The 251,188-nt window shown below is 40.8% G+C and overlaps 4 protein-coding genes across 6 annotated transcripts; 3 read left to right on the top strand and 1 right to left on the bottom strand.

The window, feature by feature from the left end:
* The first annotated feature begins 73,714 nt into the window (after positions 1-73,714).
* On the top strand, positions 73,715-205,971 carry GALNT7 (polypeptide N-acetylgalactosaminyltransferase 7). Of its 2 annotated transcripts, XM_081090923.1 has the most exons (13): positions 73,715-73,902; positions 138,956-139,416; positions 173,171-173,337; positions 180,865-180,995; positions 181,231-181,310; positions 185,004-185,186; positions 185,330-185,512; positions 188,283-188,400; positions 191,717-191,839; positions 194,753-194,971; positions 198,767-198,865; positions 199,809-199,937; positions 204,070-205,971. In XM_081090923.1, exons 1-13 carry the CDS (start codon positions 73,777-73,779, stop codon positions 204,205-204,207), a joined length of 2,157 nt encoding a protein of 718 aa, XP_080947049.1. In that variant the 5' UTR covers positions 73,715-73,776; the 3' UTR covers positions 204,208-205,971. The 2 variants fall into 2 exon arrangements, with proteins under 2 accessions (XP_080947049.1, XP_080947050.1); XM_081090924.1 differs by lacking the exon at positions 185,330-185,512.
* On the top strand, positions 190,200-190,679 carry LOC308519232 (large ribosomal subunit protein eL21-like; the record flags this gene model as incomplete). The annotated part of the gene is made up of 1 exon (XM_081091231.1): positions 190,200-190,679. The coding sequence occupies one exon, from the start codon at positions 190,200-190,202 to the stop codon at positions 190,677-190,679; it is 480 nt and encodes a 159-aa protein (XP_080947357.1).
* Positions 205,972-216,147: 10,176 nt separating the features above from the next.
* On the bottom strand, positions 216,148-218,900 carry HMGB2 (high mobility group box 2). Its single transcript, XM_081093230.1, has 5 exons — positions 218,730-218,900; positions 217,980-218,148; positions 217,563-217,708; positions 217,305-217,479; positions 216,148-216,759 (listed from the first exon to the last, which is right to left on the bottom strand). The coding sequence occupies exons 2-5, from the start codon at positions 218,127-218,129 to the stop codon at positions 216,604-216,606; spliced, it is 627 nt and encodes a 208-aa protein (XP_080949356.1). The 5' UTR covers positions 218,130-218,148; positions 218,730-218,900; the 3' UTR covers positions 216,148-216,603.
* A 17,231-nt stretch (positions 218,901-236,131) lies between these two features.
* On the top strand, positions 236,132-242,037 carry SAP30 (Sin3A associated protein 30). 2 transcript variants are annotated; one of them, XM_081090650.1, is made up of 4 exons: positions 236,132-236,778; positions 238,386-238,511; positions 238,903-239,001; positions 241,698-242,037. In XM_081090650.1, the coding sequence occupies exons 1-4, from the start codon at positions 236,455-236,457 to the stop codon at positions 241,818-241,820; spliced, it is 672 nt and encodes a 223-aa protein (XP_080946776.1). In that variant the 5' UTR covers positions 236,132-236,454; the 3' UTR covers positions 241,821-242,037. The 2 variants fall into 2 exon arrangements, with proteins under 2 accessions (XP_080946776.1, XP_080946777.1); XM_081090651.1 differs by lacking the exon at positions 238,386-238,511 and having other exon boundaries at positions 236,177-236,778; positions 241,698-242,030.
* Positions 242,038-251,188: the final 9,151 nt, after the last annotated feature.

The following is a 251,188-nucleotide window of genomic DNA, read 5'->3' as shown; positions in this document are numbered from 1 at the left end:
TCTTTGGGGAGGTTTCCCCAAAATTTGAATTTAAATATTTAGGTATAAATCAGCTGTTATCAAGAAATTATGCCTGGTCTGTGTGGCTCGGTGGTTGATCATCGACTCATTACCAAGAGGTGGCAGGTTTGATTCCTGGTCAGGGCACATGCCCTGGTTGGGGGCTGGATCCCCAAAAAGGTATTTGTAGGAGGCAGCCAGTCCATGTTTCTCTTTCATTGATTTTTCTATCTCTTCCTCTCGCTCTAAAATCAATAAAACCATATTTTTAAAAAATTGTCAACACTAGTAAAAAAAGAAATTATAACAGGATTTTCAAATTATGAAACAGGAACATTAAAAAAAGAATATCTTTGAGCAAGGCATTCTGCAGGTATTACATTTTCTCTTCTGGGGAAGAGAATCACAGATTTTGGTATAACTTGCTAAGAGCAACAGAAAGTGGACATTTTGGATTCCATCTGTTTTTCATAAGAAGAAAACATTTTTTATAGCAGAGAATGAAGGTCTTCGGGCCTCTAAAAGGGTTATTCTGAGACATTTCCCACAAAAATGAGTTATTGGTGAAGGAGGCTAGAATGAGGAATGGGGAAGGACAAGAAATATGCATGCAAAGGTCCTGGGATAGAGAATTATGGTGCATATGAGGAGCCGAAGAAGTCACTGCAGCAGGAGCAGAGGGACTCAGAGGGTAATTGGTAAAGATGAGGCTGAAGAAATGCCAGATGCCATAGGGCCTGTTAATGATTTTGATCTTTTTCTTAAAACAATAGAGAGCCATTGAAGGATATTTAGCAGGAAAGTGATAACAGATGTGTGTTTTTAAAATATCACATTTTCCACAACTTGGAGAAGGGATTAGAGAGGAGCAGAAATAGATGTAGAGAAATAGTTATGGGGCTACGGTAATAGTTCTATGGGTTTTTGTTGTTGTTGTTTTCTTAATCCTCACCCAACGATATTTTCCCATTGATTTTTAGAGAGTGGAAGGGAGGGGGAGAGACAGACAGAGAGAAACATAGATGTGAGAGAGACACATTGATTGTTTGCCTCCTCCATGCATCTGAGCCAGGGACAGGTATCCAGCTTGCAACCAAGATATGTGCCCTTGACCAGAATTGAACCTGGGACCCTTCAGTCACAGGCTAACGCTCTATCCACTGAGACAAACCAGCCAGGGCTATAGTAGTAGTTTAGGAGGGAAATAATGATAGCTTAGATTTAGGATGTTGGCACTAGAGGTGGAAGAAAATAGACATGAAATTAATAAGATTTAATCATAAATTGGATTAAAGAAGATGGAGATCTCAAAGATGAGTTCTTCATTTTAAGCTTCTTTTTATAAATGAATAGTGAATATATTCATTGAGAGAGGAAAAACTATAAGTATGAACAGGCTTGGTAGGGTAGTGTTGTTGTTGGTGGTGGTGGTTGTGGTTGTATTTAACTTAGAAATATTGAATCTGAGGTACTTTGGATATACTGGGTATATACAGGGTGTCCCCCACAAAATGTATACAAAACTTTAAAAGCTAATAGTTCAATGGCTGTTTCCTTCTTTTCATAAAGAAAAGAATAATAATTCCATTATTATTATGAGTAAATAATTCCATTATTAACCCATTGGAATTAATAATGTATAATAGGTATGTATACATTTCTTGGAGACACCCTATCTATTGGTTGGAAAGTTGCATATTTAGCCCAAAAGTGAGATTTATGAGATAGTGATATTAAATCAGAATATTGATGGGGAAGACGTAAGAATGGATGAGATTACCTAAGGCAGTGGTCGGCAAACCGCGGCTCACAAGCCACATGCAGCTCTTTGGCCCCTTGAGTGTGGCTCTTCCACAAAATACCACGTGTGGGTGCGCACGTACAGTGTGACTGAAACTTCGTGGCCCATGCACAGAAGTCGGTTTTCGGCCTGGGCGAGTCTATTTTGAAGAAGTGGCGTTAGAAGAAGTGGGGGTGTCGGTCGGTCAGGCTAAGGGAGATGCGGCACAGGCAGGCCACGGGATACACAGCGCAGGGGAGGCGCGCACGATTCATGCACGAGTTGAGTGAGCCAGTCAGTCAGCAGTCTCATTGTGCAGTGGGTAGTGCTAGTCGCGTCCACAAATCATGCGCGGGTGACAAAAGTACCTACACGAAGTATAAAGTTACCTGTATTTTTCCAACCAGCTGCAAATCCTACATTTTCAAGCATGAAACTTATCAAGAGTAAATTGAGAAGTCGTCTTATTGATGAGAACCTGGAATCGTGCCTAAAATTAAAAACAACAACATACAAACCTGACTTACCAAAACTTTCCAAGGAGATGCAAGGCCATTGTTCACATTAGTGTTTGTCAGTCATTGTCATGATTTAATTTTATGGATATTGTAAGGTAAATTGTAAGGAATTTAATTTTATCAATAAAAAATATCATTATTAAGTATGATCTCAAGTTTTATTCAACGTACCTATAGTTTAACTAAGACTTAAAACTTTAAGTAAAGTTTATTAAGTTAATTTTAGGGAACGTTGTGGAGTGAAAGAAGATGTAGTGTCGAGGACTGAGAAAGATATGTTGAGATGGTTTGGACATATAGAGAGGATGAACGAAAGGAGACAGACGAAACAAGTATACAAGACGAGTGTGGATGGGAGAGTTGGAAGGGGTCGACCTCAGCGAACGTACCTCAATCAGATTGAGGACGTTTTTAGCAAAGGCCAGTTTAGGAGTACCCTAATTAAGTTAATAACAATGTACCTACCTATATAATTTAAGTTTAAAAAATTTGGCTCTCAAAAGAAATTTCAATCGTTGTACTGTTAATATTTGGCTCTGTTGACTAATGAGTTTGCCAACGACTGATCTAAGAAGAGATGTGGAGTAAGTAAACAAAAAAGAAAGATAAGAGGAAAATCAGAAAAACAGCTTCCCAAAGGCCACGGTTTTACAGAGGACTAAAATAAGCCTGCTGGATTAGTGGCATGAAGGATATTTTTTATGGCAAAAAGAGTCATCTCAACAAAAGAGCAGAAACAACTTCAAAGTGTGTTGATTAAGGAATAAGAAGGTGAATAGAGTAAGTGTGGACAACAAATCTTTCAGGGAGTTTTCTGTTCAGGGAAGATTAGTACAGGAGAGAAAAGTGAAACTGGGCTATGTCCATAAGAACCATAAATGGATGAGACTTGAACACAGATACCTCAATGCCAAACAGAGGGATCCATCAAGGAAGGAAAGGTTGAAACTGCAAAGGGGAGGATGGGTTACAGAAAACATAATTTTTCTGAATCAGCAAAAGATGTGATCTTGACCACATGCATAATGACTGACCTTAGAGAAGAAGAAATATAGAAGAAGGTTGAGAACATTCCCTCTTATTGATTCTATTTTCTTTGTGTAAGTAAAGGGCAGGACTAGCCCAGAGTGTGAGAAAGAGGTGAGATTGATGAGTTGGAAGTTTGAGAAGAATAGTGGTCTGATATAGACCTTGCAAGGAATGGGTAAACAAGTTAATCAGAGTAGCATTGATGGATTTCCCGGTAATGTTGAAATACCAGTTGAAGTTGTTTAATCATAAATATGTGATGGTTGATATCTACCCCATTCTAAGTTTTTCTCTAAAACTTCTTCAACTCCCTGGGAATAGAAACAGAGGAAATGGACAACTAGCATTGAAGTTTTCTCTGATAAGTATAACAAAAAAAAGAAGTATGAGGTACTTTGGAATCTTAGGAAGAGATACATTGAAATGATGGCTCATAGAATCTAAGTTAGATATGAAAGAAAGTAAAGATAAAATAGATTAATGATTAGAGAGAAGCCCAGGCTGTCAATAGAGTCAATGCCCACATGAGTTTGAAGTATGGACATAGTACAAGTAATTGAACAAGAAATCTGGAAAGACAAGAGGCTTTAATCCTAGTGGATATCAGATTTGTGATTCAGAAGTAGAGAAGTATTAGGTGTTTTCAACTCCAGGGTGTGAGTGGGTAGAGGTGAAGTAGAGGAGAAAACCACCAGAGAAAGGAAGTCAAGAAAGTGAGGGCCAAGGTGTGGAGTGGGTCATATATTTATATGTAATAGTAGAAACTGTAGTGAGAAGATCACTTTAAACCAACAAAGAACTCATTAATAAATGAGTGGAGAGTGATGGGACGTCATAACAATGATAACATCTTAAGAGAGGCTAGCAGAGTCAAAAGACATATGTCTCAATGAAGCATGATTTCAACAACTCTATGGAAATTATACAGAAACTAGAGGCCCAGTGCACAAAATTCATGCACTGGAGGGGGGGGGGTCTCTCTCAGCCCAGCCTGCACCCTCTACAATCTGGGATCCCTCTCACAATCTGGGACTGCTGGCTCCCAACCACTCGCCTGCCTGATTGCCCCTAACCGCTTTTGCCTGCCAGCCTGATCACCCCCTAACCACTCCACTGCCAGCCTGATCAACGCCTAACTGCTCCCCTGCTGGCCTGATTGCCCCCAATTGCCCTCCCCTGCTGACCCAGTCATCCCCAATTGCCTTCCCCTGCCGGCCTTGTCACCCCCAACTGCCCTCCCCTGCTGGCCTGATCGCCCATAACTGCCCTCCCCTGCTGGCCATCTCGTGGTGGCCATCTTGTGACCACATGGGGGCAGCCATCTTTCCATCTTTGACCACATGGGGGTGCCATCTTGTGAGAGGGTGTGGTGGTCAATTTGCATATTAGCCTTTTATTATATAGGATAGGAATGAAAAGCAAGGAAGACACCAACACTGTCTCTAGCCTCAAAGCTAAATGGGTATGAAAAAAATGAGCAACCTCCTCCTGCCCCCGAGAGCCCCATCTCCAAGGCAACTCCAAAGTCTTAGCTTCTTCCTCTCCAGACCATCCTCCCTTATTCTTCTAAATCTATCATTCCTCTCATCAAAAGCCTCTGAAATGACATAATCATGTCTTTAAAAATATAAAGTTGATTTATCACTTGAAAGATTACATTTTTTGTTTAACCAGCTCAACCCTAACATAGTTAAAGCAGCTACAACAGACCTGGCAAGATAATCTCAGAAGCAAAATTGGGTAACATTCCATTTTTTTGAAAAGTCTAAATCTAAGTTTAATTTTGAAGTAAGACCTTTAAGGGAAATTCATCAGAGACTCATATTCACAATCTATTCAGCTAGTATATTTGGATTTGATTCTCAATTTGTCTGTAACAGCATATTTTCACACTTACACAGCTCCACAGTTACAAGGTCTTAACCATAATGAGTCATAATGAACTCTTCTTTGGTAAGTGAAATTAACATTCCCTCATGAACTTGAGACACTAAAATATAATAGCATCCTAAGGCTTTTGGTTTTTACTGTGATGCCTATAATATTTTCATAAAAGTTTAAGATTGTTAAGATAAAATGTGTTCTCAAAATTTTTTTTAAAGTTTTGAAAGCTATTCTTTCTACTGTGGGTTCAATATTCTTCAAGATAAGGAAAAAACTAACAATAAAAGCCATCATGAGGTAAAAGATTTCTCTTGAGGTAAATATTGAGGCAATGAACTTAGTCATACTTTAAAAAATGTTATTGCACCATACTAAAAAGGAATCAACTCTAAATATTTTGTTTTTACTAGTGGCATTTATGGCTAATCAGTATGACTTTCTTAATAGTCTGCATTGGCATTAAACTAATACTACTCAATGAAAAGTGAAAAATTCAAACAACTGTGAGATTGTCCCCCAAAGACATAGTTTTACTAGTTTTTGCTTCTTTGTTTTCATTAGATTCATTGGGGGAAATAGTGTAAGAAAATATTCATGAGAAACTTTGCTCACAAAGAAGACATCCCCATGCAAATGATGAAGAACTTGTCATAAAAAAGGTGGGGGGGAGGGGGAAGGAAGATACAGGGACTCAGGCATAACTATGATACATTCAAGAATGACAATAAAAATAAAAAGGATCCAAGGAAAGAAGGTCATAATAAGGGGTTTTCAGAAGAGATGTAGATTATTTACAATTTTTAAATGGACTTCAGGATGTGAAAGGATGAAAAGAAATAAAATAGGTAAATTTGAACAAAGGCTATATTTACCAAAGAAAAGTAATCAAAACATGTCTGCTTCAAAGAAATAGCTTTGCAACTTCTAGAAAATGAATCACATGAGGTGAGAACATTCGAAGAATTATCGAGAGAAAATGAAAAGGAAAGAAGAATCCTAGGTCTGCAGTGGATGAAACTCATCAAGAGGAGAAAGAAATGCCAAAGCGTATAAATTATAGAATAGAAATAAGAATACCACATAAAATGAAAAGGTAAAAATTGAGGCATCAATGTGAGAAAGGGTAGAGAGAGTTCATAGGAAATCTAGTAGTTTAAGAATATCACACAATCATGGGGAATGCAAAACTTCTAGTAAGAAGATTTAAAACAAATAGCACATACATGTAGATATATGGTGATAGAAGACTAAAAGGATCAGATACACTTTTTTAAATGAATTTTTTTTTAATTATAACACCAACTATAAAAAGTTAAAGTGTGAGGTGAATGGCATCAGGACTCATCTTAGTGGCTGCATCAGTTTTCGAGGGCTCTCCTGATAAAGGACCACAAACCAATTGACTTAAACAATAGAAATTTCTGGTTTTATGGCTGTGGAGGCTAGAAGTCTGAGAGGCAGGTGTCAGCAGGGTTGGGTTCTTCTAAGGGCTGTGAGGAAAGGATCTGTTCCAGGCCTCTCTTCTTCACTTGTAGATGGATGTCTTCTCTCTGTGTCTTGTCATGTGTAATTCTCCCTGTGTGCCTGTCTATGTCCACATTTTCTCTTTTAATAAGGACACACATCATATTGAGGTAAGGGACCACCCTATTCCAGGATGACCTCATCCTAACTCAACTGATTTCATCTGCAATGTCCCCATCTCCAAATAAGATCATATTCTGAGAGACTGGGGATTAGAATTTCAACATATGAATTTTAGAGGACACAATTCAACCCGCAGTGTGCTCATCAGGGTCACCAGCAGAATGCCAAGCAGCAGTGGGCTTTCTGAGTTACCCAGAGGTCATCTAGGGTCTCCTGCTCCTTGAAATTTAAATATAATTATATTGGGCCCTCAGAGGATATTCAACCCATCTCCAACACATCAGTGGTTTCCCTGGGGGCTTATATTGTCAAAGCCAACTCCGGTTTCTGGCTCCTGCTCTTCTGTGTTCTCCATCCTGCACTACAGTGATCTGGAAGTACAATACACTCCTCATTTCCTTGATATCCACCAATGTAATATGAAATAAGTAAGAGCCCCACTCACTAAGTGTTTGGGAGGGTAAGGAAGTTTCTAAAGATCTGAAGGTCATTGGAGGGGAGAGAGGTGGGGCATGTAGGAAGCACACAGTGAACAACTTAAAATCACTCTTAACCCCTCTCCCCTCTGGCAACCATAAGTTTGTTCTTAGTATCTGAGTCTGTTTCTGTTTTCTTTGTTCCTTTAGATTGTTCTTTAGGCTCCACATATAAGTGAAATCAAATGATATTTGTACCCAATAGACCAGTGGCTAAAAAAGCTATGATACATATATACAATGGAATATTACTTGACCATAAAAAAGAGTGAAATGTTATTATTTGCGATAGCATGGGTAGACCTAGAGGCACTAATTCTAAGGGGGCAGTGGTGGATCTCATGATGCACAGCCCAGATCCCCTGGGACCAGTGAAGCAACCTCAGCTGCTGGGAGTGCTGGGGACCTTCTGTTGACAGCTCCTTCAGGGACTGCCTCAGCTGGAAAGCTTTACCGAAGGCCACGCCCCTTCCCAGTACAGCCCACAGCCCCTACCCAGTGATGGTTCACTGCAAGGGTAGAAAGCCACCTTCATACAACTGAGGATAATCTTGAAGGGCGATTCTAGCTCCAAAGTGCCATGGACTTGGATAAGGCTGTCATTGGATCAGCACCACAGCTCAACTTCTCCATCTGCCCTATTCTGCTTCTTCCTCTCCCCTTTTTAGGAGTTGATACTAAAAGTATTCCTTAATGAATATCCTGCCCACTAAAATCCACTTCAGAGTCTGCTTTCCTGGGAATCCAACTTGTGAAGGAAGGTGATTCATGTGTATAAATAGGCATATATGAACTTGCATGCCTATTTGTATACATTCATTTGCTTATTCAGCTGAATTTATATGAGACCTTAAAAACGAGCAGTGTATTAGTTCATTTGGGCTGCTATAACAAAATACCATAAACTGAGTCACTTATAGACAACAGAAATTTATTTTTCATAGTTACAGATGCTGGAAAGTTCATAACCAAGGTGTGTGAATTCAGTGTCTGGTAAGGACCAGCTTCCTCATAAATGGTGTCTTCTCATTGTAACCTCACATGGTGGAAGAGGCAAGGGAGCTCTCTCGGGCCTCTTTTATAAGGGTACTGATCCATTCACATGGGCTCTGCCGTCATGACAGAATTACCTACCGAAGGCCCCATCTCAGAGTAACATCACATTGGAGACAGATTCAGTAATGCATAATTACAATCTTAAATTCAAATAGGTTAGACATTGGTAGCATCACAACCTTTCAATGTGACACATCCTTTACTGAGTTTCTGTCAATAAGTAGCAGTCAGATTTGATGTTTACATGCAGAAATAGCAATTGCATATGTATGTGTCTAGATTATATTTATAGTCATCGTGTTTTTCTTCAGCCTGCCTGTCTGCTTTCACCAGATGTAGTTGACTTTATTTTGTCCCCACCCTTCCTACCCAATGCTTGCTTATTCTCTCTTCCTGGTGTTGTGATTGTTGCCTCAATATTTTTGGCACCTTCCCTAATTCTGAGATTTGAGATGCTCCATAAGCTTTATTTTACCATGAGGTGTATTTGCTTTGCCCTGAAGTTTATCAGTTTTGTCCTGTTTCTCAGAAAGGCAAATAACAGCCAATGGCCATCATGAATTGATGGAAAAAGGGGCTGTCTGCCCTGCCAATCATCCAGTGACCACTTTTCACTCTTCTATAGTGATTTTACTCCAAAAACTATCTGGACCTCTAGAGTTTCTCCCAAGTACCCCCAAGAGATAGGGGCATATGCTGAGAACTTGAATTACATATCGAGGATAGGCCTCCCAGCAGTGCTCTTAAAATGTTCCAGATACTCTGGCAGTGAAAGCAAATGGTTGGAATTCTCTTCACCTTCTTCATGTTTGGTCAAGCTGCTCTCTCTAAATTGCTAGTTCCTTTCAGTTGCAGTTTTATTGTTCATTATCAGAACAAACATTTTTGATTGCTTTATTCAAAAGGTCTGCATCCAAATATGCTATAAAGATGTTTCCTGGAAAATTGACTATTGTTGCTTCAATGCGCATTTATCAGAGAGCTCTAAAGAACTCCTAGTATGTTTCTACATTTACATGAGATTAATTTTCATCACAACTATTCCACTTTCAATGGCTTTGTTTTTTTCCTTTTTAGTACTAGTTTCTTACTCTTTTCTTTTCACTGAATTCTTTAAAATCTCAGCACTCTCCCATTTGTCAGCAAAGATACTTGGGTGACGTCTTTGGTAGATAATATTGCATTGTTTTTAAGACTAGGGTGGGTGCCCTTCTCTAGCTTTTTTCCAACAAATACTGTAAATATATTTTCTCTTTCTTATAATTTTCTTAATAATATTTTAGATTCTCTAGTTATTTATTGTAAAAATACAGTATCTAATGCACATAATATACAAAATATGTGCTGAAAGACTGTTTATGTGATCGGTAAATCTTTCAATCAACAGTTGGCTATTAGTTAAATATTCGGGGAGTCAAAAGTTATATGTGGATTTTCAACTGCATGAGGGATTCACACCCTAATCCCCCCATTGTTCAAGAGTCAACTGTACAAGTGTTTGGAAGAGATATTATCTACATCAATTTAATCCTGTGAACTTTCTTATTTTTTTCCCTATTACTTATAGGAGTAGAGTGTTAGCCTCAGGGAGCCAAGCATAGCCCCAAAACGTCAAGCTAATCCCAAAGAGCTGAGCGTAGCCCTGAAGGACCGGGCCTATCCCTAAGAGCTGAAGCTAGTCCCTAAGGGATGAGCCTAGTTCCTAAGAGCCAAGCCTAGCCCTCAAGAGCTGAGCCTCACCCCAAAGAGCCGAGCATAGATCCAAAAAGATGAGATAACCCCAAAGAGCAGAGCCCGGCCCCAAAGGTCTGAGCCTAGCCCTGAAGGACAGAACCTCATCCTAAGAGCCAAGACTAGCCGAGTCTAGCCCGAAGGAGCTGAGCCTAGTCCCAAATGGCCAAGACTAGCCCCAAAGAGCTGAGCCTAGCCCCTAAGAACCAAACCTACAGCCCCTAGACCAGTCCCAAAGGGCAGAGCCAAGCCCTTCAAAGGCAAGCCAAGTCCCTAAGGGCCTAGCACAGTCCTGAAAGGCAGAGCCTAGGTCTGCAGATCCCTGTGTTCTGTTAAGGAAAGTTTTACTTCATTTGATTACTTATAGGAATAGAGAGGTAGTCTCAAAGAGCCTAGCGTAGCCTCAAAAAGCCAAGCTAGTGCCAAAGAGCTGTGCCCAACACCAAAGGCCCAAGACTAACCCTGAAGGCAGAACCTAGCCCTAAGAGCCGAACCTACAAACTAGGCCAGTCCCAGAGGCTAATCCAGTGAACTTTCTTTGAAATATCTATTTCAATAAGGCTGAGACAGGTTTTTCTGTGGCACTCCATTTAATTCCTCCTTACCTGATGAACCAGAGAGGAAAGAAGTGGAGGAAAGCCTGCATCTTGGGGCTGATATTCCTGAGTTGGGATTAGCAAAGTGCTAGAAACCTGAATTGAGGTGTCAGTGCAGCAGATCTCAGAGTTAAATAGCAATTTCAAGTTCACTTGGACTTGGCTTCCTAGGTACCAGCAGAAAATAGGCAATAGTGAATGGTGATGATAAAATTCAAAGTGCTTTTGTGAGGCCTGGGTTGGGATAAGATCAGGTTGAGTCCTGAGGTGGGAAAGATATGGCAAATAATATAGGTGCAGGGATGTAGGAATAGCAAGACTGTGTATAGAGAAGAGAGGCTGGTAGCCAGGAATCTTTATCCTGCTTTGTTGCCAATACTATTCCTCTAACTTGTTTCTTTCTTTCTAGTTTCTCATCTTATGTTTATTTCTTCAGTAAACAATCACAGAGCATGTAGGATACACAAGACAGTGTACTGGCAACATGAAAATTAGATAAGAGTGTTCCTACCTAAGTAATTGCCCTATTATAGAAGACTAGAGGCCAGGTGCATGAAATTCGTGCACAGGTAGGGTCCCTAGACCTGGCCGACAATCAGGGCCTATCTGTGGGGCAACCAGCAGAGCGATCAGGGGCCCCACTGGCAGCTGCCTTGGCTGGCCTGGCACCGGCCCCTCACCAGCCCCGCCCCCCACCGCCACCACTGGTCACCTCCCTTTGCAGAGTGACCAGCGGGGTGATGGGGGGGGAAAGGGGGGTTCCCGCTGCACTCACTTTGGCTGGCCTAGGGCCTGCAGGTGTTGAGCGTCTGCCCTCTGGTGGTCAGTGCGCATCATTGCAACCAGTCGTTCTGCCATTCGGTTGATTTGCATATTAGGCTTTTATTATATAAGATTATATTCAATTTCTATTTCCTCAACTATGTGTAAAGAATACTGTTCCTATAAGCTACATTTTCTGACATTTTATTTCTGTGGTCAAAGGATTTGGAGAAATGCCTGTAATATACTACTGTTAGATAATCACTCTTTATTAGCACAGGAAAGATACTGACATATCCTGCAATATAGAAAAGTTCAACTCATTATTTCATGAATTTTTTGGTGTATTTTATTTCTCATAATAATATGTGATATCCTAAATGAGGGATAGTCTTTGAACATACCAGATGGGGCAAAAGTATGTTTATAGTTGTTTGTATGAAAAATAATACAAGAGTTAATAAATAGTAAAACAAGAACAAACTCTGTGTTTTATGTACTCACAACTATAAATCTACTTCTGCCCCACCCTGAATTTATAATGAGTATTTCTCTAGTAAGACCAACATTTGGACTTCCTAGAAGCAATTTCTATTAAATGCTTTTTTAAAAAAAAAATGTATAAATTTATTAATGTGACATCTATAATAATAAAAACATAATATGCTAATTAGACTGGTCGTCCTTCCGGATGAAGCCAGGGCTGCGAGGGAAGCCCGTGTCCTGGGTGCCTACCAGCGGCCGGAGTGAAACCTGGGTGCCGGGTGCCTGCAGTCGGAGGGAAGCCAGGGTCCCAGATGCCAGAGGGAAGCCAGTGCCGGCAGCCGGGGGATGGAAGGCGTACTCTTGCATGACTTTCCTGCATTGGGCCTCTAGTTGGTTAATAAGATTATATGTTTTACATGTACAACTCTATAACATATCATCTGTATATTGCATTATGTGTTCACCACCTAAAGTCAAGTCTCCTTCTATCCCCATATATTTGACCCATTTACCCTTTTCTACCTCCCCCCACCTCTTTACCCCTCTGTTAAACGCCATACTGTTGTCTGTGTCTATGAGGTTTGTATTTGTTTGTTTTGTTTGTTCATGTGTTGCTTTCTGGGGTTTTTTGCCCTGATATGAGTGAAACCATATAGTTCTTGTCTTTTTCCCTATGACTTCTTTTGCTTAGTATGATATTCTCAAGATCCATCCATGTGGTTACAAATGGCAGTATTTCATCTTATAGCTGAGTAGTATTCCATTGTATATATGTATCATATCTTCTTTATACGTCTATTGACTGTTTTTTTATCCTGTGAGCTAAACTTTCCTCATGGGTAGGAATCATCACACACAGACAGCGCTGACTCAAAAAAAAAAAAAAAAATTAAAGCCCTGAGAATGGAGCTCTTTGATGATCTGCTGGACAAGCTTGGATCAAGTAGTGATAATTCTCTGGGGATGAAGCTTTTGGGGAGCTCCAAAACTGCCCCCCCCCTCCAGTGTTTGCCACGTCGCTGGTTTTCACAGCTACCATAGTTATGAAGCTGTTGGTTTTCAAGGCTACAGCAGATCTTGGAGAGGGAGATGGGATCAGGGCAAGTTAAAATGTCACAAGCTTTGCTGTTTTTTTGAGATTCCGCTGTTTTCCTTGAATAAACACCCCTTGGGTTGTTACAAGCTTTTAGTTAATTTCAAGAGCTCTGAGGAAGTTGATTTAACAGTTTTATCAATGTTCTTATTACCTTTATGGATGAGCAGCTTTTCAAACATCCTTACTCTGCTATTCCCTCCATGCATTTTTGGATGTCACCGGGCCTTTATTTTTGTTTTCCCCTCATGCTAGAAATGTTCTTGTCCTCTGGTTATGCTGTATTCAGATGTTAAATGTCTCATCCTCTGTATTGACTTCACTGACCTTCTTATCTTCTTCCCCTCCCAGGCAGAATTATTTATGCCCCACATGACTTGTTCATACATTTTATAGCAGTAATCACATAGCCTTATGCTTAGCTGTTTCAGAGCTTCACATTCGGTTATGAATGGGGTGTATTACCCACCCCAGGGAGCACTGTGCATAGTAAACTTGAATGGGCCCACTGGAGTTACATAATGAGCAGTTTGCCTGGCCATCCCTGGGTGCCTTGTGTCTATCTCCACCAGGTATTATGAAATACTTAAGATAGAAGTGGGGTCCAATTCAAATTTATTTGCCCAAGATTAAGTCCAGAACTTCTTCAAAGTACATACTCAATAGCTTAAAAAATGAATGAATGGAATATATTCTCCCTATCCTTGTTATAGATCACAGACAGGCTCTTCCTCAGAAAAACTTATCATGTAAAATATGAACAAGAAATCAAAATCACTGAACTAAATAGAGGTCTATAACTGCCATGGGTTAAGAATGAAATTCCTATTATTTTCACAGCAAAGGGGTATGATTAGCAAATTCATGAATTGACTTTCTGTTTATTATGGGATTTCTACTTAATTCATGCTTTGGGCCTTAATTATACATGCTCCCATATGTCTCATTAAGAAATCCCTAGGTTGCAAAAAACAGAAGCTGCCTAGAGATAGCTGAAGTAAAAAGGAGTTTTTATAAGGAATCAGAGGTCTTTCATGAAAACCAAGTACAAAACTTGGGCAGAATGTCTCAAGAGACTGAAAGGCAAAACTATAAAAAGTTCATAACCAAGGTCCCTCCTAAATCTCTGAGACCATTTTCTTTAATTCTTATTTCTTCTCTCAGAACATCAGCTTTATTTTTTTTTTCTTTCTCCCAAAAGACCTACTTTGTCTGGGTCAACATAAACAATGTCACAATAGCCCGGGCCTCCAATACTTTCTCTATTAAGTCATGTCATCAAAACTAGAACTAGAGTTTCCAAGTCCTTGTTTCAAATTCCCACAAGAATGAATCTGCTGGACAAGCTTGGATCAAGTGTGAACAGCAGGGATATGACTGTGCTCAGGGGTCAGGGTTGCATGGCTCACTTGCTACCAACTTAGAGAAAGTAGGCAATGAGGACAGTCCTGTAGGAGATGGAGAGTTTAGCTGGATAGGCATCTGTATTAGTCTGTTAGGGCTGCCATAACAGACTACCACAGACTGGATGGCATAAATAACAGAAATTTATTTCTCACAGTATTAGAGGCTAGAAGTCAAGATCAACATCCCAGCAGGGTGGTTTCAGGTGAGACCTCTCTTCCTGGCTTGCAGACAGCAGCTTAGAGAGAAATCTCTGTTGCCTCTTCCTCTTCTAATAAGGACACCAGTTATATTGGCCCTACCCTTATGACCTCAGTTAACTTTAATAATGTCCTTAAAGGCGCTCTGAATTTGGAGGAGAGGGCTTCATTATATGAATTTAGAAGGACACAATTCAATCCATAACATCATCCCCAAAGGTATCTACTGTGCCATATAAAATGATTTGAGTTTATTTTTTTTAACATAATGCACACTGTTTTATTTACTAATAGCCAATAATGGTCTAGAATTGAGACAGACTTATTAAAGAACTAGAGGCCCAATGCACGAAATTTGTGCAAGGGCCTTGGCCCCGGCTCCTGGCCACCACCGCAGCCGCAGCCAGGGGCCTCCGCCACCTCTGCTGCAGCCCCTGCCCACTGTGGCTTTGTCCAACAGGAAGGACATTCGGAAGGACGTACGGTCTAATTAGCATGTTATGCTTTTATTATTATAGATAATTAATGAATTTGTTTTTCTTCTTCATGACCAATATCCTCACATGTGTACATGCATGTATACACTATATTCCCAATTATCAAAATTAATGAAAATGTAGAATAGATAGATTAACTGAAAATAAAAAATATTATTGCCTCTGTGTAGTCTAATAACCAAGTGTCCTACAAGAGGAAATAGTACAATTCAGAGTACCCACACCCTTTTGATTGAGTAGAAGAGATGTTCTATTGGAGTCATATAGATATCTCCATTCTATGTTATTCAGTAAGGAAGAGGCTACACAGCAAAAAGCATGAAAGTGACCTAAAAATAACAGAAGTGAGTAGACTGGGCAGAAAACTAAGGGGACTCTTCATAGTATGCAAAGGTCAATTTTTATACATCAAATTTATCAAGTGGTAACTCAGAGGATTGTAACTAAGCTCTAACAGGGACCGAAACAATCCCTCCCTAAGCAAATGCCACTTAACACAGTCACTGAAATCCATTCACCCAAAGCCAATGACTTAGGCAAATATTATTTGGGTGCCACTCTAAAGCAGAAATTCTAACATCATCTCAGGATCCTAAGGATATTGTTCTGCTCCCAGCAAATATTTCTGAGCATTTTTGTTTCCAGGAAGCTAGTAATACAGAAACACTAGAGGGCCGGTGCACGAATTCATGCACAGGTAGGGTCCCTTGGGCTTGCCTATGGGAATCAGGCCCCAGCTTGCACCCCCAGCCTCGTAGCCCCACCTCACAACCCCAGCCTCTCACCTCCAGCCTCACAGCCCCACAGCCCCGCCTGGAACCCGTCTTGGCCTAGCACCACCCCCTCACCTACTCCACCATCCCACCTGTGGGACTATCGATGGGGGCCAGGCCCCCTGCCCAGCTCCCTCATCGCCTGGGAGCCGGCCAGTGGCCCCACCCCCCCACCACTGGTTGCCGTCTGCCGAGCGATCGGCTGGGTGATTGGGCTCCCACTCCCACCCACCTTGGCCTGATGCTGCCCACCCACCTGCTCCACCATTACCCATGGTCCCCCTCTTGTCGGGGCCCATTGAGGCCAGCAGCGCCTCCACTGCTGCCTGCTGCCAGTGCCACATTGCTGATGTCACCATGTTCTGTGCTGCCCCCTGGTGGTCAGCGCACATCATAGCAAGTGGTCGAACTCCCAGTTGAACAATTTGCATATTAGGTTTTTATTATTTAGGATAGTTAAACCTTGAATCATTCAACAGCTGTCCTATGCAATGTTACCCTAATTCTGCTTTGCCCATCTCATCTGCCAAAACAAGGGAAAGAACATAACACAGACTGAGCAATGCAAACATTATCTCATCTACTCAGAATATTTTAATTTCATGTAATATTACTAATAATCTGACAATTCCTTAAAATATATATATAATAAGAAATAGACTAAAATCAACCAATTTGTCAATAAAGTACTAATTATAACTTTTATGTTATAAGGCAAAGTAGAATAGGGGTTAAGAATAAGGACACTGGGATTAGAATATCAAGCTTCCAACCTCATCTTGACCACACACTAGCTGTGCAACCATAGGCAAATCACTAAACTTCTCTGTGCTTCAATGTCCTCATTATGAAAACAAGGATATTAACTTCTACTTTATAAGACTCTTGCGAGGATTAATGAATAATAAGTGTAAATGCTTAGAGAAGTGCATGGTACAGAGTCGGTAGTCAGTTCATTTTTTGCTATAATTACAATTTCTATTATTTCCATGTTAGCTACTATGGCAGACAGACTCTAACATGGTCTTCAATGATCCCCGATTCCTGGTATTCACACCCTTGTGCAATCTCTTCCCCTTGAGTGTGGGTGGGACCTATTAATTGCTTCTAACCAATGAAGTGCAGCAAATGTGATGGATGCCATTCCTACGATTAGGTTACAGAAAACTGGGACTTCTATAACTAGCACAATTTCTCTACAGCTTCATTGGCTTGTTTGTATTAATTTTTAAAAAGCAAGCTGCCACATTAGAAAAGCCCATGTAACAAGGAATTGAGGGCAGTCCCAGCCAACAACCACTGGGAACTGAGAGCACCAGTCCAGCAACCCACAAGGAACTGAATTCTGCCAACAGCTATGTTAGCTTAGAAGTAAATCCTTCCCCAGTAGAGCCTTCAGATGAGATCCCAGCGCTGGCCTATAATTTGATTGTAACCTATAAAAGACCCTGGAGCAGAGGATCCACCTGAGCTGTGCCCAGTTACCTACCCCACAGAAACTGTGAGAATAAGTTTAAGTCACTAAATTTGGTATCTACAGTAGTAGATAGCTACTATACCTAGATAGTGCTTAACACAAAGAGATCACTCAAATAAATATTTATTCTCTCTCCCTCCTCAGTTATATATTTTAATATGATTTTTGCAAGAAATGATTCTTTAGAGCACTGTCTAATGTATTAGGCACATGGGATCAGTCCAAACTTGACTTAAATCTCCTTTTGTAATCATTATTCTCTTGCTTTGATTCAGTTTCTTCCAAAATACTAACCATTCTTTATGAAGTACCTACATGTGGCATGTGCAGGTGTCTACTAAGCATCTTACCCATGTTATCTTATTCAATCTCCACAAAAACCTTGAAAGATGAGTATTATTACCTCTACTTCACAGGTCCGGGACCCTGATGTTCCATGAGATTGAGCCCCTTTTCCAAGGCCATTGCTAGGTGCTCTAAATTCTCTAAACAAAGCAGAACAAAAAGCCACCACTATTAATGCTCACAGCAGTTCTCAAGATAAATACTATTTTTATGCAAGTAGTGCACAAAGACCTCCAAGATGTTTTTATACCTTTTCTTCCTTCTAGTCTCCTAGAAAATCCTCATGCATCAGTGACCATTTAATCTGTCTGTCTTGGTGTATTTACACTGCAATCAAACAGTGCTTATGCTGAAGGGTAGCTACATCTAGTTGGTATCCTGTGTTAGGGGACATCTTCATACACAGCTATATCTGAAAAACAAAATTAGATGGTGACTTTAATAGCTCAGAGTCAGGCCAAATGCTCTCATCACAGTATGCAAAGAAGCCTCCAAAACATCTTTTCTGTTTAATTTTATGGCTTAGCCAGAAACCAAGCTGAGATTTATGCCCACCAACATCTAGTTTTAAAATTATGGTTCTTATGACAGTCATAACTTACCCTCAAGCACACAGGTAGTATTTTTAGTTGGTAGGTTATGGTAGGAGTGTTGCAGCTTTAAATATATGTGTGATATGTTCAGACCACAGCCAATACAAGATTGGTTGTTTATATTTATACATAAGCTGATTCACTTGAGCGAGATTTTTGCACTTAAAATAAGTGCATTTCAAATTCAAGGGGTTAATAATTGCTTGCAAATTTAAATTAAAGTAGTTAGAGCTTAAAATAGACAGTGTGTGAGCTCAGCACTCAATGACAGGTAGTGGGAATAAGATAACCTCAGAATACATTGAAATATTTAAGCTAAGGAGACTCAGAAGAAGGAAGGCTGTCTTGTTTTTAAGGTAGAAGTCTCAAGGTTAAAATAAGCCAGACAGGTTAATGTGTGTGTTATATTTAAGTCCTGATGATCCACATACATGCATACAAGTAATTCTTCTAAATGCACTCATGCATTTAGAGTCACTCTCTAAAAACAGTATGAAGTGGATATGCACATTTAATTTTGAAAACTGGCATGTACACTTGTGCCTGGGCCTGAAAATAAATTCTGAAGAAGAAAGGAGAAACAGGATATCAGACAAAAGAAAGCAATATATATTTAGCCTCCCCCTTCTGTTTGGATTTCTCAGGTACCAGTGGCTACTTTGGGAAAACTGTGAGTAGTTTGATTTCAGGAGATGATTAAATTTTCTAAGTCAAGGTAGAATGCGGCCTGATACACAGCATTTGGGGACCTTTTACTCTTATGGAAATGTAGATTTCTGAAACAATGTGTAGATATCCAAATTCTTCTCTGTCAGTAAATACTACATATTCATATATGCAACGATATCAAGGTTCTCCCCACATACACACACCAGCGTTTTCTTTCTTCACTCAGAATTTGCACTATTTGAAAACACTGACTTTTGGAAGGCAAACACAGGGATATAAGATCACTCAGGAGTAATATAAAAATTAGGAATAATTTTAAATGGACAGGAAACATGGAGGTGTGCTGATGCATCACCTTAAAACTAGTATTTTAGTTGGATACTAAAATACTCAGCTTTTACTACTCAATTATCAAAATTCTAGGTTTTAGAAAATAGCATTGGCTTAAAACTCTGAGATTGGAACAATACAGTAAACTGTGTGCACACCTTTTTTCCAAAGGTTCATTGAATGAAAGATCTATTTGAAAGAAGGTTCTCAAAGTGTGGTTCTCTGGGCCAACAGTACCGGCACCAGTGTATTAGAAAAGGAGGCCTCCCCAGCCCCTCCCCATACCCACTGAAACACACTCCGAAATCTGCTTTAACAAGACCTCCAGGGGATTCTGATGCAGGCTCAAGTTTAAGAACACCCGCCTTAAAAAAGAATAAAGCCAGAGCAGCCCCCAAACATAAGAAAGAGCACTATCAGCAGGAAAAAAGAAAAAGAAAAGAAAAGAAAAATCGAGGCATTTCTGAGAAGTAGAAAGCAGACTGGATCAGATACTCAAAGCAACAACACAGGAGAAAACCAGGGCGGAAGCAGCTCAGGAAAGGGCTTATCTTATCAAAGAAACGTGCTGTGGGGGGAGTTCAAGGTTAAGAGGGTGGGGAGCCCTCAGTGGTTAAACAAATAGCTGCCTGGGAACATCTGGGCAGGTCTGACCGCCCTCCTGCGGCCCAGTGTTCCTCCCCCACCCAGCGGGTGCCAAGTGGCAGGCAGTGTGGCCTCTAGCTGTCACAGCGGAGGTTTGGGGCTGTGCCAGCAAAGCAGGACTGGGCCCCAGGCCGGCGCTGGTGGGAAAGATAAGTGACCCCACACCAAGGACACGTGGCTGCCTCTCCCGGGCCACAGATCACCTCTCCCCAGCAATCATTATTGACAAAACAGGGTAATCCTATAAGCAAACAGGGACTCAAACAAGAATTATAAACTTGAAGGAAACCAAGGGGGGAGCCAGGGTGGCATTGGCGGCGGCGGTGGCTGCCCAGGGTGTCGGGTTAGCGTCTGCTCTGGGCAGAGGCGGTGACTGCCCACGGTGGCCAGGTCCCCGGCAGTGACACAACGAGTGTGAGCCTGGCCGGGTCCGAGGTGCGCTCTCCCTCCACAGAAATGAGCCTCCAGACACACGGAAGTGACCTCCAAGTACACAGCTCCCCAGAGGGTGCCCGCCCTGAGGGCACCGCTGCGTCCAGCATGACCTGGCCAGGCTTTGAGGGTCCCGTCTGCGTTGACTGAGAGTTGCCAGCCTTTCTTCAGTGTCACCGAGATCTTGTCTGTAGCAATCAGACCCAAAGCTCACGTCGTCTAGACTGCCGAGGCCCCTTGGGATCCAATCGCAACTTGGCAGTGGGGAAATTGGCCGATTCGGGACTTTTCCCGTGTAAATGTGCCTCTTCTAGGTGGGAAATAGCTCTGCCTCACTCCGGGAGACCTCTGAGTTTGGGCTTGCCACCTGCCCGGTGCCTCCTGGAAGTGGCCAGGTTCTTTGGATGCTGTCCTGCCTCCTCTGAGCATCAGCACCCGTCCATCACCCGCTGCGGGGAGACCATATACGTTCCCTGGCTACAGACGCCCGTCTTCCCGGGGCCGCGGGCCGGGTGCTGGTGCAGGCCTGCTTGGCTTTCACGCCATGTCAGTCTTGGAGAAACGCGAGAAGCATGGCAGGCCCGGCAGCTCCTTGCGGTTGTAACAGCTGAGGCACACCCGAGCGAGCTGAACGTTTTGCTTATCGACTTGAGCTAAATGGCCATAGGCGGTGATGGACTTGGGAAGCCACTCCTCCATCTATTCATGAGGGCGTTGAAGCAGCCATTAGGAAGACTGACTGTCTAGTCTTTGACGCCGGCATGGCACGGCTTTTTGCAGAAAATGGCCATGTAGGCATCAATGTAACTCTTTCCCTGTGATGAAAGGGCAATCAAACAGGTTCCGGCCTGTGTTTTAAAAACATTGCCTTCAATTTCACAGAGACTAGGCGCCCTTCTGCCTGGCAACCTGAGGCTTTGGGTAGGTGGAGCCAGTCACCTGAAGGTAAATGAGAGGAAAGGCTGCTAAATGCAGGAAACAGTTGCCTATAGTAACACTAATATATTTAAAATAAGTCAACAGTAAACCCCAGAAGAAGATATATATGCACAATATCTATTATATAAATATATATACACACCTAGGATAGCATCATTTATATTAAGAAAAGCATAGCCGTAACTGGTTTGGCTCAGTGGATAGAGCGTCGGCCTGTGGACTGAAGGGTCCCAGGTTCGATTCCGGCCAAGGGCATGTACCTGGGTTGCGGGCACATCTCCAGTAGGGAGTGTGCAGGAGGCAGCTGATCGATGTTTCTCTCTCATCGATGTTTCTAACTCTCTATCCCTCTCCCTTCCTCTCTGTAAAAAATCAATAAAATATATTTTAAAAAAGAAAAAAAAAGAAGCATTGTAAAGTTATTCTGAATTTGTGCTTGTTATAGATGACTTATACTGTTGAAAGATTGTGTGTGTGTGTGCGTGTGTGTGTGTGTGTGTTTTGTTTTGTTTTTCATTTAACTGAAAAGCCAAGTTGAGTGGTCTTAGACCACTGCTTTCCCCCTTTTTGAGTCAATACATAGTACTGCTATTTGTGTTTATTTGTGTGTGTGTGTGTATTTGCTAATTTCGTTTTTCCATTAAATAAATCTGAGTTTTCAGGCTTTTCCCACTTTTTTTGGTACCTTTTAAAAGTTAGTCTCCTTTTGAATGCATAATTAGTTATGGTAAAGTTTATACATATGTGTCCCATATATATTTTTTCTTTCCATTAACCAGTTCCTTAGAAATATTTTAAATTCATCTATTTTTTGAAGGTAAGAGTTCCAAAAAGGAAAGGTAACATAGGAAGAATTATCAGAAGCTATTTAAAGCGGTATAAGATGGTGGTTTATCTCTCTTTTCTTTTCTCCAATTGAGTCATACATTCAAACTTATTCTTTGAAAGGTTAGGGTATATTGATTTTTTTTAAATACTGAAAAAAATCAGGCTCTTTTTAAATATCTTGGACAAACCACATGTTTAAAATTTGTATTTATTGATTTTGCAAAGAAAGACATCATCTTAGACAGTATTTGTAATTAAAAGCAAATCATCTGTGCTCTTGCCAGGTAGCTCTGTTGGTTAGAGCATCATCCTGATGCATCAAGATTGTAGGTTTGATTCCTGGTCAGGTTACAATAGGAATCAACCAATGAGTGCATGAATATGTGGAACAACAAACATACTTCTCTCTCTCTCTCTCTCTCTCTCTCTCTCTCTCTCTCTCTCTCCAATCAATAAAAAAATTTAGAGAGATATTTTTTAAAAGCAAATCAGTGTTTTTAGAAAGGTGGTTTGCAAAGAAATATTTTTGGTCTTTTATAATTCTTATTAAAAGAATATCTAACAAATTAAAAACTATTTTGTGTTTCCTTTAGCTCTAAGTATAATTAAAATCCAAAGTTATTTTCCTATTCAATTCTGTACTTTATAACAGAAAGCAGTGTGCTGTTTTGACATGTGGTGAGTTTTATTCTGAAGTACAGCACAGGAATGGGTACAGGCCTGTTTGCACTACACAGTCTTTCCCCCTCCCTCTTGCTTACAGTTTAGCTCTCACAACTCTTAGGAGACTGATTAGTTAAAATGCTGATCACTTTTTTTCTCCTTAAAAAACAAAACAAAAAATGAGTTAATATTTCATAGCCTTGTGATTATGAGTCTGGGCTCAGCAGCCAGACTTCCAAGGACCACATGCCAATCCTACCTCTAATCCCCTTAATTAGCTATGTGACCTCAGGCCCCAGTTTCCTAGTGTGTACAATGGGGTTAGTTATGGTAGCTACCCCAGGGGGTTGAATTGGGTACAGGTAAGTTACCTAGAACAGTGCTTTGCGCATCATAAGCACCCAACAGATGTCAGCTGCCATTATTATGCTTTCAACTAGCACCACAGAGCTAACTGCTGCTCCTTACCCTGAGGCACCTGGGAGGATTCTGAAATTGCCTTCTGAATGACCAGAGATTTTTTGCAGCCATTATGGGTTCCCTAACTGTATAAAGTCAGTTAAAATTACTTTGGACTTCCCCCTTATTGCACCACTACCAACAATTCTGCAATCAGAGTTTACTTCTATGCCCATTTTCAGTTTAGAAGACTATGTAGTCTCTTCCCTACATAAGCATTGTTTTTTTCTTTGGTCATATGACATGCTTGTGTAACCACTTCTGTGGCAAAAGGAAACACAGGTCAACCACAAATGTATATCCAGGTCTATCTGTTCCTGTTAGTGTGCGTGTTTAGAATAGCAGCTTCTTCCCCTCATTTAACACACAGTTGAGTCTGGCCGGTGTGGCTCAGTGGTTGAGCATTGACCTATGAACCATAAGTTCACAGTTGGATTCAGTCAGGGCACATGCCTGAGTTGCGGGCTTGATCCCCAGTGTAGGGAGTGCAAGAGGCAGTCCATCAATGATTCTCTCTCACCATTGATGTTTCTATCTCTCTCTCCTGCTCGTTTCCTCTCTGAAATCAATAAACACACACACACACACACACACACACACACACACACGTATATACAGTTGATCCTTGAACACAGGTTTGAACAGCACAGGTCCACTTATCTGTGGATCTTTCTCAATAAATATGTACAGTACTGTAAATGTATTTTCTCATAATTGTAACATTTTCTTTTCTCTAGATTACTTTATTGTTATTTACATATAACATAAAAGTATGTTCATCTGCTGTTTGTTATCTGTAAGGGTTCTGGCCAACAGTAAGCTACTAGTACTTATTCTGTGGGAGTCGGCCCCTAACCCCTGGGTTGTTCAAAGGTCAACTGTACTGAATATTTTTGCAGAGGTGTATTTGTCTTTAAAATACTATTTTTTAAAATGTTCTCAATATATAGACTTTGGAAGTTAGAACATGGCACACACAGTAGAGACCTGTGCTAACTTGCCCATCCAGAGATGACTATTCCTGTATGTGTATTTACATGTGCTTACACACATTTAGTTTGAAATCATGTGATTTTGGATCATGTAATTATGTAACCCACTCACATCCCCACACACATGATCATCTAAGCATATCCCTACTTTAACAATCTTGGAAAAACTACATTCTGGGTAAATTTTGTGAGGGTTGACTAATTTTAGCCAGTGTCTGAAGTTGGATATTTTCTTTGTCCATTTTGACCAGGTAAATTTTTTTGACTATTTATAAATAACCTGTGAACATTTCTGTTTCCTGATATTCTTGAGATTCTATTTTTTTAAGGTCTTGATACTTTTATCATTGCTTTCTAGAGGTTTCAGTGGACATACTAACACAGTAATTTTTCATTTGGTTGTAACTTCCTATTTTTCTAATTTATGCAAATTAAGATAGTAAATTTTGTGTTTGACAGCTAATGAGGTCAACATTTTAATATTTGCTAGCTATTTACATTTCTTCTAAGTTGCCTGCATATTCTTGGCCTACAGGGATGATGAGATTTAGAGCCATATTTTGTGGTCCATTGGAGATTTGATTTATGAGGTCTATTTTGTTCTGAAATCATCTTTGTTGTAATCAATATTCTACTGTCTCCTAAAAAAAAAGAAAAAGAAAAGAAAAGAAAACCAACACCATGAGAAGGGCACCAAAACAACAAGCACAATAAGCAGAGAACCGAATACAGGAAGAATTATTATTCTTTAGGAAGACAAATAAAATAAGCAAACTTTTGACAAGAAAAATAACAGACACAAAATAAATAGCATTAGAAATTAGAATGCAGCATGTCTCTGATATAGACAAGATTTATTTTTTAATTATAATAGAAGATAAAGTAAAATTTTGCTTCAATAAATCTAAAAATCTAGATCACATGAAAAATTTCCAAGGGAAAAGACTGACTCAATATCAAGTAAAAAAATCTTAATATATGAAAAACCATCAAAAATTTTTAAGGATAAAACAAAAAACAGCCCTAAAAGTATACGAGGATAGAATGTTTTTAAAACAAATCTACCAAATAAAGAACAAATCATTTCTGGGCCACATAAACCAGTCTAGAATATAAAAAAAAAAATGTTAAAAACTTAGCAGCTAATTTTGACACAAAAGCTGGAAAACATAATATAAATAAAACGTAGGCCAATGTCACTTGTAAATATCATAAATACAAATCACAAATAAGATGTTAGCGTATAAAATCCATCACTCTATGCATAAGAGGAGTTTATGCAAAGAATGCAAATTTACTACACTGAAGGGGAATTTGAAAAAAAAATTAAACGTGGAGCAAGACGACTTGCATTATAGTGTCAGAACATGCAGATTACCTAGCATGTCTGAGCTGTGGTAATGTTAATTTTAAAAATCCCTTCCAACTTTAAAAAGTGTTGGAAACTCAGACTTTAGAGAAGGAGACAGACCTCTTCATAATGCTCTCATCAAGGATCGTAAAGTTACATGTTCTAAATTTACACATATGAAGAGGGAAGTGTCTCCCGAGTCACAAATGCAGGGCCACTCCTAAACAATGTAATGAAACAGCAAGGTTTCTGAAGTAGGAGGAGAATAAGAATTAACATTCATTACAACATGCCGATACTCATAAAGTAGTTATAGAAGGTAAGTAACTAGGGTGGACCTGTAAATTAATATGAGCTACTCAAGCACATAATTCTCAAACTGAACCTGCAAAAAGCCAGATGAATCTGAGAACTATTTAGGTCAAACATTGTATTTTTCTAGGCACGGAAAGAAATACCTTTTTGCTGACACCTTGAAATTCTCTAATGCTTCCAAATTAGTCATCCATAGTTGACCTCTATGAGATATTGGTAATGAAGTCTTCTCATGCTACTGTATAAAACATCGTGACATCTGCAAGATAAAATATTATACATCTGATAAAAATAAACTTTATAAAGGATAAAAATATATATCTTTAGAGAGAATGCCTCTAAAATAATGTTCCCTTTTTAGGAAGCAGATATAAAACTGTAAATACAGCATGATACACCTTTGATAAACACATATTTTTATACAAATAAGATACATAATATATATAAGCTTTAGGTCTTCATCCACTTTCTTCTGCCACCACCTTCTCTTTGTTCCTGAAAGTATCACTAACATAGGCTGTTAAGTGTGAATATTTTCACTAAAAGTTGAGACATACACCGGGGAATTACTACAGCACATACAGGAAGCTACCTAAACCTAGCTGGAATAAGAGATTTTCCTATTGGGTATTATCTATTGTAAACCTACAAAAATTAAAGCATTGCAGTACTGCATCCAAATAGATGGATGGAATAAATATTATATCTAAAAATTAAATCCAATTTAATTTTAAATCCAATGTAAGAATTTAGTATGATTAGGAAAGCCCTCCAAAACAACAGGGGAAGAACAGATTCTTTCATAGTCAGCAAGACAACTGGAAAACTACTTTCTAAGTTAAGTTAGATTTCCCACCCATGTTGCATTCCCAAATAAATTTAGGATGGTTTAAAGATTTACATAGAGAAAATGAAAGCATCCAACAATAAACGTTAATAAAACCTTGGAGTAGGGAAAGGAATTTCTGAACCATAAAAGAATATCTGGAAACCTGAGAAAGGAACTAGCAAGTACACTTGCAAAAAATAGTTCAAAGGAAATAATAAGACCAGAAAACAAAGGTGTACTTAAAATGGTGCTTATCATAGTGTTTATAAATCTAAATATTTGAACTAATTTAAACATCCATCAGGGTGACACTGATCAATAAAATTACATAGGTTCCACGTGTACAATTCTATAATAATCACCTGTCTATTGTATTGTGTGTTCACCACTAAGTCTAATCTCCTTCCATCACCATTTGTCCCCCCTTATCCTCATCTACCTCCCCCCAGCCCCTTTCCCTCTGATAATCACCATACTGTGGTCTGTATCTATGAGTTTTTGGGGTTTTTTCTTAATCCCTTCACCTTTTTCACCCCTCCCTTCTCATAGCTGTCAGTCTATGCTCTATATCTCTAAGCTTGTTTCTATTTTGTTTGTTAGTTTATTTTGTTCATTAAATTCCACATACAAATGAAATCACATGATATTTGTTTTTCTTTGACTGGCTTATTTCACTTGTATGATACTCTCCAGGTCCATCCATACTATGGCAAAGGGTAAGATTTCCTTCTTTTATACAGCTGAGCAGTATTCCCAGCTTTTAATCTACTCATCTACTGGGCACTTTGGCTGCTTCCAAATCTTGGCTGTTGTAAGTAATGCTGCAATGAACATAGGGTGCATATATTCTTTCAAATTAGTGCTTCAGGTTTCTTCGGATATATTCCCAGAAGTGGAATCACTGGGTCATAAGGCAGTTCATTTTTTATTTTTTGAGGTAACTCCATACTGTTTTTCACAGTGGCTGCACCAGTCTGCATGCCCACCAATGGTTCACGAGGGTTCTCTTTTCTCCACATCCTCGCCAGTGCTTATTGTTTGTTGATTGTTTCCGGCATTTTTATGGTCTTTACTATTTAAAGAAGAAGTAACAGAAATAAAAAATGGTAAACATAATTCCTCCCCCCAAGACAACTTCTATTAAGAATTCCATATATTTACCCTTTCACAATTTATGTCCCTAATTTATTTTTACAAAAATGGCATCATTACAGAAAAATTTTCCTCAGATTAGCAAGATTCTTCTTCCTAAATTCCTCATCAGAAAAATTTAGATCATTGTTTCTTTTCAAAATCCTTCCTGCTTCTTTCCCAGATTATACCAAGCATTTGTTTTTGTTTTTGTTTTTCATTTGACCCCATTCATAAATCCTCGATTTGTCAGATGCTTTCACTAAGAGGAGGCAATAATTCATGGTGACTCAGCTGGTCTGCCTGGGCCCGCCTGTCAGTCTGACTCAGGCCTCTCACCCTTTGGACTTTCTCATTACTGGGCTTAAGTGGTTCTAATTACATATGAATGAGGTACACACAGAAATTCAGATATTATCTTTTAAGCAGTATCTTGAGATCTGCAGAAAGAGAACTTGGCTGGCGACCAAGTTCAGGGTCTTCTCGAGTTCCGTTTCCCACAATCTTTGTCACAGGGACCTCTGGATCTCAGTTTCTTGATTAATGACTCATTGGGTGGGCATCAGGAATTTTTTAAATTGTGCTCTGAAAAGTGCTAAAACCCTGAGAATGTGCCCAAAAATTTTCAATAGAAGGGTAGAAAAAGAATTACTGAATAAATAATTAATTAATAGAAACTCACAGTTCATCAAATAACTCATCTTGGAAATTACTGAAAATGATGAGAAAATAAAATTAGCTCCTAGCTTATAGGAAACACGAAATCTCTGATTTGGTAAGGAATAAAACATAGGTACTGTCGAGCCTAGTCTCTAAATTGTTATGTTTAAAGTTTAAAATGCATCCTTTTGTTTCACTTTATCTCTATTACCTGCTTCCCCCACTTTCCAACCCACTCCAGTCTCTTTCAAAGTAAACTCTTACTTGTCAGTTTCTAAGCTTAATACAAATAATGAAATAGAAAAAGCATTGGATTCAACCAGTCAGAGAATTTGAATCTGAGTCTCAGTCTGCCACTAATTTTTGACCTTGAGCTAGTCACTTTCTTCTCTGGAACTGTTCTTTCATTCAATAATTTATTAATCCATTTTGAGCACTTATAGTAAGCACACCGGCTACTAAACCGAACACTACAATTAATATGTCCCAGCCCACTTTCCAGGAACTTATATTGTGATAAGGGGAAGGCAGAAAGATAAATAACCATAGATATGTACAAGTCAGTGGGAATGAAAGAAAAAAGACAGCCTTGAGGGAATATGACCAGAGGATTGCCAAATCCCTTTCAAACCCCCAAAGTCTGCAGCTCTGTAGAAAGTAGCTTGTTTTTGTCAGGATTCTAAATACTGTAAAAGTCTTCTCCTCAAATCACTGGAAATAAAGGGATAAACTTACAAATATGTAATGAGGGTTGACCAGCACCTTCTCCACTATCCCTCCCAAGCTGGTCTGAAACTAATCACAGCCGAGGAAGGATCTTATCACCAGTGTGTGTCCGGCAAATGGGAGGGATTTAAATATATTTGTTGGGTTAACTCATTAATGCCTAGCAGGCAGGCTAGGCCAAAGCAGAAGGAACCTTCTAGCTTTTTTCTACTGGTATGGATTTGGCAAAAGCTGTCTTAGAAAATGTGACTCTCAGAACAAGAGTGGAACATGAAAGGCACTCCTTGGGACCTGAACCTGTGCAGTTGCTCATCCTGTTATGTTTCCAAAGCTGATTTTCCAGCAAGTGATGACGACCATGATGATGATGATGATGACAATGACACTTGGAGCTTGTCATCATCATCAACATCAAGCTTGGAGATCTCATCAGTCTTCATAGACTTATAGATGAATCTTTTGGGCCATGACAAAGAAAGAATTTCCCAAACATGAACATGTCTTTACATTAAGACTCTAACTCAACAGAGATGTACTTCTTTCAGCAAATCCTTTACAGATGTCTGTGAGCTTCAGTGTGTCCAGGGAGGAGCGATGACGGACTTGTCTGTGGCATGCATCCACCTAGTTTGGCGGGTTCAGGGACATTCTGGGCTTCCAGGTATGGCATCGAGGCAGGAAAGTGTTCTGCAAAGGCTGCAGACACTGCAGCTGCCTGCTGAGCAGATCCAAAGCACAGCTGTTTGGCTCCAAGAGCGGCAGATAGGAAGAACGCTGCAGCCTGCCACAGAAGTCAGCTGGGATATCTGCTACTCTTGCAAATTGGTCTATATTAGATACGTAATTCAAGGGCTAAAATTAAAACCAAAATGAATGCACGATTTCTGGAACAGTCTTCAAACATCCCAGTGCTTTCTTTTAATGCAGCCAGCTGTCGTCTTCTCGGGCGCAAAAGGAATTTCCTCTAAGCAGAAAAGTCTGAAGCGGGTTCTTCAAAGATCCTTGAGGGAAACTTATTCTGCTAGCAGAAAAGGAAGGCTCAAGATGCCTCGGAGCTGACACGGATGAAAAAACACTTTAGGCTGTCAGGGGAGAGGAGGTCATCTTAAATGGTACATGAAAATACAGTAATCGAGTTAGAAGTCTAGATGGAAACTAAAAGAGCAGGAGTACTATCAAAGACATAACCTTGTAAAGCAAGGGCCCAAGAACACGAATACCTATGTAGAATACATTATATGTGTGTGCATATATACCACTGCGGGAATGAGCTAAACAACCAGAACAGATGGTAGCTATGCACAACCATGTGACCTTACCGACGCCATGTCCGGTCTCTCATCCTTGTTATCTGAGGATGTTTGACCTGCATAAACCCTGGGATTTGTGTAGTCCTGCGTTCGGTTCCCCAAATTCCTCATGTTTTCTCCTGCCTCTGTGCTTTTGCACAGACTATTCCCTCCACCAAGGAAATCCTTGGCCAACACCTGTAACTTCCTGCAAGAAGATCTCTTGACCCTTCAAAACTGAATTAGGTACATTTCTGAAGGTCTTCCCTAGGACTCCATATTTACTCTTATATTCAGAATTTGGGGGGGGGGGAGTGGGCGGGGGGAGGTGAAGCAGAAAAACGTTACCAAAGAAGCAAACGTGTTCATCTCAATTTACTTACGAACGAGGAAGAACTGGTGAGCAATTTTCTAAATCCCCACCTCCAAATTCTGAATCAAAATAATTTTATCACAGTTGGTAACATTCTCTGGGGAGCCACTAAAAGCTATTAGAGGCTTCTGTTCAGGTTTCTAAGGCCCCAAACAGAGCAGGGGGGGAAAAAATATTAATCTGATGATTTTAGGTACAATAATGAAGACACACTGTTCTGCAAGCCTGGGCCACAGCCTAGTAATAAGAGAAATATTTTTGTTCAAATTAGGTTTGGCCATGTTGTCACTGAGAACATAATTACTGTATGTCCTTGGGAGCTGCAATTAGTTAATAAGGTGCCAGCAGACACAGAGCCCTCCCTGGTGGCAAACCTGAACCAGAACTGGAGGAACCTTGTGGACCCTCCCCTGCTCCTCAGGCCCACCGCCTTCCCAAAGCCTATTGTTAACACTGCAGGATTCAGGAAAGAACCAGAATTGAACATCCTCTTCTGTGGAAAGAAGCAGAGTTTACCCAGGGGCCATGTGACAAAGCAGTGTGAACTGAAGGTGGAACCAGGTCAGGGATTGGGGCACGCCCATAAGGACTGGGTCAGTTAAGGCCCCAGTAGGAAACAAATGGCATACTCATAACAGGGAAATTCAAGGAGAGTTGAATAAAGAATCTATTTGCAAAGGTGTGGGCAGGATGTAGAGAAACCACAGAGATTAGTGCTGGCGATAGTACAGCAGGTGTTACCACCCTTAAGCCAAAGAGGAGAATGGTTACCAGCACCAGAGCCAGAGAGCGCTGAGTGAAGAGAGCCACTTGACAGGAGGTTGGCACCTGTGGTAGGGGGGCTAGGCCAGAGATCAGGGACAAGGCAAGAGGGAGCTGACCTCTCTCCCCTTCCTCCCTCCAATCCCCTGCTGAGGTCAAAGGGTAAGAGAGCCATGGGTGGATCTCTGGGTGCACAAAGCAGAGTGGAGGGACGTGGAGAAAGCCTGAGGACAGGCAGAAGAGTCCAGCACATGGATGCTCATGTTGTGAAAGCTGCATCATACGGTCATTTCCCTCACATATACAAAGAAAATTCCAAACCACGTAAACATGAACCTTGGCAGTGGTTAAAAGCATGGATGCGTGAGACTGCCTAAGTTAACGTCTTAGCTCTACCTGCGGCAAGTGGCTTCATCTCACTCAAACTTGGTTACACAGTCATAGTACCCATTCAGAATTGTTGAGATTCAGTAAGGCAGCCAGGATAGTTAATGATGAATTGCAAGTGCTCAATAAATGTTAATATTAATTTTCCAGTTATTGCTATTACTGTATTTTGCTAAATATGACATATGCCATGTCATCTGATGTTTTCTGATTGAAGAAGCTAAAGGGCCTAGGGGGCAAGAGGAGAGTAGAGGCATGTTCTCCATCCCATTCTCTCTGGCCCCAAGAAAGAGGAGTCAGGTCCCTGAGTGTGCTAACCCAGAGGGTATCATGTCAGACAAGAAGCCTAGAATGCCAGAGACCCCAGAGAGGAGGTTTTGCAAAGGAGTTCGTGAGACCAAACGTCCTAATTAACTCACATAGGTTAAAACATCCACTCATAGAAAAGGGTTGGGAGGCTCACACATTCCTGTTAAGCTTAAAGGAGAAAATATATTGGAAAATGGAATTGCACCTGCGTAGAACAATCTCTGTATTACACAGAGAAATGAAATCTCTTCAGCAGTTCAGTGGTGGTCTCAGCATGCGTCTGAGAGCACAAAGAAGACAGGATAACTCTGACAACAAAAGCTCAGGGTCTGCAAAAGTTTCTTTTATATAACTGTTTGGCCACAACTTAAATGCATTGGCAGAAGTGGATGCCATTCGAGTATTCCCTGTAGTTTGGAAGCATGGGAGTTTCTCCTCTGCATCCTACCATAAGGATAATCCTTTGTAGTAAGACTACCTGTTTTGACAACCTGACGTAGCTAAGTCAAACACGGAGAATTAGTATTGGCAAGTTAATAGGATCCTATGGATCTATAAGTCACCAAGTTCAGCATCAGAAGAAGACAGATGCAGAGAAAGCAGAACGCAATTTCTGCCAGGGGAAAAGGAATGAGTTGGATCAAACAAAAGACTAACACCAAAGACATGCATAACACAATCCCTGGGCTTAACAGCTGGTCTTTGATGAACTTACCTGTTTTGATTTAAGAAATTTAAATATTGGTAGGTTGTGGACTTCTCTCTCTCTCTCTCTCTCTCTCTCTCTCTCTCTCTCTCTCTTTAGGGGGGATGGTTGGTTTTAGAGTTTTGTTCTGTTAAGTAACAGCTTCCTTGAAATATAATTCATATACTATACACTTTACCCATTTAAAGTGTACAGTTCAGTGTTTTTTTAGTATATTTATACTTATTTGCAACCATCAGCACAGTCAATTTTAGAACATTTTCATCACCTCACAAAGAAACCCCATACCATTTAGATCTCATTCCTTTGTCCCCTATCTTCTGCCTTCCCCAGCCTAAACAGCCACTAACCTAGTTTCTGTCTATATGAATTTACTTATCCAGGCCATTTTATATAAATGGAATAATATAATATGAGATTTATTGTGACTATCTTCTTTCACTTAGCATAATGTTTTAAAGGTTTAGCTACATTATCACATATATCAGAGCTTCATCCTTTTTTCTGTGCAGAATAATAATTTGTCGAAAAGATATACCACATTTTGTTTATCCATTCATCAGCTGATGGACATTTGGGGTTGTTTCCACCATTTGGCTAATGGTGAATAAGATGAATAATACTGCTGTAAACGTTCTGGTATGAATTTTTGGATGGACATATGTTTTCATTTTTGGAGGGGTGGTAAATACCTAGGAGTGGAATTCCTGGGTCATTTGGTAAACCTATGCTTAACAGATTGCTTGTGAAAGTGACTGCACCATTTACCTTCCCATGACTCCTTCATTTTTTTCTACCACCGTTATAACTATATGATAATCAAATTAATATCTAAGTGAAAGTATAAAATCCTGGGTTGGTCTCTATGCCAGTCACATCCACAAATCATTATTCTCACTTCCCCACCCATTCCCAAATATATGTTGACCATCTGTGTAGCAAGTCACAGTGAATCTTATGAGGATTCACATAGGAACTCTGTAGTCCTTTTCTCTCTGAGATTAATTCATCTTATTTTTCTCATTCTCAAAAAAACAAGTGAGATAGGCATGATGGGTGTGACTATCTCCACTGAACTTATCAGGGAACAGCACACAGGAAAATGAATAACTTGCCCTCTAAGACATGGCTAAGCGTGATGCCAGAGATAGTAACACACATTTCAATCTCTCTCCTTCTGTAGGAATGATAAGATATTAGCATAAACAATAACAATGCTATGAGTCAAATGAGTGACCAAAGCCGAAATGTAATGAGTGTTGTAAACAGTGAGAGCAGATGTACTGGGATAAAGCTGTAGTGGGGACAAAGGAGGAAGACCTGAGGAAGAGTTCCTGGAGAAGAAGAGAAGGTAGCATCAGAGGTGGGTTTTATAGGACACAGAAGAATTTGAGAGTTTGGTAAGTTGAGTTGAGAGAAGACACTGCTGCCTACAAAGCAGTAGGACCACAAACTTAGAAAACACAAGCAAAACCAGGGAACAATGGGTGTTCCCATAGAGTGGAAAAATATTCCCTTATGGTTAGCTGAGTAGTAATAGGTTATGGGTTTCAATACAGAAGTCAGAATCTGGTCTTTATTCAGTCAGTGTTAGAGAAAAATTGACAGAAATTTTATTAAAAGATTTTTATATCAATGTGGTACTCTAATAATTCAGTTGTGACAATACTGTATGAAAACAAAAGTAGAAGGAGAGATAATGGGGCTAGACACACTAGTTAAAAGACTGTCACAATAGCCCAAATGTAATATAACAAATGTCTAAATCAAACATTCTCAACCAGAGATTTTGCTCCCTAGGCAACATTTGCAATATCTGGAGACATTTTTGTTTGTCACACAATGTGAATGCTCCTCTATTGGATAGAGACCAGGCATGCAGTTAATATCCTAGAATGCACGGAGAACACCATACAACAAAGAATTATCCAACTCATATCATCTGTGCCATGATTGAGGAAATCTGGTCTAGATTCAGGTCCTGGCAATGAAAATAAAAGCAAAGGACAGATAATAGAATTATTGTCAAGGAATAAATGATAGGATTTAAGGATTGATTGGATCTGGAGGCAAGAGATAGAGAGCAGGTGATTTTTAACTTGAATGGTTGACAAAATTGGTATTAGGAGAAGGAATGAGTATAATGAATATATGTTTTAATCTTTTCAGCATTCCTTACTTTGGAAAGAACCTCCTTCTCAAACTGTAATGGAGTCTGGATAGGGAAGATCACACCCTCAGCCTCATTCCAAGTGGTAATTTCCTGACCTACTTCTGGACAATCAGAATCCACTCTAGACTTAGCTCTGGTGACTGGTTCTCTGGGTGGGCATGTGATCCCAGCAGAGCACTCAGAGTTCTTCCTGGATTCTACAGGTCACACATGAAACCTATCTGAAAATTAAATTAAAAAGAGGGAAGAGGGGAGTTATGGGGGGAAAAAAGAGGAACAAATGTAATAATCTGAACAATAAAGATTTAATTTAAAAAAAAAAAAAGAGGGAAGCAAGACATGGTGAGAGAGAGAGAGATTTTTAAGTGATCTCATTTAAGCTCCTGGATCCAGCTATACCTGAAATACAAGATTTAGAGACTTCTCAATTATATTAAGCCAATTCATTTTCTTCTTTGTTTAAGCTATTTTGAGTTGGATGTCTATTACTTTCAAATGAAAAATCTCTGCTAGTAAAAATGAGACTAATTTTGGATATGTTAACAAGTGGAAAATTCATTAAATAAATATAAGTGAGGGAGCAGCTAGAACAGCCGTGGGCAAACTACGGCCCGCGGGCCGGATCCGGCCCGTTTGAAATGAATAAAACTAAAACAAAAAAAGACCGTACCCTTTTATGTAATGATGTTTACTTTGAATTTATATTAGTTCACACAAACACTCCATCCATGCTTTTGTTCCGGCCCTCCGGTCCAGTTTAAGAACCCATCGTGGCCCTCGAGTCAAAAAGTTTGCCCACCCCTGAGCTAGAATTTAGAGGACTAGGTTGTTAGGAGACATATTTCATAATTTATATATATTTTAACTAGAGGCCCAGTGCATGAAATTCATGCACTGGGGAGGTGGGGTTCCCTCAGCCTAGCCTGCCCTTCTCACAGTCCAGGAGCCCTCAGTGGATGTCCTACTGATGGCCACAGTCTGGCAGCAGAGGTTTGGAGCATGCGACCTGTGTGTGTGTGTGTGTGTGTGTGTGTGTGTGTGTATGTGTGTCTGCTGGGGGCCTGCCCCCAGCCACATTGGAGGCTCAGAGCAGGCGCTGTGTGTGTGTGTGTGTGTGTGTGTGTGTGTGTGTGTGTGTGTCTGCTGGGGGCCTGGCACCAGCCACACCATGGAGGCTTGGAGCAGGCGCTCCTCTATGTTGATCTCTCAGGCTCCTGGCCTCCACTGCATGTTTTTCTCTCCCTTGAGCTGTGGCCAGGGTGCGGTGCTGCCTGCAGGCTGCACTTTCCTGCTCATTGATCACCGGATCACTTCAGAGACCGGGGGCAGGCCCTACTGGATGCTGGGAACTTTTCTGTTCTGGGATCGCCATGGCATCCCAGGAGCAGACCCACCTGGGGGCCGCCTGCCCTCCGCACTTGCCTGCTCTGGGATCACAATGGGGTCCCAGCTGGCAGCGGGGCTTAGGTGGCACACGGGGGTCCTGGCTGGGGGCAGGGCTTAGGTGCATGGGGCTTAGGCGGCACAGGCATCCCAGCTGGGGCGGGGCTTAGGTGACTCGATCGCGCCACCTAAGCCAGGCCACCCAGGACCGCACCTGGCCCAGATGGCAACTGGCACTGGCCAGCCCTGCCTGCAGTACGCAAATTAGCCACCATCTTGGAGGGTGGTTAATTTGCATATGGTGCTGATTAGCCAATGGGAAGCATAGCGGAGGTACGGTTAATTACCCTTTTTGTCTTTTATTAGATAGGATGGTTATGGTTAGATACCAGAATAGTTACAATCTTTTTGAAGCAGGCCAAAGGTAGAAAAGAGACTTGGTGTTTCTTCTATAATTTATAATAAAATAAAAGAAATTATAAATTATTATTTAAGAAGTCTAAATTATTACATTGTAATCAGTCAGAAATAATAGTTTTAGTAAAGATATTGGAAACATGCCAAAACTGGTTTGGCTCAGTGGATAGAGCGTCGGCCTGCGGACTGAGGGGTCCCAGGTTCGATTCCGGTCAAGGGCATGTGCCTGGGTTGTGGGCACATCCCCAGTGGGAGATGTGCAGGAGGCAGCTGATCGATGTTTCTCTCTCATCGATGTTTCTGGCTCTCTATCTCTCTCCCTTCCTCTCTGTAAAAAATCAATAAAATATATTTTAAAAAAAAAAAGATATTGGAAACAAGTTACTTGTGAATTATTTTGAACTATTTGTAGTTTCACCACATATAGAACAGCTTTGAATTTGTTCAATTCTGGCCCATCAGTGTGTTATTCTTTGCTCTCAGATCTCTTTCATCTGCTTCCCCTGCTCTGTTTTGTACAACAGAGGGTTGATTCTGCAAAACACACTGGCCTGGCTTCTCTGCCAATTGGCTTCTAGTTAATTTGGCCAATAAGAGTCATTGGCAGGAGTTTGGAGTGTAGGAGGTAGGAAGAAGCCAGAGCATGCCTCTCCTTCTCTCCTGGCTTTGGCCAGCGTTTCTGGTGGCCAAGTCCTCTGTGGTCCCGGTTTCCCCAGGGCAGCCCTACCCTTGCCGGCCTCATTTCCTGCCGAGCAAACCCAGCTCCTAAACTCTAGTGCAGTGGTTCTCAACCTTCTGGACCTTTAAATAGAGTTCCTCATGTTGTGACCCAACCATAAAATTATTTTCATTGCTACTTCATAACTGTAATGTTGCTACTCTTATGAATTGTAATGTAAATATCTGATATGCAGGATGGTCTTAGGCGACCCCTGTGAAAAGGTCGTTCAACCGCCAATGGGGTCGCGACCCACAGGTTGAGAACCGCTGCTCTAGTGAAACCACCTCCTCTTTTTGTCCCTTCAGCCCTGGAGGTGTTGACAATTTCTTCCTATTGCTAATATCTAACATCACTATTTACTGTTTGCCTTTTTTGCTCTCCCAACACCTTTATTCCCTATTTTAAATAATTTCTACTACACCATCAACTTTGGGTTCTCTGACTATAGTCTGACTGACTTGTTTGCTTTGAATCTTAGTCAGTTCAGGCTGTATAAGAAAAATACTATAAACCAGGTGGCTTACACAACGAATAGTTATTTCTCATACTACTGGAGGCTAGAAGTCTGAGATCAGAGTGCCAGTGAGGTCAGGCCCCTGGTGAGAGCCCTCTTTGTGGTTGATGGACAGTCGCCTTCTTGTTGTATCCTCACATGGTGGAGAGAGAGACATCATCTCTCTTGCATTTTTTTATAAGGGCACTAATCTCATTTATGAGGGCTCCACCATCATGACCTAGTTACCTCCCACCACTGAATACTATCACACTGAGGATTAGGGCTTCCACATGTGCATTGGGGGTGACGGGGCACAAGCATTCAGTCCATAGCATTTAGTCTCCAATTCAAATCACCAGAACTAGGGTGATGGACAGAGGAATAAAACAAGCCCATTTACAATTCCTGACCCTTCAATTAAATAATAAGATGTATAAACGATTGTGTTGCTGGTGGTGGATATAAAATATAGTTCATAATAAGCATGTAATGTAAAGTCATATAAAAATAAAATTTAAAATATAAAATGGTATAGATCTAAGTTTTGAAGTTCAGAGGAGGGAGAGACTGATGTGAGCTGAACTCTAAAGGAAGCAGAATTCCAGACGGCATTATGTGGAGAAAAGGGCAGCGCCTAAGCAAAGAAAGAGGCATAAGCCCAGGAAGCCCTGACTGAAGTGGAGACATGTATGAGTAAATCAGTTCAAATAAGTGAGAAAAGGTCACATTGCAGGGCCTTCAATAGCAGGCAGAGAACCGTGAAGTCTGTGCGATCAATCCCAGAGGAACTGAATGGGAAGACTGTGTCCTTTTGGAGATAAAGCCTATACCCCCTTTTTCATCTGGTTAAGGAAACACGGAACAAAGGGTCCGAAGCTGCCTTTCATTCCCACTTCCTGACCCATTTTATAATCTTAAAATCTTCTCAGAGTTTAGGTCTTGGTTGCCTAATTATAGAGGAGTTCATAATAAATAAGTTTCATCTAAAAATAAAGATTCTTGTTGTTTTTCAGATGGCTAAGGACTTTTTAGATATTTATGAGACACCAAATCTTTTGCTAAACTAACATTATGAGGTCCGTTTTATTTTTCCAATGACCCGTGCAATCCTTCATAATAAACATGACTGGCTGCTGCATGAGAAAAACCAGAAAGAAGGGTGTTTTCCCAGCACCTCGTTCTGAAACATGCTAAACTGAGTGGTAACTCTGGCCTTCCTAAACCAGACTGGAAGAAACAAAGCAATACTTTAACATAGTCTAGTAATTGCTTTTTAGAAGTGAAAGTACCTAGTATACAGCAACCCAAGAAAGAGTGTGTCGTTCAACATTTGATGTGGTTTTTGAGAATGAAGATGGAAAGAAACACTAATGCGAAGATTAAAAACTTATTTTAGAATTTGTGAGTGGGTTAGCTTGACAGGTGGCTGATGAAATAAAATCCTACATCCCATTTTAGATGAAGGTGAGTTTGTTTTGTCATGTGTCTGGTGATTCACATTAGAAGAGCTAGCTGTTTCCTTCATCTTCATTATGGGAGAAGCTACAGAAGTGCTCTCTGAGCTCTCATCCCTGGTCAGGAATGAATTGCAGACAGAACAAACAAAAGACTTAATTGTAGCCTTTAACTGAGAGCAGGCATAGTACACATGGAACGGAAATCACATCCAAGACAAATTGTTTAAAAGGCGGGGAGGGGAGAATAAAAGAAGTGAACTGAAATTTCAGCGTTGGGAAGGAGAGATTAAATTTAACTTCTCCCCTTCTATAAATTGCTGTGGGTAAAAATTCGTTTGGCATTTCGAAAGGGACTTCGAAAGGATTTTCAACTGATTTTGAGTCTGTTTTGTTAACTTCCTCCCAGATAGTATTCCAGTGCTGATAATACACAGGATTACAGGAGCTATGGTCACTATAACTTTATGAACTAAGGACCTATATGATTTGCGCATAGTTTACAAAAATGTGTGACTTCTTTGATGGCTTGAGTTGGGCGCAGAGTGCGTTTAATAGAAAACACACAAAAATAAACCTGTTAACAGAAGGCAAGTGGAAACTTGGCAGAGTCGCATAATCATGTCATTTGGTAAAATGAGCAGGCGGGACGAGGAAACATGAATTGAAAGGGCGTTTTCAGTTCTGGACAAGACGTGGCCAGGCACGTCCGCTGAGTTGTGGCACTTCTACAAGAATGACACGGAGCAGTCTCCGGAGTTCAACAAGCTTCTCAGCTAACCCTTAATTGTTAAATCACTATAACAGCTACCCATGTGTCATCCCTGCTCCAGTTGCTTTAGGCTTCTTTCAGCACCTGTTTTGCATTTACTATTAGTATAAAGAGACTTCACACAAATGTAAAATGAGACTATTACTGCTGCTAACTGCATGTATACCTTGGTTACAAAACATTTAAAGCACACACACAACACGCACACGCACACGCACACGCACACGCACACACACACGCACACGCACACACACACGCCAGAATGGGAATCATCAGACCAGCTCTTTGAGCTCTGAAGGTCAATAATTGTAAAAACAAAACAAAAACAATACAACAAAGAAACGCATGCAGTCCATCCTCCAGTGATTTCATGAAAACCTCGAAAAGAGAAGAAAGCAACCTTTTTCACATGGGCAATTGGCTGCTAGGGTACAGGATGTACCTCAGTAGCCACTGCACCCGCCAGGCCTAACTTGCTTCTCGCTCAGCCTCCTGACCCATGAAAAGACTGGAACTTAGAGGCTGAGAAGCCCTGGAAAAAGGGGGTGCAGAAGCAAGCCCACTTTCCTGCTCCTGTCTCCCCATCTCATCCCACCCCTTTGTACCTGGGGACAACTTGTAAAAAGAAAGCCCTGATAATCACATTTTCACATTCCTGTGCTGTCTCTATGAATGACAGTGGTCCTTAACTAGACAGGTTTAAACTGAACTTTTTCAGAGGATTTTTTAAAAATGTATTTTTATTGATTTTAGAGAGAAAGGGAAAGAGAGAGAGAGAGAGAGAGAGAGAGAGAGAGAGAGAGAGAGAGAGAAACATCAATGCTAAAAGAGAATCACTGATTGGCTGTCTCCTGCAAGCTCTCCACCAGGAATCTAGCCCAAAACCCAGGCATGTGCCAGATGGGGAATCGAAATGTGACCTCCTGGTTCATAGGTCGATGCTCAAACACTGAGCCATGCCGGACAGGCTTCTTCAGAGAATTTACAGAAATATTTTGATCTCTGCTGATGGAAGGAAAGGTCTATGGGATCTAACCATAGAGCCTCTGTTGTCAAAAGCCAAAATACTATTTGCCTGGAGTAACTCATTCCCCTCATAGTATTAAACATAGATGTATCGGGATGTAGCTATGAGATCAACACACACTTAACTTATAGTTTTCCTCCCTTGTCTGTCTCTGAAGGGGGAAAAAATGCCTTCCCTCGGCCCACTGGGTCAGTGTGAGCCACAGCCTGTGGGGCTTGTGACAGTGCCTCTGTGAGAGTGACTGCTATGCTTTAGCCAGACTGCCCTGTGGGACCTGCAGAGTTCCATCAATCCCCCGCTGGTTATCACCCCAGGTTGCTGTCCCAGAGTGGGTGGATGACTGATCATCCACAGAAGGAAGGTTTATCAAAACTGCCCAGCAGCTGGCTGGCCTCCTCAGCCCTGGAGCTGAAGCGATCTTGTTTTAGAGCAGATGTTTGAATTCTTTCTTTAACATGAAAGCACAGTGGATCAATGGGAGGTTTGACAATCTGTATGCAGAAAGAGTTATCAACTCTAGTTCATTTTCTCATCCCCGGAGGAGAGTTTAGAAAGTATACTTTCCGACATGAACCATCTAGAAAAGAAGTTAAAATAAATTGCTTATCATAAAAGGTTTACATTAAAGAAAAACATAAAGACCCATAGTGGCTATCCAGGATCTGATTTTTTTATATGGGTGGCAAAAATAAAGTAATATGGAATGATGTCCGTAACTGAAATTGTAGATACACAAGAACAACATATCTGATAACTGAAAGTAAGTAAATGTGGTCCTTAAAAAAAAGCCTTTAATATTTTCATACAAAACACACACACACACACACACACACTATGCTAAGAGGTCTCAAAGATTTATTCCTATTCTTACTGTAGTGGAAAAAAAGTGATGTATTACAGAAAGATAAATCAACTCTTATTCAAGAGAATAAGAGGATTGTTAAAGATTGCACAGCAAGACCATTCTTGACTTTCAGACTCCAAATACCCCACTCTAACCACATTACTGCACAGTTGTTTTAGGGGTCATTTTCACGTGCGAATGCTTTCTTTCATTGCCGAAGGGAAAAAGAAAAAATATCCCACTAAATATATAGGAGTAGGTTTAGGTCTTAGAGAAAATAATCACTCATTATTTGTTACAGTTGACTTAATGCCCGGTGATTCAAGCCGCTAAAATGTATAACTTTGCACCATCTTAGAACCAGTTAAAAGTCAGCAGATGGTTCCTTTCACAACAGCCTTGATCGGCATTTTTTCTGATCTCTCACTCTGTGAGGGATGAGGTATAATTTTTAACACAAAAGTCCTATGGCTGCCTGTGAGGATAGAAGAAAGAAACAGGTGTTGGATGACATAAAGACATAGAAGATCAAGTTAGACTTGAAATACCATTTCCATTTTTCCTTTACTTGGATCTAAGGAAGGGGCTGACTCCCTACAGAGAGGAGATTTTGAAGATGAAAATGCAAAGTTGGGGATTTCAAACTAAAACTGTCTCTCTATCAAAAAAAAAAAAAAAGCATGTTTTATGGCTTTTGGAGAAGATTAAGGGGAGATGGGTCTTTGAGAAAGGTCTGTTAAGGATATGAATTGTTACGATAGAATAGTGCAAGTATGGCAATTTCTTTTATCTTCTGGAACAGCATGGGAAGAGATATATAATTGTGTCTGTGGATTTAAAAGGCACTCTAAAGATTTATGACTTAAAATATGAGCCTAGCAATGTCTACTTTTCTGCAGCTACTGCGGGGTTTGATTTGCAAATGCATTTGATTTGGAGAAATGGCACTTTGCAATTTATCCACTGGCATAATAGATGATCCAACATTCATTTAGTCCTGTTCCCCATACTGCTAGCAAAATGGATTATGATTTAGTGAAATTACCTGGTATTGGGAGCAGGGAGCCAAGGAGAGTAGAGGTGAGCAAAGGTTCTATTACAGAACGATGTCTTCTGGGGAGTCATCTTGCCTGAGGGTGACATGAAATAAGCACCTTGGGAAGAAAGTCACAGAATATCTCATATTTGTTTTCTTTTTTTCAGCTGAGTCCGGTAATACCTGATGGTTGGCATTATCAGACACACACATAACTATATTGCATTTCCCTTGGTTTTGTCCTTTATTTAATATTCCTTCATAACTTTTCACTTAAAACACAGCATGGAGATGTAGAAAGGAAATCATGTGGATGCATAAATAATTCATATGTACCTGAAGGCATAAAAATCATGCCAGACAAAAACAAATAGCAAGAAAGGTGAACAAGAAGTTAAATTTAAATGTTATTTTAAAAAATACGCCCCAGTGGAAATCTAACTGAAGGAGTCTGAAAACTAATAAAAAATGACATCGCTCTCTCAGTGAGGATGTATGTAACCTTGTTGGCCCACATCATGGGAATCGACTAATTCAACAGGGATTGTCTTGAACTTGAATAACTTTAGTGTGGGGAGGATTGTTCATGTTAAGGTAGTGAGCTGTCAGTTCTGTACAAAGAGATCTCCCACTCTATTTACATAGTGTTCCTTTATACATTCTAGGATAATGTTCTGATCTCTGCCCATGCTTCTTAGAAGCACCTGTCAATCCATTTACAAGCTTCAATGGCATTATGTCTCCAGACTTCATAATAACAGAGAGCCTAGTACTGAATAAAAGATAGTGACTGCATTTTCTGAAGAGTGTATGTTTAAAACACAAAACTTAACTTCGAGGAAGGGAAAAATGTAATAGCCTTAGATTTATCATATTTTACAAAGCATTTCATGTATATCTCTATAGAGTGGTAATATTAGTACTTTATTTTCCTATAAGTATTGAAGCATGTACAACTACCTAAAAATCTCAAAAAAAAAAAAAAATAAGTGCAGAGATAGGAAAGGTAGCCAAATTACCCTTTTATTTATTAGTGTTACACTTCCCCATATCTCTATTTCCTTTTATTTTATAGAAAGTAGATTAATGATAATAATAATGGTTAACATTTATTTAATACTTACAGTGTGTCAAGCACTATGCTGAATACTTTGCAAGATTTATCCCTTTGAAATCTCCTAATGGTCCTATGAGTCATCCCCATTTGATAGGTGAGGGAACCTACTATAGATGAGGGAACCCAGATAAGAAACTTGTTCAGTGTGATCAAGCTGGTAAGTGATGGAGTTGGTGTCCAGCAGTTTGAATCTTGAAATATATACTTTAAACATTATTTTCTGGACTCATCAAAGAAAAAATTATCACTAGCCCTATTATTATCAAGTAAAATCATATATGTGTTGAGTCTGTCGTGGATCCTTACCAATGAACCTACTGAACTGCAAGGACTTCAGTTTTAAGATAGTTTCATTGATCAAGCAGTTGTCTCAAAATATGGATATCAAAGATTGTGACATTACAATGATCTGTACCACCATTATCTCCCAGTCCTACTATATCATTTTTTATTCAACAAGCATTTATTGACCACCTACTATGTACCTGGGTGTGTGTTTTTTTTAATTTGTAGCAAAGATAGAACAGAAGATAAATTATACAGATGTTTTATCTAGGTAGACATCTTTCTGCAAATTGTACTGATATTTGTATGCTCACCTTCATTTAACAAGTAGTTAATGCTATTAAGGACACAATTATCTGAAATAAAGATCCACTAGACTCTCTCTGTGCTTTCAATCATTCTCCCTTTCTTACAATGAACGATGCCTCTATCCAAGGAAAAGGGGGATCTTAGGGTGTGATTAAAAGTTTGCATCTCACCCTAACCGGTTTGGCTCAGTGGAGAGAGCATTGGCCTGTGGACTGAAGGGTCCCAGGTTCGATTCTGGTCAAGGGCATGTACCTTGGTTGTGGGCACAGCCCCAGTAGGGGGTGTGCAGGAAGCAGCTGATTGATGTTTCTCTCTCATCGTTGTTTCTAATTCTCTATCCCCCTCCCTTCCTTTCTGTAAAAAATCAATAAAATATATATATTTTCGAAGTTCGCATCTCCAGAATTTCTTTCCCTGTGATGGTTTAGGTTTGGCCCTTAATCACCTTCAGTTTGCAGAAGGAAGAATCAAATAGCTAACAGCTGCAGTTCCAGAATCATCTCAGACTCCTCACAAAGCTGGAAGTTCAATGGGGCATCAGCGGCCCTTGCCTCAGGAAGAGGAGAAAGAGAGAAAAGGGGAAAGGCAGAGAGAACAGTAAAGGTGTATCGCAGCAGGAATGCTGCCTCGCTCTACAATTTCTCTGGTCAGTGGGAAATGCTTTATCTTAATCCACGTGAGCTCTCTCAAGGATGAAAATATTCTTCCTGGGCAACCTTTGATTCATTTGAATAGTTGCTATTCTCGAGCAGAAAATGGAAGTGTACTTATGAAAGAGGTGGTAGGAAAATGAAAGGGTATTATTTCCCCCTTAAAAAGCAGTAAGACACAGGAGGAAATCTGAACATAAATACAGTCCTTTCTCTGACACACACCCATACACCAATCAGATTACATTAAAAATTACTGAAACTGTTCTCCACAGTAAGACAATCGATGGATTCTGAGATTTCTTAATTGATGTCCATTCACTTCTTTGGGAAGGATTAAGGAAAGTAGATCCTCTTTGTTCTATTCCAATCCTGCTGATAGTGAAGGTTTGAGACTGTATTTGGATTTTTCAGAATGAATGTATTACTGACCAGGTCCTGGAAGCTCCAGAATAATAGGGCAGTCTTCTAAGAAAGGCACTTGTAAACTCTTTGGAGGACGATTGGACCCCCTCTCTTGGAAATAGGCTCATTATCCACATGCAGTTAGTCTAAAATACAAATCCATCCTCAAAAAAAAAAAAATGTGTGCAAGAGAAACAGTATTTCTAACTCAATCTTCTGATGCTGTTTACATACTATCACATCATGAAAATTGACATTGGGATTAAAGCAGAGATCAGCCAAGCAGAAATCTCCTCTAAAATTCCCCTAAGATGTAATCACTTGCTAATTACCATCTGGGGTAGGAAATTCTACCTTCATAAGATAATCATTTCTTCCATATTTGGAAGTAAAGCCTGTCTTCCTTCATGATTCCACTCATAGGTACTAGATTGACCTCTTGGAGCATCAGAAATTTCCACTCTCTCTACCACAGAGGATCCCTTAATGTTTGAAGATAGTTAACCTATATAATAAAGAGCTAATACACTAATTAGACCGAACCACAGAATGACTGTCTGGACAACTTTCTGGATGAAGGTGGAGCTGCGAGGGCCGGCCAATACTGTAAGGGCTGAGCCCCCTGCACGAATTTCATGCATCGGGCCTCTAGTATACACATAAACCCTTTATGTCTTCCTGTTTTCAGAGAAAACATCAAGGGTTTTGGGCTCAGTTCTACTTTCAAAACCGGGCTCTGCCCTAGCTGGTTTGGCTCAGTGGATAGAACGTCACCCTGTGGACAAAGGGTCCAAGGTTCGATTCCTGTCAAGGGCATGTACCTTGATGGCAGGCTCCTCCCTGGCCCTGGCCCTGGTCAGGGCTCATGCAGGAGGCAACCAATCCATGTGTTTCTCTCACATCGATATTTCTCTCTCTCTTCCATTCTCTCTAAAAATCAATGGAAAAATATCCTCAGGTGAGGATTAAAGAAATAAGAAATAAACAACCTGGCTTCACTATTTACATGGACCTGATTATAACATTAAATGTTTCTAAGCCTCAGTTTCCTTAAGTGAAAAAATAGAATAACACCCATCCCATATGGTTGTGAAGTAGATTAAATTAGTTCAAGGTATGCAAAGTGCCTGACCTTGGAGGTCCTGAGTTAACTGTGACTCATATAATTCTGAGTACTCTGGCTTTCAGCCCCCTCTTTCCACCTCATGTGGTTTGCTCCTGAAGCGACAAAGCAGAGCTTTGCAAACAGTGTGCTTCAGGATGTGCCAAATTGTTATCATTTTCTGTAGGTGTCATAGCCTCGGCGTGTGTGTGTAAAAGCAGCACATTGCTTTTTAGTTTCTCTCCCATGGACCACAGCAATTTTTTAGTTTTAAAAGAAGTCTCTCTCCCTTGTCATATAAACATTCTTTCATTATCAGCATTTAAACAGCAATTTTTGTTAGAAATAAAGGATTCTCTAAGAGAAACATGACAGTTCTTGACAGCGTTTTAGTCCCTCAGCCCTAAGAGTGGCCCAGCAAGCCTTTTTTTTTTTTTTTTTTTTTCTGACTTGCATCCTACAAATATTATTTTCACCATGGTATTAAAAAGTTAAGGAAACACTGCAATTATTAATGACTACTTGGTATGTGGTAATAGAATTAACTAAATATTATCCTCCAGAAGGCTAAGAAGAATAGAATGAATTATATTATTCATTTGTCCTAGATCTGACACTTCTGTTTTGCAGTTTAAAATGGTATTTGGGTTTGGGAAGAGCCACATCAGACTAACTAACATTGATCTGACAGTAGATGAAAATTTCTAGAAAAAATATAGATTCATTCATTCATTAAAAAATATTTTGGACCTACTCTGGGCAGTATTCTAGATAATGCAGACATAGCTTTAAATAAGAGCACTAAGAGTCCTTCCTTCATAAAGTTAAAATAATAATAAACGTTCAATAAAGTCAGTGGTATCTATAATAGAATTTGAATTTTAAAAATAAATAAATAAATAGACTCCCAGGTTGCTGCCCTGGCCCATTTCTGGTCAGGAGGATAAATATTAGAGTCCAAATGGAATGGAAATAAATTACTTGAAAAAATAACCTCCTAATATTTTTCCTATTCATTTAATATTAATAAATGCAAATGAATGCTCAGTAGGCTGCCTGGTATGGCTGCTACTCTTCCAGCTATTGTGTATTACATTATGCACCATCTAGCTCCCTGCTTCACCAGTTACATCTTTGTTAAATTCAAATAAATTGACACAACTTGGGATATCTTTCTCCTAGCAACTACTGGTAATATTTTTCTTTGTAAAACAGAATCAAGGCCAGAAACCGTCTGTATTTTATTCTTGATGATGATGTCCAAGGATCTATTCTTGTATACTCTTATATATATGGTATTGTGACAGAATAGGCTGGGTTGTGTGACACAGTGGCAAACTCCAAAACTGCAGTGGCTTAAAGCACACATTTACTTATTTCTTGCTTACACTATATTTCTTTCTTTCTTTCTTATTCCTCTTCCTTTTTTTTTTTTTCCTTCTTCTATTTGAAATGGTTGATCTTGAACCTGCAGGGAGCAAGCTGGCTCTAGATTTCTCCAAGTCCACATTTCTTTCTTTGCCTTCAATTCTTAGTGTCCAAAGACAGGGAGCCACAGACATGCCTTTGTAGGAGGGGCTTACGCTATATTTCTATTGCAGGTAGCAAGTAGGTGTCTGTCTTTGATAAACCCTCAGGGGTGCCAGATGCCTCAGTGCTGCCATTTGAAATATTCTCAATCACAAAGCCAAAGGGAAATTGGATGTGGTGAAGGGGACACTGCCTCTTAGAACTTTCACTTTCTGTACTCAGAGAAATTACTTGCCACACCCAATGCCAAGCACACAGGGAAAGACAACCCCACCGTGTGTTGAGAGAGACAGCCTGAAATTTGTGAGCCACCATAATGATTATCACAGGAGCACTATTTACTGATTATATTCTTCCCTCCCAAAGTAATATTACTTTCAGGTGTTCAGAATCTTACTTTGACATTTATGCTAATATGATCAATTGAACAACTTATGATAATGCATTGAATTTAAGAAGCTCTTACATTATCTGTCAGGCATCCTCATAAATCTTAAATATATTCCCTAATTAGACATCTCACTTCTTTAAGCTTAGAGAAGTAAATCATTTCATGCTTTTGTAGGAGAGTGATATTGATATAAAATACATCGGCCTCTGAGGGTAAGGAGTCAGTCTATAATGATGTGGGCATGGATTAAAATGGCATTAACGGTAGTAAGTGATTATTAAGCAATCTTTGGAATATTTTTCATATACCTTCATTCATAATCCATCTCATCCATTTTTTACGGGGAAAAATATGAGGCACTCATGGTTTTTTAATAAATTAGGTTCTAGGAATTTACCGATTGTGGATGGTGTGGGTAGGCCTGAATGTGACAGTGGCAGCGCATTCGGGGGAATGCTTCTGCTCAGTGTTTACATGGTACTATTGGAGCCCTTATAAATTAAACCACTGTCTGGCACTCAGCTTGTGAAGAAGGATCTGGCTAATAGCCTGTTCAGGCTTGTCTTTCTTTTAGAAAAATTCTGTTGCAAATAACATTGCATTTTCTTTATACCATTCACCTCTAAAGAACCTGATTTTGAGCTTCCTTCCATGGTTTCCTTCAGGCTCTCTGTTTGTGGCTGTTTTGTTTGTGTTGGTGCTTTATTGCTTGCACCTTTAATAGAAGTGAATGTTTTTCTCTTATTTCTTTGTTCAGTACAGAAGGCTGCACCGTGCGTGCTCCTCTGTTCCTTGAATGAATTTCAAACAGTCTTTCAGAACCCCCCGCATTGGGGTGACAATGAAAGTAGTCAGTAATTGTTGGTGAAAGCTTTGTAACTCCTGCATCGTATCACAAAATTGAATTGTGAAGAACAAAAGCTGGGCCTTTATCCTCCTTTGTATTCTGAGAGGGCTTCCAGAAAGCTTAGGTAAAGTCTGAGTATGTCATTCTGCCAATTTAGCACATGCAATATAAAACACAATCTGATAGAAATTAATAAGATAATTTGAGAAATTGAATCCGTAGGTAACTAGGAAATATTATCTCTTCTGGTACATTTGGCTTTCTGTGTCTGAGATTGTAAAATGTTCAGATATTACAGAACTGAGTAATTGGAGATTTACCAGTACCTATTATTTGCATTCATGACTGCCATAAAATCTCCATAAATTATTGTTTATTATACATTTTTTTAATATATATTTTATTGATTTTTTACAGAGAGGAAGGGAGAGAGAGATAGAGAGCTAGAAACATCGATGAGAGAGAAACATCGATCAGCTGCCTCCTGCACATCTCCCACTGGGGATGTGCCCGCAACCCAGGTACATGCCCTTGACCGGAATCGAACCTGGGACCCTTCAGTCCGCAGGCCGACGCTCCATCCACTGAGCCAAACCGGTTTCGGCTATTATACATTTTTTATGATTTTTTTTGAAGGCTGGAGTTATAAATACTTATTTGTTGGGAGCATAAACTGAATCTAATGGTTTGTTCAACTTTTATTTATTTCCTACTCCATTAACTTTGGTACAACTTACAAAGATACTACAGTACAAATGGAAAACAATACTCGAGAAAATTCAGGATGTAAAAAAAATTATAAATGAGAAAAATAAGGGTATGACAACCACTAAAGCCAAGAATTACAAAAAATAAAAACCACCACATTTATTTGGAGCCAGATATTTGATTCTGTATTTCTAAAGCTCACACCAAAATTTCAAAAAATGGAGCTTATCAGTCATATTGCTTTCTCTAAAAATTCTTGTTAGTAAGAGCAAGAGAGAGTTCACAACAAAGTCAAATTCTCTAATCTTTTCTTTTGTGATTTGATGAAGAAATTCTCCCAAGGTCATAAAGATAATCTCTATGTTTGCATCTAAAATTCTTAGCATTTTGCCTTTCATATATAAGCCCTTGATTCATCTGGGATTTTATATTTTTAATGCTGCAGAGTAGCAATCTTTATTCCTTCTTTTTCTACATTGAAAAAAAATAAATTGTCCCTAGTCATTCTAGTTGAGGGTGAATGAGTGAGAAAGTGGAACCACCACTGTAGCCAAGATTGAGACAATTTAATACCAAAAGCTGGAGTTCAACCTCCGTGACGCATGGGGAGCACTGCTGGTGTAACCTGGCAGAGACACACTGCTTGGAGCTATTCCCTTGACTCATAATTTGAGATTTTAGCCTTTCCAGCTCCCTTACACATTATAGAGCTTCATTATTTGGGGCTTCACTAATTCAGAAGTTGTTAGAATTCACACAGGTATGCTATTGAAGTTTATTTTTACACCAAGAATAATGGCAGAGATTGCAAGCAATCTTAGCCATATAAAGGAGGGTGTTCACAAGAAAAAACTATCTTAAACTACCTTCAAATACTGTAAAAGAACTTGTTTGTGTATGCATAATATTATGCTTAAATATATTTTAAAGTCACTCCAATTGTCAAGAACTTCTACTAGGCAATTACTATATTATTACACATTGCTAGAAAGAAGTAAGAGTTTTCGAACTAATTTTAAGTAGCTTTTTTCCCAAAGAGTCCAATAACATGCTTTTTAATAGAAACAAATACACTGTATTACTGTTTAATGAGTTTAATAAAACAGAAAATAATGCTGTGGTTACACTTTAGTTTCCAAAGCTAAATGTTAACATTTCTAATGTCCTGCTGGTAACCACTTTTAACACATTTCACTGAAGGAATTAATTTGAAAGAAAACAATTAAGATGAAACAGATGTCAAAATTTGCCAAATCATCTAATTTACTAATCATTGACCCATATTGCTTTTATTTATATGCTATGTGTCTTAATTATCTATCATGTAACACATTACCCCAAAACTTAACAGAGCGGCTTAAAACAACAAACATTTATTATTTCACATGGTTTCTGAGATTTAAGATTCTCGGAGTGGCATAGCTGGATGGTTCAGGCTCAGCTGTGGTCATCTGAAGGCTCAACTGGGGAATGGTCCTCTTCCAAGCTCCTTCACATGGTTGATGGCAGGCCTCAGTTCCTTGCTGAATCCTCAGGTCCTTGTCACATGGGCCTCTCCAGAGATAGCTCAAGTGTCCTCCCACAAGAAGATTGCTTCCCCACAGCCAGTGATTCAAGAGAAAAAGAGTGTAAGTGTCTACATAGATGTAAGCCTCAGTCTTTATAATCTAACTAGAGGCTCGGTGCACAAAATTTGTGCATGGGTAGGGTACCTAGGCCTGGCCAGTGATCAGGGCCGATTGGGGCCTTCTGGCTGCTGGCCAGGGCCTCCTTTCATTCCACGCCACCCCCAGTTGGTCAGCGCACATCATAGCGAGTGATAGAACTCCTGGTCTCCCAGTCAAACTCCTGCAGGGACACTTTGTATATTAGCCTTTTATATATATAGATGACATACCATTACTTCTGCTGTGTTCTACTACCCACAAACCTGGTACAAAGTTGAAGGAGACCACACAGAGTGTCAAGTAGGAAGTGGGGAACATTGGAAGCCACTTTGGAGACTTTGCTATCACAGTATGGCATTTAAAAATATATAGAGAAAAGGGAATAAAACACAATATAGGGATCAATTCACTCAAATAGAAGGCTCAGAAACCTATCTATATATATAAAAGCATAGTATACAAAAAATGATAATTATGCCGAAACCGGTTTGGCTCAGTGGATAGAGCGTTGGCCTGCGGACTGAAAGGTCCCAGGTTCAATTCTGGTCAAGGGCATGTACCTGGGTTGTGGGCACATCCCCAGTGGGAGATGTGCAGGAGGCAGCTTATCGATGTTTCTCTCTCATCGATGTTTTTAGCTCTCTATCTCTCTCCCTTCCTCTCTGTAAAAAATCAATAAAATATATTTTTTAAAAAATGATAATTATATATGCTTGAATATACTTCTGGGTCTTCTATTTCAATCCATTGGTCTGTCTACTGTGGCATCATCTCTATTCTGATTTTGAGCACCATAGCACTATAACATTGCAATATCTGGTAGAAAAAAAAAGAAGGAAATGTTAATTTTTAACAATAACAAAATTACAATTTTTCAAAGCTGGCTTCTATTTCTATGCTGAAATAATTACTTCTATCTTCCTCCCCTTGCAAATTCATTAATTTCAAAGAAGTGATTCACAACATCTTGTGAAAAACAGAAAATAATTTTAACAACTTGGGAAGGGAATGCAGGGTAGTAAAACTAATTAATCAAGGAGGATATGGAGGAAATGAACAATTGATTCCCAAGGGCAAGATAGCAGCTATATATTTGGGGAAACCTTAATATATTGGTTTCCTAACTTTTTGTTTATGTCTGGCACTTAGATTATGTGGTTTTGCTGTTGCCATATTCATTTCACGCAGAGTAATATGGCATTAGTGGCAAACTATAAAGCAAGGATATTTGCTTTCTTATTCTCATACCTACCATCTCCCTTTACTGACTGCATTATTCATTGTGTATTAACGGCTGTGATAAATGATCCCAAACCTTAGAGGTATAATGCAATATAGGTTAATTTCTTGTTCAAGTCACACAGTCCAAAGTAAATGCAATGTGGTGGTGGTGGGGGGGGGGGGGGCAAGGCAACTATTCCACACACTTCCTCAGGCTGCCTCTTCCATACCCTTAACCTCAGTCTTTCACAGTTAAAGGAAAAGACAGAACTTGAAGGTTTGTGCAAAATGGTATTTAGGATCTAGGCCTGCAAGTCATGTACATAATTTCCACTGACCAGAACTCAGTCACATGACCGCAATAGGAGACTCGGGGACTGCAGTAAAGCTGTGTGTCCAGGAAGAAAACGGAATGGAGTTTGGTGAACACACAAACTGTCTGCATAGCACACCCCTTAGTCTCCCTGGGCAATGGAACACATGTTCCGATGCAACCACTCCTACAAAACTCTAGTCTTCAGTCCTTCAACTTACAATTTTCTTGTGTTTTATGATTTGAAACAACGATTCTTTTTTAAAATCATTTTTTAGTTACAGTTAACATACAATATTAGTTATGTAAGTTTCTGGTGTACAACATAGTGATTAGACATTTATATAACTTACAAAATGATCTCCCCTATACATCTTTAAATTTATTCAAATAAGAAGGGACTTTCCTGAATCGTAGTTAAAACTACGCAATAAGCTTTGAACTGGGTGGTAGACGAGAGGCAAAGGACTACTGTGGGGCTGTTGTGAGTTATTGAGTGAGATGGTGGGACTATTCAAACCACTGTGCTCAAACTCTGGGTGAGCAATAAATGCAAGTTGTGACAACTCCTTTTTTAACTCTCTGATCCTGAAGTATGAGAATGCATATCTAAAATTATGTGCTGTTTTAAAAATGCCTACTTGTATGCAGATGTAAATTCTTATTTATAGCACCTTCTACCTGTGCAATCACCATTTTTAAAAAATAAATTTTATTTTTTTCAGAGATGAAGGGAGAGGGAGATAGAAACATCAATGATGAGAGAGAATATTGATCGGCTGCCTTCTGCAGGCCCCCTACTAGGGATCAAGCTGCAACCCCAGCATGTGTCCTTGACTAGAATCGAACCCGGGACCCTTCAGTCTGCAGGCTGATGCTCTATCCACTGAGCAAAACCAGCTAGGGCTGCAATCACCATTTTAAAAAACCTAGGAAGTAAAACAATCTGCACTTTAAAAATCTCCATATATAATATAATGAATTCAATAAACTGTGGCTTGAGACTGAAAAGACAGAAATGTAATGAAAAATTCTGACTTTTAAGGCTGAAATTTCAGAATTAGAGAAGCAAAATAAATCTAATAAATTTATTTAATAGATTTGGACTATTTTTTTTCTTGCTTGAGTTGTTTTTGCTATTAAGCAGCAAATGACTCATGAAATCAGACATCACATATTTTTTGCTGTCATTTATTTAATTACCCTATTTCTAGGCAAGACATAGTTCTTAGTCACTTGGTAAACTTCACAAAGACAGTTGGTGGCAGAAATTTTACTGAATGCTGCATTAAAAAATTGCAATAAGTTATTCCTCTTGATAACATACCCAATTTAAGACCTTTCAATCCTTAGCTTATATAGTTGAGGGTTTTCCTTAAATTGCATTGGCGAATTATAAACCTTCTGTTTTCCCAACTTTGGTTAAAAAAAATAATTCTGACTTATTGTACACTTCTATCTATATTTCTCTTTCTCCCAAATTGCTGCTATGCTTAATTTTTTTCTTATAATACATTATCCATAATTTATACGTTGTTATGCTCATTAACCTCCCTTCCTTCCCTCCTTTCTCCTTCCCTTTCTCACACATAAGGAATCAGAGGGAGCCATGCAGTGTATCTCCTTGCTAAGTTATAATGTGAGTCATAGTGGCAGAACACAAATGAAAGATACTCAGAAAAAAGGGTGTCTTCACACAATTACAATAGAAAAAAGAAGGGATATTTGAAAATACTTGCAAAGTGTAACTTTAAGTTTTTTATTAAAGGTGTAGTGAGGAGAATGACCAAGCCAAAGAAATACTTTCTATTTCCATAAATCATTCCATTCAGATTTTCCAGGCAGTAAACGTCTAAGAGCAGGATGTTGTCTCCTCAGTCTGGCATTATTACTCGCTCAATATTTGCTGAATGAATACATCAATGAAAGCATATATGAATGGTGAGACTTATAACATTGCATGTTTTAAATGCAACCAGAAACCTTTTCATGTTGAGGCATGAAAATCAGTGTGTAGCACGTAAGACAAAAGCTAAACAAATGCATTTAAAACGATAAATGGGTTACTTAAGTCTTTTAAAGAAAACTGGGCATTATTATAAAGTTTTCCAGGGCCTAGTCCATTGGTTGATTTTCCTTAATCTGTGCTGATAGAGAACTGTCTAATTATACTGAATATGTCTCCTTATGATTAAAATAGTTTCGTTTGGAGAGTGCAGTATTCCTTTTCTCATTAACAAAAGATTAACTCCCCAAACAGGAAATGATTGATCACTTTTATAATCTCATTTGACATCTTATTCTAATTTAGAAAATTTTTGGAGAAAACAGGAATGAGTTGGATTTCAACCATTTTATTTAAAATTGTGTCAATAGAAAAAAAATGCAAGAAAAGCATTTCTCTCATATTTGCAGTGTGAGGGAACAAATTAAGAAGGTTTACAAAGTTGCCCATGTTGCTTTAACTCCTTGCTGTAGCACACCTAAAGAAAATGTATTTGTTCATATGTCTATTGCTCATATGTCTGCATATATTATTTCCTTTCTTGTTTGTAAGCTCCTCAGAGGCCAGGAACAATGTCCTCAGTTTTGTCTGGCATGTGATATGCATTCATATTTTTTAGCAAAAAGGAATTTGGTAGCATAAAACTGAAATTTGTTCTTAATCTTTTAAAAAAAATAAGCCAAAAATTCTTGCATCCTTGGATTTAATCTGGTGTCAACTTGGTTGCTTATTAAAACATTAAGCAGTCTGCATAATATGTTTGTAGACAGGCCCCATTGTCTCATTTGTTTTGTTGTATCTTCCCATCAGATTACTATAAATAAGGCCCTCCAATAATCACAACTCAAGAGTGTAATGGGTAGGCAGACGTTACGTATTTACTTGCTCATTGAATCTTCAATAGTGCCTAGTACAAGGTGTTATATGCCCTTGAATAGAGCAGCTATTCAACAGACATGTATTGAATAAATTGAAGGATAGCATCAAGTCGGAGAGTACTGACTTCTCTTTCCTCCAGCCTGCCTTTAGGAAGGTGGATATATGTGTATTCTTCGCATTATCAGATAAGATGAGGTGAGGGACTCTAAGCTGGACCATCTATACTCTGGGTTGTTTAGCCAATGCTAAGTCTCTCTGTGGCTCTCAGATCCACCCATTGATAGTCTGGTTTCCTCCCTTTCCCATTGTCCCTAGGAGAAGCATGGAGCAGGCTGTGGAATCTCAGAGGGAAGGAGGGGGAGGGCGGGTGGGTGGGAAGAGATCAATCAAAAAACTTGTATGCATGTATGCATAACCCATGGACACAGACAATAGGGTGCTGAAGGCCTGGGAGGGGGTGGGCTAGAAGGGGTCAATGGAGGAAATCTTTTCAACAATAAAGATTTAATTAACAAATTAAATAAAATCCTTGGTTTAGCTAGTGCCCACCCTGAAATACTCACACCAACTACGAGGACTTGTTTCTAGTCCTTTATCTCATCTCAGGCATCCGGGACATTCTCCTTCCCACCTACTTCCTTGATGGGACACCTGTCAGTCTCCTCTTAAACACCATTCTTTCAGGAGGCCTTTTTTGACCAACTGGATTAGGTTTCATTAGGTGCCTCCACGGCATTGTGCACTAAATCCGAAGTACACAATCTCTTCCAATACACATTATATAACTTAATGTCTACCTTCCCTCTGGGCCTATGCACTTGGTGAAAGCAAAGGGTTTTTCTCTCTTGTCTACCCCTGTATCTCCAGCTCCCATACTCAGTGTACAGCTACTTAATTACATTGAACAAATGAATCATGTCTTCACCTTGAAATAGTAACTTTCATAGAGTAAAGGGAAACCCGGACTGGGAGTGTGTAGAAATGGGTTCACATCCTATTATGAGCACAGTATGTACGTACTCAAGCCAGTTACTCTGTCCTGGTTCCCCTCCTCCAACAACAGAAGCAAAAATTTTGGTCTAATTTAGTGTGTTCGTATCACAGTTTATGAAGCTAAGAGAGGCTTACACTATGATAAGTTGAGGAGAGGTATTTTGATGCCCCTGAAAATGACTGTGATGTATGCAATGTAGCTGCAAAGACTAAAAATCAACAATAGCCCTTAGCACAGAGCAGTGAGGACAGTCCTTGGGTGTGCAGCTGGAATGGTCACGGTGTTAACCGCTCTGCAGCTCTGCCTCTTGGGGAAACACAACCCGGTGATTTCTCCAGCTTACTGACCGGAGCGAGCCAAGGGGAACATCGGTCTGTTGCTCCTCCGGCCGTCCGTGCAAGACACAATCATTTCTATTATTTTATTTATGAACTGTAGCCATTATCCCTCAGTGCCAAAACAACGGAAATGTACATTTGTGGGTCTCTCTGATTCTCATCTAAAGTCTAATGAGGTCAGTCAAAGCTGAGGCCAAATTTACCATTTATTATTCATCATTTATATCCGACTTCAAAAAAGATGAGGCAATTAGAGTAACATATGAAATAGGCTGTTTAAATCATATATTAAACACAGAAGAGATCAGATACGCTCAAAGAAGAGGGAAACGATATACCAGGACATTTGGTCACTGAAGCTACCTATAATATGGGTTAGAATTCAAGCGTGTGAAACGGGGGGTAAATGGGACATTTGCTATGGGCCCTCAATCCTAAGTATTTCTTCTATTTTATTTTCCCTCTTTTTAAATTTAATTTTTGTTTATTTTTTTATTGATTTCAGAGAGGAAGGGAGATAGAAACATCAATGAGATAATCATTGATCGGCTGCTTCCTGTATGACCCCACTGGGAATCAAACCCGAAACCTAAGCATGTGCTCTGACCAGGAATTACCATGACCTCCTAGTTCATAGGTCGACACTCAACCACTGAGCCACACCGGCCAGGCTATATTTTTCCTCTTTATCTTGTAGATGGGCAAACATTTCTTGTTAAGTATCAAAAGGAAAAGAAAAGCCATTCATAGTTCCTCACTAGCAGAAGCATTGGCAGTTCTTCTTAGGTGTCCTCCTTTCCAATTATTCATTTCTTGGTTCAGTAATTAAAATCCACCCAATGGTTGAATCACACGATGGAATGAGTATATGTAATGGAAATTCGGTCACATCTAATTTGTGATAATAACGAATAGCTCAGCTAATGTGTTTGTGGTCATCAGCATTCAGGAAAGGGCTTATTCCAAAAGTCTGTGCCTCACAAGGAATGCTGATGTGCATTAATCAGCTGTGCCTCACATCTACCATGAGGGAGATCCTTCGGAGTCTTTGTCGATGGGATTTGTGCTGAAGATTCTTGTTTTCTTTTTAAAACGCAGAAGAAAATCTTGTAGGTTTTTCACCCTAACCTATCTAAAGTCACCTACTAATTCATTCTGCTTGTCTCTGGCTCTCAATTATTATTTTGCTGACTTCGCCTTGTCTTGCCTTGTTCCCACCCCTTTCTTAATACTTGGCTTAAAAAAAAAAAGAGAGAGAGAGAGAGAAAATTAAGAATAATAACCACAAAGCCAGAAATAACTAAGGAACCACACCCCTCCGTTTAGACAGCGCATACATCATCCCAGACAGATCTCTACCCTAAGGATTCCTCAAAGTAGAGTCTACAGTTCCCTCTGTGCTTTTTATTTAAGTGTCATAAAACTCAAAGATTGCCTTTTCTTTGTTATACATAAAGAAACCTTCATCCAAAAAAAGAAAGAAAGAAAGAAAGAAACCTCATCCAAAGTGTAAAATTAATGACCAGCTTTTGTTGTTATTACTTATCATCTCTGGGAATAGGATTATGATCTCAAAAAACAATAGATACCTCTCTATTTTATTCACTTAAGCTATGTGCAAACCAAAGAATTCTGGTCTTTTAAAAAGTTTCATATATTAACTAATTTGCCATGTTTTGTTATGGAAACATTCCATATCCTATTAGTGGGCTTTCAATGAAAATGGGGTGGGTGTGAGAGAAATAGGGTATTCATTGTTTTTAAAAAATTGTTAAAAAATACATTAATCTAAAAAAGGAGACATATATAATACTTTAAACAATAAAAATTAATTAATTAAAAATACATTAATCTATATATAGCACTTATAAAACATTCACTTTTTGGTACCTGTGTATGAACATAAATCACAAAACGAGATCATAAGTCAGAAAAGTAGATATACGGCCAAGTAGGAAAAATCTGTAGAGTTCATGGTCCCTGAACATATAGAGAAGCTTGACCCTAAAGCATTAAATAGGTAAATATAACACATAGGTCAGTTACTTCTAAACTGTTTTAAACATGGGGTTAAAAAGGATGATTAAGTAGAATGCAAATATTTTTAATTTTGATATTTTAATATGTATAGAAAAAGTAACACCACAATCCTGTGATTTTATGGGTATCATTAAATTTAAGTTTGGTGCAAAGCTAAATTTAAGTTTATAAAAGTATGTAATTTTAATTAAAAATAGTCACGCAATAATATATGTACTGCTCTAGGTATGACTAAAATGGTATAAATAGTACAAAGAGGAACAAAGTTTAGGAAACGCTAACATCGTTAATTCACTAGTATTGGTATCACACCTACTATAGGGTTTAGGTGCTGTAAAACTCAAGTCAAGGTATCAGAAATAAAGTGTGGTAATCTGGCTCATCCGCTACTACATATAAACAGCAGTGTCCCTTCCCCACCCCTCAACCAACCCACAGAGAGGAAGGCACTGGGACCAAGCCCCTGAAATTTTGGAGTTGTGTGTCATGACAATTAGCCTACCCTGATTGATTCATGTTCTTCCTCCAAGTCTTAAAAACTTCCAAACTCCTGATCCCTCGTTTTGTGGCACCTCTTCCCTGGGCCTGATTTTGACTGTTTCGGTTTACTTCATTTGCGATGAGGTCACTTACCTAGTGGTCAACCAGTTGTGCGAATGTACTTGATTTCACTTACAGCCACTTCGCAAATCCAAAGCCGGGGAGTAGGTTGCTGTGCATAATGTTGTCCTATAAGACAAGTTTTCTGTCAAGGGCTTATCTAATAAAATGCCGTGGGATTTCCTCCTTCCCCACTATCTACCTGGTGTTCTAATATTCCGTGTTAAAAAGTCCATGAAACCTATAACCTTCAGGATGGACGCCAACCAGCTCACTCACACCACGTGGGGATTACACTTTCCAGGATGCAATGAATTACCACCTTTAAGGGGGCGCCAGCAATGGTTGTTGCTCCAGAGTGATACAATTGAACTTAATGTATTAGAAAAAAGGTGGGAATGTGCTGGAGAAACTGCAAGGGACCCTGAATCACAGCAGGGGGAATACATGCAAAAGGGACTATCAATGACGGAGTGACCCTGACTTGCTAATGACGAAAGCTGGAAGAAAAAAGTGGAAGAAATCATTGAAGGTGTCATAGAAACTTCTTTTTCAGTGTCAATGGCTAAATAGGGAGCCTAGGAAGAACAGAAGATTTGGTGGGAAAATAATGAACGTCACTCACAAGTCTGCATTGGAAGCTCGAGTGTGGCAATGATGAACATAGTCAAAACCTGATGAGTAGGTCAGTCCGGGCAAAGAATAAAAATGGAGGGGGAAAAAAAAGAATTAGAACTGACTCCTCAATGATGCTGTCTTTTTAGATAATAGAATCAGTGAATCAGTAATGGAGACTGAGAAAGGGTGGCTTAACAGACGGGAAAGGAACCAAGAGCCCAGAAGCCAAGAGATGAGAAAATTTCAACAATTCTAAAGAGCTGTTTAAACCATCCATTATATTTTAAAATTTTTATTTGTATCTTTTATTTCTGGAAATTAGATCTTTTCTCAATTTTACTTAGCTCTTCAGAGTTCTCCTCTCTTGAAAATTATTAACCATGATTATTTTATATTTTGCCTGATAATACTAAAGGCTACATTTTTTTAAGCAGCATATTTTGCAGTATGTTGTTTTGGCTGGCCCTCCCCTGTGGGGCCTTGAGTGTTCAGTAATTTTCAAGTGTGAGTGATACATTTTCATGAGGGCTCACAGGAACAGAACCTTCTCCAAGCGTGAGCTGCGGAGGATTCTTTCAAAAATACATTGGTACTTGCTTTTCAGATGTGACATTAGTGGTATACAACCACATTAAACTAAATTCTTGGTTTGACATCTTTCTAGCCATGCAGCTTGTGTGATTCTGGCTGCAAACCAGCATGTGGGCCAATTTATGATCATTAATTTCTTAGGTGGACGGTGTGGGATATATGTACTGGGAGGTTTCTCTTCAGGGCATAAAGGGACTCAGTCAGTTTTCATTCTCTTTCACCCTGAGGATGGAGCCCTTTAGGGATTCTACATTTTTAGGTCCTATGATGGGGTGAGCCCTGAATTTGTTTTCTGTTCTGAAACTTGAACTCAGAATATAAATGACCCTTAGGTACTTGAGGTTTGGCCAAAGCCCTAAAGGCAAAAGCCAGCTTCAGTGCTCAGTTTACTTCCTTTTAAGTTAAAAGACTGACAGTACTCAGTCTTTTAACATTAGTATTCTGTTCTACCTTGTTACCCATGGGTGCATTAAAAAAGATTTGAAATATTTTACCTGGCATTTTTAATTGTTTGCATCAGATCAGTTGATCCTGGCACCTAACCTGCCACTGTTGTATGGGAGGTTTTATTTCCAAATACAGGTTGTTCCATTTGAAACTCTGTTGTATATATGATACTCTAAAACAAATTGCCGAATAATCACTTACATAGTTTCTTAAAATAATATGTGCTGCCAGGGCATTTTCAATGTTTGTCCTATAGGTTAATTTAACTATGTACAGAGTATGGAAGCAAAACAAAAAACTCAGTTATTTGGGACCATAATGGTTGAAGAATAACTAAAATATGTCCACATTTTGACCAATTCTAACCACCTCCACTGTCATTACCCTAGTCTGTGCTACCACCATGGTCCATCTGGACTATTAAAATAGGCTCCTAACTGGTCCTTGCTTTTAGCTTTGTTCCTTTCCATACCAAACGCAGAAACCAGAGACTGTGATCCTATTTAGATGTAAGTTAGGTCATGCAACTGTCACCCTCTGCACTGCCAAAGGCTGCCCATCTCCTTCTAAATTAAACCCATAGTCATCACTATGCCCAAATGATTACTCCTCACTTTATCAGCTAAAGCTGTCCTTATGTCCTTGCTTTTCCTAAAACTAGCAGGAATGTTCTTCCTTAAACCCTTTGTTCTTGCTGCCTTCTTCTGCTTGGAGCCATCTCCTCTCAGAAATCCATTTGGCTTATTCTCTCATCCCTTCTGGTTCGTTCAAATATTGTCTTCTCGACAAGACTCCTCAGACTATTTAAAATTGAAATCTTCCCTCACTTCCATCCAGCATCCTATATCCCATGTCCCTGCTTTATTTCACCCCATAGAATTTATCTTCTGTTATGCTATCTAAATAAATAAGTTAATCTTTGTAAACTCTTGGAACAATGATTGGCACATAAGTGATTTACCTGTTTATTTGATAACAATAATCTACATATCAGATTTACTCCCTGAGGGCAGGGAATTCTGCTTTTAGTTTACTGCTGTATCCCATGATATATAACAATAGTTAGTACATGATACATGTTCAAAAATTATGTTGAATAAATAGAAATACCTATCCTATCTAATAAAAGAGAAACATGGTAATTAGCCATACATCTGCTACCTTTCCCATTGGCTAATCAGGGCGATATGTAAATTAACTGCCAGCCAAGATGGCGGCCGGCAGCCAGGCAGCTTGAAGCTAACATGAGGCTTCCTTGCTTCAGTGAGGGAGGAAACCAACGTTCCCCACCTGCCTTGCCCGCCTCTGAGCTTGTAGTTTGAAACATTGTTACAAATATAGAAGCTAAACAACACCCCAGAAACCTGCTTTCAGCCCGCCGGGATCTCAGAGCTGGAGTGGATACAGTGTTTCGATTATAGAACCCAAACAAACCAGATACCTTCTTTCAGCAGCAGAGGCATCAGAGCTGGAGCCAGAGCTAAAGCTGGCCCAGAATAAAAAAACAAAAGAAAAAAAGGAGCAGTTGGGAGCTTCAGTCACCCGCCAGCCTGAAAACAGCCCTCAGCCCCTCACCCAGACTGGCCAGGCACCCCAGTGGGGACCCCCACCCTGAAGGGTGTGTGACCAGCTGCAAACAGCCATCATCCCCTCACCCAGGCTGGCCAGGCACCCCAGTGGGGACCCCCACCCTAGTCCAGGACACCCTTCAGGGCAAACCAGCCGGCCCCCACCCATGCACCAGGCCTCTATCCTATATAGTAAAAGGGTAATATGCCTCCCAGCACCGGGATCAGCGGAGCTAAGAGGCCTCCCAGCACCGAGATCAGCGGAGCTAAGAGGCCTCCCAGCACTGGGATCAGTGGAGCTAAGAGGCCTCCCAGCACTGGGATCAGCATGACAGGGGGCAGCGCTCAAACCCCCCTGATCACCCTGCGGCTCTGTGTGTGACAGGGTGCGGTGCCCCAACCCCCTGATCGGCCCTGCTCTGTGGGTGATAGAGGGTGGCGCCCCAAACCGCCCCCCCCCCCACGGGCCCTGCTCTGTGTGTGATGGGGTAGAGCCATAACGTCCCCATCAGCCCTGCCCTGAGTGTGACAGAGGTGGCACCCCAACCCCCTGATCGGCCCTGCTCTATGGGTGATAGAGGGCGGTGCCCCAACTCCCCTATCGGCCCTACTCTGTGAGTGACAGGGGGGAGCTCCTCAACCCCCTGATCGGCCCTGCTCTGTGCATGACATGGGGGAGCTCCCCAACCCCGTGATGGGCCCTGCTCTGTGTGTGACGGGGGGAGCTCCCCAACCCCCTGATTGACCCTGATCTGTGCGTGACAGGGTATGGAGCCCCAACCCCCCTGATGGGCCCTGCTCTGTGTGTGACAGGGGGTGGCACCACAACCTCCCCATAGACCCTGCCTTGAGTGTGACAGGGGGCGGTGCCCCAACCCCCCAATCGGCCCTACCCTGAGCGTGACTGAGGGTGGCATCTCAACCTCCCGATCCGCCCTGCTCTGTGCATGACAGGGGGCGGTGCCCCAACTCCCCAATCAGCCCTGCTCTGAGCCCGACCAGGGGCTGCACCTAGGGATTGGGCCTGCCCTCCACCACCCGGGAGCAGGCCTAAGCCAGCAGGTTGTTATCTCCCAAGGGGTCCCAGACTGCAAGAGGGCACAGGCCAGGCTGAGGGACCGCCCCCCTGAGTGAACAAATTTTTGTGCACCAGGCCTCTAGTATACAATAAAAGGTCATAGAAAATGATTCGATTTGTTGCAATCATTTTAGGTAGTTTGAAAAATAGAAGCCATCCCATAAGACTAAGTCCTCAAAGACCATTCTCCAAAGAGAAATGCAATTAAAATTCAAATTTCAAAACTCTTTGCAATATACCAAAAGGTGCATTTACCTAAATGACAGTATATTATGCTCCTCTGAAGAGCAGCATTCTTGGCTCACATCTCCCTGGTGTAACTCTCCACGTAGTCATTTAACATAGAGACACACATTCAAATAGAGAGAAAAATGTACTTGTTCATTGTTCATCTGTTAGAAAATAACCAAGGAAAAGATGGCATTTCCAGGCTCTAACAATATGTAGTAGGACATAGTTGGAAAGTATAAGGTTTGAAATGACCAGATATCTACTCCCTGTCCAGACTCTAATTCCTGGCTCATATAGGATAATCTCTCCATAGTCTATACCTCAGTTACTTTATTTGTATGCAATTTTGCTTCTTTCCCCTCAAATGTCTGAAATGGCTTCTAAGCATAGTCCATTACTAAAAGTAATCCACGCTTATTTACAACTAATCAAAAAACATTCCAAAGATGTGCAGAGCACTTCATTGTTGTTCCCGTCATGTGCCTTGTAGACTTGGCCTTGGACAAGCAGGAGAATGTCCCGTCCCGCCTGCTTCAGTCCTTTCTTCTCGTCTACACATCTTCACATCCCTGCAGAGATCCCGATTATCCACCTGTAGCCATTGTGGTCATGCCAGAGACTCAGCAAAATGCATTGTCCAGAATCTCACATTATTTAATGTGGGAACTTGATACCTGCAAGACAAACTAGTCTCTTTTGATAATACTGATAAAATCTTCAAGTATAACTTTGATGCAACACTGGTGAAAGGAGAGAAGCTAGGTAAGAGGGACAGAGACCCCCAAACCTGTCACATGTAAAATGAGAGATCTGGCTAGCCTCTAATGGAATTCTTATTTCCCTGCTGGTGCTAAAATTTCATGAAATTAAGGTATGAAATTCATTAAAAAAAGACTCAAGTTCTCAGCAGAGTATGGTTAAATGACATGAAAAAAAGTCTTCATAACTGAAATTTGTCAAGGTATTACTATAAATCCTATTACAGTTTGTGCATATAAACCTCTGCTTCAGTGAGCAGATTGGTAGGTTCAAACAGATCAGTTTTTTAAATCTAGGAATTACAGTACACACTTTGGTCAGATCAAAATATACAACAGTGAACCCTCCTTTTCCAGCTACTAAATAGGGCAAAGCCACCTACTCCTAAAATACTTCTGTAAAGCATTTAGAGATTATTACCTTTTAAGATCAGTTAATTTGAAATTATGAAAGCATAGGCAAGAAAAAGTAACTCCATTTCCATACACATTATCAAGTTGCATAAAGACACTAAAACTATAAAGATTAGGGAACTGCCTGGCCACGGTGGCTCAGTGGTTGAGTATCAACCTATGAATCAGGAGGTCAAGGTTCAATTCTGGGTCAGGGCACATGCCCAGGTTGTGGCTAGATCCGATCCCCAGTAGGGGGCATGCAGGAGGCATCCAATCAATGCTTCTCTCTCATCATTGATGTTTCTATCTCTCTCTCCCTCTCTGAAATAAATAAAAATATATTTAAAAATAAAAAAAGATTAGGGAGCCAAGCTAAAGAATTTCATAGCTTGGGTGGAGTGGGGACAACTATGTAACAAGAAGGGTTTCAATTTATAAGATTTTTAGCTTTCAGTGACAGAGCAACCTGACATTTTTTGATTCATTATAAAAAAAAAAAGAGATGAGTTATTTTTAGCCATGGACTATGCCTAGAAGCCTTTTCAGGGGAAATACACAGAACTGCATAGAAACAAACTGAGATACACACTACAGAGAGATCTCCAGAGAGCTTATCCTAAATGATCCAGGAATTAGAGGTTGGACAGGCAGTAGATAGCCAGTAATTCCAAACTTTTTATTTTCCAATTGTCATACTACATCTTACTGATGCCTGGGGATTTCACCTTTTCTTTCGTTATTTTCTAACAGCTGAACAGTGAACACATACATTTTCTCTTTGTGTACATATATGCAATACATCCTCTATTACACAATGCTTCCCAAGTTTGCCTATGCTCACAACATAGAGTGAACATATGAAATATATTTTCATTCGTTCACTCTCAAATATTGAGCAGGCTGTGAATATCTAGGAATATAATGCCAATAAGAACATGGTCCCTGCCCTTAGAAAATTTGGTCTAATGTGGGTGACAGACCATTGAATAAGCAGTTACAAAGTAGAGCTTTGTAGGCCATGAGAGAGAATAAACAGGGTGCTCTGAGAGTGAGAAGCAGGGGTTCCTAAACTCCCAAGGGGTGTGCTCTAAAAAGAATCAGAAGTTTCTGAAAGAATCGATGCATAAATTGAAATCAGAAGGATGATCAGGAGATTAGTAGGAGGGTGTTGGTGCTAAAACTAAGAAAAGTTCCAGGTAAGGGAACACAGTCATGACAGGGATATGTTCTGAAAAATGCATCCTTAGATGATTTTGCTATGGGAACATGATAGAGTACACGCACACAAACCGAGACGGTATAGCTCACTACATACCTAGGCTATATGGTATAGCACCTTTGTATGTGCAGTCCATGTGGACTAAGATGTCGTGTAGTCACTGTGCATGACTATGATGTGCATGAAGGCCTAGGAGTGAGAACTTGACCTGTTTCAGAAATGGAGAGAAGGCTAATGTCGCTGCAGTTTAAATTGACCAAGGGGAGGTACCTGACCAGCTATGACACTGTGGAGAAAAGCAGAGGCAAGCTCACCCACAAAGGTCTTTGTAATAAATGGGGAGTTTGGGCTTAATTTTAAGAGCAACGGGAAGCTTGCTGAAGAGGTTCCAAACAAGAGTGGTCAGAGATAAAATTCGTTTCAATCACCTCTTAAACGGATGATTAAATCAGAAAAGCACTTCTGAATTGTGAGTGTCCGAAAACAGTGCCGAATTATGAGGAGGTAGTGTCCTACAGTGTTAAATCTAAGAGGACTTTTAAATAAGCATTTTTGCCTTCAAAACACTGTAGGAGACCATTCACCTCATCAAATGGAAGCCATCGCGACAACAGTCTTTTATTTCAGATGAGCACAACTTGGGAGTTATCCGTCTCTTGAGCTTATGATAGAAATAGTCATCCATGTCAGAAAAAAAAAAAAATTCAAAGGCAAAATTTGACTTTGTTGTATTCCACACAAGTACAAATTTGAAAGTGCTGACCATATATTAACATCACAGGACCATCTCACAATTTCACTGTTGGAAGGGATGTTAAAGATCATTCGGTCTAACTCAGCCGTGGGCAAACTACGGCCCGCGGGCCGGACTCGGCCCGTTTGAAATGAATAAGACTATTGAAAAAAAAGACCGTACCCTTTTATGTAATGATGTTTACTTTGAATTTATATGAGTTCACACAAACACTCCATCCATGCTTTTGTTCCGGCCCTCTGGTCCAGTTTAAGAACCCATTGTGGCCCTCCAGTCAAAAAGTTTGCCCACCCCTGGTCTAACTCCTTCATTTTACAGATGAAGAGAGTATAGAGTTGTTTTTTGTTTGTTTGTCTTTGTTTTCCAAGATAATCAGAAAGCAGTTTTTAAGATTTGGATTCTTGCTGAAAGACTTCAGCGTATCATAATGGAATTGGATTACTACAAATAATAATGGAAAAAACTAGTTTTCTGACGCAGATATTTGACTCCCAATACTATTTCCAAGGCTTCAAAATGGCCTCCATGATCCCCACCTCTTATTATTCACACCCTTGCGCTGTCCCCTCCCACACTGCACCAGACTGCAGCTTCTGTCTTGAATTCTCCTGTGTCCCCCCTGCCCCATAACTCAGATCTCTCACTCTGGTGGAACCAGCAGCCATGTCACAAGCAGCCCTAGGAGAGGCCCAAGTGACAAGCAAGTCTGCCACCAATAGCCAGTGAGGAACTGAGGCTTGCCTGTTGGCCTTGTGAATGTGAATGACCTTGGAATTAGATTCTCCAGGCATGTTGAGCCATGAGATGATTGAAGCTCAGCGGACACCCGGAGAACAGGGTCTCATGAGACCCTGAGCCAGAACCACCCAGCTAAGCCAGTCCTGGATTCCTGACCTTCAGAAATTGCATGAAATAAAAAGTTAGTTTCTTAAAGTGCTAAATTTTGGGGTAATGTGTTATGCAGTAAGAGATAACAAACACTACACAACATCAGTATATGTTTTTTAATTATTTTATTCTTCATTTACAGTTGACATACAATCTATTATACTAGTTTCAGGTATACAACATAGTGATTAGACATTTATGTAAATTACACAGTGATCACCCCAAAATCACTATATCTTTTTAACAAACTTAAACTACAAACACTTTAAAAATATCTAAATATTAATTCTTTTCTAAACAATAAAATACATCTTTAACTTAAAAATACTATCACTAGTGTTCTTTGAAAGAGGTGATTAAATGGTTTACAGAATAGGCAATGGGATATTTAACTGTTAATTTATAGCTCACCTATTCTAATTTAACCAGAGTTCTTGGCAACCAGACATAGTTAAAATTGAGATTTGGTTGCAGATAATAATTGCCCATGGCTACATGTTCCCATTTCAATACAACTTAATTTCTTTCTTTGGTTTGACCTCTCAGATACAAAAATCTGAATTTAAATTAAACAATCACTTCCTTCTTAGTCCTGAGTAGCCAAAGTAGGATGCAGAATAAGAAGGAAACTACAGTCTACCAGCTAATGATGATACAGACATGTAAAATAATCATGTTTCTAATTAAATAAAACCTCCAGGTAAGGAGAAAAAATAGTTGAAATAGCCCTGACCCCTCTTCGAAGTTTCATCTTCCCTTTATATCCTCAATCCAATTATTTATTCAACATTTTATAAAAAAGTATTTATTGAACCCTTTGTATACACTAGACATAGGGAAACAATGACGAACTGGATAGGCAAGGCTCTACCCTCATAATTTTATCTGGGAGTGAAAAAAGCAATGAAGCAATTACAATGTTATGGTAATTATTAGGGAAGGTAGTACTTACCAGGGTACCTATCCCAGTAAGTTGGTGGGGAGGGACATGGGGGATGGGGACATGAGAAAGAGTGTGGGAAAAGCATTTTGTTGAGGTATCATTTCGGGCAAAAAGAACTCCCTGTACAAAGGCCTGAAGGCAAGGAGATTCAAGATACATTTAGAAACTCAGAAGTTTAGCTTGGCAGGAAGAAGTGGTAAGAGCCCCAGGGAGTGCACTATATCTTTAAGTCACAACCCAAGCATGGGCACAATTCCTTTTGGTGGGGGTTCCCTTTACCAGAGCAGGTGTAGGGGGAAAAGAACAACAAAAAATGTTCAGGCCCTGACCTTCTGCACCCTGTCCGAGAACACCTATTTATATTCCAGGTCCAAAAAGCTAATACGGTTTGGCAAGGAGTATGCACACAGTGGTAAGAATTCTGAAGTTAGAATGGCCTGCTTTGAATCCTAGCTTGAAAACAGTAACACCAACCTCACTCGGGTCGTGTCAAAATGAAGTGAAAATAACAAATGTCAAGCATCCTGCACACGCTAGCTAGGCACTCAGAAAGTTTCTTCTCTCCCACTGTCTTGCTTCTGAGCCCACAGCTGGAAGGTACCATGTCACCATCCACTACTTATGACCCCATTGGCAGAAGACAATGGTCTCTTGGCCGTCTCCTATGTCTCTTAAATTCAGTTCTAGTCTACCCTCTGTGAACCCTGGGTTAGAGAAACAAGAAGTATTCCAGCATAACAAGCCCTGTCATAGAATAACGGTAGCATTCATAAAGAAAAAGGGATTATGCCATACACAACTGAGACTTGCTTATCACATTATCTGTATATCTGCATATGTACTTGACCTCCATTATTCCTTGTGACAATACTGTGAGGTGAGTACTGTAATCACTATTTGGCAGATAAGAGTCCTAGGTTCAGAGAGGGTAAGTGACTGACCCTGACCTAATTTTTGAATGTAGCTCATTTTCTAAACAAAGTTGTGTCAACTCTACAGAGGGTGCCTCCCAGGAAAAGTTACAATGGGCATATATTTTGTTATCCTTTTAGTTTCTTTTCAACATTGTTAAGGCTCAGAGCAAGATGGTTTTTACAACTATATGCCCATTCCTCAATGTCTAACTTTGTGTCCTGGCACACATAAATTAAATTCTCTGTGTAAAATTAAAGGGGTGGCAGAATTTTCCCCAAATAGTACTTTTTTTTCTGCCCAAGAACCATCCCAATCATATTAGTGGTAAGTACCACTTTCACTTTTCATACCTGCCCACCATGCTCATAATAGTAAAACTAAAGCTTCCAATTTTCTAGAGGTAGAAACCTGTCTCCTCTGTGAAAATGAGAGCACAAATGAAAGGTTTAATGACTTCCGGTGGACTTTGGTTGCTGATTTCAGATGGAATTATTCCCTCACATGATTAGAATAAGCTCTCTTGAAGGTCATTTGTTTCAAGCCGTCTCTGTTTAAGGAACTGTCTACTTTGCAAAGGAGACCTCCTCATTCCTGCCTTGTAAGGTTATCTAAGTAATATTTCCCTAAGCGCCCCTTCCTTTCAGTGTTTCTCCAAAGCTGGTGCCCAGATTAGCTGGATCCGAATCACCACTTATTAATAGGTGAGTCCTCGGTTCCAACATTGATCTGAGTCTTCACCCAGGAGTGGGGCATTAGCTTTTTACATTACCCAGTAAGTTCAACATGTTATTAGTCAAATATTCTATTGTTTTGCACCAAAAAAAAAAAAAAGAGAGAGATCTTCATTAAAGTCTCCATCATCTAATACTAAAAGCAACTGGTTTTTAACAAGTGGTTGATAACATTGTTGAGTCTGACAATGATTTGTGAAAGACACCTGATACCCCTCCTCCAGGTGCTGTATGTTGGGCTTTTGTGAAATACTATGCACAGTTATTCAGCCAATCAAGATTATACCCAATTATACTGTTGTCCATTCTCCATTTGCCCATGTTGTGCATGTGGATATCATCTCAAGCATTTTGTGTGAATATGTAAATGTTGGCATTTACAGGATTCCCCAATATACTTAACCCAAACAATGAAACAGGGGAAGTGAGTTTGGTACTATTAATTTATTCATCTTGATGATTCCAATTCCCTACTTCATTCAAAAAGTTAAATAACCAGGGCTTACTTGTTTTAAAGTGCTAGCAAATATGAGATATATGAGATATTAGGAAAAAGGACCAACTTTCACCATCCTAAAACTTAGGGTATTAAACATTCTGTTCACCTTAAATTAGGCAGTTTCGGGTATGTTACACTAATTGGATAACTACATACACTTGGCCACACAGTAAAGTGATTGACATCTTGACTGGGACATATGGGCACAAAAACTATTTCTTTCAGGGTGCGTCATTTGGCCAAACATTTCTCAGCGTCCTTTCCTGTATAATTCATGTCTCGGGCCGAAAAGGCGTCAGAAAACCAAAAGTCAAGGAACCTCCATCAAGTGGCAAAAATCTGGCCCTCCGAACAGAAACTTACCAGCCCACGAACAAGGCTGATATTGCTGATTGCCACAGGGCTGCCTTTCTTGTCATGGGCTCAAAGGAAAGCTCAAGAAATACCGACTTGCCGAGGGAGCCCCTCCACCCCAGTGATATTTACACATCCCATCTGGGCCTTTTGGTTACAAATCCACCTCCTTAAGGAGCCGTGTGAAAAAGCAAGATCAATAAGGAGAGGGGGAAAAAAATCCTCCGAGCTATAAATCAGCCACGTGGAGCTGCTGCGGCAGCGGCGGTAGCCCCGACTTCCTGGTTCGCTTCCTGCAAACCCAGCGGCAGGGGGCTCGGGCCGCGGGCGTGAGCGAGGGGAGGGGCCGCCGAGCGGCTCTAGGACCTGGGAGGGGGCGGCGGCTGCGGGATCCTGCGGGGCACGGGCGTTCGGGGAGCCGGGGCCCATCATTTCCATAAAAGTTTGGGAACCTGGACGCTTTAAGAGCTGAGCTGTGGGGCAAAGGCTAGAGCTAAGGACCACGCCAGACCCCGGGAAAGTATAAGTTAGTTACCACGGGGGGTAGCGAAGGAGATTCTGGGGCCAGTTGGGGAGAGGAGAAGGGGACTGCGGCCCCCGAAGGGGGCAGGTAGGCAGAGGGGCAGCGGAGAGAGCGAGGCGCACGGGTCGGTTGGAGCTCCGCGGAGGCCGCCGGCGGAGGGGGAGTACCGCGGCCGCGGAGCGCGGGGCCGCGGGGCGGGGGTGGAGGCAGGGCCGGGGCAGGGACCGCCGAGGGGAGTTCCGGATCTGGAGCTGGGAAGGGCAGGCGGCGGAGAGGGCGGCAGCCGAGGCGGCAGGGGTGGGGGAGGGAGGAGGAAAGCCGGAGGAGGGGGAAGGAGGGAGGGGAGAGCAGTGGCGGCGGCTGCGCCCGGCTGTGTGTCTCCAGCCGCCGGAGGAAGATGAGGCTGAAGATCGGGTTCATCTTACGCAGTTTGCTGCTGGTGGGAAGCTTCCTGGGGCTGGTGGTCCTCTGGTCCTCCCTGTCCCCGCGGCTGGACGACCCGAGCCCGCTGAGCAGGATGAGGGTGAGTGACCCGCCCGCCCCCTCCGGTGGCGGCGACCTGCAACTTGTTTTGTTTGCGCGCGAGTGGCGGGAGCGGGAGCGGGAGCGGCGGGGTCGGGCGCGGCGTGGGCGCTGCAGCTCCGCAGGTGGTGCGGGCGATCGCTGTCGCCGAGCCCCACGCACTCGGTCCCCGCTGCCCAGGTCTCCGCTGCCGGCCCGCCCCCTCGCCGCCCCTTCCTCCCGCGCTTCCCCGCCCCGAGCACCCCGCGCTGCGGCGGCGGCTCCAGCGGCCGCGCTCCTCGCCGGGACCTCTGGGCGGAGCGGGAGCAAATCGGGACCCTGGGGGCGGGGGGCGCGGCCGCCCAGCCCCCGACTCCTCGGGGTGGGACCGCGGCGGTGGTGCCGGGGGACGCGGGGTTGGTCCAGGCTGCGGCCTGTGGCGCGGGCAGGCCTGGAGGAGGCGAGATGCCGCCGCTGCCATCGCCACCGGTCCAGCCCAGGCCCCTCGGTCCAGCCCTCCCTCCGCCCCCGCCCGCTCGCCCGCCCGCCCGGGGGTGCTGCAGCCGGGGCTCCCCAAGCCTGCCCGCCGCCGGGGGGTGGGAGGCAGATGGCGCTCCGCCTCCGGCTCTTACGGGCAGCGTCGCCGCCCCCTCCTCTCCGGTGGCTGGTGGCCGGGAACCGGGGGTGCGATGGGCGCGCGGCCTCGTCCTGGACCGGCCCTGCCTCCCACTTCCTTGGCGACGGGAGGGGCGGTTGGCCCGATGGGGGAGGGAGGCAGAGCGGTGGCCCCCACCCCTGGTCCCCCGGTGGCCCCCTGCTGGGGGGAGCCCTTCTCCCGGAGCGACCTAGCTGTCCCGGGGACGTGCAGCCGGTTCCTCTTCCCGGGCCGCGACCGGACTGCTCGGCCGGGAAAGTAACTTGTGCCGGCGCCGCGCTCGCTCAGCCGGACGCGGAGGGGCGCTGAGCTCCCCGCTGCGGCGCATGTGTCTGCCGCCCGGAGCGAGTGTTTGTAGCCTGGACACTCCCTCGCCGTACGGGGTGCAGCCGGGCGCCTCGGGACTGTAGTCGCCGAGCCGAGCTGGGGAGGGGCCGCGGGGAATGCAGCTTCGCCTTGGAGGTGACTGTGACTAGGTCAGCGCAGGCTGGCGGCTGGCCGGCCTCGCCTTCCGGCCTGACATCCTTGCCTCCCCCCCGGGGAACCACGCCCTCCTTCCTCACCCCGGACCCTGGGCAGTGCCCTGGGCCAGCCGCCCCGGGAGGTAGGGGAGGGCGTGGGCAGGTGAGGGCCACCAAGTGGCCAGGGGCCGCTGGAAGAGCTGTGCTCAGTTGTGAAGTGCCTCTTGCAAATATGTTCTGCGGTTGCATCTGTGTGATCTCCTCTACTCACTTTTCTTCGGGAAAGTTAGGCATCAGGGAGTTGAGCGAGAAGGCTTTTTCCCTTGAGTAAGAATCTTAGGAGGAGATTTCCTTATTAAGTTCCTGCCTATATGATGACTGGGTTGACTCTTAACGCTTTAGTATCTGAAGTTTTAACGATAGTGGAATCTCTTTAAAATATCGCTGGTGGGTTCCCATCCAAGTCATCTCCTTTAAAGTTAATGGGGAAACAAACAACAAATTTTGCTTTTGTGGTTTTAAGCCTGTCAGCTCTCATGGACTGGTGCCAGCCTTTTAATGATTTTACTTTCAAAATGACTCATGGACCCAAAAAAAAGAAATTGAATATTACAATTGTTTGAGAGTATTTGTTTTAAGTCAAATGGCATTTTACAAAGAGCTAGAAATGTGAAAACCCCGTTTTCTGGGAGAGACATTGAGGAGAACTGACAAAACTAGCCGTGTTCAAAATGTCCCCCAGTTCAGATAGCAAGTCTAGACCAGTGGTGGAGCATGGGCACCGTTACCCACCCCCGAACACATTTTATTGTTGCTGATATGTAAGTACCGAGCCACCATGCCCATTTAATAGCTCTTGGAGGTGGTGATATATTGATTTTGGTCAAAATTACAGCCATGTGCTGCATAATGACATTTCAGTCAACTAGGGACTGCATACATGACAGTGGTCCCATAAAATTACAATGGAGCTGAAAAATTCCTTTCACCTAGTGACATGGTAGCCATGGTGATGTCACAGTGCAGCATGCTAGTCCTGTGATTGTGATGCTGGCATAAACAAACCTGTGCTGCCAATCGTACAGAAGTGTAGCACATACAATTACGGGCGGTACATAATACTGATAATGATAATGGCTGTGTTGTCAGTTTATGTATTACTGTGCTTTTTATCAGTATTTTAGAGTGTGCTCTTTCTAGTTATAAAAAAATAAAACTTTGCTCTAAAACAGCTTTAGCCCTAGCTGGTTTGGCGTAGTGGGTAGAGCGTTGGCCTATGGACTGAAGGGTCCTGGGTTTGATTCTGGTCAAGGGCACATGCCTAGGTTGCTGGCTCGATCCCCAATAGGGGGCAGCCAATCAATGATTTTCTCTCATCATTGATGTTTATATCTCTCCCTCTTCCTTCCTCTCTAAAATCAATTATATATATATATACACATACACACACACACATACACACACACGCACAGCCCCTCATACATGTCCCATTTACCATGTCTCTTGATTGCATCATTTTCTCTTGGGCATGATTTAATCTCATGTTTTGTACAGTAACATGCTATACAGGCCTGTAGCCTAGGAGCAGCAGGTTATACCATATGACCTACATATGTGGTAGGCTATATCATCTACATGTGAGCGCACTCTATCACATTCGCACAATGACGACATCGTGTAAGGACACATTTCTCAGAAGGTATCCTCATTCATCATTAATTTGTCAGCGGGCCCAATGTAATTTCGTTTGCCAAAGACAGAAGCTAGCTTTAAGACTTTTCAAACATAATTAACATCGAAAAGAATGCTTATGGATCAGAAGAGCCAAACCCTTTTATTAACTTTGCAGGCAAGCAGTAAGGTATAGAATACAGATTATAAGTCATAAGAGCATAAATAAAAGAACTATCGTCTCCCATTAATGAAAACCAGACTACGCCCTGGCCAATATGGCTCAGTTGTTTGGAGCATCATCCAGTACACCAAGAGGTGGTAGGTTTGATTCTTGGTCAGGGCTCACACTAAGGTTGTGGTTTTGATCCCCAGTTGGGGTGCCTTCAGGAGGCAACTGATCGATGCTTCTCTATCACATCAATGTTTCTCTCTCTTTCTCTCCCTCTCTCTCAAAATCAATTAAAAAAATAAAAAATAAAAAAATTAAACTAAGAGTTTCTGAGATAAAGCATTAAAGAAATATCTCCTTTATGGAAGATCCTGGCCAGTACTCAGATTCTGACCCCCGGTTTCCCTTACCCTCTGGTTCTTTTACTTTGATTATAATTGTAGATTCCTCCACCCACTGTGAGACACCTGCCTCTCCTTTAATGCTGACCCACATACGGACTTTTCTGGATGTCTATAAATGGCCTGAGATGGGCTACAGAAATCCAGTTTATCAAATACAGGTGCTGCCTCTCTTCCAGCAAACTTATAGTCATGCTTCTGCCCTGTGCCACTTGTTTTGTATTTTCAGTGTTCCAGGTACTAAAGTCTGTTGCAACCTGGTCCTTTTTTTTTTTTTTTTATTTAAACCTGGCCTACTTCCTTGCCTTAGATCACCCTAGGCACTATCCCAGGATGCATTATCTGTGGTCAAGACACGAGCAACACATTTATCTTCCTTCAATCTCGGGGCCTCTTGCCGTTTAAGGTGAATGGTGTGAATTGTACTCTGTTCAAATTGTACTCTGTTGTGTACGATTTTATAGTCAACAAATATTTCATTTTTGAGTGCCTACTCTGTATCAGTGTTAGCTGTTGAGGAAAGACTTCTTGCCCCTAACCTTAAATCTTGCAGTTTAGTCAAAAGAAGAAGAAAGACACTACTAGTAATCAAGGCTCCATAAATCAGCCAATACAAATTGTGGTACATGCTGTGAAGAAAAATCATGGCGGGAGTGGGGAGGGGGGTGGGGGTGAGAAATGGAGGAGCTTGGTCATAAAAGGGTTACCTGAAGATTGGGTTTTTGAGTTGAAATCTGAAGATTTGAAAAAGTAGTTGTTGGAGTGGGAGGGGGCAGTCCAGAGAGGGACAAGGCCCTGAGGTAGGAGGCAGCATGGTGAACTGAGACGCTGGAAGAAGATCCGGATAGTTAGAACATGGAGAGCGAGAGGAGTGGTGGGTGAGGGTGCAAAGGTAAGTGGGGGTCTTGTACACCAGGCTAAGGATTAGGTCTTTAGAGCACTGGGGAAGCCATTAAAGGGTTTTTAAGTAGCAAGACAACAGTCAGCTTTGTGTTTTGAAAAGATTGCCCTGGCCGCCTGCAGAAAGGATGAATTGGTTTGGAGCAAGAGCAGATAGTAGGCATCCGGCTGGACGTTATAACAGTTCAGGTGGGGCAGGATATTGCTTGGATTGGCAGGGTGACAGTGGAAGTGGAGAAAAGTAAATTGATTCAAGGGCTATTAAAGATACAAAGGCATCAGGCCTAGGTGATTGGATGTGGGGGTGGTGGAGAAGAAGGCGTCAGGAGGCTTAGGATGATAGATGTTTCATTACTTACTGAAAGTTCTGAAGACAAATTTCATACATTCTTATGTTCTATTTTATGGTTATGGGAAAGCTTATTTTTTTTGGCTTTGTCCTCTAGATATTATAAGGTCAGCATTGATTAAGACCATCTGTTTAGCACTTGCAAAGTACAAAAAGTTCCTTTCATTAAAGAAATTATATTACCTCCCAGACCGTGTATCCCAGATTTATCCCCGAGTGAGTGTTTCACGTTGAGTCATAAGCCTCTGAAAATAAAGGTTTGTAATGGAAATGTTGAAAGATCGTTAGTGGTTCTAATACAGCACATTCGGTACTGGTGCGGTGCGAGCTGATGATTCTCTGTGCGATTGCTACTTTAGACAAACCATGACGGCCACTTGGGTTCAGAGCGTAAATAGGACAAATCCGGAACCATTCCCAGGCAGAGGAGTTGTATGTGATGGGCAAGCTAAGACTGGCTGAAAGGAATATCACTTAAACAAGGATGAGTGAATTGATTACCTTGTCACATTCCACCGTATGAAAACCATTTTCGCTCAATGATGATTGGTTGCAGCCTGAAAACTGCCCTTGGCCATGAGATTTTATTTCAAAGGGAAGTGCCATGTATACTATTCGGGGTGGAGCTATCACTTAAGCAAAAGAGTATGGTGTCTGACTCCTAAGTGGACACTTCTGCCTCAGTTCCCCAGGCAAAATGCCTGAGATTGGTTTTTGTTCTATTTCGCTGTCCTCCCCCAACACTGCAATAAAAAAAAACAACTTCCCTGTTGCCAAATCTAATAAATTCAAGGTTTGTAGACCTATTGAAATTAATGCAGACTTTTGTATTCACATATATTCTTCTGAGTTAAGAATCAGAAGCTTTCATGTTTCCTAAAGGTGCCTGTAAACCACTCACTGAACCATTTGGAGGCGGGATTCATGTTTTCTGCTCATGGAGTATCTCCCAAGGTGCTAAGCCATTCACAACCATTCACTCATGATACCCCCATAGGTCAGGACACCTGAATATCTAAACATTCCTGAGAATTGTTTTTTCTGTCCATTCTGTGGAACTGTTTCCCGCCTAGTGGTGAAAAGTCAGCCATCAGACTTGTTACTACCTCACCTTCTTTCCCCGCAGTGAGACCCCATTGGAAAATACCAAGAACCCCTGAAGTAAAAGTCCTTGCTCTCAAGGGATCACATCCTAGTGGAAGAGAAAGAGGCAGTGCTTACGTGGCCTGGGTTCCTTCCCCTCTTCCTCAATCCAAGCAGTATAAGGAGACAATATGAGAGCTTTCACAAGGATATGTTTCATTAATAGCCAAACCAGTTGGTGATTTGGAAAAGCCATTCAGGGAGAGCACAAGTACTAGTAAAGAAAGAATGGAAACTACTGAACAGTCAAAATTAGATAACTATTTTGTGTATTAGGCTAGCTGCATGGAATGAGAGATTAGGTGTGGGTGACAATTTGGGTTCAGCATAAGCTGCATTAGATCATTTAATAGTAAATTGGAGTCCGAGAGAGAAAAAAATGTATCATGGGAATGAAAATCAGAATTCTGAGGTTGGGCCATTTATAAACAGAGTATTTGTAAATTCTAACTTAGGAGTTACTGAAAGAGTTGAACATCAAGTTTTGAATAGCTATTGAATGTAAGAAAATGACTTATCTTCAACTTTAACCTAGATCGTTGTCTTTGTTCATATTTTGAATTCTGATTTTCATTCCGGAAGAGCGAATTTATAATCTGACAAAAGGGAAAAATAAGTTAAATACAGGGGGTGGCTAAAGTAGGTTTATAGTTGTTTCTTGGAAAATAATACAATAGTTAATAAATAATACAAGAATAAACTCTGTTTCACATACAATTGTAAACCTACTTTTGCCTCACATGTATAGAATTTAAAGTTTCGAGAATAAAATGGCTATAGCTTGAGGCTATGAAAGAAATGATTTTATAGTAAGATTATGGATGGTGGAAGAGGGAGAACGATGAGAAGGTGGAATATATATTAGCAGTGTGGACAAACTTCTTCGTAAGAATCGGAAGATAGGTTATAGACATGGCACTCATTCACTCAAGGAATATTTCAGATATTTATTGTTTAGCATGTGCCCATCCATTGCTGTAGGTGGTGGAGATAGTATACTGTACAGTGGAGGAGATGGAAAGTTTTTTGTGTTTTTTTTAATATATTTTATTGATTTTTTACAGAGAGGAAGGGAGAGGGACAGAGAGCCAGGAACATCGATGAGAGAGAAACATCTATCAGCTGCCTCCTGCACACTCCCCACCGGGGATGTGCCCGCAACCAAGGCACATGCCCTTGACCGGAACTGAACCCCGGACCCTTGAGTCCGTAGGCCAATGCTCTATCCACTGAATCAAACCAGTTAGGACGAGATGGAAAGTTTTGACATCACAAAGATGTTACTTAGGGCTTGACCTAATAACCACACAGTAGGTGTTATGTCTGTACTAACAGCAATCTTCTTTTGATGTATTTTTTCAGTACTTGCCAACCTCCAGCCATCCATACATTCAAAATAACGTATTGAGGGCTTTCTTCCTTGCAAGGCACTGGGGCTGGATGCTGGAGATGGCAAGAACACAAACTCCAATCTCTTCTCATAAGTGAGATAAATGGTGTGAATATGGAACAGTCATAAAAAGGAGATTTTACACAGCTATAGGAGGTGGATGCTCAGAGGCAAGAGTGAAGAGCATGGCATTTGGCTAGACGTAGAGTATCAGTGGCATTTTGACAGGTATCGATGAAGAGAACAACATTCTAGACCAGCAATTGTTAATCAGTGTGCTACAAGAATTTTTAAAACACGCAATACATAACTATTTAGTCAGGGGCACTAACCTCTTTTCCCTTAGATTGTCAAATAAAATGACAACAGCCAATAAAACAATAGCTGTCCAGTGCAAATGAATCAAAATTATATCTATTTTTTGTCAGATCGGCAAAAAATGCATTGTTTGATGTGAACAGAATTTTAGTAATTAGTTTGTGTGCCATGAGATGAAAAAGGTTGAAAATCAGTGTTCTAGACTAAAGGAATATGGTGAGACTAGAAAGAAGTCTGGTTTACCAGTGAAAAGTGGTAGATTTAGGTTTGGAAAAGCAAGTTTGGACCATGTTTTGCAGGGAATTAAGTCATAGGCTAGGAAACTGGGTTGGGGTTTTATCCAGCAGGTATAAAAGCTCTTCGGAAGTTTTGTAGAGGAGTTGAGGGATTGGTGGCATTCATTTTTTTCATCAACTCTTGAGTCATTAATTCACTCAACAAATATTTCAAATATTGATTGCCTTCTAAGTATCATCAATTGTCCTAGGCCAGTGGTCAGCAAACTCATTAGTCAACAGAGCCAAATATCAACAGTACAACAATTGAAATTTCTTTTGAGAGCCAAATTTTTTAAACTTAAACTATATAGGTAGGTACATTGTTATTAACTTAATTAGGGTACTCCTAAGGCTTGGGAAGAGCCACACTCAAGGGGCCAAAGAGCCACATGTGGCTCGCGAGCCGCAGTTTGCTGACCACTGTCCTAGGCATTAAAGGTGCCATAGTAAATAATAGCAACGGTAATAGAGAACATACATTGAATCCTTACTTTGTGCCAGCTCACCATTCTACATGTATTATGTTGTTTCATTGAAACAATGGCCCTCTAATGCAAATTTGATATAATCCCCACTTTATAGATAAGGCCACTGAGTTACAGAGAGGTAAACACCTTGCCCAAGGTCATTTACTTAGGAAGTGGTAGAGCCAGGATTCAATCTCAGGTGTTCTAACGTCAGAGCGTTGCTCTCTGGCCCTACCCTATGGTTTTTAATAGCATAGACGAGACCCTGCAGACTACAAGAAGGGAGACAGACAATAGAGAATTTATTTCAAATAGCGACAATCATCGTGAAGATAATATTCAAGAGAAAGGGGCAGCAGGAACCACTCAGGGAAGGTCAGAGAAGATGATGGCTGAAATGAGGCCTAAAGAGTATGAGCCTGTAATGCAGTTCTGAGGAAGAGCATTTCAGACAGAGGGAGCATGAAGTGTGAAGCCTCGGAGTTTGAAAAGGGGGCCTGTATGTTTGAGAAATAGAATGAATCCTCATCATGTAGTTTTGATAATATATATATACTATATGCAATGTAGACATTATATGAAAAATGATTAAAATACACAGTAGACAATTTTTGTACCCTTTTAGTCTGTGCCCTGGCTGGTGTGGCTCGGTGAGTTGGGTTTGTCCTATGCATGGAAAGGTGGTGGTCTGATTCCTGGTCAGGGTACATGCCCACGTTTTGGTCTCGATCCCCAGTAGCGGGTTTGTAGGAGGCAGCTGGTAGATGTTTTTCTGTTGATTGATGTTTCTCTCTCCCACCAATGTTTCTCTCTCTCCCTCTTCCTTCCTCTCTCTCTAGAAATCAATAAAAAATAGTGGGAGGGAGGGAGGAGGCCAATGTAACTGGAGCATGGCGAGTTTGGAGGGAATACGGTACTTGATGAGCTTGCAGATGTAGGCAGGGCTCTGGGTTGGATGACAAATTATACCATCATTGCACTCTGTGAGCTGGTCCTAGATAAACAAAATGAGCAATAACTTATTTTGGCCACAGGTTTCTGGGCCAGACACACAAATAGCAATTGCATTGGGTGTGACAAAAACTGTATTAACTAAGTCCACTGGGTCCTGTGGGATCACAGAGCAAGCAGCATCTCATCTGTCGTCAGCTCATCTTAGGGCAGGGACGAAGGAACTGTATGCAAAAGCATGAAAGGCTGAAGCAAATCCTGGGGACTGCTTGGCTGGAAGATGGGAACAGGGAGTGGAGGGATGGGCGAGAGGACCATAGGAAGATCAATAGAACCTGAACCCTGAACGATTGAACAGTCAGAGCCAGGGAATAAGGAATAATCTGGAATCAAGTGCAGGCTAGATTTCAATGTGGAGAGAAATGTCTCTGTAAGAGAAGATGAGACCTAACCTGGGAGAGGGGCCAAGAACATGAATATGAAGAGAGAGATAGTATGAAAGTAGAATTCCCCAGGGTAGCTCTTGGGAGGAGGAATCCTACTGGTTGGCATAGGAAAGAAAGCTGCCTTTAGAAGGACCAGAACTGTCTGGAGCAGTGGTTCTCAACTTCAGCAGGCATCAGAATCACCTTAAGAATGTGTTAAAACACAGATTGCTCAGCCTCGTGCCCAGATGTTCCGATTCAGTTGGTTTGCGGTGGGGCAGAGAATTTGCATGTCTGACTAGCTCCCAGGTGATGCTGATGCTAGTGGTCCAGGGATCACACTTTGAGAAGCACAGGTGTAGAGAATGTGTGGGTTTGGAGGCCGCAAAACAAAACATTGGTTTGGTTTGGGCATATGGTATTTTACAGACTTGGGTCAGTCAAGTGAAGGTGTTTACCAGGTAGATGGAATTCAGAATAGAAGTCGGTATTGGATGCAGAGGGCCCAGCTCATTGGCAGGAACATGATGTCTGCAGCTCAGGGAGTAGATTGATAGATTAAGGGAGCTCATGTGGATGGAGGAGAGAAACAGGGGTAGGAAAAAAGAAACATGGAAAGTGCCTTATTCTGGTGCTAAGAAGGTCCAGGCAGAGGTAAAATGCTTTAGAGAATATTACTCTCTCGAAAACAGGAGCAAAAGGTAATCCCCTTAAGGGTGGGCCAATCAACAATTTCAGATGCTACAATATTTGAGCAAGATCTGATTAGAATTAAGGATGTAGCAAGTGGGTGTGGAAGCAAGTTCACCTGTTGCCAAACTAACCAGTAGTACTTGAGAGGGACTACAGTAGCCTCTTGTCATCAGTAAGTAAGAATGACCCAGGAAAACTGGATCACATGACAAGTTCAAGGGGTGAAGGAAGGGTGTTTTTTTTAGAGAACTGTAACTACCAAAGAGGAACATAATCCATTTGGGGTGGTATCTTTTCTGCCTTCGTCTCCCCCAACCATCATTCTGTGTCTGTCTGTGTCTGTATTGACATATGTGTATACAAGGGTGGGGCAAAAGTGGGTTTACAGTTGCTTGTATGGAAAATAATACAATAATAATAAATAAATAATACAAGAATAAACTGTTTTGAGTACTCAAAACTATAAACCTACTTTTGCCCCACTCGAATATATTTTTAATTGAATCATACTCATGTAGTTGTGACCCCTCGGGATATGTTAGAGGCCTGGTGCACCGATTCAGCCCGATCCCCACAGGCCAGGCCTAAGGACCCCACTGGTGCACGAATCCGTGCACTGGGCCTCTGGTATGCATATAAGATCTTTGGTTAATCTCTTCTGCCCTCTCCCATCCCCCCTTCCCGCTGAGATTCATCATTCTGTTCCATGTCTCCATGCCTATGCGTTGAGCATATGCCCCCTAGGGGTCAGTGCATGTCATAGCTACCGGTCGAACGGTGGAACAGTCGCTTAGGCTTTTATATAGAGAGATGCTATATGTAATGTAGACATTATATTAAAAATATGCTTGTAATACACATTAGGCATTTTTGTACTCTTTAGTCTGAAATCTAGTAACTTGTAAAGCTGTGTTTAGAACAACACTTTAATATTTGAAGTTGGGAAAGAAAAAACAAAACAGCAAAACAGTACGCTCAGCATTTCAGTAATGCTAGCTAAAAAATGAGGTCTGCCGCTGCATTCCAGTTCAGCCTAGTGATCCCGAAAGCAATGCTGAGACAAGCGGAGCTGCAATTACCCAGGGCTTACATCTTTCTCGGAGAGGGAAAAACTTCCAGTTGCTAAGAATCCTGAATATTTCAAAATGAGAAATGTCCTCATTTCTGCCCCATTATAAATTCTCTTCTGGGCTTCCCAGCCTCCGTTGCGTTTTTAAGCGTTGCTCCTGAGAAGCATTTAAACACGCCAACAGGGAGACCTGATTGAGTTCACTGAGTATAAGAGCTGGTGCACTGCAACTTGAGGAAAAATTAGCTTTGCATTACCTAATTAGGTTGATGGACTTGCTGCAGAGCACCCTGGTTTCCCAAACCGAGAGGTACAATTAGCTGCAGTATTATATCAATACCAACTAGTCCGCTAATAGGCTTCCAACCCAAGCAATTGGAATTTGTTATTACCAAGGATATTTAAACTGGATGAATTCAGATTAAACCATTGGGAGCAGTTCTGTTCGAGATTAGAATGGAATAGATGACCTAAGCTTTTTTTTTCCCACCTTTAATCTCTTATTGAGTCCCTGGGTTTAAGAATACATTTGGGCCTCAAGGGGTACGCTGCTCTCTTCAATAGTAAATGTACATGTTTAATGATTATTTGGCTTACACATAATTTTTAGTTCTTGTTTTTATAAAATATTTTATGACATGGGTTAGTGCTTAAATATTGAGGTACTTGCTATGAAAATATATATTTACTGGTATGTGTATACTTTATTAAAAGAATTGGTATTAATTAAAGAATAAGTACGTCTTAAATAGATATTAACTGAGAAGTTACCAAAACTTTGTCACTCTATGAGAAGGTGGATATATCAGCATTTCTGGTTTTTAAACTATCTGTAATTATCTTTAATATCTTGATTTTCCTTTTTAATAAAAACATAAAAAAAACAAAAACAAAAAAACCTGTGATGAGAGAGTCTCTGTCATGGGAGGCAGGTTTGCAAATCGCTTTTGTAACTGTGTGGAGGCCTAAGCCTTCTCCAGCTGGAGCCCTTGTTAAGTCTGACGCATTAAGTCCAGCTATTGACGTGAAACAGTGGACGCGGTTCTCAGTGTAGCAGGAGACCCTTTTAAACAGTTTTACAGAATTTTAGGAATGAACACTTGTTAAGAAGTGATATCATAACATCAGTGCACTATCTTTATGCTTCTGTGAGAATTTTTTTATAAACTTTTTTAGAAAAGCTAAATAGAAAAAATTGAACGCTACAGTACAGTTATACTTTTATAAAAAATAAAGTTGTAAGCCACGATGTTTGAAGTGCTCTAAAGGTTCATTACTTGTCAGTATTTACTGTTGCGCTTGAGATAATTTTAGTCCATTGAAGTAAATATTTCATTTACAGTTTATTAAAACCTGTTATGGAAAAATAGTCCCTTGTGGCCCTAGCACAAAACAAATGGATCGGTGATTCATGCAAATTTCATATTGCCAGAATCCTATATAATGAAAAGCTAATATGCAAATCGACTGGACAGTGGAACGACTGGTTGTTATGACACGCACTGACCACCATGGGGCAGATGCTTAACGCAGGAACTGCCCCCTGGTGGTCAGTGTGCTCTCATAGGAGGAGGGCCGTTCAACCAGAAGCAGGGCTCACTGCTGGTGAGTGCAGCGGAGGTGGCGGGAGCCTCTCCTGCCTCCCCGACAGCGCTAAGGACCCCTTGGGGGATGTCCTCCTGCCAGCTATAAAAAATACCCAACAGAGATACTCAGATATAGAAAATTGGAAGGGGGGAGCACGATATATAGATTCAATATCTATTTAGATTTATAGTTTATTAGTCAGTTGTATAAACACTTAAAAAATGACTCAAGAACAGTCTGGTGGGGTTAAGTAAATTCAGATATTTTTATTTGCTTGATAGTTTAATGTTGCTATGAAATGTAGGTATTTCTGATGGAAAATATTTGCCTAGAAAAATTTACAATGCAGTATGTTATACTGGGGTTCTTTGTCAATGTCAACCCATGTACCTAATTTAGACATTCTCTAAAATATTTAGCTTATTAGGTATAGGTTTTAGTTATGCTTACTTGGAAATACTTAAATCCAACCTCCCTCCAATATTTCTTCTGGAAATTCTTATCAGACAATCTGATCATCATGTGTCTTAAAATTTAACTAATCTGACAAAATTAGTCTTTTAATCTCTAATATAGGAAGGTGTCCCATGTAAATCTTAGTATTTGTTACCTTTACAATCTGTTTACAGTCGGTTTTTAAAATCATTTTTATTTTTCAGTTACAGTCGACATTCAGTGTAATATTCGTTTCAGGTGTACACCCCAGTGATTAGACATTATATAACTTACAAATGCTCATCCTGATAAATCTGGTACTCATCTGAGACCACACATAGGTATTAGAATATTATTGTCTACAATCCCTATGCTGAATTTTACATCCTCATGACTATTCTGTAACAACCAGTTTGTACTTCTTAATCCCTTCACCTTTTTTTTTCACCACCTCACCCCAACCCCCATCCCATCTGGCAACCATCAAGATGTTCTCTGCATCTGAGTCTGCTTCTGTTCTGCTTGTTGGTTTATTTTGTGTTTTTTTAGATTCAATTGTTGATAGATATGTTTCATTTTTTACTTTTGAAAGAAAGCATTTAGAACCCACTGTTTGCAAGTCGGCTAACTCTTGCCAGGGTGATTTAAAATGAATAAAAAGCCCATTAGATTTTTGGCAAATAAGCTCTCAATTATGGTACAGAATAAATGACTACAAAGTGCTTTTTAATGTAATGGCCTGAAAATGACTGAAATCTTATTACTTTACACATGCAGATTTTTCTCCTATGGTGGGGTGTTTCATTTTCAAGCTAAAACACCACTGTCGAGATTGGAAATTTTGATCACTTAAAATGTATAATTACATTTTAACATTTAAGCAAAGACTGGTAGAATTGGGAAATATAGGCATGCAATTTCATTAACTGTTGCTCTCTGCATGGTGGCCTCCGAGGAAATTCAAAGTCCAGTATTTGTAAAAGAAGGTTGGAGGAGAGTGTTCTTATTGTGGTGGCCAATTAAAGTTGCTCGCAGTCCAGGGAAGTTCTAGTGGGTGGTGAAGAGAAAAATGCTTTTAGCAGATACTGTAGTTTTCTAAAATTCTGTATCCTAAAAATGCGCTAAAAGAAGGTGACTTCCAAATACCTTGGTACATTTTCTGTGTGCAATTAAAATAACCCTTACTCTTCTTTTCATAGTTACCATTTAGACTCTAAAACCCAGCACATATTTTAAAATAAATGTAGCACCGTTGTTAACTTTGGAAATTTTTGAAGAGCAATATCAAACCTTCGAAGATAATAGAGCCCAAAATATCACCCCTTTTCTCAGGGCCTGCTCTTGAGGAAAGCACGGGTGTCATCCAAAGTGTGGGTGAAACTATGTAGAGGCCACGTCAGGATTCTCAAACTACTTCCCCCTGCATCTTCCTTTGAATTCCGAGGGTAGTTTTAATGAATGTGGCTTCATTTTACTTTCCATAAATTGCTACCGCAGGAAGAGTGCCAGCCACTCTTGCTTGAGCATCCTATACTTGTGACTAAGTTGAAGAAAATCACAGCCGACAGTCTAATAAATAGCTTCACGGTCGTACAATCATGTTTCATAAGAGGCAGTTAGCGTCCTTGACCTCTGCTCAATTAACTGCTAACACCAAGAGAAAAGTAAATGTTAAATCTTTGTTATGTGTTGGCAAAAATTACTTCCTGACGATCAAGTGAATGGCTTGAAGCATGTATTCTGATTTGCATGTGTGTGTTTTTTTAATCTTAAATATTAGGTACTTGTGTTTAAAAGTAAACATGTCTTATGTGATGATTTATGACTGGAAGGACTGATAAAATGCACAGAGAGTAGCTAAAAGAACATTGTAAGTGACAAGGAATAGGTTTTTAAAGTTGTAGAAAATCTGAAACTTAAGGTAATTGCAAAGGTAATGTCTAGATATCTGTTCAGTATTTTTGTTTGCTAATGAATTTTGATACCTTTCCTACTGTTCCTTCAGGGCTTCATAAAAATAACTGCAATCTATTGAACTACTTTTTTTCTCCCTCTGGACAGAGGATTCCTTTCTTCGATGGTGAGACATTTGTTGAGTGGTTGGTCAGTTTCTTTGAGTCCTAAATGTGAGAACAATTCCTTCAAGGTTAAAAATGTCAGTCATGTAGCTAGATAAGCCATGGCAGCTCGGAAAGCCAAGCCTGCCATTTGGGCACACAGCATGCAGCCTTTGACGGATGAGGCTAGCAGCTCACTCATAATTTTCTAACACACTCGGGTTGCATTTCCTGAATAGCCCCAATTCTTTTTAATTAAAGATAACTGAAGCTTCACAGTCCTCTGTCATACCCATAACTCTTGTGATGGCTCATTCCTAATGAGAAAGTAGTATATTTCTAAAATAGGTATAATGAACTTTTTTAAACTTTATTCTCCCTTGGTAATCTCTGTACCCCCTCCCCACAACTCCTGCCACATGCCTCGCTTTTATTTTTATTTATTATTATTTTTTATATTTATCTTTATTATTGAAAGTATCACAGATGTCCCCTTTTTTCCCCTGTTGACCCCATCTAGCCTGCACCCACCCCCTGCCCCAGGTCTTTACCGCACTATTGTCTGTGTCCATGGGATATGCATATAGATGGCCAAGAGACATATGAAACCCTTATCCAAGAGATGCAAATTAAAATGACATGAGGTATCCCCTCACATCTGTCAGAATGGCTGCCATCAACAAATCAACAAATGACAAGGGCTGGTGAGGATGTGGAGAAAAGGGAACCCTAGTGCGCTGCTGGTGGGAATGCAGACTGGTGCAGCCACTATGGAAGACAGTATGGAGTTTCTTCAAAAAATTAAATATGGAACTGCCATTTGATCCAGTGATTCCATTGCTAGGAATATATCCTAAGAAACCCAAAACACCAATCAGAAAGAATATACCAGTATGCACCTCTATCTATGTTCATAGCAGCGCAATTGACAATAGCTAAGATCTGGAAACGTGCCTCACTGCTTAAACAGAATGCTTTGAGAAGCATTTGCTTCCTGTGAAATAGCGAGGAGGAATGGAAGAAAGATTGGAAAGTTGGTTTCCTTGCAAGAGATTTTCTGTTCAAAGACTGGGAGTTTTCCTTGGTTGGCATGGGCAATTAAAAATTGCCTCATATATGCAGCGATGAAAATCAAATCACATGTAAATTTGTAAGTGGAACATTTTTCTGATAAATTTTTTTAAAAAATGAACAACAGCTTTAGAACAGTGTTACTGTTGCTTTGAAGTGTTAATATTCTGAAGGTTGAACTATCAGTCTCCCCTCTGTTTCTACCACCTCTCATCGGTGACTGTAAGCACTGGTTCACTTCTCAGAGTTAAGTAGTAAAAATGATGAGAACATACACAATGCATCATGAAGTCAGGTTCCTGATTTCTTTCTAGTGCCTTCCATCTAGATATATATTTGATTTGCTTATTTTGTGTCCTGTATCGATGGGCCAGTATTAATAGTCCTAGCTGTTTTTATTTCGGATATGCAAATACATACAGTGGGGCCTTGACTTACGAGTGTCCCGACTAACAAGTTTTTTGAGATACCAGCTGTCTCTCCGCGGATTTTTTGCATTGAGTTGATAGAGTAATTTGAGTTAACGAGCTCCTTAACCAGCTCGGTCTGGGAACGAATTAAACTCATAAGTCAAGGCCCCATTGTATCTAAAAACATAAATGGTGATGGAAAGAGACTTGACTTGGGGTGCTGAAAACGCAGTACAACATACAGCTGATGTATTATAGAACTGTATACTTGTAACCTATATTATTCTGTTAATCAATGTCACTCCAATTCAATAACAATTTTTTTCAAAACCATATTTTTTGTAATTGATGACTGACACCCATAAAAGTAAAACAACAAACAAAACCCACCATGCTTTAACTGGTTTATGGTAAAGCATGAGAAATTTGCTGCGTTTCAACCTGCTTATTATCATTTACAAATCAACTTCTTGCCCAGAGAAGCCTGAGGCTGATTGAATTCTCTGCATTGCTCTGTGGAAACATGTAGTTGTGGGCATGACCTCATTAAATGTTTACGGAGTAGCACCTGGAATCCTGAAAGGACAATGCCATTTAGATGCCTAACTTACTGCTAGGAGTAAAGATCAGTAGCTTGCAAAAAGAAAAGTGGAAAAATTCATTTTGGGGAGGTTAGGACTTGGATTACTGTAATTACTTCACTGAGCGAATTCCATGATTCTCTACGAGTACAGGCACTACATTATATGATTTTGTAACACTGATTAAATGTTTCCTGTCCCAGTCAGCCTAATGAGTTAAAATATTTTGGATATTTAGCCCAAGCTGCAGCTCAGGAATACTGAACTCAAAATTTCGTACTGTGGGCTGGTTACCAGGAAGTAGTGAAGGTCAAATCAGGGCTGCTGGGGAGGTTTTCATTTCCTTGTGTAAGCCTAGCCTTCCCATCTCCTGCTTCTGCTTGTCCTGTGTCAATGGTAACAGTTTCTGTGGTTACACAAACTGTATGCTAGTCAAGTAAGAGACATAAACCCTAAGTTCAAGAAATTCGGCAATCTCATGGTTTTGGAATAATCTGATATTTTAGTAGTTTTTCTTTTTCTTCCCTTTTTTTGTCACTGTCTTAGGGAGAATTTGAAAAACCCAAATAAGTCCATAATTAATAAAAAAGATTCCTAGGGAAAGTATACTGACATTGATTGTAGTATTCCTTACTAGGGTTTGTGTATAGGAAGTAAAGTAGGAAGTGCTATTAAAAGGAGGAGTGCCCGGCTGGCATGGCTCAGTGGTTGAACATCAACCCATGAACCAGGAGGTCACGGTTTGATTTCTGGTCAGGGCACATGTCTGGGTTGAGGGCTCGATCCCCTGTAGGGGGCATGCAGGAGGCAGCCGATCCATGATTCTCTCTCATCATTGATATTTCTCCCTCTCTCTTCCTCTCTGAAATTAATAGATATATAGATATAGATATAGATATAGATAAAAAAATGAAAGCAAATAAGAAACTAAGAATCACCTAGATAGATAGATATATGCCTAAATGACCGGTTGACATGATGTTCACTGACCACCAGGGGGCAGACGCTCAATGCACAGGATCGGGCTCCCTCCTGTCTGGATCAGGCCTGCAGGGATCAGGCCAAAACGGGCTCTCCGACATCGCCCCAAGGGGTCCCGGATTACAAGAGGGCACAGGCCAGGCTGAGGGACCCCACTGGTGCATCAGTCCGTGCACTGGGCCTCTAGTTAAAATATATTTTAAAATAAATAAATAAAAGCAGAGGGAGCTTTGCTGTAGTACAAGGTGATAGTTTAGGCCAACCATTTGTGTTGGGGGAGAGGGTAGGAAGGATGAGGGCATCTAAACCATATACATCTTTTTTCTTTCTAAAAATAATTGGGTTGAAAACTCTGAATATTAATTCCCATGAATACTAAGTATCCTGGGGAAGTTATATTGATGTTTAATTGACTTACTGTATAACATACAGCTCCCTAAGGACAACCTGGTGGATTACAAATAGAAGCTGACATCATTGTATAGTAAAAGTAGACATGGACTCTGACATGGGTTAAAATCCTGGTGGAAACCCTGTGAATAGTTTAGTGAGCTTCACCTAGTGACTTAACCTCTCCAAGCCTCTTTTCCTCATAAAATCTACCTCAGAGCCATGTTCTTGTGCTTCCACCAGGGTAAGTTTATCAGAGCTCCTAGTGCAGTGTGTACCTGGCAGTTTTACACAGGTTGTTTTCCCTTCTTGTATGAGCATCATAATTTGTACATAGTTTCGAGAGCCGTTAAAAGAATGAAAATAATGAAGTTATGCAAATTTGTTATGCATTCATTATTTTGCATTACAGGTGGAAAGGGGTGGAATATTGTCTTTTCTCCTGGACCTCTAGGCATTCGGCTTACAAGTCATGTCCTTCAATGTACCAATGTTCTAATATGTCGAAAGAGGAAAATACTATCATTTGTGTACTTTAACATATAGTCCTTTTTCCTGAATGTAAATGTATGTTCATTGTAGAAAATATTAAAAAAATGAAAGCAAATAAGAAACTAAGAATCACCTATAACCCATCTTATTCAAAGCTAATTATCAAGATTTTTTATATAATGTATATATTAATTTGTAGATTGCCTTTTTATTTTACTGTAGAAATATTTTAATTTCTATATTGTTTCTAGGGTATATACTGTTTTGTAAACAAATCTTTTAACATCTGGTAATTTTAGTATTGAGTGGTTTAAAGATCAGGAAAAAAGAAATTCCAAAATTGCTGTGTACAACACATTTGCAAAATTGTTTTTCATCTGCTCCTTTCAAAATGTATAGGTATGATTCTGACTTTTATAAGAAGGTTATAAAAGTTGCTGTGGAAACTAGTTTGTGCTTCCTTGCTAAGCCAACAATTAAGTGGAGAAAAGCAGAAGTGATCTGAGGGAGAATACTGAAAGAGCAGTTTTTCTTGGCAGTTACTTATTTCACTCTCTTTCTTATTCTTCACCCTAGGAAAGTCCACAACTTAATTTTGAGTTTCAGTTACTGAACAGTCTAAAGCAGTGGTTCTCAACCTGTGGGTCGCGACCCCTTTGGCGGTCGAACGACCCTTTCACAGGGGTCGCCTAAGACCATCCTGCATATCAGATATTTACATTACGATTCATAACAGTAGCAACATTACAGTTATGAAGTAGCAACGAAAATAATTTTATGGTTGGGTCACAACATGAGGAACTGTATTTAAAGGGCCAGAAGGTTGAGAACCACTGCTCTAAAGCTTTTAAGCTTCTGCTTAAAGACTAAATACTAAGAAATTTAAGTCACTGCCATGGGGTTAATTATGCTGCGTGGTAAATACATTGTTAATTTTATTTATTAACCTTGTTCCCATTGTTGTGAAGAATTTTTCTTTCTACTTGTATAACGCAGCCATTTCTGTATTTTCTCAAATATTTTCCTCCACATTATTAACATTTTAAAAAATAACAATGAAAATTATGCCCTTATGTTTAGTCACCTCTTGGCTAGACTACACCTATTTCACTGCACAGTGATGTGGCTTCTTTCTATGACCGTGAGTCTAATTTTAAGTTCACACACAGATTTTGTTTGCATATTTATTTATACTTTTGTAACAGGTCAGCACTGTTTGTTTCTACCCATGAAGGGAGCCAAAAATGTCTCTGAAAATTGGCGGGTAAACATCAAGTACTAATAAGGAACTTTTATTGAATTCTTACTGTGCTCTCTGTTAGACATGTTTATCTTCTCAATTTAATCTTCTGACATTTTTCAGATGAGGAGATTTGCAGTTTAGAAAGGTTAAAGGCCTTGCCTGGGGTCACTGGCCTTGTAGGTAATGGAGCCAGGGTTCAAACCCAGGCTGACTGCAGAGCCCACCCTCTGAGGCAGGGAGGGTCACTGGTTCAGTCTTAGAGTTTGCTAAAAGCTGAATCAGTAAGGGCGTTACCTGGGTTATGTCACTAGTCAGTGCTTTATGGATAGGTGCACCTGTCTCCAGGGCAGGAATCTAGCTGCCTGGGCTTGCTGAATTCTGCCTTTAGGCCATGACACTCTGTCCCTGTTTGGCATAGCATCCAGCTATCTAAATCTTCTTACAGCCTTCCGAGTTCCACCTCTCCTCTGAAGCTTTCTTTAACAATTTTAGACCACACTGATATCTCCAGTCTCAGGAAAGGATCCTCATTATGGTGCATGATTATAAAAATGGCCATAATACTCTTTAGCACATGGCCGCTTCCCCAGCTGGTCCCTGAGCTCCTGGAGAGCAGGCCCTGTATTACACTACTCCCTTGGGCCCCTGCTAATTAGCCTCTGGTCTTACTCTCCTAAAGAAGAGAGGTTCAAGTTCCAGTGGCTTATTTTCAGTTGACAAATACTCATTGTTTCCTGGTCATGACCCCCAGTGAGACCTGCACTTCATTCTTAATCCTCAGACTTGAGGAACTCGTGTAATCATTTTCCGAAACACTGACATCAACAGCCATACTCTCTTTATTGCTTTCCAATGGGACACCGCTCTCTGATCTTGCTGTATTGTTTATCAGAAATGATTTCAGTTCTGTTGTAAATTACCATGCACAGTATTTTACAATTGTAGAAAAATCCTACTGATGGGTTAAACTATGTTTCTTAGAACAGCCCCTGCTAGGCAGTAACCTACATCTTGCTCCATTGTCTCGGCAGCCCAGTGAATCTGCTAAGTATTTGTATTTAGGAATTTCTTTTATGTGGGTGTTAAACAAAAATCTTTCCACACAGGCCTTGTCCACACAGGCCAAAAGCTTTTCTGAAAGAAAGGGTTTATGGAGCCAAATGCTAGTCAGAAAAGGAGCCGGTCCTGGAACACGCAGCTGAAACCCCCAGCAGCAGAGCTGGATGGAGAAGGCAGTGTGCCTGCCTTCCTGGAGCTGCTGGGTTCTTTCATGCGTCCTGTTCTGGGGAAGACAAATGTAAGTGGTTTTGAAAGAACTGACATTGACTACAGATAATGGGAGGGGGGAGGTGAAGTGGGGCCAGGCCTGGGATAGATGCACAGTCCATGAGGAAGAAATAGTTACTACTTTTTATTGGTTGTGGGCAACAATCCTGAATATTCATGCATATGCAGGAGGGTGGCAGCTGGTGGTCTCTGCTTCTTTCTAGACAGCTGCCTGGAACTTGTTTCAAAGCTCCAACATACAGGCAGGACTGTGAGCCGTCTATTGTTAATCGGTCCGCAGCTCTTGCCTCTTTCTCTCACGCTCTGGCCTGCTGTAATTTAATTTAGGACATCTCTGAATTTCTCTCTTGTCACAGGGAATCCCAGCAAAGTGGTTCCTTGACTTTGGTTGGGAGACAAATGGTTTTAATAGTTATTAGATTTATGTTCATAGAGCAATAGACCCATGTTCAGTGTTTAAATTATGTTTCAGGTGCTAGAAACTCATTTCAAAGCAGGTCTCCAAATAAGTGCTTTTACAAACATTCCGCAGGCACATAAAATGCCAAAGCCATACGTTGTATGTTATGTGGGTGCATTTTTCTGCATAGGCAAGATTGAGTGAAGCTTCTTAAAATATGAGTCTAATAAAGTTTGCACTGAAAGTGCCACCTTTTCCTTTGGAAACTCCCTGCAGTAATCATGGATAGTCTTTCTTTGCTCTAAGAAACTTCTGTGTACCAAATTAACATCATCTGTCTTGACCAGTTTCACTCTGTAGTCAGGGCGCACAACGCCTCTGGAAGTCTGTATGGTACCTGCTGGGAAACAGACAATTTCCACCACCATCCCAACCTTTCCTGGGAAATACAGGAAGAGCAGACCAGAAGTTCAATGATCAGTTAGCTCTATGGGCTCAATGTGAATGTTAAGGCCTGGTAACTAAATATTTGGAATTTATATCATTAAAATATAGATTTGACTACTATAGCAGACAGACATCTAAAATGTTAGGGTTCCCCCCCCCCTTACATAAACACTCAAACTGATCCAGCAACTGTTCATAGCCCCCTGTATGACATCATCAGGGACCATGCCCATTCTCCATTGTTATTCTGTCACTAGAGGCGTGGTGCACAAATTCATGCACCAGTGGGGTCCCTTGGCCTGGCTGGTGATCCGGGCCAATCGGGAGGTGGGGGAGGGGGGTGAAGGCAGCTGGCGGGGGGGCGGGGGGGGACCACAGGAGGTTGGCTAGCCGGGGGAGGGACCGTGGGAGGTTGGCTGGCCGCAGAAAGTTGGCATGGGAGCGCACTGACCGCTGGGGGCAGCTCCTGTGTTGAGCGTCTGCCCCCTGGTGGTCAGTGTGTGTCATAGCGACCAGTCATTCAGTCATTTGGTCATTCAGGCTTGTATATATATAGATTCCTAGAGAGTGGTTCTCAGGTGTGTGGTTTGAGATTTCCCTACCTTGTCCACACTCCAGCAGTAGGAAAGAAGGAAACAGAAAGGGGCGCTAGCTTCCTCCATCTGTACATATATCACTTCCAGTTGCATTCCATTGGCCAAAAAGTAGTCACTCGAAGGGAAGTTGGAAATCTTTATTCTGGGTGGCCATCTTCATACCTGAAAATTGGTGGTGAAGAGGTGATTAATGAGCGAGAAAGAGAGAAAGGATATTTGGAAGACTAGTAGTCTTTGCCCTAAGGTAATAAATAGCATTGTTTTTTAGTGATAAAGTAAAAGCAAAGGTCAAAAGTCACATTAGCTCAAATTTTAGTTCCACTTAACATTTTTTTCCCTAATAAGGTCAGCATGCTCTTGGTATCTGGTGTAGGTTTGGTCTTCTCACCCAAACATAACATTTATTTTTTTATTACTTGATTAACTGTTGATTCCAAAACTCGTTTCAGACTTGTTTGCTAAGTTCACATCAACAGGACCAGGTTTTGAGTTTCTCGTATGTACCCATTATCAACAAGCAATGCTTTCTAATATTGGTGTTCAGTAAATTTATATCCCTTGGAATTATGACAGATTATTAAAATTCTTCCACTTTTGTTTATTTGGTGTGAATAGAATCAGTGGTTTCTTGTCTTTTTTTTTCTACCAACTGGAACAGTCCCTACTTCCTGCATCAGATGCTTCATCCACTCTCAGAAGTAGAGGAGGTATGGACTTCTCAGGGTTGGTGAAGACGTGGTATCACCAAGTCATTCTCAGGCCCCTTTACTGCTGATAGTCAAGAAACCATGGAAAGGGTTATGGGTCATTGGAGGAGGTAGCAAAAGTTTGGATTCCCATAGCAGCATTAAGAGGTAGGTCTTACAGTGGGCACAGTGTATTGGAGAATTGAAAAAACAAAATGGGAATACTGAGGAAACACAGATAGTGATTGCAAGAAAAGCTACCACCCCTAGGGTGGCGGGGGTGGGAAAATAAAGAAGTTGGGATTATCAGAATTTAGAAGCTTACAGGAAGGGCCTTGCAAGTTGGGGTTCAGATCTCTAGGGATGGTCTTGGAAGGCCCTGGCCAGTTTCCTATTGCTCTCTAGAATATAATGAGGCTGTTTGGAGGATGGAGCTGGGTTGGATAAATGCTAGAAACTAGAACCATTCCAACTGCCATGGTGAAGTGTCTTGACTTTGACAGCAAGCAAAGAACATAGATCTCTTTTGCCAGCCTGTCTCCTTCTAGAAGCCCTTGTTGGTGAAGCCTAAAGGAGAAATGTCTGCAGAGTTCCAGACTGTAGAGCAGAATATAGAAGGGTGGGTTTGGAGTTGAGAGATAATAGTTTACTACCCTACACAGTACAGTACTGGACATAAGGTTTTCCTTTGGAAAGTTCGTGTTGGAAGGTTTAGAGTCCGACAGTTCTATGAGAGAATAGTGGTCAGCCCAGTCTTGGATTCTGTCTTATACCCATGCCACAGCTATTTCTATGCAAGAGAGCATAATTTCCATTCTTTCATCCTCGTAGATGAGGGATGCAGCTTAGATTTTCCTTTCAAAACCCATTCTGAAATTATCATTCATAAATTTCCTTGAGGCTTTCTTGAATTTATTTATTCCTAGTGTCTGTGATTCATTAAAAAAGAAAAACTACTATAAAAGGGATAGGCAGAGCAATCTTCCAAAAACTGAAGGAAATCTGAGTGACTGGCTGTAGTCCGAGGCTAACTTTGAAGTGTTTCCCATTTGGGACAGTTCTCTGGACCTAATGTCTGTCCCTTCCCAAAGACCTTGAAATGCTTAAGTTGGTTCTCCATCTTCACTGGAGTAAACTTGGTAACTTCTCCAGGATCTTGGGATCATTCTGCAAAGAAACACAAGTGGCACATAACCACCCTGTACACTTCCCTGCGCCTTCAATATCTGAGTGTAACTCGGAAACCTGTTTTCTTCCCTAGGAACACCAGATCCTGTAGATAATTTCTCAATGTAGGAGCATAGTTGTCCTTACCCCGATTGATCTCTTGCACTATCTGTAATTACTGTTAAGAATTTGTTTTGTCCCATGCTTACGATGAATGTTGTTCCTCTTACACAGCTATGCAAATAAGTTGATGACTTGGATGAAGTAGGGAAAGGAACTTCCCCTTGGTTTACTCATATGTGTAGTCTCTTAGACAGTAGACACTAGATCTGGCATGGAATCCAGTGAAGCTTTGAAAAATGTCATGTGGGATTTTAGTAATGAGGGAAAAGAATACACATCACCATGTGGCTTCTGTTGACATTTTAATTTAAACCCCAAAACTAAAATGTGCCAAGAGTAGCTGTCTTCAAGTTAATATGGAAATAAATAATAACCCCAACTGCTTTCTTTACTTGCTTTCTGACGTGAATGAGATATTTATAGTTATTTGACAATTCCATAATTAATAGGGCAAAATTAACTCTTGGACAGTGCATCACATTAAGTTACACAGAACTTAATTACAGTTTCCTAGTTCACATGTTAATAGAGAGAATCTGAAGTTGGAATGCATTAAAGTTGTTTAAAATGAAAGCATTTTAAGTGTTGCACATAACCTTTTAAAAAGAACTTGGAATTTGGAGCAGACATGGGCACTGTTTGTTGGTAATATGAAGATTGTTGTTTGGTTGTCATGAAAACAAATTTAGTTTGATGATTATGGCGCAATAGTGTAATAATGGCTTAGCCTCAGAGCCCATTCCATATTGTGGACTTTGCTTTGCTTTCTAACGTTCTCTTTATTCAGTCCTGTTGTTTAAATATCAGATGGATGTATATTAAAGCTGGGTTCTTTGCCCAGACATCTACAGGTACATTTGAGAGGTATTTGTGTTTCAGAGAAGGTGAAATTTTTAGGTCATCTTTTTTTTTGTTTTTGCAGAAGGAACTGTCATTCCGATATTGTCCAGGATATAAGTAGTAGGGCTCTAATTCCATGAATGCTTTTTCTTTTTTTTGCAAGTTCTGAAAAAAAAAAAAGAATTTCAAACTCTTATCAATGAAATTTTATTCCTGTCTTAAACAAAATAATACTGCTATGAAAAATCTCTATAACTTAAGCTTTAAGAAATTTATATTGCATCTGAAGGCTATTATAACATTTTTCTCTTAGAACAGTAAAGAAATGTCATGTATATGAGGAAAAAATAGAGCCTAGGAACGGTTTTGATAAATTCTGGACCACACATGCTTGATACAAATAGTTCATTTCCTAATCAACTTAATTCAGAAAATGGTCTTTCTCTTCTTTCTCAAATCTTTCCTGTAAAGGGATGAAAAATTATTATGCTACTAGTCATCAGATGTTCTTTGTTTTGAGCTTAGATTCCGTAGTACCTAGTGTTCTCGAATATTTAAAAAAAAAAAAAAAAAAGAACAAATGCTCTCACCATAGTTGCTTCTTGGATGAGAATTGTACCAGCAGCAGTGTAGGCAAGGGGGAGGTGTGCTCTCCTCTGCTCTGCTCGGTCTTGGCTAGCCCCGCCTCACTTGGGGTCATCCCAAAGCCCAGACTCAGGGATGTCCTGGCTCTGATTGCAGAGAAGGTGGAGGTGAAGAAGTGGAGTGCACAATGGTGGGAAGTGGTTAGGCTTTGGAGCCAAAAGACGCTGAATCTGAGCCCGGATCCACCCTCTTACAGTAGCTCCCAGGTGATTTGGGGCATATTAGCTAATCTTCCAGAGCCTCGCCCTCCCCTGATCTGTAAAGTGGAGATTGTACCACCTTCACAGGGATGCTGAAAGGATTAAATGGAGCTTAGTGCATGGTTTACAGGTTAATTCTTGACCTCCCTCACCCTGTTGCATTCTGGGGAGTGGTTAGGGGAAGGAGGAAGCAGATGCGGGTTGGTGTAGCAGGAGCCGAGGCCTCTGCGGTTGAGGAAGGACATGAGGAAAGTGAGAAGTCTCCAGCAATATACACCTAACTTAAAAACCTGAATTTCCATAACATCACAACTGTGGAATATAATACAATGAAGAGAAGTGGCCTATACAAGCCAACACTTTTAGTTGAGAGTAAAATATTTCTTCTTGCATTTGGCTATTATTATCTGTCCTCTTAATTCAGAAAAAAAAATATCTAAAGGAAAAGCTCTCTCCTTTTTTTTTAAGTTTTTAGAATCATAAAAATGTGAAAAGCGGGGGAGTCTTACTTAGTTTACCCAGGGAAGGTGGGAAGTTTATCAGTTAACGATACTCAGCCTTTCAGCCCTGGATACTCTTCCTAACACTGCTGTTCACTTGCTTCAGTGACATTACTGAACCTGTTTCTTTAGTGAATAGCACTTGGGGAGAAGACCACTTCTTAAAGGAGTGTTCACAGCATTGCTCAGAGTAGATACATCTCTCTGTGGCCCTTCTCAGAATGTCCTCCTGTGAGGGGCTCAGAGGTGATGGTCATACCATCATCATCTTCTTCACAGAAGACCGCCTAGTACCATAGCACAGCTCAGATGCCTTCAGTCCCTCCTATTGGGGCCCAGACTTGCCCGTGAGAGTCTGATACATCATCACCCACCATATAGGTATCCTTACCCAGCAAAGGAGAGTAAAACTTGCTTCACCTGTTTTTTACCCACGTTCATTTTTTCAATTAAAAAAAAATTAGTTCTTGAGAATTTATGTCTTAAATCTGGTTATCTTCTATTTTGAGCTGGGAGAGTGGTGCTACTAGGGTTGAAGATAGGGTGGACCAAATCAGAATCTGCAGTTAGCCATTTGCTGGCAGGATTCGGTTAGATGAGAATCATAGTTCTGAAATAATAACGGATTATCCTAAGTGACTGTGAGGCACTAAAGGATATACCATGTTTCTTGCAATCAACAAATGCTAAAATTAACCTGGAACAGTTTTCACATTTTATGGATTTCTAAGTCTTAGAAAATTGGTAATCTACTTATAGAATAGGAAAGTCTCAGTTGCTGCAAACACTGAAAACCCAAAGAACTCATTTCCTAACCATTTAGATAAGTGAGAGATTTTTATAAAGCTGAAGAAATTATAAAAATTCTATTTGTACATGAGGACGCCATTTAGCTAACCAATTATATATCTAACTTTTGAAGCAGCCCTTTGGAATTAGCCTAATTGCATTCTATTGAAAGTCACTCACCTTTTGTAACTTGACAGTTTCATGCCAAGAGAACGAAATGTCATGTCAGGTCTTTCCATTACAGGAAACCAGATTTCCCCTTGATGATTTAAGGCAGAAAGAAAGCCACTCAAATTCATTTGTCTTAAAATTGTTTTCAGTTATCTTTATGTGTCATATGTGCTGCCATGTTCAAAGACCCCTTTGTTCTTGGATACTGCTTTCCAAAATCTATAGGTTTCTACACTTAAATGTTTTTTTTTTAAATGATGAACTCGCTTGACATATTATCCTGGGGAATCCTAATTACACATTAATGGAGAGTTGACAACCTCCTACATATTATTTTAGGATTCTATATGCAAGACTATTATTCTAGTCACTTGAATAGCATACATTCTCCATGACTTGCTAGTAGCAATTTTATTATTCTTTTTTAATTTATGCCTATCTGGTCATTAGAGTATGCTAAGGAGTGGGAGGTGAATGTGTTCTCATAAAGGATGCTAAAGGAAATTATTTTGCAGGGTATAGTTATTTCTTTTTCTTTTGTACAAAGATTCTATAATCCTATGATTCTATATCATAGAGTGTGTTGAATGTTGCTTTTAATTTCAGTGGGATAAAATTAATGTTCTGATGAGAAAAGGATTAGAGTAGCATTTCTCAAATATCACTTTTGAGCCTCAGCTTAAAATAGAGATGTAGCACAGAAAAGCTTAAGAGAAAGGGGGGGGAAGAACATGGGACAGCTACTGTGTGCTAGGAATTTCATAGAGGATTTAATTCTTACAATAAACCTTCAAGATCAGTGATAGTGCCCGACCGGCGTGGCTCGGTGGTTGAGCATCAACCTATGAACCAGGAAGTCATGGTTAGATTCCCAGTCAGGGCACATGCCTGGATTGCGGGCTCAATCCCCAGTGGGGACATGCAGGAGGAGGCTGATCACTGATTCTCTCTTATCATTGATGTGTCTATCTCTCTCCTCCTCTCCTTTTCTCTCTGAAATAAATTTAAAAAATATTTTTTAAAAAGAAATCTGATACTACTCACCTCAAATAAATTTGTTCAGCATAAGTATGTTGCCTAATTGTTTTATAAATTATAGTTTTGACATCATTTTATTGTCTTTAAAGTTCAGAGCCAAATTTTTTACTTACTCTTAGTAACTATATAATACCTATAAGAAAGAATTTTGTGCATATCTTCTTTTCCCCAATTTTCCTATCTTCATTTCTCTTTTCTGCCTGATATTTAAAATTTTTTATTTTTGCAATATGTTTTTAGATAGACCACCTCATATCCTTTCCAGTATAAGCTAGGATTATTAAATTAATGAATTAATTCTTTACACATTTAGCCAGAGTCACACGGGTAGAAAATGGAAGAGGAAAATATTAATATAAACCCATGTATGATTAATTGCAAAGTAGTTGCTGTTCCCAATGCATCTTGTGGAATCCAGATAAAAAGAAAAAAATTTAAGTGCTTTGAATGAGTGCACAGCTATTTGTATGACTAGAATGCAATCTATTTTGAGCAAAGAGAACTGGGTTATATTCTATTTCTATACTGAGCCAAACTAGAAACTCATTTTCAGTCTATAGGATTCAGTCTACCATTGTATTAACTTAGTGAAATTGCCAACTCCCATTCAGGCAGATGACCAGCAAGTAATATCAAAGAGGACATTCGAAAAAGCACCCTTTTCCTAGTAATTACTGATGGTGTCCTACAACTTTCCATGTTAATTGGCTTGGGGTGCTTAGCAACGCTTCAGCCAGGACGTCCAGAACCCCACAAACATCTTTTTAACGACTCCCGTTAGGATGCCATTGTGTGGCCTTTCCTTAATAGGAAGGTAGAGAATTTTCATGCTTCTATGTCTCTTATAACTTTTGAAATTTTGAGGAAAGTGACAGTTTTATTGTAAATGAATGTCTGATCTTCTAGGAGAGGAAAAATCTTTCTTAAACATACACACACACACACACACACACCCTATCTTTATCAAGTTCATAATAGTCATTGATTTTTCTTCTTTCTTACCATGATTATTGCTATTTCATAGCAACCTTGGTACTGTATGATACTAATTGTTGTTGTTTTTTTCTGGTGTTTTTGTGGATTTTGGGGCAAAGGGTAACACTTCTGTATTTCTGAAAACTTGAGAAACAAACATTATTTAAAGTGCTTTTCCTGGTCTGTCCGCAGTGTCAGGAATGCGGCCTGGTACTAAAGAAAGCTACTCATTCATCCAGGGTGAGTGAGATTCTCTGAAAGAGAAGCACGGGTCATTGTGGGTCCAGCCCGTAGCAGACATTACAGAAGTCGGAAACCACCGACTTCTCTCCATCCCCTCGTGATTTCCTTAGGATTTTAATTATTTGTAGAATTTTTAATTGTTGGGTCAAAGGGTATGTAAAATTCTAATAATTCATTTGCTTTTTAGAGAGTTTACGTAAGTTTACTCTTCTACCAGTAACTGGAAACCTCACCGATACTGGATATTATCATTTCAGATGTTGTTAATTTTATAGGTAAAGAAATAAAATCTCATTGTTTTTAACTCATATTTTAAATTACTAGTGAAGTTGAGCGTCTTTTTAATTTACTTGTTGACCAGTTGAATATTATTTTGTAAATCGACTGTTAATGTTTTTCCCTATTTTTTTCATAGATGTGTTTATTTTTTCTTACCAAATTATAAGAAAATTTTGGGGGGATGGATGGGGCACTTGGGTTGCCATATACATTACAAATATTTTCCCCAATGTTTGTCTTTTATTCATGGTACTTTAGAATAAAAATATTCATGATTAAATATTTAAAAAACTAAACATTAAAAACTACAGTGTGTGCTGTAAATGCACAATTTTTCCTATTGATTTAACAATAGAATATTCCTATTTACTCCTTGATATAAAAGGTGCAAATTTCGCCTACCCTTTTCTATTCACTCATCACTCAACTAGTAGTTGAAATTGTTCAAAAGTTCTTTTATTTGCCTTTATGATGAAATAATGCACCTGATCCTTTATTTCATTACCATTCAACAACATCTCTCGACTCCCCATATAAATAAGAATATTAGCACCTCTACCTTTTCTGCTTCCCTTCTCTCTCTTGCCCTGCACCTAGAAACTCTTGAGTTCAGAGCTTTTCCAGAAGCTTCCCTCTCCTCTCTAGTCTACACAGCACCAACACCCATCCCCGCTGCCTCTCTTTTCAGCCTGACTCACCTTCCAGCCAGCTCTTATCTGCTTCCTGTCTTCCAGGAAGACTCCTTCCTGCCCTCTGCCTTTCTCTCCTCTATTTCTGGTTTTCCTCCCTGTCTTTGAAGTGGGTTCTCAGGAAGATGAGAGGCAGCTGTGCCCAGCCTGCCATCTGGGACTGAACTTTATGATGGCTTTGCAAGTATGGAATTAAAACTTTTTTTTTCTGCAAGCAAACCTACAAATGATGTTTTGCTTTCTACCTTTGATGCCATGTTTAGAAAGTCCTTCTTCAATTTAAGATTGTTTTCTTTCAGCACTTCCATTAATTCTTTCTTGCATTTAAGTCTTTGTTAATTTCCAAAATGTGTTTTGGTAGGTGGAATAGTTTAGAGATCTGTCTTTTGTCCGCATGGTTAGCCAATTGCTCCAATATAATCTATATATATAAAAGCCTAAGCAACTGTTACTACCAGTTGACCGAACAACCAGTCGACTGGTCGCTATGGCGTGCACTGACCACCAGGGGGCAGACGCTCAATGCAGGAGCTGCCCCCTGGTGGTCAGTGTGCTCACAGCCAATCTCCCGCGGCCAGCCAACCTCCTGTGGTCCCTCCTCCCCGGACTGGGCAAGACGGCCCCGATTGGCTCCGATTGCCGGCCAGGCCGAGAGACCTCACCATACGTGAATTTGTGCGCCGGGCCTCTAGTTTATTAAATAATCCAAAGTTTCAGAGTACTACCTTTTATTAAATACTAAATTCTTACATATATTTGTGTCTGTTTCTGAACTTTGTTTCATTAACCTGTCACCTGTCTACACTGGTGGCAAACTTAGTTGTTGTGACTTAAGAATTTATTTTAATACCTGGAAGGCAAGTCTCTCCCTCGTCACCCATCATTGCTCTTCTTTTTCCAAATATTCTTAGCTGATGTTGTGTTCTCTCTTCCCTTCAGCAAGAAACAAAGTGTCCTGTATTATTGTACATTTTGAATGAGGTTGAAGTAGGTCAGCCCATGTCTTCGCTCTTCCTCAGTCATTTTTTCCAGCTGGGCGGGAGAAGTAGAATTTCCGTGTTACACTGGTTCCCTGTCCCATCTCGATTTTGTTTTCACTCACTCCCAAGAGTAGGATTGAGAAATACAGTACATTGCCAATAACTGAAACTCTCTCTGATGTTGTGAACATGCACCTTTGCTGACATTTCTGTGTAGTAACATGGAGCCAAAAGAAAAGCAGTTACTTAGGCTGATTTCACTATCAACACTGCAGGCGTGTGCTTCCACCACCTGGCACCTGCCAGTACCTCCGGGCACCTATTCTGCTCTCCTTATCTCTGGCAATCTCCCCCAGCCTCCATCACTGCCTCGCTCAGGAATCGTAGATGACCTTGAGGCCTTTTCGGCAGGTTCCTTCCCCGCCCCATCTGCCAACCCTTCCTTGGCCTTCCTTTCCAGGGTGTGAGCACAGAAAGTTCCTGACCTCTGTTCTCAGGCAGAGCTGAGCACCTAGCAATTCATGAAATACTTACTGAATTATATGTACACAGAAACATTGCAGCGTAAACACGACTCGTTCCAGCCAGAAGAATGAGTGCTGTTTCCTGGCAGGAAGGATGCCAGGAACCCTATGCTTTGGAGTTTCTGTGGCACAGAGCCTGTGTTTGAGGTGGATAGAATTTCAGCCGTAGGAAACTCACCTTCATTGACTCTTTCGTAAACATACGTACTTAGAGCAAAATGAAAAGTAGTCACCTTTGCACAAATTCTATCAGAAGCCACCGAGAGCAGAAAATCACTTACACTGTTTCTTTTTTCTTTTATATTGGTTCTGTGAGCCACAAATTTTTTTGATTCTTCAGCAAAAAATTAAAATGTTAAAAAAAATTAACGTTTTCTGTAGAAAATTCTTTACTGAAACTCAATTCGAGTGCTATTCAAAAGAAAAAATATTGCCCTAACCGGTTTGGCTCAGTGGAGAGAGCGTCGGCCTGGGGACTCAAGGATCCCAGGTTCGATTCCAGTCAAGGGCATGTACCTTGGTTGCGGGCACATCCCCGGTGTGGGGTGTGCAAGAGGCAGCTGATCGATGTTTCTCTCTCATCGATGTTTCTAACTCTCTATCCCTCTCCCTTACTCTCTGTAAAAAAATCAATAAAATATATCAAAAAAAATTTAAAAAATTCAAAAGAAAAAATAAATGCAAGTCACATATATAAATTAAATTGTAGTAGCCACATTAAAAGTTGCTAATACTGCCCAGCCAGCATGGCTCAGTAGTTGAGCATTGACCTATGAACCAGGAGGTCACAATTCCAGGTCCGGGCACAACCCCCAACCCCCAGTGTGGGACATGCAGCAGGCAGCCCATCAATGATTCTCTTTCTTATCATTAATGTTTCTATCTCTTTCTCCCTCTCCCTTCCTCTCTGAAATATATATATATAAAGTTTAAAACACCCAAGTGAAATTAACTTGAACATATTTTCCCCAATATACTAGTATCTATTATATCCATATAAAAATACTGAAATACTTTAAATTGTTTTCCTTTGAATTCTGGTTTGTATTTTACAGCATCTCACTTTGGAGTTGGCCACATTTCAAGTGCTCAGTAGCCACATGTGCGATCATTTTCTAAATTTTAGATTATCTTAGTTGTTCTTGTATCAGAAATAACCATTTCTAGGAGTGCTTACTGCTAGGAGTGCTTATGTTAGAACCACCTGGAAACTTTTTCAAAATAGATGTTCCTGTCTAAATCCCCACTAGATCTACTGAGGTAAACATTCTCTGTGTGGCCCTGGTCTATGTGGCTCAGTTGGGCGTCATCATCCATGCACCTAAAGGTTGCTAGTTCAATTCCCCATCAGGGCACATACTCGGATTGCAGGCCAGATCCCTGGTAAGGGGTGTGTAGGAGGCAGCCCATTGATGTTTTGCTCTCACATCAATGTTTCTCTCTTTCCCTCTCCCGTTCTCTAAAAATCAATAAACTATTCTTTTAAAAACAATTCTCTGTCCATGAGGCTGGGCATGTGTGCTTTCAAAAACATAGGTGATTCTTACCAGTACCATTTATTAAAAACTACTGAGTTAGTCCAGTTTTGTTTTTTTTTAATTTTACCTATGACTGAACAGGCCCAGTAGTGGATAGTAATGATACAGGCCTGAGTCTTCCAGTGACAAATCTGGCATCCTTTTTGCTCTACCATGCTTCTCATGATTTTTAACATACGAGGTAAGAAAGCATACTGATATTATACATAGATTTTCAGTAGCAAGAAAGGGACTGGCAACAAAAGGAATTTTTAGATCGCCAGAAAATCAAATGCCAAATACCATAATAGTGCGTGTGCAAGTGTGTGCGTGTGCACACACATTGTCTAAAGTGCTGTTGTTCAGTGAAGTTTCATTATGATGGGCATCACTGTGTGGATTTTATATATACTTTTATTCTCTTGATGTCTAACATTATGGACTGCTATTTTGAAACTACTTTAAAAAATTTATATTAAGATCAGAAAAAAACAACCCTGTAGGTTGCTTAGTGTAAAAAGAAAAAAAAAATATTATATTAAGATCAAAATAACGATGGCCACCAAGGGAAGAATGAGTAGATTTGAAGGCAGCATGCATACTGGTCTATCTAGAAAGAAGTGTTCATAGAAAACCCCGAATAGGGCCACCTGCCATCTACACATGAATAACAATGGAATTCTTATAAACAAGCAGAAAGATCCAGGAGGCATAAAGAGTCTCAATGCTTCAAAAATGCTTGTATTATAACATTACAACCTCAGAAAAGATAGATTTTATAACTAAAAGCTCAACCGTGGAGAGGATAAACAAGCTATTCGATGGCAGAGTGCTAAAAATTGTTGGGATTCCTTCGGAGCTGTGTGCGTGTGTTTGTGTGTGTGTGTGTGTGTGTGTGTGTGTGTGTTTGTGTTGCCTTTTGTTTTTTTATTATTATTATTGATTAAGTTATTACATATGTGTCCTTCTCTCCCCATTGTGCCCCACCTCCAACCCTCCCCATTCATGGAGCTTTAACTGTATAGGGTCACCAAAATGTTCAAGAATTAAATTGTAAAATGTTCTTTTAAAATATATATATCAAAATAGCAATCAGGTCTGTTGCAATTATTTGAATGTGTCTCTGGACAACATGACCTAATGTAAAAGTTCGTCAGCCTATCAGTTTTAAAGTGTGAAAAACACATTGAACTCTTCAGTTTTCAGGTTAAAATTTCATCTCTTTAATGACAAGATGGCCAGATACCAGCAGGCAGTATGGTTGACTGCTCTGTAATTTTATAGGGATTCTTTTTAGGGTGAGTCACAACAGCTTTCTTCTCTCTCACATACAGCTGACAAGAGCAGCTCTGCACTGAAAGACCATAAATCTCAGAGAGGTCACCCAAAGGTAACGCCAGATTATTTTAGAGGAGTTGACAATATGGAGAAAAAATGTTCACTTTCTTTTTTTTTCAATGCTTGCTTTTTAACACTACTTTTGTATGAAGTGACTAACCTTAAAAGATCATCCAATGGTTTTATTTAAGGCAAATTAATTTAACAGTTAAGTATTTTCATTGATATCTTGTTTATTAAAAATCAGTTTAAGTCAACAGAAATTGCAAGTAATTAACAAGGATTATTATTTTTTTTAACAAGGATTATTAAATGAAATAATGGCATCTATAGTGCCTTGCAAGTACCTACTTGACTTTTAGAAAGCATTTTAAAGTTCCAGACTGCTTAAACAGATTTTTAAGAGTAATCAGGATGGTTATATAGCTCCCAATTGAATTTTGAGTATAGATTATCTAGATTATCTTTCTTTCTTTTTTTGTATTGATTTCAGAGAGGAAGGGCGAGAGAGAGAAAGATAGAAACATCAATGATGAGAGAGAATCATTGATCGGCTGCCTCCTGCACACACCACATTGGAGATCGATACCGCAACCCGGGCATATGCCCTGACCAGGAATCGAACCATGACCTCCTGGTTCATAGGTCGACACTCAACCACTGACTCACACCGGCTGGGCTATCTTTCTTTTTTAAAGATGATTTTTTTACAGTAGTTTTGGATTCACAGAAAAATTGAGAGGAAGGTACAGAGATTTCTCATATACTTCCTGCTCACTCCCTCCCTAAACCTGCAGAGACCCTCCATTATCAACATCTCCCACCAATTGTATTAGTTACAATTGATAAACCTACATTGACATGCTATAATCACACAAAGTTCACAGTTTGCATTAGGATTCACTGTCAGTGTTACACTTACTACAGATTTGGACGAATATATCAGGTATCCATCATTACTGTATCTTACATTGTATTTTCACTGCCCTAAAAATTTTTCTATGTTCTACCTAGTCATCCCCTCCACCACTGATTTTTTTTTTTTCCATCTCTAATTCTTTTTTTACAAATGGAAAATTTAGACTGAGATCCAGAGAGATCAAGGGATTAACTCCTGGTCACATAGAGATTCCTTCTGGTCTGCCATTTGTCTCGGACTCGCTTCACTGGCTTTTCTGTTTCACTGGCTATGATGACTCTTTTGGTTGGAATGTAATAGCGTGTTAAGATGTGACATGCTATGACAAAGTGATTAAAAACATTTTGAGATCTATTTGTTGGATTTATAAAGACAATAGCAACATGACTTCAGTATTTCAAAGTTCCATGTGTATTTCCTTCTGTTCCTCTACATTGGGCATTAAATAGAGAATAATTATTTCTTCAAAATAGGTTTCTTATGACTGAAGGCAGGAGCCAAATGTTTAAGACACCTTTTACGGAAAATATTAAAATGTGGGACCACAACCCTGTTTTTCCCTTTGAACGTACTTGACCAATTTAGGAAAAATTTCACGTAGGGCAAGTGTATATAGTCATATACATAATGCTCTGGGAAGTACCAGTTGCTCCTAATTGACATCTAATATAATAAATATAGGGTAAAAGTGTATATATTTTATTAATAATTTTAAGTTGACCAAATGATGAACAGAAGACTCCTCATTGGGAGTCCTCTGATGTATTCTTAGTATTCGAGTTCCTTTATCTAAACAAGAAAAAATAGCATTTTTCTTCTAAACCAGTAGTATTTTTTTATGTTGGACAATGTTTTTATTGCAGAATTAAAACTGACAAACCTGACCCTCAGCTCTGTGTGCTATTCAGGTTTCCCCAGCGAGGAACTGTTCGCCATAAACCTTGAGTTCTTTAGAAGCTAAGCAGTTGCCATTTGAGAATGTTAAGGACGACTAGGCTGAAGCTGGCAAGAAAAAAGAGTTGTGATTTCTATGGCAGTGTTTGTAAAAGTGGTCAGGCATTGAGCAGTAGTCTCTAAGATAATTGGACTATGATGGACATATGTGAATAATTATACATTGTCTTAGGAGGGTTCCAGATTAATATTTTATTAGTACTGTACTTCATAATCAAACAAGGAACCTGTAATTTTGGAAAGTCTGCCAACCCAAAAATTTGGAATAAAACTTAGTCTTATGAGTTTTACAAAAGTGCCTCTGTTCCAATAAATATTAAAGCACCAATAAGCATGTAACTCATCAAATCTAGTTGTATTTTTCAACTTTAGCTTTAAAAGTCTTTTTTCTCCTTAAATGAATTACATGAATTTCCTATTATTATTAAAAAGGATTCTTCATAATTTTTTTTTTAAATATACTTTATTGATTCTTCTACAGAGAGGAAGGGAGAGGGACAGAGAGCCAGAAACATTGATGAGAGAGAAACATCGATCAGCTGCCTCCTGCACACCCCCCCACTGGGGATGCGCCTGCAACCAAGGCACATGCCCCGGACCGGAATTGAACCTGGGACCCCCCAGTCTGCAGGCTGACGCTCTATCCACTGAGCCAAACCGGTCAGGGCTTCTTCATAATTTTTATAGCAACTTTGATTTTAGTCGGAGTTCTGTTGGATAAGTTGAAATGTATCCATCCACCATGTGATTCTGAAATGTTGACCCCTGCACTTTCCTAATGTTGTATGTCTGACTTTATAAAGTTAATAGAGGGGATTTTCTATTGCTCCAGGCAAATGTCATAAATCTCAAACAATATCTGGTTCGCAAAAAAAGATCAAAATAGCTAGGAAAAAACATACAACCCAATATTTTGGGGGTGGGGGTTTGCAAGATAGAACCAAGATGTAATTGTTAGACTATATCATTTAATCTTGATATTTTAGTAGAAGTTCAAGTGTTTCCTTTCAATAATAAAGTTCAGTACAAAAGGCAGGATAAATACAAGGCTCTTTAAAAACTCTTAAAAGAGTCCATATTGTGATAAGTGTTTTAGCCTTTGGCTTTTGATAACCTAAGAAGCTTTATTTGGAGAAGTCATTAACTTGTGGTTTGACCCAGATCACTCTCTAAGGTCACAGTAGTTTCAGGCTTATCTCTAACTGGCCTTCCCCATGGAACACGAAGTACGTTCCAAGAGAAAGAGCAAGATCTTAGTGTGATTAAATCGAGTCTACAGGGCACTACGGGCACTCAGGAAGAAATCTTCAAACAACAACAAAAAATGGTCAGATAGACCCAGATGAGCCCTGAGGAAAAGTGAAATGCTTGGTACATGTACTCTGAATAGAGCTGTTCCAGCCAGGAATCCAAATCAAGTTCTCAGGCCCGGTAGAGAGTTAGGTTACTGCACCTGGCAGCCAGGCGTGTGTAGAATGCCTGGATGGAATCAAGTAGTGACCTGTCTCCCTTGACTTTCATTTGTTCCCAAACTTAAGCTTCATGGTTTTTTCTTTTCATTACATTCCTTCCAGCCCCTATAGTTGGACAGCATTTTCCAAACTATTATTCAACACCTCTCTAATACCAGAGGCTGTACCAGCACGTCCTGGCATCTAGCCCATGGTCGTACTTCAGGAATACACTGGTTGCCTCGGTGATGGCCAGATGCCAGTTCCTGAAGCCAAGTTGTGGTTTAGGCTCGTGGACCCATTCCTTTCTGTAACCCTATCGTAATTGCCTGCTTTCTTTCCCACCCCCACCAGAATCTAAGCACCTAGAAGGCAGACGCTATGACTTTTGTCTCTGTTATCTCCAGAGGTGAGTCTGCTAGGGATGTGGTGGGTGCACAAAGAAAGCAGGTTGAAGAAGCAGATCTGACCATCCAAAAGGTTCTGAATTAGTCCTCTCACACCCCAGGTTTTCTCTGCTTAGTACCCTGGAGTCCTATGGGAACTGGATTGAGTAAGGATCAGCGCTACTAGCTAGGGGAGCATTCCTTTCGATAATAGAGTTCAGGACAAAAGGCAGGATAAATACAAGGCTCTTTTAAAACTTCAAAGAGCCTTCTGACGATGCCATGGGCACTCAGCTCTTTGGCTCCTCAAGAAAGTTCTAGAGTTGATCCAGGGGCTGGGATTACAGTTCCGGCAGCAGTAATATTAGTATCTTTCTCTAGCTGTCAAGACAGTAATCTTACATTTAAAACAACAAGCAAAGCAACCAAGCCAAAAAAGAAGCCTGTGTGAATCCGTTTCTCTGGATAACCTTACAAAGGCATAAAATTAAAACACGCCTTACGTCTTCACCTATGAGAAGGATAAAATTACATGAAAAAGGGATTGATATGAAAAATTCAGGAAGCAAGGTCATTTGAGTATAGAAATGTAATAGTGCTTTAGGTTTAGCTGTCATTGATAGGGTGCCAATCACAAGACTTCTTCAGGTATGTGATACAGTAAAACTTTACCTTTTTTACTTAACTGAGAAGCTTATTTCTAAGTATTGAAATGTTAGAACTATAGAACCATATAAAACTATAATTCTTTTTTATAATTCTTTTGAAACTTGTAATAATTAGGATTGGCTAGGTAATATCGACTGCATTTTTACAAACATTCCGTTTTTTTTTGAGACTGGCTTCAATGATTACTGAGAATGCTGTCCATATGTTGTTTCTACGTTAGATGGTTCAGTATGTTAACTTTTCCCTCCTATAACATTTTTTCAACCACTGATTTACTTTAGCAAACACTTCATAAAAAGTGCAAAGGTAAACTTAAACCTTGTAAGTAATAAACAATTCCAAAGCAATAGAAGCTAAATAAATGAAGTGTTTTACACATTCTACTTTAATCAAAAAATATCACTTTCATTTCTTGTGGCAATTGTCCATTCATTAATTAACTAACTAGTAAATAGCTCACATCTATAAGAGTATACAGTTGAAGTGAAAAGGATGCTTTAGGTTGTGCGTTTTAAAACAATTTTGTACAAAAGAAAAGAAAAACAACCAAAATTACCTTGCATACCTTTCTTATTTAAGTTGGATTTAGTACCTGAATTGCCCAAAGATTCAGGTGTTAGTCTTCTACATTTCTTTGCCTGAATGATAGGAGGAGGTGGTTTTGCCATTGGTGTTTTTTCTTAAACCTTTCTACCCCACAGTGAGGATGGAATTTAATAGACATTGAACTTTTTTTTTAAACCTTTATTGTTGGAAGTCTTACATATGTCCCTTTTTCTCCCCCATTGATCCCCTCCAGCCCACCCGGTCCCCCCACCCTCAGCCTTCACCACCCCACTGCCTGTGTCCATGAGTTAAGCATATATGCATAGAAGGTCTTTGTATTTCCTCCCTCCCACCCACCTTCCCCTGCCTTCCCTCTGAGAATCCACACTCTGTTCCATGCTTCCATGTCTCTGGATCCACTCGGTTCATTGCAGGAAGCTAATTCCAACATGTCATAAACGCAAGAAGTTTCATCAAAAGGTTGATGGAACCTTGAGGATTGCCTGCTGGAAATGGCTAAGGGCATGTCCCCACACCTAAAGATTTGCATAGATGATTGCTTGCTGCCAGACAGCTGAGGGCATTTCAATCTACATGTTATTGCCTCCTACTGGCCAAACACCTGAACAGCCATAGGCAGTTCCTCCAATCTGACAATGGATTCTGTATACTAAACCTTGCCTTTGATATGTGTATCTACCTTGCGTTAGGACAATTTGTGTTAATAAAAAGCAAGGGGTCCAGAGAGACAGGAGAAATTGATTCCTTTAGCTAAGTCTTCTCTGGCTCCCCAAAATGCCTTCCAAATTTATGTTTCGTCTCTAGACTCTTTAAGAATTTATACACAGCCCCTTCTCCAGATTCCTGAACCCTTCTAGATGCTGGAATAAGACTCCCTTAGTCTTATTCCTAAGACCCTTCTAGGTGCTTAGATTCTGGTGGGGGTGGGAAAGAAAGCAGGCAGTTATGATAGGGTTACAGAAAGGAATGGGTCCACGAACCTAAACCACAACTTGGCTTCAGGAACTCTAAGACAGCTAGAGAAACAGCCTTTGGTGTTTTCAGTGTTTTGGATTCTGATCATTCTAATAGGTATGTAGTGGTATCTCGTTGTTTTAACTGGCATTTCCCTGATAACATGATGAGGAGCATCTTTTCATGTGTTTCTTTCCCAAGTTCATCAATTTATTTTGTTACTTAGATTCCACATATGAGTGAGATCTTATGATACTTGTCTTTCTCTGACTGGCTTATTTCACTTAGCATGATACTCTCCAGGTCCTTCCATGTGGTCTCAAAGGTAAGAGGTCCTTCTTTTTTACTGCTGCATGGTATTCCGTGGTATAAATGTACCACAGCTTTTTGTAAAAAAAATTCTTTATTGTTTAAAGTATTACATATGTCTCCTTTTTCCCCCATTGACCTCTCCCCGGCCACTTGCACCCCCCCAGCACATGCCCTCACCCCCTCCCACTGTCTTTGTCCATTGGTAATGCTTATAGGCATGCATACAAGTCCTTTGGTTGATCTGTTACCCCACCCCCAACATCCCCGCCTTCCCACTGAGGTTTGATGGTCTGTTCAATGAGACATTGAACTTCTGTTCCAGTTTGGTGAGGCACAGATATTTTGCAGCTGGACTTCGTTCTATCATTAAGGATTTTGCCGATAAATCTGCAGCCTTGCTTATACTAGTAGATGAATGTCCCTACTATTAGATGCTCTGTCTTAAAGAGGGAAAAAAATGCTAAGGGTGGTGACAGTCATTTATAAAATACCTTCATAAAGCCATCAGGCTCCCGAGAATTCTCTGATTAAATTTCATAATAACCTTAATTTCTCTAACTGAATCGCCTCATTAAATTTTCTCTTGGCTTCTGGAGATAGGGTAGGAAGATGAATTAAATTCCAATACCTTATGCTATTCATTGGGCTTGGCAGCGTTTCTTAAAAGGTTTAAATGAGAATAAAGATGGATTACGAACTCTGGTTATCCTCAAATCTTAGCATAGATGTTTTCTGTAGATTAGAAATAATTTCATTTGTGAATGAAATATGGCTTCTGATATTTAAAAACATGAATCTTATTCAACTGCTCCAGGTTTAGACGAGATTGTTGGAATTTGGGGTGGGGTGAGTGGTTTCATTCTATTTCTCGAAATGAGGAAACATGAGAAAGGTTTTCTGAAAGATCAAAAGCTTTATCTTAAATTTGAGAGGATTTTCTTTCATTATGAAGAACCTGTTAGCATCACACTTGCCCAAAATTCTCCCTGAATATTTTGTTTCCTTTACTTTGGAAACAACAGCCAGCACTGGCCATTGAGAGGATGTGTGTGTTTTAACGACGGGCTCTTTGCGAGAAATGCTCTAGACTTACTCCAGAAAGAACAACTTGGGCCAGTGTCTCAGCCACTTAGATTTCCTGTTTCTTTTTAGTTTGAGCTCTACTATTCCACTGTGTTGATTGTAGAAGGATTGATAATATCCAGTACAAATAATAATAGTAAAATAAAACCTTTCTGCTCAGAATTCATTGTAAATATTAAAATATTTTAAGTTGAGAGCGAAAAGCCTGTGTGTGCTTTTACATTTTGGCAGTTGCCCAGTGCACCTATTCACTCATTCATTCATTCATTCATTCACTCATTCTATTCAACAAGCTGTTTTTAGCACTGTGCTAGATGCTCAGCAGTCAAAGATGAACGAGTCATGGTTGCTTCTCTTAAGGGGCCACCAGCTTCCAAATGCTTGGTCACTTTGGCTCTATTTTTATTTCTTTTCATCAACATTCGCTTTCCTGCAGATCTGTTAGGTACTAGGGTTATAGCAGTAGGAAGCTAGGAATAGTCTTTTTCTTTATGAAGTTATTCTACAGACCAATAATAAAAGACAACATAAATAAAATAAAGAAGCAAACAATCCTGAGCAGAACTTTTCAAATAAAACAGAGCTGTCAATCATAAGAGTACAGAGACATAATCCTTTGGTGAGAGGTTAATTAAATGAAATAAAATTAGGTGTTTTTTTAAACAGACTTTTTAGAACACTTTTAGGTTCACAGCAAAATTAAAAGGAAGGTACAGAGACTTCTCATATGTCCCATGACCCCACACCATTTATAACCTCCCCCATTATCAATATCCCCCACATTTGTTATAATCAGTGAAACCTGTAACGAGATATCATTATCACCCCAAATCCATAGTTTATATTAGGGCTCATTCTTGGTGTTGTAATTCTGTGGGTTAGACAAATATATAATGAAACCTATCTACCATTACAGTATCATGCAGAATATTTTCACAGCCCTAAAAATCCTCTGCATGCCACCTGTTCATTCTCTACCCCTGCCCCTGGCAACCACCAATATCACTGTCTCTCTGGTTGCGCCTTTTCTGAAATGTCTTATAGCTGGAATCATATAGTATGTAGCCTTTTAAAACTGGTTTCTCAGTAGTATGCTCTTAAGATTTCTCCATGTCTTTTCATGACTTGACAGCTTATTTCTTTTTAGTACTGAGGCATATTCCATTGTCCTTTTGTTCTACAATTTATTTTTCCATTCACCTACTAAAAGACATGTTGGTTGCTTCCAAGGTTTGGCAATTATTATAGCTGCTATAAATATCTGTGTACAGGTTTTTGTGTGAATACGAGTTTCCAGCTGCTCTGGGTAAATACAAGGAGTCTGATTGCTGGATCATGTGGTAAAAGTATGTTTAGTTTTATAAGAAACCACCTTCTTTTAAGAAAGAAGAAAAAGAAAAGAGAAACCATTAAACTGTTTTCAAAGTGGCTGTACCATTTTGCATTCCCACCAGCAATGAGTGAGAATTCTTATTGATCCATATTTTCACCAGCCTTTGGTGTTTTCAGTGTTTTGGATTCTGATCATTCTAATAGGTATGTGGTGGTATCTCATTGTTTTAACTGGCATTTCCCTGATAACATGATGAGGAGCATCTTTTCATGTGCTTTTTTCCCAATTAAATATCTTCTTTGATGAGGTGCCTGTTAAGGTCTTTAGATCATTTTCTTTTTTCAATTGGAAAGGGTGATTTTTTAAAAAATTACAGTTTACAGTTAATATTATTTTGTATTATTTTCATGTGTACAGCACAGTGATCAGACAAAGTGCTCTCCCCAATATTTGCAGTACCTACATGGCACAATCCATAGTTATTACAATATTATTGACTATATTCCCTATACATCACCATGACTCTTTTGTAACTACAATTTGTATTTCTTAATCCCTTCACCTTTTTCACCCAGTCCCTCCAACCCCTCTCCCCTCTCGCGACCACCAGTCTGCTCTTTGTATCTATGTGTCTGTTTCAATTTTGTTAGATTGTTTATTTATTTATTTATTTTTAGATTCCACATATAAGTGAAATCACATGGTATTTGTCTTTCTCTGACTGACTTATTTCACTTAACATAATACCTTCTAGGTCCATCCATGCTGTCGAAATGCTAAGATTTCATTCTTTTTTATGGCGAATACTCTACTGCATATATGTGAGAAGGGTGATTTTTAAAAGTGTCTAATTGAAGTTATGGAACCACCAATAGAAATAACAAAACTACATTCTAAAGTAGCAGTTTTTAGACTCAGACTTGGGATATTCCTTACTTAGCACTTGACTTATTAAAAGCTTTAATATTTGCCCTAACCGGCATGTACCTTGGTTGCGGGCACATACCCAGTAGGGAGTGTGCAGGAGGCAGCTGAACGATGTTTCTCTCTCTTTGATGTTTCTAACTCTCTATCCCTCTCCTTTCCTCTCTGTAAAAAAATCAATAAAATATATATTTTTTAAAACTTTAATATTCAATAATAATTCAGTAGTATTAACTATTAAATAGTTATTAAGTTGACTGACTTTATTTGAAAAATAAAGCTTTAAAATCCACTTCTGACTCAAATGTTGGCAAGTTTTGCTGTCACATCAGACTTTATTACATAGGCAAGGATATTAATTAATTAATGCAGTTACCTCAATATTGTGTCATTTGGATTGATTTGACTCCCACCTAGTCTTTAATTACCACTGTTCAGAGATTGATCTAGTGAGAGATAGACTTACATTTTTCCATGAGTCATAAAAGAGCCAGGCACTTCGTTTTCATCACTTTATGCTTTATAGCACTGCTTCTCAAACTCTCTGTATGGAGGAACCACATTTGTGGTTTGTTGTCTTTTTTCTTTCTATCCAGTCACAAATCAGTACTTCTATACAATACAAGTGAATCAATAGAAAAATGGAAAATTTGAAACATGCAAAATGCAGCCCTAATTCGGTTTAGAAGACATAAACTTAAGCTGTCAGATTGCTTTAAAGTTTCTAAATGCTGCCTTTTACCTTCTTTACCTCCCTCCCGATGGATCCACAACGCAGTCCCCACAGCCTCCATGTTCTACAGCATCAACACACGTTTAGCAGTCTCTCAATACACGTCTGCATGAACGGAGGGCTTGTTTCCCAGAGAAGATAACATGATTATAGTCATCTACAACCCATACTTATATTTGGTATTGATTTGTTTTAAAACCAGCTATGTTTTTAAGTTATGGATATGAAACGGTCAAAATTCTTACCTGCTGAACACTTCTTTAGAAATTTTACACCACCCCTGGTCCTTAATCTATTACATTTAAATAGGTCTTTTCATGTAAGGCGCTCTCCCAGGCATTATCTCTTAATCCTCTTGACAGCTCTGAGGTTGGATACTTACTATTTCCTCCATTTTGCCATCGAGTTAACTGTGATTTCTCTGAAACTTTATAGCTCATTAGTGAAAGACGTGGACTGGAAACTAGAATTTCTGACTCCTATTTAGAGCTAAGATCCGTCTCCTTCTATCGTTGACCTCCATCAGTGTTTTAAATAAAATTGCTGCTCAGGTTCTGACTCTAATCTTTTTTTGGCAAAAGTAATATAACTTTTTTTTCACAGTGAGAATCATTCTTTAAATTTTTTTTTTTTATTCCAGCCTCAGCACTTATTGCTTCTCAAATTCTCAGTTCTAGGAATGACTGTACTTCAAACCCTTCTTGGTTAAAACGTTCTCTTTCAACACTCAGCATCCATTCTTCAGCCCGTGATTTTCTATGAAGAAAGGTACTCACTTTGTAGCCTGCCCCCCACCTGTCCCAACAGCCTGTCCTCTCTGTGAAGCTGGAAGCAGAAGGGTTGTCTGCTCTGTTACACCCGGTTCACAGGGTCCCACTTTCACCTGTTCTTTCGGATCTGTGGCTACAAGGCGTGAAATATGGTGTCACTGATGACTGCCTGCCATGTACCTTCTGCCTGGTGTACCTCGTCCCTGGTGTGTGGGGGAAGGGGTGCCCTCAGCAAAAGAAATGCCTGATTGAATTGGATATTGTTAATGAACTATTTGTTAGCTTCTTAGTTTGGAGGTATATCTCTGGCCTTCATTTTGATTGGGGGATCTCGAAATACTTTCAATATGTTTGTTGTATAGTTTTTAAACTTACTCATTTCTCAATGCACTGAATTTTGGCACCCAACAACATACTTTCTTTGCTTTACAGTATTTTTTAATCTAGAAATGAAGTGCTTTAAAATTAGGCACATGTCAGATATATTTTAATATGTGGTTAAAAGACAATATCATTTTTAAAATAACCTCAAAATTAATGCTAAAATTCAACCATTCCTTCTTTCTAATTTACCATGAATACCTATTGCTTTGGAGAAAAATCAAGATGAGGACTTTTAATTTAATCTCTTTTTAAATTTTAAGAATTTTAGCGGGGTGGGGGGGAGGTTGGGGTTTAATGGGGGGGGGATGAGGACACATTTGTAATACCTTAACTAATAATTAAAAAAAAAAGAATTTTAAAATGTAACTCCTTTTAAAGAAGTATCTTGAAGATGAACTGGGAGCAGGTATAGTATAAGTAGGAGAAGTCAGTAGAGAACAAAGTATAATAAAGGATTTATTGTTTTTGAAAAAGACATCTGTCTTCATATGAAGTACTGAGGATGTAGGACTGGGGCTTCCACCTCAGGAATGTCTCATTCTAGAAGATGTCATATGATATGATTCACTCTTCTTTGCTTTTAAGTGATTGATAATTGATGATTGAGTGCTTAATAATTGAATTCACTGCATTCTGGGTGGTTTTTTTTTTGCACTTTTTATTAAAAAAAATTAGTAAAACTGGTAATTGTTGTTGGTTTTTTAAAATATGTGTTTACTGATTTCAGAGAGAAAAAGGGAGAGGGAGAGAGAGAAACATCTATGAGAGGAAAACATCTATTGGCTGCCTCCTGCACGCCCCCTACTGGGAATCAAGCCTGCAACCTGGGCATTTGCCCTCGACTAGAATTGAACCCAGGACCCTTCAATCCTCAGGCCAGTGCCCTATCCACTATGCCAAACCGGCTAGGGCTATCCTGCTTTTTAAAAGCTAACATTATATCATAAGGATTTTCCACAAGAATTATTTTTTAAGCAGTTTTATAGTTCTGTATTATTGAATCAGGAAAGTACAGCATAATTTTCTTGACTTCTCTTACTGTAGACATTCTGTTTGTTTCTAGTATATTTGGTGGTACATGCTGCAGTGAACATTTATGCATAATCTTCTGTAATTAGAAATATCTCTCTAGCATATATTCCCAGTTCTGACATTTTGTAATCAGAAGGGATGAATGTTTTTGAGGCTTTTGATACATACAGCCAGATGGTTCTACAAAGGTCTCTACTAACATTATACTGTTTGTACTTTTTTCTAGGAGAGGGTCCAAGATCTTTGTCACCCTAAAAAGGTTTAGAACCACTGATGTATGTTTATAAAAAGCTATTTTATGTTTCTTGAAGTCATCCTGCCGTTTGGCTTTCTAGAAGCCTAGCAACAAGCATAGTCTGAAATCAAGAAGTGCCAGAAATTTGTTGAAAACATGATCAAAATGAGACCTACATGTTATCACAACTGAGGATGCCCGCCAGGAATACCAAGGTGCCTCAGGGAGTGGAAATGGTGGTAACCCTTCCTTAGCGTCAGTTTGAAAAACCTTATTTACTTCCTTTGTCAGTGGCAGACAAATAGATTTTTTGTAAACCATTCCATGTTTCAGTGAAATCAGAATAACAAGCACAGCAGCTCAGTTTAATGTTCCTATATGCTAAAGTGGCTGATCGGAGATAACTTCTTTCTATTTTCTCTGTAGAAATAAAATCACATGAGATGACTATACCATTCTAAGGTATATTGCATTTTTCTACAGCCTGATATTTACCTAGCGGGCCACACTGTAAGTTACTATTTTTTGAAGTATTAATTGGAAGTTTAGTAGTTTCAGAAGCTCAGCCCTTTCTAAACTATTTTATTAGTAATTTTGGTTAATATCATTGTGTTGGTTTCAAAATAAAAGACATTGTTATCGAAATGAACATACTAAAAGTAACAGTGATTATAAAGAATATATTGAGGTTTTTTGCATATTCAACATCTTGAGGATAGTTTATATACCTAAACGTTATGAAAAACTTGTGGCTGCCTCCTTCCCTGGAGAGAGGAAAGTGGTTAAGAACATGGGCTTTGGAGTCAGAGACCCTGGGTTTGAATTCTGCCTCTACCACCTCCTCATTGTATGGCTTTCAGCCAGTTACTTAAACTATGTGCCTCGGTTTTCTCATCTGCAGAATGGGATCATGATGGTACCCAGCTCAAAGAGTTATTGCAAGGATGAAGAGAGATAGGTGTCGTGCAGTTGAAGCAGTGCTGGTTACATTGTAAGGGTTCTACCTCTTCTACATCCTGTGATTATCATCTTCATTGTGGTCTTCTTGGAAATCAGCGTAAAATAAAACACTTTCAGTGATAACTTGATTTATTTCCTGTTGTTGTTATTGTTTTATCTCTTCTATTTTTCTTGTCGAGTCTTTGGAGGTTCCGTGCTAATTTTCACAATGCTTTGACGGACACCTTGGCAGATGGTCTTCGGTGTGCGCCATAATAGGAGGAACTTCCTTTTCTGTTCATTCATAGATACCAAGTTAACTGTGTTCCTTGCCTTCATTGTACAAGGTAAAAGAAGGAAATCTTTTTAAAAGAAAAAAATATACTGAGTTACTTGGTGTCAAGAGAAGATAGTGGCAAAATAAAACTGATGTGTTTGGTTAAATTTGGCTGTTCTAAGTACTGTGCATATGATTTGTCAGAATTTTAGCCTTAGTTACAAAAGGGTATCAGATTTCAGTGGTACCACTTTGGCGATCACCTGAGGTGGGTTGGAAAGTGTCAGGGCAGCCAAACTTAGCATATCCGATTGACCGGCTTCTCTCTTCTAAGTGATAGAATTGCTTCCTGTTACTCACCAACTGCTATGCTTCCTTCTCCCAAAGCACCAAACCATTTCTTGAAATGAAGTGATCACTAATTATTTATAAGGTGTTCTAGAAAGAAGTAAAGTTGTTATGAATGTAGTTATGATAAAATTAGAACATTATTTCCAATTTCTCACAGGTAGTGGTTAGCAAGATTAAGAAGTGGAACTGGTAGGAATTCTTTTTTATAGCCGAGTAATATTCCATATGTACCTCCACTTTTTTATCCACTTGTTTATTGATAGGCACTTAGATTGCTTCCATGTCTTGGCTATTGTAAATAATGCTGCAGTGAACATGGGGTGCATATATTCTTTTGAATTAGTGTTTTGAGTTTCTTCAAATATATACCCAGAAATGGAATTTTTGGGTCATCAAATTGTTGGGTTTGATTCCTGGACAGGGCACGTACCTGGATTGTGGGGTCTATCCCCAGTCAGGATGAATACAGGAAGCAACCAATTGATGTTTCTCTCTCTCTCTCTCTCTCTCTCTCTCTCTCTCTCTCTCTCTCTCTCTCTCTCTCTCTCCTTCTTCCTCCCCTCTCCTGTCCATGGATATATCCTCTGGTGAGAATTAAAAAAAAAAAAAATGATGGAGGCCAGAGGGGAGGGGTGTTGGGGGCTGGGGTGAAATAAGGTGTTGGGGTTAAGAAGTACTAATTGGTAGTTACAAAATAGGCATGTGAATGTAAGGGACTATCGTTAACAATATTGTAGTAACTATGGTGCCAGGTGGGCATTTGAATTATTGGAGGGAACACTTTGAACCTATATGACTATCTGTGCTGTGCTATATATCTTAAACTAATACAAAATAGTGTTGAATGCAAACTGTAATAAAAAATAAAACAATTTTTTAAAAAAGAAATGGAACTGGAAAGAAATGGAAAGCTAATTTTAAGTTAACTGTATCAATTTTGTTTAATCCTCACCCAAGGATATTTTTTCCATTGATTTTTAGAGAGAGTGAAAGGGAAGGCGGGGAGAGAGAGAAACATCAATGCGAGAGAGACACATTGACTGGTTGCCTCCTGCACACACCCCGACTGGGACTGGGGATCAAACCTGCACCTGAGGTACAACTGCATCGTATTTTCAATATTCTCATATAAGTATAATCCCTTTACTGCATGAAAAATCAGAGACTAAATTAGGAGGCCCCACCACCACCACCACCACCACTACCTTAAATGTGACCTCTTACCCATGAAAGGAGAAAAATGGAGCTCTGGTCTTCTATGTGGGCTGCATGTCTGAGAAATGTCCAAGTTTCTCTCTGATGATGTAATCATTTTCTGTCGTCTCATGGAGCCATTATTTGATAAGTTTTTGGTTAGAGTAGAATTTCAATGAAGCCATAATCATGATCTTGATCGTGAACAATTTGATTTTGTTCCATGGCCCCAACAATACTTTTGATCCCCAAAGGCAGGCATATCCTTTAGTGGGGGGGGGGGGGCGGGGTATAAACAGCTCAGAAGGAAAAAAACAACAACACATTAGTGCTTACCTATAAGGGAGACTGATTTAATTCTTTGTTCAAAACGCCTTTCCTCCTGTTGCGCATGCTGTCAAGGGACATCATCACCTAATACGCTGAAGGAGCAAAAACAAAACAAAACCTTGACCAGGCATATCTCATTGTGTAGAGTGTCAGAACTGGCTGTTTCTTATGTGCAAGTGTTGCCAAAGACAGACTTTATAATATGATCGAAAGTGGAATAAAGAGCCATTAAAGTGTATATTAATTGGACATTTTTAAGCCCCTCAAATTAAATTTTTTTAATTTCTAAAAGGAAAAGTCATCATTAAGCAGTTTTAAGTCAGGTGGTTAGCATTGTGGCTAAATGCTCAGGGTTAGGAGCCACACAGACTGGGGTTCAAGTCCTAGATCAGGCATTTACTAATTAGGTAACATTGGACATGCGATTTCATCGCTCTAATCTTTGACTTCCTCTACTATAAAATGTGAAAATAAAATTACAGAGTCTATCATAGGATTGTGGTGAGGACTGGAGCATATTTAACATACTTAACAATGTCCAGGTATTTTATTTTTTTTAAATCAACCTTTTTGTTGTCTCCCCCTCCAAGACCCATTTAAAAAAAAAAAAAAAGAACATAAACTACTTTCTCCTTTAGAAATATGGATCCCAAGAGACATCATGTTTCCTGTTGAATAGGTATGATTATTTTTGTACATGGGTGTAGGAATAAGGGAAATCAAAATGTCAGGATTTAGGAGAAAAGAAGTTATACATAACTATATAGGACTCTCCTCGACTAGAGCTTTTAGTCTGGTTGAGGAAGGAAAAACTAACACATAGAATAGTTAGAGGATTATAAAAGTATTAAGAAGCAGAAATTCATAAGAGAAAAATATCCCTGGAACTAGGACAGATGGCAGGGGCTGAGTCGTTATAAATGGAATTGGAACTGAACCTACAAGAACGAGGAGGAGGAAACCAGGGCATTGCCGGAGGCCAAGGTCGACAGCATGAGCCAAACTCTAGAGGCAGGACTGAGAATGCCTGTGTTTTTTGGTTTTTTGTTTTTTAATTTTATTAAACTTATCGGGGTGACATTGATTAATAAAACTGCGTGTATCTCGTGTACAATTCTATAATGCATTATCTGTGTCTTACATTGTGTATTCACCACCCCAAGTCAAGTCTCCATTTGTCACCATATATTTGGCCCCCTTTTTCCTCTTTTACCTCTCCCACCCCCTTTCCTCTGGTAACCACCATACCGTTGTTTGATATGGTTCTTGACTTTTCCTGTCTGACTCATTTTGATTAGCATGATATTCTCAAGATCCACCCAGACTGTCACACATGGCAGTATTTCATCTTGGCTTGGGGCTGAGTTGTATTCCATTGTATGTCAGTTACCAGCTGCATAAAGATGTCTGCCAGATCTCCAGTCTCCAGTCCAGACCACTTCCCTGAGGTACATAATATACGTTCCTGTCGTCTCTTGAATGTTTCAGACCCAGCATATCCGAAAAGGAATTGGTCATCTTCAATGTCGGCCTTTTCCAGGGTTTCCTCTTTCCAGATGGACAAACTGGAAACCTCAAAGCCACCCTGACACCTCCGTCTCCTTCGCCAGACACATCCACGCCCTCATTAAATTGATTCATTTCCTAATTAGCCTTCATCCACTCAGGCCTCCTGCAGGCTCTTTTCAAAATGCTGCTGTCCCCTCCAGGAGCATTAAAACTGTGAACTGGTTTTCCATTGCCCTTGTATCAAGACCACACTCGTTACCCCGGACGCCAGACCCTGCTTGGTGTGGCCGCTACCTGTCCTCAGCCTCACCTTCACCAGGTCCCCCTGACTGTACTCCAGCCCTTCTTACCTACTTTAGGCCTTTTTTGTTGTTGTTTAGCAAGAACTTTATTTCTTTTAAGTTTATTGTGGTAACATTGGTAATAATATTATATAAATTTCAGACATACAACTTTATAATTCGATGTCTCTGTATTGCCTGTTTACAACCCAAAGTCTAGTTTCCTTCCATTACCGTATATGTGACTCCCCTTTATCCAGTTTGCTCTCTCCCATCCCCCACCCCCTCTGGTAACCAACATTCTGTTGTCTGAGTCTATGAGTTTGTTTTTGTTTTGTTTTGTTAGTTCATTTGTTCCTTTTCTGTTTTATATTCCACATAGAAGTGAAGTCATACCATAAGCCTTCTTGCTGTAGGGACTTTGCACAAAATGTTCTCTACCTGAACTACTCTTCCCTCCTCTCCTTACCTAGTTACCTTCCCCTCATCCTTCAGCTCCTGCTCAGTAATTCGTCATTCTCAAGAAAGCCACCCCTGACTTCCCAGATTAGATCAGCCCCCATGAAAGGCTCTTTCAGCACCATATTTGTATGATTATTTGATTATATGTCTCCCCCACAGGACAGAGCAGGGATGCCTTTGCTCATCCTTGTACCCCTGTAGCTGGTACAGAGAAGGTACTCAACACATGTTGTCAATCCATCAGTTAGACATTCCTTTCAAATGTCTAGGGCAGAACAAGAGGGTCTCAGAAGTGCCTCTAGCACTCTAGATGATAGAAAATAGTAGGGTATTTCCCTCTGCAGCTGGGTGGGAGGTCATTGGGAGCCTGATCTCTTACCCAGCTCCTGGGGCCTCCCCCAGCGTTGTGCATCACAGAGCTGATGAGTGAGCTGAGACTAGAATACATCCCTTGCCCATGCCTTCGGGCCTGGGAGTTCTCATCAGTTTAACAGCCTGTCTGCAGTTCTTAGCCCGGTTGACCACTCCTTTCTTGAAAGTCTCTCCCACATTGCTTTTCCCAGTGTTCTATTTCTAAATATTTTTCTTCTCTGTCTGAAAACATCTCGGCTCCTCTCCCCGTTCATTTGCTCCATCAGAACACTCTTTCCAGCATTCAGCCCTGATCTGGCACGCTCCCCTCTCATGTTGCATTTGTAAAAGGATAAAGTCTGAACCTCCTGGCATTTCCTAAGAGGCACTGCCAGTATCTCCAGTCTCATCTCCTGCCACCATCCCATATGTCCCCTGTACTTGTTACATCAAACCCTTTGGAGTTTACTGAATATCCCATGTTCTTTTATGCTTTTGGGCCTTTGCCTCCATCCTGAATGGCAGCCAAACCCTCTTGCGCCCATGCCCTTACCTCCCAACTGTTCCCACCATCTACCTGCTGGGGAGTGTCTGCTGTTTTTGAAACATAGATCATGTCACTTACCGCCTTCTCAAGCATCCCTACCCCGACTCCCTCAAAGGCAGGAGAGTGCCTGGCAGATATTAGGCCTGTAATAAATATTTGGATAACTGAAAGGATAGGTCTTTTATTTTTTAATGATGCAGATAAATACTAACCCGAATGCCAAATAACACTCATGACAAGCTAGGGTATCGCTGACTGAGCATTCACTCCTGAGATCAGGCCTGTTGATAGCCCAACAGTAAAATGTCAGGTTTATTACATAAATAACCATGCCATACTCTGAATGTGTTTTTTCTGTCTCACATAGTTATGTTTCCTTGTCACACTCTCCTAAAATGGTTTTCTAGTCATGACATGGCAGTAAAATGTTGCTCCACACTTTAAATTGACATATCTGCCCTGAAAACTTTGAGGAATTTATTTTTGAGGTGATTTTTTTTCTTTTTAGATTTGCAAGAGAAGATTCTTATCCCGATCAAAATGTACGTGTTCCAAAGGCTCACGTCACAATACTTTTTTATGAGCTGTTACAAAAGCCAAGCTCCAGGGCAGAGCAAGGAAGCACTAGAGGAAAAGCTGTTTTATGCATTTCCAGCTGCAAAAAGTAACATTTCACGTGGGAGTGATGTATTCATCCTAGAATTTCTCCCCTCAAGGGATAATAGGACATTGCTTTTTCAGCTTTGAAAAGGGTATTACAAACATTCACTCCAAACACAAATACCACATTTGACCTCATTCTGCTCTCACTCAGCAAAATGTTTTTTCCTTACTATCATAAGAATTGATGATTCTGTTGGTGATATAATTTCTGATAAAGTTTTCAGGAAGCTTTGGAAATCATTAGGTGCTTTCACTGTGTTGCTAGATGTGAAGCAGAATTAGAATTACATGGTTTGGCTTTGGCTGGTATTACATTATGAAATTCATTGTGATTAGAAACAAGATTCAAAGGATAGGACTACATAAGCACTTTCCTGGTTTTAAAAAAAAGTGTTAATAGTGTTGATGCTGGGATTGCTCTCTTAAAATATTTACAGTTGATCTAGAAAAGAAAATGAAAAATTTTTTAAAATATATTTTTATTAAAGATATATATATATTATATATATATAATATATATATATATATATAGTTTTTATTGATTTCAGAGAAGAGAGAAAAAGAGACAGAAACATCAATGATGAAAGAGAATCATCATTGATTGGCTGCCTCCTACACGCCCCCTTCCCCATCCCCCACCTTAGTGGGGATGGAGTCCACAAACCCGAAAACCTGGCATGTGCCCTGATTGGGAATCAAACCATGACCTCCTGGTTCACAAGTTGACGCTCAAGTGCTGAGCCATGCCGGCTGGGCTGAAAGGAGATTTTTAGATCTTCTAGGAAGAAAGTAGAGTTGGTTGGCACAAGGTGAAAGAAAGTTCCACAACATTATGTGTGGGCAGAAGAGGAGCAGATGGGACCTCATTTCAATCAATTCAGCTTTTAAGTAGTTCCTCCTTTCTCCACCTGATGAAATGGTGTGATGTTCTGTTGAAGGGTCTTATTCTTATTTCTCATCCTACTAAGCTATTTGGTTTTAAAGTGTATATTTTCTCTCTCCATGTGCATACATAATATATCTGCATACATAAATTATTCATGTGTTTAAAAATCTTCACAGATTTTATTTTATAATTTTTCTGTTATTGCTCTGCTTTCATGTTTTTCTGCTCCTTCATTCCCCACTACCTTTCTTATTTTTAGACATTTTGTGGGGATAATGGGGTAGAGTATTTATTATGAAATATTGACAATTTTATTAAAATATTCTGTGCTACTGTTTTTTAAGAATGAAAATATCACTCAGGAGCTTTCTTTGTAAAAGTCAGTCATTACTTAGCTCCCAAACAGAGAGTTAAAATCTACCCACTGTATCCTTTTATGATATATTTTAAAATATACATGTTAAATATATTTTAATATATTTTATGTATTTTAAGAGGTATTATAATGTCTTTTACTAACTGTGGGAGATGGGGCTTGGGAAAGAATAAACTAAGAGCTCATTCCAGGCATCAGAAAATATTAATAATTTAAGGTAACATTCAGGAGGTTATTTTCAATAACTCAAATAGTTGATTGCCCCCCAAATAGCTGGTGTTTTTCTACTGAATAATTTAAGGTAACATTCAGGAGGTTATTTTCAATAACTCAAATAGTTGATTGCCCCCCAAATAGCTGGTATTTTTCTACTGAAAATATAATACTTTCAATAATTTTAATTTTCTCCTTATTTAATTCAAGCAAATTACAGACTCATCTTGTCTCATTCTGATGATGGGTAAGAAATTGTATTTAAACTGGGAAAAAAGAGCCCAGTTTCTTCTAAATTTTGCCATATTTAGGTATTCTGTAGTTGACCATGATCATTCTACAGGATGCACAGAGATCTTCAGAAAATTATTGTGTCAGTAGAGATGGATGCTGCCTTAAGAATGCTGAATGAGCCGAGCCACCCACGAACCAGGAGGTCATGGTTCGATTCCCAGTCAGGACATATGCCCGAGTTGCGAGATCAATCCCCAGTGTGGAGCATGCTGGAGGCAGCTGATCAATAACTCTCTCTCATCATTGATGTTTCTATTCCTCTCTCCCTCTCCCTTCCTCTCTGAAATCAATTAAAAAAAACATATTTTTTAAAAAAGAATACCAAATGAAAATCCAAATCCGCAAATGCTGACTCTCTAATTGCATAACTATGAGATTTATTGGGAGACTCCTTTATAATGGAAATCTCCCTCTTATTAAGATGACTGATTAAATGTTCAAAAATATAATACAGCCAACTTTTTAGGAAGACACATTAATTTCCATTTATTCACAATAGTATAGGATAGATCTGTATTGTATCCTGTATTTTACATTTTGCTTATTTGGTTAAGGAGGGGTAGTATTTAATTGACTCAAAGTGCCCTTTTATGAACCTGGTAAAACCTTTCCAGTAGCAGGTTAGAACTGCAGCCCTAACTTACCCAGTTGTAACTGTGGTTGCCATAGTATATCATAAATTTTGAGAGAGAGAGAAAAAGGAGTCATCATTAGCTGTTATGTAATAGCAGCTCTCCACTGTCCAGAGTCTCAGTGATTCAGTTCCTAGGGTAGCTCTGGGTCGGACTGGCTTACTGTGTAATACTTAGCCTTGAACCAGCGGTTACCCCGCCAAAGTCTAATATATAGCACTAGAGTTGCTGACCTGATTTCTTTTGGTGGAGCAATTACTGTGAAGGCAACCATGCTGTTTTCTCCATTCTGTTACCTTTTGACTTATAACCTGGCCTGGTATTTAGGGGAGAAAAGAATAGGAATTTTTCCTGAGTCTGTTTCTTTCGGGAGATAATTCTTCTATGAGAATGTAACAGTTTTTCCATGCTGATAAGCCACACACCCTTCTTTATTTTCAGTTCTGCCCTGTTTGCCAACAGAGACATGACCATTGATTGGCCTTAAATCTCTTCCTAGTTTACAGGTCTTTAACTGTACTTGAAATAGGGTCCTTTTCCATAAGGGAGGACATCCTAACAATTTAAGGACTGGTAAGGCCGCTGTTTAACCCTGGGTTGATCCATTTGAAACCCTGATTAAGTAAAGACAAAGTACTTGTCCCTTGCCCCTCTTCCCATGCGCAGTAGGGCCACTGACTCCCAGTGCAGTGGACTCTCAGTCCTCTGAAAGGAGCAGGACTGGATGGTCTTCAGACTTACTTTAGCATCAAGTCGGCAGGGGACAAACTAACTTGAATCCAGCTCTAGATAACCAGAGAGAAACAAAGGTGCTGGGCCTGGAGCACCCCATACTCCCACCCACATCCTGCCACACGTTGTAAGAGTCTGGGAAGGCCCAGCCTGCTCGTTCACCCTGTTTCTTCTGAACCCCAGTACTTCTTTGTTTTTACCACCTCCCTCTCTGCTCTCTTTGCCCCTGTTTCTTCTGTTCCTTTAAGGTGAGTAAGTGCAGCTAGAGAAAGGATGCGGATGTGATGTTTACTAAATAAAGGTGTTTTTTAATCAAGAGGGTTTTTAAATCAGAAAATTAAATTTGACTTATTATGTTTTCAAGTTCTGTGGCTCATGCAGAATGATAACCAAATAGTGTACATCTTGTTAGCAGTGGCCACTTCCTAAAGCTAAATTGTAATTTCTCGAGAGATCATGTGGCTGCAGAAGCTTATCATGAAGAGCTTAGTTTTCCAGGGTTTACCTACAATTTCAAATCCAAAAAAGTCTAAGTTACTTTCATTTGCTCTAAAGACCATTTTTCTAAATCCCTTCATATTCATATCATTTCTATAAAGGCATGACCATCTTGGACAAATATCACACCTAACAAAGATATATACTAGTAGGGGTAAAGGAGGAACTTCGTAAATTGTACGGTGTAAAGTGAGTAGTCTGACCTGATTTCTGACAATCCCGTATTTCCATCTGGTGATACATGACTTTATTTTTTAGTGCATTTCCACCTTTATGAATATACTGATCTTAGAAGATTATCTACCGATTCTCTTTTCCATTTCTAGTCACCAGGGATTCATTGACTTTGACTGTAAATCAGCTGGAGCTTATGAAGGTATCACAGTGCCAGTGAGTCACAAAGGCATCTGCTAATTTTCATTCACTCTCAGAAAAGAATAAGTAGTTTTCCTTCTCAGGGGAGTTGAGTGATTATACTGCTTCATAGCCATTCTTTGAATCATATAACATTAAGATTTGACATGATTATTCTTAATTGACTTGGGACTAGACAGACAAGTCTCATATTTGGTTTCCCTTCAGATTTAATAACATACAGGCTTTGAGAAGTGAGCAAATTCATTTTTTCTGCTGAATATTACATAGCATTATTAAGAGTACAATACTGTGCAGAGAATATAAAGTTATGTCCCATTCTCTTGCTGAATCCATAAAGTATTGCTAGAAAGCTTATCTAAGCTCCCCTTTCCCATTTCATATTCTCCATTATCTCTTTCCTTTTTCTTCGCAGAATCTCTCTCAAACCAAAGAAGAATTTTTAGGATTCATATTCATTTATTTATTCAGTAAATATTTACTGAGGGTTTACATGCCAGGATAAGCATTGAGAATGCAATGGTGACAAGCCTGATCGCACCCTTTCGTAGAATTTATAGTCTAGTGCAGGAGTCAGGAGCCAAATCTTCCCTCACCGCCTGTCTTTGTAAATAAAGTGTTATTGGAATATAGCCATTTTCATTCATTTACCTATTGTCTGTGGCTGCTTTTGCACTCAAATGGCAGACTTATATTTAAATAATTGCACCAGAGATGTTACAGTCTGCAAAGCCTAAAATGTTTACCACTTGGCCCTTTACTGATAAAATTAACCAATCTCTGCTCTGATAGGTATGGTGGGGAAATAAGTGCAGGTGGGAACCTGAACAGCCTTTCAACCTTGTTAACACATTGCGCACCAGTAGTTTTATCGCTAGCTTTACCCAGTGGCCAGATAAGTTTCTATTGAACGAGTACAAAAAACGTTTTACAAAGTATCATAACTTCAAAATGCAATGGGTATTTAATTTTAAGGCATGCCTTTAACATTTATGTAAAACACTGTGTCATATGAAAACACGAGAGTGCTCGTGATCCACCTGCAATGTGTTAAGCAGGATGAATTCTCCTGGGGAAGTGGGCCAGTGGTGGAATGTTGTAAGAAGAGAAGTATTTTGGACATCACTGTGGCTGCTGGGTAAAAAAATAATGAAGAAAGACAGTGAGTGCCTGTGTTGGAATGAGAAGCACCAAAGCATAGTGGTTAAGAGCATGAGCTCTTGAGACATAAGGCCTAGATTCAAATTTTGACAAACACCCCCACCCCCACCCCCACCCCCCTGCCTCCCATGTACTGATTCTGACATTAGGTAACTTCTCTGTCAGATTTTTTGTCTGTAAAATAGGGATGGTAATTATAGAAACTAACTCTTGGGATTAAGTTATATATGTGAAGCACTTAAACTATAGTGTTTGTAATTGTCAGTATTATTGCTGTTGTGGTAATCCTGTTAAGAGGTAAGGGTAGAGGAGAGAAGTGGGCAGATGCAGGAGCTATACAGGTGATAGGATTGGCAGGAATTCATGAGTGATTGCATGTCAGTAGGGTAGAGAAAAGAGAATAGGAAGTGAGGATGAAATGCAGGTGTGTACTTGATCAGTTGAGTGGATGGTGGTTCCAGTCCCCAAAGTAGGAAAGACAGTAATTGAAATAGGTTTATGATGTGGGGTCAATGTTAAGTTCAGTTTGGGGTTTCTTAAATTGAGGTATCAGATTGATATAAGTAGAAATGATCAGGAAGCAATTGACAGTAAGGTCCAAAGATCAGAAGTGTGGTGTGGGCTAAAGAAATGGAAGTAGAAATGATCAGTATAAATCTGGTTGTCTAGCTTAGAAGCAATATAATGCAGAATGAAGGTGGAATGACACATAGACTTTTAACAGAACTGTAGAGAATACCAATAGTTAAAATTTAGACAAAGATCCCTTACATTCAGAAAAGATCAAAATAGTTTTTGGAGGAAGATGAGCATGAAGTTTGAGTCCATTAAGTATTCCCTTGTTGAGGTAGCTGAATTTGAGAAATATTTAAATTTGCAATTTTTATGTAGACATAGGCCAACATACACTATACTATCTATAATAATAAAAGTGTAATATGCTAATTAGACCAGATGTCCTTACAGACGTCCTTCCTTCCAGACAAAGCTGCAGAGGCGGCAGAGGCCCCAGACCACAGTGGCGGGCTGGGGCCGGGGCCAAGGCCCTTGCACGAATTTCGTGCATTGGGCCTCTAGTGTGTTTCATAATTTGGCTATCTTGATTTTATGTACCATCATATTCCACATTCTTCCAACATGTAATTTTTCCTTTATAGGATATCAGGCAACATAGTGGATGCTATGGTTATGGATGTTGATATCTGATGACCTGTTTAATCTACTTTTTTATATTTTTTGACATTTCCTTCCCCTCATTTTTTACCTCCCCAGTTACTGATTTACTGCAACCTTCATGTAAAAAATTGAAAAGGGGGAGAATGTGTTTCTCTTTTTTTGGGTCCAATATCTTAGAGTTTTATAATGATTTCTCTATTTTAATTTGTTTACAACACCGCCATAAGTGAGTATAATTTTGGAAAGAGCCAGGAGATGAATTGGAGAACTGGACACTTTTTCCAACATCACAATTACTTCTCAGCTTCAGTGCCTGCATCTCTAATACAGTGAGGTTTGGCTTCCTCTCGTTAGTAAGAGTTAATTCTCAAAAGAACCCTTAGGACTTCATGAATATAAGGTTTCTGGCAGCACTGCCTCCTACCTCTTCACCTCTGATCTTTATTAGGGCTCACAGGTCAGGCTCCAGCTAAGTCCCTCCTGGAGGGAGTGCTGATCAGAAAGGCCTGATCCAGAGCCTTATCTGCCTATAACACATGCCTAAAGAAAGGCATCATATTTATAGAATCAGGCTGAGTGTTGCATTTTTTATGTTCAATTTTGTGTTATCAGAGGAAAATTATGAAACAACTTTGAAATGTACCAAAAAGATTACTGAGTATACTATCTGACTCAGCTTTCTAAGGTTACCTCGCCCTTTTATTATCGTTGAGCTCTTTTACAATCCCGTAAGTGATAGAAAACTGAAAGTAATGCAAAAGGTTCTTGTTCATTGAAAAGGAAATTGTGTACTGTGGAATGCAATTGGTTATTGCCCTCTGGATAGTTACCAATTTCACCCGTTTTGTATCTACTTGTAAATTCTTTGCAGTACTCTTTTTTTTTTTTTAATTTTAAGATTTTAATTGACCAAAAATCTATTCCAATCTCACAGTGCCAAACTGGAAGTGGTTATGAGTGCTCCTTTTTTGCTGTATTCTTGATGTTTATATATTTGTCTGTTCCTTGAATTTGCCTTTCAACCAGTTATAACATCTATGGATTTCCCTTTAATTAATGAATCAATTGAAATCTATGTCCCATGTGCAAAAAAATTCTCTCGCTATATATACACATGTATGTTTATACATGCATATAACATCTCTAGAAAAATTTATAGAAACTGCTGGTTATGGTGGCCTCTACAGAAGGGAAGGCAGGAAAACTTGCTTTTTGCAGTTTGCCCTTTTGAATCCTTTGGATTTTGTATCATACGCTTATATTAACTAAACAAACAGATAAATTTTTAAAATTCATTACTGGCCCTAGCTGTTTTGGCTCAGTGGATAGAGCGTCAGCCTGGGGACTGAAGGGTCCCAGGTTCAATTCCGGTCAAGCACACATGCCTGGGTTGTGGGCTCAATCCCCAGTGGGGGTCGTGCCGGGAGGCAGCCGACCAATGATTCTCTCTCATCATTGATATTTCTTTCTCTCCCTCTCCCTCTCTGAAATCAATAAAAATATATTCTTAAAAAATTCATTACTGAACTCTAAAATCAGTTCTTAGCTAGTCCTTACCAAAACATCAACATCAACTAAATTCACATTTGAATTAACTGACTCTGAAAGGAGATCTTTGTCCCTAAATAAACTACCAGTACATAGCAACCTACCTGTCAACATCCTACCTACAGCCTTATTTCTGTACCTTTTAAAGCAAAGCTTTCACCTCTATTTTTAAGATAATTAACACTGTAGAAACATTTGGTCAGATGGTACCTATTCTATTTTGAACCTATTAAAGGATCACAATCTTAGTGTGGAGGTAGGTGGTAAACCAGTTAGCCTGTTTTGCAGTTGTTCTAAATTCACATTATCAATTCACCTTGCCTCTTGCCCAGCTATGCATACTCAATAACTCCCCTAGTCTAATTATAGCTAGCGGCTCTCCCTTTAAGCTAGAGGTTCTCAAGCTCGGATGCACAGTGAAATCGCCTGGGAGCTTTTAAAAATCGGGATGCCCAGAACAATTAAATCATAAAGTCTGGGGGTGGGAAACTGGTACTTTTTAAAGCCCTGGGGTGATGCTCAGGTTGAAAAGACTGCTTCATGCAGAGAACAGTACTGGTTTAGCAGAGACTTCATATACTGCACCTTGGGAGCAAAAGCACTGTGAGTCCCTGACTGGAAGATCAGTATTCGTGATGAGGAGGGTCCACACAGAAAAGGGAGCAGCCTTCACCGAGTCTCCTTACATGCAGAGCCTATTTTCCCCTGGGTCACCTCTGGAATGGGAAAAAGAAGGGATTGGGTGTGATTTAAAAGCCCAAACTGACTTGGTTATAGTTATTAGAGCTTTTTTTAAAAAAAAAAAATAGTTCTCAATTCAGCTGAGGTTTCACTGAGTAGGAAATACCAAATTGGGACTGCTGGGTGCATATGCCTGCCTTGTTCCTCTGCCATTGGGGGCACAAAGCCAGCCTAGTGATGAGTGGCATCTAATACCACTGCCACCATATGACTGAATTACTGACACAAAACTATATTTGTTGTACACTGGTCAGCTGGGAAAACCACATATTGTACAACTAGAGGCCCGATGCATGAAATTCATGCAAGCGTAGGCCTTCCTTCTCCTGGCTTTCCTCTGGAACCTGGGACCCAGGCTTCCCTCACAGCCCCGGCTTTGTCTGGAAGGTGATCTGGAAGGATGTCTGGTCTAATTAGCATATTACACTTTTATTATTATAGATGTGACCTATTAAGTGTCTATTATTGTCAAAGGTCCTAGAACTTCACTGCTCTACCCCACAACACTGGGCTTTGTTAAGAGGTCTTTGATAGAGAGTTAGTTTCAGAAGGGGAGAAGTGAACAATGCATCCATCATGCATTTCCTTGAAGATGGTAAAGCAGGGAAATGGTCTATCTCTTGGCATGCCCTTCACTCCCCGAAAGGTATCTTCTCATGGGAAGTCCTGATTACTGGCCTGCTTCGGTTTCATGCTTAAACCGTTTTATTGTTGCCTCTGCCATTTTTAAAACATGAAAATTGGTATCATGAACTCTGCTGTGGTTTGCCTTCATGTACTCATTGTATATCCCCCTCCCTTTTGTATAGGAAGACAGAGATGTCAATAACCCCATGCCTAACCGAGGAGGCAATGGACTAGTTCCTGGGGATGACAGATTCAAACCTGTGGTACCCTGGCCTCATGTTGAAGGAGTAGAAGTGGACTTAGAATCTATTAGAAGAAAACACAAGGCCAAAAATGAACAAGAGCACCATGCTGGAGGAGAGAACCAGAGAGACATAATGCAGAGGCAGTATCTCACTTTTAAGCCTCAGACATTCACCTACCGGGATCCTGTGCTACGCCCCGGGATCCTCGGTAACTTTGAACCCAAAGAACCTGAGCCTCATGGAGTGGTTGGTGGCCCTGGAGAGAATGCCAAGCCATTGGTTTTGGGACCAGAACTCAAACATGCAGTTCAAGCCAGCATTAAAGAGTTTGGATTTAACATGGTGGCAAGTGACATGATCTCCCTGGACCGCAGCGTCAATGACCTACGGCAAGAAGAGTAAGCACACGTCCTCTTCTTTCTAAAACGGGGGCAGCTATTGTTTGATAGATATTTAGTTAGATGCTTAGAATGGAGAAAATATCTGTGCCTTTATTTCAAGGAAATAAGAGGATCTTTGGTCTGCAAAATGGCCAGAGGAAGAGATCTCTCCATTTATGTCTGCTAGGACATGGAAGGTATGTCGTAGAGAATTCTGGGATCTTCCCCATGAGCCTTGCTCAGAATCTGGTCCTCAGACTGGCATCAGTCTGTGAGCGTTTTGTTACCAGTCCACAGTGAGAAAATGAGCTGGCACCAGGATGTAAATCAACTACTAAGTACTTTGTTTAGTTCAGCTGACAACCTCATGACAAAATTTTGTTGATGTGCTGCTTTTCATTCTGGATCTAGCTCCTTATTTTGTTGTGGAACAATAGCAATAGTAACACTGCTCTAGACTAATACAATTAACTAGATATTTATGTGTCCATTCATTTTTTTCCTCTCAACACCAAAACTCGTGAGTATGCCAAGGGAGCACGCAGACCGATAACATTATGGCCTAAACTTTCAAATTCTTTTCATGTAGTTTAATTTAAAGTAAAAGATTTCCAAGTCTTAGTTTTCAATTGATGGTAATTATTGAATGAACTCAAAGCTTTTCTCTTTCAGTTTATTCAATAACTGGTTCTATTCCTCTAGGATCTAAATCGTGTCCATTAATGTGGATGCATATTTAATTCACTGCTACTAGAAAACTCACAAAATGTATTCCTGATGATGCATTATTAACTAATCCTCATTTTAAAAGGTTAACACAACACATGCATGCGCACACACAAAGTAAAATTTTGTACCTGACATAGTGCTACTCAGTAGACTTTGGACATTAATGTTTATTAGAAGAGTGAGAGGGGGGTGAATGAAATATGTGAAAAAATAGAAGGTGTAGAAGTATAGAGCCATGACGGTGAGAGGCATAACCTCTTCTACGGACAAGAGTTAGAGCATCTTAAGGAACTATAAAGGGAGAACCTTGGATCAATTTATTCCTAATCAAAGTAGAAATTTGCTTTGTTATAGGGTTGCCGGATTTCACAAATGGAAATAGGGGTCTCTCAGTTAAAATTGAATTTCAGATAGCAATGAGAAACATTTAGTATAAGTATATCCCAAATAGTATATGAGACATGCTTATACTTAAAATTTTTATTATTTATCTTAAATCCAAATTTAACTGGATGTCCTATATTTTGTTCGGCAACCCTTCTAGTCAGCACAGTGAAGATAGTTCTTACAGAGCTAGAACTGCCCTGCACGTACCCTTTAGAACCCATAACAGCATCTGCAGTCCCTCCTCTGGAGTAAAATAGAGCACTCAGTCACAGCACTCGTCTCTGTTATAGAGGTTCTCCAAGAGCCTGCTGATGGCCTTCTCATCACTGTAACGGGGAAAGGATGGGGACGGTCTAACATTAATGACTTTCCACGACATGCCTGAACTTCCTATAAGTTATCTTATTTCATTCGCACAATGAAACTGTAAGAGAGTTCTTACCCGTGTTTGTAAAGTCTGAGACTTAGCGTTGTGCCTTCTTTGTATTCGCCTAGCAGAATGATGGTACAGCTGTGCTTCCACCCAAGGTGGTTTGGTGTGAGGGCCCCTTCTCCTCCCAGCACACACCTCAAGGTGTGGCAGTGTGCCTCCATGCGTGTTACAGTACAGTCAAAGGGTGAGCTCAGTGTAGAAGCTGAGATTTTTAGCACATGAGTTATTTATAAAAGATAATCTTTTCAAATACCAGTATAAATCTAGCTCACTTTTTTATATAAGAAATATGTTAAGAAAATCAGATGACATACAAGGCAGAGCAGTGCCCAGGATTAGAGTTATCCTCCCTGCCTCCCTCTCCTTCACCCCTCACATCCATTCTGTCTGCAAGACCTCTTGTTGCTGCCACCAAACTATGTCCCAGATCATGTCTGAGTGCCCTTCTCTCATCTCCACCGCCACCACCCAAGTCTAGGCCCCCATCTCTCTTGGACTCCTGCAAGAGCCTCCTTCCTGTATCTCCATTTCTACCCTTGCCTCCTACCTTGCTCACACAGAAGCAATGTGGTGTTTGGGCCCACTAATGTAGCTTATCTAAAACCATTCTTTGCCTTCCCAGTGAACCTGAAATAAAACCCACATTCCTAACCATCAGCAGCCCCATGCCGGGACCCTTCCCTGCCTTGCCAACCTCATCTGCTACGATACTCCTTGCCCACGGTGCTCCAGCTGTGTCAGCTCTTCCGGGTTCCTTGCGCCTGCTCTTCCCTCCTCAGGAATGAGTTTCCCTTCTTGAGGCCGGCTCCTTCCCATCCTTTAGGTCCCAGTTGAACCTCTCTAGCCATGCTGTCCAACTTGGTAATGCCCTGCTTTATTTTCTATGACTGCTCTCTGGCCATCTCTTTCATAGCATTCATCAAGTTTCTTAACTAGATATTGGTTTATTTAGTTGTTTATTGATTACCTTTCTTACTAGAAGATAAGCTCTTGAGAGCAAGGAATATGTCTGTTTTCCTCACCAGCTACTTTGAGTAACTGGCAACTGGGAGCTTGGTAGTTCTCTGTTGGTTAATATCTGTCGAGAGGATGGATGGATAGATGGATGGATGGATGAAATGGATGGATGAAATCTTCCAGGGTTCAAACCTAGGCTTTATTAACAGATATGAGATCTTAGACCAGTTATTTACCCTCTCTAACCCTCAATTACATAATTCTTAAAATAGCTCTAACAATACCTGTCTCTAAGGACTGGCATTATACTTAAATGACATTAGAAACTTAACTCTTATCAGCTGTTTATATTGATATGGCACATTTGAATGTTTTCAGTTGCTATTTAACTTTGATGTCTCTGTTGCTTTTTGCAAAACATAAATGTCACACACTGCCTTATCTGCATCATCTTCCACAATGGCAAAGCCTTCATCTCGCCTTTGATAATTTCAGACACAACGGTTGCAACCCTTCTAGCTCTCCGAGTCTTCCTTGCTCTCCTGCACTTTCCTTCCTTTCTGTCTGTCTTTGTCTCTCCCTCCTCGCTCCCTTCCTTCCTTTCCACAGTGCATCCCTCCTTTTTTCTTCTTTCCTCCCTTTTTTCTCCTTTCCTTCCTTCCTTCCTCCCTCCCTCCCTCCCTCTTTTCCTTCCTTCCTTCCTTCCTTCTCCCATGTCTTGCCAATTGTTCCCCATGTTCTTTTTTCTTGCACAACCAGAGCAGTTCCTAGAAATAGGATTATTGCAAATTTCTGTTTGTCATTCCTCTATGTATGTATGTCCAATCAAATAAAAGGACCCAGGGCCATCTTAGCAGATGCTCGCAAACCCCTCTTTAAAATTCTCTGCTAGTGAGAAACCTTTTTTTATACTTCAAAATACTCAAACATGGTAACCCCCAGAAACTTTTAAAAAACTGAATACAGATTATTTTTTAAACTTGATTCTTCCTCAGACTTTTTTAAAAAAATGAAACAGGCTTCATTCCTCTTTGAGCACATAAAATTCAATGTAGAGTAATGAATAATTTCTAGGGAGTTATTAATAAATGAGAATGTGGACAGTCAAGAATTTTCTCTGGAAAAAAAAAATGGCAACAACCAAGAAACACCCCTAAGTTTTGTACATTATTTAATATGCATTAGCACTTTCCTGCTTTTACTGGCAACATGCAGCATGTTAAAAACAAAACATACATCCATATCTCTCACACACACCCTCCTTCATACTCATCCCTGTGGAGAGCATGCTACAAGGAGCCCATCCGAGACTGGCTTGGCATTGCTGACTTTCTGAAGCTTTAGAGTGTCGGCCTTATCAGCCGTGTTCTCTTGCCTCTGTCATATAAATGCGCCACCTGCCCTGCTTGGAAACCACTGCTGCGGGCAGTTTGTCCAGCTGTGACATCTGACACTGTGGTTAACTTGTTCGTTTTTGTGGCTGCTCCATGGTCTTTTCAGATGAATGTTCTTTTCCTTACAAGCAGGACAGACCTGCCCAGCTGCCAGCATGACTCATAGTTATGTATGCTACAGCTTTGAATTACATTCTCTGGCTGAGTAATTTACTGGCTGTTGATTACTTGTTAAGAGTGAGTAACAGTATTTTGAGTGAACTGGAGGCCTTCTTTTTTAAAAACTTGAGCCAAAAATGACTTCACTTGCCTTCACACTTATTTTCTATAAAAAATTATATGATTTTCTTCACAGTTCAACAGATATTGAGTAAGTCCAACGAGCAAGGTACTGTGCTAGCCCATCGGGGGATGAAACAATGAGAAAAATATAGTTCCTGCCTTCAAAGGGTTCACCATCTACCCCTGGAGAGGGGAAAGGATAGCATAATATAAAAGCCATAGGAAAGGTGTGAGCAACATGGCATGGTTCAGAGGAATGGGAAGCCACGTGGAGTTACAGGGGAGTCCGAAAAGGAGTCATTGCCTGGCCAGTGTGCCTCAGTGGTTGAGCATTGACCTATGAACCAGAAGGTCACGGTTTGATTCCCATTCAGGACATATGCCTGGGTTGCGGGCTTGATCCCCAATGTGAGGTGTGCAGGAGACAGCTGATCAGTGTTTCTCTCTCATGATTGATGTTTCTATCTCCCTCTTCCTTTCTCTCTGAAATCAATAAAAAAATTTTTTTTAAAGAGAAAAGGATTTATGGAGGGGACACTAGGGACGGACCCTGGAAGATGAGTAGGGTTCCCCCAAGTAGAGGTTACAAATATTGAAGACATGAAGATAGGCATTGACTAGGAGGAAAGCAAGTGGTATCGATTACTTGGATCAGGAAGTGTGTGTAGAGAAACAAAGCTGATAGGTAGGTTCATGTTTAGAAGACCACGATGCCATGTACAAAGCCTGTACTGAAGTTGGTAATCAGGGGAGACCCACTGAGTATTTATAAAGGGAAATTTAGGGATATCAGTGTGGTAGAGGTGTCTAGAGTGAATGGGGGGTGGAGACCTGTTAGAAGCTTAATAGCGTTACAGAGGGAACTTCAGTGAAGGTTACAGACCAGAAAAAGGAGACTCAATGTAAGAGAACAGGGTTAGTTAGCATCAGTAGGCCTTGGCAGCTGATCGAGTGGAAAGAGGAATTAAAGCTAAATCCAAAGCCTTGAAGCGTATTAACACAAAGAATGGTGCCACTGACAGAAATAGGGTGGATAGAATTGACAAGCTTCTCTGCCCAAAACTTGGTTGCCTCAATCAGTTGTTTCCCCGGCTTTAGAGGAATTCACGCAGAGCCAGTCAAGGAGCCTGTTTCTGGGGAGAGGTGGAAAGTTCTGTTTGTGAATATACTACTAGTAGATTTTTCTTCTAATAAAACTTGGGATTTTATTTTCTTTACTGTGAGCTACTGCTGATGCAAATTCATGGAAATTAGGTTTGCCCTCTTTCAGCCCAAGAAGACAATCAGAGGTGTATAATGCAAACGATTTTGTTTCAAACAAATGAATTAAATATTTTGACTTGTTGAACAAATTCATCTGTTTTTAAAATTTAACCTTTCCTCCTACCTACATATCTATTGCACTTCCATTTTGTAGAAAGTTATGTTAGTTGCATTTACAAAGTGAAATAACAGACATTAAGGTGCTTCAAAAATTCTAAGAGCTATGCAAATGTTAGTTATTAATAACTTTCTTGCATTTGTGGGAAATTGAGGGGTGTTTTAAAAAGAGATTTTAGTTTAGAATACACTTTATACTTTATACACCAGATAATTTTCTTCTTATCTGATTTCAAAATGCTGATTTTTATACTCTTAATTTTATTTAAGGTGAATTATGGTCATGAGCTTTTTCCTCCTCAACCCATGTTAAAGGCTCTCTTTGATACCTTTGTTCAGAATGTAGTGCTGTAATTACAGAATAGATGCTATTTTCAAAACATTGATTTAATTGAAATGCTATAGATTCTTGTTTAATTTCAGTTTCTACATATTCCAACCCAGGGGTTTCAGTTAGAGCTCACTGAAACTCTAAGGACTTGCTCAAAGTAATTAAAACAAATCATCAGAATAATGTATACATCATGTGCGCACGTGCATACACACACACAAACACATGAATCACATATATGCATATATATTTCAGTACTTTGTTCCAATTTCTATTACCAGATTATATGGTGGTTCCATATGACCCATCTAAACTACACTGGTCACAATTATTAACAGGTGATCCTTTTCTCTCATAGATTGCCCAAAATATGTCTCATCTCTCAAACTGCTATTTGGTGGCCTTAGATCTAATCTGTAGGAAGCACATTTGAAGTTGGTTTAGATGACCCTGGATGGACGTGCTGCTTGCTTTATGTCCAAAAATTATTATTTTCTAACTGGCCTAAGAAATTTTACTCTTAGAAGCTACTTTTTGTGTGTTCTGAGGTTTTCCAGATTAACTTTAAAGAAAAATTGTGTTCTGATGCCTGGTTTCTTCTTTCTCCTTAACACACACACAGACACAAACACATACAGCCATTGCCCTTTGGAATTATCTCAATTATGAGGGCAGAGCTGACATTTTGTTTAAGGTCCTGCCTGCCAACGAGATGTATTTAGCCAAATTGAAATTATTATAGTGATCGGGGATCACTTAAGTCACCCCAATTTCCACAGCAGTTTTAGAAGGGCACCACATTTATGGAGTAAGCCTACAAAAAATGGAAACAGGGGTAATGTGTTGCTTGAAGGCACCATTAGAAAGTAGCAGCAATCTTGCCTCCCTCTCCTTGTTAGCATTTTAGGGTGGCTCACTTCTCTCGGCGAAAACATTCTTCTAATGTGGAGACCGCATATGGTTGATAGGTCCTTCCCACTCTCTGCTCATTTTCCAAGTTGCTCTATTAAAAAGAGACTTAACTCCATGTCCCCTCCCCTTAGGCTCCCTACCCCCAAATTCCACCACCAGAGCTCCAAAAGCATAAAGTATGCCTGATAAAAAAATATTGTAAACTTGGGTTGCTAGGTTTTGTTGTTGTTTGTTTGTTTGTTTTTATAGTCCTTTGCCCCCCAACCAGAAATTTAGAATAAGTTCCCTGGAGGCTAGTTAGGAAAGATATTTATGGAGGCACCACTAGATATTCCACAACATTCCCCACCATTGACAGGCAATTTCAGGAAAACCTTGACTCTCCCCCTCGCCACCCCCCCCCCGTCCCGCCCCCCCACCCCCACCCCCACCCCCACCCCAGGCTAAGTTTCCCACCAACAGGAGCACTGACACGGAGACTAAGGGGTGATTTTATACCCTCCCCGACTGGGGTGTCTCCGTTTTGGAGCTAACAGTCATTTCAAGATACTTAGTCATTATCCTCCGCTATAAGGTTATTAATTCCTCACCGAAGGGAGAGCCCGGCCAGTAGACCCAGACATGCCACAGTGCAACGAGGATGTCAGAACACAGGCCCTCCCTCAGGAGGTTGGCACGACCCCCTCGGGTAACTCGGCTCAGACTAGAGATGCAGGAGGGCCCTTGGACACAGCCTGCGACTCTGATGTGTGTTTCCTTGGTGCACATTGGCTCGCGTGTGTTTAGTAAATAGGGAAGCAGTGTCAATTCAGTGTGAAAGCCCTGGTGCTTCTAGATTTCCTCCCGCATGTTAGCGTGATCAGGATTGTGGAAGTGATCAGGGGCGAGGTTGCTCACAGTGAAAGTGGCCTTCATAACCACATATTCATGAGGACTGGGAACAGCGAACAACACCGGCCATCCTGCAGAAGTATTTCTCTTTAGTGTGTGAAATGGGAGGCGTCTAGTGTCTTCAAGATACACTACACTTGCCACTATACTGAGCCGCCTGGGGAGCTGCCAGTGCAGCCGAGTTGCGGAGAGGAAATTGATTGATGAGAAAGGCTCTCTCTGGATCATACTCTTAATTTTGGTAAAGTTACTCTGTATTAGGAGCGAATGTCTCCAAGGACCTACAGAAAGGAAAACACAAATCCCTGAGTTTAAAGGTTTGCGATGCAAACCGCAAATGTCTGTGGCGATTTTAACTGTGCTGATTGATTTTCCTGAGGTCTCTGGCCCCAAAGTTCCCTCAGTTTTGAGTGATCTGGTGCTATCCCTATCCCTGTTTTTCCTTTAAATCCTATAGTTTTCTTTTTCCTTTTCTTTCTTTCTTTTCTCTTTCTTTCTCTCTCTCTCTCTCTCTCTCTCTCTCTCTCTCTCTCTCTCTCTCTCCCTTCCTTCCTTCCTTCCTTCCTTCCTTCCTTCCTTCCTTCCTTCTTTCTTTTCTTTCTTTTTTAAAAGCATGATTTAACAAAAGAGAAGGTTTACCCCGAACAAAAAATCTATATGGCCGGGTAGCAGAAGTGTCTGTCTTGTACCTAAAGGGTAGTCAAAGCCAAACTGCTGCGCATTAGGCATAGTGTGACTGCAAAGTCATAAGGTGTTTTCCACATTTGAGCTGAGTAAGTTATATGAAACTGGCTAGCTGGTTAGTTGCTAAGCCAAGCATAAACCAACATTTAAGAAAAAGAAGAACCCCAGCCTTTCCATGTATTCTAGAAGCACAGCAATCATTCTGAAAGATGGGCAGTCAGTGAGAACTCACATTGGCCACTCATCCAGGAGAGACTGACCCGCGTAGAGCCAGGCCTCACCACTGCCGTGATAGGCTGTGAAGAATCACAGCCTCAGTCCTTCCACATTTAGATTTTTCTATGGAATAGCTGGTAAAAGGGCTGGTTTGGGAGAGAAGCAGAAGTAGGATTCGGGGAGGAGGGTAGAGAAAAGGCTTTATAAGTGGATGAACCAGGTCAGAGCCTGCCTTCCTCTCAGGTTAACTTTCAAGCTGATGCCCACAGCTCCATCTATGGGGCACTTTTGACAGCTTCCCTCCTGGGAAAGGCAAGTCCTTGGAGAGAGCTGTAAAGCAGGGATCATCAGTACCAATTGTCTTTTGTTTTTAAAAATACATTTTTATTGGTTTCAGAGAGGAAGGGAGAGAGAGAGATAGAAACATCAATGATGAGAGAGAATCATTGATTAGCTGCCTCCTGCATGCCCCCCACTGGGATCAAGCCTGCAACCCAGGCATGTGCCCTGACCGGGAATCGAACCGTGACCTCCTGGTTCATAGGTCGATGCTCAACCACTGAGCCACGCCAGCCGGACCCAGTTGTTTTTCTTATTCAAGGATTGTGGAAGTAGTAATATGAATAATTTGTTGTACAACTTCTTGAATGCACTTATAAGTTAATTATCTTTGCTCATTTTATGTGAAAAATGCACTTGGTATATATTACAAACAGAATTACCCTTTCATCATTCCTATGACATAAGGTGAACAAACTAAAAAAGTAAAAAGGCCAAACTAACTGCACGAGTTTAAATTATATAAAAATATCATTTAATTCAGTAATATCTTGTAGTGTATCACTGGGAAATGGCCCGTAGTTTCCCTTTCCTCTTCACTGAATCTTGTAGTTCATGTGTAGGAGGAAAATCACACTTTTGATAACTTAGTAATTTATTTTAGAAGGAACACTGCCATTTTAATCACAAGAAAAATACCCAATATTCTCCAGAATAGCAAGTCCCAGTGAGCAAATCAATGCCAGGAGAAAGGGCTGTGGAGGAAGCTTTGAGAATTTAAACGGCATGTTCTTAAGCCCCTGGAGATACACAACCGTCACTTTAAAGGAAAGAGTTGTAAAGCCTTCAGTGAAGAAGTGAAAAACCAGCTGCTGCTTTCATCCTTTGTGAGGCAGGAGCTCCCTCCAGAGCCCAAACATGCTCAGCGGCAGGCCTGCTGGCACGGAGTCCTAGGGAGAATGTTCACACCAGCCGCTTCTCGGGATGAGAGAGTGGGGGAGAAACTCCTAAAAGTCAGGAGCGTGTGTGTGTGTGTGTGTGTGTGTGTGTGTGTGTGTGTGTGTGTGTGTAGTTTGTGTGAACCACAACATATTCGGAAAGTAGCATCAGATATTCTTATTTAAATCAAAGGAGAGTCTATTCTCTAAGCAGGTAATGAAACAACCTAGATTAGGGTTTGGCTGGTTCTTGACCTATATTCTGTCATTGTGGTGCTCATCTCTAACTTCCCTGTCAGATGCCAGGCACTGGGGCTGGGGAGGAGGGCTGGAATTAAGGCAGGTGTGCTGGGACATATCCCATCGACATAGAACGACCCAGAAAGGCAGGTTCCAGCCCCAAGGCATTTTTCTTTTTTACATTTGTTTATGTGGTTTTGGAGAAATATTTCTCACTTGCTTTAAATATATTTTATTGATTTTTCACAGGGAGGAAGGGAGAGGGATAGAGAGTCAGAAACATCGATGAGAGAGAAACATCGCTCAGCTGCCTCCTGCACATCTCCCAGTGGGGATGTGCCCGCAACCCAGGTACATGCCCTTGACCGGAATCGAACCTGGGACCTTTCAGTCCGCAGGCCGACGCTCTATCCACTGAGCCAAACCGGTTTCGGCCTCACTTGCTTTAAATGAGGGGTAAACTATATCTTCTACTTCCACATAATTCACTCTGTCACTGATGGTGCTTGGGTCCCTTAAGACAGAGGGGTCCTCAGTACATGACAGTGGAGGTCAACAGCATCATTGTCCATTTTCTGAGCACCTAGTATGTGTCTGGCAGTGTGCCAGGTTCTTGAATACACTATCTCCAATCCTTACAACCATGCTGAAACAGCATATGTTTCCCACGGTGTTCTAGAGGGTGGAACTGAGGCTCGGAGAAGTAGATAACCTGACGTTCATAGAACTAGAAGATGGTGGCCCTGAGTTTCAAACGGGGCTCCTACCCCGCATCACCTTCTTAGTGATGCTCTACTAATGGCCAGGGGGTGCGTGAAGTACATTACAGGACCTTAACTTTTTAAAAGAGAAAAGGTTAGAAAGAGGGGCCAGGAAAAGCTTTATGTCTCCTTATTGCAGAACCGTTTCCTGCCTCTGAGGCAGGATGCCTTAGTCTCAGCATTGTTGACATTCTTTGTCATGAAGACTGTCCTGCACATTTTAGGGTGGTTAGCAGCATCTCTGGGATCTACCCACTAGATACCACTGACACATACACACACACTCCCTGTCTCTGGCTGTGACAACCAAAACGTCTCCAGACTTTGCCACCTGTCAGTCACCCTGTGCGGCAGTCACCCCTGATTAAGAATCACTACTCTGAGAGATCAATCAAGGTGATGCTGGGGGGAGGGAGTGTTACTTATAACACAATATGACTACCAGAGGTGGGATTTGTAGCATCGTGGGGAAGAAAAGAGGGAGCTGTCAGTGTTTTTAACTTGTTTTAAACCCAGAATCCTTTGCTCAAACGACTTCCTAGGCAAACTCTGTGCTTGGGTTCTTTGCACCTCCTGGCTTCTCAGCCCAGTTTGAAAACACTAGACTAGATGTCTCCCAAGGTCTCTGCCATCTTAAAATTCATTTTTTGTATGTCTCTACCTCCCAGCCCCCCACCCGGGTCTTCCACGCTGTTCCTAGATACAAAAGCTGAATAGAACGCCTGGCCCGCCAGCAGCTGGCGTGCAGCTGTTATCCCTCCAGCTCCACGGACTGCTTTCCGCTTGGGTTTTGCCTCTTCCTGCTTCCTGGAAGGGCTGAGAGGCCTGGCCGCCCCTGGGCCTGGGCCAGGTCTGACAGCTCTTCTTGGAAAGTATCAATAGCTAGGACGTCTACTGCCTTAGCCATGCGGTGTCTGTGCAGAGGCGAGCCCTGCTGTGATTCCGGCTCTTTAGCCGTATGCAGTTTGGCAAAACTTGCGCTTGGTCTCCAGCCCCTGCACCCTGTGCCCAACCTGGCAGACAGAGCATCAGACTGGCTGCCAGGATACCAGGCTCAGCCTTCTTTGGTTTCTCCAGAAGCAGGAAGGGAACCAGGATGGACTAGCGAGAAGACAATCAGCCATTTCACATTGCCAAGCTCAACCCTGCTAGCATCTCCAGGATGTAACCCTGTGCTGAGCGCGTCTCCTCCTGTTAACCTTTATGTGTGCCAGCTGCTGGGAAGCCCGTTTGGCCACGTCACCCAAGAAGTCAGAGACTTCCTTCTTCCTTTCCAGGGGCAGCTGCTGTTTGGTGAATATTTATATACATATGCTCATGGTTTTTAGAACATAAAAATGTGTTCTGTGTTCTACAAGCTCTTCAAGGCTCTGCCATGGTTAGCACTCTGGCACCTGGGCAGCAGCAAGCAGTGCCAGCTGTGTAGAGTAGCGAGGTGGTGCAGGCACTGTTTAGAGTAGTGGGATGGTGTAGGCCCCCTCTCACACTCCGCGTTCTTCTCCCACTCCCTCTCCCACGTGCTCTAGAATTGCCTTGAATTCCTCCCACTCCCATTCCTCGTTTCTGTCTCTTCCACTGCTGCCCTCTGAGTCCCGTTCTTTGCTTTCATCTCTCCCCTCCAATGGCCCGGATAAGGGGCCGATCAGAATGGATGGGAGCCCAGGGCCTAAGATGACACTCTTGGAGTTGCCTGGCAGTTTTTAATGGGAATGGCTTAGAAACTTTAAACCTTGCTCATAATGTACTAAATGTTTCATAAACTCATAGAAGCTTAGAACTAAAGGGGGCCACAGTGTCACTTGGTACTGTTCCTTCTTTCTGCAGATAGGGAACCTCAAGTCCAAAGAGTAGTGACTGTCCAGGATTATATGATGGCCAGGAAGGAATCCACATCTTCTAGGGTAGTGATGGCGAACCTATGACACTCATTTTTTTGGTTGATTTTTCTTTGTTAAATGGCATTTAAATATATAAAATAAATGTCAAAAATATAAATCTTTGTTTTACTATGGTTGCAAATATCAAAAAATTTCTATATGTGACACGGCACCAGAGTTAAGTTAGGGTTTTTCAAAATGCTGACACGCCGAGCTCAAAAGGTTCGCCATCACTGTTCTAGGGCCTTTCACCAAACCAGATAAAAGATCAGGAATATCTGTGTACCAGAGCAGTCTTTTTGTTGTTGTTGTTTTTTAATTCTCATCTGAGGATATTTTTCCATTGATTTTTAGAGAGAGTGGGAGAGGGAAAGACAGAGAAATATCGATGTGAGAGAAACACCTCGATTGGTTGCCTCCTGCACATGCCCCGACCAGGGTCCATGCCAGGGAGGAGCCTGCAACCAAGGTACATGCCCTTGACCGGAATCAAACCCAGGACCCTTCGGTCCACAGGCCAACGCTCTATCCACTGAGCAAAACCGGCTAGGGCCAGAGCAGTCATTTTAAATGTAATATTTGCCATATACATTTATGAAACATTTTTATAGTAGTAGAAATTTTATTTAGGAGCACAGAGTATGTCAATCAGTCCCAAAGCGACTCTCTCTTTAAATGTGTCCACTTAACATTCCAACTATCTGTAGCAAGGGCCACTGTTTAAATCTAAGTTGAAAGGTACCATCCTGAGAAGAGAGCAGAAAGGCCCCAAGGTGTGGTCCCAGGGCAGATGTGAAGGGAATGGGCGCTTTTACCACTGCGCCATGCCTGGCACTTAGATGTGTTCCAGGCCAGCTTCGGAAAATCTCACTTGGATGCTAAGGAGATGCCATGAGGAGCTGTTTACCAAAATGTCTACGGAGCTCTGGGAGGGCAGTTCTCCACACTTGAGAGTATGTGCAGATCACCGTCCAGTGGGTTCTACAGCAACAGGAAACCATGGCAATGGTACAGACTGGCAAGCATCCTTGGCAGTGGCCTTGCCTTCAAGTGGGCACAGCAGTAGGGCCAGCATCACAGGCCCTTTGCAGCAGGGTAGCACCTCAGGGAGCCTGAGCTAGAGGAAAAGGGGGGCACTGACTGCCTGGTACCTGTGGGTACTGAGTTCCTGAGTGCACCGGAGGTATACCTTGGGATCCCACACAGTTGAAAAGAGAAGAATGGTACTAGGATATAGAGAGCTTCTGGCAAATGTGGGTAATAATATTTGCCTCATGCAGTTATTGTGGATAGTAAATGTGATAAAGAGTATGTATAAAAGGCAAATATCCACCAAACACAGTGGGAAACATGAGACCCACTGGCTGGAGGTCACGGTGGTTGGAAGCCATCCTCGTCCCTGGCGTGGCACAGAGAACCCTCCAGAAACTCTGCCTCCTCCGTAGCTCTCATCATGCTAGGTGTCGTATTCAGCCTCATCTTTAGAGTGTATTCCCCTCATTATTGTCTCATCCTGTCACCCTACTGCATAAGAGGAGGGGAGCCCTAAAGCCAGTGAGAAACACAAAGGCGGCCTTGATGTCACCATACGATAAAGAACTACCTGCTTGAAGGTACTGGGTGACTGAGTCTATGAATTGCATCAGTAAGAGGAAGAAAGGAAAAATTAAGATACATCCGGGCTGTAGGGTTTACTATGTAAATAAACACTTCCTAATAATAAACACCTTTGTCATTTCTGCAAACATAAAAATCTCTTTTCCAATTTTACCCTTTATTTCTTATAAGAATCTTTGAAGCCTAGACTGACATCTAAGCAAGAGACCACATTGCCTTTTAAAGGGGAGGTTTGTCAGTGAAACGGGCTCATTTCTCTGTGGCTGGCACTTGGTTACTACCACTGCTCAGTAGTCAAGCTGTCTCTCTCTCTCTCTGTTTTATTTTATTTTTGTTGGCAGTTTCCTGTAGTTTTCAGGACACATTTCATACAAGGCATTGCTGAATATGTTCTAGAATGTTCCCGGCTTACCCTGACTTTTTGTAACTTACTGATTTAAGTTCTAGTTTCTGGCGTAGCAATTGTTTTAGTTGAGAGAATGTGATTGCCTCCGTCTCTCACGTCTTGCAAGGTATGTTGGCAACCAGGAGCACTTGCCCATAGAATAGAAATGCACCCACCTAGCACACTTCCCTTTATAGCTGACTTTTTATATAACTGTCCTTTCATATTGGTGAAATGTGATGTCAAAATGCACGTGCATTCTGATATGCAGTCAGTTCTTGATATTGAAGTAGTTGCGTTCTATAAAGTCATCATGAGCACTGGATCAGGAAAACAAAAGCATTGCTCCCAGGAGGGAATTTAGGGTTAGGTTCCTGCGAACCTCTGGTCCCATTTTGGTCAACTGATCAATACATAATGCTGTGTTTTGTGTGCTTCCGTTTAAATGCCTTATTTAACATACGCTGTTAAATCATAACATTTACCTCTTAGTCGGCAGTACTAGAACTCAGACCTGCAGGAAGCCTGCCGAACACACATTTTCTCCATAAGGCACAGCACAGCCTTCTCAGGGTTAGAACACGAGACAGCACTTCAGCACTGTGTTTCGGAGCCAGCGAAACCACCAACGAAAAGCACAAAAATGAGCAAACCGTGGCACTGAATAATAGACTGTGAAAAGGACACCATTTACAGTATCAGTTTGGAATCAAGAAGGCAGAGGCATGGTCTTATACCTGCATGCAGGCATCTCAAATTGTAGTTCACATTTTCCACCGCCCTGTGCATGTTCTCAGATGACTGTAGCAGTGCCCCAAGAATTGATTTTGGGGTTACAAATAAGTTTTAGGGAGTAGACAAATACAGAATCCATGAATAATAATTCACTGCATTTTTTATATTTGAATACAGAGTACAGATGAATCACAGAAATATTCAATATGTAGTTAATATATACTGAATGTCATCCAATACCCATTATAGTAAAGGCAGATTGCAGTAACACTTAAAATGGTAATTCTAATAGGCCAAATATATTTTATCTGTTAATTTATGCCAAAAAGAAAAATATGATAATGGCTTGTAGAAATGTCAAGACCCAGAAGCGTAGAGTAGTAAGTTCTTCCATTTAAAGAGCAGAAATAAACTGGCCTAGTTATTATTCAGTGTATCCCCATAATTCATCATTCCTTTCTCCTTACCCCCGCACCCCTCACCTCCTCTACGAGGTCTTGCTGCTAAAATGGGCTTGGGAACATGCTGGAATCCAGCCAAGATATGCTCCACAGAAGCTGTGCTGTCAGTGGCATGACCAGTGCAACCCAGGAGGTGACTGCTCTGTGCGAATATTTACTAGATGTAGTGCTGACATAGTCTCTGTTGATTAGCAGACCTAATCTGAATGCAAAGGTACAGATCCCTCGTAATGTGATAGCATCATACTCTCAGACCTCAAGTGCATCACCTTACTTAAAGGGTTAGATGCTGTACTAGTATTAGACCTGTTTAATTCGGTGGTGACTAGCCTAGACTTTTTTCTTAAACAGAATATATGAACTATATCAATAGTTACTTGCTAAACACTTACTCATTCAGATTGTATCGCCCCTCCTTCTCAAGAGAAGTGATTTAGCCCTAGCTTGTTTGGCTCAGTGGATAGAGCGTCGGCTTGCAGACTGAAGGGTCCCAGGTTCGATTCTGGTCAAGGGTAGATGCCCAGGTTACGGGCTCGATCCCCCGTAGAGGGCGTGCAGGAGGCAGCTGATCAATGATTCTCTCTCACCATTGATATTTCTATCTCTCTCTCTCTCTCTCCCTCTCCCTTCCTCTTTGAAATCAATAAATATATATATTTTTTAAAAAGAGAGAAGTGATTTAAATTCTTTTACACCTGTTTCTTACTGTATGGTCTCAAAAAAACATACAGCAAAGCCTAAAAGACCCTGACCAGGAAGTCGAATTGGAATAACACAGGAAAAGAAATGAATGGTGTTTGAGGATCAAAAGTTGTAGGTATCATGCTGGGGGTTTTCACATACTCTTGGGATCAGTAAAACTACAGATATTTATCCCCCCCATGATTATTGGGAAGTTGTTTACAAAAGTCCTATGAAGAAAAGAACAAGATAATACAAATGTGTGCATATTTCTAGAGCCTGGAAATATAAAATGCTAGTAAAATGTACTTTGAAGTATAGCCACGCTTTTAACAATTCTGCAGCGGCCCAGAGCTACTGTTACTGGCAATGTGTAAGGATGTGGATAATTTCACGGAGAGATCTTTAAAACTAAAGTGGGAATAATTTGGAGGTAACTATAGACAAACTCTTTTTTCCTGTAAACTATAACAGTAACCCTTATAGTTATCTGTGCTCTCCAGAGTCAGGATTTGACAGACTGACCTTAGCTTCAGGAAACTAGACTAGAGCTAGCCAGGGGATTCAGTTAAATTGCTCCTGAGGTCTTGAGTTTAGCAGCTTGATTTTTATTTTTTAAGTGCTTTTTTTTTTCCTTGGTGACAGTGTTTTGTGAATGAGATTTTAAGTGTTCTGCATTCTAATGCATCAGGTAATGAGGAAACGGTGGAATCAGCTTCCTTGCTTTCATGGAAGCCTTTAGTGTAAAAGATCTCCACGGCGGTCGTGGCAGTGACACTAATCTGGAGAGTCAGACCCCGCCATCAGCCAGCTGTCAGCACGTGGCCCGATGGCAGGTCAGGGGCGCTCAGAGAGCAGAGGGACCGAAGTCAGCTACATGCATTACATCTATATGGTTCTGAGATTACGGCGAAGTGATGTCCATTTATAGTTATTTCAAGAAGTTAAAACTCTTTTTGTCTCGAAAAACGTAACTGAACATAGCTTGATTGCTACAGAATATCTAAAATGTTAAAAAAACTTCTTCAGAATACCTAGGATTTTTACAGCTTTTGGTAGATTTTCAAGAGGTGTAATTTTTCCACCCCATGCAGTACTTCATTTCTCAAATGGTGATAATTAAACACACTTAGTAATAATATTGGAAACATTTTACTGGAACTCAGAAGAGCTGGCTTTTCTATTTGGATTCATAAACTTCTGAAAGTTGGCAACTGGCCCTCATAAAAGATTTCCTCCAGCGGCGCTCTTACATCTTTGTTTGTGTTTTCCTTTCCTACTTGAGCGCGTTTATCTTCGCTGCTCGCTGCGCCAGCTCCCTGAGCAGTGGCGCTCTTGGCAGCGCTGTTCTGTGTAGGCTCCCGCTCCATCGGTATGACACGGCGGCGGCTACCTGGAAGGGTTATATAATTAGCTAATAACAAGCTGCTATCAGGAGGAGGACACTGGCAGGAGTGAAATGTCGAGGCACCTTCAGTATAATTTGCAAAGCCGCCCAATATCCTACTATTGAATCAAAATGAGAATGGGTATAAATTGTAATGATTTTTGAAAATGTGCCCTCGCTCCTTGGAAAAGATGCCTTCCAGCAAAGTCACGGGCAGATGAATGCCAGAGTTTGGTCTCATTAGTTAGTAAGGTGGCGCTCTGGTTCCAGGGAAGGCCCGGCTGTGATTGTTTCAGTGAAAAAAGAAGAATCAGAGATTTGGGCTGCTTATGAAGCTGCCAAGTAATGTTCTGCTCTCTGGTAGCAGACTTGAGTAGCATTTTTATTTTAAAGTGTTTTGCAAAAGAAAGTGTTTATGTTTAACAGACCATTTTTAAAAACATAGAAATCACCCAACTTCCCTAATAGGATTTTTTTTTTTTTTTTTGTTAACATAAATATTCCACTGCCTGGATGACCACCACTGATGTCACCAGTCCTTTATTTTGGGACATGTGGGTTGTTTCCCGTTTCTCACGATTATATTCAGTGCTGGGATGAGCAAGCCGGTGGCTCCCTCTTTGTGCCCACCGTTGATTATTTCAGTAGGACAGACTCCTAGTGGGATTGCTGGCTCAAAGGATTAAAAACTGTTTCCTTTTACTTGGTAGTATTTTTTTGACTCTGGAGTCTCTCATCCATTGTCCGCCATATCCCTGGTCTACACTGGTCTATCAGCTTTACCTCCCACGGATTTGATTTGTTTTGTCCTTTTCCTTTTCTCTTTCTCTTCTTTACAATGATAGTCTCCCTTGCATATGGCCTGTGGACGTATTAGAAACCCAGGGGCTCTGTGGAGATAAGGCAACAAATTGATAACATATACTGTCTCGAAATGACCACTGACTGTAGGAAACCTCACTTACAGTGTTCACATGTGTTCAGTCTTGTGTTTCCTTGCCAGATTTTAGTGAACTAATTGTTTTCCAAAATCATGGTTTGAGATTTCCTGGCATCTGCCTTCTTCAGGGTCAGGATTAACATACTCTTTCAGTTTTTATCTTATAATTCCATCCCATTTGGGGGCTGTAAGCCTTTTGATAACTAACTCCAACTCACTTTTGTGACTCAAGAGGATTTGATTTTCTGGAAAACCAGTAATGAAGGAAAGATGTAAGAGAGAGAGAAGTAAAGTTAATTTAGTCAATGCAGGAAAAGAGGCAGACTACTTTAATGATTTCTTGAAATGCTATCACCAAATTTACTCCTCCACAATATTTATTAAACATTGCATGTCTATCAATTATGTTACATACTAAATGAACACCCTGGTTCCCTAATACCTTTAAGAAGATAAATTACTAAACATAGTTAATGCATTCTTATTAGCCCCAGATATTGCCTGTTCTGTGAATTAATAAATGCTAACCATTATAGATTTGTCCTCTTTTCCGCATCTATATTCAGAGTTTTACAGTTGAGAGAGCCTTCAAAAAATGATCTAGTGCATCTCTTCATTTTGCTGTGGAAGCATTAGTATCAATCAGTGTTTAAGACTTCCATAAGTAAATATTTTATACAGCTTATTATATTGGTAGCTCTGTCGGTATCTAATATTTTCTCTGCTGGGAAATGATTTACTAACTCCAACCTAAAGTTACCAGCTACCACTGAAAGTTCATACCTTTTCTTCAAAAGTCAGAATTTGCTTTTGGAAATACAAGTCCTCCATATGGTCAATATGATTTCCTTATAGTAATTAGAGTACATTGCGAAGACTTATCATCTTTCAGTGAGTGAGGAAGCATGGAATAGGAGATGACTCAATAAACATTTTAAGGAATGTTTGCAAAGTGTGATTTTCAATTCTGTGTTGAACTTAAATTCCCAACTTGGTCTCTGCACAACTGTTTTTACTGACTTTTATGTTTTGGTATAATGCCATGGGTCTCCATTGACAGCCTCCATGAAACACAGCTCACTGAAACTCGTTACTGCATTTGCCATAAGGTAGCCCCTTAGAAAAAAGTCCCATCTGGTCTTCACGCCGAGAATATTGTACTCCCTCTGAACAACTGGTTTTTTAAACACAGTCCTGACCAGATTTCCCTGCGAGAAAATTCAAGCCAAACTGTGGCCTACCCATAATAAATATAGAGGCAGGTGGCAGCCTCGCCACCGTATTGCCCAACTCAGGGTGATGCCATTCATAATGCATTCTTTGTGAATGGTGCCCCAGAATTATGCACACCAGAATCCTTGACCCCGCCCCTCCCTCCGGTATGCATTTTTTTTTAAGTTTTAAATTCTTTTATTGTTTAAAGTATTACATAAGTTTCCTTTTTCCCCCATTGACCTCTCCCCAACTGCCTACCCCCGTCTATTTCTGTGTCCTTTGGTTATGCTCATATGCATGCATACAAGTCCTTTGGTTGGTATGCACTTTTGATGTCTCATTCTTGGTTCCTCCTTTTGTTTCTCCGTCTCTCTTTATGCAAATTTTCCCCCTGCTACTTTTACTTTTCATAATATTATTGCATTCTGTGTGTCTCTGTAAGCTGCCCGGAGTCCTTTGTGGAATAAGGTGCGGCACAAATTAATAACTAAGCAGCAGATGCAATCCTATCCTGGTTCATTCTGTTATATCCAGGCCACGGCTCCCAAGCCTGATCCTTAATCCTGCTAGCGGTTGTTGTTCCAGCTGAAATTTATTGGTGTTTGATAAGCTGGTACTTCTGTAAAATTAGACTCTGGTATGCAAGCTCGTTTGAAATGAGAGTCCAATATAGCTATAAACATATGACCCACACTGTGAAATGTTCCTTTTCCTTTCCCAGGGAGTTTTGAAGAAATGTACCACAACATATGTCCAGTCCTAGGATTCCCTGCCAGAATCTTTTTCTAAATTGTGGTTTGACATTTTAGATCATTAAGTGGACACATCTGTCTGAGTATATTTGCCTTTTCAAAAAAAGAATACTGAAGACAGCAACCCAATGACATAGGTCAATATTGTTAGTTCGCCCCAAGGTATTTCGTATGCTTGACCCTTAAAATCAGACAGAAATCCACAGAGCTGTGTGCGGTCATTTCGGTTAGTAGCCATGTATTCCCTGGGTATGGAGTGAAAACAAGGAATTCATGTTCCTGTTTTCTTTTCTTTTTTCTCTCCGGAACCCATCGATGTTTTCTGTTTTATTTTTGTTTATGTTTTCAATATATTAAAAAGTAACAATATAAAATGCTATAGTTATTAAAAAGGATCCAAATATATCCTTTATAAACTAGTTCTACAATTAAAGGGAAACATCTTGATACATAAAAGTTTTAACAATATTTAAAATTTTTTAAATTAGAAAGTGCATAAGACTTAACTCTTTCAAATGTTCAGACAGAAAGACAACATGCATAATTCCTATAATAAAATGTGACCTTGCACACATACCCTGGGCACTTTAAAAATTGTAAACTTTTAAAGTTTGAGTAATAGAGGCAGCACTTAAAGGCTTTGTGAACCTTTTCCCAAACAAGCATACTTTCAGTAAATCATTTTATCTGACTCTGCATTTGCATTTTTGTTCTTCCTGAAAAGGAGAATTTATACTAACACTGAATTTTTAATTTAAAAAAATACGTGTAGAGATACTTAACTTTCTGGGTGACTTCAGTTATTCAGTCAAACATGACTTAACGAGAAAATTCTCATATTTTAGAATGAAATAGGAAGTGAACATTTACACTTGGTAACCAATTAGGGCAAAACTCAAGGAGCGTGTCACAGGACTTACACTTACGCTCTCCATGAAGTTAAACAATATGATTAATCCCAAACTTCACCAATAATCTTTCTCACATGTTAGTAAAACGAATCATGAAATGACTTTTTCTCATTTGTTAACAAAGTACTGCTGTATTTTAGACTACCAACTTGAATGTTTTCTATTATATACACATAATGTGATTCACTATTAAGCCGGGTCTTGCAATACAACAGATAACAGAGCATTAAAATATTTGCTTTATGATACAACCAGTACATAGAACACGTGCCTTCCTCAGTTTCTAAAACGATTAGGAATTGTGGGACTTTCCTCTTCATGAAACCCTGAGGTGAAAGGCTGGCTACCCATGTGAAAGCTGTCATCACAAGTCTTCTCAGTTCTGTATTAGACTATAGCTATATGTTTAAAGAATTTTACACAGAAATGTGGCAACGTATATAACTGCTCTGTACAGTTTTAACGAAACATTCCCAGACCAACTCAGCCTGAAGGGCCTAACAGTGATGGCGAACCCAGGACACGCGTGTCAGAGGTGACACGCGAACTCATCTTTTTGGTGGATTTTTCTTTGTTAAATGGCATTTAAATATATAAAATAAATGTCAAAAATATAAGTCTTTGTTTTACTATGGTTGCAAAGATCAAAAAACTTTTTGTATGTGACACGGCACCAGAGTTAAGTGAGGGTTTTTCAAAATGCTGACACGCCGAGCCCAAAAGGTTCGCCGTCCCTGGAGGATGGCCCTATGAAAACACTGTCCTTTGAGCACTTGCTTGTTTGGAGATGAAGCCCCTTCCCAGCTCTCCTGCTGCCCCTTCTGTTGCCGTGGTCATGGCTCCTGCCAGGTGGTTCCTGTCCTCACGGAAGCGACCCTCTCCGTGTCCTCTGGGTGCTGCTCGCGGCTATCGTGTCTGCTCCTGGGCAGGGAGGAGAGCTCCGCCTGGTTGACGCAGCGATGACGGTGTCTCTTGACGCCATTGGGCGCTTGGAGACTAGTGATAACCGTCATTATGTGGCTGAACTGATGGGAAATCCGGATTGACCAAGCTGTGGAGAACCACATGTCTGTCCCAGAACGTTGTCCATCACTGCTTGTTTCTGAACGTTTTCTGGAGAAGAGAGAGATCTCTCCATTACCTGCGGTGATGGAGCCATGTTATCCACGGCCCTTCCGTGTCTGTGAGGAGATGGAGGGGCCGGGCTTGACTTTCCCACATGACGCTGGACTATGACAGACTCACATCCTGGGAGGCACAGCTACTTCCTGATGAAACTGGATTTTGCTGGGCCTTCCAAGTAGTTTTATTGCATTAAGTAGATTCGTTGCATAAGGAACAGATACTCCATGTCGGAGATGCACAAATGCAAACCGCTTTGGTTTGCCATCCTGCCTTCTGGGATTTTCACTGTTATCACTGGCCCCGCCTGGCGGGAAGGCGGGAAAAGGAGCCCCGTGGTCACTGTAATGCCCAGGTCGCCCCCTAAGTGAGTAGATCCGCTTTCGCCACCGCCCTCGCTCGACGCCGCCCTTCCCATGTGAGGCCGAGGGATCGTCCTGACGCTCCCACTGCGCACTCTCCGAAGCCCACGTCCTCGCGCAACCAGGCGTCGCGACGTAAACGTCTGTCAACGCTCGCTCCCACCTGCGTCAACGTGCGCTAGCCTGCGTCAACGTGCCCTGGCCTGCGTCAACGTGCGCTGACCAAGTGCGCAAGCTCGGAGGAGGGCGCTCCGTCCGGGCTGGACTGACCTGCAGAGCGTGGAGGCCTCGCTGGACCAAGGGACGTGGGGCCGACACAGCGGCCGCGTTTGAAGGTGGCCCTGAACCACGGGTCCCTGTGCCCGGCGACCAGGAACACGGTGGCCCTGCGCGCTCCTCTCAGTGGCCTCAGCGCCAGCGACAGTCTCTGCAGACAGTGCCCTCGAGCCAGGCCCAAGGCGACCCACCGGGGACCTCCTCCGCAGACGACACGGCCAGGCGTCCGGACCAGAGTCCTTGGGCGACTGGCAGCGGCTGGAGCCCACCTTGCTCAGCGAAGGGAAGGGACCCGGATGGGCGGTGCCGAGGCCTTGAGGTGAGATCTCCCTGTACCCGCCCCGCCCCGCGCGGAACTGGACCTGCTGCGGAGCTCGGTGCGCAGGACGCTGCGAGTGTGACCTGCCACTGTGTGACCGCGGCCCGCATTTCGGCCCGCCCGGCGCTTTCTAACAGGGCGCTGCTCTCCTTTCATGAGGCACTTACCACGGGCTGGACCCTTTGCCGGCACTAACTCACACCGTCCTCACCACACCTACTAGGTGGGTGCATCGTTAACCCCATGTCACAGATGGAGGGCAGCGAGGCACACCGGGGTCCAACGTGTGCGGTCTCACTGCTGCAGGGACTCCTGCTGCCTCCTGACGCCTCTCCAGGCGGCCTCCTGGCCCCCTACCATAACCGTGGCTGCACTGGACCCTGTCTGTCCCCCAGCTGCGCATGCTCACCGACGCCTGGGCGCTCCACCTGGCCACTTATATGCCCGTGTGTTCCGGACACCACCCAAGGGTACCTGCTTGCTGAGCTGCTGGTTCTCCTCCTCCACCTCCCGGCTCTGGAGGCTCTGCTTCTCCTGGTCCAGCTTCAGGAAGCAGCTGGAGGCCTCTGACAGCTGCTCCAGCCCCCAGCGCAGGTGGGCGGACTCCTCCTCCACACTCTGCCCCTGTGCAGCCTTGAGGGCCAAGTTCTCTTCCCGCGGCTCCACAAGGTGTTTCTGGTCTGTGTCCCGGGCCAGTTGTAGGCAGCACAGCTTTGATTTCAGCCGCACGTTCTCCTCCTCCAGCTCATACAGCGTATCGACCCGGGACCAAGCGACGGTCAGCTGCTCCCGGAGAAGGCCCTTGGTGTCCATTGAAGTATAATCGTCTTCAGCCAGCTCCTTCATGCGGGCTGCAGATAAGTCTACTGCGTCTTTTTGCTTCTGTCTGAGGCCCATCGCCTCCATCTCCAGCCTCTCCACGTGGCTCGCCTTCTCCCTCAGGGAGTCCAGCTCAGGGAGGGCGGCATGAGCAGACTGGGCGCTGGCCGCCAGCTCCATGTTACTGTGCCGGGCCTCCTGCTGCTCCAGTACCAGGTGGACCATCTCATGCCCAGTGTCCACCAGCTGCTTCGTCTTCTCCTCCAGCTCCTGCCTGACGCCGCACAGCATGGCCTGGGTGTCCACCAGCTCCACGGCCAGGTGCTATGTGTCCTCACTGGGGTGGCTGCTGGTGTTCCACTCCTGGGTCAGGGTCACAACCAGCTCCCTACAATTGTCTCGCTCAATTACTAGCCTCCTGAGGTGAAAGGTCATGTTGCTCGAGAGGGACTCGACCTCCTCCAAGGCCATGTCTGGGACCTCCAACCACTGCAGGTCAAATAGGCTCTCCTGGTGGTGGGTCAACTCCGGATATGGGCCAGGATCCCGGCCTGGGTCTCAATGTCCAGCTGGTGGATTTTGTCAATAAACACCCCTTTCCTATCGCACTGGACAGCACAGCCCAGCACCAGCACCAGCATCTTCTTCATTTCCTGCATACTGTGTCTGGAATGATCACGTGTTTTCACTGTGCTGGCTCCAAGCTAGCAGCCAGAGCTCTGTGTCCAACAGCTGCCCAGAGCCACTGGCACTGGCCAAGCCCGCCGAGGGGGTTGGCGCTTTCACTCACCAGACAGTGGGTGTTTGCCAGTCACCAAAACATCTGGCAAGCTCATTACAATCCGCTGCTGGAGAACTTCCTGGTAGAAGTTCTCAATGTGTCTGACCAAGATGGTCAAGTTCTCAATGCAGAGGTTCACATCGTTGTTCACGTGCTGGTGGAAGCGCTGATTAGGCCTCGGGTCTATTTCCAACATGACTTGGTTTAACATGATGCCATCCACCAAGTGCATGTACAGGTTGTCATCGCTTGCGACTGGGCTCAAAGTTTTCACATCCTGTCCGCTCGGGGACCGGCAGCCTAGCGCCCTGGCAGGAGCAGGTGAACCCATCTCAGTCCAGGACTGAGAGCGCCACGGGGTCCTGCACCTGGTGCTTGGGCTCCAGAGTAGGACGTTCCTGTTTTATTTAAGCCCATATTTGTGAATAATTCTTAGTAAAACAGTGGTTTAAGGGAAAGAACCTTGGAGTCAAAGGTTTAATTTTAAATCTCGCCTCTGTCACTGTGACTTTGAGTCATTCATATAACCTAATGTAGTCTCAGTCTCCTTATATATAAAATAAATAACACCAGTGCCTGTTCCACCTACTTCATAGGGTACCTTGGATGCTCTAAGAGCTATTAGAACTCTGGGATAAAATATCACAATAAATAATAGCAAATATCACAATAAATAATAGCGAAAACACCATTTCTTTGGTTTGCTATAATTTTAGCTCCCTCTATCTTTCCCAACTTGTCCTGGGAGTCAGCTGGGATTATGGACCGAATGCTGGAGAATGTTGTCTCCATGGATTCCTCACAGGCAGGCTTTTGTGTCCCTTCTCCAGGGCTCACTGCAGTGGGCCTTCCATTGTGCTCACAGAGCACTCACTCCAGTGCTCACTATCTCCTTGGCCCGAGGTCCCTGATGCCACTGATGTCCTCACCAAAGGGACATACAGTCATCCCTGCGTGACCTCTCGGCACCTCTTAACTGTGAAGTTCTCTCCTATATCTCTCTAGTATCTCACAGTGGAGACCCGCCCTCACGCCGCATACCTCGTTGGCTTGGCAGAACCCTGAATGAAGAGGAGCATCGGCAGGATGGCCGAGATGGAGGTGTTCTCTAAAGCCACACTCCGTTTTGCCCCAGAGTTTGTGCACATTATTTTAAAGTTGCTGCAGAGACCGCCAGCTGAGTGGCCCAGGGATGGTGTGAGCCTTTAGGAAGCCTCTGGCTGTTCTGCAGCTGGGAATGCCAGCCACTCTGTGTCTGTGTTTGAGGATCATTGGCAGCTGAGCTGTCATGACTAATGACTGGACAGCTGTCTCCCTCTAACTGAGGGGGTGCCAGGAAACTGGCTAGCTCAAAGAAGGTAGAGAAAATGGAAATAAATGCAGGTGCAAGCTTTTCAGGGAGCCCTAGGTTACAGGAGGCCAATGTGGTCTAGGCAGATAGTGGTGTTATTCTTTGTTACATAAGCCACATAAAGCAGTGGTTTTTGTAGTTCTGTATTTTCTTGCCTTTGCAACCAGCCATGATGAACCAGAGAGTTTCTGGCTCTGGTCATTCTGCTCTGCTAAGAATGTCCCCCTTTCCTCCAACATGAAATAAACCTTTCGATCTCAACTCTCTGCCTCAGAAAATGAAATCCATCCCAGAAGTTTAGGTGCAGCTACCTGGTTGGAACTGGGGGTACTTGACTTAAAACCATGCACAAATGGCATGTTTTTTATATTTGTTTATTTTTTGCTGCTGCTGCTGTTTTTTAGATTTATTGCTGATTGGGAGGGTGGACCTGGTAGAGATCATAGGCAGGATGAGCTAAAGTCACCTTTGTCCCTACCTTCATACCCATTCTGATTTCTTACCTTCCAAGTACAGCACCGCACAGTCTACTCCAAAACAAGTATGGCAAACAGTTGTACTTTCTCAGTTACCTAGTTATATCCTGAAAGGTATTATACTGGGAAAACTTTTGCAACACCCAATCATTAATTCTGTGTTCATCAATTTTTTTACTTTCAGCCACAATAGAGAAGTGTAAGGTTTATTATTCTCCTTTTCATTAATACTTAATTTGTTAAATAAATTTATTGATTTAAAATGGTGAAAAGCTTCCTCGCCAGTTGCTCAGTGCTTAGAGTGTCAGCCCACAGACTGAAGGTGGGTCTTGGGTTAGATCAGGGGTGGGCAAACTTTTTGACTCGAGGGCCACAATGGGTTCTTAAACTGGACCGGAGGGCCGGAACAAAAGCATGGATGGAGTGTTTGTGTGAACTAATATAAATTCAAAGTAAACATCATTACATAAAAGGGTACGGTCTTTTTTTTTTTTTTTTTTTTTAGTTTTATTCATTTCAAACGGGCCGGATCTGGCCCGCGGGCCGTAGTTTGCCCACGGCTGGGTTAGATTCTGGTCAAGGGCATGTACTTAGGTTACAGGCTTGACCCCTGGCTCCAATGGGGGCGCGTGTGAGAAGCAACCAATCGGTGTGTCTCACGTCGATGTTTCTCTCTCTCCCTCTCCCACCTCCTCTTTCACTCTCTCTAAAAAAACAATGAAAAAAATCAATAGTAACATGTTAGACGTGGATTTTTTGCTGGAATCAAATCTACCCAGCTCGCTAAAAAGGGAGATGCGGAGGAAAGGGATATGAGCAACCACTTGAAAGGATATACGTGTACCTCATAGAACCCAAGGTCAGGAAGTACACCTGATGGAACCAGAAAATGAAAAACTGAGAACCCAAATCAAACGCTCTTTCTCTCTGAGGGTTTATGAACTCTCATCTCTACTTCTGTCTTTCTCTGCTTCTCCATAAAAATAGCTGCCCAGCCCTTGCCTCATGATATCATTTAAGAGCAATAGAAACCAGCTAGGGTCTCAGAAGCCCAGAGTCCCCTGAGAGGGCCTCTGATTGGCCCAGGTTGGACGAGGGCTCACTGCTAGTCCATCCTGCTGGACTGGGGATGACAACATGCGGTCTCCTCTACTCAGTAACTTTGGTTTGGTTGAAGGAGACTGTTAGAGAAAGGGGCCTGGGCAGGACTGTGAGTGCTGGGCAGCTTTCAGAGAAGCGGAAGACATTCCAGACATGCATTCCAAGTGGTGTGTTCTAAAGATAACCATAAAAAGTATTATTTAAAAAGATGTTTGGCCCTAACCGGTTTGGCTCAGTGGATAGAGCGTCGGCCTGCGGACTGAAGGGTCCCAAGTTCGATTCCGGTCAAGGGCATGTGCCTTGGTTGCAGGCACATCCCCAGTTTGGGGTGTGCAGGAGGCAGCTGATCAATGTTTCTAACTCTCTATCCCTCTCCCTTCCTCTCTGTAAAAAATCAATAAAATATATTTTTAAAAAAAAAAGATGTTTGGAGTAAAGAAAAAGCAGGGTAGGCAGATTATTGGAGCACATTATATGATTTTCACATGAGAGAAAACAGATATGTGAAATACATTTGTTTCTTAGCCCTCTGCGGGAGTGATCTCCATATTGAAAGTTTTATAGCCATCATGCTAAGGGAATTAAATTTAAGTATAATGAGCACAGAATAAGAAAGTACTCTAATAGTGCATTAAATTTGTTGAGACCTTTAAAGCCTCTCATAGGACTAGATATTGAGGAACTTACCAGATGACTGTGAGAGGCAGTGCCATCAGTAATCCAGAGGTATTGTGGAGAAGAGGAGAGATTTTAGGAAACTGCAGGTGGGAAAATATTGCCTTATATTTTCCAAAGGGGAAAGAGAACGTTTGGTTTGGAAACTTGATATTGATGCACTGTTAAGATTCTAGGAAGGATCACTTATACATACAGAAGAAGTAACCGCCACTCTATGCCAGCATAGGTCTATGAAAAGGAGTCAAACCAAACTAAGTGACTAAGAAAAGACATGAGCTTTACACTAGTGGACCAGGAGACTGTGTGATACCTAATGCATCTCGAGGCAGCAGGATATCTGAGTAAAGTCTTCAGATCCCTGAGGACAGGTAAAGAAATGCAGTCAGTGATAGTGCAGTTAAATGAAGTTAATGAGTGGAGTAATAGCAGCCTCTCAAGGATTACACTTAGCTTTAAAGCACTATATTTGACCTCATATCTGTTCACATTAACAGTAGACACAGAGATAGCAATCTTACTAATCCAGTTTTCAACACACAGAAACATGGGCAGGGATGGTTATATACACCAATTGACAAAATTATCAAAAGAGCAAAACCTGCTAGACATGCACCTAAACCAACAATAAATGTAAACATGGTATTGTATGCTGAGTTCAACTGAAAAAATTAAAAATGAGAAACATTGGGCTTCATAGTAATTTGGGGAGAAAAGTTCCAGGGACTTGTGAGCTAGCAATATGATATGGTTGCAAAAAAAAAAAAAAAAATACAGTGCCAATGTAATTTTAAATTATATAATCAAAGGATGATATTCAGACTAAGGGTTGTAATACTTCCCTATTTGGCAATATTATGAATTATTATAACAGTCTTTTTTGGGAAATACATTGGCAAAATGGAACATATTCAGATGATCAGGAAGTTTAATTTATAAATTTCTTTGATGCTCAGATTCTTTATTTTGCTATGTGTAATGAACTGTAAGGAATAAAATCTCCCATAGCAAGTTTTCAAGGGGCTTACTTGGTATCATTCCAGTCAAAGAACATAGGAACTGCTACTTGGGTAAAATCCACTCCCCTCAATCAGTTGAGCTTGAATGATGGGTTTAACAGTGGTAATTCTCCTTTCATTGAAAATATATTGGTTTCTGAATGCCAAATTAAATTTTATATTCTATATTACTAATTTGTTCATTGGGTGCAGCACTGCTTCATGTAAATTGTATTTTCCCACTCCCTTTTATAATGGGAATGAGTAAAGGGGGTTTTATATGAACACAGGAAAGATTCTCAATTTATTCTATATAATAAAAGGCTAATATGCAAATTGACCGAACAGCAGAAGGACTGTTCACTATGATGTGCACTGACCACCAGGGGGCAAACGCTCAATGCAGGAGCTGCCCCCGGTGGTCAGTGCATTCCCATATGGGGAGCGCCACTCAACCAGAAGCCCTGAGCCAGGTGCAGCAGCAATGGCTGGAGCCTCTCCTGCCTCCGCGGCAGTGCTAAGGATGTCTGACTGCCAGCTTAGGCCCACTCCCAGTGTCAGTTGGACTGTGAGAGGGCACAGGCCAGACAGAGGGATGCCCCACCACCACCAAGTGCATGAATTCCATGCACTGGGCCTCTAGCTTAAAAATAAAAATGTGTAGTTTCTTTAAAAAAATGAGTGTTTCCCAACTTTTGAGAAATTATTTCCTATCCCTAAAGAATATTCCCTATTATAGGGAAATTTAATGCAAAATTAAAGGGAGAGAATCTCAAATGACTCTATTTATTGAGACTCTCAGGAGTAAGGGAGTAAAATACAACCTTTAAAAGGGGCAAGATGAGTAACTTCAACATACAAATACACAAGCGTGCACACACATACACACACACGTTACTGTAGATTAATGATAGTACATATGGGTTGCAGGAACTTGCAGCCTAAAAATGTTGTTTTTCATAGTCTGCTGAATTAATGTTATTTGTTAATTAAGACCAAATACAACAAGGCTTTATATCAAACTACAGATGTTAAAGAACATAGCTGGTACAGAAAGAAAGCAAGTAAAATATTCACAGGCATTTCATTTTTTGTTCTGAAATCTACTTTTTTAAGTTATAGAAAAGTCACTATGAAAATTTTTTATCCCCTTCTTTTCTTCTGATCCCAAACACCTGGCCCACATAGCTACCATGAAAATGTCCTGTAAAATTACTGTAGGAATAACTTTATAGCTTTAATCATTGCAAGCCTTTAACCTGAGTGTGGGTATTTGCAGCCAGAGTTCTGTGGCAAAGCTAAGGCACTACTGTCCTTGAGGTCAGAGGATTTTTAAGCTCTCTTGGAAAATGAGGTGCCAGAGAGCTGAAATTAGTCAAAAGTCTGTGCCAAAACCCATTCATTTAAGTGTGACATTCTATTCTCAGTTGGTCTTCCTTCTTCTTAGAACCTAAGAAGGAAGACCAATTCTATGCCAGTAAAGTGAGACAAATGATGCAAAATAGGGGTTTTACCTCAATACCATGGGTGCTTCTTTCCATACTGTCTTAACATCAAGGTTTAGTATATGACAAGCTCTACCCTGTGTTCTACCCAATGTCCTCATCTCACAACAGAAAATCAGCAAAATGTTGCCTGAGGCTCCATATGGATTACAGTTTGTTGGTGGGGTGGGGATTATTATCCCTACCCATCTAAAAGTCAGACGTACCTTGTTCTGCCCAGGTTCGTGTCTCTCCAGAGACTCTTTATCTTCTTTCAAGATATGCATTCCTCCACTTCTATATTTTTGTAGGTATAGCTAGTATTTTTTTCTTTTTCTCTTGTTCATGTTTAACAAGATTTCTTATAAACTCAATATAGCCTTGGTTTATTCCCTGGCTTCAGGACTTCCTAGCTGTGTGATCTTATGCAAGTCATTTATCTCTGAGCCTCAATTCCCTCATCTGTAAAATGGGAGATTGATAGCACTAAACTCAGAGTGGTGGTGGTAGGTTACATAAGTTAATAAAAGTAAAGCAAATAGAATAGTGCCTGGCACATAAAAATATGCTGTTATACAGCAAATGCCTTCCTTATAATTTTTTCCTCCTTATGTTTATTTTTCATAGTTTAATTATACCATCTAAAGATATAAATCTTCCATCTATGTATTTTAAAGTTCTCATAATTTCTGGATCATATGCACACAAGTCATTCTTGTTCTTTCATCTTTTCCTCCTGAATCCCTTCCCACTTCTTTGGTCTTAGTACCTTTTTTTTTTTAATCATCCTTTTGGTTTCACCCTCCAGCACTAGCTCCAGGCCTTCCTGGCCACACGTCTTGAGGCCAAGTGGGGTTTTCCCACCAACACACCCAGGGGAATATTTGCTCCATGTCTTGTGTTCCCTGTAGTGTGGTGGGCTCATGGGAGCCAGACCAAGAGTATCTTCCTCAAAGCTATGGCTCCAGTGCCCAGCTCTGAGCATGGGCATAATAGGCACTTACTACTCACTTATTCAATGGAAAAATGCAGATGGATTACCAGACAGTCAGCCTCTATGAACCCAGTTTAGAACAATCTTGAAAGGTAACAATCACCTGGAGAAAAGGTTATCTCCCTGTACTTTGGACCAGGCCCTATGTTAGGTAACAATTACCCTTCTAAATGCTGGAATGGGTTATCAGGCTGATAAAGTGAATTATTGCTTTTATGGTTTTAAATTTAACCTTGAGATCAAGCTTATTTACTGGTTCACGGAAAGCTTTGGGGGAGGGAGGGAGAGGGAAAAGCTTTTGCTCCCACTTAGCAAGGAAAGGGTCATAGGCTTCAAATGCTAATTCTGAAAGTTAACTCTGGCAGAAAGGACATTCGTCTCAAATCCTTCTTGTTAGTCTGTCTTGGTCTTACTATCTTGTTCTTCCCCCACCCACCCCACCCCCGTAACCAAACAAAATATATATAACATGTGGGTATATATATATACAAAGGTTATACACACAGATATAGTATATGTGTGTATGCATATCGGTATCACACTTCTGTGAAACTCACCGAGCCTTCGCTGGCTCTTTGAGTCTATCAGGCCTGTTTTGAGTTTCCAATTAGAAAAAGGTTTGTGGCAACTTTAATCCTGTTACAGTTTCAAATAGTTCTGTGTCAAATAGCCAAAGATCCTCTTAAGCCAATCTATAACTGTAAACAATACAAGATCTTTGCTTATTCATTCATGTTAATTTTTGCTACATGCCACAGTTCAGCCTTAAATTTTTTTTCTTAATAGTTTAGTCATATTAGAACAGGATAGCTTTCGAACACAGTTATATAGTGGTTTTATTCATAGCAAGTGAAATAAATGTCTTACACCAGAAGCTCAAATTTTAAAAAGCAAAATAAACTGAGTTCTAAGTCATGGAAAAACAACAACAACAACAAAAACCCTGATATCTGTGAGTATTATTTTAAGCATCCCAGCTAAGAAGTATAAATTCACAAATTGTCTATTACATAAAAAGTGTTGGTTGGTTAGGAAGTAGCTTTGTCTATGAATAATTTCATCTCATAGCAGCTTCTCTCTTCTATGTTGTGTTTCTGTAAAATGTAAAAGGTTGTATTTTATTCACTTACGTTAGTTACGTCAACCATATTTATTCCAATCAGAAAACATAATCATAAGTTTGGAACCAAGCATTATAGGTTATCTCTACATAAATATGATGAAATTTTTCTTTTGCAGGTGCAAGTATTGGCATTACGATGAAAACCTGCTCGTTTCCAGCGTTATCATTGTTTTCCATAATGAAGGATGGTCAACCCTCATGAGGACAGTCCACAGTGTCATTAAAAGGACTCCAAGGAAATATTTAGCAGAAATTGTATTAATTGATGATTTCAGCAATAAAGGTAATGGGCTATGGAATTGACATTTTGTCCATAAAATAAGTTAATTATGAGTAATTGCAAAAAATGTGATTTCAAAATAATTAGTCTTTAAAAAGTAATAGCATCTACTGATAGCATCTATTTCAACAAGTTGGCACTATATCAAGCATTCTGTAATGATTATTTTGTTTAATCCTGACCATAACCTTTGCAATGGACATTGTTATCTTCATTTTACACATGAGGCTTAGAAATGTTAAGTAACTTACCAACATTCACATGCTATTCCTGTCTCAATAATTAATAGCTGGAATCAAATCTACAAGCTCATAAGTCTGTGTATTTAACCACTATGTTACACTATATCAACTCTTTGGGCCTTTGATTTTACAAAAGTTTTGTCATGGAGGTAATTTATTGAAAGACTGAAAAAATGTAATTGCACGTATACTGTAATGCCACCTGGTGTTCCACCCATAGTTGTCCAACTAAAATCCATATACCTACTTAATAGCCTCTAATTTGCATTTTAACAATACAACATTGAATTTAACCAGAAACCATGGACTATTTTTATTTATAATAGAAAGTATCTACTAAAATTTATTTTGCTTTATATATGATTTAATATATTGAATAAAAGGAAATTGGTTGGTTTTTTTTATTACTATAGCATTTAGGGAAGCATTGGTTAGTCTTGATTCAACTTGGCAAAAGAACAAGATTAAGCATTGATTTTTCCCAATAATGGGTTTAAGTTAACATTTTTTCTTTAAATATATTATTGTAAGCAGAATATATCTTCTTAGTAACATGAGTATCAAAAGATAGATAATGCTATAGCTCAGACCCCAAAGCAGCATCCTAAATAAAAAATGTAATTGTGCTGCTGAAACCCAGATATGGGCATTTATTCTTCTTTGTTTGTCACAAAACTGAATTGGATCCTTTGAAATTTCATCAAAGAACTCAGGCTAAGTAACAATAGGATATTTGCTTTTTGGCAAGTAAGTTTTGCAAACAATTTTTGTGTACAATTAGTAATACCACTGACCACATGTCAGAAGACAGAACATGGGTACCATAAAAATATAATTCAAAATGGTTTTACAAAAGCTTCCTCCAAAACTTCATTTAGAGCTCTTTCTGTCTGGATGCACCTCGATGTTTATACCGTACAGGCATGTGACCAGATCTTGATCTTGTATACATATGCTAGCGTGGAGAAGAAATAGAAATATGGCCTATTTCCTTTTCCCTCATTTTGTTCAGCTAATCACTTTTTCAACTACTCATTTTTAATTACACTAGAGAATGTATAACTTTAACTTTTTCCGTCATGTCAAATGCCTTTAGCTTAGACATCTTACCTTGGTTGCAACTTTCATGACAGGAGTATAGTCATTAAAAATACTATCCCTGTCTCAAGATAAATGCAGGGTAAGGCAAAAAGTAGGTTTACAGTCGTTCTAATGGAAAATAATACAATAACTAATAAATAATAATAATACTAGAATAAACTGTTTCACATACGCACAACTGTAAACCTACTTTTGCCCACCCTGTATTTAAAAATGTTTTACCGTGATATTATTGGTACCAGCAATATTTTAGATTTTGAAAAACTTAAACCTATAAAAATGATAGAAATCCCTTGTCTATGATTGTTCTGGTTTTAAGAAGTCCTATGTTATTAACACAAGTAAAACTGTGCTATACTTAGCACATTATAAAAAAAGAAAATTGTGAAGATACACCAAAAATAACTGCTTGGCCCCAGAAAAGGAGCATAAAATTTTGCACTTACGATTTTTTGGTCCATTTTACTTGAATTTTTTGTGATCAGAGCTTCTGTCATTACGAACCTTTAATATTTGGTCTCTTATACATTGTAAAGTCCATCACAGAGCAGGGTCTGCTTAGCTTATAGCAGTAGGAAATACGGAGGTACGGAGGGCTTTAATTAATTTTCCCAATTTTAAAACAACCTTAAAATCTGTCAGTCCCTTCTCAGCACTAGAAGTGTAGTCTTTGGTAAAGCTGACTGGAGTGAAAATTGACTTGTTCTTTCCCCCAATAGATTCAGAAACTAGAACTTTGGGTTATAAGTTTTCTTATTTTAAAGATAAAATACTTTACTACTATAAAACTTCACAAAGGAGCTGGCTGCTCATAGCACTTGGGTTTCTGGAAATTAGAGTATTCTCTTAAAATAAGCTTTGGGGCCATTAAATTGAGCACAGCCCTGTTCACATGTGCGTCAGCCAGCTGAGACTGAGTGGGGTCAAGGCAGAATGCACCCCGCACTCTCAGTGGCTTGTAACAACAATGGGTTATGGCCCTGTTCTCTTGCTCTAACAACACATTCCCTGCAGGTCCGCCCTGCTCTGCCCCACATCTTCACCACAGGGCCCGGGCTGGCAGAGCAGCCTGATCTCAGACATCGCCTGTCTAAGAAGCAGAGGGAACAGAGAGACAGGGTGGAGCGCTAGTGGGATTTTAACAGTTCCACTCACAAGTACCTTGAGTCATTTTCAGCCCCTTCTCATTGGCCACAGCAAGTCGCATGGCCCAGCCTGACATCAGTGGGTGGGGAGGATAATCGCTCCCTGAGGAAAGGGGGTGAATACTTTGAACATTAATAGAGTGCACTCTGCCATAGGGTAAGATCCCAAAGAAGCCAGAAGTCATTTCACTCACTAATTTCCCTTTGGGGCCATCTTTCTATGCATTTAAATTTGAAGAACATGCCATCAACTTGGTTTTGGCTGTAAAAATTTGTTACAGATTTATTTAAATAAAAGTGCCTACTGCAATTCAGAAGGGCCTTAAAAAAAAACAAAAAAAAAAAACTGTACCAGGCTGGAAAAAAAAAAGCTTTTAAAAAAAGTTTAAGTTGAAGGGAAAATCACTTAGATTTTTCTGGGGGGAAAAATATAGTTTGGCGTGAGAATTTTGTTTATAATTGTCATTAAAAGTGGATGCCAAAAGGGAAATATTTTTCTTCTCAATTTTGAATATCCATGTGTGGGTGTCTTGATAATTATAAGGTCTCTAAAAATGAGTAAAGTATTAAGTACAGTCTGATTTGCCCATTTAACCACTAGCTCATCACTAAATACAGCTATGTTTTCATCTGTTTTTGTATTCATGGGCTAAAAGTTTAAACAATTTAAAAATAATTTTTGTGTCCACAAGAAATATCTCTAAGGATCCAGGAGCTAGTCATGGTTGTGAGGAGCCAATTCCATGGGCTCATAGTGATGCAAACAAAAACTGTTCTCTTACAACTGGGAAGCCAAGATGGAAACTTGGCAAATGTATCTTGTTGTTTTTTGTGGTTTTTTTAAAAAATATATTTTATTGATTTTTTACAGAGAGGAAGAGAGAGGGAGAGAGTTAGAAACATAGATGAGAGAGATACATTGATCAGCTGCCTCCTGCATGCCCCCCACTGGGGATGTGCCCGCAACCAAGGTACATGCCCTTCTCCAGAATCGAACGTGAGACCCTTAAGTCCACGGGCCAAGGCTCTATCCACTGAGCCAAACCAGTCAGGGCTGTTTCTTGTTTTTAGAACACAAAATGTTCTCTATCAAACTGCAAATATTTATTATTTATTTATTGAATATAAATATTATCTAATCTAATAATAGACAAACATGGTAATTGACCGTACCTTCGCTACGCTTCCCATTGGCTAATCAGGGCAATATGCAAATTAACTGCCAACTAAGATGGCGGTTAATTTGCATACTGCAGGCAGGGTAGGACAGCGCAAGCCGCCATCCAGGCCCCCATGTGCGACCAGGGGGTGGGCAAGGGCTGGGGCAAAGGCAAGTAGTGCTGATCACTTCACCGGAGCCCTCGCCCGCCCACTGGAGACAGGGGGCCCACTTCCATGTGCGATCCGGGGGCGGGCGGGGGATTGGTGGCATCACTTGCCTTAGCATGAGCCCTGCCTGCCCACCGGGAGCCAGCCAGCCCAGGGCCAGGAAGGCAGGAGGCATCGCTGGAGCCACCCGGGCTCTCCCCGCCGTCCGTGCTTCATAAATTGCAAGTTTCCGCGGAGGTGGCGGCTGCAGGATGCAGAGCGGGAGACAGGAGTGGGCCGAGCGCGGCTTGGGCTCGGGCTTGACGGAGGGCACCGGCGCGGAGGAGATCTCCCCAGCGGGGCGGCGGCTCCCCCTGCCGCCAGGGAGATCTCCTCTGCGCCGGTGCCCTCCGTTGAGCCCGAGCCGCACTCAGCCTGCTCCCCGTCTCCCGCTCTGCGTCCTGCAGCTGCTGCCTCCGCAGAAACTTGCGATTCATGAAGTGCGGGCGGTGGGGAGGAGGAGGCACCTAAGAAGTCCCTGGCCACCAGCGCCAGGAGCTGGGAACTTTGTGCCAGGGCATTCCCGGCGGGGCCGGTGGCAGAGGGGAGCTGGGACTCTGGCCGCCGCCGCTGCCTCCCAGCTGGCTCCGGGCGCTTGGTGCACTGGCTACTGCTGCTGCTTTGGCTGCTGGAAGCTCTGCTGCTGCTTGGGGTCCAGGCACAGGAGGCTGGCCAGGGGCCTGGGCCAGGTCAGCAGCCCCTGCCGCCTCAGCAGCAACAGAGCAGGCAGCAATACAATGGTGAGCCGGGCCTGAGCCCCGCCCGCCCACTGGGGACACGGGCCCCTCTCTGAGAGAGAGAGAGAGAGAGAGAGAGAGAGAGAGAGAGAGAGAGAGAGGAAGAGAGAGAAAGAAGAGAGAGGTGGAATTTGGCACCCCACATCCCTCCCCGATCGACCACTGCGATTCCAAGCCAGCGAGGGCTGCCTTCAGGCCGCAGCTCCAGGTCCCTCATCCCCACCCCAGACCTGAGAGCACAGTGCTGGGCAGGGGCACCCAGGGGTTCGGGAATGGAGCACAAGGGGCCGGCACGAAGTCGGGGCGGGGGGGTGGGGGGGGGCGCTGTGTTTATACCGCCAAGTTCCCTACTTCTGCCCTGGCCCGCATCCCTCCTCCTTCCTCTCAGAGGCCCAGCTCCTGCCTACATGCTTGCTGGGCAGGCCCAACTGCACCGGGGAGTGAAGCCATGGCGATCAGGATGGGATGGGATGGGATAGGATGGGATGGGATGGCCAGACCATGGGGATTGGGATTCATAAGGGCGATGAGGCCTGTGGGGCATGCACAGCCCTCTGGCAGTGGGGGTGGCCGGCCAAGCCGAGTCTGGCTTCAGTGGGGCCAGTGGGAGCCCGAGGCCACCCTAACCCCCACAGGTCCTGGGCAGACGGTGGCTCAGTGGAGAGCAGTACCTCTATGCATGGTGCCCAGGGGCGGCTGTGAGCTGCTGCTACCCCGCCCCACGCTTCAGGGAGGGGGAGAAGGCTCGCAGCCACCAGCACCCTAGGCTGCACCGCCTGGCCTGTGCCTCAGCCTGCCAGGTTGGCAGGGTCCAGAGAAGGTGAGCTGTTCCCTTCCCCCAGTGGTAGAACAGGGAGGAGAGCGCTGGGTGCAGGGAGGGGACCTCAGCTGGGATCCTCCTGGTGTGGGGAAGGGGCCCAGCCTGGGCCCGGTGGGGAGCTTAGGAAGTCTGGCTAAGCAGGCGCTGGTTCATACCAACTCTTACTCTGCCATCTTCCTCCAGCTCTTCAAGCTAGCCCCACTGCCCCACCTGTCCGGGGGAACGGGCTCTGGGTGACCTCCCTGAGCTCAGACTGTGGACCCAGAGACCTCAAGGAAGAGTGCCCGGCCTGGCCTGGGCAGGGGCCAGTGCAGAACTACCAGGGCAGAGTTGCTTTGGTGTCTTGGTGAAGTTTGCAACTGACCCAAGGAGGAAACCTGAGAGGGGAAAGGCCGGGAGGCATGAATTGCCAGCACTGTAGCCACTTGAAAACAGCTCCACTTGGAATGTGAGGCAGTTGTGTGTTCAGCTGAGAAGTGAGGGGGCTGAACTCCACCGTCACTGGGCTCCTGTCAGTCCGAGGCCCAAGCGTCCACCACAACAAGGGGAGAACAGAGCGAGGGACCCGGAGGAAGGGAGGACAATTGAAGAAAACCGTGTCTAGACTTTCCCCAGCCCTCTCCTTCTTTCTGCTGCCTACACGAGCCCCAGGCCCGGCCACAGCTCTGTCTCCACCTTTTAGTCCCCTATTCTCCAACCGCAGAGGAAAGAAATAAGGAAGGAGTCTGTGCTGCCTTCAGAAAGTATCTATATACCTGATCGGCCAGTTGCCTTCCACAGAGGGAGGCCAGACTGCGGCTTAGGCCTGCTTCCCACAGGGACATCAGTAGGACATCCTGTGAGGGCTCCCAGATGGTTAGAGGGCAGGCTGGGCTGAGGGGTGCCCCCCGAGTGCACAAATTTTTGTGCACCGGGCCTCTAGTATATTATATAAATGTGTATATATTATATAAATGTGTAGATACTTATTTGTAAATATACATACATTCATATATAAATACAGTGGGGCCTTGACTTACGAGTTTAATTCGTTCCGTGATGGAGCTCGTAACTCAAATTACTCGTATGTCAAATCAAGAAGTGAACGAGTGAGACACGTGATCCTGGGCTGATGTTGTGGTGTTCACTGTGACGTTCACTGCGCCAACTAGCGGTGGGGTATCTGAAGCTGGCTTGTAACCCGAGTTTTAGCTCGCAACTCAAAGCAAAAAATCATCCAAGAGATGGCTCGTATCTCGAAAAACTCATTAGTTGGGACACTCGTAAGTCAAGGCCCCACTGTACTCCTGTTGGTGCTTAAAATGCAGAGAAAATGGGACTCTCGATTGTTTTTTATCAACTTGATGGGAACTATATTCATTACACCAAGACTACAACCTTAGATATGATTATACTTGGAGAAAGATGGCCCAGAAACAAATGTTTACCTACATCCTTTGTGGATTCCAAAGAAGTCATACAATGCTATTTATAAGCAGTGTATCTTCAGAAATCCTGAACTATTGCTTCTTCCAAAAGCAAACAAAATATCATGCCTGAAAGCTTTTAAATATGACATTAACATGTGCAGTTTTGAGTTTTTAATTTTTTAAATTTAAAACGTTTTTTAAGTTTTTATTTTAATTGGCATAGTTATCATTTATTTTATTTTCAGAGAGATGTTTGATCTTTCTCATGCTAACCAGTTCTCTGAAGGCATGTTAAGTTCAAAAATGGTTTTTAATTTTTTTTAAATGTTTTATTGATTTGTACAGAGAGAGGGAGGGAAAGGGAGAAACATCAATCACATCAATGGGCTGCCTCCTGCACGCCCCCTACTGGGGATTGAGCTTACAACCCCGGCACATGCCCTCACTGGGAACTAGCAACCTTCTGGTACATGGGACGATGTCAACCAACTGAGCCACACTGGCCAGCATGTATTAAGCTCAAAATTTAACTCAGATAATACTTCCACCTTATTTCCCTATAGATTAAACATTTAATCTGGTCTGTGTAAAATTATTGACTGCTTAAAGTACCTTTGCCTGTCTCTATTTCTTGAGAAAAATAATAGTTTAATTGGTTTAGATACATACATATAATTTATAATGCTGATTGAATTTTTTTATTCACAGAACACTTAAAAAAAAAACTAGATGACTATATTAAGCTGTGGAATGGCCTAGTAAAGGTATTTCGAAATGAGAGAAGAGAAGGTTTAATTCAAGCACGAAGTATTGGTGCCCAGAAGGCTAAACTTGGGCAGGTAGGAAATATTTCTTCTTATCGATATTTACAATGTCATCATTTTTGATTTGGTAACTAAACAGTCATATTCATTTTAAGTACTTTTTTAAAAAATTGAAATGCTGGCCTAAACAGATAAACTTATATGTTAAAAATGACTCTAATGCTAACTTATGTTGGTATCTAACTTTAAATTGTGTGTGATATATGATGTGCCATATGAGTGTTCTTCACCCTGCCTCTTTTTTTTTAAGGTTTTGATATACCTTGATGCCCACTGTGAGGTGGCAGTTAACTGGTATGCACCACTTGTAGCCCCCATTTCTAAGGACAGGTAACATCACCTTGCTTTTTTGCTTTTCTGGTTGAAAAGTAAACTTCACCCTAGGACAAATAACATTCTCATTCATCAAATTTCAGTTCCAGTCAACACATGAAGTGTTCTGTTCTGAGTGCTATCACTCAGCCAGTTGTTTCCCAGGGTGGAGATAGACTGATAGTTTGGGCTGATTCCGATGCAGGCAGTTGGGCATTTGGGAAAAGCCTAGGGTGTCTGATTCAAGAATCATCTGTGGTTGAAAGACTGCCTCTAGCTCCAAAAGCTTTCTCTAAGAGTAATATTGATTGCTCCCTCTATACCACCGTAACAATTCTAAAGATTTGAAGGAACAAGCCTTGAAATTAGATGTATTGGTTTTTTAATTATTACTCGAGATAGTAAGGAGCAGTTTTGTGTCAAGGCTTTGGGATCCTATAGAAACTTTAAGTTTCGAAACGGGCAGCTATTCAATGGAAATGTGGTGATCCCCATCAAATTTACAGAAATATCTGAAACAAAAGGAGGCAGCATTCGTCTCCTGGTTCCAAAAGCCTTCCCTGTCTTTAGTCCAGAATTGTGACTATTTTGGAATCTAGGCAAATAAGACATGGCCCTATGGTGAATGGCATGTTTCAAAGGATGACCTCTGGAGGATTGAATCATCACAAGATGTAATGTAAGGCTTATTATAAACAACTAGAGGCCCGGTGCACGGATTTGTGCACGGGTGAAGCCCCTCAGTCTGGCCTGCACCCTCTCGAAATCCAACATCCCCCGAGGGATGTGGCAGTGCCAAGTGGCAGGTGGCTGGGGAGGATCCCGAGCCAGGGCCAGGCCCCGCTGTGCCTTTCGGTAGCGCTGCTGCTGAGGCAGGAAAGGCTCCTGCCACTGCAGCTGCACTCGCCAGCCATGAGCCCGGCTTCTGGCTGAGAAGCACTCCTGCTGTGGGAGCACACTGACCACCAGGGGCCAGCTCCTGCGTAGAGCATCTGCCCCCTGGTGGTCCTTGTGCGTCATAGTGACCAGTTGACCAGTTGTTCAGTCAACCGGTCATAACGGTCGCTTAGGCTTATATCCTATACTAATAAAAGAGAAAAATGGTAATTGGCATACAAACGATACCTTTTTCATTGGCTAATCAGTGAGATATGCAAATTAACTGCCAACTAAGATTGGCAGTTAACCGCCAAAAAAGATGGCGGCTAATTTGCATATTGCAGGCAGGATGGTACAGCACCATCAGAGAGCGGGTAGGGGGCGTGAGTGTCAGCGGTCGCCTGGGACCCGATCCGGCCGGCAAACCCGGACGCGAGCCGGAGGGGCGGCTGCGGCGTCCACCTGCACTCACGCCCTCAACCCGCAAGAGCGGGTTGAGGGCGTGAGTGCGGGTGGTCGCCCCGGACCCAATCACACGGGCCGGCGGGACGGCTGTGGCGTCCGCCCCACTCACACCACCAACCCGCGAGAGCGGGTTGGGGGCGTGAGTGCCAGCGGTTGCCCGGACCCGAGCCGGCCGGCAGACCCGGACGCGGGCCGGCGGGGCGGCTGCGGTGTCCGCCCCACTCACGCCGCCAACCCGCGAGAGCGGGTTGGGGGCGTGAGTGCCAGCGGTTGCCCCGACCCGATCCGGCCGGCAGACCCAGACGCGAGCCGGCGGGGCGGCTGCGGCGTCCGCCCGCACTCACGCCGCCAACCCGCGTTTGGGGCGTGAGTGCTGGCGGTCCCCAAGGACCAGATCCCGCTGGCTGACCAGGACACAGGCTGGCGGGGCGGCTGCGTTGTCCGCCCTACTCACGCCCCCAACCAGAGCGGGTTGGGGGCGTGAGTGCCAGTGGTTGCCCGGACCCGATCTGGCCGGCAGACCTGGACGCGAGCTGGTGGGGCGGCTGCGGTGTCCGCCCCACTCACGCCGCCAACCCTGGGCAAGGGGCTGATCAGGCGATCGGAGGGTGATGGGAGTCTACGCCTCTGGCCAAGGCATCAGGCCTGGGAAAGGGGCAGAGCCAGCAATCGGAGGGGTTTGTGGGTCCCCTGCCCAGGCCTGACGCCTGGGCCAGAGGCATCAGGCCTGGGCTGGGGGCAGAACCAGTGATGGGGAGAAATGAGGGTCCCCTGCCCGGGCTTGACGCCTCTGTCAGAGGCATCAGGCCTGGGCAAGGGACTGATCCTGCGATTGGAGGGTGATGGGGGTCAACGCCTGAGGGCTCCCAGTATGTGAGAGGGGGCAGGCTGGGCTGAGGGACACTTCCCCCCCCCACACACACACACACACCCCGTGCACGAATTTCGTGCACCGGGCCCCTAGTATATATATAGAATACATAGAGATTTTTCAATTTTTAAACCAGCTGTCTGGTTTAGTCCTCACAGCACCCCTGCAGAATAGGTATTATTAGCTCCGTTGTACTGAAGAGGATACCGAGGCTTAGAGAAGTTAATTAATTTGTCCCAAATCAGACAGCTAATCAACTGTCAAACCAAGATCTCTCTGGGACATCTTACACGGCACCATTTATTAAGAAATCTGAGACTCAGGAGAAGTGAGGAAAGAGAACCAACCTTCACCTCTCCAGGTGGAAACTAGCAGTCCTCTAGGGCAGTAAGGAAATGGTTTTCCACAGGATTTTGTGGCAATGCCACAGATCCCACAGAGACCCTCCACCGTCTCATAGGAGTGATCCCAGAGGGAATAACACAGCCTTCTCAAGTCCACTTACACCATATCAAAATTTTAAGCCCCTAACATTTTTCCCTTCTCCTTTGTTTCTAAACATTGAAAAGGCACTGTAATCTCCATTTTAGGAAGTGCATTTTAAATCCTCTCTAATAAAATGAGCAATGAAACAAGCAGGGGAACAGATTATCTTGGTAGAGTTGACTCTGCACCTAGTCATATAGTACTAGCATTTTCCTAAAGTCAAATGCAAGGGATTTTTTTTTACTCCAAATTCTCAGGCCACACTTAAATTCTTTAGGTTTTGAGTAATCTTTTTTTCTCATTTTTTAAAGGGTAGGAATACAATAGAGTACTCTTTTTTTTTTCTCTTTGCAATGAAAACTGTTGCAATAAAAAGAAGTAGGAAAAAACGATCAAGAAAAAGTACAGAAACAGGTTTTCATAACTGCTTCCAAAGAAATAGAAAGCAACAAAGAGTTGGGAGAACTGCTAAAAAAAACGTAGCAGTATTATCCTTTTATACAGACACATGCACACACACACATTATCCTTTTATACAGACACATGCACACACACACACACACACACACACACACTTATTTTATAATGGAGGATTATGGAGGAAAAGTAACAGGAAGGAAAATCTTGTAAGCAATACAAAATTACGAAGAAAAAGTTGCCTGTAGGTGAAAATGAGACAACACTATTTAAGCTAAAAGACATGGCTCTTTGTCCCTGACATTTGTCTGTGAGCTGAGGGATAAGTCTCCTTCCTTTATCCTTTCCTTATGAAAACGGGCTCTTTGACTTTTAAAGGCCATTGATTTACTTCTACTTCCCATTAGATGTTTAAGTCCCCTAGTGCAAAAAAATAAACAGAACCCCTCCCCCCAAAAAACAAAACAAAACAAACAAAAACCCACAACAACTAAAACCCAAATCAGTGACAAAAAGAGATAATTTAGCGAGGCATGCTATACTAGTCAGTTTTGGGTTCTTAAATGCTTTTTCATTTTCTGTAAATGTTTCAGAACTACATGTACTGTGCCTCTAATAGATTACATAGATGGGAATGATTATTCCATTGAACCACAACAAGGTGGGGATGAAGATGGTTTTGCCAGAGGGGCCTGGGACTGGAGTTTACTATGGAAACGTATTCCTCTAAGCCACAAGGAAAAGGCCAAAAGAAAACATAAAACTGAACCTTATCGGTAAAGATTACTCCTTTATTTTCTTATGTGGAATGTTTATTTAAGTCCTTCTTTTTTTCCTTCCCCATGTACTCATGTATATATATGTGGGTCCGTGCATACCCTTCCATTTCATCTTTGCTGCTATCATCAACAAAATACAGAACCATTTGCACTGTGCCGATTATAGATGTCATAAATGGCAACACATACGAAATTGTACCCCAAGGGGGTGGTGACGAAGATGGGTATGCCCGAGGAGCATGGGATTGGAGTATGCTCTGGAAACGGGTGCCTCTGACCCCTCAAGAGAAGAGAATCAGAAAGACAAAAACTGAACCATATCGGTAATCACTAAATCACTTACATGTGTTTCTTTTCTCCATTTGCTGCTAACCTATTAACCTCTTGCCAAGCTATAACATTTGTTATTAAAACCGTAGGTGCTGTCTTAGATTCTGAAGACTTCTTTCTCACACTATTTCACAGGTTTAAATTCACATTCACTTCTTTATAATTGGTTTTTCCCTAAATGCAGGTGCCACTTTTTATTTTGGGGGAGCGGGGTGAAAGGAGAATGTTATATAGCATTAGTTCCAAATTCAAGCAAAAAAAGAACAATCATTATGTAAATTTACAAGGCATAAATTACCTGTAATCCAAGTTTTATATCCGCTTTGATGCCTTGGATGTAATGCTAGCAATGAAAGCAATAGCAAGAGATTGGGGTGTTTGTTTGTTTTTCTTCCTTTTGTTTTATATGCTAATTTTGTACCAGTTAAATCTGATTAATCAAAATACATGACTTTGGCAAATGTTGCATACACTCCTTTATTGTTGCCTTCTCAGAAGAGCACTTGATAAAAAGGAAACTGTATTCCAGAATCAGCCTTTGTCCTTCCTGTGACTCTTCTAATAGAACAATGTACGCTGTTCTGTGCTTTTAGGGTCTTTTAACTGCAACATTTGACTGTCTTTCTAAAGAGTGACTCCAAATGAAATGTTTAGTCAAATGTTAGTGTAGGCTTCTAAATGTGCCTAATTTTATTTTTCTGATCTTACGGTTCTGCTTTTGATCTCTCTCTCCCTGTTATACTACTGATAATGTTAGAACTCTGTTTTGCAAAGATGTTTCCACTGTCATGCAAATGCTGGTGGGATTTGAGCATGTCACAATATCAAGATACTGAAATGGCAAACATAAGGAAATTATAGAACTTTAAGCTCGATTTGACATTTTCCCAATTTTCCTTTGAAGTTCTTTTTTAGAATAATTCAGAAACTTACTGTTTACCTGCTTACCTGACTAATATAATCCTGGGAGAAAAAAAATAAGGGGTAATGATTATGTTTTTATTTCTGACAATTCCATAGACTAGTAAAAAAAATTTCTTTAAGTAGGTTAGAAAAATTTAAGGGAGGTTTCCCCTTGAAAGAACTCACCGGTTTTTATGTTAAGATGTATTTTCAAATATATGATGAGATAAATGAGAATATATTTAAAGATCAAAAAGGCAGAGTTATAATAATTTTAAATGACAGTTAAATAAATGTGACATGAAAATATAACCAAAAATGTAATAGTGCTAATATTTAGTGAGTTAGGCAGCATACTCTAAGAAGAAAGGGTATGACAGAATAATGTTGATCCAATGTGATTTTTCTTTAACATTGAAAAAATTACTTGATTCATTATTTATCCACTCGACAAATATTTAATGAGTACTTACTATGTGCCATGCACTATTTTCTGGGAATGAATTTTTATAAGATAGGTTCCCTTGTTTCACTTATATAGCGGGTGAGACAGAAGTTAAACAGAAAACTACATATATAACTCTGGAACAGAGTTGATGGAAAGGATAACCTCATCCAGCCTGGAGGATCTGGAACGGCCTCTTGACAAAGTGTCACCGGAGCTGAGACCTGAGGGATGAGGGATTAACCTTATGGAGGAGGAGGGGAAACATTTCAGGAGAGTGAACAGCACAGGTGAAAGCCCTGAGTCAGAAGAGAGTTTGGCAAGTTGAAGGCATGAGCGGAGCAGGGAAGGAGAACTCAGCGTGGAGAGAGCTGGCATGTGGGACCCATGTTGAGTCCCTTCTACCTGTGGTGCGGTTAGACTTGGGCGGGGGCAGAAGAGAATAAAGGACACTAAACGGCACAAGTTACAAAGTAACTGCAACAGTCCAAGCAGTGGTGGCTTGGTCCAGGAAGGGAACAGTGAAGTTGGAAAGAAGTAGACAGATTCAAGATGCATTTTCAAGGTAGAATTAATAGGAATTAGTGGTAGATTGAATATTAGGTGTGGTGATTTTTTAAAAAGGTACTTTAATAGAGGTATCTCAAGAATCATGATGCATTAATAATTAATTATTCGGAAAAAAAATAATTATTCGGGGTGGGGGATGCAGGCAACAGGATATAAATTAGTCCCATATCTCATCTAATGATGTGAGTGGCATGTCCCTATAAAGCTACCCAATTGTTTTTATCTTGTCCCTAAAAAATACCAAATTAAAGAGGCCGCACCGATCGCCCTTCTGCAGGCCTCCCCCTGGCAAAGTGGCTATGTCTAATTCTTCTGTGTTGCTTCTCCGCTGTATTTTCAAACTCTGAATGAACTGTGACTGTTCTAAGATGAATTACACCCTTATTTGGCAAGCCCCTGAGCTATAAAATTAAAAAATGACAGACTGCTTCCATGGTGTATGGTTTTGCTCATCCCATAATGACTCATGAATCATTGCAGGAGCAGTTAGCCAACCAGGGCTGTATGGCTCAGTATTTTTAGAAGTGAAAGAGAAAATGCTACTTCTACTAAATCTAAAGGCTTAATTTTTAAATTAACACAGGAGCCAAGGCTCCATCTAATGGTGAAATGATGCAATGTTCTAATTTGTAATGAACTCTATGATTCTATTTGAATTAGAAATTTCAGTAAATTCACTGAGGAATTATGAACAGATCGTTTTTGCAAGTTTTTATAATTTCTTAATGTTTGGCCATCAGTTTTATCTCTTCTATGCATTATCTAGATTGTATTCTAAAATGACTCGTTGTCTATTGGTGAAGGGGCTTATCCTTAATAGTTATTCAAGTGTTTCTTTTTCTCAGGTCCCCAGCCATGGCTGGTGGATTATTTGCCATTGAACGAGAGTTCTTCTTTGAACTGGGTCTGTACGATCCAGGTCTCCAGATTTGGGGCGGTGAAAACTTTGAAATCTCATACAAGGTAACCATGCATTTAAACAAATGGCGTTTTCTCGGTCGTGACTGACTTTTGTGACTTTCAGGTAAAGGCTGGGTTCTGTTCAATGCATTTCTTTAAGTTATAAGGAACGGCTAGCAAAATGTATGCCTTTGGAGGAAAGTAGGCAAAATACAAGCTCCAAACGTACTGCATATTTACATGGCTCATCTGAAAATTGAGGCCAGGAGGCTTCAGAAATAAAAATACCTCCCCCTCCCCCACACCCAAGGCTTTCTGGACTTTGGAGCCTTTTGTTAGAGAACCCTTTGGGGAGTCTGCATGTGTTGGGGTCACATCTGACCATCCACTGAAACAGTGACCCTTTATTACTATAGGACATGACTCAGGACGGAAGCAGATCCCAACGACGCCTGTGCGTCCTCAGACTGACAGTGCAGCTGCCTTCCTGCAGCACCCCCGTCACTGAGCCAGGCCTTGAGCACTAATGCCTTCCATGCTGCAACACCACCTCATTTCCCAAAAGAAAGAAAAAGAACTATATCAGAGTTTGAGTTAAGCAGATACGCGTTACCTCATGTCTTAAATGTCCAGGGCTTAGCACTGTGAGGAAGAAGAATAACTCAGTGTTTGCTCTCAAGGAACTTGCAGTCAGTAAGAGATTAGAATTACACTTAACTTCATAATATGATAAGAAGGTAGAGTGCCATTTGCTTGGTGTGATTAAGAAACAGCATCTCGCTGGAGGAAGAATTTGAGGCCGAACTAGAAAGATGGGTATGCTATCAGTAAGTAGAGATAAAGGTGTTACTGGCAATGTTGCCTCTCGGTTCTTGAGTTTGGCAAAGAAAGAATTCAGAGGCAAGAACTCTCGCATTGTGGAAGTTTATTTAGCATGTAAAGCAAAAGTACACCCCAAGAAAATTGAACTGGCTGCTCAGAGAGCTGCCTTGGCCTTTTGGAAAGTCACAGAGGCAGAAGTGAGCCAGCTGGGCTGTGTGGACTCGGGCAACAAGTTACATAGGCAAAAGAAGGGCCTTTGGACGAAGATTCACCGCCCGGGCTAGCCCAGGCCGAGCTGCCGCTGCCTACTGCTGTCCTGGTTGCAAGCTTCATGGGAACCCTTAGAGCTTTGGAGAGAGAAAGCAAATATACATGCCTGAAGAAAGAAGGTGTGTGTGTGCTCTTGAGAGCGCACACTGGGTCCTTTGTCTTAGGTGTCTTTATCTGTTTTCTAAAGCAGGAATTTTAAGGGAAGTCTTGGGGGGAGGATCTCAATAGAATCTTCATCAGCTTTCCAGGTGTGCCCTTTAATATGCTGATCCATCAACATGAGCATATAGGGTCAGGATCATGGTCTCTATTAATTGGTCCATGCTAGGTTAGGGGTCATTGGTCATTGCATCTGGTCCTGATGCCAACCATGACATTTCTTTGTCTGGTTTTGCTGCTTTTCTGGGCCTGGAGCTGAAACACGACTGAGGCCTGTCCCTGTGGTCAGCAAACCTGAGGCTTTGTTCCTAACATTATGTGATGCTGATCAGAAACTCTCTGTCCTGAGGGCTTAATGCTTAAGGGAGTGGTCATGCCAGGGAGGAGGCAGGAAAATCCGGGTGCTGGATGCGGCCAGTTTGAATCGGCTGTCTGTTTCAGTTTACCCATTCTACCTGTCAAGGAATTTTTCTGGCTTCTCACTATCCTGCCTCAAAGGGAGGGGAGAGGGACTTCTGAGAAAATAGAATGGGAAGAGGTACAAAGGTGAGACATGAAGAATGTATTCAGGCCTTTTGGCCGGAACCACCATCTTCCAGTAATCCGCCAAAATGACTAACACAAAGGGAATGAGGAGAGGCACCCGCTATATGTTCTCTAGGACTTTTAGAAAACATGGAGTTGTTCCTTTGGCCACAAACATGCGAATCTACAAGAAAGGTGATATTGTGGACATCAAGGGAATGGGCAGTGTTCAAAAAGGAATGCCCCACAAATGTCACCATGGCAACACTGGAAGAGCCTACAGTGTCACCCAGCATGCAGTGGGCATTATTGTGGACAGGCAAGTTCAGGGCAAGATTCTTGCCAAGAGGATTAATGTACGTATTGAGCATATTGAACTCTCTAAGAGCCGAGATAGCTTCCTGAAACGTGTGAAGGAAAATGATCAGAGAAAGAAGGAAACCAAAGAGAAAGATACCTGGGTTCAACGGAAGCGGCAGCCTGCTCCACCCAGAGAAGCACACTGTGAGAACAATGGAAAGGAGCCTAAGCTGCTGGAACCCATTCCCTATGAATTCATGTCATGATAAGTGGGAAAAAGTATAAAAAGACTTCTGTGCTGATAAAAATGTTTCTCTTAATTGAGTATGTTTCTACTAATTGAGTAGAAGTGTAGCATCCCTCCCCCCAAAGAATAATTAAAGAAAACTTTGTGTCACCCTAAAAAAAAAAGAATGTATTCAGGAAACAGCGAGGAGCACAGTTTAGCAGAATCTGACAGCATGAATAAGACACACATTCAAGAAGGTAAAGTGGACTGGTGCATTCGGACCGTACTGAAGAGAGTCTTTCATGCTGAGCTAAGAGGTTTTTATTTAATTTGATAAGCAGTGGAAACCCATCGAAGATATTAAGCAAGGGAATAACATGACCCAAAGCTGCCCTTCAACTAGAACAGTGATGGCGAACCTTTTGAGCTCGGTGTGTCAGCATTTTGAAAAACCCTCACTTAACTCTGGTGCCGTGTCACATATAGAAATTTTTTGATATTTGCAACCATAGTAAAACAAAGACTTCTATTTTTGATATTTATTTTATATATTTAAATGCTATTTAACAAAGAAAAATCAACCAAAAAAATGAGTTCGCGCGTCACCTCTGACACGCGTGTCATAGGTTCGCCATCACTGAACTAGAATAATCTTTTGCTATAAATAAGGATAGCATTGAAGAGAGAGAAGTTAGAGGTGAAGAAGCCAGGCAGGAGATTATAATAATCACCCAGGTGGGACATATATTAGCAATGGAAACGATGAATGATGTTAGAGATGGAGACTCTGCATGGTTTGGCAAGGTTACATTGCGAAAAGGTTGCTTGGAGCGACAAGTACTTAGGGAAAGGTCCCTTAGCAGCAGCAAAAGATATTACTGCTTTCCTATCGCCTCCTTCATTATTAAATGAGTTTGGGAAACAGGCAAGTTATTTTAAGATTTGTTTAGTTTACAAATTCCCTGTGGATGCTGTATCTAATTAAGAGTTCAGATTTACAGTTACAAGGCAAATTTTTAGCCATAATTTATTTTGGCATTTGAAACAACTTCCACATGTGATTTTTCTTGATAGATATGGCAGTGTGGCGGCAAATTACTGTTTGTCCCTTGTTCTCGTGTGGGACATATCTACCGTCTCGAGGGCTGGCAAGGGAATCCTCCGCCCATTAATGTTGGGTCTTCTCCAACGATGAAGGTGAGTCTTCTGGTTGCAAGTGGAGAAGGCGAGGGAACTAACATTTATGTACCACATGCTGTGGTACTGAGTAAATGTCAGCTCACTGAACGGGACAAGCTCTTAAGCCAGTGGTTCTCAACCTTCTGGCCCTTTAAATACAGTTCCTCATGTTGTAACCCAACCATACAATTATTTTCGTTGCTACTTCATAACTGTAATGTTGCTACTGTAATGAATCATAATATAAATATCTGATATGCAGGATGGTCTTAGGAGACCTCTGTGAAAGGGTGGTTCGACCACCAAAGGGGTCGTGACCCACAGGTTGAGAACTGCTGTAAGCAATCACACAGGTCCTCACTTTTACCCTAGGCTAGACCTACTCATGAAATACCTTATTGTTCTTTAAAATTAGTCATTGTATCCTATTCATGAATGTTCTCCATAAAGACATCGCAAATAAACTCCAATGGACTGACACTCTGTAGGAAAGGAAAGTAGTGGAAATGAAAATATCAACTTCTATTAGTCACAAATGAGGAAAATATTATTTTTTATATATATATATATATATATATATATTTTTTTTTTATAAATCAAAATGACAAACAGCTATATCCCACAAGGCCTAATTTCACAGCAGCGTGTGAAATTTAAAAACTTTAAATTAATTTTAAAAATTAATTATATTAAGAGTTTTTGTAGTAAACAAAATCAAATTTTGAGTAGTGCTTGTGAAAGATTAATATTTTTTGTCCCTTAGAACAGAACAAACCAGGGAAGCTCCATACAGAGGCCAAATGTCCCATTGCTAGGATAACAGCCTCTGTTGAAAGTCTTGTTGGGCTGCTGTCGTAAGTTCTAAGAGCCCATAACTCTGATGCCCTTCATTTTCTGGAGTCCTTAACCAACTCAAGGGAACTCTACAAATGAATTGTAGCTTCCATAAAAACTACCCAGAAAGTGCCATGTTCAGCATATTCTTAGAGAATGCCCCGAATGTGCCAGGCACTTTCTTTTCTCCAAATTTAGCACCATGCACTTCAACCACCAGGGTGCCGATGGTTTTTGTGGATTTATCTAGCCCATTTGTCTTTGAGCTTCAGATCTTTATAGTTAATTGTCTTCTAGAATTATCCTCTTAGATATTTCAAACTCAACGTAGTCAAACTTTTAAACTTGTTCTCAAAAATGATTCCTTTTCCTGTGTTCTCTATTTGCCCATGAATAAAACTTGGGGGGCATGTTAGGGTTGTCCAACTGACCTCTCACCTGATGAAGCCCTGACAGTTCGACCTCAGACATATCTCTTAAGTCCATTCCTTGCTATGCTTAGTGCAGGTCTTTAGATGTCTCCCATGGATATTAAACAGCCTCCCACTTGGCTCTCTGTCATCAGCTTCGATGTCCTTATGTCTGTTTCCTGCTTAAAACCTTTTGATGACTCTCATATAAAGGATAAAACTCACAGTCCATAGAAATAATAATAGCTAACACTTTTTGATTGGTTATTAGGTATCAGACACAAATCTACATGCTTTCCATAGATTAGTTTTTTTAATTTTCACAACATACTATAAGATAAAGACTATGATTATTCTCATCTTAAAATGAGAACAGTGAGGCGAGTTTCTCTCTGAATCCTGCACTCATTCCACCTGTGGCAAACTACTTGGAGGATTCCAAATGCATCATGATTTGCCATCTTTATTTGCATTTCTCTTTGCCCTCAATACTATACCCACCTAATTAACCACTCTTTCAAGATTAAGCCATCCAGCATCCCTCCATAATGCCCCTTTCCACCCCAAACAACTATTCCTTCTTTTTGTTGCCATAACCGTATGTGTGTGCATTTAAATCTTCACATTCATTAGTATCTAAAAGACATGGACTGTGTCTAATTTTGGATGAATTTGCAAGGATTCAAAATAGTTAGCTATCTTACATGCTCTTTTAGGATACTGCTGCTTAAGACTTTGTTGAAGCCAATAGCTTTTGCAATAACATGCTTGCAAGGTCACGTTCACCCTTTGAGAGTTATCTTGTAGTCTAGAAAAAAATGTAAAAGAATGCTAGATTTTCCTACTCCTGATGTAAAACAATGGGCCAGATCCAGCCCTATAGTAAATCAAGTTGTATTGGAGCACAACCCACACCCATGTGTTTATACATTGTCTATGGCTACTTTCTCAGCAGAGTTGAGTAGTTACAACAGAGATATCTATGGCCCACTAAGCCAAAAATGCTTTCTCTCTGGCCCTTTACAACAGTTTGCTGAGGCATGCTGGAGAAGACCAAGAGACTAGATTGAGTGTGTACTAAACCTGTCACGTATATTCATGCCTACATGCAGCATTCGCTAAAACCTTAGAAGTTAGGTCTTTTTCAGTTATCACAATGTCAGCTGATTTTATTGTTCATTAATTACTTTTTTCTTAAAGTGTGCCAACTGGGGAAAATACCCAGTTAATTCTGGGTTATGGTAAAAATGGTCCTATTATAGTTGTAAGATGTGTTTTATTAAAACGATTGTTTTTCGTGATGGTTTCTGAAATGGGGTTTTTCCCTGCATATGCTAGTAGTATGGAGATAATTCTGGGAGGAGCACCAGTGTCTAGCCAGCCTCTCATAAACCCCTCTAGGTAGCAAATCTTCCTTTAGAAGCAGGACAGAATATAGTCTCTTAAAATAGATATCTCTTGCAGCTAAGAGTCTATGTCCATCACTTTTTAGTTGAACATGCATGATGATTTTATCCTTGGCAGTTGACATATTAGAGTCATTAGCTCAGTTGCATTTGTTGTTTAAATATTAGGCCTTATTGAAATAAGTTTGTTATATGTTGGTCATATTTCAGATGTCTAAAAGAAGCTGTTTATGACATTACAAATATTTTTGTTATAATGATATTAATTTTTTTCTCCACAGAATTATGTTAGAGTTGTTGAGGTCTGGTGGGATGAATATAAAGACTACTTCTATGCCAGTCGTCCTGAATCAAAGGCATTAGCATATGGAGATATCTCTGAGCTGAAAAAATTTCGAGAAGATCACAACTGCAAAAGTTTCAAATGGTTCATGGAAGAGATCGCTTATGATATCACCTCACACTACCCTTTGCCACCCAAAAATATTGACTGGGGAGAAGTAAGTATCAGTGATATTCAGATATCAAAGTGCGTGTGTTTGGAGACTTGAGTTTGGGAGAATGCAGGGAGAGATGAAATGTATGAGGGAGAAGAATCTTGAGGGAAAGTTTGGGTAAATCTGTCTGGTACCTCCCCCACCTTCCCAGTTACAACCACCCGGAGCAGCTGACTGAATGTCCCCTCTTCTCTGCACATATGTCTCCTCTAGTCGGGAACACTGTCTACTCTCTCCTGCCACTTCTCTGCCCCTCAGTCTGACTCCCTTTCTTGGCTAATTCCAACTTATTATTGCTGCATTCAATGTAGGAATTACCACTGTAGCTTTTCTCAATAAAAAGTCTTTCGTATTCTTTCCCACTCCATCAAAAAGACTCAGTCCTGTGGTTTTTGCATGAGTTCTCATAACACTGAAAATTGCCTCTCTCTTAGCCGGTCAGTTAGTATATGTTCACCATTGTGTCCCAGTGAACTACTGCAGAGACCCCCATATACAATAGGCCCTCAAAATGCTTGTCAAATGAATGAATTAATGGTAGCTGGAAATAATGAAAATCAAAGTCATTGATCTGTGTTGTCATTTCTTTGTTTCTTCAAACTTGCCTTTGTAACTGGGTGCATTTCTGATTCACCCACCCATATGGTGCTGTATTAAACATGCCACGAACTTTCACATCTGTATGTTTTTGCTTAATTGTGTGTCCCAACAAATATTAGCTGAGCCAGTCACTCTTCTGGATAGAAAACAAGACAAACAAGGTCCTTTTCCTCAGGGAACTTACATGCCAGTAGATGAGAGACAACCCCCGCCCCCCCCTCCCACCCCTCCCCCAAAAAAACAAACAAAAAACAGGAAAGACAAAGAAGATACTGATGGATGGTGGTAAAGGCTATGAATGAAATTAGCAGGTAATGTTCAAGAGGACATAAGGACAGGGCAGGGAAGGCTTCTCTGAGGAGGTGACATTAATCTGAGATCTGAAATCAGAGAGCTGGGAAAGTGTTCCAGGTAAAGAAAATGAGTTTGAAGGCTCTGAGCCAGGAAATGCTTTGCATGTTTGATGAGCAGAAAAGAGCAGTTTAAATAAGACGAAGTGACAGGCAGGTGAGGAGGGAGGCGTTTTATCCTAAGGGTGGTAGGAAGCCATGCAAGGGTTTTAAACAGAAAGGTAACGTTATTTGATTTATGCTGTTGTTTGTAATCACCCTGCTGTGAGGATTTAGAGTAGAAACAATAATGACAGTTTAGGAGATCAGTAGGGTATTTCCAGTGAGAAGTGATGGGGGTTTGGACGAGGGCGGTGAGGACAGAGATGAAGAGAAGCAAACAAAGTGAAGATCTGGAGGTAGGTCACTGATGGATTTGTATGCAAAGGACATGGGCCAGGATGGCATTTAGTTTTGTTTTTCATTTGAGTAGTGGACCAGGTGGCATCTGAGATTAGGAAGTCGGTAGCCAGGATGAGTGAGAGGGGTCGGGAATAGCAAGTTCTCTCTTGGTGTTCTGGACTTGGGAAGGGCCCAGGTGGAGTTGTCAAGTAGATCGTAAGCCGTGTAACACTGAAACCCAGAACAGGGGCAGAGGCACATCTAAGGATGTGTGCTTGGAGCCGTCAGCAGGTGGATGTTTCATGGGGCTGGACGAGAAAACACAGATAGAAAACAGGACAGGGTCCGTTCCAAAGGAATCCCAAGGAGCCAACAAAGGACTCTATGCCACTCTCTCTGCACCTCTTATGTCAGTGCCTTTATCCCAGTGCCCTTATTCACCTCTGTGCGCTATTACAGCAAGTTGTGTTTAACTCCCAACCAGAGCATGGCCCCTGGCAGCTCGGACCCCAGTTTTGGTTATCTTTTAATCTCCTAGTTAGTATAGTGCCTTCTATGCAAAAGGAAGGAATTCGCTTGGTGATCTTGTCTGTCTCGTGGCTTTAAAACCACCTACATGCTGGTGACCCCAGTTTCTATCTTTAACCTAAATCTCTCTCCCAGAGCGCAGACAAGTATATCCAACTGCCTAGTGGACCTCTCCATTTGACTAACAGACATCTCAAACTCAACGCATCCAACAGTGACCTCCCTGTCTCCCCTCCCCAGCCTATCTTAGCTGACTGCTCAGGCCAAAGCTTTGGAGTCTCTTTTGAATCCTTTCCTTCCCTCTCACTTACATCTAGTTCCAGACTCTGATCCTTTCTTACTCTCGTCTAAGCCACCACATCTCACTGAAACTAGCTTTGCCTTCCTACTTCCTGTTCTAAACACAGCAGTCAGGGTGGTCTTTCAAAAATGATCATGTTCCTCTGTCAGAAACCTGCAGTGACACCTCCTGTTCCTCAAAGAGAAGGCACAGTCCTTTCTAATGGCCTCTAGGGCCTGCATCTCTGGCCCTATTCCTCTGTGGCCTCACCTGCTACTCCTCCTCACTCACTCCAGCCCCACTGTCCTCCGTCCTTAGTGCAGGCAGCCTTTGCTGCACCCTCTGCCTGGACCTCCTTCCCTCTGCGTGCGTAGCTAACTCTTACATACACCTCAAGTCTGCTCCCCTGGCACCTTCTCAGTGAGATCCACCTGCTATCTATCCCCCAAACACTCCTGGCCACACAGGCCCTCATTAACTTGCTCTTTTTCTTTTCTGTTTCACGGCACCTATCCCTCTCTAACATGTCTATTGTGGCTTGGGCTTATATTGTTTCCTTCCCTAGAATATAAGCTCACAGGGGCAAGGGTCTTTATCCTTTTCATTCATGGGTGTATCAGAGCCTACAACATAACTGACACAGTACTCACTTCATATTGGATGAATAACTAAATGCCCAAGTGAATCAATACATGGAGTTTTCTGTCCTCCCTTTACAATCTCAATCTGAATACATCTTCAGTTTAACCGCTTCCTGTTCTGGCACCTTACATTTCACTTCTCAGCCTTCCCTGCACATTCCACCAGCTGCTTCGGAATTCCTCCAGGCGGCTGCAGGAGAGGGCTCTTCCTCCACACGTCCATCCCTCCATCCTGACTGACTTGACCCCTCAGCCTCCCTGCAGACATGAGGATCCTGAGGACCAGGACTTGCTTTTGCTTCTCTTTGTATCTTCTAAAGCCCTCACATTGTCACAGTGCTTGGTCAGTATATAGTGACTGAATGAATAAAACATATATTATAGTAATTTATAATTGAGATATATAATATTTCTAAAAAGGGAAAAGTTTTTTTTTATAAGAAATGTGCATTTCCAAGATGGAAACCGTGTTGGCTTTTCACCTTCCTTATCCATAGTCAGAGAAAAGTCTCACTGCCTGGTCCAGCTGCCATAACGTTCGCCCCTTGGGTCCCTGCAGACAGCTACCAAAAGTGCCTCCCAGCCATTTGGGAGAGTTACTTTACAAATTCAGTTCTGGTCTAGACATCTAGGGCCAGTGTCTGTGACCACTGTGGTTAGGTAACACTAGTTGCTTCTCATTCACATGAATTATCTGAGTCTGAGATTGTACTTAATAGTTACTGTCTTTTAATTTTTTTTCTTCTGTGGTATTTTATCAAAATCTATAGGCCAATGCCCTTCCTTGGAATGAGCCCATTCTAATGCTGAGTTAAAGACCCTAAATTATTTCAAAGATGACTACTATGTTCTAAGCTATTCCAAGACTGACAATAAATACAGTAATAACCTGGCATTACACACACCCAAATGTCCACTATGAACTGCAATATTTAACATGAAACTCTTTTACTCTGATGTTAGGGCATAATAAAAACTAAACAGTTGCCTGCTATTGGTTCTTTGTTCCTTTTTTTAGATCAGAGGCTTTGAATCTGCTTACTGCATTGATAGCATGGGAAGGACAAATGGAGGCTTTGTTGAACTAGGACCCTGCCACAGGATGGGAGGGAACCAGGTAAATTAACTCCTTTCATATTTAAATTGGTTCTATAGTGAGAGCTGCCAGGCTTGTTGATCTTGGGAATTCCTTTGCTTTTCAGTTTGGTAATTTTCTTTGTTTGGTAAAGTAAACCATTCAGTAAAAAAAGAAAAAGAAAGAACGGACTGAGCTAAAACTTTTAGTTAAATGAGGGTATAATAGCAGCACTGCTTTTCACATAAGCAGTCATAATCTAGAATTTAATATAAGACATTCTATCCTAAAAAAAAAAAAAAAAAAAAAAAAAAAGACATTCTATGCAAATCGACCGACCGGTTGCTATGACACGCACTGACCACCAGGGGGCAGACGCTCAATGCAGGAGCTGCCCCTGTGGTCAGTGCGCTCCCACAGGGGGAGCTCTGCTCAGCTAGAAGCCGGGCTCACACTGGCAAGCGCAGCAGCATCCCCTCCATGGGAGCACTAAGGATGTCCAACTGACGAAGAGGCACCAGGCCTCTAGTTAGAATATATTCTTGTGTGAGTCCATAACTCTGCAAGCCTAGCTCCCTAACAATTGTATTTGCAAATATTATCCAGAATTCCACATTTCTTCCCAATAAGCTGGAATGTTACTGCCAGTAATGTATATTCCCCTAATATATTTTCCTACTTCCTTATGTGTTTTTCTTGCCTCTAAGTTAGATAGTAAGCCATCAGATCTGTTTTCACTTGTATTTTCTCACATTGTCGGTACTTGATAAATACGTGTTAATGACCCCTTCTGTATCTCAGAGGCTACAGAACATAATCCTTCCAGTGTTAGTTTGCTAACATCAAAATGAATACAATTCCAGTCTTTGGATTTATAGTTTTGAACATACAAAAATATTATAGAAAAATAAGATAGCCATTGAGTTAGTTTTTGTGTATCAGCAGAGAAGGTGCCTGTTATTTTTTTCTTTTCTTTTTTTAATAGCTTTTCCGAATCAACGAAGCTAATCAACTCATGCAGTATGATCAGTGTTTGACAAAGGGGCCTGATGGATCAAAAATCATGATTACACACTGTAACCTAAATGAATATAAGGAATGGCAGTACTTCAAGGTATTCTACATTTCAACTTCCAAAATAATAATATGCAATTTCATTTTAATAACACCTACCTTGTGGAATTTAGATGTATAAATCTTAAAAACTGCATTCAAATTGACTTGCCTTTCCCTCTCATTCAGTCATTTGTTTTCCTGAGCACTAATGACTCCATTGTTCCATAATGAACCATCACTTTTATTCTCTGGTGCAATGTTGTCATGTAACGAAGTCGCAAGATGTCCGCAAAGGCCCACTAATCTCAGTAACCCAGGAAAATCAGTATTCTGTGAGGGCAAATATATGTAACAAAAAAAATATTGTGTTTATATTTCATGTTGTCCAGCAGGTGGCGTTGGAGACAGACAAATAACACTTGGAAATCTAGGCCTTCACTACTTCCTTATCATTGTTTTATAGATACAATCATTAGATAAATGTTGCCTGTTCCTTGCTTTAAAGGTCATATTTAGTTGACACTGTGGGAAGGAACAGTTTTTCTATTTTAGCTGTGAATATTCAAGAGTTCTGTGCCAAGTTGAGGATTCCATCATATTGATAGATGGATGTATAATTTTCAAAGTATGCACTTGGCTAAAATAAATTGTAAAACATAAAGTTTGGAAAGCTACCCCAAACTGAAATAACCTGGCAACCTCAACTTTATTTACTCATTTAATATATGTTATCATACCGTGTCTGTCATGCAAGCACTTGTTTACTATGTAGGTACGTTACTATGACCCAGCTTAATATTCCCAGTCATCAACATTCATAGATAATTACTATAAAGTGGTGAGTGTGTCAATTGCTGATTTTTTTATAACAAGTTAGGAAGGAGAAGATCAGCATAAATCTTGAAGAACAAAGCATTTATTTCCACAAAGAAATTAATAATAGCAATAAGTGATAGGGGTCAGGGAGAACAATATTAGTAAAGTAGTAAAAGAAGGCTAAGAGACCAGAAACTACCATTGAGAAGTAATAGATTAAAAAATGGAATGTGCATATTTTATATACTTTAAAGGGCACAGCACTAAATATACATTTGTGCATCAGACATTACTAAACATACAGGGGTGGGCAAAAGTAGGCTTACAGTTGTGAGTACATGAAAGTTTATTTTTGTATTTATTATTATTTCTATTATTATTATTGTTTTTATTATTTCATATCCTTATAATTTGTCTTTTAGTTAACGATGGCTGATAATTTAATGACCAATGAAAGTGGACACTTAAATCTACTTTTGCCCACCTCTGAATACTAGGGCTAGTGACTTCAAAAAATAAGCACATCATACTACAATAGCAGAGAAGGGGGGGGGAAGGTAGAAATTAAAATAAGCACAATGCCATAAGACAGCAGAAGAGAGGTTAATAGGAATTTTTTCTGATGAGTTTCATAGAGGAAGTATCATTGCACCGGTATCACTGAAGTATAAAGAGATTTCTAATGGAGAGTAAATAAGAAAAATGGGTGAGCAAAGGCATGGCATGAAAGTGTATAGAGAAAAATTCGAGGAATCACATTTAGAATTTCCCTCCATATGACAGAACATTGAACTTCACTTTGTAAGTTTAGGAGAGCAGTTGGCATTATTTGAGAAATGCAGTGATAGGAAACAGTTGATACTTTTAGGAAAATAATTCTGGAAACATTGTGAATATGAACTGTAAAGCTTCATCAGAAGTTCTCAAACGCTCCGGTCTCTGGATTCCATTTACCCTCTTAAAAATTATTGGGACTCTTCTCACACAGATTATGTTTATGTAGATTATAGCTAACAAAATATCCAAAATTGGAGATTAATCCAATAAATTTTACAGGTATTTATGTATTTATAATTTATATAAAACTAATACTAGTCCTATTGCATATTAATATAAATACTTTTAATGCATAATAACTTTTTCGAAAAAAGTGAGGAAGGCATTGTTTTATAGTTTAGCAAATCCCTTTAATATCTGGTTTAACAGAAGGCAGCTGAATTCTCATACTGCTTCTACATTCCATTTGAAATTATATATTGTTTTAGTTGCAGTAGATGAGGAAAATCCAGCCTCACATAAACATTCAGTTGGAAAAGAGGAATAATTTAATAGCATTTTCAGATAATTTGGCTATTCTTTGATGCTCCTACCCAAGTCTATAAGTGATAGTTTCTTAAGTTGTTTGTCGTGTAGAATCTGAAACCATATAAGTGAACACTTTCCTATGTTACATTAAAATCCATTGGTCTTTGAATGGATTTTTTACCCATATGAGCTTTTGTAACATCATGCATTGCTCGTTTGGAAAATCATGGTTTACTAAGTTATGATCTTGCAAATGGTGACACATTTCATTGTGCAATGTCAAAAATATACATATTAGGAAGCTATCATGTTCACGGTGGTGGTTGCCAGTTTTCAAAAATTCTTAATATTTCCTTGAAAACTCAACTTGTATCAATGGCACCAAATACTGTCAGATTTGTGGATTTGTTTTTTGTGATTGTTGTTTTTCTTCTTGAAGGGAGAGGCTCACTTCCTTTTCATGAAAATGTCTACAAAGTTTAAATAATTGTAGTTTATCTGTGAGTGGACCTTTCTAGTCAAAATGACAAATCATGAAAAAAGCAGCTAGTTGAACTCTCAAGTCAGACAGTTGCATGTGTACTTTCCCTCAAGATAACCGTGGTAATCACTATACAGGAGTGTCTTATGCATATTTCCCATTTCATCTTATAGAATCTTCTTAAAAGTATACTCAAGGGTTAAGATTTAGTAAAACTAATAAGTTTTACTGCTTCATCAAGGACATTCTTAAGTGAAACTGGCATTTCCTTTTTTAACTGTTAGAATGGACTGTTAGCACAGTTTTGTGACACTGCTTAATTTATGCTGAGGCACCAGCACTTTTATCCACCATTGCTTTTGCGCTGTCAGTATAAATGTCAATACGAGGAAAAAGGCAAATAGGGCCTTTGTATTATTATCAAAATAGTTTCAGCCTTACTGATACAATCTTAGATAGCCTGAGGACCACCCTCTAAGAAGCCCTGAACTATGTGAAGAAACCTACAGCAGATGATGAGGGCTAACCTAAGGCATTGCAGCGGGGTGGGAAAGGGTGTATACCAGAGATATGGCAAATATCACCCCGTGATTGCTCTACAGGAAGGGAGGGAGGGAAGGACGTGAGGAAGGGAAGAAGGTACAACATGGATGCCTCTATCGTGAGGACTGGAAAGCTGATATTGTCATTAGTCAGAATAGGAACTAGAAAAATAGATTTGGAGGGAAAGATAATGAATTTAGGTTTGTATGCACCGAACTTGAGGTACCAGCAGTACATTATAACATAAGTCTTTATATAAACAATAAAAGCACTTACAAGACTGACGATCAAGAAAAGTCCGACGTCTGATGTATGGTTGATTGGTTGAAGCCTGTCCATCTTGCTTGAATTATCATCTTTTTTTTTTTTCAAAAAAAATTTTTTTCAAGTACAGTTGACATTCAATATTATATTAGTTTCAGGTGTACAGCGTAGTGGTGAATCCCCCCAATAAGTCTAGTCCCCAGCTGCCACCATACATAGTTATTACAGTATTATATTCCCTATGCAGTATGTTGTATCCCTGTGACTATTTTGTAATGGAACAGAATAGAGAGCCCAGAAATATATCTATGCCTATTTGGTTAATTAATCTATGACAAAGAAGACAAGAATATATAATGGGGTAAAGACAGTCTCTTCAATAAACGGTGATGGGAAAACAGCACAGGTACATGCAAAAAATGAAACTAGATCACTTCCTTACACCATATGTAAGAATAAACTCAAAGTAGATTAAAAACTTAAAATGTAAGACCCAAAACCATAGAACTCCTAGAAGACAGCATAGGCACTAAACTCTGACATGCTCTTCTTAATGTTTTTTTGGATATGTCTCCTCCAGCAAGGGAAACAAAAGAAAAAATAAACAAATGGGATTACATCAAACTAAAAGGTTTTTGCATAACAAAGGAAACCGTCAACAAAATGTAAAGACATCCTACTGATTTGAATTAACTTCGTATGAAAGCCAAATAAGGACTTCTTCTAATGTCAGTAACATCAAAAAAGTACAAATTTAAAACTTTTTTTCTGTGTTTTCCAGAACCTGCACAGGTTTACTCACATTCCTTCCGGAAAGTGCTTAGACCGCTCAGATGTCCTCCATCAAGTGTTCCTCTCCAACTGTGACTCCAGTAAAATGACTCAGAAGTGGGAAATGAATAACATCCACAGTGTTTAGAAAGAATAAAAGAAACCAATAACCTACCTGCTGACACGTAAATTTTCACAGGACTGAAAACCGCCTGAAACCTGCTGCAACTATTATTAACTCTGTACAGCTCCAAACCCAGCACCTCCTGATAGGTTTGAAGGACATTGATAAACTGTGATTTTACAATAACATTGTCATCTGCAGTTACTGTTTACAAAACTGCTTTTACCTTAAACTTTATAGATGTTTACATCTTTTTGTGTTGTTTTGTTTTAAGATGATGTTGGTAATTTGTGCATTTATATCTGTTCAGAACAGAGCTAAAAGCATCGTTGTCTTCTTTGGGATTACACTCAGGGGTCTGACAGGCAGTTTGATTTTTTTTTTTTAACACACTTGAAAAAAGGTTGGAGTAACCAGACTTTCATATATAACTTGGTGATTATCAACCTGTTGTGTCTTTATTTAATTTTACATCTTTTTGAAGCACTGCCACAGGTTATTAGCCAAGGTGGCCTTCCTTCACCGTCATGCTGCTTTTTTGAAAGGTGAATTTCAACACATTTAGTGCCTCTTTCATTTTCTCAGTATATATTTCAAGAGCTTTCAATGAAATGTATAGGATGGTAATGATGGAATTGTCACCAGTAAATACTTTTACTACTCAGAAATGAATTTATGTGCTACCATTTGCTCTGAGATCAAATGTTGTATGGCTTGAAAAAAATTAACAACATGAAACCCCAAGGCTCTTCCATAGGAACTGAAGATTGTATGGCATTAAGTTCCTTACTTGCTGGCATTCCCACTGCCCTCTGTTAATACCAACTCCTAAAAGAGCAGAAGGGTCTGCCAACTAGAAAAAAATTGACCATTGACCTCTGGAATTTACTTTCCCCCAATACCTGTCATTATAGAAAACTATAATTCTCAGTTTCAAATCTTAAAATGGGGGAGAGGGAGGTAACAAAAACAACAAAACACTGCTGTAAACAAACATCAAAGGTTCATTCTGAAGAATTTTCAAGCCCTTGTTAAATTAAGCCTTACAAAGCTCCTGTGCATTATAACCTAAGCTGTGCAACCTTTCAAGCCAAGAGTGAATGGACGTTTTATTTATATCTTCATCCAAATAAAATTCCCTGCACATTTTTTAAAAATTTAAATAGGCTATTTAAAAATACAGTTCATTAACAAATATGAACTCCTTTCTGTTAGATTAAGTGTTAGTTCCCTAATCTTTATTTTTTTATTTTTCCCCCCTAATCTTTTAATTCTTTTAGGAAGTATATTTCTATTAGTATTTTTCCAGTGAAAAGAAGACTTGTTTGGATTTAAACATTTACTAAGACAGTATAGGAAAACCAAATACTGGAGATGATTGATTAGATTTTTATTTCTAACGAAATACTCTTTTATTGCTCAAAATATTAAAATGCTATGTTAAGCCTGACCAGCGTGACTCAGTGTTTGAGCATCGACCTTTGAACCAGGAGGTCACAGTTCAATTCCTGGTCAGGGCACAAGCCCTGTTGTAGGCTTGATCCCCAGTAGGGGGCATGCAGGAGGCAGCCAATCAATGATTCTCATCATTGATGTTTCTCTCTCTCTGAAATCAATAAAAATATATTTTTAAAAATAATAAAATGCTATGTTAAAGGGGGGGGGCAAATAACATGAGTTGGGGAATGGAAAGTAAATTAAGCATTTTTGATCCTGTAATTATGATATCATTACAATGAATGGAATTCACAAACTACTGCCAGAGGGAAATATTTTTAATTAAAGCTCAAAAAAGAAAAAAACAACAAAAAAACAAAAACCTACATTTGTTTAAATGAAAAGTCTACAAATCTGTTTCTTCCAAGGCTAGTCCTTAAATTTGGAGAGTTAAACATCCTAAACAGAATTTTATTTATAATTTTGAATTGTCTATTTGTATTTTGCTACTGATCTATAATCAACCATTTTAACTTTCATTCATCTCTAGAGATGTTTAAAAAGGAGTAAATTTATATGCTTAAATAATTGCAAAATAAATCAACTATAAGAAAGAAAGAGAGTTGGTACTTTAATTACTTGTGTGTTTGCAAATAGGTTCCATTTTTCTTGTTGAATAAATTATAACCTTGCTAACTATGCATAGGCCTAAGAAAGGTGGCACATAAACTGTGCATGTAAATTTTAAATAGATATTTTGTGCAATTCGTAGATAATCTATGAAAATGATTCTCTATATTGAAATCAGAAACCTTACCAAACACACACAAAAAAAACAACACCAGAAGCTGCTGCCATAATGACTATTTTCTACTGTAGGCTGCTTTGGAAATAATTCCCATATCCTTGCTTTGTAAGTTGATAATATCACTATGCATTTCTACACATTTTATAAATTTGATTTGTGCAGATTTTGATACACTGTATGTTTCTGTAGAAATTATATAAATATTCAGAATTTTATTAGGGATAAATTTGAGAAGTTTATGTATATCTTAATTATGGGTTGCTTGTTTTTTAGATGAGAAAAAATAAAATACTGTATTTTAATTCATGGGTTTTTTCAGTACTTGTAATCATTTCTAAATCTTATTACTGCACATTCGAAGTAATAACTGGATTGTTATGGATTGTTCCTAGGATAAACAAATAGAATAGCTAAAATATCATAAGCCATAGTTATATATTGAGTATGTGCTTGAGTTTGGGGTTGAGTTCTTAGAGTGTGCTTAGAATACTCAGACCTTACCCACCGGTATGTGTAGGAAGGAAACAAAGGTTTATTTTTGCCTCTGGTTACCTATGTGTAGCAATTTTTTTAAAAAAAAGTCCCATATCCAATTACAAAAAACAAACAAACCCATCAACATCTTTTTGACAGTATAGTCTACAATATAATTGCCTATTGAAAGCAAAAATGTCTTTTAAGTCAAAATTCTCTACAACTGACCAAGTGAGTAGAAAGAAGGGAAGCCTACCAAAATGAAGTTAGAAATAGGTCATAGGACCTTGTGGCACAACACATGGCATCTCAAGAAGATTGGCTACTAACATCCAAGTAAGTGACCTTGTTGATTTGGGAAACTTGCTCTAAACTAACTTGGCTATTGTGTCTTCCAATTCTCAGCTCCTGTGCCTAAAAAATATGAAAAAACTGGCAGCTCCAGACTGGAGTAAATGTGGGCTCACGTATTTCTTAAGATAGTCTCTCACGGGGATCTTGAAATAAATTTCATTTCTAGACAGAATGTAATTGAGGAAAAAATCTGCTGATAATTCCATAGAAAATATGACAGGTACCTGACCTGAGCCAGATACCCAGTAGGCCAGTAGTTTGTGCATGTGAAACTTAATCCATTTGAAAACACTTTTAGAAAGTATTGAGCATTATAAAAATGCGTTTTATTCATTAGAATCAATGTGTTGCAAGAAAATGGACAAAAGTCAGAATGATTTGAGGGGAATGCTATCCCTGAAATTAGAAATTAAAGGAGGGACTGTTTCTAAATTCAATAATTGCTTTGCAGTTTTCATTTTTAAAATTTTGAAATGCCCATAATTAAGGTTGTTGGATGTCTGTTTTCTAAGTGAATCAGGCCTGGTAACCGCATCTGAGCAGAGGTGGGATGGAGGGTTCTGCAATTTTTATAATAGAATGCTGTTTCCGTCTGGTCATCTGAGTAGTGGTATAGTATGTACTTGGTATTGGAATCCCTACTCCACTACAAATCACTTGTTGGACGTTGGGTAAGTCATTTAACCTCTGTGCCGCAGTGCTCCCTTAGGTGAGATGGGGAAATAACAGTGCTTATTTCAGAGGATTGCTACTGGGATTGGATAAGTTAATGTACGTAAAGTACTTATAATAGTTCTTGCATATATTCAGGGTAATATAAATGTTAGCTATTATTACCTCATTTCAAAGTTTTAAAATCTATCAGATTTAAGACAGCTACATTGCAGACCTTCTATAAAGGCTGTGTGTGTGTGTGTGTGTGTGTGTAACTGTGCTTCATATATGAGATATTATTATCCCCACTTTACAAGTGAAGAAATGAAGTTTAGAAGTTAAGCTTCCTCTTAAACTGGGAGTGACCTAGTGTTCAATAAGGGAATAAAGTGTTTATCACACCATTCATATAGCATGTGTAGGATGTAATCTCAGTGGTCCAATTGAACACTTGGATAAAATTAAGTGCATCTTGAAGAATGTATTCTTTAAATTATGAAATTTGTCTCAGGCTTTTGATATGAGCAAGTAAACGCTATCTGTATTAACAATTAAATGCATAAAGCAAAACTAAAACTTTCAGTAAAAAAATAGAGATCAACATACCTCCATGTCTGCCCATACATAGTAATGAGTATTGGACATATACTCCTGTCCTAAACAACTATAAAACTGGACAAAATATATGGGGCAACTGTTTTCAGGAGTTGTATAACAGGCAAAGCCGACTGAGATACTAGAGAGAAGGGAAGCACAGCAGGTGAACCCCAGGTTCACCATTTCTGTCTACCAAACATGGTACAGGAAAGTGGAGCTCAAACAGTGGTCATACCACTAAGGTGAAGAGTGAGTTTGGGGCCGCTGAGACAGCTGGAATTTACAGGGGAGATTACTGAAGGGGAGTGCACTTGACCACCAGGAGAACTGCATGGAAGTTTGTATGGCACTGGACAAATTGTGGTATAATCATACAATGAAATGTTACAAAGCAATGAACATGAATGAACTGGTCATATATAAGTCAGTAAGATACTGTTGAGGGACAAAGACAATTCCCAAAAGACTATTCAACAAACACTTTCTGTGAAATCAAAAGCAACTAAAATTAAACATCCAGTCACACATTTATATGTGGTAGAGAGGTTAAATAAACTTGTCCAAGCTTACAAATTTAGTATTGGAGCCAAAGTCATAAACAACTCTAATATTCCATGTCCTCAGAACCCTGTGGGATGAATTTCTATCAGTGTTTTCTATGTTAACTGCAGTTTTCCTCTCCACCTTGACTGTCAAGAATCTCAGAACTAAATCTAATATTCTGATCATTAAACTATATTAACCCATACATATTGGTATATTTTCTTAAACTAATATTTATTGGGTATTTACTATTTCTGGCCAATAGGACGAGTGTTTTAAATGCAATGCCTTATTTAATACTAAAAAAAATTCTCATTTTACAGATGGGGGAAACTGAAAGGTTACATGACTTGTCTGATGTTACTGAACCAAAAAGAAACAGAGCCCAACTCTGACCTGATTCACAGGTATAAGCTTTATCACTTTACTCTTAATTTCTTTCATAACCTTGTTTTCCCTTTTGTATGTGTTTTTTTCATTTTTTCTTTGTATAAGCGATCCCATCTTGATTAGAAAAAATGTGGAGAATTAAAGAATAGCACATAAATTTGAATGAATTAATGTTTGACTATCTCTTACCAGCTGTCCTAGGACATTGAACTAGTTGACCGCCATGCCTCCCTGAAAAAGACGGGTCCAATTGATATAATGCTCATTTCTAGTTCCAAAATTTGATGCTACATATTGCTTTAAAAAATTTTTTTTCCTTTTAATGTGGCAACCTAATTGTGCTCCTGAGCCACTTTTTTTTTTTTAATTGATTTCAGAGAGGAAGGGAGAGGGAGAGAAAGATAAAAACAGCAATGATGAGAGAGAATCGGCTGCTTCCTGCATGCTCCCCACTGGGGATCAAGCCCCAACCTGGGCATGTGCCCTGACCTGGAATTGAACCTCGGCCTCCTGGTTCATAGGTAACGCCCAACTGCTGAACCATGCTGGTTGGGCCTGAGCCACTCACTATGCTACAGATGTAAGTCCCAGATGAGGCTCACTAAAAGAGAAGTCTGCACTGTAAATCCTGAAGAAAAAAGGCCCAGGAGCACAAGGAAATTCCATTACAACCTCAGAAACAATGTCTATGTTTATGTTTACTACAGGATAAGAAGATAGATGAGTTTCCAGTCAGGGCAAGGAGAGTGTCTTAGACAACTATAAAAACAATGTTTAGCTGGAAGGCATACATAAACTTTTCTCAACAACCCTATATCAAGTAAATATTAATAATTTTATATTCACCTATACTATTCAATTTATAAAAGGGGCAAATTGGTGAACCTTAGGCAGAATTTTACCTGTAGACATGTTTTCTTTGGACATTTGAATTCATTGCTAATATTTACAATTCAGATTTCACAGAACTAGAACAAATACCCCAAAAATTTATATGGAAACATAAAAGACCCCAAAAAGGTGCAGCAATCTTGAGAAAGAAGAATGAAGTTAGAGGGATCACAATACTGGATATCAAACTATATTACAAAGCCATTATAACCAAAACAGCCTGCTACTGGCACAAGAACAGGCATCAGACCAATGGATCAGAACAGAGACGCCAGATATTAAATCCACACTGTCAATTAATATTTGACAAAGGAGGTAAGAACATGCAATGGAGTAAAGACAGTCTCTTCAACAAATGGTGCTGGGAAAACTGGACAGACACATACAAAAAAATGAAACTAGACCACCAACTTACACCATACACAAGAATAAACTCAAGATGGATAAAAGACTTAAATGTAAGGCATGAAACCATAAAAATCTTAGAAAACATAGGCAATGGCATCTCAGACACTTCACGTAGCAGAATTTTTGCTACACATCTCCTCGGGCAAAGGAAATCAAGGAGAAAGTAAATAAATGGGATTCCATCAAAATAAAAAGTTTCTGCACAGCAAAAGAAACCACCATCAAAATGAAAAAGGAACCCACTGTAAGGAAAACACATTTGTCAATGATATATCTGATAAGGGGTTAATCTCCAAAATATATAAAGTACTCATACAACTAAACAAAAGGAAGACAAACAATCCAATTAAAAATTGGGCAGAAGACCTGACTAGACATTTCTCTGAAAAGGACATACAAATGGCCAAGAGACTTATGAAAAAATACTAATTATCAGAGAAATGCAAATTAAAACCACAATAAGATATCACCTCACACCTGCCAGAATGGCTATCATCAAAAAATCAACAAGTGCTGGCAAGGATGAAGAGAAAAAGGGAACACTAGCCCTAACTGGTTTGGCTCAGTGGATAGAGTGTCAGCCTGAGGACTGAAGGGTCCCAGGTTTGATTCTTGGTTGCGGGCACATCCCCAGTGGGGAGTGTACAGGAGGCAGCTGATCGATGTTTCTCTCTCATCGATGTTTCTAACTCTCTATCCTTCTCCCTTCCTCTCTGTAAAAAATCAATAAAATATTTTAAAAAAGAAAAGAAAAAGGGAACACTAGTTCACTGCTGATGGGAATGCAAACTGGTGCAGCACTATAGAAAACAGTATGAAGTTTCCTCAAAAAATTAAAAATGGAACTTCCTTTGAACTAGCGATCCCACTTCTGGGAATATATCCTAACTCCCCCAAACATCAAGCAGAAAGAATATATGCACCCGTGTTCATAGCAAAACAATTTACAATAGCTAAGATATGGAAACAGCCCAAGTGCCCATCAGTAGATGAGTGCATAAAAAAAAGCTGTGGGACATTTACATAATGGAATACTATGCAGCTATAAAAAAGATGGATCTCTTACCTTTTGGGACAGCATGGATGGACTTGTAGACAATTTTGCTAAGTGAAATAAGATAATCTGAGAAAGTCAAATATCACATGATCTCACTAATTTGTGAAATCTAATGAACAGAATTGACAAACAAAATAAGACCCAAAGCATGGAGGCATGGAACAGATTGACATACTGTGACATACTTTGATGTGGGGTTGGAGGGACGAGAAGAGATAAACCAAAGAATTTATATACTTATACGCATAGCCCATAGACACGAGCAATAAGGTGGTAAAATCTGGTGGAGGTGGGGGCTTAGGGCCTGGGAGGAGGGGAGTAAAGGGGGGGAAATGGGATATATCTGTAATACTATCAACAGTAAAAATATTATTTTTAAATAATGGAGTGCAATTTAAAACTTATGAATTATTTATTTCTGGAATTTTCCATTTAATACTTTTGACCAAAGGTAACTGAAACTTCGAAAGTGAAACCAGGTAAGAGGAGACCCCAGTATACAAAAATAAAAAATTAACTGTCCTCATAGAGCTTACTTTCTTGCTCCTCACTTCACCTCATCCATAGTTTCCAATAGGAATCTCATGAGAGTAGTCCACAAATGGTTGATTTCCAGAGAGGTGTTTTATTTTAAAGGGACTGAATGTTATACAGTGGCAACACAGCTCCTTTAGCTTTCTTCTTGCTATTCCCCAAGAAATAAAACCATTGCTGCTTTGTAAAAACACTTTCAGTGGCATATATAGTAATAGAAAGCCAGGTTTAAGATAATGTTCTATTTGTACTATCCTAAGACAAAGCAAAGCACTTAACACAAAAGGCACACTGTCATCTGAGCAAGTTTGCAAGTGACTGCTTTGAAATGTAAAAGTTCTTAGGATCCTCTAACCCAGCACCCTGTTTTTATAGATTAAAAGACCAGAAGCAGCAGCTATATAGAAATGAATTTGAGCCCTACCTCAGTCCTTGCACCAAAATTAATTCCTGAAGGATCAAATATTTAATCAAATAATGTTTTAAAAGAAAACAGACAGTTTTTATAATATTTGAGTGGGGAAGGCCTCCCAAGGCCACTAAATAAATTTGCCTACATAAAAATAAATCTTTGCATGATAAAAGCATCATAAACAAACAACAAAGACAAAAATATTTACAATGCATGTCACAAAGGGTTATTTTCCTTAATTCCCACAAATTATCAATAAAAGACCAATGAGACAGAAAACCACAGGAAACACAAATGGCTCTTAAACAATTATAAGCTAAATTCCTAATAGGAACCATTTTTAATGTGTCAGAGTAGCAAAGATTAAGTTTGAGAACTATGACATTACTGAGATGAGGAAATGGGTAAGCTAACATTCATTGCTGCGGACTATACACTGAGTGGCCAGATTATTATGACCACCTGACGTTTGTAGGCAAATTAGCTATACACTGCATCGTATGGGATATGGAAGCCGAAGGCCTGTTCGAACACCTTTGCTGTCTGCAGTTACCAAGATAAATGTCTCCAATTCGCACAGGAACACAAGGATTGGACAGTCGAGCATTGGAAAAAAGTCATGTGGTCCAATGAATCACATTTCCAGTTGCATCATGCACATGGCAGAGTGAGAATTTGGCAGAAACAGCATGAAAGTATGCACCCCACATGCATGAGTACAACCCTTCAAGCTGGTGGGGCAGTGTTATGGTTTGGGGCATGTTTTCCTGGCATGATTAGGCCCTTTAATTCGTGTGGAACAACGTCTGAATAGCACTACATATCTAAGTATTGTTGCTGATCAGGTTCATCCTATCATGTTGATGGTGTATCCCAATGGAGATGGCTTCTTCCAACAAGACAATGGCCATGCCATGGTGCTCATATTGTGCAGGAGGTGTTTCAAGAACATGAGGGAGACTTTACCTTGTTTAGGAGGCCCCCACAATCACCAGATCTCAATCCAATTGAGCATTTGTGGGACGAAGTTAAAAGAGCCATCAGGCCCTGACCAGTGTGGCTCAGTGGATAGAACGTTGGCCTGTGGACTGAGGGGTCCCAGGTTCGATTCAGGTCGGAGGCATGTACCTTGGTTGCGGCACATCCCCGGTGGGGGGTGTGCAGGAGGCGGCTGATCGATGTTTCTCTCTCATTGATGTTTCTAGCTCTCTGTCCCCCTCCCTCTCTGTAAAAAAATCAATAAAATATATTTTTTTAAAAAAGAGCCATCAGGCAGCTGGTTCCACAACCATCAAATCTCTCAGAACTAGACAGTGCTATTCCTCAGGCATGGTGTCGAATTCCTCGCTCACCTTTCAACATCTCATGGAGTCAATGCCAAGAAGAATCGCCGCAGTATTGAAGGCAAAATGTGGCCCAATGAAGTACTGATGGGGTGGTCATAATCTGGCCACTCATGTTTAAATACATCCCACATTCAAAGGCTGTTAAATCGCATTGTTTACCCATATCTCCAGGAAAAAAATCACTTCTACTGTCGTGGTAAACGACCTGCTTCCCTATTTATAATGGTCTGGCCCTCTAGCAACTTCAGCGCGAAATTATAGCTAATTTGCCTACAAACGTCAGGTGGTCATAATTATCTGGCCACTCAGTGTATATAGTAAGCTTCAATTTATGGAATATTAATATACAGACCTACTATGTTAAAGGATGTATTATTGCATTATTGGGATTGCCTTCTGGGAGAATCATGTAGCTGGTAATCAAGGATATAAACTATCCAATACATAGCCCTTTCACATTTTGTACCATTAAGATATTACCTATTCAATAAAAGGGAAAAAGGGGTCTTCATAAACATACCTCCCAAGTACACACTAGTCTGGGATAGAACCTCATTCTTTTTACTATTTCAGTGCTTTCCAATATAACTCCTTGAAGTCACCTAATCTTGGAAACTTACTGATCTAATCTTTAGGATTTGAAATTTTGATCCATCCTTACAAAATACCAAACATGACTCATTTGAAACCCTGAGCTTATTTTGGAGCAGCTCTTGATCAAGTCATTCTTAGCTTGGAAACATATTTTATATAAAGGACAGAATGAAAGCAGGCACAAAAGCTCAAAAGAAAGGTAACAAAAAAAAGGTAACGAGGAACCTGATAAGTCTGACTCATTGACCTAATTATAGATTTAGAAATCATTAAGACTTTTACTGTAGTTCAATTTTAAAAACTCCTAAACATTTCTATGTATTAGTTTAAAAAAAAAACAAAAAAAAAACCCCATTATAACATTCTCATTTAATCCTTAAAACATTGTGAAGTAGGTATTAATCCCAAATTACAAATGGGGAGAAGCAAGCTCAGAGGTAAAGTTCATGCAGCTATTTGATAGAACTGGGATCCAGACCTAGGGATGTCTCTAAAATATACAGTATTAGCAATTTTTTAGTGTTAAGTCACCTAACAAGAGAAAATATTTAAAATAGAAAATTAGATTTCATTCTATGATCACCAAAATTACACATTTAAATCTGTAACCTTTAGGATTAGTATCAGGCAATTATAAAGAGATTTGATTTTACTTGAGTCCATTTGCTCTGGTCATTATACTAATGTCTCACTTCTAATTAAAACTTTAGTATTTTATGAAATCCCTACCAAATATTTATTCCACATATGGCATGACAACCAACGCTCCCATGGTTGGATATGAATTTTGGCTTCTATTTTAAAACTTGATAGGAAACTAAGATTGTCAGGTTTAACTATAAAACTATTAACATTTAACCAACAGACGGTCAACTCTAATAGCCTGATAACTATTTAAAATACCTAAATTCAAATATAAACTGCTTCCTCAAATGAGCATTTCTCAAAAATCTTTTTCTTGTATAAATCCTAGTGAGATTTAGTGAAATTTGTTAGATCACAATATTCATTATCAATTGTTTTCTTGGGTTACCCAGAATTCTAAAGCTTAAGACCACACTAATTTCTAAAAGATTTAACTCAAAATTCATCCAGGTATTCTACCTTGAATAGTTCAAGATCAGAAAATGTAAAACTTTTACTAATGCTTCTAAATTTGTTTATAGGTATAGATTCACTGTACTGGTTCCTCTGCTTCTTATTATTCAAGATAAACTGTTAAAAAAAATAACCCGGAGTTGTGGACAAATTAGCTAAGAATAGAAATGTCAAAAAAAAAAAAAAAACCCCACAAAAAACCATTCATTTTATAAACTGCATACAATTTTAAAGTTCTTTAAATTCCAGATCTGATTTTTAAAGAACACTTTGTAGATACGATTTGGGTATATCTGACTTTCTTTTAACCAAACACTGTACTAACTCAGGTGTGTTAAGAACGATGAGGCAGAAATACAAAAAAGTTGACAGGGTTCCAGACCCTAAGTATTTTTAAAGTGAAAGCTAATTTAGCATATTAAGACAAAGACAACAGAAATAATATACATAATTTTATTACAAAATTTTTTTTTAAAAAACAAAATGCAACAGTCTAGAAAACCCAAAATTTACTATTGATACTAATTCCTACAAGTTTGCTGTGCTACCATACACAAGAAATTAAAGAAACCATTAAATATTTAGAAACATTTAACATCAGAAGCCTTAAAATCTAACTGTATGTAGTAGCCCCTCAAAAAGCTACAACCTGCTTTTTTTTATAAAAGTATTTTCTCTACAAAGAATCTTATCAGCTATACAAAAATCTGTACAGTTTTTATACTGAAGCTAATATTGAGCTGCACTTGAATTCACATTCTTAGCAAAACAATTGCCTGAGAGCACACACACATACTCCGCACACATCATTACAGGACAGCCTTTATTCTTCATCTTCATCCTCCTCTTCATCATCATCATCTTCCTCTTCCTCCTCCTCCTCATCTTCTGGTTCGTTTTTCTTCTTTGAGCCAGTTGGCCTGCCAGGGCCCTTCTTTCCCACTTCACTTTTGCCCTTGGCACGGTATGCAGCAATATCCTGAAATATTGTCAAGAGAAGAAAATCAACATCCGGTGTCATTTCTCAACTGAAAACCACTACGTGTAAACAATCTAAGATTATTGACCAATAACCCTGGCAACTGTCTAAAAAATTATTTTTGACAGCATTTGTTCCCTCTAGGCTTTAGGAAGCTTAAGATGTCAAACCATGGGGTGGCATTAGATCAATGTCAATACTTTCACTAACATCCATTTACCTCACTTAGTCCCCCCCCCCCTTCAACTTCACATTTTTTATCTACCTACATAAAACCCATTTGGCCCTCCACTTTTTCAAACTAAGAGGCCTATATAACCACAAAAGAGTCCCTATGCAGGAACCTACCAGTGCTACAACACTGATTTCAGTCAAAAGAAAGGAGATTTCTCAATTAGTTTGTTCTGCTCAAGTTGTGCAAAGCACAGCTGACAGCTATTAATACATGATTATCTACACTTCCCAACTTTCTACCACTTACATCTACTTCTAACATACTTTAGAAAACATCTACCTAATTTCAACCCTGGCTTTAAAAAGTGTACCTTTTCATATTTCTCCTTTAGCTTAGCTGCTTTTTGTTCATATGGTTGCTTATCTTTGGCTGATTGTTCAGACCACATTTCACCCAATTTTTTTGCAGTATCCCCAATGGACAAACCAGGGTGTTCACTTTTGATCTTTGGGCGATGTTCAGAGCAAAACAGGAAGAAGGCAGATCTGAAAGGAAGTAACCAGAGTTAATAAACTGAAAAATCAAGGGGCAATTTGAGCGATTCAAGAAACAAAAACAAAAAACTTACGGAGGCCTTTTAGGAGCATTGGGATCTTTTTTCTTCCCTTTCTTGTCACCTTTGGGGGGAACATAATTTTTCATCTCCCGGTCATAGCGAGCTTTGTCACTCTTCGCCATGTCTTCGAACTTTGACTTTTCCTTGGCAGACATGGTCTGTGAGCAGGACGACAGCAGTTAGAAACACAGCAAAACTGTAAGCTATATACACCCCAAAAGGCCATCTTAACGGCCACATTTTCCGAAGTAACAGCATTTTGCTTTAGTGGTCTTAATCAAAAACCTAAAGTAACCGGCCTAAAACTCTCAACAGAATCTTCGAGTCCTCAGGGTGGCGAGCTGAAAGTCCCAAGTCAATTGCCTGCCTAGTGTCCTGGCCCGCGAACACACCTGAGAACTCTTAGCTCGCGTCTGCATCCCGACTCACCTTCCATTTCTCGGAACATTTCTTGGAGAATTCGGAGAAATTGACGGAAGAGTCGGGGTGTTTCTTCTTGTGCTCCTCCCGGCAGGTCTGGACGAAGAAGGCGTACGAGGACATCTTGCCCCGCGGCTTGTTGGGGTCTCCTTTGCCCATGATGACAGACGGCGTCCTCCTAGCCGGGCGAAAGCAGGGGGTGGGCGCCGGCGGGGCTCGGCTTCCCGCCCAAACCCGCGCCCGCCCGCCCGCCCGCCCGCGTCCCGCCTCGCGAGAGCGGCCGCCCGAGCCCGTCGGCCCCGCCGGCCCACCCGCCCTGGGGCCGCGGCGACACCGCTTCCGCGTACACGGTCCTCCGCGGCCCAACCCAAGCCGCCCCAACCGAGTCTCCGCGCGACCGACTACGTCCCTCCCGGAGGCCGGAGACGCCGCAGCCGCCGCCGCCCGCTCCGGGCCCAGGCGCAGGAAGGGAACGCAGCGGGCGCCCTCGAAACCCCTTTCCTGACAGAAATGCCCTCCGACTTGCACATCGCGAGCCCCACTCCAAGTTGTCTCGCGGCCGACATTTAAAAAAACTCCCGGAACCGAGCGCGGACGAGCTTCCCGCCCGCCCACCACAGCCCCCGGCCCTCGGCGGCCGGCACCCGAGACTCCGCGCGTCGCGGAGACCCCTCCAAAGCCACAGCGTCGGGGCCGGCTAGGAGGCTGAGGGGAGGGAACGGCAGCCCGCACACCCAGGGGCGCAGAGGGGATTCTTGCCTGGTGGTAGGTTTTCCTCAGAGTCCCGCCGAGCGGCCGGGTCCGACCGAGACGCTCCCTCGCTGGGCTCCGGCGTGAACTGGTTTATCGCTAAGCCAATCCTCAGCCTCTTGTTTTGCAGACTTCTCCGCGCCACCGCAACTTGACGAGCTGCAGCGCAGGCCACACCCCGCCTCTGTGATTGGGCCTGGTGATTATTCAAACTCGTCGAAGCCCCGCCCCTTCCCAGCGGAGGTTTCCTATTGGTCGCCATCTCGCCGGGCCCGTCCCCTCGCCCCCAGCCTAGCAGGTTCGGTGGGTCGCCCAGGTCGTTAACTCCCAGACCCGTTAGAACCGGTCAGGAGAGGAATGCACTGCTCGATCCTGATTGGCGGCGGGAAGCGGGTTTGAAAAATGGCGGGCCTGACGCTGACTGGCTGGGGCAGTAAACTGGGGGGAGCGGTTGGCCCGAAAGGGAAAGCCCCGCCAGATTTAAAACTACCGAGTCGCGAGCTTGGGGGTTGTTGCCGAGGGCTGGCGGCGGCGACCCGCTTTGCGGCCGCTGAGGGAACTAGCAGCCTGCCCTGCCCCGGCTCCGACCGCTTTCCCGGGCCAGAGCGCCTCTGCCCCGGCCGAAGGGTAACTGGGGACAGACGGGGGCGCTCGCCCTGCGGACTAGTGGCCCAGCGCCGCCCGTGGTGGCTGAGGTCGGAGTGCAACTCCGGGAAGACGAGCGCTGGCGGGGCACCTGGGCCAGGGCGCGGGAGGACAGCTGCGCCCGCCTCCCGAGGGGTGTTGCAAACCCACCTTCAAAGTAAGGCGCTTTCGGCCGGCGGACTTTCCCTCGGAAGCCGCTCCCTCCCTTCCCCCTTTGTCTCGGGTGTCAAATGCCGAGAGGTAAACAAGGGCGCCTGAGGATTCCGGGGCGGGGGGGAGGGAGGGGGGGGCGGGCGGCGCTCCCCAGGCCCCACCCCGCCGTCCCGGTCGCGATTCCCGGCGGCGGGCGCGGCGCGGCGTCCTGGTGACCTCCGCGCCTGTGGCCGGCCCAGCTGTCACCTTGTTTGTTAGTCCCTGTCTCGTGTCCCTCCAATGTGATCGTTTTTTAAAAAGTTATTAATATCAAAGACCCATTTGAGAGTCCCACAAAAGCAACATGGATGATGCCCCACCCCCAGTTGCACATCCTGAGCAAAGCGCGTCCAGCTGCACGTTACCGACCTGCACGCCCCGCCGACCTCGTGTCCCGGCCGAGCGGCGCCCCCAGACCCCCTGACCCCCTGACCTTGGCGCCCTCGAGGGCCGCGGGCGACCTTTCCCAGGGCAGGAGGAGTGTGACAGTGCGCCATTTCTGTGTTGTATTTCTTTTTGAAGGCGCTTTTTTTTTTTTTTTCTTCGTATTGGCCCATATGTTGCCCCGACAGTTGGTTTGGGCAGATTTTAAATAGTCTTATTTTTCTCAGCAAGCTTGCTGGCTGGTGTTTGTTGGGCCTGCGTTGCTCCGGCTTCGTGTGTGATCAGTAACCATACTCGATAGAACCTCGGAACCAGCAACGGTTAGCCCAGGTTTCCTAAAGAAAAAGCATGTTCTTTAACATGTGTTTTCCCTGGAAACACATATTAGTGGCACATGATGCATGCATTTACTGTTTCTGAATTAAAAAATAAACTTGAAAAATGTAATGCATGAGTGATCTGTTTATTGCTACTTAATGTAGTATGATTTAGTGACTAAATTTTAGTCCGTTTGAATTGTTGTGTGCTTTTATAGCACATTTGGAACTGGCCCTCTTGGAGAATAAGTTCATCGCAGATGTAATGAATTAAGATGAGGTCATACTGAAGCTGGGTGGGTCCCTCATCTAATATAACTGGTGTCCTTATAAATAGGGAAGAATTGAGCACAGATACAGCCATAGAGGTAAGGTTATGTGAAAAGACACAGTGAGAAGGTGGCCCTCTACAAGCTAAAGAGAAAGGCCTGGGTTAGGTCCTTCCCTTACAGCCTACAGGTGAGGCCAACCCAGCCCAGTTACATTCATTCTTGACTCCGTCACAGCAGAGAACAGGAAAACATTTCTATGTTTAATCTCCTTTTACCGTTGATGCCAAGACTTCACTCTCACGGTGCACTTCCTGACCGAGAAATAACATTGAGATGCACAGTGAGGTGAAAAGGGAAGTAAGTTCTAAGTGGGATATAGACCGTTGTTGGTTATAGAGCAACCCTTTTTAAAAATAAAAATTATATACAGAATCTGGTAGCGCCAAACAAACAAAAATCTAATCCCAAATGTAGTTCTGAAAAGATGGATTAAATACACAAGAAGCCTAGTTCACTATTATGAACTACCTGGCATACTGTTATGACAAGCAGAGAACTGAAATTCCTATGAAGAGGTAATACTAAAGGTGTTTCTCATTGTGTTTTGAATCTTGTTATGGTTCAAAATGGGAAAATAAGATGGTATTTCTAAAACTCAACTTTAGACCCATTTCTTTTCAGGAACACGTCAATTTCATATATTCTAAAATAACTTTCGAAGTTTATTTTTATTAAAATGATGCATCTTTCTAAAGATGATAAAGAGGAAAGTGATTGCTCTTCATTTTTTAAAAAAAGTATAAATCAAAACCTAGCAAGGGCTTGTGATTTTGAATAGTATACTTAATATTCCTAGGCTTTTGATTGAGAAATTATAAAATGACATTTTGGGGAATCTAGGGCCATTCAACTTTTAAATTTATGATTCTATAATTCTGTGAATATGTAATCATAATGTGGGGAAATATATACTTTAACTTTTGTAATAATTAGGTGGTCAAGAGATTATAATTTTAAAAGATAACATGGGTTCTAGGAAATTTCTTTGGTTATGAACACCAATTAGTTGTGAACCCCGCTACTTCACAACAGTATTTGATTACATAAAAGTTTATAACTACCCACATGTAATAAACTATATAACCAAACTTTACATATACAATATTATCTGTTATCTTAGTCTTCTAGTAAAATGATCGTACCAGAGTTTTCCCCTTCCTAAATGATACCAATATAGCACTTTATTTGCCAAACTTTGCCAGAGTTCAGCATCTCACAAATTATAACATAAATATTTAGCAACAAAATAATTATGAATTAGGCTTGAAGCTGTTTCCAAAGTAAGTCCCCTATCCTGTAAGTATAAATAGCTATTCTGTAAACTGAAATTCATCCATAGCAGTGTCAATCTGGCAGGATTATGTAGAAATAAATGATCTGGGTTTTGCTAGCTATTGAAATTCCTATCATTCAGTTACATTAAGAATTTGAATTTTCATAATCTGATAATAAAACCAGATAGCAAAATCCTGAGTGAAAGAGAATATCCTATATAATAAAGAGCTAATATACAAATGGTCGTCACGCCCTTGTGCCCAGGCCAGGGGACCTGAGGCTGCGCACCCCCGCCCAGCAGGGCTTGACAGGGGACCTGAGGCTCTGACCCCCCCTATCCGGTGGGTCTTGATGGGGGACCTGAGGCTGTGCCCCTCGCCCTACAGGGCTTGACGGGGGTGGGGCCGGCCAGGTGTGGGTGTTTCGCGATTTCAAGGCACGCGTAGGTCGGCGGGGACTTGACTCTGGGTCTCCCGGCATGCCCCAGACTCTGACAGGAGGGAGATTTTCATATGCATTTTACTAATTTTCTTTCATCTCTGATACTTCTATTATAGAGAAAGGGCAAATAATTAATTCCCTTTTAATATGCATGAATTGTGCACCGGGCCACTAGTTATATATATATATATATTTGGTAACCGCCCCCCCCCCCCACCACCACAGAGCAGTAGATAAATTCTCAATAATTATTTATTAACTCATATAGTTAACCAAAATGTAGTATACTCTACGTAAGATTAGTTGCACATAAATATTGTTCTCTCCAGTTGCATAGTTAGTATAAAAAAACTGAAACCCTTACTCTGCACATATAATAGCTTCTCAAAGATGAATCTTAATATTTTCAAGTTGTTTCAAACACAGTGAGGGGAGTAGGATAAGCACACTGAAGAATTATCAAACAGGCACATCCACTTAGGGGGAGATCCCTGGTCTTGAGGGCTAACTGCATATTCACTTTAGAATTTCAACTTAGTGATATAGTTAAACAATGTATTTTTGAATAAATGAAATGAAAATTCTAGGTTAAAAAAAATAAAAAACCTCTCATCCCACTGGTAGCATTTTCAATGAAAAAAAATGGTAAGCAATGTAATTTTGTTTTTCTTCAAAAAACGTTAACTGCCTGGCCAGCGTGGTTCAGTGGTTGAGCATCAACCTATGAATCAGGAGGTCACGGTTTGATTCCCAGTCAGGGCACATGCCTGGGTTGTGGGCTCAATCCCCAGTGTGGGACGTGCAGGCGGCAGCCGATCAATGATTCTCTCATCACTGATATTTCTATCTCTCTCTCCCTTCATCTCTGAAATCAATAAAAATATATTTAAAAAACACACAAGTTAAATATTTTTTTTTTTAATCATTATGAACTAAATGTCAACCAAAGAAGTTATTTGGGGTAGGCGGGGAGGGTGGGGGCAGAGGGGGGTGATCAGATTGCAAAATCCATGTTTTTAAATACATTGGAGTTATTTTTTTTTTAAATTAAATCTTTATTGTTCAGATTATTACATTTGTTCCTCTTTTTCCCCCCATAACTCCCCTCCTCCCAGTTCCCGCCCCACCCTCCGCCCTCACTCCCCACCCACTGTCCTCATCCATAGGTGCACGATTTTTGTCCAGTCTCTTCCCGCATCTCCCACACCCCTTTCCCCCCCAAGAATAGTCCATTCCCTTTCTATGTCCCTGATTCTATTATGATCACCAGATTATTTATTCACTTGATTCTTAGATTCACTTGTTGATAGATGCATGTTTGTTGTTCATAATTTGTATCTTTACCATTTTCTTCTTCTTCCTGTTCTTAAAGGATACCTTTCAGCATTTCATATAATCCTGGTTTGGTGGTGATGAACTCCTTTAGCTTTTCCTTATCTGTGAAGCTCTTTATCTGACCTTCAGTTCTGAATGATAGCTTTGCTGGATAAAGTAATCTTGGTTGTAGGTTCTTGGTATTCATCACTTTGAATATTTCTTGCCACTCCCTTCTGGCCTGCAAAGTTTCTGCTGAGAAATCAGCTGACAGTCGTATGGGTATTCCCTTGTAGGTAACTGAGTTTCTTTCTCTTGCTGCTTTTAGGATTTTCTCTTTGTCTTTTGCTCTTGCCATTTTAATTATGATGTGTCTTGGTATGGTCCTCTTTGGATTCCTTTTGTTTGGGGTTGTCTGCGCTTCCTGGACCTGTAAGTCTATTTCTTTCACCAGGTGGGGGAAGTTTTCTGTCATTATTTCTTCAAATAGGTTTTCAATATCTTGCTGTCTCTCATCTTCTGGCACCCCTATAATTCTGATGTTGGTACCCTTGAAGGTGTCCCAGAGGCTCCTTACACTATCTTCGTATTTTTGGGTTCTTTTTTCATTTTGCTTTTCCGGTTGGGTGTTTTTTGCTTCTTCGCATTTCACATCTTTGCCTTGATTCTTGCGCTCCTCTGGTCTGCTGTTGGGAGTCTGTATAGTATTCGTTATTTCAGTCCGTGTATGCTTAATTTCTAGTTGGTTCTTTATCATAACATCGAGGGTCTCATTAGATTTCTTGAGGATCTCACTACATTTATCGGCGGCTTCTAGACAGTTCTTAAGAGACCTTAAAAGTGTGGTTCTGAACTCAATATCCTCCATTGACAGTTTTGCCCTGTTTCTTTGTCTCCGCATTTTTTATGCTTTCTTGATGTACCCCCTAGTGGTCTTTGTGCGCAGTCTTGTTGTAGTTAAGCCTTGATTGTTGTCGGCAATACCGGGGGTGATTTGACCTCCAGGCCAACTGGCTATGAGAGTCCGCTGTGTCTGCAGTGGGAGAGCTTCTGTGCTGGATCTCTAGGGCGGTGCTAATCTAGCGTTTGCCTGAGGCTATCTGGCAAATGGCTCTGCGCAGGGCTTGGGCGGGGTGGGTCCCCGGGGATCTACAGGGCAGGCCAGAGCAAGCAGTTATGGCTGCTCTCAGTTCCGTCCCTAGGGGCTCTGCCTCTCAGAGTCCCAGCAAACACTGCAAACCTCGGAGAGAAAGCTGCCTTCGAGTTCCGACTGAAGCCAGACAGTCCCGCTTCTCCCGTTTGAGTCTGGGTCCCTAGAGACTCGCCCGGATCTGGAGCTCAGAGTCTGAAACTCCCTCCCAATTGAAAACAACAACCGCACCCTCCGCCGCCAGCCCGCTCCGTGCACTCCGCACCTTAGTATTTCACTTCAGCACTGCGCCTCCTCTGAGTCTGGGTATGATATTCTCTTTCCTCCTAGTTGTAGAATTTCCACTCAGCCAGCCTTCCTGTGGTTCTGGATGATGTCCGTTCGTCTTTTAGTTGTATTTTGAAGTGGTTGTTCGAGGCAGCAATCTCCGGTGTTAACCTATGCTGCCATCTTGGTTTTTTTCCATTGGAGTTATATTGAAGCAATCCGAAAATAATCCAAACTAAAATTCCAGACAGGGAAGAGCACTTCATGGGTATGTTGATGATCTGGGGGAACAATTTGTACATTTTAGGTACAAGAATCAATCTGACTAGGCCCAAGTATAAGGATGTTTACAAAGGGAAAGAGAATCTACTAAGTTTTTAGCATTATGTGGGGTTAACACAATCAGTTGGAAACTAGAGGACACATAAATGTATGTAATGATCTATTTTCCACACAGATAGGCTGAATTCTCAGGTGGTATGAGAGGCTAGAGAATTGTGTCAGAAGCCTCTAAAAGACAAAGTGAAATCTAGGGTTTCATTGAACTTTGTAGACAAAAGTCTGGCTGGACTGAGAGGGTCTGCCAAAAACACATCATTGGTCTCTTCCTGAAAACATTTGCTGTATTTTGAAGCTGTGTAGATAGAAATGTGGAGAGTCAAGCTTCAAACCCCCAAAGACCAGAACGAATTTTCTCAGGGGTAAGGTGACAGAGATTGCCAAGACCTCAGTCAAAGCCAGCGTGACAGCCCTAGCTGGTTTGGCTCAATGGATAGAGTGTTGGCTTGTGGACTGAAGGGTCCCAGGTTCGATCTGGTCAAGGACACATGCCCAGGTTGTGGGCTTGATCCCCAACAGGGGATATGCAGGAGGCAGCCAATCGATGATACTCTCTCATCATTGATGTTTCTATCTCCTTTCCTCTCTGAAATAAATAAAAATGTTTTTAAAAAAAAAAAAAGCCAGTGTGACATGCAGTCAACAGTATGGTGAAGGCCTGGGGTGGGGCAGGGGCTGGGTGGAGTGGGGAAGCAGGGAGGCTGGGTGAAAGGGGACGGAGGGTAGAATGGGGGACATCTGTAATTCTATCAATAATTTTAAAAAATGGAAAGTAAAAACAAAAAACCCATGTGACAATGTCTGAGGAACAGGAATGAGCCAGAGGTGAACTGGATCTTACTAAAACTTTATAACCCCGTCTGGATACATACAGCTCAGTCTCTCACTGTTTTGAGATAATCATCCCCTTATCCTTCTACCTTCTAGAGGGGTTTATTCTGCCTAACAAGGGGAAGATCAAATCTGCTCTAGTAGAAAAGATTATCTGGAGTGTGTCATAATAAAAAAATTTGAAAACTAAAGACAAAATCTTAGGAACCAGAGGGAAAAGACATAGTAAACTTTAAAAGCAACATTAAGTCTGAATTCTAACTGTTCAACAAAACTAGGAAATCAAGAAGACCATAGAATGACATCTTTGTTTTTATTTTTATTTTTTTATATATTTTATTGATTTTTTACAGAGAGGAAGGGAGAGGGATAGAGAGTTAGAAACATCGATGAGAGAGAAGCATCGATCAGCTGCCTCCTGCACATCTCCTACTGGGGATATGCCCGCAACCCAGGTACATGCCCTTGACCGGAACCGAACCTGGGACCTTTCAGTCCGCAGGCCGACGCTCTATCCACTGAGCCAAACCGGTTTCGGCCTAACATATCTTAATGGAAAGAATCATATGGAAGTTGAGATTCTTAAAAGGGAAACTAGAAGTTTTCTAGTAAGAGGGGGAAGGAAGCCAGTACTTGAGTATATATTATGCAGGCCAACTATTTTAAGTACAATTTCATTTTATTCTCTTAAAAACAGCAACAACAAAAACCTTCAAGGAAAGCATTCTTTTTTTTTTTAATATATTTTATTGATTTTTTACAGAGAGGCAGGGAGAGATATAGAGAGTTAGAAACATCGATCAGTCACCTCCTGCACATCTCCCACTGGGGATGTGCCCGCAACCCAGGTACATGCCCTTGACTGGAATCAACCTGGGACCTTTCAGTCCACTGGCCAATGCTCTATCTACTGAGCCAAACCGGTTTTGGCAAGGAAAGCATTCTTAAACCTATTTTTTTCAAATGCTGACTTAACTATACGATATTTGCTAAAAATCAAGGCAAGAATTTGAACAAGTCCCTAATTCCAAAGCCCATACACTATATATACTCACACACAACAGCTGTATTCTTAAAACTATGATGCATATGTCCAATGTATCAATTTTTCCTGAGAACAGCTCATATTAAAAATCATACATAATGGATGAGAATTAAAAAGTCAAATGAGTTTTAAAAGGAAATAAAACAGATGCCTTCAAAAATATTTTCCAATTGTCAGAGACAGTTTTGGACTATGCCCTCATATCTTAGGAGGTATGCATTGACTAGTGGCCATTAGTGATGATTTCAGAAAGTTCTTCATGCAACAAAAATTGACTAAATGCTTGCTAAGGGTCAGCTATTACTAAGATTTGGGCACATAGTAATGAATACGATGGATTGCCTCTTGGAAATTGTATAACAAAAGTGTAATAATTATATACAAAATTTTTATAAATGTGAAGCCTGCTACAGAGGAGAGGTATAGGATGCTATACAAAGTATTGTGGGAGGAAAGTTCAAGAAGCATATTACCTGTAGTAAACTTAGATATTCTGTGAATAAAATTTACATTATGTAATGGAAATAGATCTTTGGAGGTTCCTAATCTGTTTATGAAGACCACTCCCAGGACAGTATCTGGCATCTATTCAATATTCAGTAAGTGTTACTGTGCTGGACCAAACAATTTTGAGGTGCTCAGAATTCAGTTCCTCTTAAAATTTGCACAAACATAAGTTAAAACCTGTTTTCAAATAGTATTGCCTCTTACAAAAATGCATGAAGTGGAGTTGTTTTTAAAAATCAAATTTCTTATCAGTATTTGGGGATGGTATTTCGAAACTACCAGTTTTACCAGTTTAGCACGAAGATCAGAACATGTGTGCTCACTCCACTTTTAAATATATACTTTATTAATTTTTTACAGAGAGGAAGGAAGAGGGGTAGAGAGTTAGAAACATCAATGAGAGAGAAACATCTATCAGCTGCTTCCTGCACACCCCCTACTGGGAATGTGCCCGCAACCAAGGAACATGCCCTTGACCAGAATCCAACCTGGGACCCCTCAGTCCGCAAGCCGACGCTCTATCCACTGAGCCAAACCGGTTAGGGCTCCCTCCACTTTTAAAAGCAGGTTACTTCTTGGGCTGAGGAAGGCTCTATGTCTATGGTTAAAGCGGAAAGAAGGAAGGACGTATAGAACAGTGTTGTTGCGCTTGCAAGTGCTATCTTTATGTAGTGGTGTGAATTCCTGAATTGAACATTGGGGACTAAAGAAAAGTATCCTGGCACTAATGATTTGGCCGGTCTACCAGAGAATAGGCCTTAGGTGACATGGTGTCACTATGCTGATTTTCTGTCTAGCCAATGACAGTTTAAAATTTGGTAATGACTGAAAATTGCAAATTCTGGTATAAACACTCATGACATATTTATACTTTATTCCCTAAATTTTGTCACAATACTTAGTAGTATTTAAAAATATGTTCACAAATAATATGAGATTTTCAGATGTACTTTAAAAAATATCTATATTTAAAACCTAGAATTCTATTAGACTAAAAAATACACTTAGGCATAATAGAAGATTGGACTAATTAATAAAGAAAGAGAAGTATTTACACCTTGGAGGACAAGCGGAAAGGTTAAAGGACAGTAAGTTTACTTTGTTAAACTTCAACAGAATTCTAGGAATTTCTGAAACAAATTCTCTGGACAATGATTCTATCCTTGTACAAATACAGCAGAATTCTGTCTATTCAGTAATTTCTAAGCCTATCTCATTCCTACTTTAGGTGGTTTATTTTGGGGGGGAAGGAGGTTTTCTTCAGGATCTTGGTAATGGAGTAAATGTAGCCCTAGAATCTGAGTCTGCTCTCTCTGCTGAGTACGAGATCAAAAACAAGTATATTTTCAATATCTCAAAACTGAAGTCAATGAAATAACTCCATACAAGTGTAAGATACTCTTAATGTAGACGCAATTTAACCAAAACAATCTATTTCTCAAGCCTTTCTCCTACATGAGGTCCCTGACATCCTACTATGAAGGTTCTAGATTCATCTTCAGGTTCTAATATAACCTACTAGAGGCCCGCTGCACAATTTCATGCACTGGTGGGGTCCCTCAGCCTGGCCTGGGGGTCTCGGGCTAAAACTGGCTCTCCAACATCGCCCAAGAGGTCCCGGATTGGGAGAGGGCACAGGCCAGGCTGAGGGACCCCACTGCTGCATGATCAGGGCCAGGCAGGGACCATGGGAGGGCTCCAGGGTGTGTCTGGCCTGTCTTGCCCAGTCCCGATTGGCCGGACCCCAGCAGCAAGCTAACATACCGGTCGGAGCGACTGCCCCCTGGTGGTCAGTGCCCATGATAAGGACTGGTCAAACAGTAGAACAGTTGGACACATAGCATATTAGGTTTTTATTATAAAGGATTGTCTTCCACTCCCAGTGTTGCTTCTCACCTTGCATACCCCTCTCACCACTGTAGCATCCTATAATACAATATTTATAAAAACATTTAATCCTACTGGCCTCCAAAATGTCTATTATGTCTAAAGCAAGTGAGAGACACTGAAAAATATACATGCTGTTTTATGACAGAAGAGCTGAGAAAAGGATAAGACAGGCATGATAGGGAAGTGATAGTGATAAGCAAGGGAGGATTATGGGGCAGGTTGTACAAAGGAATGGTATATGGAGCAAGACATTAGATTTTAAAAATTATATTGATAATGCCATTTGCATTTAACAATACAGTATGAAACAATACCATTTAACAAACATAGTGTCTGCTTTGTGCCAGGCACTGTTCTAAGTGCTCTAAAAATATTAGCCCATTTAATCCTCCTAATAATGCTAATGAGATAGATACACTATTTCATATTATACAGGAAGTCCCAGAAGCAAAGAGAATAAATTACTTGCCCATGGTCACATTATCAGTCAGTATCCAGTCAAGAAAAGAAAAACCACTTTGGTTATTTCAGAGGGAATATTACCTCTATTTTTGAGGGAATCCTTTCAGAAGGTCTGGAGGAGCAAAAAGGGGTGGGGGAGGTATTGTTATCCAGAAGTAATTACCAGAAGAGCTACCATTCTAGCACTGGGAAAGTAGTGTTATCCAAAATGCTGTCCTTCTGAGCTTTTGGGACATAACTGTTGCAGGATTAGAACTATCTCTGCTGGCTGCTTTGCGGGAAGCCAGCTGACTTCAGCAGGCCCCCCACTCCTAGAGCCAGAGTAGAGCAGCACAGTGCTGCTGAGGCTTCTGGAGCCTGAAGAAGAAAAATGCCTTCTATCCTCCTCTTGCCTTTTAATCTCCCATTAGCAGACCTGAACGTGACACCAACTGGCAAGTGAATCTGGGAAATGTTTCTTTTAGGATTCCAGCACCCTTGCAATACAGGAGAGAGTAGGAGAAAAGAGCTGAGAGACAACAGACAAATAACCAGCACGGTTTAGCAACTGGCACGTGGCAGAGTTAATTCTCAAGCATCTGGCTCCCGAGTCCATGTTCTTTTTTTTTTTTATTGCTTAAAGTATTACAAAGGGTATTACATATGTGTCCCTTTTTTCCCCCCGCCCTTGACAATCCCCTGGCCTCCCCTACCCCCCAGTGTCTTATGTCCATTGGTTATGCTTATATGCATGCATACAAGTCCTTCCATTGATCTCTTACCCCCCTCCCTCCTGCCCCCCAACCCTCCCCGGCCTTCCCGCTGCAGTTTGACAATCTGTTTGAGGCAGCTCTGCCTCTGTATCTATTATTGTTCAAAAGTTTATAATGGTCTCTATTATCCATGAATGAGTGAGATCATGTGGTATTTTTCCTTCATTGCCGAGTCCATGTTCTTAACTACTACAGACGATGCTATGACACCATGATAGACTATAACAAGAGGATATCATACATTTAAAAACTAATGTCATCACAGATGTGGGTTAGCAGCAAAAAAAGTTGTAGGAATTGTATTAATTGAATAGTCCACAAATATTTAGCAAATTCCTACTTTGTGCCAGGCACCGTTCTACTAGAAATACAATAATGGGGAAATTAAAAAAAAAAAAAAAAAAAGAGGAGACTCTCTTTTCTCCCTTTTTTCAGGCTGAACAAAATTGCCTGGGAAGAATTCAGATTGGCTTGGCTTGAATCATGTGCCCACCCACTGAACTGACACATAGCTGAGGGGTGGGTATGTGGGAATAACCTAGTGGAAATGCCCACTATAACCCTGAGACAAGGATTTGAGTGCAGGTAGTTTATCTGGAGGATTCAGGAAACACCTGTAGGAGGTGGGGAAGTGAGACAAAGAAGGGAAGGCAGTAAATAAAGGGCGCCTTACTAAGCCAGCTGCCACTAGTAATGACTGGAGTGTAATCCCACCGGAAAATTCAGGGAAATGGTATGAAATACATGCCTCAAAGTTATCCCATGTGAGGGGCAAAATAGCTGGGGTTTCTGTATAACATTGCATAAGGGATGCTGAGATGGAAGGTTGATAATTCTCAAGCACTTCCAAATTGCCCTAATTATACTGGGTAGGACTTTCTCCCACCTTTGGAATGCAAAGGGATGCAGACATCTGCAGCTGAAATCTGCCCCAGAACTTTCAAGTGGTAAAAAGCCAGAGAGGTATAGGTAAGGATTTAGAGGGCCTACTATTTATCAGATAAAAATTTCTTCTGTAAAGAGTTATGATTTCCAAATATTTCATGCCTGTGAAAGAGTTTTATAAAGTAGAAAGTATAATACAAAGAGTTATTATGTAGAAGTTTCTTGAAGGCAGGGAGTATCATGTTTCATATCTCTCATAGGACCTAGTACAATCATACTAATGTTATTGGCGCAAATATTTACTGAGTGAATATCTAAGTTTAAAAAGGTGGAATTATTATTTTTTTAAATATATTTTATTGATTTTTTACAGAGAGGAAGAGAGAGGGATGGAGAGATAGAAACATTGATGAGAAAGAAACATCAATCAGCTGCTTTCTGCACACCTCCTACTAGGGATGTGCCAAGGCACATGCCCTTGACCGGAATTGAACCTGGGACCTTTCAGTCCACAGGCCGATGCTCTATCCACTGAGCCAAACCAGTTAGGGCGAGGTGGAATTATTTTTAAATGTTCATTAAAATCCATAACTCATTTCTGCTAACTTCTGAAAGAATTTTTTATCTGTTTCAGGAATTTTAAGTAGCATGGTCTTGTTCTATTCCTTCTATCATATTTCTTAAATCTAGACAATTGCAGTATTTCACTGTGTAAATGTAAGATAGAAGGAACTCTTACCCTTGCAACAGCAGGGATGGATCTGGAGATTATGATGCTAAGTGAAATAAACCAGTCAGAGAAAGACAAATACCATATGATCTCACTTACATGTGGAATCTAATTAAAATAAACTGATGAAAAAAATAGGACCAGAGGCATATCTCAGAGGGGAGGAGGGGAAGGGTGACTGGAAGAGAATAGCCAAAGAACATATATGCATAACCCATGGGCACAGAAAACAATGGGGTGAAGGTGGGTGGCTGGCTGGGTGGAGGGGAGCAATGGGAGGGGGAAATGGACATCTGTAATAGTACCAACAATAAAAAAATCTAGACCATTGTAGATAATTTTTCATTGCTTGTTCAATAATCATTCTCTCCTTCCTTCTTACTGTAAAAAATACCTTGATTAGAAGTAAGTTATTGATAGATTATTGCTGGTTCAAACCAATCCTGAGAATGCTACCCTGAGTGGCATGAGGGAAAAGCAAGAACACCATAGATGCCAACCCTGACATTGTTGAACTACTGAAGCAATATAAGGAACCATCTTCCCTCAGTGTTCTTATTATGTCAGAAAAACTAATAGTACTGTTAAATAGGGATTCTGTTCTATGCAGTCAGTGATTCATAACTTTTTAAATAGCATTTTTCTCCTTATGGGTAGCAATGCCAAGACAAAGTCATTTTATTTTTGGAGTAAATTATTTAAGATAGTAACTTATCAGAAAACCCAGACAAACAGTAGGTGTTGCCTTGCTGGTGTGGCTCAGTGGATTGAGTGTTGTCCCTTGGACCAAGAGGTTCCGGGTTCCATTCTGGGTCAGGGCACACGCCCAGATTGTGGGCTCGATCCCAGTAGGGGGCATGCAGGAGGCAGCCAATAGAGTGTCTCTGTAGTCGATGTTTCTATCCCTCTCTCTCCCTCTCCTTTCCTCTCTATCTAAAAATCAATTAAAGCATTTTTTAAAAGTGTTTGGCCACACTAGTTTTAATTCTGAATTTCCCTCTGGCTAAGGAAAGATCACAGTGTTCCCCACAGCTCTCTTCCTGTGCTTTCCCCTTCAATATTCACTTTGATATTTTAAAACATCTAAAGAATCTTAGTTGGGCTATGTCACTAAAAAAGTAGTAGTGAGATGATGACCTTTCAGATAAAGTTATTTGAATCTCTCTACTATCCTTTGGCCTCCCCCTGCTCCTGAGGGGCGATCGGGGCAGCAGCCTCCGCTCACACCCACTGCTGGCACCAGCCCCAATCGTTCCACGCCTGAGCAGTGGTGGCGGGAGCAGGGGCTGCCACCAGACAGAGGACGGGCCACTGCAGGAGGTGCTGGGAGGGGCTGTGGAGGATGGGCCGGGACCCACCCCTGTGCCACCGCAGTTCCTTTCAATGTGCACAAATTCGTGCACTGGTCCCCTAATATATCCGTAAACAAGGTAGTATTATTATGTGTTTTCATACTTTAAGCCAGCCTTATCTAATGCAAATATGTCAGCCATGTGTGTAGCTTTAAATCAGGGGTCCTCAAACTACGGCCCGCGGGCCACATGCAAATACAAATATTGTATTCCCGTTTTGTTTTTCTACTTCAAAATAAGATATGTGCAGTGTGCATAGGAGTTTGTTCATAGTTTTTTTTAAAAACTATAGTCCGGCCCTCCAACGGTCTGAGGGACAGTGAACTGGCTGGCCCCCTGTTTAAAAAGTTTGAGAACCCCTGCTTTAAATGTTCTAGTAGCCACATTAAAAACAGGTAAAATTTACTTTAATATTTTATTTAAACCAGTGTATCCAAAATACTACAATTTCAACATGTAATCAACATAAAGAATTGTTAATGAGCTACTCAATATTCTGTTTTAAATTTCTGCTACTAAGTCTTTGAAATCCCACTAGTAGTTGATACAACATGTCTCAATTCCAATGCTGAATTTAGATTTCATAAAGTTTAAGTTGAAAAAATAGACTCATATAGTCTGGTTGTTCTACACATACTTAAAAGTTTTCAGTAACTGAAATCAGTTTTTAAAATTTAAAAAAACATTAAATTAACAGTTCAATTTTTCAGTTGCAATAACCATATTTCAAGTGTTCAATAGCCACAATATGCCCAGTGGACACCCAGTGCAGATTGCAAAGATAACACAAGGCACTTACCATCTCCCATCTTTCTTTTGACTATTCAATTTATGTAATATTTTTTTTTAAATATATTTTATTGACTTTTTACAGAAAGGAAGGGAGAGAGATAGAGAGTTAGAAACATCGATGGGAGAGAAACATGCCCTTGACCGGAATCGAACCTGGGACCTTTCAGTCCGCACGCCGACGCTCTATCCACGGAGCCAAACCAGTTTCATCTCAATTTATGTAATATTTTAATTCTTTTGCTTTCCTTTGCCATACCCTAGAACGGAAGCACACAGAATGGATGGCTTTGGATTTCAGGGCAGATGACATTTTACATTTTTAAAAAAGTCATCGATCACTAAATTTACTCAGGAAGTGAATTTTCAAAAACACCACCACCCAAACCCTATTGGTTTGTATTTTCTTTGAACAATGGGATTGTTAAACAAGGTATATTTACTGATTAGGACATGCAGTTAACTAGCCACGGTGCAGCTTTTATTTATATTTGCCACTCCCATCCTTCTACCCGGCTCTCCACAAGCGCGCGCACGCACACGCACGCACACACACACACACACACACACACACCCTGCCAACACGCGCGTGCGACACCCCAGGAAACGCGGTTTCTTTCTCCCCTGCAGAAACTTTCTGAGGAGCACTCAAACTAACTCGGTATTGGTAGGGTTCCCCGTTCCCTTTTTAAAAACATTAGACTCCGCCCTCTCCAGGTTCATTCCAGGGGAAATGAAGAAGATTGGGGGTGGCGGCCAAAATAAGGCCTGTGAAAGTCAACTAGTCAGTAGCTCCACCTCAGGAAGCCGCAGACTTTGTGAGCCCAAGAATAACACGCGTTCCTTGCAGGAACAGGCAACAGATTTCGAAACGGCCTTCTGCCCAGGCATTTGTGAGGAGAGCGCCCCTAAGCAGGCGTTCTTCAGTCGCGTCAATGAATGGGACGGCCATTCAGCCCCGGTGTTTGCTGCGGGACCTCCAGGACCCGCAAAGCGCCAGCTCGCCCGAGTTGTCTTTTGGTTTGGGTTTCCCACAAAAGCGTGGTCACACCAAAAACTCTTTTTTTTTTTTTAATCACAAATACGATAACGCCCCCGAAACTTTTTTTCCAGCACCCTCACTCTCCTCCTACCCCTGCCCCCCTCGTTTTGCGCTTCGCTTCCGGAGTTGAGTGACCTCGTCGTGTAGAATGCCAACTCTGCAAAATTCCAGGAGCTAAATACCAACCAACCAACCAACCAACCAACCTCTCCCCAGGGATTAGAAACTGGAAAACGTAGCAAACCCCCACTACACGCCCCTGTTTTCCCCGAGGTTTAAAAAAATAATAAAAAGCCCGGCCCATTGCGGCGCAATGCATGCTAGGATAAGTAGTTCCTCCAACCCGCGCGGCCTGCGATCAGGACAGAGTTTAGGTTGACTGCCCAGAAGAGAACTACAGTTCCCGTCGTGCCTTGAGGTAGAATGGAAGGGGCGGGGCGGGGAGAGCTCATCGCGCTTGCGCTGGTCCCAGGGCCGGAGGGAGGCGGAGACGCAGCGGTCCAACTGCTGAAGAGTCTCCATGTGACAGGGACCTGGGTTCCAGCTCCTGGCGCCGCCCGACTCTGGTTGCCGATCCTAAGCACTGTCCACTGCCCGGAGCCCGCAGACCCCAGCAGGCGGGGGACGCCCGGGGTTCGGCCGTGCCGCCAAAGGACTCGGGGTGCAGAGTGAGTTGCCGCCGCCGGGCCAGGTGCAAGCGACCCCGCCGAGACCCCGGAGTATCCGGAGACGGGCGGAGCGGCGAGGCGGAGCGGGGATTTCTGCGGGCACCGGCGCCCCCGATCGCGGAGGCATGAACGGCTTCACGCCGGAGGAGATGAGCCGCGGCGGGGACGCGGCCGCTGCAGTGGCCGCGGTGGTCGCTGCCGCCGCCGCCGCCGCCGCCGCCGCTTCGGCCGGGAACGGAGCCGGGGCGGGTGCAGGAACTGAGGTGCCCGGCGCCGGGGCAGTCTCGGCGGCTGGGCCCCCAGGAGCGGCCGGGCCGGGCCCCGGACAACTGTGCTGTCTGCGGGAGGACGGCGAGCGGTGCGGCCGGGCGGCAGGCAACGCCAGCTTCAGCAAGAGGATCCAGAAGAGCATCTCGCAGAAGAAGGTGAAGATCGAGCTGGATAAGAGCGTAAGTGACGGGGGGACGGTCCTGCCCTGCCCGCCCCCTGGGGACTCCGGGGGCGGCTCACACTGGGGCTGTTGGGCCGGGGATTCAGGGCGCCCCCAGACCTGTCAGCCAGTGCACACCCGCGGTGGGGTCTCCGGTAGGAAGCAAACAACAAAGTCGCAGCAACTCCGACCGCCACTCCCGCAAGACACACACTTGCACGCTGTGCTCCCGCGCCCCCGCAGCCTCCCACACCCCGCCCCGCGCGTCCTTCCCGCTCCCTGCCTTCTCCCTTCCCCCTTCGCTGAGAACTGGAAGCGAAACAAAGGGAAGCAGCGCTCGGAGGGAGGGCCTGGGGTAGTTTTCTTGCAGCCCCGCTGCTCCTTTTGGAATGGAGGCGCCTTTGTTTTGCTGCCCCGAGCTGGCGTTTGGCCCCAGGGAGTAGGTTCCCGGGTCTCGGGAAAGTGGAATCCTGCAAGGACCTGACGCCGCAGTCGGGCAACATCCCGCTTCCTGGCCCCGAGTACAGGGCGAGAGGGTGGCCGAGCACCCCCTGCTCTTTGCAGGGGGCCGGGCTTGGGGACGGCGGCGGCGGTGTCAGCCTCTGGGGCAGCGGCTCCCGGCGTGGTGAGCACGCAGTCTCTGTGGCTTTGCGCTGCCATCAGGATTTCCTTTAACGTCCCTTCTGCGCGTCTGTTATTTTGACCATCTATGTCTATGAGACTTTTAGACACAACCATTGCCACTTTCCGGAGCTCTGGCAGGCAGTAAATTAAGAACATGAAGTCAGAATCTCGCATGCTTCCTGCTCATTTTTAACTTGCACTTAGCATTAAAGTTCATGTAAAAACCTGTTAGCTCAGTCCTTCATTGTTTGTTTGTTTGTGGGGTTTGTGTGGGTTTTTGTTTTTTTTTTTTAAGAAGTAGCTGTTATTGTATGAAGCCCAGTATTTCACATGTTAGTATACAGCTCTCAAAACTATATGTAATTAACATCTTGGAAGGTTTGTATACCTTCTGCTTGTTTAAACAGTTCTTCAGTCATGTTCATGAGAAACTTTTTAGGTACACTTGAATAATTTCCCACTGCTTTGGTTGGGAAAACGTATTACAGGTAAATACATTTAATAATCAGGAAACTTTATCATTTCAAATCTAAATATAGTTAGAATGTGAAAATAAATGTGAAAAAAAAGAAATAGTTTTATATTTGAAGTATTAAATTAGAAAGATTAGAAAGCATATGTTATGCTACTAACATATGCTCTTTAAATAGGGAAAATACTATCAAATAGCAAAATCGTGGGCTACATCATTATTCTCCTTGTTAGCAAAACATGATTTAACTCATCTAGTTGACCCTCACTGACAAAGTCTAGACTCAGGTTGAATTTCTCCTTTTTTCCTCCCTAGGGTCATCCCTCCCACCCCACTTCCCAAGCTTCTTAACAGTGTTGCCAGAAATGCATGTTTTAACTGTGTGCAGGACGTTAGAAAGAAAATTCCCTTAACAATGCCCTGTTTTGACTGTTGTTTTTTAGATGATTCACTGTGGTCTATGTATTTTACTAATACATAGATGTATTTTACTGTAATTCTAAGTAGTATGTGAAACTTTTCTGTTTCAGGTAAGGCATCTTTACATTTGTGATTATCATAAAAATTTAATTCAAAGTGTTCGAAACAGAAGAAAGAGAAAAGGGAGTGATGATGATGGAGGAGATTCACCAGTTCAAGATATTGACACTCCAGAGGTAGAGAAAAGTTTTTACATGTTAAATGTAAATCCTAAGTAGTCCATTCTAAAACTTTTATAAAAAGATATGAACACATTTGAAAAATGCTTAAAACATTTGAAAAATCTGGAAATGAAAGCAAAATTAAATATAGCCAGTTAACACACAGTTACACAATTTGACCTGTTATATTTTTAATTGTCAATTCTTATAGTTCTATTGTCTTACTTTTCCCCCTAAACAGTTTTTAATACTTATCCTCAAAATGTTTATTACATTTATAGTTTTGATTCTATAAAATAATAGAATAAAAATTTTATTGTGCTGTAATTGAAATGTTATTACACATACCAAAGATAAGTTTTTAATAAATTGCTTGAACTAATTCATATATGTTAATTTTTTCTAGGTTGATTTATACCAATTACAAGTAAATACACTTAGGAGATACAAAAGACACTTCAAACTACCAACCAGACCAGGACTTAATAAAGCACAACTTGTTGAGGTATTTATGAATTTTAAACTATTTAAAACTTTAAAGGACTCTGTTCATACAAAAAAGAGTTATTAAATGCTAATGAAATTGTTAACAGGTATATAAAACTACAATATTTTAGTTAGAAAGATCAAAGTTAACTTTTTAAAAATCTATTGTGGAAGAATCTAGTTACCTAGAAATTTTGTCTGCCTCTTAGCAAATTTCTTTACGTAATGACTACTCAATGAATTGTATATAATTTTCTAAGTATCTTCTAATAATAGGTTTCTGAAATATTAAGTGATATTTTTTTTATTCTTATTCTAGAAATTTATTGTAAAATTTCATTTACTCAGCAAATATTTATTGAACATCTAATTGAGGAATAATAAAATAAATTAATAAACTTTGATGTCTTTATCAGAATTTTTTTAAGTTTCTGATGAAATAGTTCTACAGATAAGCTCCTAAACAGTATTTCCATAACTTTCTGATTTAACTATTTCAGAATTTGCCCTTGTTAATGTTAGTTTTATTTTAGACATCCATGTTTTCTTTTCTTTAAATATATTTTTATTGATATATTTTTATTTCAGAGAGGAAGGGAGAGGGAGAGAGAGATAGAACCATCAATGATTAGAGAGAATCACGCCTACTGGGGATCAAGCCCACAACCTGGGCATGTGCCCTGACTGGAAATCGAACCATGATCTCCTGGTTCATATGTCAACACTCAACCACTGAGCTATGACAGCCGAGCTTTTCTTTTTTTAAAAAAAAAAATCTTTTTATTGGTCTTTAGAGAGAGGAAGGGGCAGGGGGAGAGAGGAAGAAACAGATTGGTTGCCTTCTGTACACACTCAGTTGAACCTGTAACTTATTGGTTACTGAATCAGCATCCTTTCAGTGAATGGGGCTAGGCACCCATGCTTTCTTCACATCTAGAAGATGCAAAGACTGTGTCCAAGCTTTTACTTAAATAGTTTGTTTTGATGTAGGGGGTTCTAGTCCTTTAGTGAATTTTGAAAAGTTGAGTGCATGTGTGTGTGTTTATGTGTGTGTGTTCTCAGGAAAAATAGAACCAAGAAGTCTGTACTTCTATTGGTAGTCTAAGTATTATATTAAGGTGTTTATTGATTTACATATTTATACTTTAATTATATTTAAACTAAAAATGTTAATCTAGGCAGAATAAAAATGTAAATATATAAATCATTTTTCTCATATTCTTTATTTTGAATTTAATAATCCAACATTTTCTAAAATGTGCCTGTTGAAGAAGATAAAGGATAAATAGCAGTTACAGCTGTTTGGCAGAATGAAATGCTTTTTAACATTGTTAAGATCCAATATATTAATTTCTTAGCCAGAATTTTTTCTTTCTTCTTGGCTAGGCAACAAAAATCAAGTTGTCTTTAAATTTGATTTAAAATATCTAGTCTGTTTGGATTATATAGCACATTAGTATAACATAAATATAGATATTATCTACCATGATGAAATGATATCAAAATTACATATACTAATCAAGTGGAAGTACTTTGTTTTAGGACAGATCAGAACCAAAGAAATAATTATTTTAAGTGTCTAAACCAAACCTGAAGTTTTTGATAATCTAATCTAGAAAATTACTTTTTTTCCTAGAGTTTTTTTTTTTGTTTTTTTTTAAATGAGAGATACCCATAATCCAGATAGCCATGAGTGTAGCCCTTGCCGGGTAGCCCAGTTAGTTATAGTTAGATCATTGTCCTGGTACACCAAGGTTGTGGGTTTGATCCCCAGCCAGGGCATATAAAAGAATCAGCCAATGAATGTATAAATGAGTGGAACAACAAATCTCCCTCTCCCTTTCTCTTTCTCTCTTCCTCTCTCTAAACTCAATAAATAAACAAATAAACAAATAGCCTATTAGTGTTATAGTTTATTTAGTCAGAAATATAGGTATTTATAAGTGATTCCAGAATTGAATAACGATCCTTAAGTCTCTTATCATTTGATAACCTTTCTTTAAGAAGTTTTATCTTCCAGAATCTAGATATGCTCTTGAGCATCCCAGTTTAGTTAACTGTACTTCTTTCTATTGGTAGTTGCAGTGCACATGTTAGATTAGTGAAAAAGCAAGAAATCAGGAAAACATTCTTCAGTGAACATCCCTTTTTTCCCTATCATTTTCCATTTGTAATTTTTATTCAGAAAATTTTTCAAGACGCCTTAACAAAGAATATTGCCAATGAATGAATGAACATAATTTGTAGCAAACATATTTGTATCATATTTCATGGTTTGTTTCTATAGTACCAAACTTTCAACTTCATATTTATTATTTTTCTATGAATAGGGCCTAAACCATTACATGATACATGTGGACTCTTACATTCTGTTTTATTTCATTGACATTTAAAGTTTAAAAAGTAAAAATACTGCTTTCTAACCTAGATTCCAGTTACAAAATTTAAAATAAATGAAAGTAAATATATATTCTATGTAATTAATTTAATTGAGTAGGCTGAAGGGTCCTTTGAAATCACACTGTCTCTTGTTCACAACATCTTATTCTTATATGCTCTTTGTCCTGTTGGTATTTTGTTGAATACAGTTTATTTTTAAATGGAAAAAGCTCTTATCACATAGTACTTTTTCTTTTGATGAAAGTGTTTTTTACCTAGTTTATGAAATCTGTTAATACCTATAATTTAATTTCCTCAATTTTTTTTTCTTCATAGATAGTTGGTTGCCACTTTAGGTCTATTCCAGTGAATGAAAAAGACACCTTAACATATTTCATCTATTCAGTGAAGAATGACAAGAACAAATCAGATGTCAAGGTTGATAGTGGTATTCACTAGGAGAGATGGAATTCAGACTGAGACTTGGACATGCAGATGTTAAGTCTGTTTACTGTTTTCACACGTAGAAATAAATGTTCCTGTGTATTTTTTCTACAGAGGATTTTCTCTGGTTTTATTTTCTTTGTTTCTGACTCTAATAATTAGTTGGAAACTCATGTAAAGAAGCTTTCCTAGATTAACAAGTATTTTAAATAAAAGTATTACTATTATAGTTGCTTCAGTGTATTTATTTTGTGAAACTTGATTTCTATTTTAAACTGACTTTCAGGGATCTGTATTAATTGAGACTTTAATATAAAAATCATTTTATTACCCCTTTTTCCTCCCCCCTTTTTTTTAATTCTAAGAAATTAACAGATTAAGGGACGATCTGATTTGGAATTAAGGATATTCTAAGTATCCTAAAAGTGCTTTTGAGTGCTAAGAAGTTTAAAAAATAGAATTCCATTGGGATGCAACTTCTTTTTTACTTCCTTTTTTATTATTATTTCTTGATGAAGTATCAGGAAGAAAAAAACAGTTTAATTTAATGCCTACCTCCTTCCAAAGTAAACTTAATATGTCAGCAAAGGCATGCACAGTGTGAAAGTTCAAATAAGAACACAGAATTAGTTATAGCTGTTCCTTTAAATTTTGTCTTACAGGAAAGGTATTTATATTCCATGAATATAGAATGAACCTATGCAATATCCATTAATTTTCGGTCATGTCCTGTACGATTTACATTGCAAATGAGAAGTTTAACGAGGTCTTTAAATTTGGTCATACATAGCTGTGGTTTGATTTATATTTTATTTTCTTTTATATTTCACTCTGTCAGTTTTCTATTGAATATTTTTAACCTCTTCTTCCTGAGATTGTATTGCTTACCCAAGGTCTTACAAATCAAATTTACATCTTGTACATTAAAACAAAACAGCTTCAGTGAAGAATTTTGAGATTGTGATGTAGATTTTAGGCTGGAAATAGATGAGACCAGTAATGTAGCTCAGGGTCTCTCAAACTTGACATTTGGGTCTGATAAGTCCTTACTGTGAGAGACTCACCTGTGTGTTATAGATTTAGCAGCATCACTGGAGTCCACACACTAGTGCCAGTAGCACTCTGAAGATGTCACAACCAAAAATATCTGTCAACATTGCCAAACATTCCTTGAGGGGCAAAGTCAGCCTGGTTAAGAACCACTGATGTAGCTAAATTTAAAGTACTGGTTCATTAGAAGGTGAGTCTATATTTTTAGTGTTCTCAATGTATTAACAGCTAGAAAACATGGTGAGCAACAAAGCCATTGGTCTTTCTTTTTGCTATGACTAAAGATTTACTTGTTTTTTCATTGATGAGCAGAGGCTGTGATAATTAGTAGTATAGTAGAATCCTTTCATACAGGGTATCCCAAAAAATGTATGCACACTTTGAATGATCATTAATTCCAATGGGTTAAATCTGAAGAGAAAGAAACAGAATTTGAGCTATCAGCTTTAAGTGTGTATACATTTTTTGGGGACACTATCTCACATTCCAGAAATCTCTGTGAGAACTTTTTTCTTAGCTATATGAAAATGAACCGCATAGCAACAAGATATGTTGGTTTATTTAAATAAAGTATTACTTCCAAAATTTTTCAGTTAATATTTAATTTTAATAATACTTGTTATATTTGAATAGTCAGCAATGCACAAAGAAAATTATCTTCAGAGGATGTTTGCCCACAGTATGAACACATGCTTTAAATATGCAGTGGAGGACGAGGGGTGAATTCACAGTTAACAGAGCTGAAAAAAAAACACCCTTTGTTATAAACTACACAAAGCATATAAAAATATTTCTCTGAATGCATAGATTAAGACTTTAGACCAGTGATGGCGAACCTTTTGAGCTCGGCGTGTCAGCATTTTGAAAAACCCTAACTTAACTCTGGTGCCGTGTGACATATAGAAATTTTTTGATATTTGCAAACATAGTAAAACAAAGACTTATTTTTTTGATATTTATTTTATATATTTAAATGCCATTTAACAAAGAAAAATTAAAAAAAAATGGAGTTCGCGTGTCACCTCTGACACGCGTGTCATAGGTTCGCCATCACTGCTTTAGACTCATCAGGAACTGTGCAGACTTATTCTACAGCCATATATAGAGGTCACTGGGCCACAGAGGACTTTATACAGAAGAGACCCGTGTAGGGCCCAAGAATCACCTGAGACGCCAAGCCCCTGGCTCCCTCTGTTCCTAAGCCATGGAATGCCTTGAGCTGCTCCTCTGTAGGCCACCCCCCAGCCACGGCCTCCACTGCTTCTGAATCTCTAACTGATCTGGATGGCTGGAGTTTTAACCCCAGTGATTTAGACATGAGTTAATACTGAATTTATTTCTTTCAGGATAGATCTTATCATTAAACTTTTTTGAAAGGAAAGGGGGGAAATGTTAGTATGTCTAGATAAACTAGCTTCTGATTGGTTGAAACACAAGGGAGTTTTCTTATTTAAAGTATTTTTACCTTAACCTGCAAAGATTTAATTTAAAAATACATATTTTATTGATTTTTTTAGGAAGGGAGAGAGAAACATTGATGAGAGAGCATAGCACCAATCAACTGCCTCCTGCATGCCCCCTACCGGGGATTGAGCCGGCAACTTGAGCATGTACCTTGATTGGGAATCAAACTGGCAACCTTTTGGTGCATGGGATGATGCCCAACCAACTGAGCAACACCAGCCAGGGAAAGACTTTTTTAATAAAAACTTGACTGTTGACTTACTTTTTCCTATAAAACACACTCCATTCTTGTGAAAAAAAGTTTGTATTTATTTACTGACATTAAAGTGTCTAGGAATATAACCTTGGACTAGCAATGTTCTTTTCATATAGCTAATTATTTAAATAAAATGTAGTTGGATAAAGAGTCAATACGAGTTCTGGGTGTTGATTACCCCCAGAAATTAAATTCTTGTTAGAATAATCCTATATAATAAAACCCTAATATGCAAATCAACCAAACAGCAGAACAACTGGTCGCTATGATGCGCACTGACCACCAGGGGAGCTGCAGTGCAGGGACAGGGCCAGCCAGCAGGGCAGTGCCAGGCTGCCAGCCAAGGCAGGTGCCAGAGGGGGCCCCCGATTGCCCCACCCACTGGTCACCCCACCGATGGGCCTGATTGCCAGCCAAGCCTACGGACCCTAACCTATATATTGGGAACAGTCTCTAAGATTTAACAATTAAAACCTGGAAGGCTACTCTAACACTGAAAAAACAGGATGATTCAGCGATGATATGCATAGACTCTGGCTTGCACATTTTGTGGTCAGCCCTGATTCTGACACTTATAACTGTGACAAAACCAATTACTTAATTTATCTCTGCTTCAGTTTTCCCACCCATAAGATGAGGAAAATGGTACTACTGCCTCAGAAGGATCATGTTATGTACTACTTTTCATAATCAGGGCAAAAAGATGTAGCTGCCCATACAACAGCAAGATGCCTTTCACCTGTATGAAAAGTAAGGTCACTGGTGCATGCAGCATCCCAGATTGTGAGAGGGATGTCCGACTGCTGGTTTAGGCCCAACATCCCCAGAGGGATCCTAGATTGAAAGAGGATGCAGGCTGGGCTGAAAGAGCCCCCTCTGTGCAAGAATTTCGTTTACAGGGCCTCTAGTTTAAAACATAAAAATTGAGAACTTAAGAACCTCATCAAAGCTGAGGAACTCAAGAAACTGCAATATAAACATCAATTTTATCTAAAATTTTAAATTCTTTGCTGTTGGGTTTAACAATTGTGAAGTCACTAGAAATCTTTTTATTTATATCAACACAAAAATTCAATGCAAACTCATATCTCTATAAGTAAGGGTAGAAGTTACTTTTAATGTTAGAGCATCAGAAGAAAGACTTCCTTTAGGACAAAAGAAAGAAAACAATTAGTAGCAGGGGTTTAAGAAATGAGTAAGTTATTTAGTAACTATCTTTTATGGAACAATTTAGGAAAAAGCTAAAAATTAGTACCTGAAATATATTTAAGAAAACAAGCTCTATTATTTTTACACTAGAGGCCCAGTGCACAAATTTGTGCATGGGTGGGGTCCCTTGGCCTGGCTGGTGATTGGGGGCCAATCAGGGCTGGCTGGCCCAGGGGAGGGACCACAGGAGGTTGGCCGGCTGTGGGAGGTTGGTTGTGGGAGTGCTCTGACCACCAGGGGGCAGCTCCTGCATTGAGCATCTGCCCCCTGATGGTCAGGGTGTCATCATAGCGGCGGTCAACTAGTCGTTCAGCCGCTCATAATGGTTGCTTAGGCTTATAGATATAGATATAGATATAGATATAGATATAGATATAGATATATAGAGATAGATAAGGCCTTTTTAACTGAGTTAACATTTATATAATAGACACTTAACCATTTTTTTTCTAAATATATTTTATTGATTTTTTACAGAGAGGAAGGGAGAGGGACAGAGAGTTAGAAACATTGATGAGAGAGAAACATCGATCAGCTGCCTCCTGCACACCCCCCATTGGGAATGTGCCCGCAACCAAGGTACATGCCCTTAACCGGAATCGAACCTGGGACCCTTGAGTCCAAAGGCTGACGCTCTATCCACTGAGCCAAACTGGTCAGGGCCACTTAACCATTTTTGAAGTATACAATTCAGTCATTTTCTGGACTATATAAGGATGTTTATATAGTGAATAGCCTTGAAATGCATTTGACTCTTAAACAACACAGAGCTTAGGGGAACCAACCCTCTTCACGGTTGAAAATCCACATATAACTTTTGACTCTGTAAATCCTTAACTTAGCCTACTGTTGACCAGAAACCATACTGATAGCACAGGTGATTAACAACACATTTTGTATGTTGTATGTATTATATACTGTATTATAATAAAGTAAGCGAGAGAATAAATGTTATTAAGAAAATCATAAGAAAATACATTCACAGTATTTATTAAAAATATATTGTACAAGTGGACCTACCCAGTTAAAAACCATGTTGTTCAAGAGTCTATTGTATATGTCCTTTTGTGTGTAAGTTTTCACTAACTAGTATGTGATACTGGTGTAAACAAACATACTGTGCTGCTAGTCACTAAAAATATAGCACATACAATTGTGTAAAGTACGTATACTTGATAATGATAACCAAGGGTGGTTCAAAAGTAAGTTTACAATTGTGACTATGCAAAACTGAGTTTATTCTTGCATTACTATTTATTAATTATTGCATTATTTTCCATATAAACATCTGTAAACCTACTTTTGCCACAACCTTTATGGTACTGGTTTATGTATTTACTTTATGGTAAAAATAACAATACTTTTTATTGTTATTTTGGAGTATACTCTTTGTACTTTGTTGTGTAAAAATTTGCTGTAAAACAGTATGGTGTGTTACACTGGCAGCAACCTCACACATCTCATATTTATCGAGTCTCTTGATTGTGCCATTTTCTCTTCTGCTTGATTTAATCTTATGTTGTTTTGTACAGTAACATGCTGTAGAGACCTGTAGGCTAGGAGCAATAGGTTATACCATATACCCAGGTATGTAGTAGGTGATACCATCTATGTTTATGTAAATGTACTTGATGTTCACACAACAGAATCTCCTAATGACACATTTCTCAGAACGTATCCTCACTGTTAAGCAGTACTCCATCATTTGTCTCTTTTTCTTAGTAGTCTAGCTAAGGGTTTGTCAATTTTTTTGATTTTTTAATTTGGTTTCACTGATTTTCTCTATTGTCTTTTTATTCTCTATTTCACTTATATCTGTTGTAATTTTTATTATTTCCTTCTTTCTAAAGGCTTTGGATTAAAATGTTTCCTAAGCCCTTAAGGTGTAAAGTTAGGTTGCTGATTTGAGACCTTCTATTTTAATGAAGTGTTTACAGCTATGAATTTCCTTCTGAATACTTTCACTGCGTCCAATAAGTTTTGGTACATTTTGTTTTTGTTTTCAGTCATCTCAAAGCATTTTCTGATTTCTCTTGTGATTTCTTCTTTGACTCATTAGTTGTTAAGGATGCACTATTTAATTTCTATATATTTGCAGGTATTCCAGTGTTTATTCTGTTATTGATTTCTAGCTTCATTTCACCATGGTTAGAGAAAATAGTTTGTATGATTTCAATTTTTCAAAATTTAGGGAGAATTGTTTTTATTACTAATCCTAAAGAATGCTCTATGTACACTTGAGAGGAATGTGTACTTTGCTTTTGTTGGGTGGAGTGTTCTGTGTATGTGTCTGTTAGATCTAAATGGTTTATAGTGTTGTTGAATCCTTTATTTCCTTATTAAGCTTCTGTCTAGATGTCTCTCTATTATTTAAGATAAGTTATTGAGCTCTCCAATTGTTATTGTAGAACTGTGTATTTCTCTCCAAGTCTGTCAATATTTGTTTCATATATTTTCTGGCTCTGTTATTTGATGCCTATATGTTTATAATTTTTATATCTTGTTGCAAATTGAACCTTTTTATTTAAAGTTAGAGGCCCAGTGCACGAAAATTTGTGCACTGGAGGAGGGTCCCTCAGTCCAGCCTGCCCCCTCTCACATTTCGGGAGCCCTCAGGGGATGTCCCATGGGAGCTGGCCTAAGCTGCAGTCTGGCCTCCCTCTGTGGGAGGCAACCAGGCTGATCAGGGGAAGGTGCCGCACCCATCACCCTGCTGCTGCTGCCACTGCTGGCCGCCGCAGCGGCCAAGGTGTTTTCATCAACATGGAGTCTAGTCCCTTCACCATGAAAAAATGACAAACTTTCTTTAGGCATTTTCAAGATGTCTCTTTCATAGGATATGACATTTCTTCCTTTCTTTCTTTTTTTTATCCTCACCTGAGGATATTTTTCCGTTGACTTTTAGAGCGTGTGAAAGAGAGAGGGAAAGAGAGAAACATCAATGTGAGAGGGACACTTCGATTGGTTGCCTCCTGCATGAGCCCTGACCTGGGCCCCTGCCAGGGAAGAGCCTGCAACCAAGGTACATGCCTTTGACCAGAATCAAACCCGGACCCTGCAGTCTGCAGGCCAAGGCTCTATCCACTGAGCCAAACTGGCTAGGGCAGGCTCTGACATTTCTAAGCCCCTTCAGCAGTGGACCTTCATTTTTTCCTCCAGGAGTGAGGCGGAAAAACCCTAGATCACCTTCTTGAATTCTTATTACCCAAGTTACCAAGAACACTGAGAGTGGCGTACAGGGAGTTTAGCCAAGGCGTGGTCAGAAAAGGTGTTTCCTCTGCAGCTCACACGCGGAGGCGGGACTGCTGGCGTGCTGTGGCTGGAAGGCCCTCTTCTCTCCGGGCCTGCGCCATCCATGGCTTGCCTCACTGCGCACACTGTCCCCTCCCACACCTGTGTGCGCAGCTTCCTCCTGAGCAATTGTGATGCTACGGTGTCCCAGAAAATTTGCATATTATCTCTTTATATATAGATTTATTTCATCTGATATTAGTGTAGCCACACCAGCTCTCTTGTCTACTATTTACATGGATTTACATAAAGTTTAAATATATATATATATAAAAATATATAAATATATAAAAAATATATTTTATTTTTATATATCTTATTGATTTATATTTTATTTTATTGAAATATATATATCTTATTGATTTCGGAGAGGAAGGGAGAGGGAGAGATAGATAGAAACATTAATGATGAGAGAGAATCATAGATCAGATGCCTCCTGCACGCCCCCTATTGGGGATTGGGCTGGCAACTTGAGCATGTGCCCTGACCAGGACTTGAACTGTGACCTCCTACTTCATAGGTTGATGCTCAACCACTCAACCGCACTAGCTGGGTGAATTATTTACATTTTAAAAGCACATATCATAATATTTTGCAAAAATGATTTGTTATGGAAAGAACTCAAGTGTACCTGTTAGCAATTATAAGGAATTAAAGTTGCAAAATGATTTATGAATGTTCTTATCTGACCTTCCCTTCATCCAATAGTTGTTGCTCATTGTTTTGGTTCTTCATGTTGCTTCCAATTATCTAATATGCTGGGGCTGATCAGCAGACCCTGAGCAATGGATGTATAGATTACTCTGACACAACGTTTGCTGTGTAAGAGAGGGCTAAGGGACTGCCTGGCTAAAGGAACCAGACAGCCTTGATTGCCTGCCTTGCTAGGCTTTTGTTGTAGCAGCAGTTTGAGATCAAGTTTATCTTTTAGATACAATCAGTAGGGTAAGTAATATTGGGAAGACACATATGTTTGTTGTGTCTTTTAAGCAAGGACACCCAAAAATTAAACAAGGATTCCAGTAAACACCCGGGGGTCTGCTCATGCACAGACTTGTTTGGAACTGTCAAGGAATAATTAGGGGCACCACCTTTGGCACTCCCCTAAGTCAGAATTCTGATAAACAGGGTGGACAGCCTTCCACCCACCCTGTTTGTAAGAAGGACATTCCTTTTCTCAGAATGTCCTCCTTACAAACTTTCCAACCAAGTCTCATGCTTCCCCAACTAATAGTCCTTTAGGGTTAGTACCTAATCCTAACAAACAAAAATATTTAAGGAATCCCTGTGGATTATGATGAGGAAAAGAGAAATGTTATCAAGAAGGCATGAGCTATTAGTAAGTATTATTGTAACTTTGTGCTTAGCACCATGGGATTCACAGTAAGAATGGGATATAGAAAAGCAAATAAAAATTCAGAAATTATTATTCAGTAAGTATTTAGCATATATGAGTTATCTGAAATGTAAAATCATGTGTCCCATACAAGTAAAGGTTTGCTTTCCTAGAAAGAAAATAGATTAGACGATGCTATTACATGATGGAGTGGTTAAGACTCTAGATGCTAGAGGAAGACTGACCATATTTTATTATTTTATTTTTTAGAAAAGCAAGCAAGAATTTATTGACCACAGCAAAAACATACTTAGGGCAGTGAAACAAGGAAGGGCATAGAAGAAGCAACAGGAGAGCCTAGGTTGGGCTGCTTTGGCTCACTGGGAAGTCAGAGAAAAGGGGGAAAAAGAGGGCCTTGGAGACAGGTTCAGGGGTTTAGCCTGGGATGAGCTACCGCTGTCCATTACTCCACTGGTTGCAAGTTTCATGGGGTCCCTTGGAGATTAGGGAATACTGGTAAAGGGGAGAGGAGGAATGGGATAACATAGGTGTGCTCCCTGGAGGGAGAGTGTGCAAAGACTGGCCATATTTTAAAACTTGGCTTTACTGCTCTAATAATATAACTCTAAACTTAATCTCTCTAAACCTTGAAACTTTGGCCATAGAACAGGAACCATGATAGTATCTACCTCATTCAGTTGTAAGACAATATTTAGAAGAGTAGTAAATTTTTATAAAATCGTAGTTGTCTTTTCTTGTAGCTGAAAGCTATCGAAA

This window comes from Myotis nattereri (assembly GCF_964212035.1).
Source record: "Myotis nattereri genome assembly, chromosome: 5".
Classification (NCBI taxonomy): domain Eukaryota; kingdom Metazoa; phylum Chordata; class Mammalia; order Chiroptera; family Vespertilionidae; genus Myotis; species Myotis nattereri.
Note: the sequence above shows the minus strand (reverse complement) of the source record. Positions and strands in the feature narration are given on the sequence as shown.

What these genes read in the sequence shown, in the direction of transcription:
- GALNT7 (XM_081090923.1), top strand. Translation starts at nt 73,777, where the DNA reads ATGAGGCTGAAGATCGGGTTCATCTTACGCAGTTTGCTGCTGGTGGGA. An exon ending in GGTCTTCTCCAACGATGAAG is followed by an intron (nt 191,840 to 194,752) that starts GTGAGTCTTCTG and finishes TTTTCTCCACAG; the next exon opens with AATTATGTTAGAGTTGTTGA. An exon ending in ACAGGATGGGAGGGAACCAG is followed by an intron (nt 198,866 to 199,808) that starts GTAAATTAACTC and finishes TTTTTTTAATAG; the next exon opens with CTTTTCCGAATCAACGAAGC.
- HMGB2 (XM_081093230.1), bottom strand. Translation starts at nt 218,129, where the DNA reads ATGGGCAAAGGAGACCCCAACAAGCCGCGGGGCAAGATGTCCTCGTAC. An exon ending in AATGCTCCTAAAAGGCCTCC is followed by an intron (nt 217,480 to 217,562) that starts GTAAGTTTTTTG and finishes ACTTCCTTTCAG; the next exon opens with ATCTGCCTTCTTCCTGTTTT. An exon ending in TAAAGGAGAAATATGAAAAG is followed by an intron (nt 216,760 to 217,304) that starts GTACACTTTTTA and finishes ACAATATTTCAG; the next exon opens with GATATTGCTGCATACCGTGC.
- SAP30 (XM_081090650.1), top strand. Translation starts at nt 236,455, where the DNA reads ATGAACGGCTTCACGCCGGAGGAGATGAGCCGCGGCGGGGACGCGGCC. An exon ending in AGATCGAGCTGGATAAGAGC is followed by an intron (nt 236,779 to 238,385) that starts GTAAGTGACGGG and finishes TTTCTGTTTCAG; the next exon opens with GTAAGGCATCTTTACATTTG. An exon ending in AAGATATTGACACTCCAGAG is followed by an intron (nt 238,512 to 238,902) that starts GTAGAGAAAAGT and finishes AATTTTTTCTAG; the next exon opens with GTTGATTTATACCAATTACA.